General features: G+C 36.6%; 3 protein-coding genes across 4 annotated transcripts; all 3 read right to left on the reverse strand.

Annotated features, from left to right (window-relative positions):
* Positions 1–937: 937 nt before the first annotated feature.
* Positions 938–193977, reverse strand: LOC129262794 (ephrin-B1-like). Of its 2 annotated transcripts, XR_010293951.1 has the most exons (6): positions 193216–193950; positions 8301–8587; positions 7594–7695; positions 6364–6540; positions 4433–5889; positions 3231–4308 (listed from the first exon to the last, which is right to left on the reverse strand). XR_010293951.1 is itself a non-coding variant. In XM_054900796.2 (5 exons), the coding sequence occupies exons 1-5, from the start codon at positions 193374–193376 to the stop codon at positions 5750–5752; spliced, it is 867 nt and encodes a 288-aa protein (XP_054756771.2). In that variant the 5' UTR covers positions 193377–193977; the 3' UTR covers positions 938–5749. The 2 variants fall into 2 exon arrangements, 1 of the variants encoding a protein (XP_054756771.2); XM_054900796.2 differs by having other exon boundaries at positions 938–5889; positions 193216–193977.
* Positions 193978–201847: 7870 nt separating this feature from the next.
* On the reverse strand, positions 201848–216347 carry LOC129263659 (zinc finger protein 814-like). Its single transcript, XM_064101239.1, has 5 exons — positions 216248–216347; positions 210371–210532; positions 205876–208383; positions 205011–205361; positions 201848–203349 (listed from the first exon to the last, which is right to left on the reverse strand). The coding sequence occupies exons 2-5, from the start codon at positions 210510–210512 to the stop codon at positions 202802–202804; spliced, it is 3549 nt and encodes a 1182-aa protein (XP_063957309.1). The 5' UTR covers positions 210513–210532; positions 216248–216347; the 3' UTR covers positions 201848–202801.
* Positions 216348–262959: 46612 nt separating this feature from the next.
* LOC129263089 (G-protein coupled receptor 84-like) lies at positions 262960–264060 on the reverse strand. The gene has a single exon (XM_054901011.2). The coding sequence runs from the start codon at positions 264058–264060 to the stop codon at positions 262960–262962; it is 1101 nt and encodes a 366-aa protein (XP_054756986.2).
* Positions 264061–288358: the final 24298 nt, after the last annotated feature.

The raw sequence follows: 288358 nt of genomic DNA on the forward strand, positions 1-288358 counted from the left end.
AAAAAAATATGGTGCAATATGTGAACACATAATGAACACACTATGAACACAATGTGAACACACTGTAAACATATTGTGAGACAATGTGAAGACGCTGTGTTCATATTGTTTAACACACTATGAACACATTGTGTAACACACTGCGAATACACTGTGGACAATCCCTGCCACTGCCCTGTTCTTATGTCTTGTGAAAATTCAATTCAAATGCATTTTAAGTGGGAAATATGCTGGAAATTAACTTGATATTCTTTAACAATGCAATTTGAAGTAAAATCTGAAAGAGGAAAAGGAGAATAGGATTTATTATAAGATGGGTAGTCCTCACAGTGTGTTAAGAATTTATTGATAAAATCATAGAGCTATAGCTCTATAATAAAATAAGCCGTGACTACATTGGTTAACAATGGCACAGGTGTTGATTAAAAAAATATCCTGAATGTTGATATCTGTTGCACGTAAGATTGAAAAAAATGTGCAGAAACCTTCAAGACATGACTGCAAAATCATCATTAAATCGTATCACTGGAGATTCTAAATTGTGTAGTTTTTAACACCACTGTTGCAGCGTTTTTTGTAACCAAATCTTAACCAACTTCCATCCCTCATGAGTTTACTGACTAGGGGCAGATAAACAGAATCTGTGTTTTCATGGAAACAAGAAATGAAAAAAACAAAACAAAAGGTAGAAAAACATAAATACACAATTTACATTAAAAATACAAAAGCGACAGGAATTAATACACAATGAGATGTAAATTAGAATTCTTTACAAATTGTATCTTCTTAAAATATATATATATATATATATATATAAGAAGAAAAAAACAGTTAAGATACTGCATTGCAAAATCACATGCTCGCACATTTGATAATTTTGTTTTCAATATATAAAAAAAGATTACAGCCAATACATAGTCCCATTTTTTCTTCCAAACAAAAAAAGTAAAAAATACTATACTTTGTTTTTTCTTTATACAGCCTTGCAAATCTGTACATTGCCGTTAATATACAGAAAGATGATATATATTGTTTCACAATATAAAAATCATTATAAATCACATAAGATAATACGCTGATGACATTAGAATTCAAAATACATCCAATGATAGTACTGTGTCTATACCAAATGGAGCTTAAATGAAAAAGGAGGGTTTATATAAGTAATATGAGGGTTTAATAATCAATTTGGTGGATAATGTTTAAGGTCTGTGGACAAGACTAGTATTTGCAAGCTAGTCTGGTCTACAGACTTTAACATTATTGTGCTATCATTAATCTTTTCTTTAGAGAACCAAGAGGCTACTTTAAGATGGTATCCATTAGATAATGAGAAGTTTTCAAGATTTTTTTGTTAGCCTACTGCCTATTGGAACCAGATGGTCTCTGTACAAAATCTATAGGAATCACAGATCTAAGTAATCAACAAGTTAACCCATTGCCTACGGGAACCGGGTGATCCCTGTATAAAGCCTATAAGAATCACAGATCTATGTAGTCAACAAGTTAACCCATTGCCTACTGGAAACAGGTGATCCCTGTACAAAGCCTATGGGAATGGCCGAATTCAGTAGCAAGTGGTTTAATTAGGAATAGCTAATTAATGTCTGCCCATATAACAGGTTTCTAAAGCTTTCAAGTACATCAAATAATGTCAGTAGAGGGCACCATTTCTTTTTAGATTATTACTATCATATAATTTCAAATCGGTCGACATAGCAGAAAAATTACTTTTTTACAAGAGAAATCTGACCAAAAAGTAACATTTTCTTGGAAAGCATATGGAATTTATTACTGAGTAATTTTGATGATATTGAATTATATTTTCGAACCATTATTGATATATATTTTTTATTTTGGTAGTTGATATGGATTTGAATAATTGTCATGATTTTTGTCTAAGATAACCATCACTTTTATTACTATAATCAATTTCTATTCAATACTTCATGATTACTTAAATAAGCAATTTTACTATCATTGCATTGGAACCAATACCAGACTGAATGCCCAATCACAGATTTGAAAAGATAACATACATACAGAAAATCAAGAAAAGATATTGGTGGTTTGTCATTGCAAATAATTGAAAATCATAAGATAATTCCAAGACAAATCATAAATTGAAATGAAAAAGTCAAGAAATCAAGTTGGTGGTACATCATCGTCTTGAAGTAAAAAAAAAAAAAATCAGAAAAAAAAATGTTCAACATCAATTAATGGGTGGGTTTGGTTAAATCATTAATAGCTATCACTTTAGAATTAATAAATCTCTTGCATTAGGTTTACCCTGAATCTTTTCAAGCAGCGGCTGAGTTCGAACAAATCATCTATCAGACACTGGTTAGAGTTTCACATGTAAGACTGAATGTAATCAGACACTTTATCAGGTGACCATAATGATGTCATGTGACCACATCATGTGACCTTTATATTATCACAATGTTTTACCTCATGAATGAAATTGATAACATAACATCCCTCAACATCTAATTACCTAAAACAAATAACAGTCCCACATATAAGAATACAGGTGCAGTTCAGAATACAACTTGTTCAAGGTATAAATAAATATATCATAATTGTTACAGGCAATGTCTCATTTAAGTCTACTCTATTGTATTCACCATGAACCAAAACTCTTAAATACATCAGACCATATTCTGATAGCAGGTTTAACTTAAACTCAGGTATAAAGTTGTGGTTTAAGTATGGATAGCCAATTGTTACATAAATCACTAACGGTAGAGATATCATATTTCAGCTCATTTGGCTCTCAAATCATTCATTATTGTCTAGGAAGTATAAATACATTATTGTCTTCACCATCTATGACTCTGGAAAGAGCACAGTAAACATAATAAGAAACGTTCAACTTAATATAATATTTTTAATACTTTTGGCTTCCCTTACTTAAACCACAACTTTAAACCTGAGTTTAAGTTAAACCTGACTTCAGAATACGGGCCATCTGGTTTAATCCATACACGATAGAAACATTAAAGAAGATATATTTTTAGTAAATGAATATTCAGATGCTCTCCTTAGGCGACATTTTGAATATAAGTCATTGAAACATGAAGTGAAATATTTGGAGGAAAACAATATTTTAGATTATTGGTCCCCTTCAAAGCTTTTGATATAATCTAAAGACTACATCTCAAAATTTTACTATATTATTGTCATAAATAGAAAACGCAGGAAGCAATGTTGGAATTTTTTCTGATTTTAATGAAATTCATAATTTTCATACAAAAAGAGCAGTGCATGGCAAAAAGAAATTTATTTGATTTGTGCTGCACACCCCTCTGTTCTAAATTCAAGTGATACCCCTATCAAGCTAAGTGGACTCTCCTAAATGTGCATTCACACCATGTCAATATGGACTCAACCATTATATGGGAAGGTAAGATAAAAACGCTTTGGAAGCACAATTTCTGGGGAGTGTTTCATGAAACGTCTTGTCGGTGAATTTCACTTACAAATTTGCTCTCAGCCAATCAGATGCAACAATTTCAGTAGCTTATAACACTGGTCTGTGAATGTAACCGACAACACAATCAATCTCACAAGTCGCTCCCTTCATTTCTAGGTGAATATTATATACTACATTGCAATTTCACAACGCTTCTAAATTGAATTGAACCAAAAAGAAAACCACATACGCGAAAGAAATTAAAAGCAATAAGATACACAAAGTTTGGCATATATAAATAAAATTTAGAGCAAAAAGAAACACAAACAGTAGTGTTCTTAACAAGAGATGTATAATGTAATTATCATATGAAAAAAAGTCCATTTTATAGCATCAAGTTTTTACATAACACAAGTGCAATAATATATTCTTATGTACAAATGTACAAAATAGTCATCCAAAATATTATTTTCTTCAAAGTTTACAAATGCAAGTTGATCAAATAGTATAATGAGCATTTAACATTCAGATTTATTTTCTCTCCTCTCTCTCTCTCTCTTTCTCTCTCATACACACTCTCCTCTCCAAATATCTTATTCTCGTATAATTATCCTCGAAAAAAATTGCAGCTTTTTCGGGAAGGAGACATATTCAAGTATAAAAGATTATTTCTTTTTTTAAGTACAAATGCAGTTCTTAGAGAAAGAGTACTCTCTCATTTTGGACAAATATTGTCAAAAATGATTTTGATTCCTCTGTAAATAAGGCTTTCTCAATAAATCCTCCAGATTCTCTGACTTTAAAAAGCTCTGCAATTTGCAATTTCACCTCGAATTAACATACGAGAAAGCAGGGGCCGCGGAACGGTTTGGAAAGTTGGGGGGGGGGGGGGGCTGACCATGCAAAAATCATAATCAGATGGTAAATTTTATCGTTTTATACATGATTTTGGAAAAAATAAGTTGGGGTTGAACCCCCCCCCCCCCCCCCCCCGTTTTGCGGCCCCTGGAAAGGAGCTATTCCATTCTCTCTATGTAGAAGAGGAGATTTCACAGAAATCTCAATTGCAGAACCAATTAAAATATTTTTTGAGAAGTCATAGTGCCATTTAATATGTTAATAGTACTAAGTATTCAAACCTCTTTTCTTTGCTATATCATTTCTAAGTACAAACGTTCCCTACAGTTTCATACTCACATTTCTCATGCTATTTCTGTATGCTATGTACACGGAGTTATTTATGGGAGGTGCATTCCAAATTAAATCAAGGGGAAAAATCACGACTTGATGAAGGTAATTTCATCGGTGAGTTGTGGGTTCGAATCCCAGCCATGGCATGATTTCCTTCAGCAAAAAATGATCCTCCACATCCACATTGAACTGCACGCGACCCAGGTGAGATAAATGGGTAGCTGGCAGGAACAAAGTCCTTGAAATGTGCTTGAAAAGTTTTGCCAGGGTAAAAATATCCAAGTCCATTAGGAAGTGCATAGAGGACAATGTGACATGCGTTAAATAAGATCTAAAGATTATTATCATTAGATGGTGCCTAATGTATTGATATATGGACTAGATTACCCATAATCCCCATGAACAAGGTTATCACCAACCACAAATTTGTAAAACCTTTGTGCATAAGCAGCAATCAATTCCTCTAAATTGTAAATTAACAGAAAAAATAAACAATAATTTCACCCCACATTGCAGACTGGTGTTTGATCATTTGAGTGGCAAGATCAATCGTTGGTGGGTTTTTTTTTTCGAAGAGTGCCCCCTATTATTGAAAATTAGTGTATAGTTACTATTATTGCCTGATACTGATACACAGTTGGGCGATGGCTCTGCTTCAAGGCACCCCCAAACATGTAATATACAAAAATATGCACCAGGGGGTAAAATAAAAGTAATGGCAACTGGAAACACGGACAGGATTTATTTTTGTGGCTCGCAGAAAAAAATAAATAAATGAATGCTCAACATTAAATAATAAATTTGACATTTTTTTCATTTGGCTTTGAGATGGTTTATGCCAGGGGAAATGGATCAAATTTTTAAGACCTGGGGGAGTTATCTCTGACTATAAAATCGCACTTGAATTGCATGTGGTATACAACGCATTCCCTCATTTAATCCACTGCGTACTGGAATCAGATAGCCCGTGTGAAAATCCAATGGGAATGACCAAACCAGGTAGCCAATGGTTTAACGTGGAATGCACCTCCGATCATGGGACGGCTTAATCGCCAGACGATTCTCCCTTTCTTCTACAGGCACAAAGTACACACTACAATGTCTTTTAAATTAGAAAAAAAAAAACATTCAAGAGGTCAAAGGTCACGGATGAAGCCATCTGACGACTGCAACAAGCAACGAAACTAACAGAAGGGTCGTTGAAACGTGCCTCCTGTCTGCTCTTCCTCGCGTCATGTTGTCTCCAATATCGTTTGTTTCTGGTGTCGTGGAGGACTGGCCACCTAAAAAAAAGGGGAAAAAAAAATAAATCAGGAGCAAAATTATATATTTGTTTTCATAAGTATCATATTATGCTGAACTTTGAAGACAAATTGGTAGAAGGATGTTGAACATACTTTTTCATATTTGTATATCAGTTTCTGCATGTACATGTATTTTTCATAGCCTAAATCCAATTATCTTTAAACATATTCCTTGTTATGTTCCTTTCCCTCCCCTCCTCCTCCCTTTCTTCTTTCAAAGGTGGATAATTTGTACTAATGCCCCCACTGATATCAGGTGTGTGAGTGGTCACAAATAAAAAGATCTGAAAAAAGCTGATGAGTGTTGAAAAAGTCTGAAATAGAAAGAGCTCCCATACTTTTTGTACAGAGGAAGGCCAAAAATAAGCTGGAAAAAAAAATCTGAAATCAGATAAAAATCTGAACTCTCACATCCCTGTGATATGCACTATTATAATATACCACTGTCATTACCAGTTGTATACTTCGTTGTTTTTCTTGTTGTTGTTGCTTTTGTAGTGGTGGTCCTCAGGGTCGTTGTTGCCCTCGTTGTTGTTCTCGTTGTCGCACTTGTGACAGGTCGTGACGTGTCGGGTGGTGTTGAGTTTGAGCGAATTGTCGAAGACGTAGGTGTACCGGTGGTGGCAGGAACTAAACAAAGAGAAAATGAAATTTTAAAATGAAAATCTTCTGGGCGGTATTCTAGTCACCATCTCACATGTGCTTTGGTAAGTAGATTCATATTCATCCAAGATATACTACATTATTAAGCTGCCATATGGACAGGATCATGATTCGCCGACTCTGTGATTCTGAAAAAACCTGATAAAATTTATATCGGTGAGGAACAGCTAACTCCCATCAAAGGTATCCAAACACCTCAAGTGAAATGATGACTTTAACACGCAGGGCATTGTGTGGAATATGCAGTGAATTGTGGGTAATGAAACTCTTTCCACTACACAGTACACATGATAAACAGCATCAGTTAATGGTTAAACTTTGGGGTCCAGTTTCATAGAGACTTGTTATAACAAAAGCCAAAAAATATACAAGAAGTTTACTATCACTTTTATCAGCTAATCAAAGGAAATGATTTCAGTACCATAAAACTGTTCACACAAATTTGTTATTATAACATGTTTATCAAATGGTATCAATTCTACCTTGAAAGGTGGTGATACAACCACTCTAATATATCATTCTTTAACATTCATTTAATAATTAGTTCTGAGATGTCACGACTGTGAGTGACTTACTAACGTTGTCAAACACCAGTTACACCAACGAAAGTCCTGACAAATCAAAGCTATTACATGATTTCGAATGGCATATCATCGTTCAGTTAATACTTCTTCGTTGGGGTGAATATGGAATAGCAATTTTAATCAAGAAGTTGCTTACAATCAAGACAAATCAAACTATCTATATAACATACATTTGTTTCTACAAATAATGAACTATATCATAATACAGCCCTCTCAATTATATCTTGTATTAGCAAAATCTATCATCTCTGCATAAATCTGCCAAAATTTGATCAAGATTCGACATCAACTCTTGACTTCATTCATAATTTTATGTGCAATCGGCCTGCAAAGCATCTTGACCCCCCCCCCCATCCAAGAATCAACAGTCCCATAATTTGTGCATACATAATTTACAGGAGGATCATACCATTATGATTTAAAGGGGAGTTCTTACCTGTTGGTTTAGGTTTGACATAAACTCTTAACTTCATGTTGTGTGTTGCACATAAACCCCCACTTGTATTATCAATGCCATTTTCTGTGCCATTTGAAGTTGCTGTAGAATTAAAATGAGACAAAGAGAATGGTTACTTTTTTTTGCCATCTTTAAGTGATATACAAATGAAATTATTTTTGGTCCTAGCTGGTATCATTGATATTTTGTGATGTACTTGCACAGAGAAGAAACTATTATCACCATCATCATCAACATCATCTTCAACACCACCATCACCACCTCCACCATCACCATCATAATGGCTACCATCATGATCATCCTCATCATCATTATCATCATTTTCATCATAATCATCATTATCATCAACTTTATCATCATCATCATCATCAACTCTATCATCATCATCATCAATATCATCATCATCATCATCAATATCATCATCATCATCGTCATCATCATTATCACCATCATCATCATCATCATCAATAATAATCATCATCACCATCATCAATCATCATTATCATCACCTATATCATCACCATCATCACCACAATCATCATTCTCATCATCATCACCATCATCATCATAATCATCATATCATCATCATCATCATCATCATTTTCTCTTAGCTAAAGAGTATCAGTCAGTATGTTTTGATATCACAGATTTTCATTCAAGAGATCGATCAGGATATAGGGACTTACTGATAAAATAATATTCCTCATCGTGATTAAACGTTGGACCTCGGGGGTACGGCGTATGTTCTTGAAACAGTAACGTCAGTCTATTTTGGACGTAAGGACGATTGCAGGACAATAGATGGCGGTTTCTCGCTGATAACGAACACTGCTCGTAACCTTGGTAAGAGACTTGCATGAATTTGAGGTATTGCGCTTTTAATCTTCCCTCCGTTGTATTTGTTGTTTGCGGACATTGGATATCGATGAGGTCGTTGATGTCGACAGAAATATTCATCCCAGTGCTTGTGAAACTGTGATGGAAGAAACCAGACAAACAGAAAGTTAATGCTTGGGTATTTTTATTGAGGATACTGCCCTGTTACATAATAGAAAGACAACTGATTGTAACAATGAGTCAATTTAAAAATTCGTACCAAAGTTTTTTTCTGTTACTATAAATGGTACCTGTTAGGGACATCATTCATTAAATACATGAACAAAATGTGAAAATGACCATAAACTTCAAATTTTAAGCATATTTAGCCCCGTTCCCTTTTCAGCGCCATTCCAGGGCCCCTGCCTTTTCATGCTAATAATCAGTGAATATATACTGACTATAACTAAACATTAAAAGATCCCTAACCCTTTATTAGCATTTTGTCAGAAATAGCTTAAATTCAGTGCATAATCTACTCTATAAAAATTCTTTAGCCAAGGGCTGAAATTGTACCTCATTCTTAGCAAAACATCCTGCCTTTTTAACTTCAGACAGCGACATTTGTGTGTCACGTATCACACTTAATTTTGAAAGTAAAATTTTCAAAAATATATTTGCACCTTTCAAAATGGCGCAGAGGGTACCTCCCTGTGCCCCCTAAGTACCCCACTGGCCTTAAATTCACTTCAGACCCACATTCAGCATAACATGTTCTTCAACTAGGCTGAGTACTATGAAAAATTCAATTAAAAAGGATACACTCCAAGTCTGAGGAGTTTAATTTGATTTGCCCTGTCAGGGATACAATAGAATTTTCAAAGGATCGGGCGGGACGATAAGCCTGTGGTTGGCTGATCAAGGCACGAACGGTTCGTAGCCCGCGGCAACAGGAAAGTTCAGCAGATAAGCTCTTTGTGTGAGCCGAGGAGGAGGAGGGGAAAGTACTTGGACACAATTTGACAGAATTTCAATATCAACATGAGTTTAAAGGGAAGTTCACCCTGAATAAAAGTTTGTTGCAAAAATAGCAGAAAAAATGATTAAAAATACTGCTGAAAGTTTGAAGAAAATCCATTAAAGATTAAGAAAGTTTTAAGAATTGTAATTATTGGATTTGTGACGTCATAAACAGGCATCTGCCCATATGTTATGTAATATTAAATGCTTAGATTTCAATCTTTTTAATGGTTCGTGATGACTTATTTTTGTTTTCTTTTTAGGAACGGGTGTGAAATGATTTGTCTATTGTTATACTGAAAGTACAATAAAAACCATTTTCAATTTTCCGAGAAAATCACATTTCATTGATTTTTTTTACCATGCGATATGTAGGAAAGCTGCTCAGAATTGATGTCACAAATCAAATAAATAAAATTCTAATAACTTTTTTTATTCTTTGATGGAATTTCTTCATATCTTCGCCAATATTTTTTTCTGCTATTTTTACAATAAACTTCAGGGTAAAATTCCCCTTTAAAGAGAGTCGTCTATCGAGTTAAGTTTCACAAGAGGCAAGGACGAAGAAGAAAAAACCTCAGACCAAGCTTTGAAAATCAGTGTAAATCACGCCAAGGAACATGGTGGCTTGCTTTGATCAAGGCCTAATATCATATAAATTGAAATGAATCACAAATGCTTGAAATCAATGACAAATTTAATTGCAACCTGCAACCCATCAAGTAAAAATATTTCAACAACTCACAACTCGCCATCGACAACAAGTTCAACTGTTGTCAAATCAACAGGAATCAGGGGGGGGGGGGGGTAGATAAAACAACAGGCGCCCCCCCCCTAAAAAAATAAGAAATAATAAAAAAAAAATTGCCCTTTTTACTACATATTGGAAGAAAGAGACTTGAAAAATCATACAATACATCCACATGTTCCAGCCTTTTTTTCTATTGTTTAGAGTGTGAAGTTGCGGTAAAGTACATGTATTATTAAAACGTGATGCCGATATGAACTGATAAACCCTACCGCAAAATGAAGAAAGGTCATATCTGACCGCTTGACAATGTTCGGCACCCTGGTAAACCCACTAAATTATATTCATTAGCATTCACAGGGCTTGTCGGTACTTGATTAAAAGAAAATATTCCTTTATCGTGGAGGAAATTTGCCCCCTTTTTCTATGGTGGCTTTGCCCGAGGGTTATTCCTTGTGTTAATATAATTTGTCTGTGTTTGGTATTGGAGGATTATAGCTTGCTTTCTCTCCTCCTCTCTCCCTCTCTGCTTCCTCCTTTCTCATTTCTTTTATTTCTTCTGTGTATGGCTCTAATCTGTCTTTCTCTCTTCCTCTCTAACACATGTTTGTGCACAAAAATATTTTACATCAAAATTTAAAAAAAGAGAAAGAGAATAATAACAGGAATGATAGCAAGAAAAAGACATCAACTCGTGAGTGAGACATAGAGAGAGGAGGTTAGGAGTGATTGGTAAAGAGGAAGAAGAAAATAAAGAACAAAATAAAGAGAAAAAAAGAAAGAGGGAGCACAGGAAAATGAAATGCCACCCAAAGTGTACTTTTCAAGTATACAAAAAGATGTGTGTACAGGGAGATACAGTGGAATGCTGCCATCTACAGTTCATTCAATGCCAATTATGTCAATCATTTTCCACTGCTCCATCAATAAAGTGGGTCTCATCATGGTTTCGTGGACCAAAAGTTTTATCAGGGAGTTGGGAGATTATTTCAATAACTTTACAGTCTTTTTGCAATTGAACTGATCCCGAATGACTGTTTTTGGTCAAATTTCTATAGCCAACCCTACCATGTCACTTGTAAGAAACTATTAAGTCCACAATTTCATTCTCGCTTAGAATTTGTAGATTTCTTATAAGATTCTCCTACACTAAACCAAGTTTGCAAAATACAGTTTTCCACAATATCTTGGGGTGTTTTGCTAGCCACAGATTGTGTTGTTTCAAAGAGAAAAGATGGCTTTTCAGAGGGTTTTTACCTCTTTTCTTAAAAAAGAGCAAGAAATCATATTGAAATTAAAAAAAAAACTTAATGGACTGATCTACTGATTTAACATCTAAGATTAATTTTCCTGTTGCCATTATAAAGTATGTATTATCTTGTATTCACTTTGTTATACAGTGAAAGACTTTGCTATAAGATACAGCCTCAAGTGAAGCAATATAATTCTATGCAGTATTCTTTAATGATCTTACACAACTTTCATGCGGTTGATAATCATTTCAAGTTATTAATATTGATTTTATGGCATGTTTCCATGGAAACTACCAAGGAAACATTGGAATCTAAAAGAAAGAAAAATACTGTGGTTTTTGTGATATGATATCAGTAACTGTTAACAGCTATGGACTATGGTTCCACATGCAATTGACATGAATTAACAGTGTAGCTTTGCAATACAGGTCGCACGCTGTAAGTAGACACAAACCTAAGTAGGGGGCTATTGTAAACAAAGCCAGTCTTCATTGTGCTGTAATAAAGTAAGTGGGGGTTTTGTCAATTTATTTGCACAGTGATCAAGACGAGTATGTAACAGACTGAGCTTGTTTGCAAATATTCTTTCCCTTTCCCCTCTTTTTACACTATAGGTGCATTCACATCTCCACCCAAATGAAAAAAAAAACATGTGGGCTGTGAAGAGATCCTGTTCAAACAGAATATTCAAAGTCTTTGCATCCACACTTAACCCAATGAGATTGGGGTAACTTTTCAGCATGTCAAAAAAATTCCTGTCCTTGCATTTATCATATGTATATACATGTCCAAGTATGTAATTTTTATGTTAAAGACTTATGTAAAACCCAGTGGAGGAAATGTTTTGATGTATATGCCTATATCAAACTTGAATCTAATTGAATTGAAGTGAATTGAACAGTTTTTGTAAGTTGCTTTTACATTCCTGCAAACTTTAAAATTGATAAGTACCTACATATAGGCTTATTCATGTTCTTACTTTCTGGAATAGAAGGACTACCTAACTTTCGCACTGGCACAATATCTGGAATCTTGTGGACAGGTAGAAGTTACAAATTTGCTCTGAGCCAATCCACATGTAAGAGGATATCAGTAGCTTAAAACAAGCAGTCAGGTGTGAAAACGCATTGCATCCATTCTGCTTCTGTTTACCACACAGCAGGAAAGATCGTGTCTTCAAAAGAAGAATACCAGGATAACAGAGAAGAAAAAACAGTTTACCAACATAATTAGCATTTACATAGGTGTGTGTGAGGGCGTGTGGGGGGGGGGGGTACTACAAAATGTCAATGGCATCATCTATGATGCAAACACAGCCCCACAAGGAAAAGACCTCAAAACCTTTTCATTAATGTGTGAAAATGAAGCTGTGAGAGTTTTAACATGGCTCTGGCAAAAAAGTTTTCAAAAGAAACATGATCTTCCTTCTAAATAAATAGCTGTGTGAGTCACTCAAGTGATTGGTTTTGTCTGGTAGATTAGAAAGAATGTCACACTTTACTCTTTTATCTCTTAGAAGATGAAAGGAATTTGGGATATTCTGCAAAGGTGTGCTTCTTAAAATAGAATTAGAGAGTTATAAGGTCTTTGTCTTGCTCTAATGTTCAACAATTCTACCACCCATCTGCATGCTATAATAATAACCCCTGTAGAGTCTTGGTATAGTAGTTCTGACTCACGCCTTGCAATCAGAGGTTTCGGGTTAAAATCCCAGCCACAAAATTAATTTCCTTCAGCAAGAAATGCATCCATACTGAGCTGCACTCAACCCAGGTGAGGTAAATGGGTACAAATACAAATTCCCAAAAGAAACTTTTGATGGGCAACAAATTTGAAACCTAGCAAGGCAGGAGAAGTACAATTCACATACATGTATTCAACATAACCATGGAACCAGCCAACTCCCTAGTATTACCAATAGGCCAACCTAGTCTGCAGGCACAGACCCTGATTGGAACTTTGATCAATAAGTGTGCCTCCACGCAAAGACTAGCACATACAAAACTTGCTGTTCCAATACAGGGCGAGAGAGCCTTCAGTACACAAGGCATGAGTAGGCTGCACATTCAGACCCTTAACTCGAGTGAAGGGTTTGCCCAGCAGACTAAGGCCAACCCATGCATACTCACACAAATTAGGTATATAATCAAGGACCTACTAGAGGTCTGTGATATCATATACTCTCAAAAATATCAGTGATATCAAATTTAGCTGATATAATCAAAATCATGTGTGCGACCTTTCTCTGTGTACTCTGTGGGCCTTCCTCTTTCCCGTCTTCTTTGGTTCCGACCTCCTCTTTTCCATCCCTATCCTCATCTATCCATCCTTTGTCCTTCACTCCATCCTTCTTCTCCTGCTCCCTCCACTTCCAACTTGATGCTTTATACCTCAAATAATTTCCTTCTAATTCCACCTTCAATTTTATTCAATCATATTTCCTCGTTCTTTAATCTTAGCTATCTGTCAGTCAGTGTGTCTGCTTCTCTCTATATATATCTGTACCACTTTCTCCCCCATCTCTGTTTATGTCTCTCCATCTCTATCTTCCTCTCTCTTTCTCTTACATCCCTATTTCCTCAAGTCACACTCCTCTTACTCGTTTCTCTCCCCAATTACTTGTTCGTTCCCCATCTCTCCAAAACTTCTTTCAGTTATCTCCATCCTCATCCTCCACTCCTCTCCACTCCCTCCCCTCCCCTTTTCTCTCCCTCCCATCCTCTCCCCTCCTTCTCTAGCTCTAGCTTTTCTTCTCCCTCTCCCCTCTCCATCCCGGGGGGGGGGGGGTTCCATCTTCCCAACCTTCCCCAATAAATCTCCAATCGTTTGGCTTCCCACTCCATCTACCTCTTTCTCCCTCTCTCCTATCTATCCCTTTCCTCTTCCCTCTCCATCCATCTCTCCCTCTTTACCCCTCCTCATCTCTCCCTCTCTCCCCCTCCCTTCTTATACCACCCTCCTCTCCCATTTCCACCCCTCAACCTTCACCAATTATCTCCACCCCTCTGCCTTCCTCTTTCTCCCTCTCTCATATCTATCCCTTCCTCTCCATCCCTCTCTTAATCCTCCCAACCTTCCTCAATAAATCTCCAACTCCCACCTGATGTAAATACCCAACAATCATATTGTTCAATTTCTTTCAATGAACTTCCAAGATCAGAAAACCCCGATGACATCTGTTTCAATCATACATAGCTTCATTTGAAGGTCACGACCTCCAATGAAAGCAAAGGTCAGAGGTCATGAGCAATACAAGATTGCTCCAATGGAAGTGAACCACGTTGTATCAGTTAAAGCAAGTTCAACTTACTCGGATGAGCATGGCATAGCATATGAATTTATAGATGCCCCCTTCGCATTTATTTCTATTCATCATGAAATGATTATTACTAAAAATTATAATTTTGATTGTCATGTGAATGACACCCCAAACATTCACATAAAACAGTGGCAAAAAGACAGAACATTCGCAATAAGAGTTTTTAATGTATAAATAGAGAAAAGTACATGGCCCCGGCTAATAAGAAACATGAAACCATGAAACATCCATCAACATTTTCTGCCAACGCAAAGTCATAACCCTGGGCTATGGGATGAAACTGTTCGGAAATGGACGAAACCTTATGGGAGGGGGGGGGGGACAGAAGAATTCTTTAGAGAGAACATTGTTCATTTCAACGGCAACTTTCATTATTGCCATATTGGTCAAAATACCAAACCGCCAAAAAAAAAAATTGTGGAAATTGATTTGCATTCTTTCATCCGTAGAACAGTTACTTCTCATAATGGAGAGCTTGTTAATCATTGAATATATGAAAATTCAAACATTTGAAATTTTATATAAAACAGAGAAATACTAGGTGTGTGATGTCATCGGTATTTGGAAATCATGAAGCTGTTCATAAAGTTAAATACGACTGGAACGTGTTCTTAGGTGATTAGTCAGCTACATGTGGATGTATCATTTAGCACAAGAAAGGATCACCAGTCGTGCAAAAGTCATTCATTACTTACAAACAGTTTGATGAAACATCCACCAAGTATTGGCACCAACACCCTTTTTGCTCTCAATATCAATATTTTCTCATAAATTACTAGCATCACCCAGTGAACAGACTAGCATGAAATTGCAAAGCAATAAAACAATACTCTCAAATCAATCCATTGGGTGTCACTTGTACTTTTGGACTAAAATTTGAAATAAACGACAAAATACTGAAATTATTCTCATTTTCCTCTAATCAAAATGAAATTGCATACAAGTATGGTAATTTCTACAAGACCACAAATAACTAAACCATCCACATATTGAATTTTCATTTATTTGATTCCAAAATGAGACAATCGTCTGTAATTTTGACATTTGTCATGTAATAGGCAAAAATTATATTGGCAATAGATGAGGTTAAATAGAGCTTCACTAAATATGGGGGAGAAATTTGAAGAATTTCCCTTTAAATTTTGAACCAGAGAATTCTCCACTTACCAAGTCAATTTCGATTCCAACTCCACTTCAAATCAATATACTTTCTACCACTTCAGACTTGTTTCTCAGACTCCATTTTCTTTGAAACAATTTCTCAAGAACAAAGTGTTTTTGTGAGTCTTGAAAGTTGGCTTATGGAAATATATGATTTATAATTGCAAAAGAAGTATTTGATGGCAAAAACAATTTGATCTTGATGAGTCTTAATTCCAGAAGTTTGAATTTTTAAGCTGATAATTAATTATGTTTATATGACAAGGGTCTTTTTTTCAGAGACTAGTCCAGAGTTGTGAATGGAGGGAGAAGTGTTTCCAAGTTGGGTGACTAGTGCTTTGAATAATTCATAAGGCAATGAGTCACTCATGAATATTCATGAACCCCAACACACCTGAGGATGGATTTAAATCTAGCACCTGCAGGATTCCTCAGGCTAGCACATGTGTTAGACTATCAAATGGTGTTAAGACTTTATTTTGGGGCAGAAAGAACGTTTTGAATCGTAGATCCTAAACACGGATTAAAAATATGGTTCTTCATAGGAGATAGTAAACTTAAACAGGTTTCAGAAAATATTTGTCTATCGAGCAAGGATTTGAAGGAGAGAGCATTACATTTTGTACATGTAAGTGGCAATATTTATGCTAAATGTCAAAAGCATCATCATTTTTCTAAAAACTTAAAAAATATATATTTTATTGATTATTCCACAGAAAATGAATATTGTTTCATTGAGGAGAATGCCGATCTCAAATAAAATCAAAAGAGCATATCTGCATTTCAGAATGGCATTAACAGCGATATATTGAGCACATCCAAGTTTTGATTTTAAAGAATTTCAAACACATACAAATTTGAGTATGAACACACTGACAGCCGTTAACTGGTTTAAAACACCTTGGGATTGGAGGTGGAACGTCTTGATGATCCACTGTTCCTTCTTGAATCTTTAATCTCTTCCATCCCTATCCTAATCAAATCAGATAGACAATAAACCCAGGTAATTAATAGAGGTGCAAGATGCACCACAGGGTGTCAGAACCTGGTGGCAGAGAGGCGCACTTTATTACCCTTACAGAATCCCCTTCTTTCTACCATGGACTGTTTCTACATACACATACATGTAATCACCCCCTCCCCCTCAAAACTTTGCCCCTTCCCTGCCATTCATGACCCATTTTTCTCAGTCTCTGATTCATAAACTTGCATGGCACGTAGTACAAGCTAATGAGCGGGGTGTAAGGTGGCCGGTACGCTCCCCCGTCAGGTGGTATAAGGGCGCATCACATTACCCCTCAACCAGTTCCTAAAGATCAATGACTGAGGACTTATCGATTTGGGGTTAACACCTGGAGATGACCTCTCTCTCTCTCTGAAATTTACATCCAACAGGTAGAGAACACCTTGGAGATGAGAAAAAGCTTCTTCATTGAACATTCAGGGGCAGTGGAGGAAAAGAAAACCAAATCAACATCATTCACCATCTCAAAAATGTCCTAGTGGAACAAAATAATGACACGTAGATGACATTCACTGATGCAATAAAATTCACATTTTGCAGATGTGTTTGAGAGGTGAAAAAATATATGTGATGGAACATTAATGCAGACCATAATTCCACATTCATGCCCCCGTGATTTATTGTCCTCGCAAATTAAACATAGTAATATAAACTGGATCTCAACTAGTGTTATGGACCCACATAATTCTGAAAAAGTTTTGTTTACCTTTGTTAAAGAAATGACACAGAACTGTCAGACTGTGTTATAATGTAAACAAGGGAAGCTTTATTAGATGGAAAACAGAATAATTACATGAGAAAGTGTTGTTCCATCTTATTTCTGTTATCCCATACATCCTTAATTTTGTCCCTTTTGAACAGTTTTTATCTTCTTCTTTCTCATAGTTTTAAAACTCTTTCTATCTCTCACTCACAAGCGTCATTAACGTCCATGCCCTACCCCTCCCCCACAGCCACTTCCACTTTCTCTCACTTTGTCCTTCCCCTACACCTCTATCCCAACCATTTTCTCTATTTCTAATAACATATGTGCCCCTTCTTCCCTCCCCCACCCCTTATCACCCTCTCTGTACCCCCCCTCCTCTCTCTCTCACACACACACATACACTCTCTCTTTCTTTCTCTCACTCTCTACCCCCTCTCCTCTCTCTCTCCCCCTTTCTCCATCTTCCTTCCTTCAGCTTGACCCTCTTCCCCTCTCTCCTTGTTATATCCTATATAAATGTCAGTCATCTACCCCCTCCACCCCCTTCCCTGTTTTTCTCTTACCCCCATCTCCTTCTTCGTCCCTTCTGCCCCCCCCCCCTTCTCTCCCTCTCACCCCTTTCTCCATCTTCCTCCTACCCTCTTCCCCTCTCTCTTTCTCCCTGTTTCTATATCAGTCAATCACATCATATATCATCCCCACACACTCCACCAGACTAATAACAGATATGTGTAGAATCATAATGAACCCTCAACCAGCTACTCCAATCAGCTTATAAATGTCATCCAAGCTAGATAGCACTTTTTGAAATGTTCCAGGTCTCCCAACTTGTAACCTTTTCCAGCCTCTGATAAAATATCCTACATGGAATAGGTGACAGTTGGTAGCAAAACTCATAGCAAAGCAAACAACTGCCCCAACTAGAGAAAAAAAGTACTTTTTGTATATTTCTTTAATCGTTTAACTTTTGGTTCTTTCTTGCGTTCACCCATGGTAAGTGCAAGCTGATGAGTTTTTAGTGTCCTTTTCTTCAGCACCATCTTGAGATTTTGTCGTAACAAAATAGATTTTCAAGTTTAATTTTTCATAGCAAACTGTTCATGTCATAATTATCATCTGAATGTATTGTATTAGGTATGAATTACATTTTATAAGAATCACATTTTCTCTTTAAAAATGAGTGAAAAGACAAGAAATACTATAACATCAGTGACAAGAACAAGCATTTTCATCCACTTAAAGTATTAGCCAACATTCTTTGATAATAACTTCATACACTACAACAACTTTCACGAAACAAGGGATGATGTGTTTGTCTCTAAACCAGGCTAATAAATTCTAACCTATGCAAACAATGCATTAATGCTAACCTGCTTTTTAGACAAAACTTCTGGGGTCAAGTCTAGTTTCGAGAGGGGGCAACTGGCTGATGGCAACATCAACAAACGAAACCAGGGGTGTAAATTGGGATGAATTTACGAGCAATCTCAAGTCCGCTGATCGTAAATATCCAAAACAATGTGCAAAACGTCTTCATAAATAGCAAGCAGATTGAAGGGGTGGAAAGTAGAAATCTTTTCTTTGAGTAATACATAAAACATGAACAATTCAATATATGTTTTGTTTGTTAGTGTTTTCCCCTCATATTTCAATTTCTATGAGGACTATTATGTATCATTCCTTTTTCTATCTCTATGTTCATCTTTGTTTTGTACTTTCTGCCCCCAACATATCCCTGTCATCTTTTCAGGAAGCTTATTTTAAATTATTCCTTTTTTTGTCTGTAGTCTGTATCATTATCTTTGCTTTCTTCTTTCTGCAACTTCCCCTCAATATTCTTCCTTTCTATTTATCTTTTTATGACTATGAGGGTTATTTTTCATTAGTTTTTTTCTCTATCTCCATCTGTAAGAAATGCTACATAACAATGTAGAAAGACAAGTGGAAAAGCTTAAAAACTTACTTTGAAGTGTTTTTGCCGTGTTTTTTTCTGGAGTGATTGAGGGTCATTCCAATTTTATCAAGTTAACCAACTAGGGCAAGGGCCTTAAATCATGGACACATGCTTACAAACATACTCTAATTCCATCCCTAAACAGCGGCCCTTTTACCTTGTTATTAAGGCAAATTCTGTTACACCACAATATCTGATCACATTTAGGGAAAACAACCCCCTGGATCTATACCAACAAATGCATGGTGAAGGATGGGGGGTGGTTCCACAAAGTGATAATTGAAATAGGATATTTGTTTGGTATGAGTTCATATCATTAGTATACATTGACTGCTGGTGTGAGGGTAACATGTTGAGGAAATCAAATCTTTTTCATACAAACATCAAATTTACAATGACAACATAACGGTTCGGAAATAATATTCATGCTATTTTGATCAAGTCTCGGGGTCAAACTGACGCTGGTTGAAAAATAACAAGTAATTCGTGTTTGGTATGAGAAACAGTATGACGTCTTCAATGTTTTGGTCAAATTTTCACGAATTTCTTGTTCAGTCTTTTCTATTTGTTCATTTCATTCCATTTATAAATTTACCTATTCTTTTTCATTTCTTTCTTTTCAATTCTATTTATATATGTTTTATTCATGTATCTATTATTTTTATTTGTAAATTTTCTTCATATTTTATAAATTTTATTATCACCATAATCATCATCATCGTTGTTGTTGTCATTATTATCATTATTTATTACCATTATTATGTTTTTCCATATTTTTTTATTTCTCTTTTTTTTAGGGGGGGAATAAGTAACCCTCATACTAGACAAGCAATCTACACCCAAAGTCGAATACACCGAATCCTTTTTAAACTACTTTCTACATAGGCTTTACATGGTCTACAAATAATGATGATTTAGACCTTTGTCTCTAATTTACAGTATCTAACTCTCATTATATTTTTATGTGTAATAGAAATATAAGGTTCCACAATTCAATAAGATCATCACTACACTCTATGTAATATAAGGGAATTGCAAGAAATGTATCAAGTATTTTCCATCAGAATACGGGCCTATAAACCTTTTCATTTCAGGACAGAGTTGATGAATCATTGATAATTGAGTTGTTTTTCAGACAATATATCTATCACCAGCTCTCATCTAAGTAAATCAAATTCTGAGGGATTAACCTATATGAGCATATTTCTTTCCCATCATCCCTGGGGATTTTATACTACTCTACATCCTGTAGAGAAGCATCTTAGAAAGCACATCCTTTGGGACAGCCTGATGTGAGGCATCACAGACAAAGGTTCCTGTTTGGTATATATCATTCATACTGCACAGTGAGAGGTAAAAAATAAATATAAAGAGAAAAAAAATCATGTTGGGGTAATTAAAACTTTAAATTTAAACGCAAGGGCATTCGAAGAGCAGCTATTGCAATGGACCATTTTTGAAGAATACTTATAGCTCACAATGATTATTTTCATCAACCTAAGAAACTTTACTTTTATTGGTTATATATTGCATCACAACATGACAACACTGTAAAAACACTTCAAAATTTTAAACACATTGTTCAAGCCTGTCACTCTAAAAACTATTGTTTAAACACTTAGAATTAGTTGTTTAAACTCTCGAATAGTTTTTTAAAATCTTGACCAAGAATTTTAAACTCCTGAACAAGTTGTTGAAAAAGTTTAAATCATTTAAAAGTTTTTTTCTTAATAGTTGTTAGAGTGATGGGCTTAACCAACGTGCTTAAAATTTTAAACAACATTTTTACAGTGAAGTTCTAACCATCCTAAGTGACTGTTGAGTTCAATTCAAGTCAAAACACAGTTGGATATAGCAGTGTTTAATCTCCGGCACGCGTCTTGAGTCGTCTCCGTTCGCTCCAGCACAGCGCAGATAAATTCTTTTAAGTGGCGTCACAGAGAGAGAGGGGGAGTTCCCGTGTAAATGGAATTTCTGGCAAATTATACCCGTCATGCCGTCACACAGCTGGCTTGAAATGCATGCTGGGAAGGAATACTGCATGCTGGGATAGTAGCATAGGAGATGCTTAAGAGCTAAATGGGGATATACTGTAAATGATGTAAATAAGTGTTCAAAAGATTTATTTCATACTTATCATGGGCCATCATCATTTCAGTCGAAATATTGCATTGCATGTTTTGATATCAAATCCATCTTATTATCTATCTATCCTATCCATTCATTCAAACAATAGATTCTAATTCATTTACCTATTCATATTTTCATACATATTTTATCTATTTTTTTTCAAGTCTTAAATTTTTCATCTTCTTCTTTTTCTTTTTAATATATATGAGAAAATTAGAAAAAAAATTATATGTATATATTATTTTTGTTCTGTGAAACAACCCCAAAACCTATAAAAAATTGTAACCATGTTTATTTATTTTATTGCATGAACATTTTGATTAAATAACATTTAATTTTGATAAAACGATACATACAATCCCACGCAATATTCAATTTCGAACAAATAACAACAAAAAAACAATCACAAGCATGAATGAATATTTTCATGCATGAAACAGAATCAAAACAGCAAAATTAAACATCTAAAAAAAAACTGGTGCATTTCATCTCTACATCTGTCTACGCCTAAATGATAGATGAAGTTTGATGGACTGTAAATTTAATACCATGTTGCCATGGTAACATTTTTATTTCTGCAGTCCTGGCCTTGAAAAATCTGACCTTGTAAAACCTGAACAATTTGGATTGAGTAGAATAATGTTGATGCCATGATCATTCATACCAAAGGAATATCAAATTCATATCTATTATATAGGCCTATATGATAAGCAAATTCTTTTTAAAAATGTTGGCCAGCAATCAATATGAATATCATATTTTTCAAGCACTTCAAAAAAGGCAAAGCACTCTATCATAGTGGAGCATTGTGGCCCAGTGAATTAGTCTTCTGACTTTGAAACAAAGGGTCATGGGTTCGAATCCCAGCCATGGCGTAATTTCCTTCAAGCAAGAAATTTATACACATTGCGCTGCACTCAACCCAGGTGAGGTGAATTAATTCCTTGAATGCATATGAGCGCTGAAAGGCAGCTCGAGCTAAAACCGGGGTAATAATAATAATAACAACGCGCCTCGGAATAGAATATTTGACACAAAGAACAATACCTCACTTCATTTCATACTCATATATGAAGAGATAGTACTTTACAAGTCTACCCTACCTCATTCAAATATGAAATTCAACGCTTTTGATGATATTTCAAACATAACCATGGTCCCTTAATTACCTAATGGAGAGAGACCAATTGTAAAATGACCATTAACCACAGTCACAGTTCTGTGATTACATCTGTGTAATAACCGAAGCATGAAGCTTATTTGTTTGTTTATTTAAACCCTGTATTTGTTTTAATTGATAGTGTTTAAATAAGACAATTTTTTTCCAAAGCAACTAGATTAAAAATCCATAATTTATCTGCTACTACTACTGTAAAAAAAATTGTATTTATGTGCAATTAGACTTCTAACATTGAGAATATTTGGAAATGATTGAAATTTTCTGATTTCCCTGAAAATCACAACAAAATACAATGTTCACTGAATTAAAATCATCTGAATTCCAGAGGTCAATCTTTCTTAAGTTCCTCAGGTAATAAAGAGAAACTTTCCTCTCCAAAAAGCTTTTTACCGGTTCCTCAGCTACCAATGTTCCACATTTACCATGAGTCATGACGTATGGTCTGGCCCTTTCAAGACATTCACAACATTTTCCCAAAGCGACTATTCATTTCCGTTCGTAAGCAATCGCCCATGGAGGAAGCGGTCCATTCCTTCACATTCCTCTACCTTCATCACACTTTACCTCATCAAAAGGGAACCCATCCAAGAAAAAAAAGTCATTTCTTATTATCCCCGCGGCTCCTCCAATTAGACAATATCCCTAAGTATCCATTAATCCTTTCTATGTACCAATTTTTCAGCCGGTTCCTTCATTGAGGAAATATATCGAAATCCATCGCTGCTATTTTTTTTATTCTTCTAGCTTTGTACGAAAACTGGGTCGATCCCATAAAAAAAGCCCCCTAAAACTAGGCCAAGCAAGTTTTACCCGACTTCTCGTTTTTCCACGCAGGGCAAAGGGGTGTTCACACATAAGTGAATTCCTACGTCTAAGAAACGTTATGGACAAATCATCTTGATGACGAAGCAATAACATACCCAATTATTTATTGAGGTGAAATACAAGAACACAATTATGGATTAAAATGCTATTCTCAAAGAATGTAGGTCATGCACACAATTAAGCGGGTACAGGATCGATTAAAATTAACATATCCAAGAAAAATATACAGGGAAGATTCAGCAATAAAAATTTAAATAGCTAGATTCATTTATTTAAATATCAAAATAGTGGTTCTTTCATTATTGTCAATTAACACACTGTTCAAATGGTGCTAACATATACCCGTCACTAGGTACTCATTACAATTTTCCTTTTAGGACATCTAACAGCACACAATTTCAAGACTAATAGGCTTTGTGATGAGTTTGTGTAGTTTGAACACACACAGTGACTTCCATCGTTTTTTGCTTACACTCTCAGTCTAAACCGTTCCTATCCATCACCCCCAACACTATCGCGATGCACTTTCCGTTTTTGAAAACCGAGAGGAACTTTCAGTATCGCTCTCTATGTTTTCGTTTACAATATTTCCCCATCCCTCTTCCGAATGGAAGATAAACGAGTCACAAATATGGACGTACTTTTATCGTTTGTGACATTTCACAATTTATCTCCTAATGTCTTCTAGTATTACTTTAGGAAGGGTGTGAAGGTTTGTACTATGTGATATATATGCCTAAGCCCTAAGAGCAAGAGACAATTTCCTGTTAGAAGATGTTCTTGGTTTGACCGCTTTATTCAGTATCTTTTGATCCATTATACATAAAAATGTATCCCTAATCCATGGATTCTTTAATTTCCTTTAAATTTCTTGCCTTTTCTTCCCTTCATTCTTCATCCCATAGATACATTACTTTCCTAGTTCTCTCTTTCTTTTTCTTTTAAATTCTCATTTCTTCCTTCGTAATTTCCTTCCCCCCCCCCCTCTCTCTGTAATTTGATCTAACTCTTTCCATCCTTTCTCCCTTTCTCATTTTCTCTCTCTAATTTTGTCTTTTTTCTTTGCTGCTTTCTTTGCTCTTCCTTGACTTTTGGCCCCAAATTCTCTGTATTTCCCCCTCTTTTCATCACACCCTCTCTTGTGCTCTCTCCCTCTTGTTCTTTTTTTCTCTCTTTCTTTTCCACTTGTCACTTTATCTCTCACTTTGTGCCCAAATCTCTCACTACTCTTCTCATTTTCTCCCCCTTCCCCCCCCCTCTCTCTCATTCCTTTCTAACTATCTCTCCCCAAGGAGGTTCCAATTAAATTGAACCTACTCGCTCTCTACTTACTCTTTCTATCTCTACCCACCCCCCTTTCTATTTCTATGTCTCTCCTCTCTCAGTCAGTATTCTATTTACTATTTCTCTGTCAATCACCGCTGCAACGTTCATCATCATCCTCAAAATACCTTATAATTTTTATCCACAGAAGTGTAAAATAAACCATTTCCAATCTTGTTTGCTATCATCTGCGAGCTACTCCAGGCATCGGGTAGCGAAAGCGCAACCGCTTTCTGACCCGATGAAATTCTAACCGCCCTCCCCGAAACATCACCGAGGTGCAAATCTACATCTATGCAAATGAGTATCTGTATCTCTGTCTCTCTTTTCTCAATTGCATAGTTCAGACTTGTGCTTTACCTTTAGTTTCATCAGTTATGTAGTAGGTCCATGATTTCACGCACCATAACGAAAACACACAAAGTGCTTTTTAATATACGTCCAATCACAAAAAAGGCATTTGCCAGTCTTTGAAAATAATGAAGTACAGTAATAATATATATCTATGTAAAAGCCCACAAATTAAAAGCTACTTTTGAAATTGCAAAACTTTCATGGGGATATTTCAAAGGAGGATATGACTGTTGTAGTTTGAAAGTAGAATAAGACAGACACATTTTCTTTAAAGAAAAATATAATTTCCTATAAATGAAGAATTTTCTTTTCTCACAAAATCATAATACAAAAAAAAAATCTGTAATGCCGCAATTTTTCAAAAGAACACAATAATCATGGCAAAGACAAAATGGTTGGAGGCTCTTGTACTGGATTTTACCCAAGGAGCTTCTTGCAAACTCTGTCCAGTCACATTCACATACTTCACTCCAATATTCTTCTAGAAATCCTCCAGCTTTCGCAAGAAACGCTACTAAAATCAAGCAAGGAAACGCCTCCTCTCACATCGGTCAATAATGATGAGGCAAAAGGGGGTGTGCTCCAGCGATTGTGAGCTGAAATTACATCACATGAGGTTAACACCATGATTGACTTCAGCATCGGATTTACCCAACATAGCGCCGTGACAAGTTGATTAAACATGGAGTAAAGGTAAGAATGGAAACAGGATGTTGTTTCTACGATTCAGTATTATGGTAATTATTAAGACAGGTGGGTGCAATCAAGTAAGTCCTACCAAGTACACTCATTCACAAAATAGAATGACTAAAAAAGGTGAAATTCACAAAAAAATTGAGGAAATACACTCCCGTTATCCTCTGAAGTATTTAAACATACTGCTTGTTCATTTGTTTCTTGGATATGACAGTTAATTTGTTAGTCCATTGGGCATATGACTAAAATACATGCCAAAAATCAAATTTATTTATTAAATGAATGCATGTTTTGATGAGGGTAAGCCAGAGGCTTGAAGAGGCAGACATTTTGATGGGGAGGGGGGGGTGTAGGTGAGTGATTTTTAATAATCTATCATAGCATGTGCACTTTTCTACAAATCTGAAAGCAAGTCATGCGATGCGAGCCCCAAAACCTGTAATTGAATTGATTGAGTTAGAAAGTGTACAAATCAGCATAAATATGAATATCAAAGAGTTGGGGACATCAAAGGTAAAAAGCACTTATCTGTCTTATCCCCTTACAAACATAGGCCTATTAAAATATCATAATTTGGTTGACAATTAGTTCAATAGTCACATATCAACAGAAATATGAAGAGAAGTTTATTGCTAAAAATAGAATAGACCCTACAATAACTTCATAGAAAATACCACTTTAATAAAAAAATATGTTTTTAGGGGGAAGCCTCCCCCTTAATCCCCAACCAGTTTCTCTGTGGGGTTCGCATAGTACTTGGGTCCCTTGATTCATATTACTATAGCAGGTCATAGGGTATTAAAATCATTCTCACGTCATATTGAGTTGAGAAGACTCGATTGAGATGGGTTGCAAACTCCAAAGATATTCTTTTGGGGGGCTATATCATTTTTCAAAGGAAATAATGAATAATATGCATGGTACCTTGAAGCAGTGTGGGGGGGGGGGGGGCAAACACTTCAACTATTTAACAGCTTAGGTTTCCATTTGTAATTTATAAATATGCATTGCAACAATTAAAAGAAATGTAAAATCTATTTCATTTTATTTTTCACTCTGAAATCAATATAAAAATGTAAATATTTAATCCTTAAAAGCCTTCAAAAGCCTTAGTGTCTGTGAGGAAGACTACACATAATAGATCTATCCCCTCCAACCCTTTTCACAATATCCACAAACACCTAATACCAAGGGACTTTGACAAGGGGTCAACCGGGGTCAACTAGGTCAAAGGTGAAATACAATCTACCCCTAAACAAATACAGGTTCAGAGTCATTGTATCAATGACCCCCATCGGGGAATAACCAAATAAGAAAAATGTGGTAGCCGGCGAAATGGGATTCAAACACATGGGAATTCTGTAGGGGTTTGGGACAGAACTTACACAGATTGGAGTAGGTGGGACTACAATTGCAACTAGCATGCTGGGACACGACAAATTTTTCTGTGTTTGGGACTGGGCATGTAGATGCTATCTTTTGATTACTCTCTCAAGGGAGAGGAAACAGTGTTTCCGAGCACGTAGCTTGATCCAAACGAATATCTGCGTAGCCGAGAGAGGAATTAGAGCAAGGCTTGATACTCCGTCTTCTATACGAAATGACGATAAAGATCAGTGGTGTATGCGAACTGAAATGTGAGCTGGGTTTTGGGAGTCTGAGGAAAGTGAAAATTGAGAGCGTGTCGACATCTTAGAAGAAGATATGTCCGTAAAAATGCACTCTACGTGAACAAATGAGGGATATGTTTTGTATTTTTATTCTAAATGAAGATTTGTCAAAATACTTTTTAAAATAATTTTTTTTCCAAATGGTTGCAACTTGCAAGGCATGTTTTATAGTAGGGATAATTAACAATAGCTGAGAAGTTATGATATTCATCTACGAAGTATATTATGACCCCGTTGATGGTAAAAAGATTTATTTTCAAAGAAAGATTCTATGTCCTTCATTTATGTATTTACATTTTATTTGTTAATACTTAAATCATTTTTTCAGGGGGCAGCACGTTTATAAAACTTTTCTTCAAAAGTTTTTTTTTTCCATTTCATGATAGATTTATTCACTTACCTACAATGTGAATACCAACAGCCAATGACGAAGCCATCAGGTGCACCATGCAATAAAAGAAATAAAAAGAGAAAGTAGAAAAAAGTCGAATTAATAATATTTCTATATTGATCTAATATCAAGTCAGTGAATAAACAGACTAAAAACAAATTTCACTAAATGAGGATAAAAAGAATGACTATAGATTTAGAAATCCATATTCCCATAACCAGACTACCTCTATCTGATATTGACAACAGTCAATGTACTTTTTTCATTTGTGCAAGAAATTTGACAAATTAAGTTCATATTTCTATTGTTTTCCATCTATTGGGAGTTAACTTCTGATATAGGATTTCACTTTTGAAGCATATTGGATTTCAATGAGTTTCTGTGGGTTGTGCCTGCATTATATGGAGATACGATCTCCGCGATGAGTTTTACCAATCAGACTCAATTGTCTGATTACCCATAGCTGTCTTCACTTAATGAGGCACTAGTCTTTGAGAGAAGACTGGTATCATTTCTTTAGGCATATCACCTCGCACGAGTCATGCCTCTGCTATGTTCATTAGATAGAAGATATGAGGCCTATCACCATCAGCCAGATTGTCCATTCCAAGCAATTTATTCCGTGGGATTCAAACACACGTAAATATATAATGAGGGAGGAGAGTGATAAAACTTAATATTTGTGATTACTTTCTATTAAAAGTTACAGGAAAGTTCTGATCAATGAACTATATCTGGACCTAATGCAGGCCTACCCCTGTTATAATGGAGTAACTAATAAACATGAACAATTGGAATGATTTCTCAGGAGAAAATATACCAAGATGATCAAATTCTAATCCTTATATTTCTTATTTTTCATGTTGTTTATTCACAAAAAAGAGACTCAATGATAATAAAAATGCCTGATCAGACGTGAGAGTTTGTTAATTGTAATCATATATATTTTGATTTAAATGACAAAACATACAGTATACCTTCTTTCCACTTATGATTGGCAACTATTCATTCTTTCTCTAATCAAAGTAGTTTAATCTAACAAGAACAAATTGCTCATCCAACTTCCTAACTTCTGATCAAGAATGTTAATTCAAAGTTTCAGAAGTAATTAGTTTGGTTTGTTTAATGTTATTCAAAGCTTTGGAATGAATTAGTTTGTGTAATGTTATTTGAAGTTTCAGAATGAATTTGCTTGGGTGTTTAGTACAGGGAACTGCCTTGCCTGCCAGGACCGGGAATGTTAAAGGAGCATAATAGCTCTAGGATCTAAGGAACTAGTAACCAGGGGCCAAACTAAACTTGGTAATGATAGCAGTCTTAACAAAGACCGAAGGGCATTCTACGATGCAGTCATCAAGGATGGTCCAAGGTACTGGTTGGTCTAAATGTCCATCTTTCATGAAGGTGTTAAAACCGATCCCAATGCAATTTGTGAATGGAGTATGCAGTAAGTGGTGTTAATAGAGACACTAAAACCAATAGGTCGGACCACCATGTAACCTCTTCAATTATCCCACCATAAAGAGAGACCAAGCACTACTCAATGACCACGTACACCAAGGAAGGGGAACCCATCGCGGTCACGACAAAGCGCATTCCGATCAGTCCACGACAGGCCCTTCCCGCACCACATCTGTTAACGCAGGCTCTCTCCGATGGTATCGATGTCGGGGGAAGAAAGTTAAGTGCAAGAGCTGTCCGCAGAGAAGCACACAGATTGGTAACAATGGAGTCACAGGGGCTTGTATTACAATACTGGATCCTTAGAAGTGTTTACATGGTAACTTTGATGATTTGTTAATTTGCCAAAAATCATTTCGGACGAGAGACAGAGAGTCCAAGCTAGACATGGATTATAAAAGTTTCAGCGAAGCATTGTGATTACTTACTTTCATCCCATAACTCATAAGTTGCAAATAAATATAATTACAATCAAGGGTGCATTTTCATCTTCCCAATCCAAATTTACTTTTGAAGTGACCAAATAGATGTTACAAGAGCAATTCTGCAATTGAGTTATTTCTTACATCAACAGAGCTGATCTTCTCCCGTCTTTATAATAACTCAAATTGTTTTCTAATCCAGAAATTATATGAAACTTTACGGAATGTTGTGCTTCCCAAGGTTTAGTAAAGTCTTGTAATCTGGATGGAAGCTTTATCAACATCTATCATTGCTCATATCATTGGGTTGCGGAAGGTGAAAAGAATACTAAATATTTTTTTAACTTAGAAAAAAGAAACTTTAACAAAAAACTTATAACAAAACTTTTTGTTGATGGAAACCTGATAACGGAGCAAAAAGATATCCTTGAGGAAGAAAAAAAATTCTATGAAAATTTATACAAGTCAAATGACACTGCTTTAAGTAACAATGAATTTTGGGACAAAGAACTGAACTTGCCTATTTTAGAAGAAGACTTAGCTATGGTTTGTGAAGGCGCTATTACAGAAATTGAATGCTTTGAAGCTCTGATGTCAACGCCAAACGATAAGACCCCTGGGTCAGATGGACTTTTACAAATGCTATTGGAATGAGCTTAAGGGTATTTTATGTAAACTGTTTAACAAATGCTATAGCGATGGTGAACTTTGCTCTTCTATGAGACGAGGCATTATAACTTTGATCCCTAAGTCTGGGAAGGACACAACACAATTAAAAAATTGGCGACCCCTTTCTCTTTTAAATACTGACTACAAAATTTTAGCAAAAATAATAGCAAACAGACTAAAAAAAGTATTACCCTCGATAATTTCAGCAGACCAAACAGGATTTATGAAAGGGAGATATATAGGAGAAAATATTCGTTTATTATTAGATATGTTGGAATATTGTAAGGAAAATAAACGACCTGGATTAGCTTTTTTAATTGATTTTGAAAAAGCCTTTGACTCCATCGAATGGAACTTTTTATTTAAATGCCTCGAAAAATTTGGGTTTAAACAAGACTGTGTAAGATGGATTCGAACCTTATATAATAATATTGAAAGCTGTGTTCTTAATAATGGATATTCTTCCCCGGTTTTTTATATCGAGAGAGGGGTAAGGCAGGGGTGCCCACTCTCCCCATATCTTTTTCTAATAGGGGCCGAAATTTTAGGGGCATTGATAAGACAATCTAAAGATATACAAGGGATTCAGGTTGGACATAAAGAAATACGATTAAGCCAATACGCAGATGATACAATCATATACTTATCAGCTACGGAGAAGAATCTTGAAAATTGTTGTTCTATCCTAACTCATTTTGGAAATATATCAGGTTTAAACATAAACATAGAAAAGAGTAACGTAATACGGCTAGATAGTGCTAAAAATAATAATTTCAAAGAAAGTAAAGTTAAATGGGTAAAAGACGCATTCTCTTACTTAGGAATAAAAATACCTGTTTCTGATGAATTGGACATATACCATTTAAATTTTGATGATAAAATACAACAGGCTGACAATCTACTGAAAGTATGGAATATGAGAACGTTATCATTAGCTGGGAAGATAACTGTCATCAAATCTCTAATAATTCCAAAATTTGTATATTTATTTAGCATTATTCGAAATCCACCAAAACATTTTTTTGATTCTCTCCAAAGTAAACTTTTTCGATTTATTTGGAGTAATAAGAAAGATCGTATAAAAAGAAAAATATTGTATAACGATATAGGTGATGGTGGTTTGAAAATGATTCATACAGAAACTTTTTGTCAGGCACTGAAAATAGCTTGGGTCAAAAGAATTTTAGACAAAGAAAACGAAGGTAACTGGAAGATGTTATTTTATATAAATATGAATAAGATAGGCGGTGATTATATTTTACAATGTAACTTTACAGGTAAAGATTTGGATAAACGCTTGAATAATTTTTGGAAAGATGTTTTAACTTCATGGTCTCATTACAGATACTTCAACCCGGTTAAATATAAAGATATTTTTAATCAATCATTGTGGAATAATTCTTATATTAAAATAGACGGTAAAACTATATTTTTTGAACAATGGTTTGAAGCAGGTATTTTATATGTAAAAGATATTATAAAGAACAATGGACTATTTAAAACTTTTCATGAACTTCAAGACGACTTCAATCTGCCTAAAAGATGTTATTTGGAATATTTTTCATTGATTTCTTGTTTTAGAAAAGAATGGAAAAATACTTTAAGATCAAGTGTTACAAATGATGAATCCGACGATGTAAATAGTTTAAAGAGATTTATAAGTTATAAGAAGGTAACTAAATCCTGCTATTTAACGCTTATAAAAAAACATTGTTTAGATATATCAGATACCAACCAGTGTGAAAAATGGTCGAATGATTTAAATGTAGATCTAAGTCTTCTGATCCAATGGCAAAATAGATTTTTGACTACTAACTGGGTTACTTTGGATTCAAAAATCAGAATGTTCCAGTATAAGTTTATTCACCGTCGTATATCAACTAATGAGTATTTATTTAAGATAGGTGTGAAGAATTCACCATTGTGTAATTTTTGTAAAACTGAACAAAACGTTGATACACTTATTCTGTTTATGCCCTATTGTTTCTAAGTTTTGGACGGAGGTAAATACTTGGTTGAATTTCCACAATATAAGTTATCACAAATTTTCAAATATTGACATATGTTTTGGTGTTCCAAGTAAGTTTCAACATCTCTCAAACACAATAATTTTATTTGCAAAATACTTCATTTTCAGAACAAAATGTCAAGAAGGACAACTTTCGTTAGCTATATTCATAAATGAGTTGAAATTTGTTGAAAATGTTGAAAAGTTTATTGCTTTCAAAAAGGGCAAGGAGATGCTACATTATAAAAAATGGAGACCTTTTACTAATTTTGAACCAAGTTGAGACTTGCTTGTATTTGTTATGTATTTTACACTTTATCTTCATTACGATGAATATTGATGTATCTTGATGTATCTTGTTGTACACGATGAATATTGTATATATATTTTGTTTTATTGAAGCAATAAAGATTCAAAAAAGAAAAAAAAAAAAAAACATCTATCATTGCTGAACTTTATCTCAAAATGTTATAGACTATGAAATTAGGATTGAATTGAGTAGCTTTCACGTTAACATAGTACTGTATTATTTTTGAAATTCAAGGAGTCAATCTCCCCCTCATTTAGCCCAAATGTAACCTTTGCTAATCCTGGAATAACTTGACTTATTGGAATATGGTTTGAAGGGCTCTGCTCCAAAGAAAAAAAAATGCATACAACTGAATTTGTTCTCAGTTCTTAAAACAAAATATTTCACTAGATTATAACATATAATACTGTCACAGCCTTTTAAAATCATGATTGGTGAGACAAAGGCCATGATCACCAAGACTTCTCAGGCCTTTCCATGAACTGCCCAACAAAAACCTATGATAATTAACTAAAAAAGCGTGGAAATATCGACTATTTCGGTAACAAAAATGAGGTTAAATCGCATTAATAGGAGGTTGGGGACAGCTGTCTCTTTTGATGTTTCAATTCCTGGTAGACTCGCAGAAGAAAAGACAGTCTGTCGCTTCGCTACCCCTTCTTAAATATTTATCGCTGCCTTCATCAACGTTAAATATGAGACAAATTTGCCTTGGATCCCGAGAGGAATCCGAGCGAGGAATCCAAGGCCCGAAGCAGGTGACAAACCCAGAGAGTCTGGCTATTGAAGAGCGATTGAAAAGGTGATTCAAAAGACGATTGGATTTTTCATGCTGTTTACCCTCCAATGTGCTCCTCTATGAAAGCACCATTGCCTACTGGAGCCAGGTGGATCATGTATAATGGTGATAGGAACTGAAGAAATTGGTAGTCAGCGGGTTAAGAGATCAACTAACCACCTTGGTTAAACTCAGTCTGGTATATAGGGAAGGTCAGGCTTTCATTGGAATAAAATGCATTTAATAATTAACAGGGAGATCAATTCATATTCATATCCTGCCAAGTGCCAAACGAATGGAATGGGCATCCTTTAAAAACATGTATGAAATATTGGGAGATTTTAAAAATCAACGTAATGTATAATGTACATAGGCACACATTTATATCAATTTGCTGCACTCAACCCAGGTTAGGTGAATGAAAACACGGTTTAAAATATTTTATAGAATTTTATTTTACTATACAAACTTGACAGTAGTTTTTCAACAGTTTAAACAAGTGTTAAGAATCTTCAAGAACAAAGTTTAATTTCTAATATTCAATCTTCATCGAATTAATCATGGTTGTTTAAACTGTTAACTGCTGGGAAGTTCATATATATGCTTTTCACACTGTATTTCCTTAACCCCATACTATCCTTAACCCCGGACTATCCTTATCCCCATACTATCTTTTTTTCCATTCACACTGTCTTTCTTAACCCTGTACTATTGCTTAGCCGGGGTTAACGCCTTAACCCCGGGCAATTACACAGCTCATAAATATTGATGATTTTACCATACAGAGCGCGATTAACGTGCAATTTCGACTTCTGTGATTGGTTAATGCTTAGCCCCACTTTTGCTAAGCCCTGTTTCGTTTCACACTGCATCTCTTAGCACCGCAACTGTGGTGCTAGCACCACAATAAGCCGGCTAACCCTACTTTTTTGCAGGGCCAGATAGTACCGTACTATTTACCGTGCTAGCCCACTTTGCTAAAACGTAGTGTGAAAACGAAGTGGGCTAAGCTAAACCCCGGGAAAATTTGTGGGGCTAAGACCCCCCCCCCCCCCTTAGCCCCACCAATTTCCTGGGGTTAAGGGAAAAAAGTGCAGTGTGAAAAGCATAATAGTAAGCATTGCATGAAATCATTAACAGCGATTCAACCGTAGAGATCAGATGACAGGATTAATTCCTAGAATGTAACGAGCATCGGAATTAAGTGGCAGATGGTGTCAGCCTTTAATAGAAACAAATCATAACAGAAGAAAAATGTAAAAGAATAAATGAACCCTAATTCTCGATCAGATTTCTCTTTACATTCTACAGGCCCGCCTCAGCAAAGCCAGCGAATATTAAACATATTTTTTGACAGTTTCCGAGACTCTTCACCACCTTAACATTCAGATCCTATCTACCCACGCCCCCAGACGGCAGACGATAAATCAAAATCGTGACCGATATTCATCACTTTTTTTTAGAAACACACCATGAAAAGAATGAGCGTGTGGTGTTGGGAGCAATTTGTCAACACGCTAGATCTCTATCTGTGCTCGTTCAATCATAAAGTATGAAAGATTGGTTGAAAAGGTAAAAATAATATGCTCAAAACCAGAAGTAATGTAAAGGAACTTTTGTCTTATTCTTGCAGTCAAATATTTCTTTTAGAAGACATATTCTCAGAGCAACTGGTGTGATATTTATTGAGTTCGGACAATGAGAACATTCTTATCAACTTTATAAATCTTCCCCAAAGATCTTTAGAAATTGTATTCATAATATAAACTTAGTTTGGCATGGCAAAATAACTGGTACAGGGATTCAAAAGTTTGAAAAGAAGTTTCTTCAAAAGACTGACAAATATCAAATGAATCTGAAATATTTCTAAGAACCAAAAATTTGCTTACTACCGCTTAATGTCAGTATTTGCTGGCTTCCTTTTGAAAATAATGATACGATGCATATCTTGATATAATTTTGTATGACAAAAATATCTTTATACTCCTCACAAGATTAACTTAATCCTCACCCCAGAGGCTGCAAGGGCAAGGATTATCTTCTATTCTTCATATTCTATCCAAAGATATAATCTCAGAGGCAATAAGTAATTTCAAAGTTCTCATCAGATGAGGGGCCGTCTATTGAGAAGAGGGGCCGGAGGTGGCTGGGTTTGCCCCCCCCCCCCTCTCTCTCTTAAGGTAAATTGCCAATTCGTCTACTGCCAACTCGTCCACTCACCACATAGTCTACTTTCATTTGGTCTAATGCCATTCCGTCCATCAACATTTCATCTAACAACCATTTCATCCAATAACCATTTGGTCCAATCATCACTTCGTCTAATCACCATTTCATCTACGACCATTTCGTCTCATCACCAGTTGGTCTAATATCCATTTCATTTTCATTCATCCTGCACATTTAACACTTAGTCCAATTAGACCAAATGGTATATGGACTAAATGGCTATTGGACCAACTGGTTATTAGACCAAACGGTGAGTGGACGAATTTGTAATTAGACCATGTGGATAGTGGACGAACCAAAGGTAGACCAAATGATAGTAGACGAGTTGGCAATTGGACGAAGTGGCATTAGACGAATTGGAAATGAACCCTCTCTCTTGAGGTACACAGTTGATAACTTTATGTGATGGAGTATGAACCGTTTAAGTGTGTTTTTACAAGTAATTTAACACAAAGACACATACATGTAGATAGTGTTTCCTTTCAGGGCCAACCCCATTCAACACAAAAGTTTTAAAACCTACCCATATTCAACTTGGAGGGAGGATGGGTGACACACTTGTTGAACGCATTACACATAAGAGGTTCTATAACATTTCCTCTGGCGACAATTGCTCCGCTATCAATTCCATGTACTAATCAAATGACTAACTTCAACCTAGGATGTAACATTATACCCTACCCTAACCCTAAACCTAACATAAAACCCTATTACAACGCCAACTCTACATCTTAGACGACATAAAGCCATAAGTTGTCCCAGGAGAAAATGTTGCGTCACCTCATTACAATGCTTTGTTTGATCTGATGTTGCATGCACGAACTGATTGATGAGAATTTACTGAAGTTTTCGACCCTGATTCATGTTACTCACAAAAGCTTTTACATATCACTGAACATGTGTAAACATTAATATCACTACAGAAGTTCACCGGAGTTACACACAAAGGATGTACCGGTATACAGTCCCATCTACTTATATCCATGTTCCTAAGCTCTCATTAAACCCTTCTTCTTCAATGCATATAAAGAAAGACCTGTCATTTCCATGTTGCATTGATATGATTAATATGGAAATCATTTTTTATTCCAAAGCTTTCATGACAGGCTGCAAACAAGTGTTCTTTCAACATCTATCATATCGTTTTCCTTAACGTTTCTTGCCTCATTCCATAAACCGACATAACATCCATCCATCATGTGAGATTATACAGGTGAAACGTGCCCTAGAAAATGGGAACATGCCTTTACATGTGTAATCTTTTGTTCCATTGTCAAGGCGGGGAAGGCGTCTCGTTTGTCACCGACCTCTGTTCCAAAGTTTCGACCCATGCGTTACCCCGGACATTTTCTCTGTTCCCCTCTGATAGTGTGCACTAGCCCTTATGACATGTAGAGGATAAGATTAGACTGTAGATCCCACGGACCTACTTTTTCATGGTGAATAATCTATCTTTGACAGTTTGCCAGTAAACTGTAAAAAAAGCTGTTTATTCTCTCAAACATTACATAAAATTGTTGTTCTTTTTCAAAGTTTTCAAAAGTTTAACCAACTTGTTTTAAAATTTAAACTTGTTTGAAAACTTGAACAATAATTGTCAGGGTGACGACCTTTATAACACACTTAAAATTTATACAGCGTTTTACAGTGTAATAGCCAAATGTGTCTACATTTCTTTCTCTTTTTTTCGCTTTAATTCGATGAAAAATAATAAGGCCTACTTGTAATAATGGTGGGAAAATGAAATCAACTGTTAAATTCAGAACAACATTAGATTCTAAACGATGAGAACTAGGTCATGGGTCATGAAATATGATGATAATGTGTAATCGTAAATCAACGATGATTGTTCTCTACACGATCTAACATGCATTTAAACACGTAGCCCAATCCAAATATAAAATATCATAAAACATCATATTCTAAAAAAAACTATGTGTTCTTCTCCTCTTCTCTCATATGACACAATTAAATAAAATATTGTTATTTTGATTAAAAAGAGTAAGCTACATTTTCCTTGGAATATTTGCAGGAAGCAAACGTTCATCCCTCCTTTCTTCAGTTTACATAACTTCTATTATAAAAGAGAGAAAGAAATGTTAGTTCAGAAGAAAAATGTAATTGAAAAATAAATCATAAATCAAACAAAATTGTCTCTTTGAAACATACAATATTTATATTCCTTTAACAAAAAATCAAGCATAAAACTTCCTGAATACTTATAACTTTCTGTCCGCAGTTCAAAAGGTAAAGTAATAACACTAGAGCAAGAAAGAATAATTCATCACAATTTCTTTGTCAAGACATACAACTTTCTCAAAAATATTGGCTAATGACAATGAACTGGAATTTCCAACCTCTTTGTCTGGGCATACTTAAACTCAATGTCCTGCGGTATTTTCCTTAAACCCTACAAAATATTTTCATAAATATGACAAGTTGACATTAGAATCGGAGAGGCAGTTCCGACACGTCAACCGCTACAATAGTTGCAAAACGTGGAAAATAAGCAAAGTTACAAGTCAACGCCAAGAGCGCTAATTAGGAGGTGTGAAGGAATTGTACTTTTTAAGGAAACATTATTTCATAATGCCCTTTGAAAAAGGTGACAAGCGGAGGCCGGGATGCAATACACGTCATTTTGTTGCAATTTATTTCAAATTGCTGATTATTCTGTCTGATGGATTCATATGAATAAGTTGTATGTGCAATTCTGTGATCTTAAATATACCACCTTTTCAATGGAATATAAAACACCATCATTCAGTAAACCATCATATTTAGCCTAACACTGAAACCTGAAGGAAAAAAATTGGGGAGGGGAACTCATGGGGTAAAATACTGGCATTTTCTCTTATTCATAAGATTGCACTTTAGATTTGAGGAGCAATTCATGAAAATTGTACTATTGATGTTTTTTATGAAATTCTCAATTATCTTTGAATATCAAAGGAACAATTTTCATTGGTTGCAGACTTGCAGGTCAGCAGACCAAGACATCAATGTACAGATTTCCTACAGTGTATTATGAAAATACACTCTAAGGTGTTAAAATCCACCATGGAGTTTCGCATAACACCAAATAGTGGTATAATATCAATGTGGTGTAATTACACCAATGGGTGTTGAACTAACACTGAATTTAACACTGGTTTTAAAAGGCTTGGTGTCATCCTCTGCACACATTGGTGTTCTGGTTTAACCATGGAGATACAGACACCGATCTCCATGGTTTAAGTACATGATTGTTTCGCTGTGTAGACACAAGGAATGGTAGATAGCAAATCTTGGGTGTCAGTTAAAAGAAGAATTCTTATTACAAATCAGCAAACATAGTCTTGACATATTTGACCAAGGCAACTTGATGAAGTTCACTAATTTGACCCACACTTCAACCGCAATCATATTTCCTTTTCTTTCACATCTTGCATGAAACTAACACACAATTCTGTTTGTAATAAATTTGGGTGTGTGGGATAATAATGAGATAGGAGAGGCCGAGCCCTATTGACAGTAAGTCAACATTATTCTTGTCAATGTCATTTCATAAATGGTGACAGTTTCAAATCTTGGGCAAATTGTAAGTGATGAAAACTGAAAGGAATAACAATCGCCAGGCATGGAACGAGCAAACAATCTTGAAAGCTGTCCATTAGAAATGGGAATTTTCACACAAGTCAACAGTTAATCTATTTGTTGAAGACATCATGGCACTCTTGAACTTCATCCCTTCCACCTCTCCCAATGTCCTAAAGAATATTTTATCCCCCCCTCCAAAATCTTTCTGTTCAAACTGGTAATGGTATAATACATGAATGACCATTAATTGCCCCCTCTCTCTCTCTCTCTCTCTCATTCTATCACTCTATCCCATACAGTCTCCACTCTCTCTCGACCTCTCTCCATCTCCCTTTCTCATCTTCTTCCAACCATCTCTTTCTTCCTTGTTTTCTTTCCACATTCCTCTTTTCTAGATCTCCACATTTCCCCTCCTCTGCAGTTTCTTCTTTCTTATCTACAGTTGTGCTCATAAGTTAGTGAACACCACCAGAAAATGCACCCCATCATGCCGAATGTCGAATGTCGACAACAACCTTACAACGTTTGGCGAGCCCAAAGAAACAACTTTATATGAAGTTATATTTCATCACATGATTTCACAAGTAAATATCTAAAACATGGCGAACTTGAACACCTCATATACTGGTGGAGTTCAATAACTTTCAAGCACCACTGTATACCCCCCCCCCCCTCCTCCTAACATCCCTCCCGTCTCCCTTCCTCCATGTTCCTTCCAAATTTTCTCTCTTTTATCCACTTGATCCCAGAGACATTAAACTGGAAGAAATAGGGTAATGAACATTTATCTCTCAATCATCCAATAGGCATGTTCCTCCTCTCTCTAACCACCTTCCTTAGCTATCAGTGCTTCCTTCCATCTCTCGATCTCTGTATCACCACTTCTTTCTTTCTCTCTCTCTCCCTTCTCTCCTTCTTCCCATTCTCGCATCTTATCTCACGTCCACATCCTCTTTCTTTTCCCCTTTTTCTTCCTGTCTCTCTTCCTTTCTCCCCTTCTCTTTTATTTCTCTCCCTTCTCTCCAACCTCTCTCCACCCCTTCTCCTATCTACATCCTTTCTCTCTTCACATACTCTTTCACTCTCTCTCTCTCTCATCCGCATCCTCTCCGATCCACTGCGGCTGCAAAAGGTAGGGTAACGAGCATCTCTTTGCCGGCAAAACTAGGTCACCCATAGGCATGTTATTCCTGAGCCTAACTCGTCTCCTAAATGTCTCCTTTTCCCCCATTATTTCTCCTTAATTTCATCTCTCCTGTATTCTTAACCCTTTCGATTTCATAGACATCTACCTAAAGGAAAGAAAGCACAATGTGCATTTATAATGTAATGGATGAGTTAATGATACAAAGCAGAACTTCCGTTTGTCTTGTGTTCATCCTTGTCCTACCCATGTATAATCAATGCCCTAGCCCAATGCTACACAGTAAAAACGCTGTTTGAAATTTGTATACAACACTCTTTACAACTATATGAACCTTATGACAGTTGTTTAAACAGTTTATACAAGTGTAGATAATCTTAAACAACAGAGTTTAAAATTTAATACTTAATTCTCAATAAATTAAGCACGTTTAACCGTTAAAGAAATACTGTAAGGTTCATTTTAGTAGCAAACAGCTCTTTGAACATGTAACCTGTACGCTGTGTTCTTTACCTTACAGTTTTATCCATTCTTTTATTGTTTGATTATCTTCCCCTTCTCACTGTCATATGCATTATTTTAATTTAAAAAAAATATTGTTTATACCCTTAAATTTGAAAATATAAAGTTAAAGTTACAGGATAGTAATTTAAGAGGATGGTAGCTGAGGAAAAACGCAACAGTCCCTGTATGCAGCTGTGACTCAATCAGGACATCGGGGGGGGGGGGGGGGGGGGGGGGTGTTTCATGAAAAAAATGGTGAATTTTCACTGATAAATTTGCTCTGAGCCAATCAGATGCAAGGATTTCAGTAGCTTATAACAATATCCAGTGATCATCACTGACTGTTTGTCTCATGAAATGCTCCCCTGGCTGGCTGTCAGTAGATGTGTTATCAAAATTGAACAATTGTTATCAATATAACATTAGGAAATGATACTGTACATAGGCAGCACGAAATAGGACCTAAAAACAGCAAGCTCCATGTACCCTCTCCACACAAAAATGCCGACAATCGATCAGCTAAATTAAAAATCAATGCTCCCTCACACCGAAATGCTTTTACCCATCAGATATAATGACAATTATTATTAAATCAATATGATTAAACATACTCCTCACACTGTAGGTCCATTTATCAAAATATTGATTCCTGTAGCCAACACTAACTTTAAAGAGCTCAATCGGGAATGTTTTCATGCCTATTCACTGATAAAAGCTCTGTAAAACAGTCTATTTTCACTTCAAAATACCCTTCCCGCAAGTTATACGGCTGCCTTGAAAAAATCTGTCCATCCAAGTTTTGGTTAATCTCTTTACCCAACACTATGGAAGGCACGATTTTAGCAAAGACCCATTGCGATGCTATTAAGAGATAAACGGTGAAGCACCGTGCATGTCTTTTGCGCACATAACGTTGTCCCCCAAGGACATTTACAATTGAGCCACGCATTGAGGAGGATATTTCTGTGATTGCACCCTTTCTACACCAATCCACATCGCTTTATATGTAATACAAGGTGTATTATAAGAAAACTCCTTCGAATAGAGAAAACTACAATAATCATTATTACTAGCATTCCCTTTTTCTCACTTGATTCAGAGTTGGGTAATTTATACTCAAGGAAATGATTGAATTGTAATAATACTGAATGTTTTTCTTCGTACATTTGTATGATATCTCGGACAATAGATGTAATAGATAGGCCTTATTGGTCGGTAGGGACAAGGCTAGTTTATTTTGAAACTATCACTTCCATTTAATGAAGTAGTCATAGTGTCGATCTACAGTAACCCAAGGGGAAAACATTATAGGGGGTGAAAGTGGTAATACTGCCCCAAAATGTCTAAAGCCCTTAAAATTTGCAGTAAAACAGGCCCCTGTATAAGGTGGTATAGGGATCAGTAAAAATCTCCTTTGAATAAACAGAAATTTCAAAAAGTATAGTGCTAGTACTTACACAAAATATATAATTTTATCCCAGCTGAAAACTTGCAAGAGAGACCCAAAAAGTTTAATCTCCAATGAAGAGATTTACGTAAAACAAGAACCTATTTTTAAAGAATGTGCACTGTGTTAAGTTTGTGCTCTGTTGTCTAAGTTGTCTAATTTTGATCAAATTAATAGCAATAAATATGTATATTCCATTCTTATGCGACAACACTGTCCCCATGAATGTTAATATAGCAACCTTGTAGTTTTTATGAAATAGACTACCCAAATGGGGGATACACATTTCCATCTTATGGGGCAACATGGTCTGAAATTATATCTACTGAAACTGAAGTGACCACTGTCTAAGCATGAACAGGTAAATAAATTCAGTCAATTAGTAGTAATAGCTCAATAAATTGACATCTACATGTAGAAATCTTATTATCAGAACCTGCCATTCACTGAAGCATCTACAGCAGAATGTTTGTGCATTTTTCTTCTTTTAATACTTTAACTGTTTAACTTTATTTGCTAGACACTCATTCATTCAGGGCACAAGCCCACCTCAGGGGATGCAATTATACATCATCAGGGCCCGGTATCACAAAACTCAGTGATTGATTGTGGAGCTGACTTTTAAGATTAATCATACACAAAACCCAATGCAATCAATCGCAGAAATCCACCCAATGATCAATCACTATGCTTTATGTTACTGGGTCCTGACTTGCTACTACAACAAAGATAGCCTGGTACAATTACCCAATTGCCGAATCTCCTCATAAAAAAATTGCAACTTGCTACGCATTGTCGCCGTTGATCATTAAATACAAAAGTAATTTTCTTGTGCAATAAATTGACTGCTTAAGCGCCCATTCAAATCGGCAACCGCTTGAGTTGTATTGGTTTAAACCACAAATCTTAAAGAAATACCAAGTGGGCAATTGCTTGTGAGGAAATGAATCCATCCTTCAATTACACAACAAAAGTATTAAAGAAAACCCAACAATTTGACTTTATGTCCCCCATGACATCCACAATTACACAGGTGCATACTACTACTGTATAGTAGCGAAGAGATTGACCCCAAATATTTGATACTTGTTTTGTGATTAATTGCACTGCAATAAAATGCGGTAATCTATTTTAAATTGTTAACTTTTGATAGGTATAGAGGATTAGCTGCTGCAGTTATTAATCATTGGGGTTTAGAATGCTGTATACAAATTGAGAAGGAAATGAAAGCACCTAACATGGATGTATACACATGGGGCTGCACAAAAAAAATTGTGGCAAGAAATTTTTTGCTTTGGATGATGAAATATCTATTCTCTATTAAAGGAAAGTATAGTTGTATAAAGAAGAGCTAAATAAATCACTTCCTTTGATTATTTCACCATTTCTTTCTGAGGTAATATTCAGAAGAAATAACTCTCAAAGTTTTTGTACATGTCTGTGAGATCAGTCGAAAGGAATTCAACTTCATTTAACTTTTTTTTTTTTTTTTTTTTTTTAGACGGAGCATCAATGGATGAAATCCAACCTTCTAACCTATCGGTCAAACCCCATTTTCCAATTTGGGAGGAACTCACTGGCCTGCCACCTATCTAAATTTTGCATCTTAAAAGGGGCGAGGGACTTCTCCGTTCTCCGTTTCTTTGGAGGGTAAACTGAGAAGGGGCGAATTAAACTCATCAAATTGGCCACATGTCCAGGTGCTCGGCAACACTCCTGGGCTACCCCACCCAAAAATGTAAATTTCTCAAATTGGCAACCTCTAGGACCACTTTTTTAAAAGTACACTGTTTGAAATGAGCAGGAGAAATATATATTCTTTGTCTATTTTTTCCCATGCCAACTCGTTGCTTCAAACACGAACGTCATGCCTTGCACTTTCACAGGGGTGATGCATTACACTAAGTCATTTAATTTTGATGAATAGACCTAAATCCTGTTGGTAAAATACCCCTTTGGACTACAAAATATAATACCTATAGACCAATTCAATTGCACACAGAATGTGATGAAATTCTGCATTATATTCAAAGGGCAAGAGTTGATGCTAAATTGATGAAATTTGTCTGTCGTTTTGGTCAATTTCATTACACGCCAAATCAGTTTGAGTAAATGGCCTTGACTTTTGACCTCGTAAAAGTCTTTTTTTTTTGTTCAATCGATATATGAACCAAGCTAGGATGTTTCCACCAAAAATATTTGGAAGAATAGGATGAACAGTCTGTTATTTTAGCTTCAATCAACAGATTTGGGGGCGATTTTCGGTTCACTTCTCTCTACTAACGGTGCAAGGCCATGAACCGATTCGAGACACTACAGCACCAGGACGATTGGTAGTCTACACTCACAGACCTTTGGTTTTCGCAATTTACATAGAACATAATGTAGAGTCTGAAGTAGTGAGACTAGCTCCACTATGTACTGTGGCTGTCTCTTTTGTGATGCGGAAAGAGAGTTTGGCATCTAGTCTTCACTCTAGACATGGTATAGTTGGTTAAAATATCAAATATGAGTCTGTGCATGGAGACTAGGCAACTGATATACACAGAGGTGTAAACACCATTCCCTAAACCCCAACCCCTTTCTTGGCCTTTTTTTCTCTGACATTAAACCATTATAATGCATCATTACATGCTGAAATTGAAATGTGCCGGTCCATATATAATTTGCCCACTTTTTACAAGAACCACATTGTACTCCAGACAGCTTTCCACTGAATGCCCTTGAAAAGTAAGGTAAAGGTTTTGACAAAATAAATTGTTCTCACTAGTTATGAAATGCAAAACATTCATCAATGATATTATCTTTGAAAGACTGAGAGTTACAGGCTATGTTCCTCCTTCGATTTATGTCATAATCTAATATCTTGTCATTATATAAAAGTCCCTATAATTGTAATGAAAATGTATGTGTTCTTCAAGCAATATACATATACAAAAAATTGTATTAGTGTAGAAAACTTGATCAGTAATTATGGACATGAATAGGTGAATAAACTATTTTTCTTTTACCTTACTCCTCTCCTTCAAGTCGGCCATTTTTAAATCGACCATCATGTTACAATCATTCATTGTCTTTTATGCTTTTCATAAAAAATTGCATTAGCTATTTAAATGTATAGCCTGTTTAATGTTTTTTACTATGTCATATATTGTGCCAATACAAACTTGTAAACATGAATTTTCCAGCATCGCCTGGTTATTTTTCTTCATATGTGACAAATATAAACATGCATGTTTGATTATCAATAAAGACCATTTTTTTAGTTGAATTGAATTGAAATAACTACATATTTTATTTGAAATACTTTTTTTTATTATTTTACTTGACCACATACAAAGAGTAACTTACCTATTAATTGGACGAGGATTTGGAAAAACAATGAAGTCACCACATGGAAAGAAACGAAAAGAAATAAGAAACAAATAAGGATATTTCATCTCCACATGAATATAATCATTAATTAACACTGAAAGTCACCAATCACAGGACATGTATTTTATTTGGGCCTACATGGTAAAGTCCACTCTTATGTTGAGGTGGTTTATATGAATAGAGAAATACTAGAGGACAAAATGCTCAAAAGTGGCTGATATGATTAATCTTATCTATGGAAAGCCAATGACATCCCAACATCAACAATGCATTATGTCTGTTTTCTAGGTGACACGACGTTTGCTCCGGCGACAATTGCTCCCGGCTTTATTTCATCTAACATATAGGTTTAGGGTTGCAATCGGGTTTTATTTAAGATTTAAGGTTAGGTTTAGGGTTAGGGTATAGTGTTAAATCCAGGGTTGAAGCATTGGTCATTCGATTAATGTGTGGAATTCTCAGCGGAGCAATTGTCGCCAGAGCAAATGTCATGGAACCATTTTCTGAATATGATGAATACTGCATGCATGTATCAATGTCACCATGAATTTTCAAAGGCATGTTGTGTACATTTCTTCCTCAAAGAATTATGACACTGAGGGATTCCATAGTTTGAGATTGATCGAATCAGTCGCGACGCACCGTAAGACAGGACTCGGTTATCAGATATTTTTCAATCAAGTTGGGCACTGGGGCTGAATAAAAGGAGATTTGGTTTCAAGGTGTCAGGATCGAAAAACAAGAGATGATATGGGGAGGGATAGTCCAGCATGTTCAAACAAGCAGAATGAAACGTTTATTGAACCACTGTTGAGTTCACGTAACCTCATCTCATCAGTTTGTGGGGGGGCGTGGTGGTCTAGTGGTTATGACTCATCTTTCCATCTGAGGGACGTGGGTTCGATTCCCAGCCATGGCATGGTTTCCTTCAGCAAGAAATTTATTCACATTGTGCTGCACTCAACCCAGGTGAGGTGAATGGGTACCCAGTAGGAAGAAATACCTTGAATGCTTTAGCGCCTATATGGCAGCACAGCAAAAGCCGGGGCAATAATAGCAGCCCTTTGTATCTTCAGGCAAAAAGTGCTTAATAAATCCAGCTATTATTATTATCTCATCCAAACATTGTGAAAACATTCTTTCTGGCCATAGACCTACTAGTACTAGATGGTCATTGATTCTGCCATTGCAACAAGATTTTTTTTTTATCACTGAACACAATTCAACTTTCCATATTGAAAATTCAAAACAAACATTTTGTGAATTATGAACATCTACAAAACACTGATGATATAATGGCCTATCACTAAAAAGACAGTAGTGTGCTCTTTGACTTGTTCTTATCCCATGAGCAGTACACTTTAATGAAAATATTATTCTGACCATTTAAAACTCTAGGGGTCAATCTGGAGGTCATTTCATAAGGTGATATATCAGGTACCTGACTTTTGTCTATTACAAGCTCCTGAAAGTCAGACACCTTTATTGGCTGGAGGTACAGAATCAAGCACCCTTGGGCAAAAATCATTCCCAGCAGAGTTTGAGGGCAATAGGTACAACAGCTCCCCCTCTTGGGCTACTTTGGACAGTCTAGTACCTCCTATTACATAATAGCTCTTACCCCTATGTCTGTCCCCCACAGGCAAACTATCTTGTCCCCAAACACAAAGAGCCTCTTATCGACCCCCTGTTACCCCCTTTGATACCGGCCTTGGGGTCACAAAGATACCCGCCAGCAGACGAACAATACCCCTAAATTCCTGAATACTCAATAGTCATTGTTGTGCCCCCGTGCGGCCGGCCACCGTCACAATTCGATATGCTACTGATTTGACACAGATAGGAAGATTATGGTCCGCCCCAAAGACCAACAGACTCCATCACCTACTGACTTCTTCAAGGAATGACTCCATGACCTACTGACTTCTTCAGGGAATGACTCCATGACCTACTGACTTCGTCAGGGAATGACTCCATCACCTACTGACTTCGTCAGGGAATGACTCCATCACCTACTGACTTCGTCAGGGAATGACTCCATCACCTACTGAATTCGTCAGGGAATGACTCCATCACCTACTGACTTCGTCAGGGAATGACTCCATCACCTACTGACTTCGTCAGGGAATGACTCCATCACCTACTGACTTCTTCAGGGAATGACTCCATCACCTACTGACTTCTTCAGGGAATGACTCCATGACCTACTGACTTCGTCAGGGAATGACTCCATCACCTACTGAATTCGTCAGGGAATGACTCCATCACCTACTGACTTCGTCAGGGAATGACTCCATCACCTACTGACTTCGTCAGGGAATGACTCCATCACCTACTGAATTCGTCAGGGAATGGCTCCATCACCTACTGACTTCGTCAGGGAATGACTCCATCACCTACTGACTTCGTCAGGGAATGACTCCATCACCTACTGACTTCTTCAGGGAATGACTCCATCACCTACTGACTTCTTCAGGGAATGACTCCATCACCTACTGACTTCTTCAGGGAATGACTCCATCACCTTAAGGTGCCGATTCAAGGGGGGGGGGGGCTATCTCCCCTTGGAAAACCTGCCCATAATGGCATAAAGACCACCTGTCATTCTGCCAATGTGAAGACCACTTTTTCTCTCTTCCACAAACGGTTCAAACATGCATGACAGTTCCTTGGTCAAGTTTATCGAGGGGAAACCCCCTCATACGATGGCCACCTGCCTATAGAGTCCACCATTAACCCATCTTCCATATAAGCCCATATCTTAAAACGGTCTTTGTATGCAGGTCTAGATGTAAAAAGGGGACCAACGCAAAAAACTGACCTGTACAGAAATGGTTTGGTTTTCCGAGGACAGGCATGTCTGAGAAGGAACGAGCAGGTCTCAGAAGAAGCAAGCCTTCTATTGTGATATGTACTGATCTATTGTACCTAGACCTGTTGAAGTGGGGGGCTGGAGTGGTTCTGGAGTGGCCCTGAGTGGACCTGAAGTAGGCCCTCTGAGCATAAAATATTGGTCAACAGACTCTGGTATGTATTGTATGTCAAGAGAATAGTATTTTCATGTGGTAAGCATACTGAGGTGACACCAAAACACAGTAGTGGGACTGTTATATTGAAACCCTGTGTATAAATACCGATCAGACACCATTAAGTCTGTACTAGGCACAGACCCTGATTGAAACTTTGATCAACAATGGGTCTCCATCACTCCACGCAAAGACTAGCACATATAAAACTTGCTGTTTCAATTCCTAAGCGAGAGGGCTTTCAGTATACAAGGCATCATAGGCTGCACATTCAGACTGTTAACTCCAGCGAAGGGTTTAGTCAATTTTTTCTGAACACAACAATCATCGGCTCCTTGATGTGCCTTATGTTTATACATTGTATTAATAGATTTGATATCGCAATATCTGAAATAAATTAATTGAATTGAATTGAAAAAGACTTAGAAAAGCCGACTCGTTTGGAAGGTGGTTTTATGGATATATATACAAGCTCCGTTTTAATGATGAAGTCTACCCCAATCAATTTGTGACATTAGAGACTGCTTACAGGAAGCAAACAAAATAAAGTGAGCCCACCCCCCCACAAAAAGAGCGTGGGTGTGTTTGTGTGTGTGTGATCGAGAGACAGGGGCCATCTTGATTCTTTATTTCCGTTTTGAGGTGAAGTTAATATAGATCAAAACTTTTTAAGCATATAAAAAACAGTGGATGACATCGATGTGTGGAGGAGAGTCCGTGAGCACTGGGCGTGTGTGGGTGTTGGTGAGGGTGTGTGTGTGTGTGTGTGAGAGAGAGTGAGAGAGAAAGATACTTGAAAGGCTCAGATGCAAATGGGACTTGTAAAGTAATGGCCCAAAAATGCTTTCTCTCTCTCCATATAACAAAAAAGGGACTAAAAACAGAAACCTTATAACTGAGAGATCACTCTGAATGGTCCAAAGTTACCAAGTAATCGCCCTTTTTCTCCCAACTTCAAAAGTTTGTATTGACTAAATACTCCAAGGCCTTCCCACTTATAGTTAATTCAATCAATTTGGGTCTAGCCTAGCACTTGTATGGTTTTCAGGAATTTGGCGTAGGCCTACACCTCCTTCTGTTGTGCTTGTGGCTGGGTGAGTAAAGTTTGCAGAAGATACAAGAGCTAACACCACCTTTATTTTGTATTACACAGAGAAGTCTATGACAATTTCATGAGAAAGTCTGTAAAACCAAGGTTAAGTATGACTATATCATCGTGGATCTAGATCTAGTACAGTTACATAAACCGAACTTTGTGAAATCATAAAATCTAAGCTGAAATACGATCACACTGAAGATCGCCAACACATATAGGCACATGTGGGACAGTATATTATTATTGCTGGAATAAAGACCAGACGGAAGTGACCGAATCCGCGCTTATTTTGCTTATTTCTCAGCAATTACACAATTTCTTCCAGAATCCTTTGGCACATATTTTTTATTCATACAAACAGACACTTGGGTGGTCATTATATTAGATTCTGTAAAAAGTCATTTTGAGATCGTTACCAGAACTGGAATTTACCTTTAATGGCATTTGAAAAACATACAAACTTGTGTGGAGATGGATAAATGGCCAAGCATTGATCACACAAAAATTAAAAAAATCTTTACAGATAAACAACGTATGTTTTTATGTTTGTTCGCAAATTTGACAAGGATTTGGAAGAATACTGAGACAACACTAAATGAAAAGTCATGATAATACAGTAGCAATGAAGTTCAGAAGGATTTCTTATCTAATTAAAACTCATTAGTGCTCAAGTTGCCAATTAAATATTAAACAAAAACTGACAATATGTTACACTTTGTATGACTGTTTTTTGTGTAAAAAGATGTGTTTGAAGAGCATTGATAATTCTGTTCTGTAAAATCATTAAAACTTATGAAGCACACACAAAAGTAATATAAATGGTTTAAACACAGGTTACCAGTCCAAACTGACCTAAATGAACTTTTCCAAGTTCTTTCAAGTAATGTTGTGCATTATCTTAATCAATTATTGCGTGCCACATGTTGACATACATCATTAAAAGAGGTTATACACGTCAATAAAATTCCTTACAAAACTCTCTTAAACTCTCCCAAATAATCAATAATCAATATCCTAATCACAGACTAATAGAATTATCAATTTTCTCTACATTCCTTGCACGTTCCAAAGACAGGTTTGAGAAGAAGTTTGCAAATAGGATTACACTTATTGATTGAAGAGAAAACATGCATGGACTTGTATCCATGCATAAACTTATCTTGGGAAAATTTGACCAGTTTTTCGATTTGATATTCAGGGAATAAAGATCCTTGTTAATTAATTCTAAAGACTTGTCGATTAACAACTTAAAATTCAGAAATGTAGATTCTTTTGAAATTAATTCTGATGGATTACTAGTAATTGACTCGAAATTCAGAAATATAGGTCAATGTTCATTAAATCTTAAGCCTTGTGATCGATTGAAATTCCTTCGCAATCAATCTCAAAATCTTGATCGAACAACCAACTTTGTGAAATTGCATTAAGGTTTATCTTCAGGACAATATTCTGAGGTATCTCAAACTATATTAATAAGTTTACTCATCCAATAACAAAAAGGAGAAACTATTTGGTATTCTCTCTCCCAGATGCAGATCCAGGAGGGGGGTGTAACTTTACTCCCCCCCCCCCCTCTTTGGCTCCCCCATCCCCATAATTGACCAGAAATGCAAGCCATAAAAGAGAGGAAGGGGAGGGGGAGGTAGAGACGGAGAAAATGGAAATTAAAGGAGAAATAAAGATACGATTGTAGCTCTTTAGAGTGGGAAGTGGAGAAAAATGGGGAGCAGAAAGGAGGAAGAGATTGAGAGAAAGTAAGAGGGTAGGAGAATGAAGGAACAGAAAGAAGAAAGCAAAAGAATGATGGAATGAAAGTAAAATACAAGAGATAGAAGAAAACAAAGTGGAGTAAAAGTATGATGGGACAAGAGGTTATCTTGGTTTGGGCATCTTTGTAGGAAGGGATAAAAAAAATTACCCAGACATTCTTGGGAATAGTTTGGAGAAAGAAGAAACAGTGGAAGAGAGGAAGAAAGGCTACAATTTGAATCAAGACGACAAATTTCGTGTAAAGAAAAACATTGGGTCTAACCATTCTCACAAGATAAATTCAGGAGAACATCCTTACAAATTCATCAGAAAAACTTCCTTCTTTCACTTTTTTTTATAATACACACATACACAAAAAAATATGTCTGGCCTTCCAACAACTCATTAATCTTTACAAAATCACAGAATTTAATAAGATAACAGAAAAATAAACAACATGCCAATCACAGATCTAACAATAGTTAATCCTCGTCTGGAGAAAGGCATTACAGGATTGCAAATTCTATCTATTGTCCGGAAAGTTTTGACTTTTCATTTAATCATGTCCTTTTGTCGAACCACTGGGCGGTTTTTGGCGCCCGCCACGAAGCGTGGGACTTATACCCTTTTTACACAGGATTTTCTTAACCCCGGACTATCGCTAACCCCGTACTATCCTTAACCCCGTACTATTTTTTTCCTTTTCACACATGCCAAATTGTAATCGCTAACCCCGGATAAGAAATGCTTGCTTTTTACACACGAAACTCGCTAACCCCGGACTAGTGGTTTTTGTCGATCATTCGTAGTACAAGTACTTCACTCGTACCTTTTTACACACGCTAAAATGTCCTTAACCCCGTACTATAGGTGGGGCTAAATTGCCATTTAGCCCCACCTATAGTACGGGGTTAAGCTTAGCCCACTTTCGTTTTACACTAGCGATCTTAACCCCATACTATCGCTCTTAGCACCGCAATTGCTGGGATAACCCTGCTTTTTTGCAGGGCCAAATAATCCCGTACTAAAGGTGGGGTTAGCCCACTTTGCAAAAATGCTGTGTAAAAAGAAAGTGGGCTAAGCTTAACCCCGTACTATAGGTGGGGCTAAATGGCAATTTAGCCCCACCTATAGTACGGGGTTAAGGAAATTTTAGCGTGTGTAAAAAGGGTAAATGTGTTCGGTCAGTCCCTATCCTTCACATGTCCCAACACTGGTTAATGGTCAGCCTTAATGGTCACATGATTGATAAAAGAACTGTCACTCGATCGGGTCAAAAATTCTTCTTTACTCTCAAAAGAAGGCGCATTCATTATGTGATCCTGCAAAGTTAACTCCCAACCAAAACACTGTCGCCCGTCTTACAGAATATTGACAGATTTATTGACAAACAATCCGATCTGATTTCACGGGTCATAAGCGTGAAAGAAGCAAAAGTAAAAATATCCAAGATACCGAATTTTATCTATTATGTCCATATAGAGAAAGGAAGAATAAATCTGTTTTGGTGTTTTAGGATTGTTAGTGGCTATGAATAAGATGAATTGCTGTAAATCTACATGACTGAATGCTTTGTGGATGGATTCTTCAATACTAGTAGACAACAATCTTATGCTATATAATCTCGGAACAAAACTGAAGTCGACTAGGATGAAACATTTCACACAAGGCCATCAGGCAGGTTGATCATCTAAGATGTGATATATTCCACAATAAAAGTCAACATTTTCTTTCCAAATGCGCCCTCAATAACCATTAATTCTCCCCCATAATCGCTTTGGCTTAATCTTCTGTCATCATAAGTCAACGAAGATTGCATTTTCGCCCCTGTGGATTTCACCCTTTAGGGGAGAGCGAGATTGTCAAGTAATCGAGAGGAAATCAAATTTGTAACTTTTGATTGCCCCTTGGCAGATAATTCCACAAGCAAATGTAGAGAATAATATTCATAAGTATATTAAAGATATAATTGTCCCCCAGCTGATTCTGTCCACCATTACTAGTTTAGACTCTTACTATGCAAGGGAAAAAGTTCAAACTGTAATGTTGGAGAGTATCTGACTATCATAAAATCAAGTAGTCAGGTATTTAGTAACTTTTCAACAGACACTTCAGCAAACAAATAGAATTACTTCTGAAAGTATATGGATTAGGAATACAAGCTATCATCAACTTGGGTTTTGAACCAAGAACCCACCTGACTGATAGCTAACCACTACTCCACCACTGCAAAAACTATATGATGGAAGATCCCATGGAGGTAGTCAAGTTCTACTCCATGAAAATACATAGAGAAAGTTAACTAACCACCACATATCACTCTCCTTCTACAGTCAATATCCTCCTTCTGACTGACCCAATTACATTGCCTTTCAGACATTCCAATTTCCTCCCCGATACCTGGAGTATCACTTGCAGAAATACTTCAATAAATGCATTTTATTTTTGGAGCATCTTGCAGTATAAGCAAAGAAAGAGACAAATTGATGTTTCCAACATTTAATCACGGTTAACACCATTTTAGCTCTTATGAAGCCAATCAGTGATTGCACGTCTGTTTAATGGGAATGGTTTTGAACAAAACCTGAAACTGTTTTTGACTCAGAAGAAAACTGGGTTTCCAAAGGTGGATAGATTAAAACAGATCAAGACCCCCTCCCCCCCAAAAAAGAGAGAAAACAAAACTAAAGTACAAGAAACATGCAAAGACAGAAATAAATAGGGAAAATTACAGTTATGAGAGGGAAGGAGAGAGGTTATGGATTTTCCTCCACATAGAGTTGGAACTGAATTTGGGGGGGGGGGCAGCAAGAGAAAGAGAGAGATAGAGGGGGAGGGGATGAGGGGTAGATAGAGTCTAGAAATGATGATGGATTCTTTAAAAGAAATCTATTAAAAAAAACATCCCACCTCTCTCTAAAAGAAGACAAAACTCTTTTTCTTAACTGTATTTAAGATAACCAGGATGTATCAGAGCAGTGGTGTTTGAACTGGCATGTATTTTTCTTTCATAACTCAGCGCCGCTTACCAAGAAAAAGACAATTTGATGCAAAATAGAAATGTCCACCATCCCCAATTTTCTACGAAATTGAAGCACATTGTCCGTTTATTGACCCCCCATTTCATCTTCCTTAATGCAAAAAGCATGCAATCTCAATCAAGATGCCCCCTCCGATACAAGATTTACTTAGAATTCAATTTGCAATTTCCAATCTGGGTAATACTTCCGACATAATGAACTGGATGTATTATTATGTTAAGTTACACTGCTTTTTTTTAAATCTCCTTTTTTGGAATACAGAGATGCACGGTGAGTCACGCTCTAAGCTCTAGCATCTATTCACCCCAATTGCAAATGCATCATACACGACAGAAAAGCCCTCTTCTCCAAAGAGCAGGGGCTTACGTCAAGACTCCTCTTAATTATCATAAGAAATTTGGAAGGGGGGCTTGAATGGGGGCATTGGGGGCAGCAGATTGGAACAAAAGCTTCATTTTTTTAAAATTCGAATCTGGCACGCACACACGTCAGAGATATAAGATAAAAAGAGCGGAAAATGAAAGGCTTACCAATTCATGTTGCTAGTCTTCTTTTTCATACTCAAATTTTCCTTTGACCAGGCATTACCCATTGAAAATAATGGTTGTCGCTTTATATTTTGGGGCAGCTTTGAATCATTCCAATTCATGCTTTCTTGTCATACTCCTTTTTCAATTTCTTATAAATGAAAAAACAAAATCAGTCGGGTAAGGAAGAGGATCTGGAAAATATCTTAACAAGACTATCACAAGGTCTGGAAAGACGAGACTACATCTCAAATGAAGTGTATTAATCTGGATCGATAGTTCAACGATTTAGTGGTCATGTGACAAAAGGAAGATGGACCAGATTAAAGACTTAGTCTGACATAAAAGAGATCCAGGAACAATGGGCTAAGGAATTTCAGCGCCAGGACAATAACGGTTCCTAGCCTTGTTTGCCCACAACGACTAGCCTCCTGAATCGTTCTTGTCACAACACCCCTCCAATACGTCTTAATGTGGTCAGATAGCCAGAAACTATGACAAAAAGTTTTTTATTAGCAGATCGGACCCCTCTCAATATTTCAATTTAATCAATACGGATGAGTTTGCAAGTATTCTTTTCTCTTCTTATATAAGAAATTCAAGAAACAGCATTTCCCCTGTATGTAGAGTTGTAATAATGAAATAATAAAGAAATTACCTATACATGGCCAGATATCAAATTATTTCTCTCTAGAAATGCTAATTCTGCTCAATTTGTACAAGATCATGAATCTACCCAGATTCAAGATAATTCATTGTCAAGTATAAAAATACACAAAGTTTGCTTTGACCAAAATAGGGCAGATCAAAATTAGAGTCACTACTCATTTTACAAATGAAATACACTCTATAATTCGAAAGGATGCAAATAATGACCATTCCAATATAAGATTTAGATTTAAACTTTGTGGATTGAAATATAAAGACTAAAGATTTGAAGCTAAATCTTTGGAGATTTAAAAGTTAGTCCTTAGGATAAAAAAATAAATCCAATATTTGGCTGATCAATTTTCACTGCCGTACTAGGTTTATTTCAAATCCTTGAAATCTAGAATGTACCGCTAGCATTTCATCGTAATTTTATGATCACTTTCTGACAATTATTTTTTCCTTTAATAAAGGGAAAAACATATTTTATTGTGTCTCATTAACCTTTATCATTCTTTCTCCCTGCATTCAATGAATATCAATGAACATCCTGGGAATGCTTCATGAGGTATCTTATCAATGATTTTTACTGAGAAAGTTGCTCTAAGCCAATCAGATGCAAGGATTTCAGTAGCTTATTACAAATACACAGTGAAAACCACTGCCTATTTGCTTCAAGGAATGCTCACCCTATTCTGCCCATCTCTTTTGTGCTATGCCTATTTAGCAGCGAGACAGTCCGGTTGACTTTTTGAGAAAGTTGTTGCTTTTATGACTTAATCCGGGGGCAGGGTTGAGCGGAATGATCGTTCATATGTTTTTATTTACAATGTTTTCATTCAGCTAACCTGGTATGGGATGCTATTAATGATGTATATTTGTGTAGAAAGTGCTAAAAATCCTTCACAGGTGACAACATTACAGACAGACTAGACTCAATTTTTCACTTTTTTGTTTGGATTTTCTATCGGAAATGTCCAGTTGTGACATTTATTAACAAACATTTCTGTTTCTGAATCTTTTTTTTTCTTTTCATCAAAAGAAAATTCAACTATTTTGTTGGGTGACCTCCCCAATCCAACAGCCCACCTTCTCCTTTTCTTTATCACTCTTTCTCCCCCATTCTTAAAATTAATCGGTCAAATTGACTAGATCAGTCTTGTCTTGTCCCAGTCACATATCTGACAGAACATATCTAGTCAGAAATAACTGTTCGAGAAAAATATGACTAGAAAATAGTCAAATATGATTAGAATAACAGTTGCAACCTGCTGACTCGATAAACTAGTCATTTTCAATAATTTGCTTTGAGAGTGCCTCTCTGTCTTTGTCTCTCTCCAATTCCACCCATTTCTCAAATAAAATCTGCCACAATTTTAAAAGTTAGAAAAAATATCAAAATCCACCCATCCCACAAAAAAGTCACACAATTTTCTCTTCTAACTCCCCTCCTCCTTCTCATCCCTCCCTACCACACCCCCCCCCCCCCCCCTCCTCCAACCCCTTCTCCGCTCTCCATCCCTCCTCCTCTCGATCGATAATTCCCCGATACCACTTAAACACGCAGGTGCGCTGAACGGGGGCGCACAATGGGGGCGATTGTCACCCGCAGTTTGATACCACCTATTGTCTTTCCCATTAATATCGCCATCGAGGTCATCTCCTATTGTTCGGGCGTACGATGATGGGGATTTATTGATTAGAGGATGGTGCGCATTGTTGGATCCCTGACGGAAATCCATTCACGTGTTGCTAAGTCAATTATATTGATGAAATATTTTCCAGTGTTATGGGTATCTATTTTTAGATTTCAATGTGCAGTTGATGACGATGACGTAAGGTGAGACGGGTGACCGTTACACTTCCTCCTTAGCAGCCCCTTCCCCCTCCCTGCCTAATTGCCTATCACCTTTTCTTTTACATTCTCAAGAGGAGGGGGAATTGCATGGGGGCTTAGGGTAATTTCTACTCCAAAATGCTCTGAGCCCTTGACGATTAAAAAATAAGCCTTGAAAATTCCCATATATTACAATGTCAAGCTTAACAAAGTTTGCAGATTTTAGTTGTGGGCTGTAAAAAAGTAGCCCCCCCCCCAAAAAAAAAATCAATCAAAATAAAAATGTGACCTGCTCAAGAGTATTCTGTCTTCATTCCAAAATATAAAAAAGAAAGAACAAGAAAACAAGAGACTATCAGTTATATCATTAAATTGTTCTTAAAAACCGCAATCACCAACTGATGAGCCCATGCAATCGAAACGAAAGCGGTGTGTCATCTGGAAATCGCATCATATTGCACCTCCCAAGTTCAAATACAAAGAAATTTCATGGAAAACTCCCAAAAGCACTTCAATAAATTTCTCAAACTAATTCACTGTGCTATCCAAATTAATTGACCGGGTCGTAAATTGCTACTGAAGACTTCAAACCAACTGCAACTGGTTGTTAATAGAGGTCGAGGGTCATCCGGTGTCATGTGACTCATAGGGTTGCGATGTTTAAGAGAAGTACTAGATCAATTAACAATGTATGCGTTGGCATGCCAAAATATTTACATCAATGTATCGATTATTCAAATCAATTCAAATGCACAGTTAACTCAAACCAAAGTTTTAGTTTTAGTAATTACATGTAGGCCTATTGTATAGTCTATAAGAGAGTAGAAAACCCCAAAGAATGACATTGACACTCGCCCATAAAACCAGATTTTCGCATGCCCCTCAAAGAAATACTTTTATGGCAAATTTGGCATTAAACTCCTTTCTGATTTATGACTTAATTTTCTGTGTGCCAATTTCATAATGCAGAGAGGCTTCAATTACATTTAGCCCTGGGGTAGGGGAAAGTAGTCACACTGCCCCCCCCCCCCAATACAGTCTTATTCAGACAAAAATGATTTTGAATGGGTTACATTTGATTAAAACTATAAATCGAGACATGACAAATAACTGCAATTCTCTTCTGTTTTTTTCAAAAATTCTTGTTCCAAACATTTTATCATAAATGTGCAGGCCCATACATGTAAAATCTGCCAGGTATAATGAATATCAACATTTCATAATCCTTTTTTTTGTAACTCTCGAACAAGGTGATTAAAATACTTGAATGGATTCAAATAAACTAACAATTATGAAGACTTGGACATAAGAGTCATGTATTCATCATTAGTACTTCTTTTGAAAAAGCGCTTCATAAGAAGTAATTATTAGTATCCATTCAGTTTAGAAGATTTTGTTCCTTCTTTCAACAGCTGTACAGAGTGCGTTGTTGGTCTATCCAGTTTGTGTATATCAATGGTGTGGCAGCCTTGTCTGAGACATGACTCCATATTGAAGGTTATTAATCATGAAGAGAATAATGTAAAATCAGACCAATGTCTAAATTACCTTCCAAACAAAGCAAATACAGATTAAAATGGGATTAAAAATGAGCTAGTGTTACAAGCGAGGAATGCTAGGTGACGGGGAAATGGTATTATTTTCAAGATCGTGTCTAAAAAAGGGGATCGGTGAATATTTATGGACTTGAACTTTGGCTGTCCTGAACCTGAGAGAGAAAAACATTTCAGGTTCATGGCACAAGTTTGATTCTACTTCTCAGGTATCAGTCTTAGCTGGAATAGAGAAAACTTCTGCAAGTCTGACAAGTTTCAATAGTCTAACCTTTTTTTTAAATGAAATTTTATAAAATGATTCCAACGTACAAAATGTGTACACAATGATCCCAATGTAGCTCTTACTATCCATGAATTTAGCAAGAATAAAACCAAAAAATTAAATACATTCTCAGATATTCGACTAATTTGACATAGAGACAAATAAGAAAATAGTCTTGCTTATTTCAATACATGCACTCTGAGTTTTTTTTTTTAGCCAACCTTAAGTTTATTCATATTTGAACCCCCCCAACTGTTGGGTTAAAACAAGATTGCATGCTAAATGTATTGGGATTTTCAAATCAACAGTCCGTCATTTTAACCAACTTTTGGGTTGATTAAAATATTTCGAGTGTGGACTGCACAGTAAAAATGCTGTTTACTTTTTTTGTACACTGTTGTCTACTATATGGACCTGACACTAGTTGTTTAAACCATTTAAACAAGTGTATACAAAATTGACACAAAAAAGTTCAATTTTTAATACTCAATTCTCAATTATGTGGCTGTTAAACATGCATGGTACATACATGTAGTAAACATCATTGTGTTACATTTAAACAGCGTTTTTACTCTCTGGTATAAAAGTAACTTCAATTCATTGCTTTCCATGAATTAACAAGAATGAAATTTAAAAAAATGTTTTCCATCTTCCAAGACTCTTTCATTCTTCTATCCAAAAGAATAAAGGGTAGACCTGATTTTTCCTTTGCTTTTATATTTTCCTCTTCTTTATGGGTATTTTATTTCCTGAATCATGAGTGAAACTTTATACTATTAAAATTCACTCTAAATCTATTTTTTTCCATTCAAAATAAAGATAGATGAACATTTCACTTCATTAAGCAATGTTAAATAACAAGGAATTAGCCCATTATGAATTCACTCTGGTAGGATAAAACAGAATTATACTCCATTTATCAAAAGTTTGGCAGGGTTAAAGTAAAGAGACACAGAAAAAATGTATGACCGAATTGTGACTTCAGGCAAGTAAAGTCATATTGTCAGTTCTCAAAGGAAAAGCCTACATTATGAATCCCTTTCCCCACAAACAAACCTTTTAACTTTTGCAAAGAAAGTGAATGGATTAAAGGCTTGGAGATATATGTGATTTCAAGCATATAAGATTTAATCCGTTGTTGACAAAACGGTAGGAATTATATCCCATATCAATGCCATATCTAATACACTCTAAGCAGACAATGTATTTTCACTTAAGACGTCATGTAAAGGTCTATGTAGTATTGACGATTAAGACAACTTATACCCTATTGAGAAAATGCTAAAAATTGACTATAGGCCTATAGTAAATTTTTTCACCCAAAGCTTCGGCCTCTGTTACATCGGTTGTTCCGCCAAACTCTGTTGGCTTCACTCACATTAAAAAAAGAAATAATAAAAAAAATGTTCAAAAACTCCTCCTAACAGATGGCTGCCAGCTATCTATAATAAGTTAAGAATATGTTGTTTTTTTGTACAGTAACTGTAAAAAAGCTGTTTAAAATTTTACATATGTCGTTAAATCCTGTCACTTTAACAGCTATTGTGTAACTTTTAAACAAGTTGTTTAAGCTATTTACAAAATTCTTAAACTTTTAAAAAAGTTCTTTGAATTTCTAAACAAGCTGTTGAAAAATTATGTTTAAAAGCTTAAACAACAGCTGTTGGAGTGACAGGTTTAAATTCATTGATGAAAATTGTTAATTACAGCGTTTTTTTTCAGTGTAGTTTATCACATCAATCTGCTGTTGCAAGCGCTTGGTAATATCATGAAGCTATTACTGTTCCAGGTATCAAATACTATAAGAAGGTGTAATTCTATTATTTTAATAGTCAATTGTTAATGTAATATAATCTGATTAGCAAACAGAAGGACATAAGTCACATTAATATATTTTTCAGACATCAAGAGGTGAAGGTGAAAGAGATTTGATTAAAAAAACATTTGTTAGGCTAATTGTGACTTTCCTGACTTCAGATTTAAAAAAGGATTAGCTGAATATACATCAATCAATACAAGGTGATGATACGAAGACAGTCCCTTTTATATGTTTTCGGGCAAATCTATAGGCCTAAGGTCAAGAAATCACATCATCAATTCATTTCATGTCATTTCAAGAAATCACATCATTAATTTATTTCATGTCATTTCTCTCTGTATGCATACAATGTAAGTCAATCTGCAGAAAAGATTAACAGACTTATTCTAATCACATTTGTAACAATCAAAACAACCGCAGAACCAAGTTTCAATAAAAAAATTAATTTATCACTGTATAAACCTTGTATCTGGCAACAAGTGACATAAAAGGGGATATATATGTATTTGTATGGACAAGCAGCTTTAACACAGAGTGAAGGGCAGTTAGGGTTTTGCAATCTGAAATATACAAGAGAATAATAGATGTTTACAATAAGCACGAGACAGATTTTATGCAGCTAATGCAGCCTCCTGAGTCTACAAAAATCCAAGGAAATATTCACCATTTGATAAATGAATAAGAAATACAGTATATTCTGCATGTTGATTTTAATATTAATTCTATTCTTTTTTATTTTTCTGTCACATGTTTTAGCTTCTTTGCTCGTAGTTTCAAATCAATTTTGTTCTTCTTTTACTCTAATTTCTGTCTTATCTTTTTTTACTTTTTCTGTTCAATGTCAGTATGTTTCCTTACAATCTTGAATAGATGCTAAATGTTGTCATTATTTTGTTTGCCCTATATTCAGCACAACTGCCTTTTTACTCAATCTTCTCACTTTCTTCTGGGTTTGTGCAGAAACTTCACCATAAAACAGAATGAAATGTATTTATCATCTTCTAGAAAATTCACCTGAAACTACTGAGTTCTGTTCAAAAGTCTTGATTTTGACACAAAAATTGTAATTTTCCCACTCCATGAGCAAGACTTTGAACTGCTTAAGAATTAAGAAGGATTAAGGAGATTAAATGAAGTAGTGTTTTCCTGCAACACTTCAGCCCCAAATTTAAATTAATTATTTCTTATTCTTGTACAGAATTAGGGTATTACAGCTGCTTCATGGCACTTACACAGTGTGAGGGATTTATTGCAACTTGTCAAAATACCATGCAGTTCATGCACTTGTCTCCTATAAACATGGACTTTATTACTTTCCATTTCCTTTTTACATAAAAAAGCCTCTCAGAGAAGTATCAGGCTCCTTCTCCCTACTCCAATCATGTATAATCCCTATAATCCCCTCTAATCTTCTTTAATCCTAATCAGATTTGAATCATTAGAAACCCAGTGGGGTAGAAAAAAATAGAGAGATTTAATCCAAAGTTTGGTCAACATTTCGTGAGATTGCAGAGGATGGGTGGTGTGCTGAGAATAGCGCTTCAAGGAGACGCCAAATCTTCTTAGCGTCTTGGTGTGCAGTCGACCACAAAGCGACCACAGGATGTAGGATTTTTAATCTTGAGACACTAACTTAAACTGTAATTTAAGGGAGATGTGTCTATTAAAACTGGCACTGAAATGCTATACAGTGTCCCATAAGAAGGAAACTTACGTTCGTTCGTTGTTATTTTTCTCAGCATAACTAAATGATTTAATATATGGTGTTTACATCATTATGAAGTTCAGTTATTCTTCTTTATTTTGAATTCTTTGAACCTTCTAAGACATGAAAACATATTTGACGACTGGAATATCTATCCTTGAAAATGTGTTTCCCCTTTTTTCTGCAACACCCTGTACAGTAAGTACATAATGTTGCCTAAGAGATGTGGTTATGCTTTAGCAGGTTAAAAGAAAAATCCTTGACTCATGACGTGGATTCAAAAATACTAACTGCTGGCAAAATACATAATCTATCAAAGTCATTTAAAATGTGTGTGGGATTTCTATTCAGAAAATATACCAAATATACCCCTCCTATATTTTTCTTTTGGGCAGTTCCATTTGATAAAGCAAATCAGGAATATACATATATAGAGAGAGAGTTCAATTTCACAATCAATTTCATGAATGTATGACTCCATACCGGTGTGTTGGCTCAGTTGGTAGAGCGTCCGTCTCACAACCGGGAGGTCGGGGGTTCAAACACCGGCCGCGTCAGACTAAAATATGTTAGAAGATGGGAGTTGCTGCTACCCTGTTTGGCGTTCAATGATTAAAGGGATAGAGCCTCGTCGATCTGGCGCTGCTCAGCAGCTGCCAGGCCCATGATCAATTGGGCAAAACAAATTTTTTGAGTATTTCATTTCATGTCTATTTCGAACAATGAAATATGGATTTTCATCTTTTTCATTAAAAGCTAAATGCCTACAATTTGTTAGAGAAATGAGGAAATGCTGCTGGACAGTCAAGTTAAGTTGTATTGAGGGTTCTGTGACATTTGCTCTGGCGACAATTGCTCGGCTCTAAATTCCACACACTAATTGAATGACCAACTTCAACCCTAAAACTAACCCTTTTGCAAACATAATCCTAACCCTACATCTTATAAGAAATTAAGCACGGAGCAAATTGTGTCATATCCAGAATTTAACAAGGATAAACCTGGAACTGCTTTGAAGACCTAGAACTAGTTTAAAAGACCAAAGAATAATAATCTTTGACACCATTAATAGTTCACGCTCACTTCTGGAACAAATCTCACATTCACTAAATCCCTCCTTCCTCTAAAGAACAACAAAGATTAGCAATTCTGGTGGAATGTTTGTCTTTGAGCTTCAAAACGATCCCCGACTTCAACACGATCATTCATGTTCAAGACAGCTTGAACCCTGCTGAACCTAGCAGCCTATTAGCAGAGTGATAATGGGTGTATTGTTTGTGTGTGTCACTCATCACATCTGCATGTTGCCAAGCTGAGGAACTTTAGTGATTGTCTGATCCCTGTCAGACTGGTCTATCTATGTACTTTGATAACCTTTTATCGTACTTTAGCCACCAAGAACTTGCTACTTGAAACACAGATAGAGACCTTCTTGATAATAAACACATCTTCCGGCAACATTATGTCACATCTATCCGTCAAATATTGCAGCCACCAACAAATTAATGTCATAGTTTGTCTATGATTTTGTCTTCATTTTGTTCTGGAAACACATACACAATTAAGTGATATATCTGGTCAGGGCTCGATTTTAGCGGGAGCCCGGTGGCAAAAGGCTCCCTAAAACCTCTGCGGGCTCCTTAGAAAGTAATTGAAAAAGCCCGGTGGGCTCCCTAAGATTTTCTAGTATCAGCCACCAAAAAAGCAATTTCTTACCAGCACACTAATCCACGCTTTATAAGTCTAAATTATGTTTTCAAAATCATAAAAAACCTTGAAAATAGCGAAAATAGCGAGTTTCAAATTGCTTAGCTGCGTCTTTTTTTCTGTACCACGTTTTTCCACACACATGGTACCTATGGAAAAAAGAATCGGGCTACACCGGTGCGAGAAACAGTTGCATGTACAGGGGTCCATTATCATTTACGCCGTGTGTAATTTTCAATGCACACATTTCCCTTAGAGATATCACGATTCTGTGTCATGTAGACATCGGCTCTGCTTGTCAAAAGGGCGCCTATTAACATCCAAAATAACTTACCTCGGTAGTGAATTATTCCTGAAAAATCATTTGTTTCATTTTTTCAAGGGAGGGGGTAAATATCAGACAGTAAATCATCAAACATGGCAACATCTGATTTTAGGAGGACGCCGGATTTTACTCACGCACGCACTGACACTTGTGCAAGTCGGAGCTCTCTCTCTCTGCCTGAGCTCTGGGGGACAATTCAGTCAGTAAAGGCCTCAATGATGGTGATTTTCTGTTTCAGATAGAGTTTACATTTCAGGTTTTTTTTTTTAAACTACCAATAAAGTTGGATGGTTTCTTCATTGTGATATATATTTAAGTTATTGATGAATACTTTTTCACCAAATTTAGACTCCCCCATAGAAAAATGCAATTTTCGTGGAGATCTGCGTTTTCAAAGAACTGCAGGAAAAGTTAGGGTATACATGCATGTACATGTAACATGTGCCTACATGTGACATACTTAGCCTGTGTGGTTTTTGTACTGATATAAACACAATATTTGGAGTAAAAATTAGATGATGAATTAATTTCTTTAACATATACATGTATATCCAAGTCCACCGCACAGTCACACCCACACAAACACACACCAACCCACATCCATGATTCAGCATGAAAAAAAAAAATCAATTTTGTTTATGTATTTAATTTGTTTCCTTTTTTGAATTTATTATTTTTTTTTGAGGGGGGGGGGGCATTAAAAATGAAAAAAAAAAGTCATTGACTTATGTGTTTGTGACCGGTGTCTAAGTGTGTTGGGGTGTCAAAATCTGATTTACCCTGAATAAATACAACTGGTATCGTGATGGTGTGCTTTAATATTTTAATAGGTAATGACCAGTATTATGCAAAAAAAAGGGATAAACTTGGGCTCCTTAAAACCCATGCGGGCTCCCTAAAAAAGTGCTTGAGGAGCCCGGCTGGCTCCCTAAGAAAAAAGTAAAGGTCAGGCCCTGCTGGTATTAATAAAGATAAACCTAGCGTATCATATCTTCAATATTATTAACAACAAAGTTTTAAATTCAAATATAATTCTGTTGAATCAATGTTGAAATCTGCACCCCCTCTCTGTTTATATCAATTTTTTCATGTTAAAGCAAATAATTCTTCTATTTTGTTTTTGCTTTAAAAAATCTTTATCTAAAAAAAAAATGTTTTGATATCATCCGTAATGAAAAAGAATATAAGTCAAAATAAATCTTATGAGTGATTTACAACAGTACATTCCCCGAAAGCATGTTGTAGTAGGTCGATGCCGAAAGAAAGGGTTCCTATGCTCTTCCACGACCTTTGACCTTCAACCTCAAAGCAGACAGACACATTATTGGCCCTCTTCTTCCTGGGCTGTCTCCAACAAAACCATGACACTCATCAATCGCCATGGCAACCATTATGTTTGAGCTAATTCTGTCACAATCCACTCTCCACAAAGTTTGTACTAATCTAGTTCGGGTTAGGTACAGTTGTGGGAATGTCATGTTGGGCATGTAAGACAGTATGTTGTGAAGTATCGCAGGCTTATGAACGATCGACTTGAGAGTTTGAACGCGATTGCACATCATTGTCCAAGTGATACATTTCTTAATGCTTTCCCAGAAGCATTGGCGGTGGAAGCCAAAAACTTTAGGGGGGGACCACCAAAAAATTTTGACGAGCAAAAAAACAAAACAAAAAAAAGGTTATCAACCTAGATTTTAGGGGAGGGGGCGAAAAAAAAATTTGACACGCAAAAAAAAAAAAAGGTTATCAACAAGAAATTTAGGGGGGATCGTCCCCCCACCTCAAATTTAAGGGGGACAGGTCCCCCGCCGCCTATGCCAAGAAGGGAAAGTATTATGTATCAAGAAAAGGCAACTGCTAGGGCCTCATACTTGGATGTTGTTTTTTGATAAAATGCTTAAGTTTTGAACAAAATGTTGGAATTTAGAATGCTAATTTATGTAATGGAAACTTTGTTCGTTTGGTTGATATATATCTTACTTCTGTCAATACATGACAGGTATGTTCCCAACATAAAAAAAAGAGTTATCATGTTTACTTTTGTCTTTTCCTCAATGTGCCATTATGGTGAGTCCATGTTGTCCTATATAATAAAAACAATTAAGATTATTCTTTAGGCCTGATGTTGCCATCATAAAATGATGAAAAGTGGCCCACGACTGCCACTTACTAAACCATAATTACATTACAAGTACAAGGTTTTACATCAAGTTTTAAATATGAATTAACACTATTCTTAAATCTGTCCATGTTGGGAGCTAATTTTCATTTCGATTCTCTTTTCCGCTCCCATCCCCCATGATTCCCTTCTGCTAGAATCCCTATCCTTTCCCAATTTCCTCTCTCCATATTTTCCTCTATACACCCCCCCCTCTCTCTCTCTTCCCCTCCCGAAACATCCCTTCATTTCCATTCATCACATTCCTGGTCCATCTCTCCTTCCAGTGGCGTAACTACGGGGGGGGGGGGGGGGGGGGGGGCATGGGGGGGCACGTGCCCCCCCAATCGGCTGACCAAAAAAAAAAAAAACGGGGAAAAGGAGAAAAAGAGGGAGAAAGGAAGAGAAACGTAGTGGGAAAAAAAGACATTATTGTTCATTATAATGTTATATTATTTCATAATAATATGTTATGTTATATTACATAAGAAACATTTTTCATAACTTAATGAAACATAATTTGCTCAGGGCCTATGTTTTCATTGCTCCTGATGCTCGCATTGTCTGTTTACCGAGATATATAACCCTGATAAAAACTAAAACCTCCCGTTTTCAAGTCAATATATACCAAACTGCCAAATATATTTCCTCGCACTTCGAGTTATTGTTTTATGTACAATAGTATGCTTCTTTTTCATGACTAAAGTGATTGCCCCATTTTAAGGTCTTAATATAAAACATTTCCTGTCCGTGCTTACGTTAGCAGTAGCGGATTGGTGAAATATGTCTGCTCTCAATGAATTCCTAGAATCAGTCCTTAAAATGTTCCTTTTTCTGATCTGAATATCAAAAATTTTCACCTCGCGCTTCGCGCTCGCACCGTTTGGTTAGTGAACTACGTATGGTCTTCGTGAATTCCTACAAACAAGCCTTAAAATGCCCCTCTTCATGTCTGAATTTCCTAAATTTTCAGCTCGCGCTTCGCGCTCGCAAGATTTGATTAGTGAGATGGGTATGTTAATCATGATTACAAGTGCTTTATGTGCATATGTTTAGATGTAATTCTAACAAAATCAGCAAGCGCTTATTGGCACTCGCATTAGATGACTATGGTGAGATGTGTATACTCTTAACGGATTCCTAAAATATAGTCCTTAAAATCTTCCTGTTTGGGGTCAATATTTACAAAAATTTCAGCTCGCGCTTCGCGCTCGCATTATTTAGCGAGACAGGTACGTATCATGATTACAAAATAATTTTATAATGTCCTTTTTTAGGTCTGAATATCAAAAAATTTAAGCTCGCGCTTCGCGCTCGCATTATTTGACCAGTGAGATACATATCCGTTTAATGGCACTGTCCTTAAAATGTCTCTATTAGGTCAGTATACCTGGCAACTGGGCGCGCTGCGCTCACTAAGTGACTCAAAATTTTTGCTCGTGCCCCCCCAATGCCGTGACCCACGGAACGCCACTGTCTCCTTCCCTTACCCTTACCCCTGCCCCTTCACCCCTCCATTGTTTGCATTCCTATTTTCCCTTATTTCTTTCCTTTTGCAAGTCTTTTTGTGTATTTCACCTGCTCCTCCCTTCTCTCCCCCTCCCTCCCCCCTCCCCTACTTTCTCCTCCCCCCTTAATGCTCCTGCTCCCCACCTGCAATATCCCCAAACATCCAACTCAATCCATGATACATGGTAACTGGCAACGTTTGGCAAACATCACGAGCAGGGAGAAATGATCCGAGAATGTTTGCTGATGACTTCACGTTTGTCACTCCAATCGGTATCATTCATACAAACATACATTCATCAATAGGAAGATGAGACACAGTGTCAATACAGGTAGTCATAACAGTGTATTGTGACTGTGGACTTAAATGTGTGCTATATCTTTTCAAGTGCTTCTCTTTCCATTTGGGATATTTGATCTGTAAGACATAGGCAGACCGTCTCCGTCGCTCCTTAATCACGTTTCTAGAATTAAAGTCTTTTCAGATGAATGTCTTTGGCACGATTGCCATATCAATAGCGTGGCTCCCAATAAGGCATTCTAGTATTACTCTGCAAAACATATGGCAATTTTCAAAGTAGGTATTCTAATGAAAATACAAAACAGTTGGTCAACAAATTTGACCAACAAGGGTCATTAAAACAAAAGTCTTGACCAACTCATTGTAAAAATCATGGTCAACTATTGATCAAAACACCACCAACAGACCAATTATTGGTCAAAATTCTGAGCAAATGTTGATCAAAACACCAACAGATGGACAACATTTTGACCAGTGATTGGTCACAATTTTTACCCAACCCTCATCATTGGTCAAACTTTGGTAGAATGTTACATCCAATAAGTGGTAAATAATTAAATAAAAACAAAAAAAGGCAATGCAAGTAGTTGAGTTGAGTTGAAATTGAATGGAAGTCAAATACAAATTTTACACAGAATCAAAGGACTTTCACTTGATTTTTGGATTTATCTCTGATATGGAATCAAACCTAGGTTTCTTGCAAAGCCCAGTATGTGCTTCAAAATTCCACAATGCAAAATCACAAGCGATAACATCACTATTCATATACCCTGTGATCATGTAGGCATTTCTTGAGTGAAACACAAAATACCTCACAAAGAAGAGAAGTCATCGACCAGCAAAACGGCATGGATATTGAATTCATTCCATATTTCATCTTTTTTTAACAACGGATCATTTTTAAGTAGTCTTGGATGCAAGAGACAGAGGGATATCGATTTCAACCCATTCAAGTTAAGTATCTGCAATACATGAAGATGCTCAAAAGACCGCATCCTTCTGAAATGTTCATTGCTGGGCTGTTCCAAGGCAGCTTAGAAAAAGATGCATTTTAGAATTATGGCATTGGAGCAAAGCTTATATTGCCTGAGACTGTTTCTCTCTCTGAAAATTTCTTACAAGCACCCCCCCCCCTAAAATACCCCAAATATTATCACCTTGAAAAAAGAGGGCATTTATCAGATATGAAGGACATAGACAGAAGAAGGCACGTGCCCCCCACCCCCTCTCCCCCCCCCGAAAAGCAAATGATTATTACCCATGAATGAAATATAAGCCTTTCACTTACCTGATAATGAAAGTGTAGATGAGATAGATCCAGGCAGAATGGAAGGAAAAGAAAAGAAACACAAAATATGGATTAGAATAATGTAATAACTATTATTTCCTTTTTCACATCAAACGGAAGAATAAGAGGGGGTTTTTCAGATTTTTTCTAACCTTATTCTTTCTTTCTGTATTTAGCTAGCATTGTAAAAATAAAAATTGAATACGTCTTATACAACCTGATCATAATGTTTATTTAATATATCATCACTCTCATATAACTTTGCATCGAGATGTATCTATCTCTTCTGAGGCTGAATGGGTTGGTACTGTTGCTATGACAGCGCCACTACAAAGTTCATGGGTAATCGCCGCTCTAGCGTGAGGGCGTTAATCCGTGTCCGGGGCCGGCTCTGATGTCGAGCCGGGCGCGGATATCAAAACGTGATGACAGGCAGGTCTGTCCTTGGATTTTAGCGCCAACCGAGCGAGGATGATCACAGAGACAAGGAAATTTGATGACTCGATCATGTTAGAATCCTAATCAGAACGTATAATGTAATGTAAGTAGGTCTAGTTATGGTGTGTGCCTGTCAGCAATTGCAATTTAAAGGTAAATTCCAGTTCTGGTAACGATCTCAAATTGACTTTTTACAGAATCTAATATAATGACCACCCAAGTGTCTGTTTGTATAAATAAAAAATATGTGCCAAAGGATTCTGGAAGAAATTGTGTAATTGCTGAGAAATAAGCAAAATAAGCGCGGATTCGGTCACTTCCGTCGGGTCTTTATTCCAGCAATTATAATACACTGTCCCACGTGTGCCTATCTGTGTTGGCGATCTTCAGTGTGATCGTATTTCAGCTTGGATTTTATGATTTCACAAAGTTCAGTTTATGTAACTGTACCAGATCTAGATCCTCGATGATATACTGACAATTAAGCCTGGTTTACAGACTTTCTCATGAAATCAGTGTTTACTGCAACTACTGGCATTTCTCTTGCTTTTCAAATTGTCTTCAATTAAGAACACTTTAATATGAGACACTGCAAAGCGTTCGTTGTCAAAATTAAGATGCAATTGCCAAAATAAGTGATTGTCAAATTGCTATTACTCTTAATTAATCTATTTTGGTGGTAGTTTGAGTTTGAAGATGGCATTTTTAATTGGTGAAGGTTTTTCAAATCAAATACAGATTGAAATCACGTCTGGAGTGTCGCAGTGCAGTAAACTAGTATAAACCATTTCTGATGTATATCTATCATGAAGTTATTTTTCTTATTATTATATCTGTCACTTTTGAGTATCTCTTTCTATTTTATAATTTGAATTCAAAGGTGATGTTACCCCAGTGAGCATTCGCTTACATTGATTAAGATTGAAGTTATTTGAATCTGGAATGATGAATGAATGATTCAATTATCTTAAATCGCTGCCCTAAAATGGACCCTCATTAGTTGCCCAATTGTTAAGCCAAGCCAGGGAGTTGGGAGGTTGATTCATTCCAGTAAATCACTCACATGCATTATTTATCCAACGAGATGTATATTTCTTTTAACTGTAGAATTAAAGCTATCAGCTTACCTCTGAATGCATTCCAATATAAATCTGTTTTGTTGTCCAATGATTTGGATTTTATTGGATTTTATTTCTATCTATTCGATTCTCTTCAGTCCCCACTCTCCTGACCCCTTCCCCTAAAAATAAATCCTCTCTCCTTCCCTCCTATCAAACTTTCTCACTTCATAAAACCTTTGCCATATACAGGCCTAGATATCAAGTGAAGAAATTAACTTCAATTTCACACCTTAGTGGAAGGAGATTATCCTCCAAGATTCTCTTAATCCTACCCAATTTCAAGCCTTTATGCACTGCTAATTGCAGACACAGAGCTGATCCAGCATAAATGTTGAATTTCCCTCAAGAAATTGGAAACAAGTTATTTCTACTTTTGCTTAGACGGGAATAAAGCTATTTAAGAACACGGAGATGAAATAGAAAATGTTAATATTCAAGATCTAAACTAGGAACAAACAACGATTACAGATATGCACGTTGTGATGCCTCAGAGGAAGGAACCTGCATAATTGAAACCATAAGGAATATTAAGATATCAAAATATCAAAATTATAGTTGAAATTATGTTCAACTACATTGCAGATAATTATTGATACTGGTGATTTTTCTCAAATAACTAGACTTTCATTTAATACAGGGAAATGCTTATTGCCATCATCTCCAACAGAATAATTGTAAAGTAACTGGTTGATATAAATAAAGGACTGGAAAATATCCATGTACACAATAGAAGAAGCATTGCTGTTTTGAAAAGAATGTACCACAAGCATAAGACAGAATATTCTCATACATGCAATTGAAGGAAAATGTGTCCATGGCACACTAATACCCTTTTTACACAGGATTTTCTTAGCCCCGGACTATCGCTAACCCCGTACTTTCCTTAACCCCGTACTATTTTTTTTCCTTTTCACACATGCCAAATTGTTATTGCTAACCCCGGATAAGGAATGCTTGCTTTTCACACACGAAACATGACTAGTGGTAGCTCATGAATATTCACGAGCGCACTGAGGGGTCATTCGGGTCATATCCAAAATCGCGCGCGCTTTAAATACATTTGTCGATCATTCGTAGTACAAGTACTTCACTCGGAATTGTTTATCGACTATACAATAGACCTAATTACGTTATTTGCTTGATTCTCATCACCGTGTTCGCTGTCATGAATATTCATTATGCTTACCTCTGATTGGACAACAGGGCCAGCTCTGTTGCGGGGCATGAAAGGGAGCGCTTAGCCCACTTTCGTTTTACACTAGCGATCTTAACCTCGTACTATCGCTCTTAGCACCGCAATTGCTGGGATAACCCTGTTTTTTTGCAGGGCCAAATAATCCCGTACTAAAGGTGGGGTTAGACCACTTTGCAAAAATGCTGTGTAAAAAGAAAGTGGGCTAAGCTTAACCCCGTACTATAGGTGGGGCTAAACGGCAATTTAGCCCCACCTATAGTACGGGGTTAAGGAAATTTTAGCGTGTATAAAAAGGGTATAAGGGTTAAAAAGCCATCCTTGGGAGTATGAACACAGTTTTCTCCACATACGTTTTGAATGAAGCGTCCTTCGACCAATCTAACACTAAATACTTGACAAGTCTTATTAGGTGAGCTGACCAGTCCAAATATTATCCTCCATAAAGCCGCAAAATACCAAACACCCTAGTCTAAACAAGACTGGGGAGAAGGCCGGTGTTCAAGAACATGTAAAGCCTGTTCACACTAATGGATCTCAAATTTAGACCAGTCCAAATATTATCCTCCATAAAGCATCATCTAAACAAGACTGGGGAAAGGGAAGGCAAGTGTTTAAGATCACATCAAGCCTGTTCACACTAATGGATCTCAAAGTCAGACCAATCCAAATATTATCCTCTCTAAAGCATCGTCTAAACAAGACTGGAAAGGAGGAGGCCACTGTTCAAGAACACACAAAGATTGTTTACACTGCAATGGATCCAGAATTTAGGCCAGCCCGCATATTATCCACTTTCTAAAGCCTAGTCTAAACAATATTGGGGAGAAGTCGACTATCGTCAGTTTGCCACTATTTTAACTACTATGGTAACAGGGCTCAACAGCCAATCAAAAATTAAGGTTTGTTTGGTAGTTACAATATTAATTAAAAAATCTTTGTAAAACGGATCCAAAAAGTCTCCATAATGAGTGTCCACTGCACAACTAATTCACAAGCGCAGATCCTTTCTGTAAATTTTCTTTTTATTTATTTATTTTTTTTATAATTCAACTAAACCATACTCCCCCTCTCATTAGATGGAACGAGGGAGAAAAGTTCCTACATGTGCTAAAAACATTTTTTTACTGAAGACTTAAGGTCAGGCAACATACTGAGTCCTGTTTATCATCTCAGCAGTAAGCTTTCTTGTTGCCATGGAAACATGTTGTTCCAGCTCCCTTACCACTGCTGTTGGTGGAGCTAGTCTTGTTTGGAGACAATGCATAATTTATCATCTCAAGATTTTCTTTGATCGCAAAATCATGCAAATGTTAAGTTGAATATTTAGAAAGATAAATAACTGACAGACATTTTGAGTTATTTTCCCCAGAAATATCATCAAAATAATCATTGTAAAATTTGATGCCTGAATGTTCTCTTATTCAGAATTCTACAAATTCATGTAGTTTGAAGAAAGCAGATTCAAGACATTTTGACAATTTGCCTTGATACAAGGCTATCAATCTGGATCAGCAGGTGCAAGACTTTAATAGCGACTCCTCATTAGTGCATAATTGGAGGAGAAAAAAACTCAGATCATTCAATAATAGATATATTACGACCTTATTGCATCTTCCATTCAGAGTGTTTGGATAGGGGATTTGTGTTCCATTTTTTATATCTTGCCATTTTCTATCTTTCTTTTGATTTTGATCAATTCATTGACTCATCCTTTTCTCTTTTTTTTGGGGGGGTGTATCATAGCTGGATAGTTGTTTCAAGAATTAAACAAATGATGATAATGTCTTAAGTTTGTTTTCTTTTTGCAAAGTGGGCTAACCCCACCTTTAGTACAGGATTATTTGGCCCTGCAAAAAAGCAGGGTTATCCCAGCAATTGCGGTGCTAAGAGCAATAGTACGGGGTTAAGATCGCTAGTGTAAAACGAAAGTGGGCTAAGCTTAACCCCGTACTATAGGTGGGGCTAAATGGCAATTTGGCCCCACCTATAGTACGGGGTTAAGGAAATTGTAGCGTGTGTAAAAAGGTACGAGTGAAGTACTTGTACTACGAATGATCGACAAAAACCACTAGTCCGGGGTTAGCGAGTTTCGTGTGTGAAAAGCAAGCATTCCTTATCCGGGGTTAGCAATAACAATTTGGCATGTGTAAAAAGGAAAAAAAATAGTACGGGGTTAAGGATAGTACGGGGTTAGCGATAGTCCGGGGCTAAGAAAATCCTGTGTAAAAAGGGTAAAGGAGAACATTAGCAACAATCAGTTTTCCCCTCTTTTTTCATTTTGGGACTATATTCTTCATAGACAAAAGAGTAGGTTTTTTTTTCGCAATTTCATTTGCCCATCCTAATCCACCCATTAGCATGCCCCCCTACACCTCGTTTTTGCAAATTACAGGTGCTGTTACATGTTTAATCAAGATCCAACATTTAGCAAGCAGTCATGGGTCATACATCACCGTCCCTTCTAAATTAAGAAAGGGGGGGGATAAAGCTACTATTGCATTTTCGCATGTTAACCCCTCTTCTACGACAATGACTAATGCCCTGTCTCACCAACCTTCATCTCACACATGAAAGCTTGATCAAGTGTAGCCCTAGTTACATCATGATAAAACATTGGAAATAAGGCAATGGCATGTATCAATCGGGAGTCTGTTTGAGCTGGTGAAGCTCCACAAGAATCAGAATTCTCAGAAAAGGGCTAGACAGTGCCAATCACACACGGCAACAGATAATCAAATGTGATCAATTAAGTATTCATAATATTGATATTAATGCCATTAAATGAAAGTCCCCTCATTGTCATATCAAACAATGCAAAGAATTCCCCACCGACCGATGATTGATTTTTCCATTCATGCGCAACATATCCAATTTCACCTTTTCTTCCTTGATCAAAATAGTTAATTAGTGATTGACCAAATATTGATTTTAAAATCTAATGCATGAAATGAAAAGCTTGGATTGCTGTCACTGAATTCCACATGTCGAAGGTTGATGACCTCAATCTATTGTAGTTTTCATTTGATGAGGTCATGGGACCAAAGATTCTGGCCATGTACATTTCAATTGTAGGGTTTTAGTTACAAAAGTGTTCTGGGGAAATATCAGGGGGTCTTATTGAATAGAAATAAGAAGTCGTTTGGCTGAAATAAGTAGATTGCAAACTGCAAAGTAATAACTTGCAAGAAAGAAAAGAGGGAGGAGGGGGCATATTCCAAAGTCCGAAACAATCAAGAAAATTATTGACCTTCTTGAGAAAAAAATAACTGAGTGATAGATTTTGATAAAATATTTATAGAATATCATATTTCAATCTTTTCCTTTCTCTCTATTTCTCCCTTTTTCCCATCTGTAGCCAGTGATTCAAACATTTCAATAGGTGGTTTCAGACCGCCTCGAAGTTCGTCAGTTCCAGGTATTCTCTGATCGGGAAATTTACCCCGATCAGAAAATACCAGGTATTTTGGTAATGTGAAAGCAAACTACGCATAATTTCCCCGAAAGAAAATACCCGCTAAATAGTAGGTACTTGGCGAAATTACGAGAACTTTCGCGGGGATTTTTCCAAGGTCGCAGGTATTTTGGCAATGTGAAAGCAATTTACGGGAACTTTTAGCCCAGCGTGTCGTTGGGCGCGGGCGCCGTGTGTGGCTGCTGGGCTAGTGGTTTTGAATCTCGCGCCTTGCCTGCTTATTAGACCATACTGCGCATGCTCCTAACGTCAGGAATTTATCCCGAAGGGTATGTTTCGGGGCGGTCTGAATGCAGGAATAATTAATGGGTATTTTTTAGCCTAAAAATGTTCTCGTAATTTAACGGGGATTCTTGTGATCGAGGCGGTTTGAAACCACCTAATGTATTGCATACTTTTTGTTTGTTTGTTTATTTACTGTCATACAGAATGGGTGTGAACTGAACAAGCCATCAGCTGATTAGATTAGATAAATCAGCATCATTTTATTGTATTTGAACAAGACCATGGAGGTTTTCAAAATCAACACCTGCATCTGAAAAAAGGATTTCTAGGGAAAGACAGTCATAGAAACTAGTATTTACAGAAATTACTGATGGTCAAAGAATGTCTACAGTTGAGACAGATTATATGATTTTCTTTGTTTGTTCCACGGAGATATAATCGGCTGTAGGGCAATCAAGCCATATAAATTCCAGTGGCATTTTGACTGGACACAAATAAAAATGCTTGAGATATCTCCAAAATTGGATGACCAAATAAAATGACAAAGGGACACGAATGTTGCAAGGACAAAAATATACAATTAAAGTCTAGTTTTTGAAAAATTCTTAGAAAAAATAATCAGCATATTTGTACATAGAATCAATCAAATAGATAAATGAACATGACCTTGATTATGTTGAATAACACTGATTTAGACAAAATTTAGTTATGAATATTTACTAGTATATTAAAAATCTTTCAGATGACTTCCAAAGAAATTGGATCCATGACATAATGAACTTAGGATGTGTTGAATTAGATTTGAGCAGGCATCATTGAAAAAGAATGTAACTTAGGCTGCGTTTATGCGACCTCAAGCCAGAATCATGATTTGAATCATGATTTGAATCATGATTCAAAACACAAACATGAATCACGATATCACAGAATCAGCGTTTAGACGACCTTCATTCCAAAGCTGTTTCTCCTCAGATTCGGGCCAATCCAGTGCGCATCACTAGTGCGCAGTTTGACAGAGGAAGTTTTTCGCACGTGTTTCGGCTCTCGAAAAATATTTTGCTTCCAGAATTCAACCTAAGTTTACTTCTATCATATAGGGTCCATATGCTTCTATTCATCTTGTTAGTTAATCCAAAATGGTGTTCGGAAGTGAATTTCAGCGTAGATCCAATTTAATATTGACACTCTATACTCAACAACAACTGAGATCATTGTCTGTCCAGTTAATTCATTTACTAGAACTTGAAGTTGAAGACATGACCAAAAAATGAAAAGTAGTGGACGATGCGAAGACCAACACAGAATTTGAACATGACAAGAAATGCATGCAATGTAATCATGTACATACAATGAGCACATAGAGAGCCTTGAGCTTGGCAAGAGTCAAACCGAAAGCCGTAGCCCGACACAGTGGGGTCATATAATCATGATTCAAATCACGATATCGTTTATTCGAACATTTTCGTACGTGATTCTGCAGAAACGTCTTTCCAAACGCCCCTTTTTTCGTGTTTCATGTTTGTGATTCTAATCATGATTATATTCAATTTCGACTAAACGCAATCGTGATTCTGCAGAATCATGATTTGAATCATGATTCGAATCATGATTATAGGGTAAAAAAGTGGCGGATAAACGCACCCTTATTCAGTGCTTTCGTATTTGCGATTCCAAACTCGAAAGATGTTTATTACTTTGATTTTTCAACAGATGACAAATTTCATGAATGCAGTTTGACTTCAACAACATGTTTCTAGGGCAAAAAAGTATTAAATTATTGGAGCCATTTTTAACATAGACTATAAAATGTGAAAGGACAATACATTGAGAATCAAGAACTTTATAAAAAAGCAATGTCTGTTAACAATGAATTTAAAACCTTTGTATACACAATCAACTTGATTATCCCCAAATATCACAGGTTATTGGGGCGATGGAAGGAGGAGGCGGAGCTGTTAATCTGTAAACAACATTAAATTGGCAATAGAGGTATAAAATGAGTCCCTTTGTCAACAGAAAGGTAGCAGTAATGTAGTAGGGATGTGTCAAGTCATAAAAACGTGTTTGGATGAGATAATAACAGGTGAGATGGGTTTCAGAGAAGAAAAAAAACACCCACAAAAATACAGTTATATGGATAAAATAGGAAAGAATAGAGATATGTAGAAGACTAAATTAGCTAATAGGGAGTTAAGTATTAAAAATGAATCACATTACAATTATAAGCCAAGTTTAGCCCTGAAAAGGTTGATGTGAACAAATGAATGAAAATAATAATTGGCATTTATATATTCCGCCATCTATCTAAAAATATTATATTCCGAGGCACACGAGAGAAAAGAAAGAATAAGAGGGTTTGGACAACCATAGCACTAAAATTTCATTAAAATTAGATGTAAAGTAAAGCATGGACCTGGGGCCCGTCTTACAAAGATTTGCGATTGATCCGATCAATCCCAACTATGGAAAGCCAGCAAAGTCAACGTATAAAATGCATGTTTGTTCAAAAAAATTCTAGATATGAATGTATATCCATAAATTCATTGATTTCTTGACAATTTGGTGTGTTCTCCTTTTTTACAAAGGACATTTTGCAAATTTCCTGTGGAATAAAATTATGATACTGATGGATTTCCATAGAGTTACGATTGATTGGATCAATGGTAACTCTTTGTAAGACGGGGCCCTGGTCCATGAGTATAGTTTTCACATTCTAGAGTTTTGCCCCCAAAAAGTTATATGCACAATGAGGGTGATATATATGCAAATGGAAGAAAACCATGTTCATTCTTTTTTTTTTTTTTTTTTTTATTACATGAAATGAAAATTCATGTTTTTCACTTTTGTTGGTTCAAGGATAAAGCAAGCTCTTGAATGTATTGTAAGTTAAAATAATGGTGATTCCACATGTTCACTGTACATTGAAATATTCTATATTTCAAAATGAATTAAATATAGTGAGTTATGTCTACCAAATTGCTGTCCTTATTATTTACATGTTCCCTGTATTATGCCTATCACTGTTTTGCAAAATTAAGTAGAAATTTAGGATGTCATTACTTACTTATTTTACATCCACTTTTTTAAATCAAATTAAGCGAAAGTAATTTGTTTAAACCTTTTTTTTTTAAAGCATTGATCCTTTGATGGAATTTTAAGTGCCATGCTCTTTGATTTAATTCCCACCAAATGAATTAGGTATTCTTGAGTTTAGGGGAAAATCCCATCCAGAGACTGTACCCCAAGACAACTGTCTCCCATATCAGAGCAGGCATTGAACTTGTAAGTTATGTGTCATATCATTCTAGGTATTGGAGCAATGCACCATCAAAGGTTATGATAGCCCCCATGAACCGGTATCAGGGTGTATATATTGCACCTCTTCTTGCCCCACCCTCTTGAAAACTGAAACAAGATCTGACAAAAATGTTTTCAAATTACAGCTTGTTCCATGAGCTTGTTCCTACAGGACCAATAGTAAATTTGTCATATTCATCAAATTTTCACTTAAAAAATGAACAAAAACACTATTTTTTGTAGTAATTTTCTAAAGCCAAATAATTCAAATTCCTCAGGGGTGTTATAACAACATAGACTGTAGTAGTACAAGTAGTAGTAGTAGTAGTAGTAGTAGCAGTAGTAGTCATCATAGTAGTGGTAGTAGTAGAAACAGTAGTAGTAGTAGTAGTAGTAGTAGTAGTAGTAGTAGTAGTAGTAGTAGTAGTAGTAGTAGTAGTAGTAGAAGTAGTAGTAGTAGTTGTGGTAGTAGTAGTATAGCAGTAGTCGTAGTAGTAGTAGTAGTAGTAGTAGTAGTAGTAGTAGTAGTAGTAGTAGTAGTAGTAGTAGTAGTAGTAGTAGTAGTAGTAGTAACAGCAGCAGTAGTAGTAGTAGAAGTAGTAGTAGTAGTAGTATTAGTAGTGGTAGTTGTAGTTGTATCACTACTTATTTTACTATGATAATAAGTAACAATAGTAATAAGTAACAATAATAATTAATAACAATAACGAGTAATAATACGCTAAGTACTACTAATAAGTAGTACAATTTATTAAAGAAGCAATAACTTCAAACGCATGGATCGAATTTGATTTCATATTATGTACAATCGATTTCACACAATCAGGATATGACATTTACATGTGTCTTTCAATAAAATGATACACCATTCAACATCACAGAGCCACAATGACGTTTCATGTACCAGCGCCCTAATTCTTCATCTCCCATTGCAAAGAGGATCTTATATTACATGATTCACGGGGCAATGGTACAATTAAAACACAGAGGTGTAGAGAGACATGTATCAATAGATGATATAGATTTCACCATGCAGCTGGTGCCCGCTTTTAAACAGATTAACGATAGATATCACATCGCCGATGGCTATCATCGTCTACATTTAGGAATGATTGCAGAATACATTTCGAGATGGTGTTGCCTATAGTGTCTATTTGCCTATAACAGTGACGATATATATACAATGTATGTAGATTAGCCTATACACCTGTATCAGAAATTAAATGTCTTTTCTATTTCAATTTCGGTAAATTCAAGTAAGTCACAGTACCGTAATCATTTTGTATGTTGCATAAATAATCAACCCATGTTTTACATGGCTTAGGGTGAGTAAAATAATGCATGAAATCTCACAAATACTGCACAAAGAGAAAAGATGAGTATATGACATCATCAGCTCACTCATTTGCATATCGTTAATTGGTTTATCAGCATTTTTATCAGAAATATTAGAATTTTGAAGATGGGTCAAAAAAGCTTTATTTTAGAAATATGGAAATGTGGGTGGGTACTGATGTCCTCAAATTTCACAGCCCACCAACAATTTGGATATGCAATGGTGTAATGAGGAACAGGTTGCAATTTCGGTCTCAGGGACCTTCGGCCTCCCAGGCCATCGGTCTCTCAGGTGGGCATCAAATACAAAGACCTTAGCTACTACATCCGCTGTCACTAACATAAACATCTTGCCACATTATTCACATTCCTGCGGTTATGATGAAAGACCATAGAAAGAAAGATAAATATTGATCTGTTTAATCAAATGTTATGCAAACGAAAAGATCTGTGGGCGCAACAAGAGGGCAACGGCTGGTCTAGAACAATGAAGATGAAGAGATCGGCCTTGGACAAAGAATGAATAAGAAACTCCTTTCTTTCCCTTTCTTTTTTATTTACTGGTGTTTCTTTATCATAAGCTTTCAGTGGCCCTTATCAGCCTCTTCCCACAACCCACCTTTGCAATCCTTTTGTCTTTTGGTCCCACATAATAAATAGGAAATCTATTTCTTTCTAGATCTTTTTATCATTGGTATTTCATTGTCATCAACCATCAATCATCTACATGTACTTCTTATTTTGCAATTCCTTTATCATTGTATGATTTTCAAACCTGCGTTAGTGGCCACATGTCTATACTTGGTTGCCACCAAATTGTCTCCCGTTTGAAAGTAATGTGTCAATATATTACAGAACCTGCTCAGTGTTCACCTGCTCAGTGTTCACATTTTCTGTTTCTATACATTGAATATGGTCAGTATACCATACATGCTGCCATGCCAGGCAATCACTGTTTGAAAATGTACATTCAGTTAAGCAACGTTTTGTTGTAGATGTGTTATTTTGAATGACATAAATAACCTTCAATCTGGCATTTGATATAAGTACACATTTCATAAAATGCTACGTCAGGCAAGCTTGTTGCATCACTATGCATTGAGATTTTACTTTTACTAGTTAACAGGGTCAGCTGGGTGAAACTGTTATTCTAGTCGTATTTTACTAGAACAGAGTTATTTCTAACTAGAATATATGTCAGAAATGTGAATAGTATATCAGTTGCACCCAGCTGACTACTGGTCTAGTCAGTTTGACTGATTTGTTTTAAGAGTGCATAAAGTGTAGCCTAAGTATTAGTGCTATGTCAGGTATGTCCATAAAGGTGGCCCATTTGCAAAAGAATGTTACAAGGTGTTGTGTTAGTAAATCGGTCTACTTGCACCGAGTGAATGTGGGATCCGATCTCTCAGATCACCGGTCAAGCGTTCAAGCAAGTCCGAAGGGCGTCAGATATCCAGCAGCTAGCCTCTGCCAAATTAATCTTCAACAAAAGATGTCCCAGGAAGATGACTGGATTAAGAGGGGGGCAATCTTGCACCCCTTAATATTAAAGTCAAATGGCTGAAGAGATTGGTTATAGACCCTTATTACTTCTTGTAGGATGAGTGGGTGGTCATTTGTGGTCAATCAGAGAAATTAACTACTGGACAATGCTGAGCATTAGAAAGGGAAATTTACCATAAGAAGAAGGGGAAAGATATTTCACTAATTATTTCCTTTGCAGAACTGTGTGGCCCCTTATATTTGCTAAATAATTTCATTACCCGGTATCTTTTTTTAATCATTTATCTGAGTTATTTGTCAATTCATTTTCACAAAATCTAAAATAGCAAATATAATACTACAGCTTTAATGGTCATCGGGAAGGCTTTAAAAACAAAATCACTTACCTAGTTGAAGATACCATATCAAGCAGAAGAAGGCAAAGCAAATGTGTTCATGGAATAAAAGAAGAGAGAGAAAACAATCATTAATATCAATGAATGAAGAAAACAACTCTTTAAAGGAATTGAAATTTTACATATATTCAACATGCACTATACATATATTTACAATCGTGACATAACAATATACATTTGGTATATTCCAAATTTTGAAAAATACAAAAATAATGCTAAAATGACGAATATGCATGTAGTGATTTTTGAATTATTCAAATAAAATTTCTAAAACAGAAATTCATACAAATACAAAAAGTAAATCTAAGATATTTGCAAAAAAATGATAAACAATAAAATAATCAGGTATATTCCAAAATTTTGAATAGAATACAAAATACTAAAGTAATATACACAATTTTTGTGAATAATCATATAAGAAAACTATAATTCTTTAAAATGAGCAAAAATAAAGTTTATCATTAAAGATTAGTATTGGACCAAATGGAACTGGACCAACTGGGAGTATGGACTAACTAGTATTGTAGCAAATGGATGTAACCCCAAGCAGATGGCACATGAACTACAATATCACATCCTCGAATGTAATTCTGAGTTTCACATTCCTATAAACACACGCTCCCCTCTCTCTCAATATTAATAGCACACAAGAAAACTGGGATAAAGATGTTATCCTTCGATGACCTTTCCGGGGAATCTATCAAACGATTTTCCGCCCGGCAAACGCCATTTTTTTCCACCCTTCAGTCTCCCTCCTCCCACTCTTAAGCGCATCAAAGTGATCTGATATATCAATTTATTTCATTCCCAATCCGCTCCATCTCGAGACCACAGAAGGACAAGCGAAAAGGGGGTGAGCGGAAAGCAGAGATGTTCTATCGAAACCTTGGACGTGAATAAAGAAATGTCATGATAGTTTTAGTCGTCTTGCGATTGCTGGAGCGTGTGGCAGCTCGATTGTTGTTCTAATTAGTTAAGCAGTTTAGGCATGTGTTGGTTTTGATGAGAAATTGATGGAGTTTGATTCAGGAAGTTATTTTGGACTTGACAGTTTCATTGGTGGACTATGAAAGGCAAAAAAAAAATTTTATTGGTAGGCCTACTTGTTCTTTGACCCATTTCATTTCATGTTGCCCGAAGGTTTGAACTTAAGATGACTTTGTGAAATAATTTGAATAAACTAATAAAAAATATGGAAAAATATCTTTCCCCTCCTTAATTTCAGATGAACTCACACTATGGTTTCTCCTATCTTCCCCAATTATTCCTTTCTTCTAAATTCCCTACTCTAAGTATCTTACTATCTCTCTCTCCTTCTAATTTTCTGTTTCATCCTCCCCCTCCTCTCCTTCTCCTCCTTCCCCTATCTCTTTCTTTTATCCCTCCTCTCCTCCTTCAACTCTTGCATCTCTCCTCTTCTTTCCCCTCTTTCTTCTTTAGTTCCCTCCATCTTCACCTCTTGCATCTCTCCTCCTCTTTCCCCCTCTTTCATCTTTCGTTCCCTTCATCTTTTACCCTTTCTATGTCCCCTCTTATTACACTCTAAATTCCAAGGATTTAAAATAAATCCAGATCGGCTGTGAATAGTGACCAGCTGAATATGAGATATAGTTTTTTTTTTACCTTGTAGATTTAAATATAAATCTAAAAGATTTGAATTTAAATCTTTTGAGATTTGAAAGTTAATCCTAAAGATTAAAAATAAATCCAACATTCTGCTGGTCACTATCCACAACCGATTTGGATTTATTTTAAATCCTTGGAATTAAGAGTGTACCCCCACTCCTACAACCCCTCCCCTCAATTTCATTTCCTCTGACAATTAGAAAATACCAGTTCATTATATGAACTTCATTTGATACAAGGATGTAGAACAAAATAGAAACTAACGCTACAGCAGTGATCATGCCCTACATTGAATGTAATCTATAAAATCAAGCCATCTTGGCTCGAAGTCAGACAATAAACATTCATACATGAAGTGCGGAATACAACCCATCTCATGAAAGTGCAAATCTATAGGTCGACCGTCTTCATTTACAACTACGGCTATTGACTTTGAAATTTGAAATTCTCAAAACCCTTCTAGATTTTTTGTTTCAAGGAAACGGCGGAGGAATATCGTCGAGGAAGGGGGAAAAGAGGGTGGGCTGAAAAGAAAATGAAGAAGGGGAAAGAGGAGAGTAAAGGAAGGACAAATAGATGAATCTAGGATGAAATAAAAATGAATAGAATCTCAGTATTTGATTAACAGCATAAACAAGGAAAGTATATGTATTCATGAATAACCAAGAATCACACTTGCCGTTTGATCAGATAAACAGGAAATGAAATGAAAACTGGATATAATTTCAGTATCTGGTAAACAGACATCAAGATAAGAAAAAACAAAATACATAGGCCTATTTATAAACGCCTTAATATACAACAAACTTTCCCCACTCTCATCATATAATTTCAGTATCTGACAAAAGACAGCATAAATAACACAAATAAAATACAGATTCACATATAGAACATGGCTAGATGAGATATATAGCAAACTTTCCCTGCTTCATCAGAACTAAATTTTGCATATTTATCTATGATGTGGAATCAAGTTTAAAGTGACAGAAAATGCAATAAAATGTAAAAGAAAACAAGGCAGAGGAAAATAAGAAGGACCCCCCCCCCCTCCCCTAAAAAACGGACTTACTGCACATAACATACAATGGAAGTCAAAGAACAGAAATGCAAACATACCGAAGGGACACAGGAGTAGAGGAGTGATTCTGAGTAAAAGTAGGAAGTTTGAGTGAAGAAAACAGAGGGGTTGGATTCACTCCTATTTGATTTGCTCTTGAAAATCAGAGTATTTGTACCGACTTCATGATACACTACACTGATGGGAGTCAGACCCAGGCTTCACAAAACATTAAGGAACATTCTCTCAGTTCAATCAGATGATTTAAAAAAAATAGAGCACTACCTTCTTATCTCTTTCTTTTGATTAAAATATGAATTGGAAAAAAAATTAAATTTTGAATAAATTACTTTAACTGCTTGATGAATGATTCCAAATAATTTTTATTAAAACTAAAATACTGCTCTTCTCAGTTTACTAGTTCAAAAACGAAATTTAGTTTAATGACTAGATCTACTGGGTTAGACTGCACTCTTTAAACAAATCAATCAAACTGACTAGTTAATGGGGTCAGTAGGGTGAAACTGTTATTTTTAGTCATATTTGACTATTTTATAGTAGCATTTTACTAGAACAGAGTTATCTCGGACTTAAAATATGCATCATAAATGTGACTAGACATATCAGTTGCAGCCTGCTGACTACTTACCTAGTCAGTTTGACTGATATGTCTTAAGAGTGTGTGTGATACATCATGTGCCTGTTGCAAAAAGACTTGTAATACATGTGGGTCCATAGGATTTCCTGAGTTGTAATTGAATGCAACTATATCTGAAACAGCCCCAACCATATCAATATATTCTCGTAAAAAATTACTGCATTTTAGTCAAATATGACTAGAAAGTAGTCAAAAATGACTAGAAAATAGTCAAAAATTACTAAACAGAAGTTGGAAGTAGAGAGCCACAATGAAAGTGGCATTGAAACCAGATAATGAGCAGCAAGGGGGGTGCTTTCATTTTCCTGAGTTTTCTGTGAAACCAGGACCTACATGCCTCCCTCGGCAGCACTTGTGTTGTGAGGTAGGGTTTCCACATGCCCTTGCGTACTGGGGTCAAGTTAGCCTTGCGACCTTGGAATATTCAGCCAAGCTGTGACAACAGAGCCTAGAATTATAGTAGAGCACAGCTCAGGTGATGAAATAACATGGACAGGATCATGTAAAAAAGAAAACAAAAATGTCCCCGTGAAATTATTCAGATATTTCATGGTAGTGTTCGGATCCATGTTGTATAGGTCAATGATAATGCACAGTTTTTGATTAAATCTTTTAGCTTTTATTTCACAGTATTAAATTGTTCAACATTAGCACAAGTATATTTCTGTATGCATTACATGACCTATTGTACTCAATGATTCAAAATGATGGTTAGTGCCTTTAACACAATAAGAAACAACAGTGCATTACATATATTTCATGTAACAGAACTTTAACTTGTTTTTTTTTTAATATTTCACTTAGGTCTACATCTGCAGAAAAATATAGGGAAGTATGATAAATAATAGATAGGCCTTTGAAAAAAAATTGTCTTTCTTCTTCTTCTCTTTTAATATCCACAAAATGCACCTACCAATGACGAATTGCATCGCCATCATTTGAATTTGAAGTTATATCAAAGGACTGAAATTAGGTTAATTGAATTGGGACAAGGTTTTAGGGTATTCAACAGACTATTTTGGATGAAAAGTCATTGTTTCAACCAATTCAGCTGAGTACTCACAGTTTAGATGTCTCGATTCGAGGAAATCAATATGTGTTTTCAGACTATGTGAAATCTACCATCACATTGCGCTAATGAATTTAAAGAAATGAGATTTGATGTTGTTTTGAGAAGGGTATTCATCAAGGATAATATATCAGAGAAATATGAGTGGTTAGAGGAGGTTGGGATTGGTGCACGAGTGCTTTGTTTGGGTGGGGGATATTTGAGAATAAAGAGATTTGTTTTAGTGGAGTATGAAGGACGGTGGAATAAAGTTACTGGAGAATAGACCTCTGAAGAAGTTGATGAATCCAGCATGGAGATTTGGTTCTAAGAAGGATTTGGTTTGCTAGTGACAGACACCATGAAATGAAAATCCATATTTTATTGTTTGAAATAGAAATCTGAAATAGAAAATTTGTTTTGCCCAATTGATTGTAGGCCCAGCAGCCACTGTGCAGCGCCTGATCGACGAGGCTCTATACCTTTGATTGTTGAACGCCAAACAGGGTAGCAGCAACTCCCATCTTAATAATGTCTTCTGGTCTGACGTGGCCGGGGTTTGAACCCCCTACCTCCCGGTTGTGAGATGGATGCTCAACCAACTGAGCCAACACACCGAATATCCGAGTAATAATTTGTTGGCTTATTGTCACTGTAATTTCAAATCAGTAGGAATACATTACTGGTTTTAATATTCTAATCCAATTACTGCAACATCAGTAGTTAAAAAAGTTACAGAGGAGATTTAGCTAATGAAAGATATCATGAAAATGAGATATATTTATGGGTTTAATCGTCACTGTAACTTCAAATGGGTCGGAAAACTTTACTGGTTTTATATTCTAATCCAAATTATCCAATTGCTGTAAAATCAGTGACTAAAAAATTTACAAAGAAGATTTGGAAAATGACAGATACCATGAAACTGTAATATGGATGGGTTTATTGTCAGTCTTGGGGCGATATCAAACGACCCTACAATACAGTGCTTCCAGTGACCCTACCCGAGGGGACTAAAGTCTGGGGACAAGTCCGAGCCTATTGTTCGGGTTCCTTGGCGGAGCGATCGTTTATTGATTAGTTTTTGTTGTCTAAATTTAAAATATCCTCATAGGTTGGCGCTTCGTTCAACCCAAAGACGAGTCGTAAATGTCCCAAGAAAAGATGATGATGTCATTTACTTGCATGAATTTCTTGTATAAGCATCAATATTTCAAGAACCATTTGCATTGTAACTTTCAAAAGTTATATTTATGTCATTATTTCAAACCACTGTAGGTATAGACACTACAAGTTTTTTTCTATTTCAAATGCATATTTCATGACAGCAATAGCCAATTAGTGAATAAAACATACATTCCTTTCCTCTCTCGTTTCCCGTAACAAACCCAACATTCAGCATTAACCCATAATTCCTATACACTGTAAATATGTTTATTAATATGAATGGTCGTAATTCTATTGATTTGTCAATTTTTTGTTGATTATGTTGTTATATTTTCAGTATTTTCAATATTGTAAGAACATAATCGACAAAATATTTGGGTAATCATTTTTTTCCTTCTGAAACAACTATACATGGAATCTTTGGGGTTCTCATACTTTGAGGGGGGTAAATTTGCACCCCTCCATCCACCTGGCACCATTGGTATACCCCGTATCCGATTACTGCTCATCCCTTTCACCCCTTATTGATCCCCTATCCCCCAAATATTTTAATCCCCTTTAATCTATAAAGCGCCATTATAATGCAACTGTCACCTCTATTTTTCGCCTGCTTTTGTCCTTAGCGACTTTATGGCGTTGAGTTTAAGCCCCCGATCTGAGGAATAAAAAGGCAGATCCTGGCACCTAGACCCAACCTGGCAAGACTGAGTTTACAGGGGGGGGGGTTATGGTGAGAGATCTTGCATTATAGCTTCAGAAGTTTTTATAGAGACAGATAACAATGCATAATGGATGGCAACGGGAGTGTTTTGGAGTGGGGATGCCGATAAAGAGTTGGTCATCCAACATCCTTTGTTATGAATGGGACTAAGCCACCCATAATAGGCCTAAATAGGATGCTAAGCATTCATACTTTTAAAAATATCTCTTTTCATACGAAGTAAGATTATGATGTAATAAGAGGTATCACGAGATACAAAGATGCCTATGAATCAGCCTGAGATTCTTACACTCTGGCGACAGGAAGTGATATCAAATTGGCAACACCTTCAGACAGGGATGGCCCTATGATCTGAATCAAATAGAAAGTTAACGACAAGGAAAGATTTGAATGGACTAAAATATACCAAAAACAACTTTGTCTGTAATGTTTGCTTGTGTATCCTAATCCTTGAGCCCTTCTAAATTTATGCTATAAACTGTTTTAAAAAAAAGGATTTTTGTGGAGGTGTTGTGGTGCGTTGGTTCTGTCATTTGACTTTTAATCTAAGGGTTGAGGGTTCAAATCCCACCTAGTGCTAAAGTAATTTAGCAGGGCACTTACTAATGTTTGCCACTCTCCACCCAGGTGATGAATGGGTACCCGGTAGAATGTGAACATCAATGTGAATAGATAGTGCTGGTAAACACATGGCCAGGTTGCTCCCCAAGGAGTGGAGATGGTACACTTTATGTGTACAATTTATCGGTACCATGTGCACCAGTCTCAATTAGGACTAATACGTTCAGTTTCTATATATTACAACAGAAAGACATAAGGTAATACATTTCTGAACAAAAGAAAAAATCGATAAAAGCTACTGCTTTCGGGTCCCCTAAATGTCTGTTGTATAATATTCAACTAAACCTTACATTGATAGAATAACATTATAACAAAGATAAAATTCAAATTAGTTTAATGATTGCATCCTGATTGGTCTCCTGCCATTTACAAGCTTTTCTAAAAAAAGCTTTCTGCAGGTGTTCCATTTTCCATTCATTTCTCTTACTTACAATATTAATTTGCTATGCTTATGTATTTGATATATTTTTTGTATTTACATGTGTATTTCAACTGTACATATTTTGATGTTTTTAATGGAAAAGAATAAATGAATTGAATTGAATTGCACCCATTCACTCAACATACTTAACAGGAATATTCCCCAAGTCGTTGACTCCATGAAATTGAAAAGGCAGCTAAATTGTCGCAAAATGGGATTTCACATCTCACAAAAGAAACATTTATCTGTAAGTATGTGGCCAATACTACACAAAGTTGTTTATCGATTGACCAATCTAATACGACATGCAGTCATTCCATTGTAAGGTTTCACGAAGACTTGCAAGATCTATTTGGATATTTAGAGATCGCCTTGGATATACCAAAAGGGGGTCCCCAGGGATTGCCATCTGAGTCAGATGAAACCATATAAGTGCGCAAACGATACCCAATCTTCGTAAAGCAATAACATCACCAAAACATCTTCTAATGCAAGAAAAATGCAGGATAAACACAAGAAATAATGGGTAATTCTTTTAAAAATGTAAGATATACAGGACAAAGAGTAGTAATACACCTCCATTCAGATTAACTTATATGGGTGGAATGACTGGATGTATGTCTTTGACGGTTTAGTTCAACCGGAAATAAAATCATACTTTTCTATTATTTTGTTTGAAACACTACTATTTCATCCACAGTAATCATATTTAGGCCTATCTACCATATCAGGCTACAGGCATAGCTATTAAGATGGAATTTTTTTTGTCTATTGCTTTAAAAAAATGCAGGAAATTTGTTGGGATACACCAAGGTTGGCCTGCTTGTTTATTTGATAGTACACAAAGTCAATCATTTCATGCTGACACAAACATGACAATTGCATATAAATAATAAAATTTCTAAATAAAAAGTGACATCATATATAATACACACACACTAATTCCGTCATTCCAAACCATAACGTGCTCCTCATGCACGAAGCAGTAATTAGCAATTTCGCCTACCCCCTCTTCAAACTCGCTGCCCATGAATAAATCATACGGTGATCGGGAGCATAAATAAAGCCTCCATATTGGATTTGGGATTCGGCTGCCATGAAATTAATCAGGAATTGTTCCCGCCACATTCATCAACTCTTCATTTTACGTGATCTTTTAGCTCATTTTATCTGTTGCTCTGATGTGTTATTACTCATAATTCTGTCCAAATTTAATCCCCTATTCTTCAATCTGTCTAACTCTCATTCATGTCTGCCATCTCCATCTCTCCCCTTCTCTCTCTCTTCTTCTTCTCCCTAACCTCCATCTCTTCCCCCTCCCTCTTACACTCCCCATCCCCTCTTTCCATTTAACCTCCATCTACCAATCTATCACTAGCCACCAGCTCTTTTTTTTACTTTTTTTTTAATTTCCTTTTTCTCACAATCGACACTTTCTCAATTATCATTGCTTCAATTTACATATAGGCCTAGACTTTCATCTTAAAAATTATTTATCTATCAATATTTATACCCCTTATGAGCCAAAGCATTAAGTTCACCTGTCATTTTCGATGTTTCTCCCCCCCCCCCCTTCCATTCCTTCCCCTCTCTCTATCCCTCTCTCCCTTCCGTCTTCCTTTCTCTTTCATAAAAACATGTTTATCTCCCGATTAAAACCCTGAAGACCTACGATGAACAATTTTTAGAACAAAGGCCATTAGGCCGGACAATGCCCATCTCTAACCATCTGCCACACTCAACCTTTCTCCATAATATCAAGTCCATGAGTGATCGAAGGGGCAGTCCCTAATAAAGACAAGAGTTAAAGAAGATGCCTGTCTTGTTGACAATATTAATATTATGATAAATATCTATACATCAAAAAAGTGCATACAGTCTTGTGCCAAGTTTTATCTCTTCAACTAAAGCCCTTTGAAGTGATGCTGATTTTGTATTTTGCAAAATGAACTTCATGTTTGTAACAAAGACATGACAAAAATGATAATAACCTTGCATGGACTTGTCTCAAATATATAGCATGATAATAAATAACCATTTGTTTGATTGTTGCCATGGGAATGGGAAATGCCAACAATGGCTACAAAAAAGTTCACTTAATATTTTTTTAATGCTATAAACAGGCGAAAACATAAAACTATGAATGCCACAACATTTATATTTGTATGCTTTGAACTTTCTCTTCAGTAAAACTAAAAACTGTAGACTGTATCATTAAAAATAAAAATGAACATATAGGCTAAATGAACAAATATGATTGTAATCTTTATCAAGTGCTGCAAGAGATACTTTCCCCTCTGTGCAGATCCCGAAAACAAAATGATGAGCGTAATGAAGTAGAAAGAGATATATATCAGCAGCTTCATAAGAATATTTCCAGCTGTTTGAAGACCTTGATTCCACCTGGACCCTCTAACATAAAGCTTAGCAATCAATCGTAGGGCTAATTTCTACGATTGATTGCATTGGTTATTGTGTATGATCAATCGTAGAAATCAGTAAGAAGATCAATTGTTATGATCTATGACACAGGGCCCAGGATGGTATATTCAGTTGTCATGTGACTTCCTGAGATGGACCAGGTGTGTCGATTTCATGTCAACAATGTTTAGAATTTCAAGGTTAATTTCAAACACTTGAAATGAGCAAGCATTAGAATGTGGAAGCTATCAGCAGGAGGGAGGTTTTTATTTAGGTTATTACAGAATGATTGAGAAAATATTGGATTTCTGTTGACTGGACTGGGCATTGCTATTTGCATGTATGTTGGACAATTATGTAATAGAGAACTGGGAATGAAGGTGGTAGTGGTGGTGGAAGTGTTGTTGGTGGTGATGATAATGATGATGTTGATGATGATGATGATGATGAAGATGGTGGTGATAATGACGATGAAGATGGTGATGATGACAATGACAATGTTGATGGTGATGATGATGATGATGGTGATGATGATGTTGAAGATGATGATGATGAAGATGATGATGATGATGATGGTGATGACGAGGATGATGATGAAGATGATGATGACGATGATAGTGATGATGGTGATGATGATAATGGTGATGGTGATGATGGTGATGACGATGATGATGATGCTAATCTCATAACAATGCCAATACTACCAATAGCAAATATCTTAATCAAAAAGGAACGATTGATTTGTGTAAAGTTCAAGGGTCCTCTCCCAATGTCAAAAATAATTTATGATGCTGAAATGAAATGCAAAAGAAAAATCGTTGGATTCCAAATACCTCTCAGCCATCCACCTACCAGTCCCGCCATAGCAGTAATTGGTTTGTGACAACATATTTACGATAACATTTTGCTGATATTCCCAGGTGATAGAAAGTATACTGAGATGAGTCACAAAATAAAAATGAACTTGCTTTAAAAAAATAAAATGATTCCCAGAGAGAATCATCTCTCTTTTAAAAGTAAAAAAACATTTTGAAAACAAATAGGCTAGAAATATTAAGTAAAAGTGACATTTTCTTCATAATTGTAAATTGTATATGTTTAAAAATTAAGGGGAGCCTAAATAGAATATCTGATTCATTATTATCAATGAAGGTTCTTACATTATCGATGGAGATCCTTACTGCTTTTGAAAAATGAATATTCTTTAGATACTACCAAAATAAAACAAAAGCAATTACTAATTTCAAGTTCTTTACTCAGAAAACCCCTCTTCAAAAAGAATTTTAAATTTCATACATAGCTAGAATTTTCAAATTTCAACACACTAATCATTGTGGTTTTAAAAGACAAACTTGGAAAGTGATTCATACACAAACCAAACAATCAAGGCATTACATGGTTAATACCATCTCTCAAAATGATTTTGATAAGTGAAATGTGGCCACCATCAAGCTGCCGAACGTTTGTCAACAAGCGATAGCCCTTGTTGTCGCCAGGATTTTTCGGTTTCTTCAAGCTCGGGCAAAGAAAATACCGGAATGGGCGTGAGGAATGTCGATGGATGTTTAGAAAGTAATCACAGAAATGACCGAACGGTGTCATCTTTAAGAATATCAACCGCACCCCCTTCCTCTACCAACATCACTTGGGTTAGATGGAGGTGATGAGAGAATGGTGTGTTCTCACTGGTAGTAGCCATCTGGAAACGTTTCATGAAACCTGCAGTGTAGAGGTGTTGTGGATCAGTGTTTGGATAAGTCTACGGACTTTGAACCACAAGATCCTCGGTTCGAATCCCACTGCAGCACTCACGTTCTTTGGCAAGGCATTTATCTACATTAGCCACTCTCCACCCAGGTGTAGTGAATGGGTAACTGGTAGGAAGGGATTCCTTGAATGCTCGATTAGGGTAGCTGTGCTAAAACCACGGTAATAAGTTTAGAAACACTTAGAAACATTTGTATTAAGCGTTATGTAAATGTTGCATATTATTGACATTGATTTCTGGTAAATGAACCGTTTTTGTTGTTGCGGCATCTTGTTCTGACTCATTCAAATGCCGACCAAATTTCCAATATATAAGGGAGGGGAATGTGAACCTTTTTTTTTTAGATAGATAGATTTGATAGATTACCACCCAGTGATGATATCTCACAACAGGCAGGCTATAGGTAGGGTCTATCAATTTTATATGAGCTTAGAGAGAAATAAATAAGAACCTTTGTGATTTTTGGGGGTCCATATTTCTCAGAAAACAATGCCACAAGGCACACTATGGTTTGGCGACACATTAGGCAAACTGATGGAAATAACACAATGAGTTGATGACAGATATGATGCTTCTGGGAAGGTCCAATGACATAACATGATGTAAAATGCAGGCATATGCCATTATTATTACCACCAGAAATCCAGTAAAATGGGCATATCTGGGCGCTACTATGGTAATGATCTTATTTCTATATAAAGAGATTAATGTGCTCCCATTCTCTTCTACGATGAGCAATCGTTTGTTTAATACAAAGTGTGATATAATACAAGTAATGCACAGGATCAAAGGTAAATAGTGAAAACTATCCACCACAAAAGTGCAATAGGAACTTTCTAAAACATACAAGCTGTATATACTTCAGAATTAGTTTATTATAAATATGCAGACATCAATGTTGCTTTAATAAGTGTATCCCTGTCGAAAGACATTCTAATTTTTTTTTTTCAAAGTCACCATTAAAACAGTAGCCAAAACATTACTGCTGAAATACAATTATGATATGACCTCATTCATCACCGACTACCATCCAGCACCAAGACATTAGATACCCAGCTATCTCTCTCTCCCGAAGAAAATGAATTTATGGCCCTAAAATATATTCCGCATTCCCCAGTGACTGCACCGTACACAACATACAATAACGGGGCATGTATGGTGGCTTGGCCAATGAAAAGGGAAAAAAGGTAAGCTACAATGCACTGCTTGCCCAGGTATAACTCAATCAATTTCCTATTTACATGAGCTCTCCTCCTCTCTGTCTATAATTTGATCAATGCAGCAAGACAATGAATGGGGTGGGTATGTTCTTAAAGGGAAAGTTCACCCTCACTCAAAGTTTATTGTAAAAATAACAGAAAAAATAATAAAAAATATTGCCGAAGGTTTGGGAAAAATCCATCAAAGAATCAAAAAGTTATTAAAATTTCAATTGTTTGATTTGTGACGTCATATGCGAGCAGCATTCCTACATAGCGAATGGTAAAAAATCAATGAAATGTCATTTTCTCGGAAGATTGAAAATGGTTTTTACTGTACCTTTTGTATATCAATAGGTGAAAAAATATGAAACTAAGAAAAATACAGTATTATATTTTCCGCTTTGCATTTATGTGATACATGCATGAAAGCACCAGATTTTTTACTTAGATTTCTGTTGAAGTTCCGTGTATTTATGAAATCAGCAAAATATGTAATAGTTAATTAGTTAATGTGGTATTTCACTCTGATAAAATGGTTTAAATAAAAGCAAAATAAAATAGTCTGATATTAGTAAATAATTTATGAAAATCTATTAAAAAATAAAAGAAATGCATTTAAAGCGCCTTTCACAATTGGTGGTGCGACTGCTTACAACCGTTGCGATTCTGTGCAACATATATTGCGGCCAAATGATCGCAAAACGATCGCACGAGCAATTGTGAAAGCCCCTGAGTTTTCAATTGTGAAATCATCAAACAGCAGCAAAATAGTGATCAATGAGTTTGTTAGAATTGCTCTTACCATAGGTCCATGCTCTTACCCCCCCCCCTTCCCTCCCTCCCTCAATACCCATCCCACCCCTCCCTACCTATCCTCTCCTCACATTCATCCCTTATTACCTTCCCTCCCATATGTTCAGCTTTGTACATTTATTATTCCTCCCCTTTCAAACTTTGCCTGCTACTGACCCATTTTCGGTCCATAAACGGCTTGCTTTTTCCCCTTCAATCCTCTCCCACATGAAGGCAAGTCAACATAATTGAGCAATAGCATTAACTATACGATGCTGCGAGGGCCCATTCCACATTTAGCAATACACATCTACCATTGAGATAGTAAAAACTATCTCCCAGTCTCTACCTACATTTAATACAGTAGAGAACTTTTGTAGCAGTCAATATGATATATTATGACGTAAAATGACTTTGGGTATTGACATTATTTTACAATGCTCCATAGGCATACAAGGGGACTGTGAGATATCAATCTTTCCAAGGGACTTGGTGATGGGGATGACAGCAATGTCAAACCATTGGGAATGCAAGACACAATTTTGTGAATGTGCTGTATATGGTAAGCTAATTTCCCACGATACACCGAGTTATTTATATTTGATCATATGGCTTGCCATACATAAGACACTTTACCAACGGACTGCATCATCGCCACCACCTGGCATACTGTCACAAAATGAAACAGCGTAACACATAAAATATAACACCATTATAAGGGAGACTTTCAAACCAAGTAAGAAGATATAATACGCAAGTAGAGATACAACGGCTTGAATGAGATTTAATCCAGCATATGAAGTCAATGTGAAAGGGGTCATTGCTAGCATACTTCATTCAATTGAACCCAAATCCCATGATGTCTTCCTGAATGTTGCGCGGAACGGAGCGGGGCGGTCCTTCCTCTAATACGCCATCGTGGCCTGCTAACCTAGTTCCCTCGGTTTGACGACATTTGACGATGCAACGACGGAGAAAAATCAGCTGCTTCCGTGTAATATGTCTGCGGTTCTATCTCATAGGGAATAGTGTGTGAGAGAGATGGAGAGAAGAAGGAAGGAGTGACAGAGCGAGAGGAAGAGAAGAGGGAGAAGTTTTGAGAAACAGAAAGAGAGTTGAAGGGGTACTTAAAAAGTGAGACAGAGAGAGAGATGAAAAGAATGAAACAGATGGATCAAGTGTCAAAGATAAATAGAAAATGGAAAGAGCTAGAGAAAAGAGAAGAGAAAAGAGAAGAGAAAAGAGTAAGTGAGGGCGAGGAAAGAGGGCGAATGGAGAAAGGAGAGAAGAAAACAGATAGATCAAGAGTTGTTAAAGAGGAAATGGAAAGGGCTAGAGTGAAGAGATGAGAGACTGAGAGAGAACAGAGAAAGTGGCAAGAGAAACAAATGGATCAAGTACTGCACGTAAAGAGAAAATGGAAAGAGCTTGAAAGGAAGTGATGAGAGAGAGTAAAGGTGAGAAAAGAAAGCGAACAGAGAAAAAAAAAGAACAAATGGACAAAGAGTAGTATATAAAGAGGCAACAAAATGCAGAAAGGAAATAAGATATGAAAGAGATAGAGAGAGAAAGAAACAAAAAAAAGAGCGTAAAAGATGAAAAGATAAGGAAGTTAAGGGCAGACAGAGGGCAGGTGATGCTAAAATGGCCGTCTAAATAATCACAGCGATGCATCCTGGGTGTTTTTAACCAACTCCAATCAAGCTCAAATAATTTGATGTTCCCGTTCTTTCCGCCTGATCTACGAATGGAATATGAGACGATACTGCAGTCCCATGCCTTTACTTTTGCGTTGGACAAACAAATGTTATAACAGGCAGCCTTCTGATACAACATGTTAGAATGCAAAAATGACTGAATCAAAGACAGTGTTATGTCACATTGAAGACAAATTTTTAAAAACATCCTTTTCGTTATAATAATATTTATAACCAACTCTAGAATGTAAGTATACATTTCCTGTAAGGCTGTCACTCAAGCGTTCTAACACTGAAAAATTGACATGTGACATTTCATAAATCGAATAGTAGTACCAAATACAGACACAGATAAACTTGTATTCTTTTTGTCAAACGATTGTCAAGACACAGCTCTAGCAAATCAATTATTTCATATTATATATCAAGTTTTTAACAGTCATTTTCCCTACCTGGCATTCCTGTTCACCTTCACCATATAGTTTCGCTATCCTACACGGAACCCCTCCCCTCCTTATAACATCTCCTTTTCACCCTTTATTTCTCTATCCTACCCGGTACATCTCCCATCATTACATCCCATCTTCTTCCTCTATTTTTATTATCCTATCCAGTACACCTCCCATAGAGAGGCCGCTCTCATTACGCTTTCTAAAACTAGTTCACTGGAAACCGATTCAGGAAACCACTTTGGAAGATCGCTTTGCTAGCGTTCCCACTTGATCACACAAAAGTGGTTTTCAAAATCACGTAAGGCACTCTTGTTGCTGTGGAAACGCTCTCAGTGGGGCGACACGTTTCGCGCGAAATTTGAAACCGCAGCATAGGCATTCTACACCTGTCGTGTGGAGTAGCGCGCTCAAAATGTGCGAAGATTGCTTCCCGAAGAACGGTTGTGTCCTCACTTACGCTAAAACCAGTTTAACGAGGCAAAGCGATCTTGAAAACTACATCGCGAGGTGGTTTTCCAAACTGATTTGGAAGATCGCTTCCAAGACTGCTTCGACCACTACGCGTTAAACTAGTTTCCACTTAACTAGTTTCCAGTAAACTAGTTTTAGGAACGTAGTGAGAACAGCCTCTATAACATCTCTCCTTTATTATCGGTTTTCATTATCCTACCTGGTACACCTCTTACAGCTCTCCTCTATTTTCACTATCCTACCCGGTACAGGCTCACATCATTACATTCTTCATTATCTATTTTCACTATCCTACCCGGTACAGGCTCACATCATTACGTTCTTCATTATCTATTTTCACTATCCTACCCCGTACACCTCTATCATTTACACCCAATCTTCTTTCTCAATTTTCACTTCTCTACCCGGCACTCCTCCTCACCTTCACCCTATATTATCATTTTCCTTCCCAGAATCCCTTCCCCTGTATATAACACCTCCCCATCAACCCATACATGATATAATATCCCAGAAGGTGTTCCATCTCTAACTAAACAACCTCTCGGGGCCAGAGGTGCGCTATTTCTCCAAACATGAACATCTCTCTAACAACTGTCACTCGTCCCGGGCTACCCAAGATTTTTCTTGGGGGTATTTGAAGACGTCGCACCTTGATAATTGATTTCTCTTTTATTTTGTTCATCATTTTGATCTCGCGAGTCTTACAGCACTGCCAGCATAGTAATCAAACAAATTGATTCCATGGATGCGACGAAAAGAAAGTCAGAATCCTACAACATTTAGTGTCAGTATGATGTCTTTAGAGAGATCAGTTTAAAAAAGTATAAGTCTTCACCCTGATATCTGAGCTCTGATATCATTGTCATGTTATAGAGTATTGATTGTAATGCATTCATTAATATTTTTATGCTGTAGATTTATAATTTTCATGGCTGATGTAACTAGGTATAAATGTTAATACTGCTATTCTGAGCAATCATTGTGGCATTGAGTGGTATCACCATTAATGGTGGTGGTGGTCATAACTATCACAATTACCAGTCCATAATCATCCTTAATCAACATCGTTGTTTAACTTCTTCTTCTTCTTCATCACCATCATCATCACCACCATCCTCATCACTACCACCCCCATCATCATCATCATCACCACCATCCTCATCATTACCACCACCATCATCATCATCATCATCACCATCATTGTTTTTGTCAACATCATCGCCATCATCTTCACCACCACTGCCAATATCACCACCAACATCATCATCATAATCAACATCATCATCATCACCATCACCACCACCAACAACAACAATATTATCTTGCTCTTTCACGTTCATCAACAAGAATAGGTAGATAACAAACATCATACAAATCCCCCCAAAAAACATTTTCATTTTATATCATTTCAACAAAACCCAGTGAAATTGTGTATCTCATGATTTCCACCCAAAAAGCTCTATCTACACTTATAACACCACCTACAAAAGAAAAACATCTGACTCCAACAATCCCATAATGCCCCAGCTCTCCCCTAGGCCCAATCCACTGAAGAAGTCCGATCCCCGAAACCGCCTCGAACAAATTAGCGGGTAACGTTTAGCACGGCTCATCTTACAGAAGGCCAAGACTTGAAGGAGTCCGCAGGGGATAGGTCCTAAGATGGGACACAGTTAGAAACGTTTAACTGACAAAGATGCTGCGCTGTTATATGCACTATGCTGACAAGAAACAGGACATGTGTAATCTGTAATATGGGGTGTAATATACAAATAGCGAATAGGCATGAGTGCGATGGTGCGAGATTTCGCATGAGGTGAAAGCAAGATGCTCTATTCAACGAGGCGTTAGCCGAGTTGAATAGAGTGTTTCTTTCTTTCACCGAATGCGAAATCTCGCACCATTGCACGAATAAGAATATTCGCTATTTGTGTTGTACAACGCCTCGGAGTTTAGCGAATTTATGAAAAAACCAAGAGTTTTTCCTGCAGTAATCTATGGAAAGGGAGCAAAAATATGGAAAGCGAAAAGCAAAATCCCACAAGCGAACACCTCGGGCAGCATTGCGCATTTAGCCAGCAGGCTATACGCGTATTGCACCTGCATTTTTACTGAGCGCAATGAATTGAATCGTATTGTGACGTCACCTCCTAAAGCCGTGCAACGGTACATTTTGGACGGTACATTTTGGATGGTACGTCTTTTGTGCAACGGTACGAATGTTTGACATTCAGCCTCCCATTTGCTCGCGTACAACAAGCTAAGTAGGCGTTGTACAATATGCAATGTACGTTGAAATCTACAATGTGGGGTGTAATCTACCATCCATGGTATTATGACATCACAATGACATATCACCTGGAAGCCCTCATACAGAATATGAAGCATCTGACTCCAGTCATACAATAATAACAAAGCGCTACATGGAACGATGTCTCTAAGAGCTTTACAGACATATTAATTATTAATTTACTACCCCGGTCATCAGATCCTTGCATGCCCACATACAATGTATGCACTTTCTCCACCTCCTGGGGAGCATTCCAATCAGAGTTCAAAAACTCAATTGCTAGGCATGCTACATAGGATTTCGCATCCTACCGGGTACTCATTTAACACCTGGGTGGAGAGTGACAAAGTGTGGACTGATGCCTTGCCAAAGGACGCTCGGCCAAAGTGGGATTAGAACACATGACCCTTTGATTACAAGGTAGAAGCGGTACACCAAAACGCTAATAACAATAATAATATACAACATATAGCACTTAATACAAATGCTTCTAAACGCTGCATACTATTAATGAAGATGACACTTCATAACCTGCATAACATTATTTAAAACTTCAATTTAAATTTACTGTACAATAAATGTTGATTATTAGTTTTGCATAAAAAGCCTCTATGGGAATCACAGAATTCGGTAGTTAACAGGTTAAGCTATCAAACCTCTGAAAATCACCAGAAATAAGTAAGTACCCTTCAAATTAATGATTATTGCTTAACACCCAGAAATGGGGCAAATGTAACGTAATATCATTCCATATCATACTCATAGCAACTCGTCATAACAACCACGCATGAATGCGTACAGACAGACTCTAATACCCACACATATTCATACAATTCACAGAGTCGCATCTTTCTGGTCTCCATTACAAGCAAGTAACCTACATGATCTTAAATTGGCGCTGAAATCGGATTAAGCGCCGGTTAAGGCGAGACAGACGACACGCTCCCCACACCTGTCAGACATACAACCGAGAGCTTATATTAACCTACATTCGTTTGGAAAAGAGAAGATTGAGAAATTGTCCGTTATTTCACCTTTATTGGAGAGAGATTATGTACTATTAACCCTAATACACTTGCATGGCTTTATTTAGGATTATACTCTTTTAATTTGTTATTTATCACTTTCTCAATTACATTTAACAACTTTTTCAGGTTATTCAGGACCTTTTTTATTTTAATTTTGCAGAACAATATAATTAGTCATTGTTTGGTATCTGGAATCAGTGCTTTTTATTGGGTTTTTACTAATTTTTGTAGGCCTTTAAATGCTTCATAATGTGTATGTGGGACAACAGAACTGTTTTTTTATGATTATAATTATATCCAATCTGGTGAGGGGGAATTTGTAAAGCACATTCGCTTGGAACAGAGGACGTAAAAATGGTTCCATGACATTTGTTCCGGTGACAATTGCTCCACTGTAAATTCCATACCCTAACAGAATGACCAGCTATTCTTTACGATCTTCCACATCTACCACTCTTGTGATCCCGCGTAGCAGGACCAAGCATTATGGAGATCGGGCTTTTAGCTATGTGGCGCCAGTTATGTGGAATAGACTGCCAAGTACTATCAGGAAGATGAACACTCTTAAGACATTCCAATCGAGTGTCAAATATTACCTATTTTTACAACCATATTAGAGAAGGCCATGTCTTTTCCTCACATGAATGTTATGTTTGATGATTTGAATTGTGATTATTTCCAATGCTTTTGTTTATTGAATATGTAGCGCCTTAAGTAATGACCCATTAGAAAGTGCGCATTAGAAATACTTATTATTAGCTTTTACACAGGATTTAACACTATTACCTATCCTAAACCTAACCCTAAACTTAACATAAACTCCCATTGCAATCCTAATCCTAACCCTATATCTTAGACGAAATAAAGCCTGGAGCAATTGTCGCCAGAACATCTAATTCTCACAATTGACTGACCAATTGAACTAGAGATTAATCATACCTCATTATCAAAAGCATTATTAATTTCCTTTATGAATGCACAACTGATAATGGATGCCTTTTGATTCCCTGAGGAGAATATATAGGTGGTTTCAAACCGCCTCGATCACAAGAATCCCCGGTAAATTACGAGAACATTTTTAGGCTAAAATATACCTATTAATTATTCCTGCATTCAGACCGCCCCCAAACATACACTTCGGGATAAATTCCTGAAGTTAGGAGCATGCGCAGTATGGTCTAATAAGCAGGCAAGGCGCGAGATTCAAAACTACTAGCCCAGCAGCCACCCACGGCGCCGCACCCAACGACACGCTGGGCTAAAAGTTCCTGTAATTTGCTTTCACATCGCCAAAATACCTGCGACCTTGTCAAAATCCCCGCGAAAGTTCTCGTAATTTCGCCAAGTACCTACTATTTAGCGGGTATTTTCTTTCGGGGAAATTACGCGTAGTTTGCTTTCACATTACCAAAATACCTGGTATTTTCTGATCGGGGTAAATTTCCCGATCAGAGAATACCTGGAACTGACGAACTTCGAAGCGGTCTGAAACCACCTAATGGATGCCTTTGATTCCCTGAGGAGAAGATATGAGAATCATTACCAAGCTACATTAGGCATTCAAGAGATGAGCCCTGGTGCATCTCAACTCTCAAGTGTGATAGTATGGTGCAAAGAGGTTTAAAGGGGAGCAGCGAAATCATTTGATTCAATTCAAATCACCTATAAGCTTAATGCTCTATGAGATATTTGCAGTAGATCTGATCTCAAGTATATTTGTATATCAAAAGGCTTATTTATAGTGCTCGCATTGGTTTGATGCTATTCCATTTCTATATTACCAAGTCATATATTTATCAATTTCTACTTTTTATACTATAAAATTATTATTATGACCAAGTTGTTCATTTCTCTTTACTATGTTAATTTCAATTATGTGACAATACAACACATATTGATTATAATTACTGGTTAGGGTACACAAAATCATTTACTACTGGTATGAATTATGAATTGAAAGTAGACTAAAACAAACTTGATACTTGAAGAATTTACATGCCAACATTTTATATTCTGAAAATTGCCCTCACAGGATGAAGCATTAGCGCCAATGAAGAGAGTTCACACTTCACATTTGCATTGTATTGCTACACAATCAAAACATAGTATACTAGTAAATGTGAACGAGCTCAGTCACATATCAATGAGTGATATACAACATCACATAATGTGGCAATTAAGAATATGAATCATTACAAATGATGAATAAACTATGAGTGCCCCTCTAAAGCTCATCAACGCATCCATTCCCTATCTTTACACCAATGCCTTGCAATCTCAACACCAATGCCTCGTTTAGTGTGATGAGCGGAGCTATTGCTCATAGCACGTATTGCTGCCTGATTAATTTTAATTGCGAGTAAACCCTCGCGGACCACGTTAGCTGTTTGGCGCACGAACGAGACAAGTGATGCGACGGCTTGATGATAGAGCTCCCCCCTACGCAATCAGAATACGGTGGATGAACCGATGGGGGTAATCGCCTAATCGCCCGTTCTGATTTTGCAGGTGGGGGTGGTTAATTCTTCGGGGAGGACAGTGGATTTGGATGCAGGAGTAATGAATGAATTACTGCTGCCACTTAAATTTTAGGCTTTGCATTTGATGAGTGAGATTTTATTCCAGATGAGGTCCCCCATTTTGGTTCTGCTGAAATACTTCTAGTCCCAACATCACAATTCCTGATTGGTTTGAAGACGAGACATTTTCCTCATTTGTAATGTACCTTTTCTTGTACTTCTATAAGTTCTCTTTACCTTTACGTTTTGCTCTCTACTAAGCGCCTTGAGCATTTAATCGAAATGGAAAAAATGCTATATAATCCTATGTATTATTATTCAATTGTGATATATTCAGGGCTTAATTTTTTATCAATTACATATGATAATATAGATTCTAATGATTCATTTTAATAACAATTTTTGATAATGAATTATAATTCTCAAAATAAATTTGAATCATTCAAATCTATAACAAAATTTAATAAAGATTTCAAAATAATAAATTCTAATTCATCATAATGATATATTATAATAACAAATTCTTATGATGAATTCTATTAAAATAGAAACAGCGGAAATACATTCTAGTTATAAATAAATTCTATAAATTAATTCACAAGCCAGTATGTTACATCTCCCAATTAATGAGCATTATGGATTAATCTATTGCTTATCTTGACCCCCTTTTCAAGGGAAATATTGGTTGTAGGGAAGCGTAATGAAATATCTGTGTCAAATCAATACTTTCTCACATCTAATATTCATTCATGAAATATTTAATAGTATACTCAAACAAGGAGGAAAATTTTGTTGACTACCCTCCACGTTTAATTGGTATTATAAAATAGGTGTATTATTTCAAGCATCGCGATTGGCCAATAAGCGTCACATGACATCTAACTTTTTTGTGCATTGCATGGCAGTGCAAAAGGTGCGCAACAAAAACTGACATTGCACGCTCAAGCAGACCAGGGCGGTAGAAGTCCCGGGAGAAGTCCAACAAAACTGTACTGTAACTTTTTAAGAATTTGCTTCTGGGTTGCTATTTTATAAAACAAATAATGCACTTGCTCTGTCGTGCGTAAAAGTAAATGCAGAGAAAGCTCGGTTTCTTCAGATGGTGCACACTGGGCACTCGGCGCCAGCGGCTCGTGCACAGTGCGGCACCTATCTCATGAAACCTCACGATCTCTTGAACATATCCAAATTCATATGTCAAAGACTCTCTAAATGTCACAACACCTACATGTATGTGTGTGATCTCAAATTAGCGCCATGATCATATCGACTTATCGAACCACCTTCGGTCAATACCGTCACATCGTAAGCATCAAGTATTTGATTTTTTTTCAGTCTAGAATGGCTGACATAGAGTAGATACTGTCCACAAGAAGCAGAGCTGACTTAAGCCATGATAACACCTCTCTAATCAGAAAAAAAGAGTAAATGTCTTCTGGCCTCGAAATAATTGACAATTTATTGGTTCATTCACACATGTCTGACCCAGATAAATTTCTCCACTTTAAAAAAAAATTGCCTGAAGTTCCTGACTATGCAACAAGATTTTTGCTCTTTTCAGATTTTATACAAGGATTACGCATTTTTTTTTGTTTCACTGCGTGCCATGTGCATTCTTGCATTTTTGCTTTCCCACTGAAAATGTCCCAAGACAAGGACAAATTCCTGCAATATTTCGAAAAATTACTTAAGTTGATTACATTATCTTATAGGGATAGTATCTTTCACACCATCCAAATACTTGGAATACACTGTTCAGGGAAGAATACCTTATCAGATACTTTTCCTAATTGGGATCAGTGTGAGAGCAGCTGTAGATGCTGTAATCTTGATAGTGAAGATGATTTAAACTCTCTCCAGTACAAACAGTAGATGTTACTCTAGATGGCGTCTCGCGAGGACGAGCACGAAGATTAAACAGAGAATGCGATCAGGAGACAAGGTATAGGATCAATAAATTATTGCAGGTCACCGTTAGAAGGAAATGAGCATCTCATATATTGCTAAAAGGTTGGGGAGTGTCAGAGGAGTGGTCCATTGCCACTTGGTCTAATGGTGCTTGTCCAGTACCACATGGTTTAAAAGGGGGATTTTGTCTATTAGTACCTGGTCTAAAATATCACTTGGTCTAAGAGCCACTTGGTCAAGTAGCACTACAGTACTTGGACCTGGTCTGATATACACTAGTCTATAGCACTTAATCCTGTATCACTTGGTCTTGTAGCCACTTGGCTTATTCGCACTTGGTCAAATAGCACTACAGTACTTGGACCTGGTCTGATATACACTAGTCTATATCACTTAATCCTGTATCACTTGGTCTAATAACACAGTCTGATATGATTTGGTCTAATGGCACATGGATTAATTAGATAATCACACATGATGTAATAGGTTATAGCATTGTCTTGAAGCACTTGTTCTCACTTGATCTAAACATGGACCTACTGCAGGTCCATGGTCTAAACTCTAATTGCAGCTGGTCTTATACCAGTTGGTCCTATAGGACTTGGTCACATGGTACTTAGTCTATATCACTTGGTACTACTTGGTCTAATACTAATAGGGATAATACTAATTGGTCTAATACTACATGTACTTGATCTAATGCTAATTAGTCTCATACTACTTGGTCTAATACTAATTGGTCTCATACTACTTGGTCTAATACTAATTGATCTAATACTACTTCATCTAATACTACTTGGTCTATAAATACTACTTGTTATAATACTTCTTGGTTTTAAATAATCTTGGGTATACATGAATGAAGGTACAGACTTTATCAACAAGATACAGATAAATTAATTCATTCAGAATTTCCAGAAATTGCATTAGGAGTAGGCCAAATTTTTTTTTGAATTCAAGACAGAGATTCCCCTCCCTCTTCTTAGTAAGTCAGCAAAGATTTTTTAAAAGCATCCTCAAGACAAATTCGCATTTATCATTCGTCTCAATCTAATAACAGAGCCAGAGGCAACACCTTGGTAGTGCCACAGAGTATTTTCCTCCAATCATTTGTTCACGGAAATAGACCGGTTCTTATTTGCTTGCTAATTTGATTTGATTGTGGATAAAAGAAGTGAAAGCTTCTTGGTGAGGACCGAGCGTTCTTCATCAACTCGGAGCATTTCATGAAACTAATGATTGGTGATTGTCACTGGTAGCTGTTATAAGCTACTGAAATCCTTGCATCTGATTGGCTGAGAGCAGTGACTTTCATTGACAAGATGATTTGTGAAACACTCCCCCTTGGATGAGAGCAATGAGAACACATTTTCGTTATTATTTTTTTCTTCAATTAGTCTATTTCATCCTCTTTGCCACCCCCCCCCCCTTACCCCCCCCCACACACACATACACACCCTTACACTAATGCATGCATCCTGTTAGAGATGAAAATCATTGTTACAATCATAATGCAAATGCATGAATGAAAGGAGAAGTCAATGACATACGAGCACTAATGAAGAAAATAATATTAGAGAAATGTATCAATGAAGTTTTCTGATATAGGTTTCATGGTACAGCGTGGACCTTTCTTGGACCTAAAATGGACAATCCAATGCTAAAAGCAAGATTTGGAGATTTTATTGATTTTTGTCAATTAAAAACTTGTGATATTTCACATATTAAATCTCATTGATATTTTTAATGGGTCCTCACGATATTTTTTCATATATACAATAAATAATGATTATTTATTGAATGCATAAGTAAGATCTTTTTCAATTTTCCAGAGAAAACAGCACATTAACATAAGTTAATATTGGCTTGGGCTTTATTTCCCTTTAAATGAATAGTTTGCATCACATTGTCCAGCACTGCCAATATTGGAATTCACTACAATTCTCAGATTATGTTAAGTGATGCTACTTAGTTTAAACACATAATTACAACTGCCAAATTTCATCAATTTGGACAGATCTATCTTATAATCACCTCATCAAGAGTGCAAACTCTGAAATTATCCTCACCGAATTACTCATCGACCCTAATTAATACACCTTCACTAGTGCCATATAACCAACACACGCAGGTTATACGAGTGGCTTTAACCCACAGACAGTAATAGCCTATATTCCCCTGGGGAGCGTAATTAATGGTAATTAACAGCAATTAACCCACATTGATATCAACGACCAATTTACGCATGCGGTAGCAGCATTACTAGTGCTGTATCAAACTTCGGGGTGACTCCCCTATACCCCCGTGTGTTTTATGTATCATTGTATTAGCAGCTTTCGGCTAATGTGTATCATAATGCGCGCTGGCGGGCTAATTAAGACATAATACAGCGTGATTAGATAGAAGGGAGGTATAAAACGAACTAACAGGTTTTAGAGTTGTCGGTGTGATGACATAGCTAATGGTTGAATGTTCCGCCAATAATTTGTAGAGAGTGTGAATGAAGCTTGGAGGCATTACATGAAACAAAAAGTCAATGATTCTTCACAGAGTATTTGTTATAAGCTACTGAAAGCCTTGCATCTGATTGGCTCAGAGCTAAATAGTCAGTGAAGATTTGTTTCATGAAATGCCCCCCACGACCAAAAACCTGCTCAATGCAATATAGTTGAATATTCTTGATTAAACTGTAAGTGTTAAAAGATAGTTTGTGAATTTCAAAATATTGCAAAAGAACAGGACTTTTGGAAATCTGCTCTTTCTGTATAAAAGGAATTCTTGAAATTTATAGATGCATTTACTCAAAAGGTGGTTTCAGAACGCCTCGAAGTTCGCCAGTTCCAGGTATTCTCTGATCGGGAAATTTACCCCGATCAGAAAATACCAGGTATTTTGGCGGTGTGAAAGCAAACTACGCGTAATATCCCCGAAAGAAAATACCCGATAAATAGTAGGTACTTGGCGAAATTACGAGAACTTTCGCGGGGATTTTTCCAAGGTCGTGGGTATTTTGGCGGTCTGAAAGCAAATTACGGGAACTTTTAGCCCAGCGTGTCGTTGGGTGCGGCGCCGTGCATGGGTTGCTGCTGGGCTAGTGATTTTGAATTTCGCGCCTTGCTGCTTATCAGACCATACTGCGCATGCTCGTAACTTCAGGAACTTATCCCGAAGGGTATGTTTCAGGGCGGTGTGAATGCAGGAATAATTAATGGGTATTTTTCAGCCTAAAAAAGTTCTTGTAATTTAACGGGGATTCTTGTGATCGAGGCGGTTTGAAACCACCTAAAGAGTGATCAGCGATCCTACTCGGAGAGGGGGGGGGAGGGTCATTTCAACATTAATCTAACTAGTTGTAACTGAACTTTATGGGGAGGGGGAGGGCTCAAGACGGGGAAAAAAGTTTTAGAACAATCACTTACCTAATGAATGCAAACAGATTGAGTAGAAGCGGCAGTACAGCAATATGAAAAGAAGAGAGAAAAAATGAAATTGAGTTAGAAATATAAATAAAGATAATCAACAAATAATATATTTTCATTTCTCATGAAAAAAATGAAAATCAAAATGTTCAATACAAAACCACTAATCCAGTACGATCTTAAGAAATAGATTTGGTTACTTTCGAGAGCTTGGGAAAACAGAGGGAATATTGAGAATGGTTGGTCATTTATGACTTTCAGAAAATAATTATTGCGGAACAAATAAAATATTAATCTGTTTCACCACCCTACATCACATCAAAGGCAAGCTTTTTTTCTCAATATAATTCAATATAAATGAACAAACAAAATCACACCTCATACTGTGTCCTATAATAATTGTATAATATGTTACACCTTACAAGGCAACTTCTCTATGTGTATCTCCTTTACATAACAGTATTAATATTATCAATCATTAGATTGAAATGTTTACACAATAGAGCAATATAAAATATAGTTTTTATGATATATAGAATGGTTACAATGTGGGTGTACATATTTTGCTACCAGGGTGTAAGAGGCCACTTCTTTAAAGCTAAATGAACGTAGTTGCAGTAAAACACTGATTTCGTCAGAAAGTCTGTAAAACCAAGGTAAAGTATTGATATATCATCGTGGATCTAGATCTGGTACAGTTACATAAACTGAACTTTGTGAAATCATAATATCTAGTTAAAAAACGATCACACTGAAGATCGCCAACACAGATAGGCACACGTGGGACAGTGTATTATTATTGCTGGAATAAAGATCCGACGGAAGTGACCGAATCCGCGCTTATTTTGCTTATTTCTCAGCAATTACACAATTTCTTCCAGAATCCTTTGGCACATATTTTTTATTCATACAAACAGACACTTTGGTGATCATTATATTAAATTCTGTAAAAAGTCATTTTGAGATCGTTCCCAAAACTGGAATTTACCTTTAAGCTACAAAACTTTTTTTCATTTCTCTCGGTCGAAAAAGGTGAAATATTCAGAATTGAGAATAAGCTGTTATTCTAGATGAATAGTTTAGAATGGTTACAAAGGGGGATGATATGCCAAGCAGGTTTTTGCGTGATTTTGAAGGCTTTGTTGAAACCAGCATGAGATATAGCATATCATATCCCCTCCGCTGTGCTGTACAATAGTATTGTATGATACGCGGATGGAGAGGGTCACATGGGCTCATTCAGATGGGGAAAATAATCACAAATGCGGTACAAGAATAGTTAGTTTTTAAAGCATGCTTAGATTTAGTATGCAATTTTCATCATCTGGTACCTGTTTAATTTAATTAAGTTAAAAATATTGTAACTTTGCCTATTTGGTAACTACCATGACAACCTTGATTGTGATTGGCTGCTGAGAAATGTTACCATGGTAATTAATAGCAAAAATGGAAAAGTTATCGTAATCATTAGTCTTTATGAGGCTGGCTCCGAAACACAATAAAATTTGTCACTGTTTTGTTATATGTTCTGTGAGTATTTTACAAATATGAATTTTAAAAAATGATGAATCTTTCAAGTCAACATTTAGTTAACATTTTCCAATAGTCTAAATAGGCTTTAAATACGTTTGAACAAAGTATACATGTCAGTGCGGATGAATGGTAAAATAAGACTGTGTGCCAAAGCGGAAGATATTACATTATTTCTTCCCGAGCGATAAAAGAGAATTAAAAATAATAAAACGTGAGAGAGATATATGCGTAGGAGATTGCGAGATCGTTGGAGGGTCGTTGGTGGATTGGCAATTCTTCCACTTGGTTGACCCGTAAAGCAAAGGCTTGCTGCAGAGAGCAGAAGTAGATGTTAACCTTGTAGAGTGGCAAGAGGCATTGGGGGTCGCATGACATCTATGACCACTCTCGTCTCGTATATAGATCTCAACGACGCTTTTGAGGTGAACCGCGAGTCAGCGTGGAATAAATTACATTGTGTTTTGATTGGTAAAAGAAATGAAAACATTTCGGTGCTATAGTGTGGCTTTAATGATGTTAGTTTTGCAATATTATTTTGTTGAGTGGTTATTGAAGGAATGGGTTGTCAATAACGATTGATTTCATATGGGGAAATGTCATGATGGGTGAAGCTTAGTGCTGTAAGAGTATCGGGTTAATGCTGTTTATTTAAAGAAGTTAAGCTGTCATATAAAAGTACTGATTAAAGTTTGATTATTGCAATGACAGGTGGACACAGCAAAATTGTTGAGAAGAATCCTCATCTAATGATATACATTATGCAGTGTACTAAAAAAGTTACAACTTAGAAATCAAACCGTTATCCTCAGAATCACAGTCATTAAAAGTAGATTGAGACACGGATTAGTACATGTACATATAGGATATTTTAGAGAGATTATGGGCTAACTTACAAAAAAAAATAGAATAAAAAATAAGGAGCATTCACATTCCTTTCCTCTTTTCTTCCAGGCAATATGCACTCTCAATTCAATTCCTCTCTGCTAAAAATTACCACTCTTCTCTTCGTATACAAATATATCGCAGATCAATAGATGTTGTTGTTCATATTGTCTTGTGAACTTGAATTAATTCAATCTAAATAGATCCTAACCCTGCACCGCAATGTGCAGCAATTGATCAAAGAACTGGGCCCAGTCTTACAAAGAGTTACGATTGATCCAATCAATCACAAGTATGGAAAGCCTTGAATGTCAACATCTGGGCCCTGTCTTGCTAAGAGTTACTTTTGATCCAATCAATCGTAACTCTATGAAAATCCATCAGTGTCATAATTTTTCTACAGAAAATTTGCAACATGTTCTTTGTAAACAAAGGAAAACACACAAAAATTGTCAAGAAATCTATGACTTTATGGATATACATTCATATCTAGAAATTTTTTTGAACAAACATGCATTTCGTGTTTTCTTTGCTGGCTTTCCATAGTTGCAATTGATCGGATTAATCGCAACTCTTTGTAAGATGGGCCCCTGAAATGCGAATTTGTTCAAAATATTTTCTATGATGTAGTCATACATGGTTTTCTTGAAAATTCAGTGTGCTTCTTTTTGTTTACAAGACATTTTTTAACTTTCTTATAGAGAAAATATTATTACAATACTGTATTTCCACAGAATTGCGATTGATCGGATCAATCGTAACTCTTTGTAAGACGGGGCCCAGATTTTTGCGATTGATCATACATGATAATTCATGCAACCAATCGTAGAAATCAGACCGATTATCAATCGCTAAGCTTTAAGTAACAGGGTCTGGTCTTTATTGTCCTTGATTTTTTTTCTTGTTGTTGTACCTGTATTATAATTTGATTTCTACTTTTGAATTACTATGTAATTAAATTGCATCTGAATATGTCCTTCTATGCATATAAAAGCATTAATATCATAGGTGATACTGCTTTAAATACTAATTCTCTTGCGATCCAAACATATTCCATCTCATCGCTAACAAGGACGAATGAACAATCTTATCAAAAGTAATAATCCACTTAAAATTTGATAAAGCTCTGATTAGAATGCCTTGATGCTCGACCAATCTCGTCATCTCATGATTCCAGCCCAGCATTCTCATCCCAACCAACATCCAGTCGAAACAGATGATATCTCATCTGTTGCCATGGCAACTGAATTTGTCGCTTATTTGAGCAGGAGGGAGGGAGAGGGAGCGAATGAATGAAATTTGCCGGTAAAGGTCGGCCGCCGAACGCTGGAGGTATATATAGAGGCGCACCCCACTAATTTCATTGTCATTATCGTGCAATGTCGTCTTAATTACTGAATTGTGAATATTGCGCGAGAGATCGCTGTTCAGTCACGTCATATGATCTACATGCACATGTCTCAGTGACTTCATACTGATAAGCTCATACATACTGTGTAGATATGGTCATAGTAACTAATGAGTAAAGATATTCATTCTAGGGTATTTCTTAGTTTTACATTTATTCCAATTATATAATGAGCACACTGAAATAACTTCAATCAAGGACTGAACCTTCTTACTAACATTCATTAAATTAAAGTCGAGTGCTTCCACCATTTAGCAACTGATGACATCTCAACATCAGTGGTGTAATGAGGGTGCTTGTTTCTTCTGGTTGCTACAAAAGCAGAAGTGCTTGTAAGCAAGTAACCAGAGGACCAAAGGCTAAAGATCCTCTCCAAGGGACCTGGTTTCGAGTATAAATGCCCTAGATAAGAACTAAACCTGGGTCAAATGATTTGTGAAATCACCCCTCTACCGATTGAGCTTTCATATCCCCCTCCCTCCTTAAAAAGTTGATGCTCACGAATTAACTACAGCCAATTAACTTAAAGCAAAAAAAGTTCAGGGTGTGCAGTGCACTCATTTTGGGGCAGTATGCCATAAGCAGGGGTGCCTCTCATCAAAGCAATTACAGAAAAAAAATGTGCCGCCCAGCTAGAAATCGAACATCCATCACCCATCTCATCTTATCAAACATGAACCAAAAATACAGAATAGAAGCCATCAGACGTGTTTATGAATACCGATTTCTGCATTGCCAGGAGGCGATATTGAGATAATTTTTCTAATATTTACGCAAGACTTTAAGTGGTTCTTGAGACCAATATCATTTCCATACGATGCACTTATCGGTTGAGGCATAGAGGTTCATCAAGGTTTTGAAGTAAAATCTTTCTTTAAAAGAAAAAAATAAGTTTTTTTAATTCAAAAACAAAATAAGCTGTTTTTAAGAAATAGTAAGCCTTAATCAAGAACTTAAAAGGGGAAATTTAGCAATATATGACAAATCTTATAATCAAAGCACTTTTATTTCGAATCTCTTTTGGAAAAATTGCTTTTCAAAGTGAATTATCATCAGGTGGCTAGAAGAAAAAGGAAAGTTTAAAGCCAAATTTTCCTTTAATTTTATATTTTCAAAACAAAAATTGAATGAAGAGGTTCAAACAAACATTGAAACAAAGGTAGGTGCTTTCAAAACAATTAAAAACATCACATTTCTTTATGTGAACACATCGCCTGGCGACAGGGAAGCTAAGCCTATTTTGAAAGCGGCAGAAAGTAGCAACTGCAGGAATTCGACTGGGGGGAGATAATCCGAAAACTTCAATATTTGTAGAAAACAGCTTTAACAAATAGTGCACATGAACTTCCAAATCTGTCACACCTTAACTACAATGAAATAAAAAAGAAAAAGACTTAAACTTCAGAGCCTTTGAGAAATAGTTTTATTTTTCAAAATAAAAAGTGCAGTAAACCACAAGCCCTGAAAAGTGCAGAAACTTCTCTCCATTGTATCGACATGGGCAAAAAAAGTTCAGAGACTTAGGTGTTCCCCAACACCGATGCCGCAACAAATTAACGAAGAATACCCAATAATTATGCCACAAATTCGAAAGGAAATGAGCGATAAAGATAGAATTATCTCCCATTGCTATCACTGTGAACAGCAGACATGGAATTCAGTTAGCGCCTCGTAAGGAATACAAACCAAATGATTTGTGACTTATTCTATTAAACAAGACACCATACATCACCACAAATGTCGATCAAAGGGACAATGATTCGTAAAAGTCGTTATGATAATGGCGACACCAAAAACGACTTTATTCCTGATTTTTCATTTTTCCATGGTTGATGTAACATCAGAATACTCAAAGATAAATACCTGCTCAACACAGAGGGATGAGTTCATATAAAGAATAACTACTTTCAAGCTCGACAAACGTCGACCATCTTTGTGACTGATTAATGATCCATTTCAAATGCAATTTGGGTATCAATAGACGACCCTCTCACAATCGTATCTCCAAAAGCAAACTTCTAACACAAATAGAAGAAATACTCAAAGACCAGATATCACAGATGATCAAGTCTAGCACATTTCTGTCTCATTATCTCTTTCTCCATTTGACTGATTTTCCATTAACATGTATGTTCATGTTCCCTACTGTAAAAAGGTGTAGATTTTTTCATTTATAAAATTACCTATTGCAATAAAAGTTGAAGTTCAAGTCAAATATCAAAACTTCAATTATGTCGAGTAGCAGCAATTGTATGATGATCCACATGTTAGCCATCTCAGTAGTTGGATAAAGCACCATTAGGTCAAGTGCCACATTATAATAATATTAATAATTATAATAAGCATTTATATAGCGCCATCTATCTAGAAATAATCTATTCAAAGGCGCATTGTTTATTATTATTACCCCGGCTTTAGCTCGAGCTGCCTTTCATTGGTCAGTGCGTTCAAGGACTTAATCCTGCTGGGTAGCCATTCACCTCACCTGGGTTGAGTGCAGCACAATGTGGATAAATTTCTTGCTGAAGGAAATTACGTCATGGCTGGGATTCAAACCCACGACCCTCTGTTTCAAAGTCAGAAGACTAATCCACTGGGCCACAACGCTCCACTGATTATCCTAATTCTATCATCAACATTATACTACAACAATGCTCATTGAGCTGGTGATTATATTCATAACATAATTCTAATCTAACAAGAAATCAAATCAAAATTCATAGCTTTTCTGGAAGTCTTAAATGGATCAGTAGCATGGTAAATATTGCCAGCATCGAATTCTACACATAGTAAAAATGCTGTTTAAAACTTTTATACAAAGCTATTTACATAGAACCTTACAGCAGTTGGTTTAACAGTTTAAACAAGTATTTAAAATCTTAAACGACAAAGTTTGATTTTTAAGATCTATTTCACAATAATTCAAGCAGGGTTGTTTAATCTGTTAAACAACTATTGTTAGGTTATAAGCAGAGTTAAATACAATTTTAAACAGCTTTTTCCCTGTGCATCATACTTATAGTTTTCTTAGCTGCATTACGCATACACATGCATTACAATTCTATATGTATAATTCTATTATTATCATTTTATATGTATAATTGTATTAGGCATGTATACCTTGTACACAGAATTCTATAATATGCATTACACACGTGAGTTTGTTGATTTTCCAAAGATGTACCTTCACACACATCTATCATCTTTCTATACTCACACAGAACACGTCTGAGGATAATTCTATTGATAATTACGACCAACTTACACTTCATTACATTTTACGACAAGAGCTAATATGTCTAGATACAGCTAAGAAGCTTCGTCGGTATCTATGACGTTACAAGTATTATGACTTTGACTTTAATAAATATTGTCTGTTACAGCAAAAAGGATGTAAAATGTGACCCAAAGTAGAGGATTTAATTTCCCTTTTGCTCTCAACTTCCAATTTATGGCATTCATAACATCTAAGAAAGCCGAGTTATCTATAAATTCAGGCGTAAACTATGTACATGTACCAGGCTATACCTATTCTGTGTCAAATGCATTTCTATATTGAGTTCAAGCTGTGACATTTACATTGACTGTCAGAGTATTTTGTGTTTTTATTCTTTATTGAATTGAATTTATTTGCATTTTCAAACCAAAAACCAAAAACATCATGAAGTAAAATGAGAATCCATTCCAGGAAAGAAAAAATCATTTTTAAAAGTATTTGAAGGGTTTACTCTTAATCTGCAACATTGGATAGGCTTAAACATTGCGACGATGTATAGGATTATTCAGGACTCCTTTTTTAGTTTCCTTTTGAGCATTTTAAGGGGTGAAATCGCCCCAAGCCCCCATGTAATTTTCCCCTGATCCATTTATGTTCCAGGATTCTGATTTTAAAGTCTTGCTAGGTCCCATAAAACAAAGGTTAGTGATCGATTGAATGCTTGATTTTTATGACTGATTGTACATTATAGTCAATGCAATCAATTGTAGATAAATGTTCTATTATCATTGCTAAGCTTTGTGTCACGGGCCCTAGATGGGTAATAAAACACCCCTTTATATTCCAGTCCGACTTCAAAGTCTTGTTACGAGCAGGGTCGATGCCATGCGAACGCAGTGAACAACAGCCCAGTGGGTGTTCAGACTTAAACCTCAAATCACCATTACTAATCATCAAAAGGACGGATCCTTACCCTATTCTCTGAACCATCACTCCTTCACGACTTGTCGCTCTATCAAAACAAAATCGTCCCTCATCCCATCAATAGAATATCAAGGATCTATTCAAACGGGTATCACACAGCCAGGTGCAAGCGTTTGCTTAATTAGTTCCATTTTCCCCCCTCCCTTGATAACATTCCTAAATTCTTTACCGTGTTTTTCTTCAAGATGTGTTTAATAAAACGAGCCATGAAGGTTGAAAGATCAGGTAATTGACTTGTGAATTGCTATTTGAACATCAGTCAACCAGGCGTCTTCAGCAAATGGTAAAAGTTAATCCCTTTCTTTATCTGAAAATGCTCATCAAGATGACTTGAGGATTTATTTTTATACCAAAATTACCACAACTGGGACCGAAATCCATGAAACTTTTTGACAGTATTCACCACATTTTTAATAATGAGAGAACGTTTCCTGTATAAATTCTTATGCAAATTCACGAGTTTAGCCGCAAAGAAAGATTATCCAAATTTCATACTTTGGATGTTGTGTGTAGTTATACAGCTGAATATATATGTATGTTGCTATGTGTGGGTAAGCTTTGTTCATATCTAAAGTTTTTCAATGCATACATACTATGCAAGCCTACATGGTATAATGCAAAATGTTTATCCTTGGCTAATGCTATGTCAGACAATTATAGGTTGCCTATCATAGCAACAAGCGATATCCGAATGCTACCCCTTGCTCGCTATGTGGTGCAAGCTTTGTTATATCTTACGTTTTTCAATGTATACATACTATGCAAGCCAATATGTTATAATGCAAAATGTTTATCATTGGCTGATGCTATGTCAGACAATTATAGCTTGCCTATCATAGCAACAAGCGATGTCCGAATGCTACCCCTTGCTCGCTATGTGGGGCAAGCTTTGTTATATCTTACGTTTTTCAATGCATACATACTATGCAAGCCTACATGGTATAATGCAAAATGTTTATCATTGGCTGATGCTATGTCAGACAATAATAGCTTGCCTATCATAGCAACCAGCGATATCCGAATGCTACCCCCTGCTCACCATACCCCTACATGGCAATGATCCTTTCAGCACCTCCCTGAGTAATGACCTCAGAAAAGTGCTAACAGGAAAATTCTCAATTTCAAAGTTCAATCACCCACATGCATTTACCAATATGTTTATTAAAAAAAAGCAAAAATGCATAATATCCTGGCATTTTACAGACAATAAAAAATATGGAAAAAATAAATGTCACAAACATCAGGACCATCCTATGTCCTAAGGCTATCGAAAGCAAAATTGTTTACGGAGTAGTAATGCATTTTTTTATTTCTCACCTCAAAACAGGACTTTTTGTTCATTTCATGAACTCGATCAAACAATAGTAGAGATTTTCAAAGTGCAAGCTCTGTAATACATGAACCAATTATCAAAAATTACATTTGAAAATATTGAGTTTAATTTGTTCATTCATTAAAAATAAAGTGGATCATCAATACAGATTAAATGGGATGCCCTGATTAAGATTTATGCCTTAAATAGTACTTTGGAGCAAGAACGGGTACATTTCATGCCTCAACAATTACAACCACACATATTTCTGACAAGCAAGGCCAAGTTTACCTGTACTTTTTTGGCAGGTCACGGGGCGACAGACCTATCACCAGATATGAAAAGACCTTCAAATGCAGTCAAAGATTTTGTTTGACATTGTTGAAGACTAACGGCCCATTAACTTCAGGCAACATGGCATGGGTACATTTCAGCTGCTTCATCACGCAAGAAAGACGAATAATAATGTATTTTTTTTACTTTTTCTCTCTGCTTTTATCTGAAAAGAAAACATTGAAAGAGGGGCAGGGAGGTCTCGTTCAAGTTGCTAATCATCTCTAGGCTTCGTTTCACGGCGCAGGGGTGAATAAATAGAATTCCCTTCTCGAATGAAATATTCCATTCCATTGTCAATTTCAAAGACTGAATGTAAGTTGGATACAAAGGCCAACAATGCAAGAATGAGCGATCGCATTGTGACGGAGATTATACACCACGGTATGCCCCCAAAACACGTTCGAATAACCGACAAATTGGGCCCGAGCTATTCGTCTATTTACAGTCATCATTCCATGTCTTTATCACAAATTTAATGCGACAGGTCGTCAAGGAGCGGCAAAGCTATAAGAACTTCACACCTCGGCTTAGGCAGAGACCATTCCTTTCATACACATTTCTATTTCTGAAAAATGCCCTAAAATTTAAACCATTTTCTCAGGATTTGAGACACCCCTGGAAATTAAAATCAGTATTTACTTAATATGAAAGGGGATGAGGGAAATGTTTCATATGGTCCCAAAACGTGTCGATATTAGTTAAACACAAGGATAATTCTATTGAAATCTACATGTGTTTATGATGAGTGACATACCATTTCAGTTACTAAGTTTTAAGCACATTCGATACTGTACATCCATACTCTGAGCGATTACTACAAGCCCATATTTTCAAAGAGGATTATTTTTAAGTAATGGGTCAGTTTAGTTAAATATGATGTGAGCTTTAAATCAATCCTATTGCTCCAACTCAAATAAACCCGATTCTGAAATCTAGAATTGTTCACATATCAATTTCCATCAACGATATACAGTTAATATCTCATACCAGGTATGTATTACAAATTCCATTTGTTACAGGTAAATATGCTTTCTTCAGTGGTGCATGGGTGGCTTTGAAACCCTGATCCAAACAACAGATGTGCAAACTAGTTCTTTAAAAGTAGCAAGTCTGGGACAATGGGCTCCAGTCATTATTCAAATAGTTCCTGGACTATTAGATAGTTTGTTTCCAAAACACACCCAGTCCATTCATAGGGGTCTGGACCTATTCAGGGCCTATTCATTGGACTAACTTCTCTGATAGGTGTTGATGGTATTTGGTGGTCTATGCAAAGAAGGTTTGAAGCTTTTGGAGTCGGAGAAGAAAAGAAAGATACATGATAACGCATATAGCTACAGGCAAATCTGTAGGCCTATGACCTGTGTTTCGTCCAGTTGGCTCAGTTGTTAGAGCATCCATCTCACAACCGGGAGGTCAGGAGTTCAAACCCCAGCCGTGTAGTTTCCTTCAGCACAAACTTGATCGACATTGTGCTGCACTAGACCCAGGTGAGGTAAATAAGTATTTGGTAGAATTAATTCCTTGAAATGCATGTGAACTGTAAGTAATTACAGCTGCCAAGCTAAAGCCGTGTCAATAATATCCAATTACTTTGCAACTGCAAGTCAAGTGCATATAGAGACGTTATATTCATAATGTGATATGCGCTATACGAGAACCGTTTAATATTTTTATTATTGTTTCCTTAGAGGTTGCCATCCCTTGATTTCTTCGTGTTTTTTTATTCTTCAGGAAGAAGAGGAGGATTGAATTGAATGTACCAGTATATCTACAAAATTCATAATAATAATAATAGGCATTTATAAAGCGCCATCTATCTAAAAATATTCTATTCTGAGGCGCATTGTTTACTATTATTACCCCAGCTTTAGCTCAAGCTGCGTTCCAGCGCTCTGTGCATTCAAGGAATTAATCCTGCTGGGTACCCATTCACTTCACCTGGGTTGAGTGCAGCACAATGTGTATAAATTTCTTGCTGAAGGAAATTACGCCATGGCTGGGATTCGAACCCACGACCCTCTGTTTCAAAGTCAGAAGACTAATCCACTGGGCCACAATGCTCCAACACTTCATCAACTTTAAAGTTTAATACAGGTCTTTATCTTAATTTCAATCTGCCAAGGAATGAGAATATTTCATAAGCATTGGGGAGGATCTTCGAATTGGAGCTGCTAGAATCATCAGCTTTGTCATGATAAATATATTCCAGTCTCATTTAGACATGAGAACACGAGGGACGACATGTATTGTGTCGATGTACTATTAGGGGTAGGTATGAATTTACTACGTGAGATGTTATACTTGGGACTAGGAGGTGGCGAATGTGATTCCTCGCATGCTGAGTGGGAATCCACCCACGAGACAGTGTCATTAATATCAAACGACTTCTATAAGAAGAGAAGTGATTTTCATAGATGAATATTTCCTACTTTTAGGCTATGAAATTGGTGTTCTGTCATCTCATAAATTCACCATCTTATTCAGACTTTCCCTTTGATCATGGAGATATTGTCAGTTAGTATCTCCATGCTTTGAAACAGCTACAAAATACACAATCGATGTAATAATGATTTTCCTTTAAATGTCCGCATCAATTTATGATATCTTTGAACAGTACATTTATAGGTAACTTAATAACCCAACACAATCATATTTTTAATTCATACTATATTTGTGAACTAAAAATAATCATATAGGCCTAAGAATATACTCATTTAAAGATGTTAAATCATACATTTGATTTTAAACTTATATAGTAAACTTTCAATGTTAACAGTACTACTATAATAAGAAGTAAATATCATGTACAGAGTCCATGGCATTTGAACAATGTGGCAAGGGAGTGTTAACATGACTGGGATGGAATAACAAATTGAGAAGCACGACCATGTGTTTCTCTTCGGCCCTGGAGAACAAATTTGTTTCCCATAGGTATGAACACATGGTGTGAGCAGCTGGGTTTGGTCTTTTAACAAATGAAAGTACAAAACTAATGATGGTTTAATTCAATGAACGATTGGAAGAAAGTTGATTATTAACTTTCATAGATTTGCAATTTGCAAACAAGAGCTATCGTTTGCTGTACATGTGTGTAGGCCTATACTGGAAGTCATAGAAAGTTGTAATTTGTAACTTATAGCCTTCCCAAAAAGTGTGATTCTGTATTAACATACTATGAACCAACAAGATGTATCAATATTCTATTCGCCCACAATAAAAAGCTATAAATATATCTGAAGAAATTAAAATAAAATAAAAAACAAGGAGAAAATCAAGTTCGTATGAGGATTTTGGAACTTCTGATGCGAGCAATCCTTTCTCCCTATAACACAATACATATTAAAAATAAAATAATTCCTTCAACACTACCATTACATGAGTATTAATATTGTTGCTATGTCACGCAATCTCCAATACCCTAATCCTTTCACTTCTCCCTAAAAGACACAAGACTATACATTAAATCTACACAGATAACAACTCTTGCCATCATTATCCAAAACACTCTACAACCCTAGTAATGTCACAAGTATTTCTGTTGCTGCTATACCAGGCAAACTGAAGCATCATTATCCTTTTACTTCTCACTAAAGTACACAAGACCATAGATTAACTCTTTGCTCATTGCATGTTTAATGAGGAAATCGTGACAAAACGTGTCCATCATACAAGCGCATCCGTTAAACGCATCAAACATGCGTGTCATGTATTCCACCGTGGCTGCGTCCCAAGACGCTAATCTGTACCGCGGCCGGCGATGCTCAAACGGGTCTTACAATCTTGTGAACACGCTAAAAGGCTTATTTTGATGAGGTCCTGACACGACCTTTGACCTCCGATACAATCAGTCTTCTATTCATTATTGAAAGTGATGGCCAAGGGGTGATGGTTATTCCATGTTTTCCTATGTACATTTATCTGTAATGTAAGCTGCATATAAGGTTTCTTTCTCCAAGAATCACTTTAGACGACATAAAGAATTTACAATATTAACTAGAATGATAAAAGGTTCTAGTGTATTATTTAATTTCTATACTCATTAAGAATCATTGAATATTGTTGCTATGTAAGGTAATCCTTAGGTAATATCATTTTTCATATTTTTATGATTATGAAACAAATACTTTATGACTATATGGGGCGTTGCAAGAAACTTGCGATCAATTGCAAGTCTATTTTCGTTCCCGAAATCAAGCATATGCCGTGCCATTAATTGAAAATTTGCGATTGATTGCTAATCTGTAATCTGATTTGCTATAGCTAGAAGTGATCAATCAATTGTAAAATTGCAACAGAATATTTGCGATTGATTGCAAATATTTTCTTGCAACACCTCCATAGGGGGAGTTGTTGAGGACTTTGCCTTAAATTTCAAAATCGCCTCTATAAAATCTTTAAAATATGACCACTAACTGTAAATAAATGTCATGGAGATTGAGTCTGTCATAAAAAACACTTGCTTCAATAATCGCCCATATCCAGAACTTTCTAAGATTGACACCATAACCCCAAAACCTACTTTCTACTCCAAAATAGCACCTTGCCCATTCATGTTTTTTTTTTTTCTCTCTCTTTTTTTATGTAGGGTCTTTCTTTTCTATTTCTATTAAATCCAATAACTGGTTTCTTTTTTGCAGTATACAAGGGATCAGCCTAGACAGGCCAACGGCTTATTGCTGATCCCCCACATCCACTGCTACTTAATGTTATTCACTCCTATCTGTCCACTTTTTTACAATTGATTTATCGTGTATTTTTTTTCTTTGTTTCTATTGTGTATATTTGTATGAATATGTTTTTATATTGTGTTTGTCATTCGAATGTTTTTATGAGAGATGTGAAATAAATGAAATTGAAATTGAAATTGAAAATTGAAATTGAAATTGAAATTGAAATTGAAATAATTCCATTCCCATACAAATAATACAATGCACTGGGATTCAATTACTTATGGGCCTTTAATTTGATGCAAAATATGATCAATTTCATACTTTGAATTCAAGATTGCGATACCAGACCCATCACTGAATTAGCTCAAAAGTGCTTGAAATACAAAATAGAGATCAAAATGCTATTTAACCCAATTTTATGATAATTGCATTCCTGCTGGAATAATTACTTGACTATAGTGTCTGGCACCTACTGAATTACTCTACTTATCTTTATCTGGACACTATGTCTGCCCAGCGGTCAAAGTCACGCTGGATCTGGAAGCGCTGGACGGCGGTGACGACAGACTTATCGTCTTATTTTGGACGAATAATTACTGCACAGGGATTAATTTAGGCTGAATGGTTTGGCAGATTATGGTGAAAGAGATTTTATCACTCTTATGACATTTTTTGAATTATTAAACGAGATGGAGCTAAATCGATGTATGCAATGAGTATGTAGGTTTTCAAATGAAGCATTTATTTTGTAGTAGAACTTGAGCAAGATTCATCAGTTGACCATTCAAACGTCTACATCAAGTCAACAATTATGGACTGAAGTGGTAGGTTTTAATCAAGTGCTTGTATTTAGACGTAAAAAGCTTCTACGACAGACAAAATTTTAACTCTGCCATTGGATGCAACAAGTGTATCCCTCCTGCAAACAAACTGTTTTGAATTTTCAAGACAAGGATGCTCTTGTGTGTTCGTACCAAGGGTTGTGTAGCCATTTTCAGCACAACATGGATTCACCCTGGAAAAAGCACAGAAGCTGCAGGATTGACAACACCGCAGAGCTGTTGCATGCGCAGATCCATCAGGGTTCCCAGCTTTTCAAGAAAACAAAATTCCCTGATGAAGTTTAAAAATTCCCTGATAATTAGTTAAACCCATTCCCAGTTTTGCATATTTTATAAGTTGTTGCAGTGAATAAAATGTATTTTCAGTATAAAAACAGTAATATACAACTAATTAGTACCACCATAACCAGTCATTCCATGGATGTTGTTTTGATATGCAACAAAATATAACAGAGTCTGACTGACTAACGTGCTTTCGACTTTAGGGCCGATTGAAATTCCCTGATTTTTCCCTCATTTGAGGAATTTTTTCCTTATTTGAAGTATAATTATCAAATTCCATTATTTTTCCCTGACTGGAAAAAAGTAAAATAATTTTCCCTGATGGGCTGGGAACCCTGATCCATGGTTCAATCATCAAGTCATCTTGTCGGCGCAAGAACACCCTTGACGCCACACTTCTGTGCATCACATGCATGCAAAAATGCCCTTAGCAGCGTGCATGAGTGCATTGAATGAGGGCGTTTCTGCATCTATTCAACACACGAAAAATGTTTTGCTAACAGCGTTCTTGCACCGACACGATGAACTGTATTATCGTAGAGACGTCCGTCATCCATTAGAAAAGTTACTTAATCATCATGTGATAGAGAAGGTGACATGAGAGTAACAATTGAAACACAACACTGCATTCTGGTTTTAATCATGCAATATCATGTAATTATTATTCATATTGAGGAAAGCGCATAGTCCATCAAATATATGTGCAATCATTTCTGAAGTTGCACAAGTAAATTATTCACACATGACCACCATCCATTTATAGTTAGGCCTATCTACTTTCATTTGAATGTACAATGTAGCTTTAGTTAATATACCCTGTGGTATGATTGACAGGGTAATGTATCAAAACAAAATCTTCAGTTCAACAATATTTTCACTGAAAGAATCAATTCGCCATCTCAAATGGCAAAACATGGCATATTCCTCTGTTGTCAGTTTGAATGCAGTTATGCCACTTTCTATGTTTAGATAGAGATTTCATTTGTGTTCATAAGTTCTGAATGTTATAAATACATAGCGAAAGAGAAAACAAATTGAAAGAATTTAGAAAAATCACCATGAACATAAAAGCAAAATTCAAACCTTTAAGACGAATTTGAGTAATGATGAAAAAAAAACCTGAAGTAAAGGCATTTCCACTCCCACCCTTTCTTTCTTTAAAAACATTTGCTTACAAACACTGGCTCTGTTCGTATTACTGTTGTTATATTATTTAACTATACCTAATTCTATCACTGTTACATTGTAACAATAATAGTTATGGTTAACATCATGTTATTAATTCCATTTATTCAGCCTACATTTTTACATCTTACTTGTTCTCTAAGCAGATGTACTGGCAGCTTTTTTGTAAAGTATTTATGTTTTCTTGATGTCCTTTATCTTTAACAATTTTACTTTGTTTGTTTTTTAAAGAAACTTGATGAAAATAAAACAAATGAAATAAAATGAAAACAAAAAGCCTCAGTGAAAATACAAACCCTACCCCAAATCTTTATCTCCCGTCCTGCAACACTATATCAATTGAAACTACAAAACGCACAAACAATTCTCAAGGTGTGTCCTATTCCAGGTAACCTACATCAAACCATATTTGTTCTCATTTTCTAATATCATACGCAGCCCTCTCGCCAGGTAAAACACGACATGTAATCACCTCTCTCAGACAAACACCCTCTTTCTAACCTTCTATCAATATCTTACTGATGATGTTAGCGGAGTAAAAGTCAAGTTTGGCTAAGCAATTAACCCCGAAACCTTGTTCCCTATGCGTTTTGATACAACGTAATTGAGTTAGCATTTGAAAACCAGCATCTATCCCACTGCTTTACTTCTCACTTTCCCTATGTTGGAGACGGAAACTTCATTACAACTTTGCATCAGTATACTACATTTGTGTATAGAAGAGAAGGCATATGATTCTAAAAAAAAGGTAAAATTGTCTTTGGGCTCCCAAATGATGAGGTATTTGAGTCATGGACCCTGTGACTTCTTACCTGGATACCTAACCAACGAACCACTACTACGCCTCCATCAGAATGGAGCTGGCTCTAGAATGAAAGGAGAATGTGAAGAGACACCCTTATGTGTTCCAGGGTGTTAATGCCAGATGGGGATTTGAATCAACGACCTTGCGATATGCCATGTTGTGACCTGATCACTAGACCACTCAACAAACCTCCATAATAAGAAGTAGACACTCTGCCTCCCAGAGAGTTACTATAAATACTACCAGGTAGAGATTTGAACCAATGGCCTTCTAATTTACCACCATTTGGGTCATTTAACCACTAGACCTTCATAGATCACTCAGTAAGGGGGGAGAAGACTATTTGTGAAAAAAATACTACACATCTTCCGTCTTCCAAAGGCGGAAAAACCAGATAGGGATTTGAAAAGGTGACCCTGTGATTTACCATGCAGTGACTTAACCACTAGACCATCGCACTTCCATGACAAGCAGTTCATTTGTTACAAAAGTTATAAATATCAATATACTGCTTTCAACCACTCTGACATTCATTAGTACCAGGTAGGGCTTTGAACCAACGACCTTACGGTTACTTGTATGGTGACATAACCAAGAAACCACTGCATCTTCAGTAAAGGTATTTGATTCCATGCAGTAGGAATGAATACAAAGTATAAACCATTCACCTCTCCGGTGTTTAAACCACCAGGCAGAACTTTGAACCAATGACCTTACTTAGTGACCTAACCACTAGTCCATTTCATCTTCATCAAAGCCAGCTTTTGCTTAATATATTCTGCATTTTTACCTTTTAAGTTGTGATTTTACATTGCATTTATGTCTAACTCCTGTCGTTATAAGATTGTCACTTGGTTATGTACTTTAGGCCATATAATGATTTTCATGCATTGTAAATTCATTTTGTATTAATACAATATATATATCTAATCCAATAAATGCAGAAAATCCTGAAAAAAAATCTAACTTATATGAATATATATATCATCACTTGACTGTAAAGTGATTTCTTAATCATAACTATATCTTAACACAGCAGAGAAGTAAACATAATAGGCAGCACTTTGATAAAAACACATTAAGGAAGCTTCCCACGTCTTTAGGAATGATATTTTAAGACATTTATCCATTAACGGGAAAAACCATCTCCTAATCTCGGATGAAAATTGAAAATTTGCTTTCAGCGCTGCTGCGTACGAAATGATCACCATACGCAAGACACTGGAGGGCAGGAGTGGATAAATTGCTCTAAAAACCCAACTCAGGTTTTGATGTCATTGCCGTTAACAACGGAGGAAACCTACTCAAGGATACGTCACATTCCATTACATGAGCGAGAGATCGGGTTCTTCGTTTTGAGAGGTTTGTTGGGAGTGCGTGTAGTGGTGGTTTTTCCGCTTTCGGCATGCTAACCGAGCTTTCGTTGACCTATGTATATTGTCTGGCAATACATGTTAACTCGATATGCAAGCCAAGTCTTGCATTACATTTATGACAAGTAAATACTGTAGCCTGTTATCTTTAGATGTTTATTACCTCCATTTTGATTTTGTATTTTTCTTAATTAAACCTCTTCCATCCTAATTGAAATGAAATAAAATGGAAATGATCTTCAATTCGTACCTTACTTTGATCTTTGTGAACGTGAGTTTATAGAACAAAAATGTAAACATTTCAATAACACTGGCCAGAGTTACAGCCTGACCCTTGAAATGCCTTTTCTACAGCATTGCACAAATGTTTAAGGTCCAATGAAAAAGAAACAATAAACCCGTCTTTTCATGGAAGACAAGAAAACATCTCTATATCAATGGGTTTCTTTATTATAATGATATTATATTCAGAATAGCCTATGCTTAATTTTGAGTTTTAAGCACTTTAGTAATCTCCGAAGAGAAACGCTATTTGAGGAGATAGCTTTTCATTAAACAGTCTTTATAGCCAGACTATCTTTACATACAGGTGGTTGAAATGGAGATTTGAAGCGATATCGTTTGATAGTAGGCACTATAGTGAATAAATGCAAGAAACAAAAACTCATGATTTAACTTTTCAATTGTCACAGGTAGTGGATAAATCCTGAACAATCATATCATTACGGGTTTGTGCAATCGCAGAGATCTATCTGGAGAAAACTGATGGAATCTTTCAACCACGACAGACATATGCTGCAGATCCTATAATTCTTATCCTTTGCTCCACTATCCTACCCTCAACTGGCCTCCAGTTACCAAGGAAGACCCCCATCTTTACTGGAAGTCAACCACTTCACCCTCTCCTTTGCCATATCGTCCTTCACCTCCTTTTCAATCAATCTCTGTCAATTTATCTTTCTCCATTCATTTGTTCCATCTCCATCTATTTGCTCTATCTCTCTCCTTTCAATTTTAACATAGACCCTCTGGTTGAAAGGTATTGCTATGCTCTTTAATATCATGAAATAAAGCATTCATTTCTATATTTAATCCTTCTCCACCCCTTTAATTATCTTCCCTCCCTCTCCCTCTTCCTTTGTCTCCCTTCCTCTCTTCTCCTCTCGCTATCTCTTCCCCTCTCTCTCTGGTTACCACGACAACCTCATCTTTATTTGAAGTCACATCCACCCCTAATCCTTCTCATCCATTTTGATTTCAAAGCACAAAACGCTTAATCCCACGATTCCGTCTTAGCCGGGGATTTCGCTAAAGCCCCTCGCACATTTCCGACAAATCGAGGGGATGTAGCAAATCGGTTGAGGCAGTCCATCGTTTGTTCATCCGTCTTAAAGGCTCCATGTCAAAAATTTCATAAATTATCCTCTTTTTTGTCCCAGGAAGTCAATCTCTCCAAAATAGGCTTTCACTTTAGGATTTATAGTCTACACACATCCTTTGACAGCATTAGAACATGGAGCTATTAATAGCTCTGTAATTAGAAGATACCTGAGGTTGATCATATTTGCATTATATTTACCTTGTGGTCATAGATTTAAATTTAAAGCCAAAAGATTTGAATTCAAATTTTAAACAATCTTTTGAGATCTAAAACTTAATCTTTATTATTAATATTTTAGACTTTATGATTAACATTTTTGAAAAATTTAATCTTTCGAGATTTAAAATCTAATCTTTAAGATTGAAAAAAAAATCAGATATTTGGCTGTTCTCTATTTCAAGCCGATCTGGACTTATTGTAAATCCTTGAAATTTAAAGTGAAAGCTTGATTTTACAGGTCCACTTTGAAAAATCCTGGTAACTATGACACTGAAAGAACATCAGCCAGTCAGGAGTCAGTTTCATTGGTTTAACTGTGGCGTTAGCAAACGCTAAACTTGAACTCAACGCTCCCAATATAGCTGGAAGAATCTACCTTCCCTTTAAATCTTGTTCATTACATCCGATAGTCCCAGCTCGCATCAAGTCGATCCCCTTCTTTCTTTGCCTACCCTGTCCCATGGCAGTACAGACTAGCACCCAGTCACACAAAACCAAGCAATCATCATAGAACAAATCCTAACGATCGATTGCATTCACCACAATGAATGATCAATCATAAAATGGAGAATATCATCAATTGCAAAGCCTTGTGTAAAGGGACCATAGGGACCCAGATATATGGGATTGCTGAGGAAAACCTGGATCTTATTAACAGGGTATACAAGGTGTAGGCCTACTCTGTGTGAAAGATTCTTGGGAAGCTATGAATCGCCATTTGGTCCAATACTATGTTGTTTAATGCCCATTTGGTCTAAAAATGTGTATTTCCCCAAAGATTTAGTTTTGGAGGTCATGTCATATTAGTGTTTTGGCAAGAATTGCTTACACCGACTATAATAATAGAATTGTTAATGGCCTAATACATATAGTATATCCATGGTTATACACATGTAAGCCACTGAAATCCTTGCAACTAATTTTCCAAGAGCAAAAGTCTGTTTGAATCTCTGACACTTTCCTTTGTGAAATGCTTCCCAGATACAAACAAATATAAATTTGAAACTAGATGATTGCAATCAACTTATTTTATTTCAATGTCACCCTATATTGGCTTGTGAGATTCAATGTTGATCTATAACTGGATGCTGCTTAAATCATAGATGTCATCTTTTACCGTCTACTCGTGAGTTATAGAACCCTGACATCAATTTGTATTCCTCTCACCATCTCTTCCACACCTTTCCCTATGTTCATTTCTACTTCACCCTCTCTATAAAAGCGGCTTGCCCTAGTTCAGGTGTCGATTGCGCCACGACCGAATGGCTCCCTCGACAGTTCCGATGAGGTGAGGATAGTCGCGAATGGGATTATCAATCGCGATACACCGCATCACGCCGCCTGGCAATGAAAACATCGCAAAGACCTCCTCGCAGATTGAAAAATGGCTCACCGTTTGGGAGGATGGTGGGTTCTGTCGTCACTTTAAGCCCCTGACGACCAGGTAAACCTTGTCTTAATTTGCAGAGAAGGCGAGGTGGATTTGAGTGGTAGAGAAAGGCTTAATAATTATTAAGGAGAGCTCCAAAGACTCAACGCGTCTGCTAATTATTGTACTACTCAAGGGAAAGTCAACGTTGGATTGCACATTTCTTATAATACGCTGTGCACTGTAGAGACTTTCACAATGAGAATATATTGAACTTCTAAATGATTTTTCTGTGATAAGTGAGAGAGCTACCTACTGAAATCCTCAGTAAAATGAATCAATCATTGAAAGTCAATAAATTGTTGCCTTATGAAGTACTCTTCATTCTGATGTTTAGTATCTGTCAGAAGGTTGTCAATAGTAGATACCTTGTGTTTGAAAGGTGACACTTTAAAATTCCTTTTTATTTCAAATAGGCCTACTATTTGGCTTACTCTTATCTATGTTAGTTTATTTTGATTGATTGAAGTGTAATGTTGTTAATATATGCAATGATGTGTCATTCTTTCTGTTGCAAGAATAAGCAAATTTTACAAAAAAAATTTAGTTCATTTCAAGGTTCTATTCAATCGTACTAAGGTATTGATCCTCATTACCAGGTCCCTCGGAGAGGACCTTAAGCCATTGACCCTCTGGTTGGTTGCTTGCTTACAAGCATTCATGCTTTCTTAGCAATCAGGTAAAAAATCACTAACATTTATCACCATTTTTACCAGAATGAATAATCTCATATTACATAATACACATTGCAGTTAAGAACTATGAAGACAATGTATGAGCAAAACAAATAATAATCATCACATTAGTCAGTATTGTATTACTGGCTATTTTTCATCCATGCAATTTATGATCTATGATCTAACGTTCAATAACCCGCGTTCGTGCACAGCAAAATCACTAACCGGTGTCATTCCTCAAATTGGCAGCCATATGGACCAGCGCATAATTCCTTAACGTACCGCAAAGTTTTGCAGCCTGGCCGCCTCGCGATCTCCACGGACCTTCATTACGATAACCCACACCTCACTCCTAACACCTCGACGTCTCGAAAATACCAATTACCACCGATCCTGGTGGAAATGAGATAGTCTCATATCTAGACTTAAATGAATTTCATTGTATCATAAGATCAGATTTACTCATGTTATGGTAATAAAGCAAATCCAGCTTCAGTTTTCCTGTTTTCTTGTGTTTTAGAGAGAGAGAGGATTGATGTTATGATAGTGACAAAATTACAGTTAGCAAGAACACCTATATACTCAAACCAAGAAAATTTTCACTAACAATTCTCTGCTAAAAATGGTCTTTTGATACATAATTAATGACCAACACTATCTTTCTTGAAAATTTTAAATTCAAATAGAGGCTACATTTACTTCGTTCAGGCCTAAATTTAGCTGTGGTTTAAAGTTCAGTATCAAATGCCCCCTTTTTGTGGCTCCATGGATCAAAATCCATCACCCCCCCCCCCCCACCTCCCTAAAACAGAACATTGCTGGTGGTCTTAACTCATTTAACCTGGGTGTTAATTTCACCCCTTTGTTTAAATCCCCTGACAAAAGATGTAGATTACATGATATCAATTATCACTAGTGATAATAATACAAAGAGAGAATCCCTTGTATTTAATGCATGCAGGTTTCCAGCTAGTGATCTGTCATTAGCCCAGGAGTGTGTAATATTGATGTAGGCCTGTGGTTTAGGGGGAATGAGTAGGATGGGTTTCGAATTGTGTGGCCGGTCCAAAAAAATAAAGGAGCTTGAATTTCTCCAAGGAAGGGGTGAAGTTTCTTATTCTGTGGCTGGAATAGAATTCCTTGACACCATTGTCTGAATATTGTGGCTGGTGATCTCATAATGCAGGCAACAACCTGAGGTGGTCAAAAGTTTAAGACAGTCAATTCTTCTCAATATAGTTTTACTTGTAATGGCATATCGAGTGTTTAGGCCTTTAGCGCTGCAGGGATACCGATATCATAAATGATTATCAGATTGTGGATTAAAAACTTTTAACACTTCACATACTAACATGAGCTAATTATTCCACATAGGCCTAGGCATACAAATATTATTTAAGTTTGGTTTAAAATATGACTCATAAGCATTAGAGCAAGGTTTATTTTCTGGATGCCACCCTCCATCTCTTCATAATTTTGATAAAATAAAAAAACAATAAGGAGCGCTTTGTCACCGTTGGGGGAAAGGGTTCACCCTTTTACAAACCAATAAGATGTCAATATTCCAAGAAGGCCTACACATTCAAACATAATTCAAGTTTGGTCAAAATATGAGCAAGATGTATAATCTACCCCCCCCCCCCTTCAGACATTTTTTTTTAAAGATCAATAAGGGCACTTTTAGTCATTGATGGAGCAGGGCTTAACCCCTGTGCACACCACCCCTATGAACTTCACACCCTCTATCATGTAGTCATTCTGTGTAAACCAACACCATTTCTCCCATTCACTTGCCTGTGTGATGACAGGGTCGGAGTCACGAGAAGGACTTGTTGTGTTAACGAAAACTAGTTTCGAATACATGGATATAATAACACCAAGCCACAAATACTAGTAGCACTTATAGCAGTCATAACTCATCCGGTAGTTTTCCTTTTTACCTATAGGATTATCTAACAATTACTTGTATGTCGATTTCACTTGTCTTATTTGAGATGTTCTGGGCACTTTATATATTGTAGATTTTGTAAACGAATAATCGGTCCCTTTGAGATCCACTGATTGTGCTGAAATTATAGTATCCGCAATCATTGCACAGAGCAGCTTCTTGCACGTAAACGAATGTGAATCTCACCAAATCGAAACTATGCCTGTTGATATGGTGGCGGGGGCAAGCAGGAGGCAACGGGCAGAAATCTTGTTAACTATGCCCTATGCCTGTTGCCCTTGGAAACCTCTTTAGTTTGTTGTTTTGCAGGCATGGTTAGAAACATAACCTGACTTTTGACCAATCATATTACTAGATTATTCAACATTCTGAAAGAGGAATATAATAAGAAATAGTTTCATGGAAAGGAATCGCTTCAAGAATATACTTTCCCTTTTTAAGACTGTCCAAGAAGGAAGTTTCATGGACCAGAACTGCTTTAAGAAACTCAAAGAACAAATCCCAAAGACCAGAACTGCTTCTAATAATATCTCAGAATTAGTCACATGGACCAGTATTCTTCTAGAATATCCAAGAACAAGTCGCATGGACCAAAATCACTTCACTATTACAAGAATGAGTTTCATGAAATGGAATTGCTTCAAGAATGCAATTTCCTTTAGGACAGTCCAAGAACAAGTCTGAAGGATAAGACATGCCTTCAAGAATTCTCCAAAAATGTACCTTCCCTTTAAGATCTTCCAAGAAGGAGTCTCAGGAGTCAGGAAAGCATTGGACAAAGACCACTGGAAGTTGACATAAAAACTAAACAAGGATTTGTAGGTGATGAGATGAGGCATGCCTTCAAGAATCTGACTTCAAGAATGCATCTTCCCTTTAAGATCTTCCAAGAAGGAGTCTCAGGAAAGCGATGGACAAAGACCACTGGAAGTTGAGACAAAACCTAAACAAGGATTTGTAGGTTAAGGCGGAGACACCACCTCGGTCTGTAAAAATAGCCCATAGCGACAGTCACCACGGCGATACGTGATGGGCATGCTGGGAAGGGAAGCCGGGCAGCGTGGACCGCAGAGAGGTGTAAGTCTACCAGTGACAGACAGGGGTGAAGGGATAGTACAGGGTGAGAAGGAAAGTTGAGATGGAGGTTGTTTAGGGGGGTGGGAGTTGGAGTGAGAGGTGACCATGTACTTTTAAACGGTGCTATTACTGGCTGTGAAAGGGCTACTCGAGGGAGATGTGAGGATTGATCTTTATAGGCAGGTCTGGGCCTCCCTCTCACGTCCCTGGTCTTACAAAGAGTTACAATTGATCTTATCAACCTTAACTGCATGGAAATCCATCAATTTCATAATTTTTTCCACAGGAAATTTTCATAATATCCTTAGGAAACAAAGAGAAGCATACCAAATTTTCAATGAATGTATGAATATACATCATATCTAGGAAATATTTTGAACAAACATGCATTTTGTATGTTGACGTTGCTGGCTTTCCATAGTCTTGGTTGATCGGATCAATCGCAACTTTTTGTAAGTCGGGGCCCAGGTGTCCTCTACGGACAGGGTTTCCTGAAGTACATGTCTCTATGAACAACCATTCAAAATATATACCCCAAAATATGTATGTATTGTCTTCAGAATTATGCAAATAATATGCAAATGATATGCAGAATTGCTGTGGCACTTCCAATGCTAATTTTGTTCACCTCTCCAAGAGCAATGACGAGTTAATTTTTTAACCGACTTATATGTTGGTTAAGCAATATTTGAGAGTATATGCACAGGGCCCATCTTATTTTAAGTAACATGAGCAGCATGTTAGACATTCCATAGTTGACATGTTAAGCTTTCTATACTTGGAGTAAGAATATGTAAAGAAAGAATAACTTACCTGTTTGATGTAAAAAGAAGATGACAAGAAGGTCCGCACATGAAAAATAAAGAGAAAAAAAACACACATAAATTAGCACTTAGTTTGAACTAAATTACTCATTACAATAGTGTAGTATCATGCTGTATTTCCTTCCTCATTTTATCTCCTATATGACAGAGATCAAACTTTGGACACAATATTTTCTGTAATTATACAATATTAGTCTTATGGCACATCATGACGTCATAAGTACAGAAAATAGTTTAAAAGGGAGCTACTGATACTATTCCCCAGAATATATGCCCTTAGTTCATCATCTTCAAAGCATCAAATCAAACCTTACAGCATTTAGAGAAATGTTCGAAAAATATACGTCACAACTTCTAGACCTGTACGAAAAACTACAAAGCACAAACAAAGGGGATTCCCAAATGGATGTTAGTCTTCATAATTGGATCCAACAGAGGAAGAGAAAAGAGACTTAAAAGGGCCGTCCGAACAGCCTACACCTTTTGAATAGGACACCTTGTACCCTAGGGGTATAGCGTCTAGAAGGGTGTTAAAAAGGAACAAAGCTAATACTGCACTGCCCTCAAACATAGCCCTGAAACGTCCTCCAAAACGCTTATGAGCAGACATTTATAAGTGTGAAGTGATTCTTTAGTTGGAGGAAATCGGGGAGGGTTTCATGAGAAGCTTTATCAGTGAACTTCATCAACTCTGTTCCACTCAGCCAATCAGATGCAAGAATTTTTGTAGCTTTTAACAGTTATAAGTGAAAATCACTGACTACACATTTCATGTAATGCTCCCCTGATGGAGATGCTTAAAGTAGGCTTCTGTGAATGCAAGTTAAGTGCATGCTTAGTGCATAAGCCCATCCAACAATGCAGTACATACAGATAGTTTGATTTTAAAGCCTTTAAACATACACAGGCCTACATTATGTAGATACATGGGTTCTTTTTAAAGCTATTTTTTAAGAATGTGTTTATTCTGAAGAGGGTTGTCTTTAAGCATGTAGCCCTTTTAGTTTGGTGACATCTTCAAAAGAAGTTGGGGCTTTTTTTTACAAGCCTACTATCCGAACAGACTAGGTGACTCTATAATGCCTTGATCACTTTCAGATACAGACATATTTTTTAACTTATGAATTCCCCCCCCCCCCCTTCAAAAAAAGGAAATAAAATGTACGAGGCAATATGGAAGGAGCTATTATTATATTCACACTATCCAAAATATTTGAGAAATGCCAGAGTAAAAAGGCAAAAATAGAAAATACAAGGTAGATAGACTATTGGTTATCATCATCACAACAAAAGTTTCCCAACACCACTTGTACAAAAACTTAATACTTTTAGCAAACTTTTGTATCTTCAGTTTGCAAATGTTTGCTACGAGATCAGACTCCTCAGAGAGTACCTATCTATTTCAAATTTATAATGGTTTTATTTTTATTGGTTTTTGGCTTTGAGACAAAGTAAATTCATGAAAAGGGTGGCATTCCGTAAAATAATGTACGAAAATCACAAAATGTGATTTTTCTACAATATGAGTGGATAGTCCCTGACCCCTCGTTAGAAGACCTACATTTCATAAAGTTATTAACCAAAAAAGTATACAATCCATTCAAGATCACAATGACATGTGATGCAAGAAAATAAAACACCCAAATTTACCTTTCTCAAATCTAGACCAAACAAATAAGAATTTGAAAACAAGCAATACAAGCATAGATATAGAGGAATTACCACTAATATTTCATACAATTATCATTCATTATATCCGACCTTGAACAAATTTTCATTCTTCCTTCCCTTTTGGGGATAAGGTCACGTTTTTCTGACCACTTTTCTTTTCCATTTCCTGCCGGTTCTATTCTTTCGCCTCCACCACTACTGCTTGAATACATGTGCCTACCATGTGTGTGTGTGTTTGAGGTAGCTTCCAAAGTGGTTTACTCCTCAAATCCATCCCAACAATCAAACTATTAAACGCAAATATTATTCCCTCTCGCTTGTCAAATAATTACCCCGTAGCCCGAGGGGGCGCGGAATATCGCTAATTCCTCGTAATTTCCAAAAGAAACGGCCAAACATGCGCGACCTCTACCCGAACAAGAGGGCATAAACGCGCTTAATAGCACGCCCTGCAAAAACATGCTTTGTGAGAAGCATACCAAATATACAGCCAATATAAAGGGCTTAGGGTTCGGGAACAAAGACCAACACGAAAATGCATAAGTTGTGCTACCCCAGTACTAAACTAACTATATTATGATGTTAATGCAGACAGGCTGTACAGAATGGAGGATTAAATGCATTCACACACATGGCCTTGTTCCCATTTACAAAATCATTAAGAAAATTACAGATAATTACAAAGTTATTTCTACCTAAAGCACTGAATGGTATGAATGTATATACAGCAAACAGATGGGAATAAGTGTTTGGTAAACCGCAGGATTAAATCCAAGAAAACAAAATTAGAAGTCTTTAGGGGAGAAATAGAAAGTTGAGCTAAAAATAACTTTCCAGTATTATCTCAAATTTATCCTGTACAATCATTTTGGAATGATTTAGAATATAGATGAGAGCCTAGGTACTATCATGGAGCTATAAATTTGAGATAATGATGGAAATGTAATAGCTCTATGGTACTATTAAAGTGGAATTTGTTCCTACATGTAAGAATCATAAAAGATGTAATGAAATTTAGTAACTGTTGTATCAAGAATACAATGAAAGTAACATAGTCTGTATAATAAACTAATATCTGCATGCACACCCCCCCCCCCCAGAACTTGCAAAATAATGTCTCTATTTCTTTCTTTTCCCCCTACTTTTCTAAAATCTTTAGGCCCAAATTCACAAAGGTGGTTTTGAAAACCCCTGGCTGAGTCCATGGTTTATGCAGATATACTGTATAAATTACGCTTAATTACCGCGTAAATTAAAAAATGTCCAATGCTGATGCGCGCTTTTGTCACAGTGCACCGAATTGACCCCTGTTGCCGTGGTTATCCATGCTATTTTACTCATGAGTCCATTGTTTTTATTCATTAGTCCACTCTTCAAACAGGGGACTCATGAATGAAATAGCGTATCTAACCATGGTAACAGGCGTCAATGTTGTGCACTGTGTCAAAAGCGCGCATCAGCATTGGATATTTTATATACACGCGCTAAATTAAGCGTAATTTATACAGGAAATCAGCATAAACCATGGATTCAACCGTGGGTTTTCAAAAACCACCATTGGGAATTCGGACCATGAGGTTTGGTCAGATCTTAGGAAATAAGTCTTAAAAAATATAATATCACATTTCACACCTTTATTTCTCCTTTCAATTAATACACTCACTAATCACACAAGCAAAATAGGCTAATCTGAAACAAAAATGAATATATTACAATGCCCGTTTTCATTTTACACAAGCAAACAATTTAATTTTCAGGTCAGTGCTTATATACAGGTGAAGGTTTGTTAGAAATCTGAGAGGATTTTTTTTCAGGTCAATAGACCAAAATACAATAAAAACATAGTCATAGACAAAAATACATGTGTTGACCCCCCCCCCCCCCAAAAAAAAAAAAAAAAAAAGAAAATAACAAAATGGTGAAATGAATATATCCTTTTTGAGCCATGGGTCATTTTCATAACCAAACCAGGTGCAACTATTTTAGTATATAATATTTTTTTTCTAAATTTTCCTTTTAATTTTCCTTTTCCATCCAGACCCCCCCCCCATTCATAATCACTTAGCCATTATTAAATATATTATATTGTACCATCATTGGGAGGATTGCATATGTACCTATTGAGCCTTCCCTATTGTTGCCATAGAAATTCTTGTACTAAGTATGTGTTGATGTTTTTTTGTGGGGAATTCATACTGGTGTCCAAAGCCTTCGGCCAGGATTAGGACTTTTTCAGTTTGATCAAAAAGGCGATTGATCCAGAAAGGGTAGGATAAATAAATAATACTGGGAGGTTTCATGAAGTGATGTGTCCCCCTGACTTATACTCAAAACTGTTATAAGCTACTGAAATTCTTGCATCTGATTGGCTGAGAGCAAATTTGTCAGTGGAAATCAATGACAAGATGCTTCGTGAAAGACCCCCAATGGTTTAGCCCGTTATCAAAGGAAAGAGAAAGTACTCCTCGAAAAGTAGCGTTCTTGTGAGCAACCTGGTCTAACATTAGGCCTAGACCTGATTCATTGATAGGCATAATCACTGATAGGCCTAATTCCAAGATAGACTTTACTCTACACTACAGCTACAACCAGTTGGTCTAGTACTACAAATTAGGACCAAGTGGGTGATGTTTGGTCCAATTACCACAAAGTTTATACACTTGGGATAATAAATGTCATTTAGCCTAATAGCCAAATCAAAACCTTTTTTATCAACTGAGATAACCCCTCTATGACAAGTTGGTCTATGATACTTTGCCTTTGGTCTACAAGTTGTTCTATGATGCTTCGATCTACAAGTTGGTCTATGATATTTTGATCTACAAGTTGGTGTATGAAAATTTGGTCTAGAATAATTCAGCCTATGGTATATTATTTTGGTCTATGAAAAGTTTGGTATCTTACCAGCCATCTACTAAGATAGACAGCTCTGATTAATGGTACAGATACATTCATGCAAATGACACATTTATATTAGATAAATCTATCAAATAAAAAAACTACTGTAATAAATCAATGAATGTATGCATGCAGCATAAACACTTAATACCTGGCTCAACATTTTTGTTTTCAAAGTAATATTCGGAAAGAGAAGTGAAATCTAGTGCTACAACCAACCGAAGGCATCAACCTTAAAAAGTGCATTTCGTATAACCCTCTTACTTTTCCTGAAGCTAGAATTAACCGAATAACTAAAGTCCAAGTTGAAATACAGACTAAAGCAAATTGATTGCATCGTCTGCAAAGCCCAAGCAAACCCAAACCAATTGCCAACTTTAATCCAAATCTCATCAAACTGCTCCTCCCCTCCCGGCATATTTAATCCAATAATATTTAGATAATCCCCCTTTAATCCACTTATAATCCGAATGATAATTCATAACCATCTTTGCGGAGAATAACGGGGTCGTTGAATGTCAGAGAGATGTATTACGTGGATTTAGGTAGAATGAGTCAACGCTGGTTTACAAGAAGATGTAAACTAACATGCGTTTCAAGTAAAATATTTAGGAATCTTAACAGGATTAAGAAGTTTATAGACCTGGGGGCCATTTCATAAAACTGATTGTAAGTTAAGAGCAACTTTAAGAACGACTGGTGATCCTTTCTTGTGGTAAATGATATTAGCCATTCAATGTTCATTGGTGATTATTTAGAGCATAAGAAAGGATCACCAGTCGTTCTTAAAGTCACTCTTAACTTACCAACTGCTTTATGAAACATCCACCAGATTTATAGAATAATGTGATTAGGCACTCTGCAGCAATTAATATTCTTGAAATGCATTGCCAAGAGCGATCCCTTTTTAAAACCACATTTATATTACAGGGAAATGGAAATTCCTAGAAGAATATGACTAAGGGGGTGAATTCTAGTTTTAAAAGTGCAGTCCAATTTACAAGAAATTTGAAAGAAAAGTTTGCAGAAGTCTTGAATTGCTTATAAAACGGTTACTTTTACACAGGGATGGCATACAACATTTTCAAACAGTATTCTAATGATCACTAAAAAGATAGTTTGGTGGTTATTTTACTCGCATTGTACATTTCACCTACATGTATTACCAAATGCAAAGAATAAATTCATTTTTGTTTACAAGATGTATTTCCACCAAACTTGCATTTAGGTCACCATGTTTCTATCTTATCTTATCCATGTTGATATGTACCATAATAAGAGCAGGACATAGTATTATGTGATTATTTACATTTCGTTCTTTGGACTCTACTTGCACTACAATCTACAATGATTTTTCTTCTGTTGTTGTTATTGCTGTTGTTGATATATCGTTGTTCTTGATATGGAAATTGAAAAAAAATAAAGATTCATTCAACATAGTAAAACTGCAAAAAAAAGAATCAGTTGGCCTCACTTTTAGCTTTATTTCAAAAAGCAGTAAATAAAATATTTCCATCTAAGCTTGAATAACAATCACAGTACGCATCTTCCTAAAACACCCAGACAAAGCAGAACAAGGGGAGAGATAATAAGAGATACCTGACAAATGTTGATTTTGAGATAACCTTCATTATATACACTGACAGTTTGATCCCACACCTCCCATCCAGGGGGGCACTTCAGGGAACAAATAGACAGTGATTATCACTGGTTATTCGTTAAAAGCTACTGATATCCTTGCATCTGATTGGCTCAGAGGAAAGTTGTCAATGACAAGATGCTTTGTGAAGCACTCCCCAGGCTCTCTGCAGCAATGACCTTTGACCTTTAGATCCAGGTCATGTTCATGTGGTTAGTAAGATCAAGCTTGGAAAAGCTGGGGTGAATCTCATGAAGAGATTTACCAGTGGATTTCAATGACAGCTGTTATAAGCTACTGAAATGCTTGCACGTGATTGGCTGATAGCACATTTGTCACTGAAAAGGTTTTTCATGAAATGCTCCCCATTGGTGTGGTCATAAATCAGAGGCCCATTACGACTGTGTTTGGCGCTTTGGGAAAACAGGGCATTCCTCATGAGCGCAATTTCTTGGCATGTTGTGGGCATTTTGAGGTCCTTTGTGATTTATCAAGAGATGATAATATGCTGGAGCAGTTTTTTTTTTCATAGAGTATCTGCATCTAGGGTTGTGGGTAGGGGTGTTAATGCTAAGGGAATGTAGGAGGTGTTTTGAACTGGTGAGCTTGGTTAGGGAGAAAGAGGAAGGAGAAAGATGATGAGGAAGAGGAAGAAGAAGGGGAAGAGGATCGGGGTGAAAGAGAGGGGAGGGGGAAGAGAGGAGAAGATGGAAAATGAAATGAGGACAATCATGAATCACCCCCCCCCCCTCAAATAAATTATACATTGTAATGTGCTGAAAGACATTGTTTGATGTATTGAATACTAATATTAAACATATTATACTCATAATTATTTTAACAAATTTACCTAGAAAGTAATTTCTAAAATCATACTTCACAAGCTTGCCTACTAGATCCCTGAGTCGAGAGTTGTCATGGAAAGGACTGAATATAATGTATATCAGTTAGTTTAAACTTGGGGAAAATCACCCCTAAACAAAGTGACAATTAGTCCTTACCTTCTTTTCCTTTCTGAAAGATTTTCACAACTCTTTTCTTCTTGGTCAAACAACCAACTCACTATCTCTATCATCACACAATATTATTTTTCATCTCATAAAAAACTTTTCCCTACCCAATTTATGGTCACAAAGGGCAGTAAGAGCAGACATTTATCACTTCTCTGAGACCAGTTAGGCCCCTTTGGACATGTTATTTATGAGTTTACAGAGTACCAGTCTGAGCCTTTGATAACAGAAACAACACTTGGGAAAGCAAATGAAAATGGACTTGACTTCTGGCATTTGGAAGGAGAGAAGCTCCACGTTTGAGGTCACAAAAATTGATAATATGCATAGGAAATAGGCATACACAATTGAAAGTACAAAGATATTGGGTAGAAGTGTATTTCCAGGAGCTAGTGTGTAAACAAAATAAAGGCATACATCAGGCTCACAGCAATCGGGCAAACCAATGTCATGCAATACAGAATAGAGAGATCTTTTCACATTGCATTTTAAGTTGGTCAATCGTTCTGTGCTAAATTGTAGTTTGAACAATTATTCACAATAATTATGAGATATGATTTATTATCTACCATAATCAATTAGCAGGGAACTCAAGGCACCATGTAAAAATCACTTTTTTCAAATTTATAGGAATGTCTTAATTAAAAAAAAATTAATTCAACTGTAATGCTGTTAAAGGCCTATATATTTAACCTTCACTTTCAGGAACACTCAATAAACCATCTGTCCTGCGAGTCTAACCCTAAAACCTCAATCATAACAAAATATCAACTTGAGAAGTGCAATTACCCCACTTCACGCTCTTAACAATTCAATTTTTATGCAGGTGGCGAAAAAAAAAATCCTAAAATCTTATCACAATGGAAAAAGTTACACCTAGAATATTCAACACATCATCATCAAGCCTACAAGCCGGTTTCTCTCTCCCCCTTATTCTTGCCCCGAGGTCGTCCGAGGTCAATTTCATGACCTAATGGGGTCAAGCTTATTTGCGGTCATTGTGCTTGAGCTTCGGTATGAAGCGTTTAAAGATGCATTAAAAATTGGAGGGTTTTAAAAGGGATTGGTTTCTATTCAAATAGCGTTGTATGGATATTTCTTGAAAAACATTGATTTTTACATGCGGTAATTATATTTGAGGTGACACGAGTATAAAGGGTTTGGATTTGTGCAGGTTTTGATAAAACTCAGGTGTTTTGTTTGTATACAAGGATCTGAGCTGATGGTGGATGGACAACTTTGTTAACAGGTAAAGTTATGTATTTTTGTTGAGATTTTTCTCACTTCTGATTTCTAATGGTTGCCCCCCCCCCAAAAAAAAAAAAGGCCAAACAGATAAAAGTATTGCTAGTAGTAGCAAGATCATATTTCACTCTATTAAATCAAAGAATTTCAATTCTTATTTGTTGTATTCTTTTGAAAAAACCTATCCAACTATTCATACCATAAAAAGGCCCCCCCCCCCCCCCCACTTTCCCCACCTATCTCTCCCTCATTCTCTTTCTCTCTACCTCTTGCTCTTTCTTTCTCTTTGGTAAATTAAAATTGATCAATCAATCAAGCAATGGATATGGATCATTTCTTCTTTATCTTATTCATGTTCTCATTATCATTAGGGGCCTTTATTTTGTTGTCTTTCACATTCTTGGTCCTATGCCCCCCTCCCCCCCCCCCCCCCCAGCTACACCTCTCCTCTCCATTTTCGTTTCATCCACATCATTCCAGAAAAGATACAAGCATTATTTGGTCTCTGTTTGGCATCCAAGCTCAGAAGAATAGATCAGCTCTACAGTACATAACACAATCATATCTTAAAAACTATCTTTCATCTGCCTTGATTCATTGATGATAACAGATTTTGCTTGGATTATTCCATTAATGATCTATCGACCCTCTGGGAGAGTGCATTGTGGGTAATCCTTTCTTTTAGTTATAGCTTCAGGCGAATTAGAATATTGACAAAATATAGGCCTGCTCCACTAAAAAGAATCAACATAATCAACGATAAAAAAGATAAGGAAGGTTGTGTCATAACTTCTAATCAATGTCGGGACAAGAATGCATGATTTTAATTTACTTTGGGTTCTTGTTATATAAATGAGGTACCCCTCTATTTTTGCTCCCCCCCCCCCCACCTCATTTCCTTCCTTTTCTACTTTTCTTAAATTTCAATTGAAAATATAACACACACCCCTTGCCTCAACCTTTCATTTTCTCTCTCTCTCCTTACACTTATCTCTTTCTTTTCCATCCCCTATACCCCTTTCCTAACCCCCCCCCCCCCCCCGCCATGACACCTACTTTAATCTTTTCAATGCCACGCTTGTATTGTGTGTACACATGCAATCATATCTGATTATTTTCATTTTGACACATGCATTCACTTCATTATCTTTGTTCCAATAAAAGTTTGATCTTTAAAAGTCTTTTGTTTAAAAATTATTGAATAGATCTTGTTTTTGGTAGAATCAATGTATTGACTTTAATTGACTGGAATTGCAATCAATAAACTTGAATTTTATAGACCGAACGAATGATTGTGTTCCGATAACAGTTATGTCTGTATGTGTAGTGCTTGTTTGCCACACATCAAAACATTAATCCAGGCAAACTTTCTACTCCCCTTCGCAACGCCTCACCTCCTCTCCAAAAATATATCTGGCCTGAAAATATCTCTATCTCTGAAGTTGTGTATATTTGTGAAATATTCATTTATTTCCATGTTTCTTATTACTTCACTCATCTTTGATCTTGATTTTCTCTACATTTCTGGTATAATATTCATTTCTTACGATTAAGTTTGCCTGCACTTTTGAAATTTTCAATATTTTTGTATAATTATATTCATCACGTTTCATTTGGCAACTCACGCTGCACATACAAAACTGCATTCAAAGAAATCAACGCATTAATCAGGCTAATACATATAAAGCAATCAGCAAGTATAAAAAGATCATGACATGGAGATAACCACGATGCACGCTCTTTTTATAAAGATGAGCAGTCGAGCAGACAAATCTATATTGTTAAGCAGACTTTTGTCATATTCTGAACAAAAATCCCCGGGATATTGAACTCATCCGTGACTCATGCTTCTACTGCTTGAGGTAGAATGATAACATGAATATGTTTTGCTATATACTTCTGTCTGTGAGAGGGATGTCTGTTCACATATTGGTTGTATTCAATTAAAACTTTTTAACTTACAAACACATATTTTCAAATTCATTTTTATAAAGGCCTACTTCTGTCTATGGTAGCGATTGCTGTTCACATACTGATTGCATTCAACTAAAACTTTTTACCACACAAACACATTTTCAAAGACACCTAAGTTTTGCATTTTGCTGTACTCCTACAGTGATTACAATTAAGATAAGATGCATTCAATCTCAACCAGTTTATCATGCAAACACGATTCAAAAATATTAATAGATATGTTGTATGTTATACTATATAAGCCTACCACTGCATACTTTTGTATGAATACACATAACAAAATAACTGACTCTTTTGAAAATGAGTGACCTCCCCTTTAAAACGGACATTCTATTTAAAAAGGGAGCTCATGCATTCTCAATAGCCTTATAGTGCAGCTTCTTGATCCCAGTCTTCGGTCATAAATAACCTACAACTATCAAGTACACAGGGCCAATGGCAAAGCGATCCCTCATGCAATATAACAAACTATCTCATATTTTTGCACAAGCATGGCTGGGGTGAACCCATGCGTTATGAATGACCGAAATTGGACAAAAGCAGCGAAAACAACAGAGAGAATGGGAAGAAGAAAGGGGGAAGAGCGGACGAAAATGAGATCAGCTCGGAAAGAAAGGAGGGCAAGGAATCGCCCTCAGGTGGAATCATGATTCACAAATTGAAAAAAATATTACCATCACGACCATCATCGGCATAGCACAGATATTGGGCCTATCTTGCCATGCAGTGCTATATTTATGCCTATCAAATGCTTCTTCCTTACATGGGGGAATATCTTTAAGGCTATTCCCCCACATTGTACTCTGAATATTGCTTGTTTTGTACAAATTTTGCCCTTTATTCTGACGAAATAAATAGATAGTTAGAAAGGAGCTCCGCCAGGGGGAATTAGAGCACAAAAATATGATATTTACTTGCCTGTGAATAGACAGCTTCATTTAGACTGAGAAAAAGCTTGTTTGTCTCATATTTTCGAGTATCATTGGATGAAAGTTGCAAAAAGGATTCATAAAGATATCCCTACAGAAATACAAAGCCTAATTTTTGCTCGTTTGAAATGCTAGTAACTAAATAATCACCAGTTCGAGCAGTAAATAATACAAATAATATAATGAAGAATGTAACTTGTTAAGTGCCAAATCCACTCTGCAACTGCCTGAAGTGCATCTAGGAATATTCATCCTCAAAAGTTTGCTCAAAACTTGGATGACCTTGAGAGGGGGTGTTCATCACACAACTCAAGGAATAATAATTGGTGCATTCACATATTAGATGACCCTCCCCCTTTCACACACACACATAACAATTGAAGATTACTCTCTAAAGTCATAATGCTTATTCCAAAAAGAAAAATGCATCTATTGGGGGCAGGAAAGAAAAAGAAATCTTTGAAATGTGAATGGACCATGGATCCAATTTACTATAGAACCATTTTCATTATTACGGAGTTTCTCTCTTTCTTGTTGTGATATTACTGCAAAGGTCACCAAGATCATCAGATAACCTAGGTTCAAAACTTGTTCTCATTTAATCGCTTAAATCATATCTTGACATGTTATCTCCATGTTAAATCGTTTTAATCATAACTTGGAAGAGATAACACGGATGGTTTGTTTAAAATCCTTTTTGAAAATTTGAGCTCCCAATTTACTTCGACATCAATTACGAAGGAACCTCCAACATCAGGCAAGGTAAGGTATTGGTGTGTGAACTTTAAGGAGAAATGAACTGGTGTAGATAATATAAGTATATTTTCAGTGTCAAAAGGATAGAGTTGTACATCTTTGACATCACAGATCTTGGTTGCATGGCAATGTGAGGATTTACAAATTACTTAGCATTGGTGATCTCGGCATTTTTTTCAAATGTTCATAACTTTCTGATTGTTGGTCCAATTTTACAAAATTTTCCTCAAATTTTTCTTGATCTTATTCTTTGATTTTTCTGCTTTCAAACAAGCTAACCTTCTCCAAGCGTTTGACTCTCCTTTAACAGGAAATTTCATTCTACATTGCAATGGAAAATCATAAATCACAAGCAATAACATGCGCAGTATAATAAAAGACCATGGAACAAAAAACATACCTTCCGCCTCCCCCATCCCCTCACAATGACCAAAAAAAGAAAAGAGAAAAGAGACACATCCCCTAAGCCCTGATATTTGGCAGTTATTGATATCTTTATGCAAATTGGAGCTGGTGGCTAGTCTACAGGCACAGACCTTTGGTTTTCGCAATTTGCATAGTGCATAATGCAGAGTCTGAAGGATTGAGACTAGTTTCACTATCCACTGTGGCTGTCTCTATCAAATATCATTTGACAATGACAGAGAGTTTTGAGTCTAGTCTTTACTCTAGACATGGTATAATTGGTTTAAATGTCAAATTTGAGTCTGTGCTTGCAGACTAGGTAGTAGCCTAGATAAGGGTTGCAGTGGGTCCCTTGCCTGCCATATATTACCCTAATTGATACTGACATCTTGATCAAGGCTCTCTCCAGAACACATCAAGACCCTTTCTTTTCCGCTTCAAGATATTGGGCCTTGGTTTCATTTGATTATTGATATTCTCTGGTTTTTCTGTTGATAACTTCTGTCACTTACAAATCTTGCACAATAATATGCATTGCATTCATTTTATTTTGGGGGTGTGGGATAATAAGGACCACTATGAAGAAGTTGTCAGGGTCAGGGGCAGATACAGAGGGGCACATTTTCCCCCGAGGAAAATTTTGACAAGCTGTAAAAAACAAATAGCTAAAAATAAGGGTATTTAGTCCACGAAAAAAAATTGACAAGCTAAAAAATCAAAAAAGAATTCTACACTTTCAAGGGGGGGGGGGGAACACTCCTGTTTTAATGGCAAGTTTACATTTTACAAATTTTAATTGTGCCTCTCAAAAGGGGGGAACGACCGGCTTTGCCCCCCCCCCCCCCCCCACCCCCCTGGATCCGCCCAGTGGTCTGGGTGGTATGAAAAACCTGTTTATCACTATCAGCATTGGCTTCTTCACAAAAGTCACTTTGCTTTGCATGATACATAACAACTTGCCCAGTTACCACTATTTTGGGGGATTTCCTATACATCATTAATCATTTTTAATCTGCATGCTATACCTACATATAGGCCTAAAAGTTCATGTTTATGAAGAAATTATCTGCATGGTGGATACAACAAAATGACGACCTGTTCAGTTGAGGTCGCTGTATTTTCAGAAAAATCACCTTTACTCTGCATCCTATACTGGGTGGTAAAAGAAATTACACCAGTTTCTTCAAGGATGCTGTATCTACATGGAGAAGTCACTTTTGCTCTGCATGCTAATATCTACATTGTGTGCACTGTTGGTTGGTTTGCAACGGAAGGATTTGGGATGGTGTGTGTTTGGAAAGAATTTGAGCCCTGTAATGCTAGATGGGTATGCATAGCCATGCTCTGCTTTGCTTTGTGACATCACAGGTCAAATTCAATCAGTTGGTCAATTGTTATGATGGTGATGTGAATGCCCAGCTTGGGAGTTTTCTCTTTTTTGTTCTTTATTCTTTTATTCATTCCATTCCTTCATTCCTTCAATCAATCAATCATTCATTCATTTATTCACCCATTTTATCCATTCATTCATTTCTTCTTTTTTTTTCTTTCATTCAGCCATCCCTTTTTCCATTCATTCCTTCATTCCTTCATCCAATCATTCCTTCCTTCCTTCCTTCTTTCATTCATTATTTCTTTCTTCCTTTTAATCATCTCTTCATTCATTCATTTATTCATTCATTCAATCCTTCATTCATTCCTATATTCCTTCCTTCCTTCCTTCCTTCCTTCATTCCTTCATCCATTCATTCATTCATTCTTTCATTCATTATTTCTTTCTTACTTTTAATCATCTCTTCATTCATTCGTTCATTCATTCATTCATTCATTCAATCCTTCATTCATTCCTATATTCATTCATTCATTTTATTTACTTAATGCCATCTCGAACCAGGTGGAACCTGCACAAACCCTATGGAAATGACAGAATTCAGTAGTCAAAGTCATAATTTGTCAAAAATAAAAACAGAATTTAGATAAAAGCCTATACACACTCTAGTAAGGTCATAATCATCATCAACTAGAACATTTGAAAAGAAAATTTGGAAGTTCATAAATCATATTTCAACATGACAACAAGCAAGGACACCAAACAGACCTAAACATTGCCTAACCGAAAGAAAATCTCACAGAAACCTTGATCATAAGTTCAAAAATAGCATCAAAATCAACTTCTTTTTCATTATTTGTAGGTCTTATAGTACATCTGCGTGATTTTGCCAAGGCTGAAGATTTGTGCCAGCTTTTAGACAGGTATTACACCCAATTTTGAAGCTGTTAAACTCAAACAAATTCTAAACAGTGATCCCGCATGATTGCACTTGGAATTCCTTCCTGAAAGGAACTTGTAAAAATTCATCTTCGTCTAACAAAAGCGAACTCTCCATGAGGCCGCCCCCATGGTTTACGCATAATGGTACAAGTATTCTGATTGTAAATTCTTATTTGCTCACATTCTTATATTCATGTTTCATTTTTGTCCTTAATCGGTAGATAGATACATCAGGCCCTGTCTTACAAAGCATCATGATTGATCTGATCAATCTCGACTCTAAAAAAAAAAGCCAGCAACCAAAACATGTTTATAACTTTATATTAATGTCTATTTTACTTTATTCTAATACCTCAGTCACATTTGACTGATGTGATGTACCAACTACATACAGGTGGTTTGAATAAAAATGAATAAAATTACTGTTTTCAACTTGCCGTAGAGCAAATGTGACTGAGGTATTAATTTCTATGTAGACCTACATGTAGGCACCAGCCAATGTGGAGGACCTCTCAAAAGAATTTTCAATTCTTTTCAGTGATCCCTGGCCGTTCCATGACATTTGCTCTGGCGACAATTGCTCGGATGGAAAATCTGCATGTTGAGCCAAACATAAAACTTAACCTCCAAAAGTAGATATAACTAACCCCTAATCCTTATATTCACATTATTCTGAAGCAAAAACGCTATTACAATCCTAACTCTAACCCTATGCCTTCTGAGAAGACCGGAGCAATCCACGCAGGAGCAAATGTTGTATCATCCCAAGACATTGGTTGGTGCTCATTTTCATTCTAATTTTGCAGCATTTTTATTGTTCTTGTCATGTTTGCTATGATCTTGCCTAAAAATGGAATAAATTAATTAATAACTAATAAATCATGAATGCATTATGGTTGCTTAAAGCCTTTACAAATAGGACTTTAAATTAATATAGTCATGAATGCATCATTGTCCTCACAAATCAGTGAGCTCCAGTTTCCCTAATTGACATTGTGCGCATTTCCTACATCAAAAAATTATGATATTGACAGAATTTCCATAGATGATATTCAGCAGACAATGGTATATCCCTGTGTAAGACCAGGCAAAGGAACAGAATCATTCACTTAATGAGCATTTCACCTAACAGCTTCACAAAATCAAGGCAAAATAAACAACAACGGATCTTGTTGGAATTTCATTTTGTGCAATAAAAAATATCAATTGATACTGAAAGCAGATCATTCCATAACTTCAATTTGCCATCTTTTGTCCGAATGCAATTAAAATGTTGACTGCTGTCTGTGAATGACTGCTCCAGATATGGCGTCAACAGGCAAATAGATGCCAATGATGTGATGGTCCAATTATATCCCCACAATAAAATGGTTTACATCGGTTTATGAGTGCTTAGAAATTGATAATTTCACTCAAAAACATATAATTGAGTTTTCGGGGTTGGGTGCATGTCGTACGCACTCTAGATGTATGTATTTCTACCATAAATGCAGTCCCTTTTTATGAGCATTATGAAAAATATATTTGCATTTCTGTACCCCCCCCCCCACCCTACTCTAAGTCCTATTCAAATATTCATAGATAGTTATTACCTGCGTAAATCTTTATCCTTGGAGTTTCTTTGTTGTTTGTGTGTGTTCTGACATTCTGTTTGGCAACTTCATGTCTTTTTTTAATATGTTATAGGCCTATCCTATATTTTTTTAATTGCCTGCTTGACTGGGGTTCTGGGGGGGGTTCCGGTTTTGAGAGGGGCATGGTCGACATTTCTTGTGTTATGTGTCTGTGTCTGCATTGCTTTTGTTGCTACTACTGCTGCTACTGGCATTGTTGATGATTTGGGTTTTAAGGGGTATGCCCTACTTCATTCAGAAAACTTTAAAATACAATAATTTTGGTATTTGTTATTAGATTTTGATGAAATTTTCAGCCTTTTGCTTGGTGATTTTTAATCTTTTTATTTAGATATATTCATCTACGGTATACTATGTAGTACCGTTTTAATGTAAAAATATGAAAAATATGATTAAAATCAAATTATAGGTTTTGATAATTTCTTTGGAGGAAATAATAAAATGAAATGAAAGCAAACGGAGCCTGTTACAACTCTGTTTGATGAATGAACATATTGAATACATTATTCAATGCCCAGGCATTTTATTTTCTAATGCCTCAATCCTTGACCAATCACATCTAACCAAATGACCATTATATCTATCCAGGAAGCAAAAAGTATTAGTTAATAATGTCCTAGAACATTCCAGTCATGGATAATAATGAATTCATCATGAAATAATTTTAGCTATGGTAGTAAAGATAAATGTTAGCTGGCTCCAGACAGCTTTTCCTTCAAACTCCAAAACATTTGTTTCTCATTCTTATGAAATAAATCATCAATGATTACCTAACCTTGTAAAATGCCTATAAAGATGCAATCAGTGTTAAAACTGATATCCACTACAAGTCCTACTAACAGGAGAAAAAAACATATTTTACAGTAGGCCTAAAAATATTTTTATATAATATTTCTTTGCATTATTACATGGGTCGGTTGTCAATGTCAATCTATAAGAAATTAAAAAGATCTAAATTCTCATTTAACAATAGCATAAAATCTTTTGGAATGTTAGCCAGGTGCCATCTAAGTCCACTCCCTTCCCCCCTTTAAAAAATAAAAAACTAACATCAACCCTTATTATATTTTCATTACAAGAAGTCCTACTCCTACATAAAGATGAGCACTGCAGGGCCTATTATAAGCAGAGTAATCTCTCTCTACCAAACTTTTCAATGCTAAGAACCTTCTCAGAACATTCAAGATGGATATACCCCACCCCCCTCCCCCTCCCCCCCCCCCCCAGGGACCCCAAAATAAATAAATAAAGTGAGAGGTAGAAATGAAAATGTGCACATTGCAAATATCCTGTTGTAGGGCTATATTTTTCACTGTACCACACCTGTGCAGCCTTTCAACACATAAACTGTGTGCATCTGCTGCCTTCAGAAGGGCAATAGCTCTGTGTAATAGTCAATGCTAACGACCTTCTGCTTGTACTATCCCGTGCTGTCCTTTTAATGTCAAACTAGAAGTTTACAACCCTTCTGTTTGGCACTTTATGGTCCTTCCAGCCTGATTGAAATATAACAGATCTTCCTCCTCGCATTCCTTCCCAGCTTTTCATCTTTTCCTTGGAATTTTATTCAATATTTTGGTTATTATTCCTTCAAATAAAACTTATAAAAATAAAGCCATGCAGCTGACATGTTTAAAGGGAAGATTTTATTTCGTTGAAAGCGAAAATTTTGCTTCTTTATTTAGCACCTTATGAAAGTGCAAATCCCACAGAAATACACTTAAACCAGACATCACTAAGTCAAGGCACCATCCAAGAGTCCCATGAATTCAAAATCATGTACCCTTCAGCAAATGCTACATGCAGTCCCACATGCTTAAATCCATGTAAGTATTGCACAGAGAGCCCCATTCAGTGTGTCTTGGTATGCCCCCATGCTATTGCCATCATCGCTGCCAACAGTCCCACACATTAAGATACAATGTCCTCTTTCATTCCGAGGCCAATTGACGTTGATCATAAGTGATGACACTATTTACAGCTCTAGAGATCTCGCCCCTCCTGAAGAGCATTTCATCAACCAAAGTAGTCAGTGACTGTTGTTATAAGCTTCTGAAATCCTTGCATTTGATTGGTTCAGAGAAAATTTGTTACTGTTAGTAAAAAGCGGTGACTGTTCGTTCCATGAAACACACCTCTTGTTTAGCCAAGCCAGATAGGAATCACATCAACGCTGCTTCAAGTTCAGCTATGTCTGTATTAATGAGCCAACTGGCATATCCATCTACTACCAACTTTCCTAATCTGAAACATATTACATCAATCTTCATCTTAAAGACTGCATGGCCAAAGCTTTGGTAAAAAGGCAGTAATGTGAACTTTAGGCCTACTTGAGTGTCATCTCACATTTTAATATTGCAAAAGTGTTGAGGTCATTTTTTTTTCAGTTATTTGAATTCAGACGTCTTATTTTTTCAGCTGTTATATTTTAATTTTGGCATCTCGTAACCTCACCCAGTATTGATTTATTTTTATTACAAATGATACCCCCTTGAGCACTTACTTTACAAATTTAGTAATTGGATAATAGAAGGTACAGAAAAGGATAATACCCTGAAATTGTAAGCCCATTCAATGCTCAAGAAAGGGTTTCATACAAACAGAACAAAATAAGATTTTAAAGAATTTCTCTTCCAATAACCTCCTGAAGACTAAGATTTTCATCAGATAGTTCACAAGCAATCTTGAAGTGGGAAGATGTAAAAATATGAATGTTATTTCCTTCTAGTAAAAATATTTTTACAGCGCAATTGCAGATCCAGGATTTCAAAATAGATTGGGTGCAAAAAGCAGAGTAAGGGAGCATAAATGACAATTTTTTTTTTTGGGGGGGGAGATTTCAATATTAAAAGCCAGCATGCCCCTCGCGTCCCCACCTCAATATAACCACTGATATGTCCTTGTTCACATGAGATAATTTACAAGCAAACTTTAGATGAATAGGTGATGGGAATACAAATTATGTTTTCTAAACCTGAGTACAGAGGTTTTTTTAATCTTATACAATATTCTTTGGTATGCATGCCAATGGTCTTGCCACTACGTGAGCTCAACATACTAGATGGAATCACATCTCGATCCTGCAACACAAAGGTTAGCGATTAATCATACGCTTGATTTTTACGATCGATTGTACATTGTAGCCAATGCGATCAATCATAGAAAAATGTTCTACCATCATTGCTAAGCTTTGTGTTACGGGCCAATGATGTATAAATGTGAATGCACCCAACAAATAAATTACATTCTGTAATTCAAGGTTAAATACTGGGCTGACCAAGGAGGAAGGAAGATCGCGCTGTCTTCCCCATCTTGTCATTTTTTTTTCTGTCTTTCTTTTCCTCTTTCATAAATCTGATCTATTCTCCATAACTTCATAAATCCATACCAGAAGTATCTTTAAAGGGAAGCACCCGGTCATGTTAATTCCATTTCAATAATGCAGACAAATCGTAAGACATACCAGAGACTGATTGCCCATACCAGAGAATGATTGCCCATTAATGTTGTGGCAGCAAGAGAGGATGGGGGTACAATGACCCCCCCCCCACCTTCCCCCTCCCGCTCCCTCTCCAATTGGCTGCTATACAAAATTCAAAATTCACTTCCAATAAAAAAATAATAATGTCGCCTGTAGCCATATGCAACTATACAACAAGTAGCCCCTACAGCATTCTCTGTTTTGAAAATAATAATAAAAGTATAGTAACATGAGAACCACATCAGTATATCCCTTTAAAAAAATTGAAATTTTATATTACTTACCTGTTTCCAAAGCCAGGCAGAAAACGTGATGAGCAAAAGAAGGATATGCAAAAAGAACAAAAGAAATGCAAATCAACAGCAGGCTATATTGTCACACACTTCAAATCACATTGTAATTTTCAGTTTTTAAATTTCAAGACTTTCAAAATTACTCAATCCAGAGCTGCGCTGAATAGGGACCAGCTAATATTGAATTTATTTTTTAATCTTCAGATTCTGTTTGGTTTAATTTCAAAGGATTTGAATTCAAATCCTGTAAATTCAATTTCAAAAGGTTTAAATATACAAACCAATAGTATTTTGCTGGTAACTATTTACGGCTGCTCTGGATTTACTCCAAATCCTTGAAATTTAGAGTGCATTAGAAATACAATATAATAATATGAAATGAAACAAAACTAGTCAGATTGCAGAGATAACAGAATACAATCTAATTCTACGAATTAGACAGAAAAATGATACAAATAAAACAGTGTAATATATTTCCACTCTTTTTTCCTTTTTAAAAAACCATTCTAAAATATAGAAATCAAAACCCTACTAATATACTGTAGTACAATTCCATACAGGAAATTATAAGTAAATTATATGGAATATGTGGTGGATTCGTTCCATTAAGAGAAATGATTATCAGATCTGTATTTTTTTTAATGGGAGAGTTGTTGAGTGTTAAAATCATAAAGATGTGATATAATCTTCACTGTAACTCCTCAAACCACAGAGCAAGGTAACCACAATGGACACAAAATAAACACCACAACTCTTCCAACATCGTCACTGAGTCTCATTCATAAGTATGATTTTATACATGCCACTTGAATAAAAGACTTTCAAATCACGTTCCATAAAAGAGCTACATGCGTTTTAGCATCTAAATTTATGCATAAACAATGATCATATGTTTTTCATAATGTATTGCACTGCATCATCAATGTTTGATAATATGCCTTATTTTGACTGTTTGAATTTTGATTCCAACAAAGAGAATGGCATGGAACATTTATGAATAATATATAATTGTTCCATTGCAGACAGGTTTATAAATTCAAAGGTTAAAGAAGACGAAAAATAATCCCAAAAAGTTCATAAATATCATCCAACTCTTTCGGCTGAAAAAAACTAAAAATTTAATATGAACATTCGAAATGGGAGGCTTTTATAGGGACAATATTAATTATGTATTAGTTTACCTACATAAAAAATAGGTAGGCCTATATGAATGAACTTTTACCTGCACACACACACACAATAGGTCAATGAACTTTGAAAGAGTTGCTATCTTTAATTTCATGGGCTGGCAGCAATATGGAAGTAATACAATCACAAGTTATTCCTGTGAGAGAGCACAGACATGCCATTTTCTCAAACCTCCTGTTTATTTGATCCAGATATTGGGAATTTCAGCCCAGAACGTACAAAGATTGAACCCCCCCCCCCTCCAGCGAAGTGAGATGAAATCAAATGATGTACCAGTATGCATTCTGGTAGTGCTTCTACCTTACATGATATAGGCCTATATTATACACTTCAGGGGCCGCGGAAGCAGGGGGGGGGGCTGGGGAGGCTTCAGCCCCCCCCCCCCCCACTTTTTTCCAAACTCGTGTACAAAAACGTTAAAATGACCATAGGATTGTAATTTTTTGCATGGTCAGCCCCCCCCCCACTTTAGAAACCGTTCCGCGGCCCCTGCACTTTGTAGTTTGTAGTATTTTACCCATCTGTCTGTTAATATTTGAAAAATATAATCTTGCTCTACCTATTATCATTAAATTTGTCATTAGTAAAATCAAACTTCTACAGTTACGTTGTGTTAAGTATCATTACGTTATGTTATCATTATGTTACCTTATATTACGTTACTTTACATTACGTATGGTTACGTCACATTGCACTATGTTATGTTATGTTACAATATGGAGTGGTACAGTATGGCTTGATTGTGCTATGTTAAATTGTATTGTACATTACATTAAAAAATAAAGGTTACATACAGTCTATACAATACAGGATGTTTTGTTGTGTGATGTTATGTTAGGACTGACACTAATGTCTTATATTATTCTGTACTGTATTGTATTACACATGTATACAGGAATTGTCTTTTTCCTCTGTGTTGCTTTTTTTTTGTGTTCTTGTGATATAGGCCTATAGGGGCATGTCATACCCAAGAATTCTTGTAATTTTGACAAATGCTACTATTTAGCGGGTATTTTCTTTCGGGGAGATGACGCGTAATTTGCTTTCAAACTGCCAAAATACCTGGAACTGACGGACTTCGAGGCGGTCTGAAACCACCTAGTCTAATGCATTTAAAAGATCATGAAATTTGTTTATGTTTATGAATTTATTTGAGTGTTTATGAATGTCTTCATGATGATGTACTGTCATTGCCAGATTCATTAAATAATATCACTGAATTTTTGAAGTTTTTGTAAATGGATGAATGGACTAATGAATGTATTAATGAAAGAATATGAATGAAATATCGAATGATTGAATGAATGAATGGATGGATGGATGGATGGATGGGTGGGTGGGTGGGTGGGTGGGTGGATAGATGGATGGATGGATGGATGAATGAATGTCCACAGAATTTGAATGATAAAAAATAATTAATTCCCCAAATACTTCCGCTCTGTACATCTACACAGTGAACTAGCGATCATACAGTTCAACAATGACCATCACTTCCAACAGAATCCCATATCACTAATAAAAAAAAACACTTCAACCGCCTCATATAACCCATCATTACCTACTACCCGCTGCTTATCTTGCTCATTACCTGTCACTAATTGGGTAAAAACAAGTGTTTTTTATGACTTTCTGTATAGCAACATCCTATACATAGATGTAGGTCTATAAACAACCTGCAAACATTGGTAGAAATGGAAACATGTCTTTCTACTTCTGTAGGGAATGTCGCTCGATTGCTTCTTGAATCATGTTTAGATGGTATTGAATTGAAGGGAATGAATAAAATTAACAAGTGTGGCATGTGTAACTCATGTATCGCCATGACAATGATGATGTCACAATGATATTAACAATGGAATTAAACTAAGAAGAGTATAAGGCTTACAAAATGGAAGGAGGTCTAAGGGAAGAACCGTTCTCGTATAAAATTATTTCCACTTTGCGTCATATCTTTCATTATTCATTATTTCTGTACAATAAATATGTTATTATTTCTACTGATCTATTTCTTTCATAAACTACATCATCAGATATTTCAGAATGGGTCATTTCATCCTGTTTTGGCCACCCCACCCCACCCCCCCTTCCCCCTTCCTTCCTTCCTTCCTTCCTTCCTTCCTTCCTTCCTTCCTTCCATCCATCCATCCATCCATCCATCCATCCATCCATCCATCCATCCATCCATCCATCCATCCATCCATCCATCCATCCATCCATCCATCCATCCATCCATCCATCCATCCATCCATCCATCCATCCATCCATCCATCCATCCATCCATCCATCCATCCATCCATCCATCCATCCATCCATCCATCCATCCATCCATCCATCCATCCATCCATCCATCCATCCATCCATCCATCCATCCATCCATCCATCCATCCATCCATCCATCCATCCATCCATCCATCCATCCATCCATCCATCCATCCATCCATCCATCCATCCATCCATCCATCCATCCATCCATCCATCCATCCATCCATCCATCCATCCATCCATCCATCCATCCATCCATCCATCCATCCATCCATCCATCCATCCATCCATCCATCCATCCATCCATCCATCCATCCATCCATCCATCCATCCATCCATCCATCCATCCATCCATCCATCCATCCATCCATCCATCCATCCATCCATCCATCCATCCATCCATCCATCCATCCATCCATCCATCCATCTACCTATCTATCTATCCATCTTATCATTCACATTTAGTCTTTACTATCTTTCATCCACTTTATTTCTATCTCACTACTTTCTTTCTGTCTGTTGATCTATCATTGTCTCTCTTTAGCTCCATCATTCAATTCCTCCCTCCTTCCAAAAAGGAACCATCCTCCCCCATATCCTCTATATACATCAATCTCTTTCTATCTCATCGTTCGCATTCTTCCTAAAGCGAACCAAAAGAAAATGTTATAAGACTGAGTGTCTGAGTTGCTACACTCAACGGAGAGCTCCACTTCCATACACTATACACTTCGTCAACAGAACCCTGGCATGTTGACACGGCACATAAACCGCCGATAGAGAACAAACAGCATTACGGTACCGGTTTCTCGCTCAACGAGCGCAAATTTACTCAGACCGACCCCGCCGCGCATCAATCATGCTCATTTGCCGTTTACGGAAGACCACGCTGAAAAGGGAGAGCGCCTCAAAAAAATTCATTCATTCCTGTTTTTTAATTTCTTTTTCATCCATTTCAAATTTGTCAAGTCTTCATATTTGTCTAAGAAAGCCTAGGGAACACTTTGGATGATATGGGCATTAATAAGAAGGTGTCGGGCGATCGATCGTTGGGCGGGGTAAACAAAGCGATGCAGATCTTTTTGTGAGATCTAGGACTAATATTTATGATTGGGAGAGAAAATTGGCTCAGAATACATAAATTATTGCCAGCTCTCCCAATAAATTTTCAGGGTTGTATCAACAGAACAGTGACAAGTATATAACAATGAGTAATTTATGAATTATCATAGCAACTGCAGATTTACCTGCAAGTGGGAATGGATATTTTCTTTTTTCATAATTATCCTGCAACATCTGCTCTGCAATAAGAATTAATTTCCTATCCCCAACTTCTTTATTAAATAACTTTATCTGCAGATCATTTTTAAAAGAATATAAAATTTTAAAAAAATACCCAAATACAGTGATATAAACAGCAAAAAAATCATTCATCTTCATGATTAAAGTAAGCTTAAGTAAATGCATATCTTTTAGTCATTCATGTAAGAAAATCTATATAAAAAAAATAGAGTAAAGAATTTGTCATGGGGGAAGAGCCAGCTTTTACACTATACAGATATTTTCATAGTAATACAACACTGAAAATGAGAATATAATTACATCTTGATAGGCCAAAATGATACTGGAAATACAGCTTGTTCTCAACGTGGACCCTACCACAAGTCCATGTTCTCAACATCCAATTTCCCTTTCCCTTTCATCTACTACCACCCTCCTCCCTTACCCTTACCCTTCAGGCTACACCCCCCCCCCCTCCAACAATCCTGAGCTTGGTCTCAACCTGCCATTTCCCACTTCCCCTCCAAACTACTAGTTAACCCCCCTGCACCCTTATCCTGCAAGTTACTTGCCTCACCCTCCCCCCCCCCCTCTTCTCATTACCTCTTCCCCCACCCCCAAATCCTGAATAACTGTTATGACCCATCTCCTAACAATATACACCAATGTATACCACTGTATCATCTTCAAACCCGTAATCCAATCTAAGGAGCATGTCTTCGTCCACCAGCGTATCAAATTAATTATGCTTCTCATCTTGCCCTCTCCCGCTCCCTGCTGCATCATCGCCGGCGGCAACGGAATATGGACAACCCCCAGGCCAACCAACGTCTCGACCTCTAGCTGCAATATTCATAGTTTGGATCGGGCAGAGAATTACTGTGCTCCCCGGCAGGCACGTATGACTCATAGAGGGTAGGGGTGGGGTATGATGGGGTAGGGGTGGGGGGTATAATGGGGAGGGGAAGGGGTGGGGTGGGATAGAGGGTGGGGTTGTAGATGAGGGAGGGAAGGAGAAGAGGATGAAAGAGAGGGGGAACAATATGGAGATAAAACTTTTGAAAGAGGGAGGGGTGAAGATGAAGGAGAAGATGGAGTTGTTTCTTCATCCTCCATCTCTGTATTACTCATATAAGTCCGGAGGGGGATCGATTTCCGATATATGAAATCCACTGTAGTATGCCTCAAGAGTCACGATTGTGTTTGTAAACTTATGCTGGAATGCTCCCCAGGAAGTGGAGAAAGTGCATAGAATGTGTGGGGCAAAACCAGACCCCGCTGACCAGGGTAATAACAGAGGAGAAGAGAGCATGCTTTGGACCAAGGGCATTAAAAAATTTGATTTATTTTTTGGGGGGGAGATTGATGCCAACTTGCCCCCCCCCCCCCTTCTTCCCCATCAAGGAAGGGGTGTCAGTGGAGTTATTTTTTACTTCTTTCTCCCCCCCCCCCCTTGTCAGAGAAAGAATGATGAAGAAAAAGTATGCTCCCCCGGTTCAACTTGGGATCCGCCACGTCGGTAAGGATGAGAATGAGGAGGAGGAAAGGAAAGATAGATCACAAATAATGCATTCTGGGATTCACGATGAAAGATTCACAGCAATGAGGATACCAGGCGAGGGCTCTGGTTTAAAGAATAGAGACATTCATTTCACAGATCCGATGTCGGTCGACGGCGCTAGAGGTCTGCCGGATAATGTTACGAGATTCTGTAATTGAAATGACGGCCGATTAAACTCATGAATATACCGGGATAGACATTAACGCATCTCAAAGCCCAAGACTACTCATCACAAGAATCATAAAAATGTTCACTTTTACACACACTATGCACATGTTTAATTATAGAGATGAAAGGATGTATGAATGGAAGTTGGTGGTCATGTAGTCTACGAGGACAGACTCAAATTTAACACTTCAACAAATTATACCATGTCTAGAGTTAAAGGGGAATCCAGCCTTGGCCATAACATTTTGTGTTGGGAAGGAGAAAAATAAATTAAAACAGAATGGTGAAAGTTTGAAAGAAATCGGACAAGCAATAAGAAAGTTATAGCTGCTTTAAAATTGAGATCACTAATACTATGTAGATTTCAAATTGGCAACTGAGTAAGTAAATTACGACAAGGGGCAAGGACAACTTTCCCATAGGCCATGTACTTTATTATCAGGGATTTGTGGTTTTCTCCTAAGTACACATTCCCCTGGGGCAGTAATCTAAATATAACCCAGGTAGTATATTGTTTTATGTCCTCATGAAAGAAAAATATAATTTGAAATAAAACTTTTGGGAAAAACGAAATTTTAGCCATAATATGTATTGGAGTACATGGAAGAGTAGTCCTTGCCTTACATCACTATGACATCCCATATGCGGCCAATTTGAAGTCTCCATAGGTATAGTGATTACCAATATTTACAACATTTAAAAATTCATAACTTTCTTGATGTTTGTCCAATATTGTTCAAACTTTCACCTATCAACTTGTCTGATTTTTATTTTCCTTATAAAAACAAGTTTTTATTTGGGTTGGATTCCCCTTTAAGACTGGGCAGAGCATCTCTTCAGTCCTTAACCACCATAAGCCTTATGTTTAAGCTCATACTCAATATCAAATTATAAAACTGTAGAAGAGCACCCAAGAATAAGGCAATAAAAAAATTATCAACTACAATTTTCTATAAAAAGCAATAGGCCAAGTTATTGTATGGTTTGGTCGGTTGACTATTAACTCATCTAACATGATATTTTGTTGTTTAACATCTCTTAAACTTGATTTTTCTTTATCATTCAGGATCATATAGGACACTCTGGGCATGCAGTACACTGAACAATTATGTTGATGTGAATCTTTCTACGTTTCTGAATCGTGTTTCAGGATACAATGTAAGCATGCTGTGTATGAACATGCTTAAACATGAACTTGTCAATACTGTATATGACTCACAATCGTAAGTATACATGATTGCATCATTGGCCTGAGGACATACAATTATTAATGAACTCAGAGTGTACTTCAATTCACACCTACAGGTCTGTGAATCTAATTTTGAGTGACAGAAAGGCGCTTGGGCAAAATTTGTTATTTTCTGTACAAGCGTCATTTCCATTTTCCTCCTCAAGATCTGAACATTGTGTGAGTAACAGAAGGTGGTTTGGGAGAACTTTGATAATTTTTTCACTTTCTGTTCCTTACTGAATTCCAGTTTGCCCTGCAGCTGCACCAAGTAGTAGTAGTAGTAGTAGTCTACAGAGCACTTATGTGTAGGAGAGCTACTTATTTTGTTTTAAGTTTCCCAACTCTTCTTCATAACTTTACACAAAGGTTTCAATAGGAAGATAAAATAGGCCTTCATTTCAAGCTATTATGATCTCATCTCAATCTTCAAATTGGCAAAGTACATACTGTATTCTGTCTTCTTGAACTTCAAATTGGTAATCTGAATGTATGCTGACTTCCTGAAATGCACAAAGTTGCTTTCTGGCAAAAGCAGAAAGGATACGTTCTAAGCTGAACCGATCACATGCACTTTCGGCACAACTTTTTAACTACCCATTATAAGACAATGCAATGTTATACATATAACATGCAACATCATTTTCATTCCTTCATAGGGGACGTTAAGTAATACAATTTACCAAATAATTGTGCATGAGTCCGTAGTTAGCCCTACTAATCTACCCCTTCCCCACAAACACAAAGGTTCGTATTCTGAACTTGGGTTTAAATTAAACTTTGGTTTAAAGTTGTGGTTTAACTGTGGGTAGCCAATTGTGGCATAAACCTCTAATGTTAAAGGTTCAATGTATTGGCTTATTTGGCTATTGAATCATTCTTAACTGCCTGGGAAGGGTAAATAAAATAATGTCTTTTCCATTCAACAATTATAAGAAAAAAAACACAGTGAACATAAGAAAGATACAATATAAACAAAATTCTGACATTTTTGGCTTCCCATAATTTTAGCACAGAGTTAGACGACAGTCTAAGTTACAACGGACTTCAGAATACGGGCCAAACAGTTTACCCTGAGGAAGCAGGGGGGCCCAGACATTCCACAGCTTGTAACTTTCACTTAAGTATGTAAATAAGGAAAACTGGTAGACCCCAAACAAGCATCAACATCCTATAGAACTGGTCAGCACTTGAAGAACAATAGGAAGGACATGTATTGTCTGAGGTGGGGATGGTCTAGGAGTAGTCTTGTCTTGGGTGAGTCGCAGACCCTTTGGAAGGATGCCCCACAAGATGATAATTGATGAATTACTTTAAAAAGCCAAACTTTAGTCATCATACAAATCTGCCGAGTCTTACAGTAATAGTAATATTTCTAATATTGTTCAATACTTATGTTTTTAAGTGCCTTGCATTGAATATTATTATTAAATAAGATTTAAATTATGTGAGACTTGTGACCACCTTAAGTTGAAGTATTCAAAGAATGATAATCCAGTAATGTTGGGTAATTTGAATTAAAATTTAAATGAGTACTTAATCAAATCAAATTAACTATTAAAACTATTTGAGCTAGGCCTATGTGAATTAAGTAATGCTGATATTACATAAACTATTGTCCATTTCAAAAAGACTCTGTAATTACAATACAAATGCATCTTAGGTGCGCACTGAGCAAAGAAGAAATTTAGACCCGGGTGGCAGGGTCTGAGATGAGAAGACTAGGATTATAAGAGAAGACAATTCTCACCCATGTATCAAAAGGACCGAGAAAGGGGGCCTATAGTTCTAAGTGGAAAGGGGTCATTAATTATGTATACCACTGCCCCTTCAACCCCATCATACCTGAATGTTTGCACACAGGGGTAGATTGTTACATTACAATACATTGAGGAGCCAAAACCTTTGTTTGAGGGGTAAAGAAAACTTGGAAAGGGGAAGGAAAAGGGGTACATTTAAGAGCTGGTCTTTTGTTAGAGGGGTAATGGAAAATGAGTGGAGGGGTGAAAGAGGGGTGTAAGGTGTGCCACTGGGGGTTGAGAGTGTGGGAATTGCATGGACATGAATGAAAGGGAGATCGGAATGGAGTGTGATGTATGTGGAAAAGAGGGGGTTAGTATTGATGGTATTGTTTTTGTTTGGGTGTTGTTTTTTGTTTGGGGTTTTGTTTTCGTTTCGTTTCAATAACGTTCAAAGTCACTCATTGTTAGAGTCAATGACCGATGACATGCAATTGGTGTACACATGTACATGGAGAGATCCCTCTTCAGGCTTCTGTCCTCCGTTACTCTCTCACTATTTTTTTTAGCTTTCTTTTTCTTTCTCTTTCTCTCTCTCTCTCTCTTCAAATCAACCCTAGATTACACATTCACATTTAAAGGTATTGTTTAACTTTGTGAGCAGCCGATTTAAAAAATTCTCAAACCAAGATGAAACATGTGTACAAGTGCATGTATTAGAACTAATAAACCCTGAAAACAACCATTATTGAGAATGAAAAGCTAAAACTACAAGGCAAACCCTGATTTTGTAAATAGGCGTCTTATAGACGCCTAAATAGTACACATAAGTGTATGGGATGAAATTAAGATGGTGTTTTCGGTCACTTTATATTTCAATTTTTGAAGCACTAAATAATTATTTTCAACGCAATTTTTTCTGGGCTTCATTTTTGTAACATATCACAGACACAGGTGACAAGTGTGACCTTCTAGCTCAGATTTTTTAAAAGTCAAACCAATGTTAACCAATCACTTTAAATCTATATTGAAAATGTCAAAATGGAACATTTCTAAGTAAAAACATTACAGGACAAAAAAAATCAAAATGTTCTTATAACAAAATTTGATTGAAAGGCAAGGATGTTGAATTTAAATGTCGCCATCTGTCACAACTTAAAATACTTCTGACAAAAGTTCTGAGCTTACTTGTCCAGGTTAAGGTAAATCCCCTTGGCCTTCACCTCAAACAAAATCTTATTTTACACAATTTATGTGGCGGCGCAGCTCCTAATCATTTGAATAATTTACAAGCCAACATCCACAAACTATTCCGAATGGTCACGTTTCAACGCATTGCCCACGACCTTAATAGTTAACGTGAGCCAATGATCAACAATAAGCAGTATTACGACAATATCGCTTTCACGACAAGTGTTGTAAAGTTGGTTTTTATGATTGCCGTGTGTGAGGTGCGTTTCTGTTTTAGTATCGCCAAGTACTCATCACCTCTCTCAACCTAGAATGGTAAAGAGGGAGGAGAGAGACTGATGGGAAGGGTTGTCATGGTGATGACATGTAGCATCTCTCAGTATCTCCCCTGCTCTAAGAAGAGATGAGTGGAGGGGAGGGAGGGGGTGGGATGATGATTCTTATGTAATTTTCATTTGTGCATGACAATTAATATTACATCTAGAAGACACTTACCTATTGAAATCAAGAGATGAAAATACATCAGGATCAGCACATGAAAAGAAAGAGAAAATGGCAACAGTTGAATGGTTAGTTTCGATATTACACAATTTGAAATATAAAACAATAATTGGTGTTACACACACATCAAGCACGAATATGATAAACTCTTTGAAGTATCACACTTTGTAACTTGTGAGCTTGGTCATTTTAAGCTCTTAATTTAATTGCTATTTTTCTGTCATTTTATTTTCTTTGCGAATATATAAAAACATTTTTTTTTACATTATGTATTTCTATGAAATTCCATAGGCAAACATTGTTATCAATTGATTTATTATAATTCAATAATTCATGTCTGATATTGCACCTAGAGCACTTTCCAAATGTAAATACCTTACTACCAATCTTTTAAAGAAGTGCCCCGGAAGTGGAAGCTATGTCGATCACGACACACCATTTATACACTCACACATACAGGGCAAACGTGCACGGCTCATATACCAAGGAGGATCACTGCAAATAACACAAGTCGATGAAATAAGGCAATATAAAACGTCGGTGAGGAGAGTCGTGAGATATCTACCAAGGGTGATGCTGTAATGGTAATGTCATCAAATACAGGATATGGAGAGTATAAGACGTTGATGGGAGGTGCGAATGGGGTCAAGATGTGGACAGATGGACACTTATAATAGGGGTATGCATTCAGACGGCTGAAAATAAAGCGTTGAATTAAATGGTTAAATGTGCTCAAAGACCTTCATGACATATTAAGGTTCTATTTAGGTACCATTATAAGTGAGGATTAGTGTTATCATTTAAAGGATGATAGATAGTATCTTCACCGACATTAGAGGCAGGAGCAAAAACAATCTCTCACTTGATCCATTTCTCTATATTTTGTTCCTGTCTTTCTCTGTTTGTTTTTTTCTTTCTTTCTACGATTAGCATTAATTAAGGGCTCTTACATTTGAGTAAACTTATAGCACAACACTCATTCATCCCTTTATTACAAAATCTCTGCTGCTTCTCTTATTCCACTCGCTTCATGTAATTTGTTACCATGGTTACCACCCCCCCCCCACTCTTTCCTACTCTCTAACTCTCTTCCTTTCTATCTTTCACTCTCTCTCCCTCTTTCTCTATATCTTCCCATCTCTCTCTTCCTCTGTATCTCTCTCTCCTCTCTCCTTCTCTCTCCCTCTCCTCCCATACGTTCAATGCCCTCCTCTGTGCGATTCTCCCTGTATATAACCTCATCTCAGCATGTTAAACCCATCACATATCTTTGCGTCATACCTTATTCTATATCCAGACAGCTCAATAAACACCTCTGTGAACTTCATAACCCTCCACTAGATAGGAGCCAAATAAGACATCATACCACGGGTGTACCCCCCTCCCCCCTCTTCCAAAAACTAGGGGTAACCTCAAACAGATACATGCACCAAATGGGTATTACCCCCCCCCCTTTCTCACATTAGGGATAATCTCAACCAGAGGATCTCGCTGCCCCCCCCCCTTCAAAAACTAGGGGTAACCTCAACCAGAGGATCTCACTGCCCCCCCCCCCTTTAAAAACTAGGGGTAACCTCAACCAAATACAGACCACATAAGACATCATACCATGGGTATAGATTCCCCCCCCCCCCATTTCACAAATTCAGTGTATCCACACATACATAATCAAGCTACTGAAATACTTGCATCTGATTTGCTCAGCGCAAAATAGTTGGTAAAAACATGGACCTATTAGAGTAGGTCCATGGTAAAAATCACTGACTACCAGGTATTTCTTTTAGGAAGTGCTCTCCATAGGGATTTGAATATATTACTTTGCCTTTCTTCACTTTCACCACAAAATCTGACTAGAACCTTTAACCAAGATTACCATCGCAAGTAACTCTATCAAAGCATCGTGATGCAAGCTGAGCTAGACATCAAAGCTACGATGATGGGAGTATATTCCCGCTCAATAAAAAAATATTCAAGAAATTAGCATCAATTATGCAAGCTCGTCGAAGGTTTAATACCAGTCACAGCCTGGGGCACCTCAAGGAATAAATAAAATATATGATCTTGACATTACGAGGAAAAGTACATCCATTTTACCAGACATGATCAAAGTGCGTATGTGAGAAAGAATGCATTTGACCTTCTTTTTTGTCCTTGATGTGAACTGAACTTGCAATGGAAATATTCTTGAAATTCTAGAAAACAGTTTTTTTTTTTTTTTTTTTTTAATTAAGTTTTGGGGGTTTTAATTCTTTGATTGTTTTTGTGGGTTTGTTGGGGCTTTTACCATATTTAGTTTTAAAGGGCACTGAATTGACCACCTGAAAATGAAACATTTCAAGTCCAGCCCCCCCCCCCCCCCCCCCGAGCATTGCATCCGCTCCCAGCTATATTGTGTATGCAAACATGAGTGGTGGTGAAATACCTTCTTTAGTTACTTCTCAAGTTTTATGGGGGTTACCCCCGCCCCCTAGGTAAATCCTGCATTCACACACACTCACAATAATCATCCTCTTCTCTCCAAACCCCTACGAAATATTCCTCCCCCCCCCTCCATGATTCACCCTCCTCCAAAACTATCACAAATGTGACACCCCCCCCCCCACAAAGACATGACAATCCTTCTCCTCTACTCTCCAAGATCTCAAAATTCTTCCAACCCCCCCCCCATCATTACCCCTTCTCAAAAACTATCACAAGTATGACACCCCCCCCCTTCACACAAGACATGACAATCATCTTCTTAAATAAATCTTATCCTTCTCCTCTCTCCTCCAAAATCTCAAAATTATTCCGACCTCCCCCCCCCCCCCATAAAAAACTATCACAAGTATGACCCCCCCCCCTCCACACACACAAGACATGACAATGATCTGTTTAAATCAATCTTATCCTCCTCCTCACTCTCTTGAACTCTATCACATATATTCAACATGGAATGCTCATCAAAATGATTGCCTCATCCTCCCACTAACCTACCCTACCTACCATAGACATCTCTATAAACAAACAATCCACTGGCAACAGTCATTACCGTTTGCCTTACTGACACAGAAGTGAATAGCATGGGACTATAGGTCAAAAAAAATCTGCAAAGGGATAAATCTTCTACGTGCTCTAGAATGCATAGAGGGGCCGGGATATGAATGTTTGGAAAAGTTTCTTGCAATAAAATTTAAAACAGAAAAAAAAAATGTCTGAAATTCTGAGTCTGATGATCAAACACTGGATGAGCATCCGAAGAGATAAATCCTGACTTTGAAAGATTCCAGCAAAATAATAATCATAATATCAACCGTCTTATTTGAATGAGCGGTTGTTAAAATAAACCTGGGATGTATGAGTCTCTCACCCTCCACAGTTTCCCTATGCAGGAAATTCCTTTACCAATCTACCCCACCTTCATCTTCTATAACATCACACTTCCATCTCTATTTTTCACACTTTTATCCCAAAAATAAACTCCGTCCATACAATTTACCTGCCTCCAAGGCATGGGCTTCAAAATGAATTAAATTTAGAAAAAAAAGGAGGAGGCAAAATGGAGGTATATGCAAACATTTTTCTGGCCCCTGTATAAGAAGGTGATGAGTTATTGGATTTCTGCGGTTCATGTTCATACTGAGAAAATGTTCGTCGAAAACTGAAGTTATTGGAGTCATAATATTCAAACATGGTTCTATCTGCTATGAAATAAACATATAATGCATGGGTTTAAATGATTAGATCTGATTACAGGCAAAAGGCAAAGCTATGGATTGTTTTATTTTTTCTGCAGTGCACTCATGAATAATGCAAACCTTTCCGAATATACTACGTAGATGTAATACAAATAACTTGTTTCTGTTAGATGATGAAATCAGAATGTTATGCATTATGATAGAAGTTTTTGTTTGTATGTTTTATTTTTCCCCAATGCAAGAAGTACAAATGCTTGGAAGGCAGTGATAACATCGCTTCTCCAAAATGTGTCGCGCATGCAAAACATTGTAGATGTAAAGTTTCTCAATGGACATAGAGCTTGAGGCATTGAATCTTGGGGTCCATTCTCACTGCCTCCGTACTCGTATATTAATGCTTCACACACATACTCTTTTAAATGGCAGCCTTTATCTACAACATACATAAATAAGCAACTGAATTGCACATTGATTCGATTCCACATTTTCACAATTTGTAGCAGTGTGAGTGAACCGTCTCAATGAATGGGGGGTAATTTGAGGAACAAATGTTTCGGATTTATTGCAGGGGCTCGCATAACCCTCTTATACATAGCATCTACATGTAGGCTATAAACGAGCTCCAGTCATGTCATGTACTTCTCATATGCCTCTATCAGCAGTAAAGCAATTACTTGATAAGATGGAAATACATTTATAAATGCGAGCCAATACAGAGCAAGATTAAGATTGAGACGAGAGGACTCAGAAGAAAATTCTCCATTTTATAAAGATAATGGGAAACTATGTCCTCGAATGAGCCGAACCAGGGCCGCAGGGCGGATCCATGATTTTCCAAAAGAGGGGGCCATTTTCCCAGGAATTTGACAAGCAAAAACAAAATTTGAAAAGGGGTGCACATCAGTGCAAGAACGGCATATTTTGATTATGGCTCTCAAAATGTAGAATAAGTCAAATCAAATCATTAACCATTCACAAAGACCACTTTTTTGTCTATATTGAGCCATCTTTTATACCATGGACCTTTTTTATTAGGTCCATGATCTTATAATACATGTAGACGGTTTCCCTATATTTTGACTGCACTCGAAGCATAAGGATTAGTAAGCTTTCATCAAAAAGTAAATAATTATATATCCTTCTATATATGTACAGGCTACAACTCACTGATTGTTTTACTATTTGAACATCGTAGAGATTTGAAAGCATTTACAAGTGGGGGTGGGTCAACATTGAAGTGGTCTTGCAGCTGATGTAGAATTAAGAGATTAAACCAGAGTCTTCAAGGAATAAACCTAGCTTCTTTACAAGTCCTGTTCCTATTTATACAAACCAAATTATGGTCAACTGTAACACCCATTTCTCCCCACATAAAGATTAACTGAAACCCAAACCAACTTGGTGGATGACTTGGTATGCATTATGGCAACCACAGGTAGGAGGAGCTACCTCAAATAGTATCTTGTAATTTACAAGGTGATCCCTGGGGTAATTAACGCTGGTAGTTAATTGCATTTTTAAGATAGCTCCCTGTGATGTTATGAATACAGAGCAGTTAAAGGTCAAGTCCACCCCCAGGAAAATGCTGACTTGAATACATCTAAAGTCAAACTAGCATAGTGCTGAAAATTTCATCAAAATCGGATGTAAAATAAGAAAGTTATGACATTTTAAAATTTCGCTTATTTTTCACAAAACAGTGATATGCACAACTAGGTGAGTCAGTCGATGATGTCCATCACTCACTATTTCTTTTGTTTTTTATTGTTTGAATTATACAATATTTCATTTTTTATAGATTTGACAATCAGGACCAACTTGACTGAACCATATAGTATAAAACAATGCTAATTCCACATGTTCAGGGAGGAATTAATCGTTGTATCACTTGACAATGAGGAGAAAATTAGAATATTTCATATAATGAAATACAAAATAGTGAGTGGATGACGTCATCAGTTTCCTCATTTGCATACAGACCAGGATGTGCATATAACTGTTTTGCAAAATTAAGCGAAATTTTAAAATGTCATAACTTTCTTATTTTACATCTGATTTTGATGAAATTTTCAGTTTTATGCTTGTTGTATTTTTCTCTTTTTATTCAAATCCACTTTTTGTTGGGGTGGACTTGTCCTTTAACAAACTTCCATGCACAGTCTCCTACATACAAGTCCTCCATGTGCATTCTACCGCTACAAAAAAGTAACATGGGTAACCCTCCACAAATAAGTTCACAGCACACTCTCTACCAAGGGGTGCGAATTTGCACCCCATCAGTAGCACATTCACCCCTCCTGAGCTCCATTGTTACCCCTGTGTAAGCCAAGACTCTTAATTCCCATTGGGTCTTGACCCAGTTGCTAAACCTTCCCTATTTTCAGTCTGAAAAGTGAAAAAGTGAAGAAATAGAAAAGTTGCAAGCCCCCTTTTGTCAATAAATCCACTCTCGCTCCAAACTTTTTTTTAATATCCTCCCTCTTGCAAGCCAAGCGAGGCTATTCCAGATACCATTTATAGGAGTCCCCCATCCCAAATTCTAGTCCGTTTTTATGCAATCCGATAGCCCGAAAGTAGAATAAACTGCCCTTTTTCATGAGACGTGAACAATGGCGAAACTGGGCCAATTATTTTGTTGGGTAGAGAGAAAGAAAGGTTTTGAACTACACGGCGGCGAGGCCGGGGAAAAAGAAAAGAGTTTGGCAAGAAATGGCGACAAGTGGCTAATACAGAATTGTCCTTCTGTTCAATAACCAAACTATCCTGGTATTTGTCAGAGCAGACAGACGAGCTCATAAAGCAATTCACTGGCAAGCAAACAAGATGAAGCACGATTTCTTTTGTTTATTTAGTTATTTTCACCCTTCACTTTTCCATGATTTGCAATATATGTTATTAGTATTCATTCTGTATGGTCATCTACATCTGACCATATGCAGTACAGATCTTGTCAAGACAAGAAGACAAAGTTGGGCTATAGCTCTTATTATATTTAACATTGATCTACTCAAATGCAAACTACAAAGGAAATTGTAGAGCAGGAATGTATTCAGATAAATTTGTATCTCACTTTTGAATGTGTGGTACACTGTAAAAACTAAAAACACTGTTTAAGATTTTAAGCACGTTGTTTAAGCCTGTCACTCTAACAGCTATTTTTTGTTTAAACTTTTTAACAACTGTTTAAACTTTTTGATAAGTGGTTTAAAAAGTTTTAACAATTACAAAAAAGTTTAAACAACTGGTTGTTAGAGTGACAGGCTTAAACAATGTGCCTTTTTTTAACATTTGCTCATTCTCATCCATCATTACATGTAGGCCTACTTGCAAAATATTTTCTCTATACTTTTTCCTCTTTTTTTTTTTAACCTCCTTCTCATTCATTCCTTCATTTCCTTCCTTCTCCTTTGTGTTCTCCAATTTCTCCTACTCATTCTCGTCCATCTCCTTTTCATCCTCTTCCTTCTCCTCCTCCCCACCAAAATCATTTCCATCTTCCCAATCATATATATATATATATATATATATGTGTGTGTGTGTGTGTGTGTGTGTGTGTGTGCCTTCTTTCCCCATCTCCATTTGAATATCCTTCAGTATCCTCCCATCCATCCCTCCCCTTCCTTTCAATTTCCCTTCCTTCTTTTACTCCCTTTTCAATAAAGAAACAAACAAATCAACATCAATCAGTTAATTGAACACCTTATTAAACTGTCATTCCAATCTTCTTTTAATCTTAATCCAAAATGTCAACATCCATGTGTTTGATCATGTGAGACTAAGAACAAACAAAATACATGTAATCCTCTTGCGTTAGTCATCAGCCTTTAATATTTAGTTTTAACTGCAGTCTAGCCAAATGATTCAACAATTTTCTACCAGTTTATATTGTACATTTGAAGAAGAGAGGGGCGCATTACCCCCATCCTATCTTCCACAACACATGTGCCAAACAATACATGTACACAACACTCTTAAAAAGGATTGGTAAAAGCATGGACCCTACCACAATAGAAACCATTATGTCGGTGAATGTGTCCAACCTCCTTTCTCCAACTGATAAAAATGGTCAATATCAACCCAAATTCTGTTAGATAACTGATAAATTGATTGATTTTAAGTTTTTTTTTGTTGGCCAAACTCATATTCAACATCACATTACCTTTCTTGATCAATCTTATTTAATAAGAGTGTGACACCCCAAGTAAAAGATTTAACTTGATTAATTGACACTGACATCCCCCAACTTTCCCCCTGGTCTTTGACCACATCTTAGCAAATGTTGCCTCTAAAAGCTAATATGAAATACAAAATAATGGCATTGATTAACTCCCTTCATCCCCATGTCCTGAATATTTCTAGATATGCCATGAATACACTAGGAGTCACTATGCAAAGGATCAATGATTCATTACTAATCAATTTCTTAAGAGGGTGTTTTGATTTTGTCTTGTGTATCTCATACATGATCTGAGGACACTTTTAAATGTAGTCATCCACCCCCAAATACCAGCAAAAGATGCTATATAAGTCCAATAGGCTATATTATTATCATCATCATCATCATTATGTACTTGGAGACGCTATGTAGCATTATTCTACATTTATACATCATACATCTGTCTGCAGACACACTCATCTGAAGACATTCTCACCACATCATTTCTAACAACAAAAAAAGAAGAAAGAGAAATTTCTATTATTAACTCTTGCATGTCGCTGTCACCAATTAGCAGCAAATGATACGCATAGATTTCTGAAATTCTCTGGCACTTTAAGAGTTAAGCTGCTGCTGGAGTCCCTACACAGACTCTGAAGTGGACACGCCGTAAACTTTCCACAAAATTTGAAGACATCTCATCGCCTCACCGCAAGAAAACTGAAATACAATGATCAAATCCTCTCAACATTCAAGTACTTCTGTTCCATAACCAAGCAATAATTTCTCTCCATAGATGTAGCTCTTTCTCGATCAGCATTTCCCCCCACAAGAGAATGTTTCCATGGTTAATTTTGTGAATAAAAAGCTCTCTTGTTGCACATTTGAAATATGAAATGTGAAGTGATTTCTTTTCTTTTCTGTCTGAAATAAAACTGACCTCTAGAGAGAAAATTAAAAGAAAAGGACAGAAATTATGGAAACTCGATAATAATGTAAGAAACTCTTTCTATATTTAACAATCTATCTCTCACTTTATGGTACATGTGTAGTAATGTGCAAGATTTTGAAGATTGCAAACTGTAGAAATGGCATTAGGGAAAGGGGTTGTGCACAACACGAATTGCTGAAAAATGTAGCATGGAAATCAATGTGAACACATTTCAACAGCAAAGGAGTTGAGTAGCAAGGCAAATAGTACGGACATGGTTCTTAAGCGAGCCTGGTCCTTAAATAGTGGAAACTGAAAACCCTAATATTTGGCAGCACAGATTCCACAAATACACAAGGAGGTGGAATAAACGCTTCTCAGCCGACTCAATCCGATTACGAAATGGGACGATGCGAGGGAGTAAACGTAGATGACGACGATGAAAACTGCGGTTGCATATCGACGATGCTTTTGCATGATTTAAATCAATTTCAAATTGCATAACCCATCTAGGGACCAGTAATTGATGGAGTATGTCTCACAGAACACCTTGGCATTGGTTTTCACTGACAAATTTGCTCCAAGCCAATCAGATTTAAGGATTCCAATATGTAAAGAGCTTCATAGCCAGAATACTCCCTTTTGAAAAAGGGCTTACCTCAGAGTCAATTCTAAATATGCCTGTATAGTGGGGAGAATTTCATGAAACACAAGTCATTTAATTTCACTGACTATTAAGCTCTGAGCCAAACAGATGCAAGGATTTCAGTAACTGTAACACTCGGTGAAAAAAAAAAAATTGACTATTTTATTACATGAAATTCTCCTAGGGTGATGCTTATAGCTTGACTGTATGTCATATCAGATCGATAAACTTTGGTTAAAATTCTTTTAAAGAGTTATTGTTTGTGTTGTCAATTGTGACACTTTTCAGACCCCCAAATGACGAATTATCAAGCTCGATCGATGCTCGATCAATGCCAGTGATTTCAAAAGAGACCATTCTGTTTCTTGTTTGAAAAATTCTTTGGATCACAATTTGAACTTATTCAGTGCTCATTATGAACTGTGTACACTTGCACCGTGGAACAGAATATGTTATATGTAGTTTATTGGATGTACATGTAACAGTTCCAAAGCATAGTAAATTAGTTACATTCGCACTGACTAATTTGCAATTAGCCATTGAGATGTAAGCTTTTCGTAGTAAACAGTTCTCAATGGTGATATCCGACAGGAACTGCATAACGTACGAGCCATTCATTTACAATCAGAAATCAATTCATATAACTTATAACACAATTATCAATAGTATGCACGTCAGCCCCCCCCCCCTCCTTTGGTGGGGTAGGGGGCAGGGGGTGATGAGATATACTTTAGATATAGAGTGTATAACACGCTTTTAAAATAATTTGATCATACCATCTCTAGTATGAACTCATAGATTGCATCTTAGACTGGTTGACAGCAGGCTATCAGGGACCGTGTGAATGCACATCCAGGGGGCCCGTGACACAAAACTTAGCAATGATCATAGAACAATTTTTCTATGATTGATTGCATTGACTACAATGTACAATCAATCGTGAAAATCAAGCGTACGATTGAGCACTAACCTTTGTGTTACGGGACCCAGATTGTCTGACGCGTGCCATCATCCGCACCAGTCTCGCATCAATTTGAAAACCCGGTATAAACGTGGGCCATATAGGTGCGCTCCCTGGAACTCAAGACACTGCCTAGGAGCCTGTCTTTGAGACATGAGTCATAGATGTTAGCACACACTCATGAATGCATGTTTATCCCCTCTTATCATATTTGCTGATGCTATCCGTGTTTATTTTCATCTCTCCCATCAGGTCGCTTATGACTGGCATGAGGTTTATTTGAATATTGGGGGAGGAAAATATCATATCTCAGGGCATGTCAGTAGGAAAGAAGGGAATTCATATTTCAGGCTTGTTTTCGATGTGGTTTTATTACTTCCGAACTATTGATTAATATTACATCACTTGAATTTAAATGAAAACTATAATGTTCCACTGAACTTGTGTTGAGTAAGAATTACATTTCCTCACTTGACTTGCATGTTTTGTTTCCTTCGCTTTTTTCTCTTCAATCCCCGCCCTTTGTAAGAAGTTGTCTATTTGCCTAGGTACAGTCACAATGCTCTCTCTCTATTTCTCTCTCCTCTTTCTTTCTTTCTCTCTCTCTAGTCCATACATTTCATAACCTTCAATTTACCACCATTACATTACATGTTTAGATCCACTACTTTGAATTGAATTTTTGTAGTTCATAATCCAATGCAATGATAATAACAATTTACAAGTTTACAGTCAATCAGTAATGAATACATACATTGTAGAAAGCAAGGATAATAGGAACCAGAAAAAAGTATGAATGCTAGTCAAGTCTGGCCCCTTCTAGTTTAGGTAGAGAAAAACATGTTTCTTAACTTGTTAGTTAAGAATGAACAACTCATGCGTCTACTAAATATACCCTGTAATATATAAACAATGCTTACATAACGATTTAACAAAAACTAACGTATTTATATTTTAATCACCATTTACTTTTAATCATGGACCTCGAGTAGTAGTAGGTCTATGTTTTAATCAACCGAAAGTTATTCCTCCTTCATTTTCTGTCCATATTCACTTGACCTTTAACAGTAACAGATGTGTCAGTTCCACTCCAGTTCATCAATTACATAATAACCCCTCTCCCCTTCCCTCTACTCCATTCTACAGGCTTTTCATTCCCTTTTCTTTCCCATTTTACAATCTTCCTACGAACAATACAGGTGTGTGCACACAATTTATACACTTAATACACAGTAGACTGGATCCTACAGGTTCGACGCACAACAAAACTTTTCAGAGACGACAAAAGCCGAGGTTACGATTGATTTTCTCCCCCTAGACCGTTGTAGGTCATTGTAAGCGATCCCGTACACCTCAGGTATCCAATCATCCAGTCGCATGTATGTTAGTGTATATGTAGCATTACAAATTATGCAATTGTAACATATCACTAGCGTGTCAACATGTAATTCACAAGAGTATACATGTAAGGAAGGGGATAAGATAAAAGTAAAAAAATATGTATGAACTATGAAAAATAACCATAAGTTTACTAGGTTAATATGAACTTTAATGAAGGTGCTGTGCTTAGCCATGTCTATGGTATGTACAATACAATCTAATTGCATGAATGTGTGTGTACTGTACACATAGTAATAAACTGTAAACGGAATCATAAACATATAACCAACAAAAGGTATTATCACTATGATGTAAATGTAAGAAGATAAGTTTTAATTATTTTAATTTTAAATAATATGAACGATGTAAAACAGCCACATGAAGGGGGGTGTAACTTCGCCCTTGATGTGTCTAGCCATGTCTTTACAGACTTAAGTTTACCCCTCCTATAACCAATGGATGACACATAAGATGGCCACGGTGAAATAAATTATGTTTGGAATGGCCGCAGTATGATAACATCATCATACTGAAATTAACTTTGCATTCTATGTTGGTTTTACATGAGCAATTGAGTAAACAGAAGAAACATATTAATCATGCAATAATGGAAGGCTCTGGAGACTGGATGAACAGATTGTACCCCCCCCCCTCCTCCCCTCCCACACACACACACACACAATGTGGATCAGGCAAAGAATTTTATTTCATATTTTCAAGGGTGGGGGCTACTTTTTTTACAACCTAATCCCTGATTCTACAACTTAAGATACAGCTTTAAGCTTTAACATTGCAATGAATGGAGATTTCCTGGGCTCCTTTTAAATTTTTCATGGTTCTTTTGAGTATCAACCTGATGAGTCCTCATGTAAAGGTTTCCCTGAAGCAAATAGTACATCTGTACATGAAAAAAAAATCTTGAATTAACAACAAAAACCTGGCACATGTTGGCTTTGATACCCCTTTCATAAACCCAATAAAACCCAATTATGCGGCTAATAGCAGCATAATTTGGTCGTAAAATCAGAGGACAAGAGTTATCCGCATTATTCTGATGCTGCTATTATCCGCATAATAGCAGCATCGGGACAAGATTTTGAGTTTATGAACGTATTTCCAAATAATGCGGATAATTGCCATGGTGCGGTCACAAGGTCACCCTTATCCAACACAACCGCATCGGAGGGGGCGTGTCCAGTTGTCATGAGGATTATCCGCCTTTTTCAGGACGGGCGCTCGTAAAAATAATGTGGATAATTTTCGGAGTTTGTGAACGCAATTTTTATTGAATTATCCGCATTACTCTTAGGCGGCTAATTGGAGGATAGGTTTTATTGGGATTATGAAAGGGGTATTAGTTTCATCAATAACTTTCAAACTTGAAAGTTATTGCAATGATGAACATTTTCAGGCAGGTTCCCTGCAGGGAGTTTAAGGACAGGAGAACTTTTATTTACCAATGATTTTTCTCCCTGCATTTCATGGCTCATCAAAACATAGCTTGAAGCTATTTTTCATCCAGATATATCCCCCGATTCTTTCTCCTTCCTATTGCACAGCAACCCGCCGGCAACTTCCGCCCTTCTCATCATCTTTACCGAATTAATTAAAGATATCCCCCGTCTCGGCACTCGGAATTGAAGCCAAGCGAACTTTTTTTCATGTGCGTGTCGGCCAATCCCTCAAAACAACGTCGCAAGCATGATAGATTGGTCAGGGATATGTATAGACCCCCTTTTTCCCCTTCATGCAATATTAGCATCTAATTCAATTTTTAAAAGCCGCTTCGACAACTAATCAAGCACGCCGATAGCCGGGTTCTGACTGGTATGTTAAACAATGGATGGGTTCACACCGTTACCATGGAAACTTGGGAGTTTTGGGTAGCTTGGTGTTGTTTACTAGATCATGTTGATTATGGTTCGCTCCATCATAGCTTCGCCATGAAGATCAGATTTCTTTGATGAGTAGATGATCACCTTAAATGAGAAAGCCTAGTCTAAAAAAATCTTGAATCAGACATTAATCTTGCAAAAGATTGATAGTATACTGACAAAATCTTATGTAAACTAAGTTTTTCTTCCTGCAAAAAAATCCTTTCCTATAATTAATTAGGTGTATGATCTTTATTGACTGCAATTATCTGAAGTTATTTTTCTATTCATAAAAATTCAGAGTATTATTGTTATCCACATTATTTAGTACCACATTCAGGCATTACTAGTAGCAGTCATGGGGATCCATTGCCTAACTGTTCAACCATCAGACCATGCATGCAGATAATATTTTCATTAATTATTCATGACTGTATTCAAAGATACAACAAATTAAACATACATCTACGTGTATCTATCCCCGTAATGTCACTGGAACATGTACATTGAACAGTACATGAGAAATCAGATTGCTTTTACTACATAATTTATGTAAAAAAGGGGGAAAAAATACGCTATTGCCGGTATGTGAAGATCACAAAGACATAAAAACAATAACCATGGACCAGAAGAAATTTGAACATACATCTATCATGCATCTAAGACAAACATATCATCCAATGAATAAGTACAGAAAATAAGTAATCATAATGTATTGATTTCTTCTTCCGAATTCTTCAGCAATAAGAAAAAAATGCTGATGTGAACATCGCCGAGACACGAACAACGTGACCGTGGTCCCCAAGCTAGAACGCTCCATCACGAGGTGCGAGATCTTGATTGCTCGACGGTTCGACCGGGGACCGTCAAAGTCCCCCTCTGTAATTGAGGGGCAGAGAGTTATGAAATATGCAATTTCAGCGAGGCAGCTGCATGCATCGACATGCATGTCTGCGGGCTTGGTTCAGGTAATAACACGGGCAATGATGGGGGACTGTGTATTATGGAGGGGGGCAGGAGGGAATCCTGATTGGAAATCTGAGTGTCTTGGATAATTGTATGCAAATTTATGCATGAATCGTGATCATTTTCTATTAATCTCTGTTTGAATAGGAAAGCATGTGAATAAATTCATTAATAATGAAGAGATGTTTAAAAGACAATCAGTTTACATGTAGCTATCAAATAGTGCTTATGGCGTACATTTATCGTACATGATTAATACAGAGTTTCCAAGAAGCGGTACATGATGTACATTAGCTTTGGTGTATTATCACTGTCAGTGTCAGTGCCGTCAAATTCTGGCTACTAGGATGGATGTACTTCTCCACTCCCTGGGGAGTATTTCACAGTAGTGGTTCCATACATGTATATGTGCCAATGCCATGCATCCGCATTTTGTCTAATCAGCCTTCTCTCCATCTTGGCTGTCCATGGCATCGATCAGGCTTTTGTGAAACTGGGCCTCTGATCACCAAGAATACCTATTTCCACATAACCTGGGTGAAGAGTGGCAAATGGATGCCTTCCCAAAGGATAGTGGTATTGAGCCAAGGTGGGATTTCATCCAGGGACCTTCTCATCGTAATTCCAGGGTTCTTCGGAAACTGATCATCAAGAACACCTCAAAGGTTCTTTTCACAAGTACAAACAACAATGAAGAAGTGATAGAAGGAATGTCGACCCAGATGGATAACTCTTGAAGCAGATCCATAAAGCTGAAAACCTGATCGATCAAAGGCTTCAAGTTCAAGATCCTAACTTATTCATAGCCTCTTCTACTCCACCTAATCATTTTCTGACGAACCGCTGCATCAAAAATTGAAAGGAACTCGCATGGCTGGAATAACAAATTGCGTAAACTTTGAGAGAGAAAGATTGGTTAATGTTGTCCTGCCATAGAATTAGCCCTGTCCCTGACATAGCAACAGACTGGCAAATAGATTAGTGGGTCAGGACGAGAGCAAATGATTTTTTTAGACATTTGACTACTTTACAGTCAAATTGGACCAGAACAGTCATCCCTGTGTGTATTAGCTAGGTACAGATTTGCAAAAACAAATTCAGAGTTGCGCAAAACTGACTAGGCCTACATGTAGTTTGTTCTTGGAGTGTACGTGTAGAAGCTTGGTTGTATGAAAGTTCACCATGCCATTTTGATTTATCTCTTTTCTTGCATTGGATAACTACAACATAAATTCTTACAAAGACATAATTGGAGGACTTAACAATGCTAAACTAGGCAAGAACACAGAATCTTCCCTGACTAGACCTTTTAAATCAACTATTTTCCAATCTTGGTAAACCACAGCTGATCCCCCACAAATCCTGACCAACCATTTACTTTAGCTCCACAAGCCATCCCCCCAAATCAGACCAACCAATGTTTACTTCAAATCACAATATTTGTCCTGAACTTGCCTACTTTTGTTTATTGAGAAGATCCAGAGGTATATCTTCAAGAGGCCATTGTAAGGGGAAGCCCCAACCTCATTTTACCCCCCCCCCCCTCCACCAAAAGGTAATTTCAAGCAGAGGCAGAGAGTATTCATAATGACCCCCCCCCCCTCCTCCCGTACCATAGGCCCACATACATGTACATTCTTGGAATCTTCTACACACTCCCTACATGTATATATTCACAAATTATGATCACGAATATGGAATTAAAAAGAGAATTTATGTCTTATGACACGAATTCTTCTCATCATATTAGATATGTGATAAGAATGCATGTACAGGTCTTGTACGCTAGTTTATAGGGTACACCACTGACTACATGTACGTACGTGTACAAAGCAGTGATGCTCAATGATTGTCATACAGCATCATATGCAGCCAAATGACAATCTTGAAAGGGAATCACAGTTCATGCTTAGCTCTCAAATCATTCAATCCACTCTCAATTTTCCTGACATAATTCCACGCTGACACAAAGCTTTCTATTTTCCGAAGGTAAACAAACAGAAAGTGGAGGGATAAGAAGAAAACCCTTTAGAAACCTTACAAAAAGTGGGTAGATTTGTTGTATGTAAATGAGTGTTATACTACATAGAAACCAATTGGAGTAATTCCCATGATAGATCTTTAAAGGGCTTTTACCATCGCTCTCCAAGGCCGTAGGAATTACTCATCGCTGATTCTTCCAACTCCTGAGTTTCTTTTGATATGTGATATAAAGGTGCTGCTGCTTGCATTACCAAAAGATTTAGATTTCATTTCAGTTTTTGTATACAAAATTCCTTACAACCATTACAGTACTACGCCAATAATCATCCTTCACTGTTTAGCCAATCTTTTGCAATTGCTGTTATGTAGCCTTTTTTTTTTCTCTCATTACTTTTGGTACAAATACATTGAAACAATCAAAATATTAATTCTTCAAGGCACATTTGGCAATCCGAAGAAAGGGCTTGAGCATCTTAGAACTGAGGCTGGGTATATTCTTCATTTGGAAACAAAATTTAACAAATAATTCAAAATAAATAATGTACAACGAATTGAAAAAAAAACTAAGTCCATGTATTGTAAGTATACTTCAGGCCGCAGGTGTATGTAAAGTCACGTTTTAATTGACAAAATTTGAAAATGGTGAAATTAATGTTTGTCAACCACAAGAAGGGCAATTTTAATAATTTTAGTTTCAACAAATCTAATATTATTTGGGTAGCGAGATCGCTGTTTCATCTTCTTTTGGCATCATTGGTATGCTCTGTTTTTTACAGACAGACATTTCCAAAATACAAATTTGACAACAAAGTAGTAGTCTACCCCAGAAAAATGTTTTTTTTTAATCAATAGAGAAAAATCAAGCAAGCATAACACTGAAAATTTTATCAAAGTCAGATGGAAAATAAGAAAGTTATGACATTTTTAAGTGTTGCTTATTTTTCCCAAATCGGTTCTTTATGCTCAACTCAGTGATATGCAAATGAGAGAGTTGATGATGTCACTCACTCACTATTTCTTTTGTTTTTTATTGTTTGAAATATACAATATTTCATTTTTTATGGTTTTGACAATAATGACCATCGTGTTTGAACCACAAAATGTTAAAGCAATCAAATTCCACATGTTAAGGGAGGAATTAAACTTTGCTCACATGACAATGAGGAGAAAATTCAAATATTTCATATTTCATATAATAAACTACAAAAGAAATAGTGAGTGGTTGATGTCATCGGTCCCCTCATTTGCCTACTGACCATGATGTGCATATAAACTGTTGGTGAAATTTAACAAAACTTCAAAATGTCATAACTTTCTTATTTTAGATCCGATTTTGATGAAATTTACAGTGTTATGCTTCTTTGACTTTTCTTTCTTATTCAAATCAAATTTTTGTTGGGGTGGACTTGTCCTTTAACAAAACCTCAGACTTGTAAGGATAAGTAAAAGTATCTGACTCAAGATAATGATGATAGTGAACCTGGAGTGGCAATGGAATGTTTTTGTTTTCATTTCAAAACTACACAGAGCCAACAGGGGGAGGCGAGGCGGTAATGACCGAGATTTATTTCTGAGCAAGCACCACAATCCGTCAAGTTACTGAAGTCTGGACTTTCTCCAAAAGTTTGGAGGAATAAAATGCAAGTAAAGAATTTTGGGAAGAAATGTAGTAAAAACGTCCTCTGACATGAGATATGGGCCTGGTATGAAGATTTGTGGTTATTTTGTGGAAGGAATGTAGGTAAAAGGTTTTGAAACCATCAATGTTGGAGGTAATCACATGATACAATAATTACTCAATTTGTGTCTGTGAAGCTTTCATCGATTGAAATAATAATTGTGGATTGTAAATTGAATATTGTTATGGGGACTGTGGTGGATGTCTATTTAAATTCAAATAAACTGGATCTAATTTCCTGTGAGAAAAATTAATGTTTTACATGCACATTAAATTGTGTATCTATAGGAAGAAAGGCATACAGGTAGGGAGAAATAGTGCTTGATTGCTCTGAATTTTCTATCATTATCTCCCCCCACCCCCCCCCCCCAATCTCTCTCTCCCTCATCCCTCATCCCCCATAACCTTACTTAACCTAATTTCTCTCATGTCTCTTCTTTTGTCCCCATTAACTATTCATCAAATCAACGTCAATTTCACCTCGGAATATGTGGGATTTTACGTTTATGGGAACAATCTAACACAAGCATGGACTCACTGTTTTTACCAATTCCATCAATACACTAAACAAGAGAACTGTCAAATCTCTACTCCCAACTCCATGGTCAAATCTACATCTGCACACTGATACTGTATCTGGCTCAATACAGGTTTTATAATGCAGTAAAGAAGAAATTCATTATTCATGATATTTGAAACATTTTCAAATTTGATTTTTGTGCTCTAATAAACCTTGTTTATCTATCATCACGTCCATGAGAAGTGAGTGAAGAATTCATCACATTTGTTATTTCTTTCTGATTTAGTGACAATAAAAACTTGCTTTGGTTTTTTTCTGGTACTTTCAAGAATGAACATTGATGATTATCATGAGATTTAGGCCCTTATGTATTACTGAAAACATTGGTAATTATTATCAGAAGTCATACAATTTTTTTTACTTTTTTGTGCATAAAAAATAACACAAGTTTGAATATATCATACAATTATTCATTCATTAATTTTTTTTAATAGCAGAGATTACTCAATTGCAGTGAATTAAATATTTTGGCAAAAAAAAATAGTATTTTGTATTCAGACCAATATACATGAAAACTGTGCTGCTAAAATGTGAAAAGAAATTCGAGTATACAGGGAATAATTTTCCTGGTATCGCATCGCAATTTGCTCCACAATTTTTTTTTATGCTATGCATAAAGTCTTTTGTATCTAGCATATTTTTACATAGGACTGTACATTACTTAGTTGAGAGCTTTTCTCTTATGACTAAAAATGCTATTCAAATTTGTAAAGCAAAATTATTCCCAGGTATATTACCTTTATTTTTCTATTCATCATGTATTTAGCTGTTACAGTACATCTATGAGAGAAACCTGCCATTTCCAATACTCCCCTTTGGGCTGTAATGATATCACCCACCACAACAAACTCTTGCTTTCCAAACATTCGTCTACATAGCTCATCTTCCCTAGGAAAACTAAGGAAGAAACCTAAAGCTCCTCTAAATTCCTTCCACCTTCTCAAACAAGAAGTCGAGAGCGAGGATTACATTAATACGACATCTGCCGGGCAAATGTTCGCAGCGGCATCGCCTATCGCTGGGACATTTGTCAGTAGGTTAGAGACCCAGCGACCGCTAGGGCAAGCTGGTAGTGTAGTCTAGAGTCAGGTCCTGTCGCTGTCTGGAGTTGAACTTGGCCCAGCGGGTGGCCCATTAGTGGAGACCATGGTTGATTCTCTACAGGTTTCTGCGGATGTGGATTACGGGTCTACAAGGATCGGGTCTCATTGAATTGTACATGTGGGACTAACACTTGTCTGCCATAATAGTATTTACACCTATATGATGTATTGTATAGGCCTATACATGTCAGGCTTTTTCTGTAGGATTTGTAGTCAACTGGATGCAATTACTGTGTTATGTATTACCATACATTTATTACTCATTACAATGAACTGAAGTAGCATTAAATACCTCAATAAAAATAAAATGCCATTGTTCTCAGTTGGTCATGATGTAACATAAATTGAAGAAAAGTGTAACTTTTAGTACATACATTGTATATAACAATTGACTTCTCTCCATTTCCTTTTTCAAAAAGCAGTGTCAACAACTTACAAGTAGGTTCTTCATCACTCAATGATTTGAAATGTCAATTTTCTAACCGCCCTTTCACACAGTAAAAAAAGTCGTAATTTGAATGACGATTCCAGTGAAAAATAAGACTAATGTCGAATTTTTTGCACTTGTGAAATGAAACCAAACTAGAACTCCAGAGGTGAATTCCAATTAAGTTTCACTAAAATTACGGTATGAATTTTCCGTGTGAAAGGTACGATGATTCTAAAGACGAAATTCAATCTTAATTACAATTATGATTCAAGATTCACGTGTGAAAAGGCCCTAAGACACCCTGTAAACCATTAAGAAATACATTTTTTTGTAAGAAGGGATAAAGCAACTTTGCCATAATAGGCTACATTAAGATTTTTCTACTCACACTGCAAAAACTCCGGTGTTGATTTAACACCAGCCCGGAATCTATATATGTCCACACGCGAGAAGTATTCAAACAACACCAGTTTGGAATCGAACCGATGCTCTTTTAATACAAACTGGTGTTGTATAAACACCTATCTGGTGTTAGACTAATACCAAAACCGGTGTTGTTTAACACTTCTCTGGTTTGGACATACATAGATTCCAGGCTGGTGTTAAATCAACACCGGAGTTTTTGCAGTGCAGTTTTATGATGGTTTAAGCTACTTGTAAGTATATTTTGTACCATCCACCATGCATGTTTTCTATGAACATAATTACACAAAAGGCATTCCATTCAATGAACATCTGATGACCGATCAAATCAAGACTTTTTAAAATATATAGGCCTGATCGCATACACTGACTGATTTTCTAATTAGCATACACCAGAAAATACTGATACTAGATTTTGATTACCAGTACGTAAAATTAATGTGAACAAGTGAACTAACACTGAAATCCATAATAAATAGCATGTAACAAATCTACAGTGTAGTAATTCCCATGGTTATGCGCCATTTCACACAACACAATTTTTCTTCCACGTTGATAGATTCAATTGAATAAAAGACCTTCTTCTTGCAAACAGAGAATATCTGCAGTTCTACTTCAGAGAATTCACAAATTAGACCTACTGGTTGAATACTTCAATTGCATTCACCTTGGATTTGGGGATGAAGCTGGAAAAAAAGTTGTTGATCGAAATTCAATTTTCACTACAAGTTTGGGGAAGCTATAATGACAGTGTATATTTCCAGATTCAAATTCAATTACACTTTCTCATGAGAGTTCATTGAGAAATAGGATTTACAGGTGTATAAGTGTTCCATGTATAAAACCAGCAAGTCATCAGATTACTTGAAGTCCTGGTTTAGTTCTAAAATGGTTTTCTGAACTTGAATTTTCATTTAATAGCAGTAATACTTCTTCCCCTCCATATAACCACCCTAACGATTTCTCTTATATTGTTCTCAAATTAATACACAGAAATGGCTATTTATATTTGCTACATTCTGTGCCTTACTATTTATTAGGCCTACTTCTTTTAAATTCAAATCCTTGATTCATTCCTTCCTGTTTCTCTCCCTCCTCTCATAGACTGTCTCCTCCTTCTCTTTCTTTTTTTCCTCCTTTCTGCCTTTTCCTATTTTGTATTCCTCATCTTCTATGCTTCTTCTCCATCTCTTTCATCTTCTCCCCATCTTTTTTTCGCAATCATTCACCTAATTCTCCCTACATGAATCAGCCTCCCCTTTCTCCTTCCATTTCCTCCTCCTTCTTTCAATACTTTTATTTCTCCACCTTCACCACCTCACTTTCCCCCTCCATCCCCTTCTCCTTCATTCCCTTCCATTTCTCTTTCTCTCCATCCTCCTTCTCTTTCTTCTTCCATTTCCTCCTCATTCTCCTCCAGTCCCCCTTCTCCTGTTTCTCCACCTCCTTTCATCTTCACTACCTCACTTTCCCCCTCCCTCCCCTTTTCTTCCACTTCACTTTCTCTTCATCCTCTTTCTCTTTCTCCTTCCATTTCCTCCTCATTCTCCTCCAGTCCCCCTTCTCCTCCTCCTTCAGTTTCTCCAGCTTCTATTCATCTTCACCACCTCACTTCCCCCTCCACCCCCTTCTCTTTCACTCCCTTCCACTTCTCTTTCTCTTCATTCTCCTTCTTCTCTTCCATCTTTTGTTCCCCTCTTCACCTCTTCTCACCCTCAAAGTCATGTTCACAGTGCAAGTACACCAAAGTACACTCAGCTCTGTCCAATAAATATATAACAATAATCCCCAATAATATTAAAATTAATGTCCCCCTGACAAGTATTTATAAACACCCTTTTCATCTCCAAAACATTGCATATTTTTTTAAACCATGGGGAGAGGGCCAGCCACCCACAATGGGATCCAAGTACAATCTATATTATGAGGTCACGAAGGTCAGAAATCAACAAATTCCATGACAAATGACTTACAAAAGGTTTATGCAAACGCAGGTTTATCAAAATAGTAATTCACTTCGAGAGAAGCAAACCACAAATCCTGATTGAATAACTTTTGGGGGATTCAAATAGCATTTGATAGACCCCAAAATAGTCAAAGTATTGGAGGAAACTCAAGAAATTCTTTTTATCAAAATTGGTAAAAATATATAAAAAAGCATTTAAAAATACTTTAAATATTCATAAATAAACATAAGTTTATGATTTATAAAATAGGATTCAACATTAATAATGAACAATTTCAGTTTTCACTTCATATTATGAAAATTCATGTCAGAACTGAGCAGAAAGAACTAAATGAATTTTGAAGAAAAAAAAAGTAAACTTTCATTTATAATCAATCTTGATTTGTTTTATCTAGGACTATACCGATTTTGCACAAATAATACTAGTACATCCATAATGTGGGATAAATCCTAAATTTCATCAGTCTTACAAAAATACAAATTCATACTGCAAGTCTGCAACAATTATCAAATTACACAATAGTTATTAAATCTAGATTGTACAAAAATTAATGATAAAAAATAATTGGAAAATATTGCAAAAATATTACAAACAATTAACAATGTCTAATGAATAATGGCCCTATTCAAATTACAACAAAATACAGATTAAAATGTCTTAGTAATTTAAGATGATTATCACAAAAGGCATTTCGTATTCAAGAAGAAATACAAAGACCCAATTGAGAGTTTGAGAATAGTTATCTCGGGAGCTCATTAAAATTCAGTCGAATACAACGGACTCGGATCAGACTCTCCACGGAAAGAAAGGGGTTCATTAATCCTTATAATCGCCCACTATCATAACAAATGCCATTGTTTCCCCTACTCTATTAGTAAGGTATCCATTCCCTATAGAACCTGTATAATGCGCTACTCTATCGCCTATTTTATCGAACAAAACAGCCTTTGGAATTGGTTATTGAGAGGAGAGAAAGTGGGGAAGAGCGAGAGAGAGTGATGAAGAAAATCGAATCGCATTAGCCGGGATACAGCCGTCGGGGTTCGCCGGGGTCAACGAAGCGAATAACTCGTTGGCAATTTTAGCGGCTTGTGGGCAACGCAGCTGTGTGGAGTTTCGACCCAGTGCAAGTTGAAGCGATGCGGGCCGGAACAAAAACAGTAATGAACTCGTTATAATAGGGGCTTTTTTAAAGAGGTTTTGGGCCGACTAACTTGAATAGTAAGTGCAGATTAGTTAGAATAACAAAGGAAGATCTAAACTATGGCATCAAGATGAGTAATATAGCTGTCAAAAAGAGATGAAAGAGCGACCTGACTCGCAAAAACTTTGGAGTCGTTAAAACCGCGATTACGTCCATGTGGTCGTAAAGAGAAGATCAACATAATGGTGGAAGCAATACAAAGCATTGGCACTTCCGATTGCCGTAAAAGTGTAATTCAGAGAACAGATTTCGAATCAAAAAGACACATCAATATTGGTCAAAACCCATGCATGTTTAGTCATGATTTCATAAATATCCAAACAAGAAACAAACTGACGTACATTTCGATTTATCCACAACAATCAAAATGTTTGTGGGTATCAATTTATATTGAAACTTAATGAAAGACCACTACAACTTTTCAAACAAGTAATGAATTCCTTTTAGTTTTTACAAGTGGTCTAAAAACACCAAGAGTGAAGCCAGAAAACTTTCAGACTGAGCTGAGAACTTATAAAGTTATACAGAACTTCACAAACCAAAGTAATAACGTCAGACATAAAACAAACAGTCTCTAACAAACTGAAACTTGAAATAAAATGAACTTACTTAGAGTTGTTTTTGTCCCAAGCAATCGGCTGTAGAGTTTTAGCCAGGGTGACGCTCCAAAGTAAAAGCAAAGCGTTCACAAAAAATATGATTCCAGATTTAGCCTTGGGTAACGCCATTGGACTTGGCCAGCTGAATTTAGTCCTGGAAAGTTGAGACATAGTTTTCCTCAAATACCCAGCAAAATTGGGTCCAGTGGAAGCTCCTTGGTCCAAGCGAAGTGCGTCTAGAATTCCCAGATCAGGTCATCACAATATTTTCAATTTTCGAAAATTCTACCAGCTCGCTCCACGCGCCAACCAAAGCAGCGTCGTCTGCGCAAGTTCTTCACTTGCAGCGGTAGTATAGATGTACGGTTTTTCACCACCAGCCCGCCCACAGCGCTGGCGAGGATGTCGCTCCGAAGCTCCTGCCGATTGAAGTAGGCGTTCAAATAAACTTTTCTGTGAGAAAATGTAAATCTGTGTGCTCACAAATGAGGTCCGTGACCTGAAGTAATGTACAAAGTATCCACGATGTGTAACAGAGTGCAGATGTGGTATTTCCGTAGTATATTATCAGAATGTAGGTTGAGAGGGAGCCGCCAGTATGTTAACCCGAGAGAGCATGCATAGCATACGCGAATATACAACGTTGGCCGAGTATCTCGTAACCAACGGATAAATTCTGGCGGTGCGGTGGGGATTCGCGATCGCTTGCAGTGTCGCCATGCAGCGGGATTTCGTCACCGTGCTAGCCGCGAGATGGATCGGGGAGCAACTTATCTCATGAATAATTCATGAGTTACGGTTGAGTGGGAGGGCTTCGAAGAAATTTGGAGCACTTTGATTCGTCATCCATCCCGAAGAAGGGTGGAGTCTTGACACTAATTATCTTTCGGCACAGAGGGCGCTTGACCACATACGACTTGGATGTTCAACAATGACTGTCGAAAATAATTGCGCAAGAAATAGGAACATTTCGAAATAAAATTACAACTGTTTGCCAAGAGAATGAATTCTACAAAATTGAAAACTTTACGAAATAATAGCAGACCGCTCTATTCGTCAGACTTACTTTCAAAGTAAAGTGATGGGAGTCTGTACCTTTTCTGAATTTGAATTTAGGGGTAAAATTGTTTTATGACGGACAATGTATTTTTTACTGTTCTAACTTTCATTTTCATGTTCAATTAGTAAATTTTTCACTATCTTCGAACAGTGAATCAGAACCTACATCAGGCATTGACTTTCCCCCGTGCAATAAACAAAATGTATCAGTTTTTAATTTGTTTAAATGATTCAAATCTCATAATCTATCGACGATTAGGAATGGGGCACACACCAGCGATCTATCCCACAATAAATGTTATTTATTGAGGAGGGCATTGTGGCGTGCGCCTGTAATCCAAGCTATGTGGGGAAGTTACAAATTGATGCAGAGGTTCGAGCCCTGGTCACGTCTTTCGGATGATGACGTTAACGGTCGGTCCCAGACGTAAATAATCATATCTGATTGATACAAGTCTGACAAAACTCAAATACACACACACACACACACATTATTGGCAGAGGGGGGGGGGGGCTTATTATTTTATAAACATTTTCGTTGATTACCATTTATCCTTAATTTTACAAGGTGAGTCAGTTGCATGTATATTATTGTGAACGTGAAGCGCGAACGGATGTGTTTTTAATAATGACCTAAAAAAAACCGGGGTATTTTAGACACAGTTTGAAATCATTAGCAGGATTCGTATCTCCTAAAAAAATGAAAGCGCATCATTTTTTATTTGTAAAGGGGGCTTTCTGAGGACATATTTCTTGGATTTCATGAACAAGACACGTATTTCACTCACTAATAATAAGTGCATGCCGTAAGTTTGTTTTTGAGACCTGCAAATGTGATACTCTAGGGGCCTGTCTTAATTATTACTTATCGAACTAAACAATAATAATGAGAGCACGAATATCGAACTAAAAATGTTTATAAACTGATCTGAAAAGGGAACGTTGAAGTCATAAACACTATACCGCATCTCTTAATAATACGAATGCAAGGATACACGGGTTGTTCCTAATATATAATAAAAGAAAGTGAAGCATTTTATCAGTTTACGGTAGAATGTTCATGATAACACAAACCTTCTTTCAACATACCAGATATTTCATATTGGAAATTGTTAAAGAAATGGAAAGAACATTTTCAGTTTTCCAAGTAGATCCTAATATGGTATTATTTTATTGGTAAAGTTCGTTATTTGGATGAGTTTCATTCTAGTATTCTGAATAAATCTATAAATAAAAATAATTACTTCTTATGAGCGCTAAATCGATAACGAGGAAACTACTTTGTGCCAACCTGTTTTTTTTTATAATTTAAATCGCCTCTTCTTTCGATTCTAGAAAGTACCAGGACTGTTCAGGACTGTTTTGTATTACTATATAAGTCTTGAACGTTCTTTATTTGGATGAGTTTCACTCCAGTATACTGAATAAATCTATAAATAATGATAATTACTTCTTATTAAGCGCTATAGATGACGAGGAAACTATTTTGTGCAAACTTTTTATTCAAATCGCCTGCGCTTTCGATGCTATAAAGTAACATCATAACCTATAACGGGGGATATCGCGACCTGCACGTTTTGTAAGAACGAATGTGGTGTCGGCATACTCTAAACTATGATCAAAAGCTATAGCGCGAAGCACGAGCTAACATTTTTTTTTATCCTGGTCTAAAAACGGAAACCTTTTAAAAATAAAGACTGTTTGTATAAATTCACGAACCGGTTTTGCATCTATCTGATGCGAGCGTGAAACGCCTGCTGAAATAGTTTAATACTAAATACTGACCTGGGGCCCGTTGCATAAAACTTTTTCCATAAAAAACTCTTGCAATTTTCTTGCCAGTTTTTTATGGCAAAAGTTTTATGCAACGGGCCCTCCCTGAATAATATCGTTTACAGGGTCGGAATTGCACTAATATAATAATGCTAAAATACAAGCTGGTTGTCTTGAAATCGAATTATTCTAGTTATGTAATCATGGACAGGTTGTATGGAACTGAAAAAGCCTGCATGTGAGCGCGAATCGCGGGTTGGACTTCGTGGTTTTTTCTTCTTCTTCTCCTCGTTCTTCTTCTTCTCTTCCTCCTCCCCCTTCATCTTCTCCTCCCTCTTCTTCTCTTCCTTCTTCTTACTCTCCTTCTCCCCTTCTTTTTTTTTTAAAGCTTGTGGTTCTTACACTTTATTATGCACCATCATAAGAAAGCGTGAAACGCGACATAATTTTGTAAAAATTACAAAATCGGCCCTTATAAAAATGTCAAAGTTTTTTTTCAAAAGAGAGAAGAAAAAAATATCCACGCTCTATTGTTTACGTAACTGAAATGACAATAGCACCTGCAACAGTAAAGTATTTAATAAGTAGGTTGAAGATGCCTTTTTATTAGATACGAATTAAATTTTGATAAAAAGAGATGACTTCATATTTTTTTTCTGGATACTGTTCGTCTTTCAACGTAGAGGGCGATGTTGCACAAATGACTTCTGAGGGCATAAAAATAATGAGGAAACACGTCCTCTGTTCATTCTCATTTTCCTTCTCCTTTGCCTAGTTCTTTTCGTCCCTTCAAACTTTTGTCCTCTTGATTTATTCCTTTTTTCTTTCATTTTATACGTGTTGCTTTCGCCATAATCACTACCATGTGTCAACATAATCTTCACCCTCCGCATCATCATAGATATTGCAGCATGATCACAAACTCCATCATCTTCTCCACTTTAGACATCCTTACCAACGATACTATCATCACCATCATTATCATCGCCATCAGCATCATCATCACCATCACCATAATCATCACCATCATCACCTTCATCATCATCACCATCACCATCATCATCATCATCATCATCATCATCATCATCACCATCACCATCACCATCACCATCACCATCACCATCATCATCACCATCACCTTTATCATCACCATCATCACCACCATCATCACCATCACCATCACCTTCATCATCATCACCATCATCATCACCTTCATCATCAACATCGTAATCATCACCATCACCATAATCATCATCATCGTCGTCATCATCATCATCGTCGTCATCATCATCGTCGTCATCACCATCATCATCATCACCATAATCATCACCATTATCATCGTCGTCATCATCACCATTATCATCATCACCATCATCATCATCGCCATAGGCATCCTCACCATCATCATCAAGTAACTCGTAATGAAAATGCATACCTATAATTTTTCCTTGATTTCCTGCTAATTTCCAATACTGGTTCTTTTTCAATTACTCAAATCATTCTCTCTATAGTCACTGTATTGCAGTGTAACAATGTCGACTTCATATGTGTTGTATGTGTTCTTTTGTTTTATGTATATAATATTGTGCAGGGCCCTGGTTGACAACAGTGTTTTAATCGCTGAACAGGCTACCCTGGGTAAAGGAGGCGAATAAAATGAATAAAATAAAATCATATTCATCATCATTATCATCATTGTCACCATAATTATATTCCCGGCATATATCATTTCATCATGTTCATTACCAGTGTTGATATATAAGAAATTCCCTATTTATTTCAGTTCTTGTAGTCTGTTCTTTTGTTTTCTTGAAATCCTTGGAGAGGATCTTACGCCATCGGTCCTCTGGTTGCTTGTTTACAAGCATTCATGCTTTCTTAGTAATCAGGTAAAAAATCACTACCAAAAGAATGTAAGAAACTGCAATTTAAACAACTTTTCTTTCTTTTCTTAAATATTCTTCAATCACCAACTTCCAATATTTCATTCTTAACTAATGAAAACAAGGTCATAAAGTTACAATAAAATCAATTAATAATATCAACCATAGATTGTAAAAACTACACTATGATTTGAATACAAAATGCAAATTTTTCTGATATGGTTTAAAAGAACTCAGTAACCCTGCAGAAAAAAAGGAAAAGAAAAATACACTTGGTATGCAGAGGAAAAACGAACGCATACAAACACAGTCTGGCAATATTACTGTCTTGTACACAATGAAGACACCAATTGGGGCAAGCACCACGTATTACAAAACTAACCAACTGCCAAGTGCTTCATCCCGGGGGGGGGGGGGGGCACTTACATTGATGAGTGGATACCATGTGCAACCCCCCCAAAAAAAAAAACACGTAAAAAAGATGTCTTTTTCAAGATAGGGCACATTACGTACATAACGTTATAAGGGTGTCAAAAACACTAAAATAATGATAAAAGGGTAACTATTTCGCTAGGAAAGCTACTTGATTAGGGTCAAATTTGTGAGGGTAAAAAGACTAAAATGTTCTATAAAAGATGTACTTTTTGCCCCAACAGTCAACACTACATGTTTAGAGTATGATTTGCGCGAGGTGTGGCTGTACTAAACCGGATGTAGGTAAAGGTAAAACTGACGTCCCTGACTTATAACAATTAAATATCGCTGTACTTGTTTAGGGGTTCAATTCAGGAAATACTTGCCAAGAGTATTGTTTTGTTTCCAATACTTGTTAAGGGTAGGGTTTCAAAGGCCAATACTTGTTAAGGGGTGCATTTTCAGAATATGGAAAATACTTGTTTAGGGTGCTTTTTGAGACACCATGGTTGCGCATGGTATCCACTCGTCAATGGAAGTGGCCCCCGGGGTGCTTCACAAAGATTTTAGTATGGCTAAAAGATGTACAGTTGCGGTACAAGACGCATTTTGGTCACAACATGCTAAAAGGACAAGACTGTGCATTTAATATCATGTGCGGCAGGGGTGGATCCGGGATTTTCACAAAGGGGGAGGGGCACATTTCCCCATGGAAATTTGACAAGCCCCCCAAAAAGTTTATCACTAAAAAATGAAGGTCATTTGGTCCAAGTAAAATTTGACAAGCAAAAAAAAAAAAGGCTCGCCTGCATTACGCGATTTGGTATAGCAAAAGTGCTGACTTTGAAAACAGCTATTGAATGATTATTCACAAAAACATTCATATGATATTAAATACTATGTCCATTGACCCAAAATGGATTGACTATGATCACGTGACTCAAGACGTGTGCAAAACAATCATTCATATATGATTACCCTTATGTCTATGTTTCATGAACTAGATCCATAAACTTTCTAAGTTATGATGCCAATTCAACAAATACCCCTAACACGTACAAAGCTCATTGACCTTAAATGACCTTTGACCTTGGTCATGTGACATGAAACTCGGGCAAGATGTTCAGTAATACTTGATTACCCTTATGTCCAAGTTTCATGAATTAGGTCAATATACTCTTTTTAAGTTATGATGACATTTCAAAAACTTAACCTTGGTTAAGATTTCAATGTTGACGATGCCGCTGTCGGTAAAGTGGCGCCTATTGTCTCGCTCTGCTATGCAGGCGAGACAAAAACGAAACATTATTACATTACACATTCCCATTAAAAATATTTGTTATGACTTTCAAGGGGGAAGTGGGGGCACTGGCTGGATGTACCCCTCCTGCTGGATCCACCACTGATGTGAGCATAGGTACTTAAGTATAAAGTATTACTATAAGTCACGCTTAATGGTATTAACACATGTATTATTGAAAAATAACTATCTGAAAAATAGCATGATGTCATAAGCATGGGGAGTATTATCAAAAGGGAAAGTCTGAGACAATGTTTGCAAATGAGATCTAATGATACCAACAAACAATTCTTCCAACACAAACTATCCTTCTAGCAGCTATGTTGAATTTTCTTCTCAACATAGCTGTTTGTTATCCATCCAACAAACTATATTAAATATATTTTTATGGTTTCAGAGGTTTTCTTTTAGTAAATATTATCAGTGGTAGGGATTTATGTCATGAGAGGGGGTCTGAAAGAGCATTAAAGGTCCCTTTGGTGTGTTTCAACCTAGGATGTATAATTTAAAACATTTTGGGATTCAATTTCCATCTGCTTTTAATGACATTTCAGAGGTTTTTTTTATTAGGAAATAGTATACATCCCTTTTGTGCAACCACAATGCATCATTTCAACCTTCCAACATATTGTTACTCTTCAACAATTTAAAAAAATTAGCTAGAAAATGAGCTATCAATACACTATAAAACTAGTACTGGCAATACAACAATGTTACATAATCATTAGATCATTAAAAAAATGCCTTATAATAATAATTGTAATAAGAATTCTGCTTTCGCATGGCATGACACATATCTTTAACAATTTATCTACTGTAAAAAATGAAACAATATCAAGTTTTATCTAATTTACAGCAGATTTTGGCAAAGAAAAGGTGGGCTGGAAATCAAAAAGTCCAAATGCTATAAATATTTATGAAAGTGAAATGAAAAAAAAAGTTTCATGATAAGACTAAGGCAATTTATGGCAATGATATTAATAATGTCACATTTCTGGTTATGGCAAGAAGATACCAATAGCATGTTAGGTTAAAGGACAAGTCCATCCCAACAAAAAATTGATTTGAACATAAAGAAAAAATCAAACAAGGATAACACTGAAAATTTCATCAAAATCGGAAGTAAAATAAGAAAGTTATAACATTTTTAAGTTTTGCTTAATTTCACAAAACAGTTATATGCACATCCTGGCGGCATGCAAATGAGGAGACTGATGACGTCATCCACTCACTATTTCTTTTGTATTTCATTATGTGAAATATGAAATATTCTAATTTTCTCCTCATTGTTAAGTGAAACAAAGATTAATTCCTCCCTGAACATGTGGAATTACATTGTTTTATCATTTTATGGTTCAGTCAAGTTGGTCTTTATTGTCAAATCTGTAAAAAATTAAATATTGTATAATTCAAACAATAAAAAAAAAATAGTGAGTGAGGGACATCATCGATTGTCTCATTTGCATGTCACTGAGTTGTACATAATCACTGTTTTGTGAAAAATAGGCAAAATTTTAAAATGTCATAACTTTCTTATTTTACATCCGATTTTGATGAAACTTTCAGTAATATGCTAGTTTGAATTTTCTCTATTTATTCAAATCAACATTTTTCTGGGGTGGACTTGACCTTTTAAAGGGATTGAGAAAATTTGTAGAGGTTTACAATAATCTGGGTAGTGGGGCCCTACATATTGTCAGTCCAAGCAATGTTTAAAAACGAAACCATGTAAAAATCACTTAATATATAAAGCATCATTACATGCTTGGCTACAAGTAAAATTAAACAATTATTTTCCATCATTAGCCTACATGGATGCTTCAGATGGTAGCCATCATTATCGCAGAAATTAAGCGACTGATAAGCTTAAAAATCCCAGGTGATTCCTGTTTGAACTAAAGGTTTGCAATAATTAAAGCATTAATTGCATGAGAAAAAAAAAAGGATTTAGATCCTAAATGATGTTAAACAATCACTTTAAAAGGAAAATTGGTCTCCCATTGGGGGTAGTTTGCACAAACTCTTTCGCTCGAGGAAAGAGGTCTGAATATGCAGTCTAAAGCCTCTCCTTTTAGAAAGAAAATTGAAAGTAAAACAAGTTGTATTTGTGCGAGTCTTGTCGCAACACCCACTTATTGATGTTTTAATCAGGGTCTATGCCTGTACCAATGCAATTTCACAAAACAGCAATATATGCTTAATGCTCAATGCTTAATTTCACAAAACAGTTGTATGCACATCCTGGTTGGCATGCAAATGAGGTGAGTGATGACATCATCCACTATTTCTTTTGTATTTTATTATATTAATATAAAATATTCTAATTTTCTCCTCATTGTCAAGTGATACAATTAATTCCTCCCTAAACATGTGGAATTTATATTGTTTAATAATATATGGTCAGTCAAGTTGGTCTTTATTGTCAAATCTATAAAAAATGAAATATTGTATAATTCAAACAATAAAAACAAAAGAAATAGTGAGTGAGAGACATCATCGACTGTCTAATTTGCATGCCAATGAGTTGTGCATATCACTGTTTGTGAAAAATAAGCGAAAATTTAAAATGTCATAACTTTCTTATTTTACATCCGATTTTGATGAAATTTTCAGCACTATGCTAGTTTGATTTTTCTCTATTTATTCAGATCAGCATTTTCCTGGGGTGGACTTGACCTTTAATTTTGATTTTGACCAATCAATAGCATGAATTTGGAACTTGTATTCAATTGTTTTAAAAAAGCATTTCAAACAAAACTCTTCTTGGTACAGGCACCTGGAAACAAGTTTTAAAACCACCAAGTCAAAGTACCTAGAGGTATATACTGGTATGGATACAATTTAATGCATGTCAAAGGTGCAATTGGGTAATTTCTTAGGTGGAATTTTGTAGTACTATTGATGCTAACAGTTATAGTGAGTACGTATCATAATCAGCTCCCTCATTTGTGTACAACCCACGATGTGTATATCACTGTTTTTTTTAATAAACAAATATAACAAATTTACATCATAATGTTCTAATTTTACATCAATATCGATGACTTTTTCAGTGTTATGCATGTTTGAGTTGTCTCTCTTCATGTCTTTATTTTAATCTACTTTTGTTCAAGGGATTTGAATTCGATTTAAATGAGGGAGAGATAGGGTAACTCTGACATAGTAAATCAATAATGCATAATGTTTGAGAAATGAGTGAGAGGTTGGGGCGTGGTCTGGCCCTGCCCTACACCAATCAGAGGGGGCGGTACTGTGACATTATGAGGCATCGGCTGGCTGTGCGATGTGATGGGCGATCGGTTGGCCGCTTCCCCTGCTAGGGTTGACAGGTGGTGGTACCCACCCCCTCCTCCGATTGGCCCAATGTTTGGGTGAACGTAATGCATTGTCATATTTGTCGCGACGGACCGTGGGAATATCGTTGTGGCACTTGTGGAAGCGGGAAGAGTGCTCGGTTGGGGCGTGGTGACTCTCGTGAGGTGGATGGGGTAGCCGCTGGGGTGTGATAGGAGGGTCTGGTGGTTGGGTTGGTGGAGCTGAGGAGGGCGCATGTTACGGGCGTCGGCCAGTGCCTCCATCATGGCTGCGACGGAGGAAGTCGCCGCTTTGTCGAGGTTCGTGATCGAGAGACGCTCCACGTCGTGGCTGGGGTCTGAGACGGAACTGATGACCTCGTCGGGAAGTATTGAAGGACCTTGATGAACATCAGTAGATACTACGAAAGGAAAAAGAGAGGATCATAATAATGCTGAGATCACTAAAATTGCCTGTGAATACAGATTTTGTTAAACTCCCATAGAAAATTGAATGGACGGATGACTTTTCCCATGACTAGTGATCCTTCTTATGCTAAATGATTTATCCCTGTGTAGCCAAGGGTGGAAATCTCTCCCCACAGGTAGGGGGACCATGGGCAGGAAAATTTGACAAGGGAAAAAAAAAAAAAAAAAAAGGTTATCACCCAAGAAAGTAAGGTCATCTCTTCCAAAATACATGTTTTATTTCGATATTGAATGATGTGTTTCTTTCCATCATAAAAGACCAAAAATAGTAGGGGGGACATTTGATATTGTGTCACTGTCCCCCCTGAGATTTCCACCCATGTGTGTAGCTGACTAAGCACTTTTGCTCCAGTCATGCATAAATTGGTGTGTAACTTTACAAACAGCGCTATATGTATGTACCCCACCCTTGATCCAGTAAGCAAAACAGTAACAACAGGGATAGAGTCCAAGCCAGCCTGAAAGCAAGATTTTGCCGGCCGAGGCCAAGCCTTTGGGAGGTTTTCACCAGTAGCCTTGTGGCTCACAACTACCAGCCTTGACTACGTGGAGCGTTGTGGCCCTGAGGATTAGTCTCCGGACTTTGAAACAGAGGGTCGTGGGTTCGAATCGGAATCCCAGCCATGGTGTAATTTCCTTCGGCAAGAAATTCATCCACATTGTGCTGCACTCGACCCAGGTGAGGTGAATGGGTACCCGGTAGGAAGAAATTCCTCGAATGCTCGAGCGCCCGATCAAGGTATCCGTGCTAAAGCAGGGGTAATAATAATAGCAGGGCCCGCTGGGAGAACAGTTTTCGGAACGGAAGTGGTACCCTGGGTAAATAAGCCGTTATTATTGTTATTATCATTACTACATCCCTGATTAATAAGCCCTGACATAGCATTCATCCTTACTGCATGTCAAAATTGCAAATGGTAAATGACAAAAAGAAATGAATGATTTCATTACAATCATTATCATCATTAATCGATAGCAGTGGCACAACGAGCCAAAAAATTTAAGGGGGCCAGATATGGCATGTTGTGCAAAAATTAATATGTTTTTAAAATTAAAATCCAATTTAATGATAAATTTTGACATAATATTCAGAAAATAATATATTCCCCATCCTCTCTTTCCTTTTCTCTCTGTTTTCCTTGGTTGTAAAAAATTGTGGGTGGGGCAAGTGCTCACCCCCCCCCCCCCCATCTGTACAACACTGGTCAATAGGTTACCATGCTCTAGGATTGAGCTTAATCGAGAATCAATTTGGCAAGTAATTTAAATATGCAAGAAAAAAAATTAAAGCTAGTAATTTCATTCTAAATGGAATCTTTCTGCATTATGTCCTTAACTGTCTGTCAAATTGAGCATGTTTATTTTCATTTCCAGCTAGTAGTGTCCTAAATTTCCCAAGACATCAAATGGTTTGAGCAATCAATAAACCTGATGAATAGAATTTCAAAGAATAGTATTCTCAGGTCTAATGATTTTATACTGAACTTGCCATAGCTGTTATTCAAACAAGCATGCTCATTTTAAAACTAGTATATACTCCTTGCAGGGACTGAGCAGTCAACAGACAAGAAGGAGCGCAAAGAACAGTATTCACCTTGCATCAGTTGCTCCTGCTTGAATTCCTGAGTACTGCACATGGTTGCCATATTGTACATTGCCGCTGCCACCTGGCCCCCTGCTGTCAGGTTAACCTGCGAGGCCATCTGGCCGAACTCCACAGCATTCACGATATCCTCAACAACGCTCTTCTCTGTTCTCTGCTTCTGCTCTTCGCTCACTGCCATCAGGTTCCCATCCTTGGGATCGTTTTTGTTTGAACGTGGCTTGCGAGTTCTGGAGCTGACCCTTTGGGCCCCGGGGCCGTGGTGACGCTTCTTATGCTTGTAGAGGTTGCTGTTGGTAGAGGTCTCATAGTCACAGAGGTTACATTTCTTTGGTTTTTCTCCTGTGAGAGTGTAAATAAAATAGAAAATCAATGAAAACATCCCAATCAAAATGTTATTAAAATGCAATAATTGCTCTGGAAATGCCTTTATAATGGAATAACGATAAGAAAATAGAGGGAAAGTAGTAGAAGTGACAGAAAAAGTGGTAGTAGTCATACACAATCACTATAATATCGACACCATAAATAGGGTGCAATATTGCATATCGGGGCATTTGATCAATGAAGTAATGATCTCATACCATTTTTTCAGATCAGAACAGAGATGGAAGAATAACATTTTAGGAGCGCTGAATTAAAACCCTGCTTTAGCAGGGCTATATACCCTGAAGCTCAAGCACACAAAGAATTCCTTTCTGGGTAGAGAGTAGAAAATGTTGAGAAACACCTTGATAAAGACTCAAGTGCTGGAGTGAGATGTGAACCATGGACCTTGTGGTCCAAAGTTTAGTGACTGAGCCACAACACCTTTACATTGTTATGATTGGAATGAATAAATGAAGAATCATTTTACCTGTATGTTGTCTCATATGATCCATGAGGTAGGTATTGAGTCTGGTTTCAAAGCCACAGTAGTGACACTTGTAAGGTTTGATCTCCGGGTGTGTCTTCAGGTGGGCTTTGAACCGGTACTGGAACATGAATACTGCAGGACAGATGGGACAGGCAAAAGGCGTAGGCCGCTGAGTATGCTTCTTCAAGACATGGTTCTTACACTCCGTCTTGGAGAAGAAGCGATGTCCACAGTGCTGACACAAGACTGACTTCTGCTTGAGGTGCTTCCGCTTCTTATGATTTTGCAGAGTGTTCCGTCTGCGGCACTTGTAATCACATTCATCGCAGCTGAACATCTTGTCGCTGTGGACCTTACGGTGCATCCTCAGGTTGATGGGACGCTTGAAGGCCATGCCACAATCCTCGCAGAGGTAATCCCGTTCTTCCTTGTGGATCGGCAGGTGGCAGTTCAGGCTATTGGCATCACGGAAGGCCAAAGGGCACTGGTCGCACTTGTAGGGGCGCTCTTCCGAATGACAACGGAGGTGGCGGCGAAAGTGCGAGAAGCGACCAACGATGACCTTGCCACACACGCCACAGGTAAACTCTCCGGACATCTTTTCAAAGTTATGTGCACTCTTCATGTGGCTGTTCAAAAGATGGCTAGAATGGCAACTGAAATTACAGATACTACAGCGATACACCCGATTGGTGTCCAAGTCCTTCTTCTTCCCTTTGGTTTTAGGCTCTTTGGTTTTCTGTGTTGATTTGTCACTATGCAAATGATCAATATGAGAAGCAAGAGTTTTTCGACTTTGGCAAGTGTAGCTGCAATAGTTGCAGCGGAATCCCTTCGAGTTCGGCAAGCTAGTCATATGCTCATCTGGCTTATGGAGCTCTATTGCAGAACAGTCTTTGGAAGTGATCTGAGAAACATCAAACACATCATCATTACCATCCACCTCCCTCCCGCTATCAATTCCTTCACCATCACTAGAGCTCATCTCTGCTGCCTCTGGTACCCAATCCTCATCCTCATTTTCTTTTTGCTCTTCCAATTCATCCTCTGAAGGCAGTTTATTCCAAGAAGGTTTTCTCTTACATCTAGAAACATTTTTCCTTTGATCATCCTCTTTTTTCAAAAGTCTTCTTCTTGGTTTGGATAGGCTCACTTTTTGTTGTGATTTGCAAGAATCCAAGACATTTTGTCTCAAACTTCTTCGAGGAAGTGGCTTTCCCTTATCAACAGTTTCACCGCAAAGTTTCAGTTTATTCTTTTTCGGGTGGGCTCTCTTTAACTCCGAATCCTTCCCACTCTTTGTATGAACAAGTTTAACATGAACTTTCAAATCTTTCATGAGCTTAAACAGCAAATTACACTCTGGGCATGTGTACTTTGGCTTCTCCAAACTAGCCTTAGTCCTCCCTCGGAACCTACAAACTTTTTGTCTGCTTTGTTTTGATGATGGGTTCTCCTTGCTCTGCGGCACAACAATTTTCAAAGGAGGGACTAACTTTCGCCTTCTACGTCTTCCAAACCCAGAACCTGAATTGGTGGTTCCTTCATTCTCAGATTCAGCATCTGACCTATGTTCTTGAGTTCTTACTGCTTTTGTTGCTCCATCTGCTTTGTCTAAATCATTTTCAAAGACATTGTCCATTGTTGAGGATTCATGAACATACGCTTCTCTAGGATCGACCTCATTATGGGTAAACCTTTCTTTTGATGAAGATGACGATTGTGGCATCTCGTCCTCTGCTGGTTGAGTCTTACTGAATGCTGACGGATGGATAACAAAATGAAAAAGTGGTCGGTTGCTTTTCTTCCCTCTCAACATCTGTGTTTTTCCTGGCTTCTCGAAATGATTTGTATCTCTACTTTGAGATGTATAAGTCTTTGTGGTTGCATCAACAGCACAACTGATCCTTTCTTTTTCCTGGACCGAATCGTGTCTCCTGTAATTATTAGGACCATTAGCCGTAGAATAATTACCAGAAGATTTCCTAAATTGTTGTTCACTCTCACCACCAGTATCAATATATCCACTGTCTTCTGTTCTTGGATGAATCCTTGAGCCAGCACAATCCTGATCAACACCAATCCTGGTACTTATGTCTGCACTGTCTTCTATCGCTGTGGACATCACAGCCTGTGATTCTTGACTGCATCCTACTTCAAACTGACCATCCCCAACCCCTTGCCCCACAACGCTGAGATCAATTCCCGCAGCATATATCCCAAGAAGGTCCTCTGCAGCCAGAGCACTGGCCCTTGGTGTGACCACCCGCTCTGTTTTTCTGCCCTGGTGTCCTATGCCTGGAGCATCAACGTGACCACCTGTCCTGCAGGCTTCCTCTACAGAGTTCTGGTTGGAAGTGCTGCTTGGGTCTTGAAGGTGGTGATGATGATGGTGGTGGTGGGTGTTTTCAGGAGACGAGAGGAGGAGTCGAGAGGCATCGTTAAGGGCAGAGTCAACAAGAGCTTGGAGGGCAGCATGGTCATCACTTGCAACATGGTTGCTCATTCCTACACAGAGAAAAGAAAAGAAAAAAAAAATCTCTGAATGAATGATTTTAATTTCCATGCATGCACCTGTTTGAAAAAGTGGGAATCATATCATATGCATACAATGACAAGCTGCTTCATAAAAAAATTCTCGATATACTTGTACATCACAAGGAACAATAAATTAAATTTATATGTATACAATGACTTCTGTCCCAGTGACCCCATTATCTGCTCAGATCATCTCTGCTCCCATACGCGATCCCACGACATCTGCTCTGGCGACAATTGCTCCAATGGAAAATCTGCACGTTAAGCCAAACATAAAACTTAACCTCTAAAACTAAATAAAACTCCAATCCTTTTCTTTACATTTTTCTGAACCAAAACCTCTACTACAAGATTAACTCTAACCCTGTGCTATGCCCCCTGAGATATTAAGACTGGAGCAAATGTCGCAGGAGCAAATGTCGTGTCACCCCATATGCACGCTTGTTCAGTTGGGCCAAGCTTGAAGTTGACCCTCAATTCAAACAGTTCATAATCACAAGAAATAGCCTTAACAAGCCAACCAGTGTGTTGACTCATTTGGTAGAGCATCCGTCTCACAACCAGGAGGTCGGGGGTTCAAACCCCGGCCGCATCAGAACAAAAGACATTAAAAGATGGGAGTTGCTGCTACCCCGTTTGGCGTTCAACAATTCAAGGGATAGAGCTAAATTGATCTTGCGCTGCACAGTGGCTGCCGGGCCCACAATCAATTGGGCAAAAAGAATTTTTGGAGTATTTCTATTTTTAGATTTCAATTCAATCATAAAATATGGATTAAAAAAAAAATGACCTCTGCAACCTTTGACCTTACGACCCCCAACCAATAAGGACACATTTACTTCCATTTAAAAAATATAAAGGTCAGGTTTGAAGTTGATCCCTTAAACTGTTCTTCATTTATCATGAGAATGAGATAGTTAAGTGACCTGGATGGGCATTTCACAAAGAGTTAAAATATGATTTAGAGTCATGATTTGTTATGCTCCATAATGAGTTCAAACAGAATCCAGTAAAATTATCACCTAAGTGTTTGTATGTATCAATAAAAAATATGTGCCAAATGGCTGTGGAAGAAAATACATAATTGCTGAGAAATGAGCAACTGTCCCACAGATGCTTTTCTGTGTTAGTGATCATCAGAATTATCGGTTTTGAGCTAAGATTTCATGAGTTTACAAAGATAAATTTACATTAATGTACCAGATCTAGATATGATAATATTATGACAATTAACCTTGACTTAGAAGACTTTCTCATGAAATAATTGTTTGCTGCAACTACTTTTCTTTACCTTTAATACGCAGTAATGCAGTGATACCTTTTATACCACACGCAATTGGGAATTCAAGCACGACTCTAATAATAGCAAACCTTTCAATAGCAAATTTCAGGTGCAAGTTTACAAGTGATAGATCAATTTTAAATAAAGCAAATCACTTTAAACTTGTTGATGCAATTAGAAGCAGACCATGTATCAATTGCAAATTGGCGATAGAATGCATGATTTTCAATTGATTTGGGGGACCTAAACTTGACTTGTGATTAATTGCAAGTTTCTTTCAACACCCCATAAGCCACACTTAACTCTTCATCATCATCCGTGAAAGTAAAGTCCATCGTGTTGGTGTATTGTCGTAAATGTAGAATTGTGTAGGAGTATGCACAGTGCTGTGGAAGATCTGGGGAGCGTTTCATCAACATTTTCATCCGACAAGTTGTCAGATCTGACAACTTTTCCTGATTTTGATTGGCTGAGAGGCATTGTTCCTATGGAAACTGTCGGATAAAATGAGATTTGTCGGATAAAACGTCCGACAAGTCCTTGCATGAAACACCACCCTGTTCTACATGAGGTTAAAGCGAGTCAGTGCAGTTGGATTTTTCGCACCTCTTCGTAAAACGCCTCCGTTTTTTTTTATAGGTTAAATGCCACTGCTGAATACACCCATATTGTTACCTATGTCATCCCCTGGGCGTTGGTCGTGCTGTTCAGCCGAATGTCTCTGAGCGTGATCCCTCATGATAGACATACTCTTGGTGCGGAACTCACAGTGGTCACATGACAAACTGAAGGAAAGAACATCCATGTTGCCATCCATGATGGTTGCCTAATGAAGATCTAGTGGCAAAGAAAAAAAGGGCAAACATTCATCGTCAATAAAACGTTACAAAAATTCAAAACTATTCATTTTGTTTCACATTAATTTGCATAACAAAAGACAACATTAAAATAGGGCATAGAATGAATAAGATTACAGGCTGCCCACTTTCTTCAAAAACTGTATACAAAATCATAGAAATGACCATCTGACTGTGATTTTTTGCATGGTCAGCACCCCCACTTTTTGCCCAGCCCCCCCTCCCCTCCACTTTTAAACCGTTCTGCGACCCCTGGATTACACATGGCACAATTAGCCTCAGTCTTACATCATTTTGGACAACATTCGACGATACATTGTGGAAATAAGCATCTCAAATGTAGCTTAAGAACTGAACTGAGACAACAACCATAATATGTCAGGAGAGCGGGTCAAATGATCAATGATTCAATTAATCTAATCTCATCTATAGCTTAATTCTTTGTAGTTCTTCACCCAGTATTCGAGGATCAGCGATTAATACCCACAGGTTGGATATTGAGTTGGACCAAAAAACACATTTTACATTGTCTCAATTTTTTTGGTAAATCTCTTCAACCCTAAATTGTGAATATTTGGAAGTGTCATTTTTTTTCTTCAATGTGAGTTACAGCCTACTGGGGGGCGTTTCATGAAAGGACTTGTCGGACGTTTTATCCGACAAGTCCCATTTTATCCGACAGTTACCATAGTAACAGTACCTCTCAGCCAATCAACATCAGAGAAAGATGTCAGATCTGACAACTTGTCGGATGAAAATGTTGATGAAACACTCCCCAGGTGTGCACAAGTTGCTGGATCAATGAATCCCAATAATTTTCTCACAAAAGTTAGTAGCCCCCATTCCACAGAACGGAGACCGTTGAAAGACCACTGAAAGACTTAAAATTGATGAGGTCTTACAGCGGTCTTCAAGATCACTGAAATTTTTCATCTCTGTGGAATGGCTCAGAAAGACTCAAAGAAAGAACTCTGAAAGACTGATGGATATTTCTTGTCTTACTGGTCTTAGACTAGTCCTATATAGAGATCTTTCAATGGTCTTTCAGAGATCTTTTATGCAACAAGTGATCTTTCAGAATTCTTTCCATGGACTTTGCCTGGTCTTTCAATGGTCTTTCAATGATCTCTCATGAGTCTTACAGTGATCTCCGCCAAAATCTTGAGAGACTGCCGAAAGATCATTGAAAGACTATGAAGACCTTTGAAAGTTCATCGAAAGACTGCTGAAAGACCGCTGAATTTAAAGACCACTGAAAGACCATTTTCTTGTAAGACCGTTGTAAGACTGTTTTGAACCGTTTCAAAAAGTTTTGGAGCCCATGAAAACCGCTGAAAGATTGGTCAGGACTCGTGTAAGACCTCAAAGACCATTGTAGGTTCATTGAGAGACCTCCGTAAGATCGACCAAAATTCATGGTCTTTGAAAGGTCTTTCAGCGGTCTTGCTCTCTGTGGAATGGCCCCCGATAGCAAAATTGCAAGACTCCTGCGAAATCAGGATCATCATCATCATCATCATCATCTGCTGTAATCTTCAAAGGGCTCTGCAGCCTATCACGAAGATGAACTGAAACTTGGACGCACGTTATGAGGAGGAGTGAGGAATATTTTCAAGCTGATTTTGCAGAAGTTTTTGAAAGCTGTCAAGCGAGACTGCATTAACTATTTGGAAAGGGAGTTTATTCCATTCAGGTACAGATCGTTGGGCAAAGGCAAATTTGTCAATATTGCCTCTTGGACGATATGTCTGAAAACACTTGTTGTGATTTTTCCTAGTGACAGTGGTGCTTAAGGAGAAGAATTTGTCTTGGGGTATTGCAGCAAGGTCATTTACAATCCTATACACCATGCTGAGTCTGCTTACAGTGCGTCGAGAAGACAGACTAGGCCACTTCAGCTTGGTGAGCATGCTGGTTACGCTGCTGGTTCTACTGTAATCAGCTAAGACATAGCGAGCCGCTTGCCTTTGGATTCTTTCCAAATTCTGTGTGTCCATGATAGAGTGAGGATCCCAAACACTGCAGCAGTACTCTAAGTGAGGGCGTATAAGGGACTTGTATGCTGCCTCTCTGAATGATTGGGGTAGAAACCTTGTATTACGCCTGACAAAGCCTAGTTGTTGGGTAGCTTTCTTGCAGATCATTGAGATATGGGTTGACCATTTGAAGTCGTTGGATAGGGTAATTCCGAGATATTTTCCACTCTTGCAAAATTGAAGAGCAGTGTTGTGGATGTAGTAACTGTAGTTCACTGAAGACCGAGAAGGGCAGTACCTCAGAACAAAGCATTTTCCAGGGTTGAATGACATTAGCCAGGTGTTTTCCCACTTCTGGAGTGCATCAAGATCTTTCTGTAACATCCGAGCATCATAACTGCTTGAGATTTCTCGATACAACATGCAATCGTCGGCAAAGAGCCGGGTTGCTGATGAAACTTGTTGGGGAAGATCATTAACATACAGCAGAAAGAGTGTGGGGCCGAGGACAGTCCCCTGGGGGACGCCCGATGCAACGATACATGCTTTAGATGTTACGCCTTCAAGAACTACCGACTGCTCACGATCAGTTAAAAAGCTCTGTATCCACTTGAGGTTGCGATCTTGGATCCCATAATGTCTCAACTTCAGGATGAGGCGGTTATGTGGGACCTTGTCAAAGGCTTTGCTAAAGTCCAGCATAATCATATCAACTTGCTTTTTACTCTTGTACGATTCAGCAAGGTCATGGGATGTTAGCAATAGTTGAGTCTCACAAGAGTGTTTTCTTCTAAATCCATGTTGGCAGGGGGACAAGATGGAGTGAGAGTCAAGGTGCTTCATCACTGACGACACAACTATGTGCTCCAGTGTCTTGGAGATTATACTGGTTAAAGAGATAGGACGGTAATTTTCAGCTAACGTCTTGTCGCCTTTCTTGAAGACCGGAGCTATATGCGCTTTTTTCCAATCCTTTGGAAGAACTCCAGATTTCAATGATTGGTTGAAGATGAAGGTGAGAATAGGACTTACTTCTGAGGCCGTCTCTTTCAAAAGGATGGCTGGGATGTTATCCGGACCAGTGGCTTTGGATGCGTCTAGTCCCCTCAGAAGCTTCTCAACACCATTGACATGGACTGAAATGTCTTCCATTGATGGATATCGAGAAGGAAGGATGTTAGGCAGAAGGACATTGTCCGGTTCTGTAGTGAAAACCGATTCAAACTGACGACTAAGGATGTCTGCCTTTTCTTGGCTGCAAGATTTCAGGCATCCTTCAGAAAGGAGTTGCTGAATACCTGTGGAGTCTTGCCTAAGTCTTTTAACATATTGATAAAAGGCTTTTGGTTTTTCTCTTAGGCTTGGACCAATGACGTCATTAAGGTACTCCCATCTCGCGGAGCGAAGGGACTTCTGAACCTGGGATCTCAACTTCCTGAAGAGGCTCCAATCTTCCTGAGATTGACTTTTGAGAGCACGGTTATATACACGATGCTTCTGTCTGATCTTGCTCTTAATTTCCCTAGTGATGTAAGGCAGGTTGAATCTAGTACTGCTCATCTTACTAGGGATATACTTCTCTTTTAGGTATGTCAATTTACATTTCAATGATTCCCACTTCAAATTGACAGACTTGGTACCAGGACTGTTGATGAAGAATTCTTCAGAAAAGGACCAAAGCTCAGTTCTGATCTTATCAAAGTTTGCCTTCTTATAATTGTAGACTCTGTGAGCTTTACTTTTTTTATGTTTGACAGTACCAGTGAAGTCAATCTGAACAATAGAATCATGATCGCTGATCCCTGGAATCGGCTTAACAGAGTCAATCAATGTAGGATTAGTAGTAAATAAGAGATCTAGCATATTCTGTTGTCTCGTTGGGAAGTTCACGACCTGTTGGAGATTATGGTGGCTAGCAATATCAAGAAGAAGGGTGCATGGTTGGGTACTACTTTTGTAGACTCTTGCAGGGCAAGGCTTGACTGAATCAGAGTCCCAATCAATGTCCGGCATGTTAAAATCACCAGCAAGTACCTTGTAAGCATCAGGAGGAAGTTTACTCAAGGAAACTTCAAGCCCAGGGAGGCCATTGGGATCATTATAATGGGGGTTGTAAAACACTCCGAGATATACATCTTTCTGGCCATGGGACCTCAGCTTAGTCCAAAGTACTTCGCAATCAGCGTCATATTCAGGAAGAGCTACTGCGAGCAGCGTTTTCCTAACTGCAATGAGGACACCTCCATGACCATCATTGCGGTCTTTCCGCCATATGTCATACGTATCAAGATGTGTTAGAAAAAGCTCCGAGTTAGAAATAGTATCATTTCCCCAAGTTTCAGTTCCAAATATTATATCTGGATGAACAGAATTTATAAGATTGGATAGGGATTCGACTTTGCTTCTGAGACCTTGGAAATTGATGACTACAGCTCTCAGTTTCCTATTAGTATTAGTATTACCAGATTGCGGGGACTTCTTACGAGAAGGTGAAGGTTTGTCACCACTCGTATTCGTTGGTGAGGACATAGCAATTGGTGCGAAGAAGGGAGACTTGTCCTCAAGTAGAGAGGAAAAACTGTTCGAACATTCAATCTCAGAGGAGCTATCGAATAAGGACGATGCAAAATTTGGCATGCCGCACGAATAGCAGATCCAACTAACATTCGATGCCTGAAGGGCTTCATACGACGGTGTGTGCATATTCAGACATTTTACATGGTACCAAATATCACAAGAATCACAGCATATACCACCAATTTAGTTAAAAAGTTGTGGAATTGAAGGGGCAGGAGTTTAATGAACACCTCAAGTTAATTTGGGGAAAATAAAGATCTGTTGGACAAGTTTTGGTGGGGGGGGGGGGGGAGATTTAAAGCCTCCATTTCTAAACGCACGTAGTGACGTAAAGATGAAAGATTTTCAAGTTCAAATTGTCTAGATAATTGTCAATTACCAGAAGTAGCTAGGGCCTATAAAACTTAATTTAAAGACCGGGAAATCTACAGATCAAAGTCCTTCATTTCTGTACCTGATGTGATAATTTCATTTTATAGGCTTGTTATGAAAATAAATTAAGTCTATATCTTTTATCGATAGTCACAATGCAAATAATCAAAATATTATAATATTCCTAGAATCCTAGTCCTACACTTTTTTTACAATTTAAATCAGAATGTATTCTGCCCCCGTCCCAAGGCAAGACATGTTGAATGTTCTATCTATCTCTTCCCTCAAATTTGACACTCTTGAGTCTGGGGCTAGTAATCCTATTCCTTGCTTCTTTTGCATCCATGAATAATATATTTTTCCTTATTTGAGATTGGGTTATATATCAGTCCACAAAGAACTTTTAAAAGCTAAGCTCTATATACACATAGACCTACATCCATTCTTTTCTGCTCAGAGTCAAACTTACACGCACACATATCCACACACCACATCCGAGAAACGAACGTGTATTTTCAATATGCCACTACCAGGCACGGTAATGTCACATTAACGTTATAACAAAGGCCAACCCTTCCACACACGGCCTATGTAAAAACAACCCATGTTAACCGTACACCCAAAATACAGTGATGCGACGAGCAAGACCTCGTCAAAATGGACGAGATAACATTACCAAAAATCATCCATTATAAAGATTCATACTTCATCGAAATAAAGTAATGTAAGACATAAAATGTTCAAACACCAGAGAGGTTAGATTTACTTACCAAAAAGGTGGGATTATAGGCAAGAATCGGGTATTATTACCGCTTGCAATATCATGACTTCGTGAACAGCCGAAGGAGAACGCGTACATAAGGGAGAATTGAGAGGGCCAGAGTTGGCGCTAGATTATATAGGCTTCCGATAGAAATAGAACAATAAAGAAGTTAAATTTTGCCAAGAGAGATGGCCGGTGCGCAGTTTTGTTATCCGTGTCAATTTCGGAAAGAGAGGGTATTTGTTTACTTGTAGCATCCACATGAGATTTGTTCATCTGTTTGTTTTTACATCAATTTAAAGGTTTGACAGCAGAGTTAAAGCAGGGTGAATATTAGACCAAAAGCTTCGGTCTCTGTTATGTTGGTTGTTCAGCTGAACTCCGTTGGCTTCACTCACCAAATACAGAGGAGAAAAAAAAAAAAAAAAAAGTTAAAAAACTCCTCGAAACAGACGGCTGCCAGCTGTCTAGGTGAATATGAACTTTGGAATTGGGACGCCGCGCCGGTGACTCTCAGCTCTGACGCTTAAAGGGGAATCCAGCCTTGGCCATAAAATGTTGTGTTGTGTAGGAAAAAATAAATTAAACAGAATGGTGAAAGTTTGAAAGAAATCGGACAAGCAGTACGAAAGTTATAGCTGTTTTAAAATTGAGATCACTAATACTATGTAGATTTCAAATTGGCAACTGGGGAAGTCAATTATGACAAGGGGCAAGGACAACTTTCCCATAGGCCATATGTACTTTATTATCAGGGATTTGTGGTTTTCTCCTAAGTACCCATTCCCCTGGGGCAGTAATCTAAATATAACCCAGGTAGTATATTGTTTTATGTTTTCATGAAAGAAAAATATAACTTGAAATAAAACTTTTAGGAATAATGACATTTTAGCCATAATATGTATTGGAGTACATGAAAGAGTAGTCCTTGCCTTACATCACTATGACATCCCATATGCGGCCAATTTGAAGTCTCCATGGGTAAAGTGATTACCAAGATTTGCAACTTTTAAAAATTCATAACTTTCTTGTTGTTTGTCCAATATTGTTCAAACTTTCACCTATCAATTTGTCAGATTTTCTTTTCCGTATAAAAACAAGTTTTCATTTGGGTTGGATTTCCCTTTAAATTAATGACATCGCGTAGTTTTGCTTGTTTGAATATCAATGTGTACAAACTGATTTCCACAACTATGTTTTTTTTTTTTTGCTGTTAATTTTGTTTTGTTTTGCTTGGGTGTCATTTTCTACCCTAATTCTCACACATTTTATTGTCAATCGCAGTGAAAAGTATTACATACATCCCTAAAGAAAAGGAAGAAAGGGAGAATTAAAGGAAAATAAAGATAGATATAGAAAGATAGAAATTGAAAGAAAATAAAGGGAAAATAATGAAATGAAAGAAAAGAACAAAGAAAGAAAAAAGATAGAAAAAAGGATAGATACAAAGAAAGAAAGATCCATAAAACATACAAAGCTCAAAAAGTTCAATATAATCGCGCTTTGCCTCTTTCATTTATTATGACGTAACAATGAGAGCAATGTTTATAAATACTGGATATGACGTCATAAAGGCGCGTCCTTTTACTCTAGCGCATACTCAAACGCGCATTTCCGCTTTTTGTAAACAAACGAGCAATGCATGGTGGGAATTACCCACAGAAATACGATACCCCGATCGTTGGCGTCCGTTCGATGACGTGAATGCACAATTTGCTGTTTCACAAATGAAAATGATATTTCCTTCAATCGTAGGATTTCTTTTCTTACTCGGTCGCTGGGTTCTCTCACAAATAATAACACTTATGGGTTTGGTCAAGGAGCCCGCTTCCATCCAATCCCATCATTCATTTGGTGGTTACTATTATACGTTTATAGTGTTAGTTTTAGATAAAAACATAACAAAGGTGTGTTTTTTTTTTTTTTTGAGGGGGAGGGGGGTTGGGGCTCGGTTGCAATGATCCCCTGCGTCTTCTTGATTTGTATTGTTTTGTCTTGTCTGGTGATATGGTTGTACATGAAATTAATCTCTACTCTTGAATAATGTTCCGCGATCCCTGCATTGACACTACAATTAGTCGCAATAAAAAAAAAAATGAAGCCCTGAAATTAAATATAAAAAAAGGCTTCAAAAAGTGAAAATATAAGTAGCCGGATACATTTGTCTAATCTATTCCATATACTTTGTGTCACAATAATTGTCTCCCTGGAAAAAAAAAATAGAGATTATTTTTTTGTTACAGATGTCTTGAAAGCAGGGACTGTAAAGAGTAAAAAAATGAGGGTGCCCGACATGGTGTATCTGGAAAAAGTTTCGCTCGCTCGCATTAAATTATGATCTTTTTATTTCAAATTTTTTTGGAATGATTTTGACAAAATATTTAGAAAATAATTTAACATGTCACCATTTTCTCATTCCTTTCCTTTCATTTTCTCCCCTTTTTCTTTATCTTAAGTTTTATTACTTAATTATTATTATTATTATTTTTGGAGGGGGGTGGGGGTCATGGCCTCCACCCCCTGTCTGTACGGCAGTGCTTTAAAGTGTCTTCAGGCGAGTTCTTCCTTTAAATCTACGGTATAAAAATGGCCGCTGAGATAAAATGGCATTTTGAAACGAATTGAATTGATTATTTAAAGGAAAAGTCCACCCCAACAAACATGGGGACGAAAAATGATTTGAATTAAAAGAGCATAATACTGAAAGTTTCATCAAAATCGAATGTATAATAAGCAGATAAGAAAGTTTATGAAGTTATGCTTATATGCACATCCGGTCAGTATGTAAATGAGGAGACTGATGAATTCATTCACTCACTATTTCTTTTATATTTTATTATAGGAAATATGAAATATTCTAATTTTGTCTTCATTGTGAATAATGTCTATGCAATTTTAACGGTTGAAATGTTGACGGTCATAAAATAATGAAAGATTGATTAACATAATTACTCTGATTATTTTGAAAAAGGGGCTAAATGATTTAAGAAGTCAATACTGATGATAGCATTTCTAACAAATATTCCCCTAAAAAATAATTCAATATGTAGGCCTATTTTAATGTTTGTGACTTTTTATGTATTTCTATATTTTCTGAACTTGTGTTTTTAATGTCTGTTTCAATGTGTTAATGTGGATTATTACTAACGTGTACACGTGTTATGAAAAAAATAAATGAAACACTCCTTTCTTTATTAAATGATAAAGACAAATGCCAGTTGTGGTAACGATTTCAAAATGAGTTCAAACAGAATCTAAGAAAATGACCAACCATGCATTTATTTCGATATTGTTCTTCCAACTAACGGGTAAACAGGCATATATATGCTTGATTTTTTCAACATCATTTGCATCTAAATTCAAATCAAGAAAATGTGTATCACATTTTAGTTTACCATTATTATCAAAAATATGATGCAATTTATAAACCTCTTTATCGTATAGAATCTTATCAAATATACAACTCCCTTTATATCGAATAAGCTTATTATTAAAAATCACCACTTTCCCAAACTCTGTACTTCTAATATGTCTTATATTTACCCACTCTTCTAATAAGTCCATGTAAAATTTGGAAGCTGTTACTTTCAATAAACCTGGTATATAGTCACATGAAAATATAAAATCTCCACCCAAATGTTTAGTGGCAAAATTAAAGTACTGTTTCCATTTCATATCTTCATCTTTATTTAAAAGTCTTTTAATCCACATTATTCGCTGTGCCTTTACCTGCACAGGGAAGTTTAACATCTTTAATCCTCCTTGCTTATAGTCTAAAAACATTGTATTCCTATTAATTTTGTCTTTCTTACCTTTCCATAAGAAATCAAAAGTTAATTCATCCAATGATTCATAAACCCACTTAGGAACAGGAGTAAGAGACGCTCGATAGAGGACTTTAGAATAGATATGCACCTTTAATAGTTGAATCTTCCCCATAAGCGTTATATCCCTTAGCTTCCAAAAGTTCAAGAGTGTTTTAATTTTGCTTAAGATATCTTTGTAATTTAGATCTTCTTTCTTATGTTCATCTAGGGTGAAAAATACTCCTAAAACTTTAAGAAAATCAACGATCTCGCCGAAGGAGAAGTCACAATCCAAATGCTGACATGAGCCTAATTTTAATACTTTAGTTTTTTCATTATTGATTTTTAATCCAGAAAGTTTTTCAAAATCTGCAAATAAAACTTTTAGTCTATCAACTGATTTTACATTACGAGCAAAAACTGTCATATCATCTGCATAAAGTGCTAATTTAATTTCTTTATCTCCAAATTTAATTCCTTCAATCAGATTATCTTTCCGTAATTTATGAGCCATTACTTCAATACACAAAATAAAAAGGTAAGGACTAAGAGGATCCCCTTGCCTCACCCCCCTTTTTATTTCAAAATAACCGGTGGAATTTCCTTCATTTAAAACACAACTTAGAGTATCAGTATACAAAACTTTGACCCATCTCTGAAAGGATATACCAAAACCAAAAGCCGTCAGAGCCTTTTGAAGAAAATGATGTGATAACGAGTTAAAGGCCTTCTCAAAATCTATAGCTAACAAAAAAACAGGTAGATTAAAATGGGATGTAGGTCCATTCCATTTCTAATGTTAATTAATGCACATGCCTTACCTGTTGCTCTGCTAGACAAATGTCACTCAAGCTCTTTATATATACATGTACCAATATTACGTAATTGCGACCAGTTTACTCTGTTATTCAAATGAACTTATCTTCTAATGCCTACATTTCTTCTCCCTCTTCTCCATCTGTGTTTCTTTTTCTACTCTTAACTTTCTTATTTATATGCAATTACATATGATGTCATTACAGTACGTAACTTGTTATTTATTTGTATCTGGCGACCCCAACTCAAGCTCTGCTTTCCGGGTTTTCGCCTCCTTCAAAATTGTGTCGAAATATATACTGTATTCGTTACTATGTCAAATATTATTTTGTATCTGTTTGAAGGAAATAAATGTGATTTTCAATCAATCAATCAATGTATGAAAAATAACATCATCTATAGTACGAATGGCTTCACCAATACTTATACCTTGTATGTAACCCACCTGATCCCCCACAACGATTTCATTAAGTATTTTCTTGATTCGCTTAGCCAAAATTTTTGTTAAAATTTTATAATCCACGTTAAGAAGGGATATAGGTCTATAATTTTTCAATAAAAGAGGATCTTTTCCATCTTTAGCGATTAACGTAATAACTGCTTGTTTTTGCGACGATGCTAATTCCCCGGACCAATATGCCTCATTTAAGGCATCTTTAACTAAATCTCCAATATCCGGCCAAAAAGTATAGTAGAACTCCGAAGAAAGACCGTCATTTCCAGGTTATTTATTATGTTTCAATTCTTTTAAAATTTCTAGACATTCTTTGTTACTTATTAACCCTTCACAGAGTTCTCGAGATGTCTCCGCCAATTTAGGTAATCCTTGAAAAAATTCATCAAAGAGGTTATCCGAACACACGCACTCTACTTTATCATACAACCTACTGTAAAATTTCCCAATTTCTTCACTTATTCTTTTTTCATCACAACAGATGTTTCCATCTGTGGTTTTAATTTTTTTAATTGTGGTTTTTCTTTTATTACTTTGCATCAACTGGTTGAAATAACGCGAGTCTCTTTCACCACATTCATACCAGGAGGCACGAGATCAAACCTTAACACCTTCATTAACATAACTATAAATTTCCCTTAATTTCTCTTTTGTATTTTCTAGTTTTTCTAAAGTATTTGCATCAGTACGATCTTTCAATTGTTCTTCTAAAAACTGTATTTCTCTTTCTAAATCCGTTTTCATTTTCCTTCTTTTATCAGCCAATTTTTTCGAAAATTTTTGTGTAAAACTTCGAATTTTCATTTTTAGAAAATCCCATAACAACCTCTTATCTTTTATTTCAGATTGCAATTCATTTCTCAATTCACGAATTTCTTTCTTTAATTCTTTAACATAATCTTCATTTTCACATAAACTATTATTGAATTTCCAATATGACCTCTTCCTTGCATTAACTTTATTTTTGTTTTGTCGAATAAGTGTACAAAAATTGAATGATGATCAGGGGCCACAGATGGAATTATATCGCACTTTATAACCATTTCCTCTAAACATTCAGAAATTATCCAGTAATCAAGTCTGCTTTGCATGAAGGGGTTCTTTTGCGTGTATGTAAATTGTCTTTTCAGGGGATGTCTACATCTCCAAACGTCAAAAAATTCAAAGTCTTCCATAAATTTTCCAAAGTCTCGATTGAATCTATTTGAAATCCTATTTTGAGATTGTCCGTTATAATCTAAATTATTGTCCCTAATCATGTTAAAATCACCACCTATTATAACAGGGTATTTATCTTTATTCAACTTAGCAAGGGTATTTCGTATTTTTTGAGAAATTGCAATTGTTCTTTTTCAAAATTTCTTGTAGGGGAATATACATTTCATAAAATCAACCTAACCCCTTGAAACTTACAATCTATAAATATAAATCTACCCTCATTGTCTCTTAAGACTTGTAATATCTCCATATCTACCGTTGGCGCAATTAAAACTAATACACCCTTGCTTTGAGCTGAACCATGACTAAAATAACTGGTGCCGTCCCACGACGATACCATCTATCCTCACATTCCCTAGTACTAAAGGTTTCTTGCAAAAAGACAATATCGGCCCCTTTATCTTTACACCAAAAAAAGATACGGTCTCTTTTATCACTATCTCTAATTCCTTTCACATTGAGGGAGATCAATTTACAACTAATCTGGAGACTCATAAAAAATCTGATACAAAACAAATAGCCTAACACCGGAGCCAATCCCCCACCCAAGGGGATCCCATAAATTAGAGCCCCCGTCCCCTCCCATCCCAGACCCCCCCAAAACCCAGGGTTACTCCGAAGAGTAAACTTCATGCTATGAGCAAGAGGCAAAGGGGGAACGTCCATGACTATCGTAGGCAAAACCCCCTCCTCCGACAATGAAAGAAGACAAAAATAAATAAATAAATAAAATTGATATAATAAGCACTCTAAATTACAGGGATCCAAACAAATTCGGACGGACTACAACCCCAGACCAAACAAAATCAGGTCCCCACCCCAAACAAATACTATACGTGTACGAGAACCAGAATTTAAATCACAAACAACTCAGACCAAACCCCAACAGATCTATAGAATCGATTACAAACAATCTTATCTTGATAACACTGGCCTAAACTTATGCGGCGCATACAACTATTGATTTCCTAAACATGAAATACTAGTAAATACTTGTATGAATTTATAATCATAGATATCGTGGAGGATTAAAATTTGCTAGATCTGATAATAATTTGGTGAACTTGTTTTAGATTTTTTTTTTTAAATTTTATTATTAGAATGCATAAATGTATATTAATAATAAACTGTCATTAGAGTGTAGTCTCCTTTGCAGTTACCGCCTGTGCAGACAGCGCTCTGCAAGAACTTTTGAAGAGCTCGAATGCAGATCGTCGTGCATTTCGTGCTATCTTGTACTTAAAGCAGTGTTTCCACAGCTCCAAAGTAAATTTCCCGAAACTGACTCCCAAACTTCCTGACATTCATAGATATTTCCTGGAATTTTCAAGTTTGAATTTAAACGAAAATCGGGCAATAATACAGCAAGCCTAAATTTGGTTCAGGTGGCCAAAATCAAGGAATTTAGAATTTTTTTGTTCATTCCCTCTTTAAAAATAGGAACAAAATGCGAGCGGAAAATTTTAAGCTACATATGAAGGTAAAAAATTAGTTAAATATAACCTGAATATTAATAGTTGCTAAACGTTTAATTGTTGTTTAATTGTAATTTTCGGATTTCCCGAAATTTCCTGGAATCTTTTCAGTTCCCGAACCTTTCCTGGAAAAGTCAAAATGTCCTGAAATTTCCCGAATTTCGGGAAGAGTGGAAACACTAGGTCCTAAAGATAACCAGCCTGGTTTTACCGGCAGAGATGTGACGCCAGTTCTTCCAGACAAATTTCCCGAAACTCAATGTCAGGTTTCCTGAAATTTTCTAATATTATTATTTATACAAAAATCGGACAATAACCATGATAACAGAGCGAACCTGAACTTGAAAGTTACCTGAAAATTACCAAATGCGAGCGCGGAGCGCGAGCAGAAAATATTGAGTTACGTATGACTCTAACAAATTCTTTAATTATAACATGAATATTGAAATTTTCTGCGTTTAACTGTATTTTTCTGATTTCCCAGAATTTCCTGGATTTTTTTTCATTACTTGAAAATTACCTGAAAATGATCCAGATTTCAGGTAAGAGCTGAGACCGGGGAGGGGGAGGCTGTGTTTATGATGTCTTGTAAAAATGAAGCCCTGCAATACATAGTTGATTAAAGTATATTTTTCTTCAATGGAATCAAAATCGTAACTTAAAAAGGTTTTAAAAAGCATGAAAGAGGAATACTAATGGAGTCAAGCTTTCTGTCATGTTTATGCCTACTCAATAGGTGACAATTAACAAATATATACTATATCATACCAAATCAGGGTCCATGTAGCGTTCATGATAATACAAACCTGAGTTAAACCATGGACCTATTATGGTTAAAGAGAGAGCGAACATATAATAAGTTGGACGAGACAGGACGAAAACTAAAACAACAATTTCAAATGATAAATAAAGATATATAAAAAAAAACTAAACAGATGTCAAGACAGGAAAGAAGCAAGAAACAAAAAATGACGAGGATTCGATTCCTGATTAATCAAATTACATTCCATGCTTGGTTTAAACTTGAACAATTTGTTACACTAATTGAAGTAGCAACTCATTAAGTGCATCAGATTTTTAATGCTGCAACTTATTCCATTACAAGGGAGATAATGTTGATGGTCTATAGGTAGCATAAAAATGGTTTACCGATAATAAGCTGACACCGAATTTAAAGACAACAATTGATGTGTTACAAGGCACTCGATAATAGCTTAAAGGTCAAGTCCACCCCAGGAAAAATGTTGAATTGAATAAATAGAGTAAAATCATACAAACATAACACTGAAAATTTGATCAAAATCGGATGTGAAATAAGAAAGTTAACCGGAGAAGTTATGACATTTTGAATTTTCGCTTATTTTTCACAAAACAGTTATATGCACAACCGAGTGGCATGCAAATGAGAGAGTCGATGATGTCCATCACTCACTATTTCTTTTTTTTTTATTGTTTGAATTATACAATATTTCCATTTTTACCAATTTGACATCATGGACCAACTGAGCTGATCCATAAAATGTTATAACAGTGGTAATGTCACATGTTCAGAGAGGATTAAAACTTTGTCTCGCAGGACAATGAGGAGAATTTAGAATAATTCATATTTCATTTAATAAAATACAAAAGAAATAGTGAGTGAGTGATGTCTTCAGTCTCATCATTTACATACCGACCGGGATGTGCATATAACTTTTGTGAAAGTAAGTGAAACTTTAAATAAAATGCCATAACTTTCTTATTTTACATCCGATTTTGATGAAATTTTCAACGTTATGCTTGTTAGATTTTTAAAAATTCAAATCAACTTGTTATTGGAGTGGACTTGTCCTTTGAATAATATTCTAATCTGTATTTAATACTCTCCAATCAACACATCGAGAGAGTGAAGAAATAAATAAATGAATATCATTCACACATGTATCAAAATATTAAACAATTGCGATATCATGTAATATCATACGAGAAAAGGAAAGTGTGGATGTGACCAATGAGACATCATCAGTCCATCTAATGCATATTCATGACGACATGCATATAACTGTTTTCACATTTTTTTCTGCTAAACTTTAAAACTCACTAACTTGTCTATTTGTTATTATATTTGATAAAATGTTCAGCATTTAGCTCTATGAATTTTACTCTTTTTATTTAGATATAAATATTTTCAGCCCGGAGCATCCCTTTAATTTATTTTAGCCACATATATCTTGAAAGTAGCTGCACGTTTTGTTTGTTTTCTTTTAAATCAATATGATAAATACTAAATAAAACACTGCGAAATGTCGAATTAAAAATATAAATGAAACACTACCCCTAAAGTGCTTATAAATGATCCAGTTGAGTGAAGATAACACACAAATTATCCCACCCATTGGATTTTACCACATCATACAGTCAATCTATACGAAATTTTGACTTCACGCCAATTTCTAGAAATATCATAATCGATATTGAATAAGAGTTAATTGGTCAACTGTCTAGAAGAATGGGATTTTAATAATAGATTATTGGAATTTTCAATATAAATTTTATTTTTTCAGTTTTCTATGTAATTTCAACTGTTTAAATTTCGACCATTTAGAAATAATTGTATAATGATGAATTTAATAATTTTCACTAGTTTAAAAGTACAAGATAAAAAAAATATATATATAAATGTCATAGTATTAAAGTAAGATGGCGCTATTCCATTACTGAGTAAAATGTTGTTCGCTTAACAACATTTGTAATATCTCATGTGTTCTGGGAATGTAAGTCTTTGAGTAAAATTCTTGACTGGGTCGACGATTTTGCAAATCGTCATTTAGGTTTTGATCACGCATTAGTTAAATCATTGTTTGTTTATGGATTCCCTAATTCAAATTTGAATGTGGTCACTTGGCCTCGAACCTGGTTTGTTTTTACCGTTGTAAAAAATGCTATTTGGGCTAAGCGATGCGGGTTTTTGTTTTCGAAGGAAAGAATAACAGATGACGGGTTAATTTTGAGAATAAAAAATGAGATAAGAGTAAGAATAGAGATAGATTTTAGCAGAGTAACTAGGAGACAGTTTGAAAAGCTGTGGGTAAAAGGGTCAAGATTATGTTCAATAGAAGGGGGTAAAGTTAGAATATACTTTGTGTGAGTTATCATGACCTCACAATATGTTTTTATGGCATCTCAGAAATTGCAAGAATGTCACATAATTGGCTGAATGGCCCATTATCCTTGGCAGTCCTGGCCGGGGCTTTGGGTTTAAAGGGAAAGTAATAAATTTTAGAGAATGGCAAGTGTGCAAGCCTTAATTCATAAGCGGGTATTTTAAAGGGAGGGAGTAGATCGCATGGCTTAGAGTAACGGTGTGGGGGGGGGGGGCTTTTCGTTGAATTAGGCTTTGTACAAAGGTGCTAACTTGTTACCGTGGTGGTTTTACACTTGACTGTTTACTTTTGTTGATGTTCTTAGTTAAAGTTTTCTGTAATTTATAAGCGTTTTGGAGTGTAGTATTTTACTGAATACATGGTATGAATATTACATGTACTGAGTGTATGTAAATATTGTATATATGTTGATATTTTGATGAATAAAATTATTGAAAGAAAAAAAAACAACATTAATTTGTGAAGAGCCCGCAAGGCAGGCTGTGCTCTGTGGGCTTTAAATTAAAATTTAGACACAGGCTAAGTTCGATAATCTCTACTAAGCACATCTCAATAATTAAGAGATTGAAAAGGGCTGCAGTCCCCCAAATCAATAGGTTCCAGAATCCAAAGTCACAAATAGCACAATAAGGACCAATGAAAATGAGATGGGATTAAACTTGACAAACTTGCTTGATTTCTATTGAGTCCATTAATGCATTATGGGTTTTGACCTCAATAGCTGTGTTTAAAATGTTAGTTTTAACTTCCTGTATCTTCTAAGTTATTGAGGCAGTCAATTCAGCATGTCGATGGTTATACTGTAAACTTTAATAACGTAAAGCAATCTCGTTTTCTGCGTTCACGTATACCAAGTTGACGTATGGTTTTAAGGCGCCGCATACACTTTTTGGAACAAATCGCTTTTTCCTTGTTTTCTGAAAATGTGAATGAAAAGCATCATGTTATTTGGGGTTCAAAATTGCAAGCCTCTTTTCGGCAAATGGTAGACGATTTCTATAACTTCATACAATTAGTTATTTTAATTCGCCTTTTTTTTCTAAAAAGAGTGGTAATATAGTCACAGATCTGAACACAAGTGAATATTGGCATCAAATTTCCAAAATCGGGTCGTAGACCAATCGTAAGTTGTGCAGTGGCCTATAGAATTGTGAGTATTAAGGCGACCGCACACCTTACGATTGGTCTGCGACTCAAGTTTGGAATAAAGCGTAGTAGAATTTGATGCTAATATTGAGACTTGAAATATCTTACTGTGTAATGTTCTAAATCATCGTACGAATACCTATGTTCAAATCTGTGACTATGCTATCATCCTTCTTAGAATAAAAGCAAATTTAATATCTAGTCGTAATGACGTCATAGCAGTCGTACGATTGGCTACGATTTTGGCCTGTACTCTAAAATAAAGGCTTGCAATCTTACAAAACGGTTATATTAGTATTCTTTCAATTAATTTTAACCTCAAATAAAATGATATGTTCCATTCACATTTTCAGAAAATGAGCAAAATGCGATTTGTTCAAAAATCGGATCGCGAACAGTCGTAAGGTGTGCGGTGGCCTTTATAGTAAACTTACTTTACGAGATGATGTTATCTTATATTGGATTTTGGCATACCGTGATGAACAATATTGAAGTAAATTTCAAATTAATCTAGAAATCATTATAATCGATCTTGAAAAAATAAATCGATTATGGACTTTTCTTTTTAACGTGGAAGATAGGGGTGTATATAGGATTTCAATAAGGGGTCATTTTAATTCTGAATATTCATAGTTTCAAATAATTAAAATACCACAATTTTCATGTTAAAATATTGACCGTTTTACAACGATTGAAGATTGATAGAGATAATTGCTTTCACTTTATTAAAGTAATGAATCAGATTATATAGATAGGTAAAGTCTTCATTTCCGATCAGATGGCGCTGTCGCGCAATGACACGTTGTGCGCATAACAACGACAAATTTATTAAAAGCTCACGAAGCAGACCGTGCATCTGAGCTTGGGAGATTATTTTATAGAAGCGTCGTGGTTGTAGCGGTTCCGACTTATCTTCTCAAATAAGGGGTCGTGTGTTCGAATCCCACCACGCCCGAGCGTCCTTTGGCAAAACGTCAATCCACACTTTGCCACTCTCATCCCAGGTGTTAAATGGGTACCCGGTAAAACCTATTTATATGCCGAGCAATAAGCCAATTCGGAGTTCCATTCTGCGCATGATCAGATGAAGGTCATTAACTCGGACTAAAAGTGACATGGTGATTTAATATCTAATGAGATAAGCACCAGCTTTGATGTCTTGATTATTCATATATTCTTTTGAATTTTGTTTTTTCATTAGATCCACAAAAACAACAATCCGTCCCCTGTCTAGCGACTGGTTTTTCACATTTGGCCAATTACATTATTATAGCAACTTGTTAATGCATCAAAAGTAAAAATGCAACAAATACTTTCATGGGGTGTTTATTGGTGTGCTATTCTAGTCACCTGGTCTATACAATGTCTGCATCCTGCTATGTAAGGCATGCTTAGATACTATCTTGCTTTGAAATATGCCTATCATAATATACAAAAAAGAAAAGGTAATTTGACCAAAAATGCACATGAGGTAATACCGAACTGTTCTAATGAGTCTTGGAACTCTTGTTGGAACACTACCCAGGGAGTGGAGAAAGTCATACATTGTGTGCGGGCATGTTAGGATCCAACGGCTAAGGTAACATTACTTAGAATGTAAAGCGCTTGTATACACTATGTATACACAGAGTATTAAGCATTTTTATTATTATTATTATTATTATTACTATTACTATTACTATTATTATTATTATTATTATTATCATCATCATTGTTTTTATCATTATTATTATTATTGTTATTATCATTATAATCATTAGTAGTATTTTTATCAGCCTACCAATATAATCCAAAGTCATGCAAAATGAATAATGTAGTCTATCGCGTGTGTGCTGCCTCTTTCTAACACAACAGTTGCAAATATCCATGCTCTCATAATCGATTATGACATTGGATTGTGAAGTTACTAATACTCATTATTATTATTATTATCATTGTTGTTGATATTGTTATAATCATTATCATTATTATTATTATTATTATTACTATTATGACAGAGCCTAGCCACCTAACTTTGCTTAATTCCTCGTCAAGTGGTGGCTGAGAGGAGACTAGCAGTCGATGAAGACAGTTGGCGAGACCCGGGGGGCGTTTCATCAATATTTTCGTCCGACAAGTTGTCAGATCTGACAACTTTCCTGGATTCTAATTGGTTGAGAAGCACTGTTACTATAGTAACTGTCGGATAAAACGTCCGACAAGTCCTTTCATGAAACGCTCCCCAGGGTGAACCACTGATCTCTATATTCAGATCAGTGGGGCGAACGCGCGATCAAGAAAAATCAGAGCGACAAAACTCGCATTCATACAGCTTTCACGATTAGTCTGTTTTCAGTCGTTTGACAGATATAAACATCATAACAGACATAGAGTCTTGTCTAAAGGCTATTCATGATAGGGAGTTTTCACAGTGATGTTCATCTCTTTAGTTTTAGAACTGCACAATGACAGAGTGAATTCCAGAGATTAACCCATTGCCTACTGGAACTAGGGTTTATTTTCGATTGGTAAAATGCCAATTCGTCCAAATACCAACTCTTCTACTATCAATTGATCAACCATCAGTTCGTCCACTATTTACATGGTCTAATTGACATTTCGCCCACTCAGCATTTCGTCTAATAATCAGTTGATCCAATAGCCAATTAGTCCATACACCATTTGGTCACACTGGACTAATACCTTGGTCACATTTGCTCTACGGCAGCCGTACGGCGAGTCGAAAACAGCCGTTTTATTAATTCTAATGCAAACCACCTATATAAAGTTAGAACAATAAATGTTAAAACGGCTGTTTTTGACTCGCCGTACGGCCGCCGTAGAGCAAATGTGACCAAGGTATAAGTGTTTATTGGGCGAAGTTAATGAAAATAAGATAGATATTAGACTTACTGTTTATGAGATGAAATTGTCATAGACGAACTGGGTATTAGACGAAGTGGTGAGTTGACCAAGTGGTTGTTAGACAAAAGAGCATGAGACTTTGAAGGCAGAAAACGCGGAACGAATGGACGAGTTTGCAATAGACGAAATGCCAATTTACCACGTGTACTACTTTCTTAAATCCGGATCCGGATCCGCAGCGTGAAAGCGATAATTCTTTGAGTTGTTCTAGACAAGTTCGCCATACACGGACTGTATGAAGAACTCTTCACAAATTGGATGGCGTTGACACCAATTAGTGACAACGCCAGCTATTGACAAGGTACGAATGAGTTATTTTATTCATATATATTAATTATTTATAAATAAAAACAGTGAGTCAATAAAAAAAAACACATTTACGAAGGAAATTCATTGCTCGATCTCTTCATAAACCAGCCAAGTAGCTGTAAAGTGCTATTGTCTTCAATGAATAAAGGAAAGAAATCAAATAAATCGAGGTTTGATCATAATTGTTTCGGGTGAGCAAGCGGTAGAACTAAGAAATTATCCCCCAATTCTCATAATCGATTGGACAAACTGCTTAAACCAGTTAGACATTGCATACTCAAATCTTCAATAGAGAGTGAATCAAAGCTATTTTATTTTATTTCTTTCAGTAACACACTCATATTTACTTTTTTTAAACAATTTCTTTTTCGATTTATTGTTTTTATGACATAATTTGTTTTTTTTGTACTTTTTTATTAACCCTTTTTTTGTATTTACATAGTATTTACATAGTTATAAATAAAACTCCATGCGTTGCACCTCATTTTACACTCTTGTTTGTACAATACGTACTTCCATTATTTTGGAGAGTTTGCAATACAGATCGTACGTGAATTGCGAACTAAAATTTGCTACTAACTACGGAGGGCAAATTATATCAAATTACATATGCACTTAAATTTTACATATGTATCACTGTTGTGATTTTTTCCTCTGTTTCTGTTGTTATTATGTCAATATTTACCATTGCTACTAGTATATCTATTTAATGCCTTGATTAAAACTTTGATCAACGTGAGGGTCTTCGCACAAGACTAGCACATATGAAACTTGCCAGTCGATCAAAGAAGAAGAATTTGTTTCAAAGGTAAATCAAAAGTAAATCTCAAGATCGATTGAAACTAATGCAAATTTACTTGGATTTATTTTAAAAAGCTATCTGTGCAAATAATAGCCTTTAATTATAATCTTCTTAATAAGTAGTGGCCAATATGTGATTTAACCGTTGTATGAAACTCTCCACAGCTCATATGCACGAGTTCTTTTGCTCGACCTCTTCATAAACCAAGGTTTAATAATATTGTTTGGGTGAAAAGGCGATAGAACTAAGAAATATATCCCCAAATTCTCATAATCGATTCGATAAACTGCTTAAACCAGTAAGACATTGCATACTAAAATCTTCAAAAGAAAGTGAATCAAAGCTAATTTATTTTATTTTTTTCAGTAACACACTCATAATTACTTCTTTTAAACCATTGTTGTTTTTTTTTTATTATCTTTTTAACATATTTTTTTCTTTATTGTACTCATTGTTTTATTAACACATTTTTATATTTATATAGTAATAAATAATTATGTGCACATTGCATAACTTTGCACTCTCTCGTAATAATAATACATAATTTCCTTTTTTTGAGAGTTTGCAACACAGATCGTACGTGTATTGCGAACTAGAATGTGCTAATAACTACGGAGGTCAAGTTATATCATATTACATATGCACTTAAATTTTACATATGTAATACTGTTGTGATTTTTTCCTCTGTTTCTGTTATTATTTCAATAATTACCATTGCTACTAGTATATCTATTTAATGCCTTGATTAAAACTTTGATCAACGAGAGGGTCTTCACACAAGACTAGCACATATAAAACTAACAGTCAACCAAACAAAGAAGAATTTGTTTCAAAGGTCTTCAGGGGAACGTTTGTGAAAGAACTTGTCAGACGTTTATCCGAGTTACTATGGTAACAGCGCCTCTCAGCCAATCATAATCAAGGAAATTGGTCAGAGCGTAGTCGGACGAAAATATTTATGAAACGCTCCCCGGGCACAAATCATTTACAGGCTGCGTATTCGAACAACTTCACTCTAGTCAAGGGTTTGCACAATAGACTAGGTATGTTCTAAAGGACATTGATTTAAAATAAATCCACGTGGATTGTATTTAGGGACGAATCGAATTTGAGATTTAGTTTTAATCCTTAAAGATTGTTTTTCTATCCAAAAAGATTGAAATTTGCATCCATCCCTTAAGATTTAAAAGTTTTTTTTAAGATCAAAAGTAAATTTCAAGATCGATTTGAAACTAATTAAAATTTACTTGGATTAATTTTAAAGAGCTATCTTTGCAAGTAGTATCCTGTAATTATAATCTTCTTAATAAGTAGTGGCCAATATGTGATTTAACCGTTGTATGAAACACTCCACAGCTAATATGCACGAGTTCTTTTGCTCGACCTCATCATGAACCAGCCTAGGAGCTCAAAAGCGCTATTATCATCACTGAATAAATTTAAAAACATCAAATAAATTGAGGTTTGATCATAATTTTTCGGGTGAACAAGAACTAAGAAACTACCCCTCAAATTCTCATAATCGATTCTATTAACTTCGTATTCGATTCAGAAGGTACATACTCGAATCTTTGATAGAAAGTGAATCTAAGTTATTTCATTGATTGTATTCTTTTTAATACATTAAAAGAACGTCTTTTAAAACAATTCTTTTGATTTACTGTCCCCAAAGCATTCTAATTTTCTTTTTAAAATACTCACTGTTTTAATAATATATTTTTATATTTATCAATAAATAAAATCACCCGCAAATGTTGTCAGTAGATAGCGTTTTAACATAACGTTATATGTTTTTTGGAGAGTTTGCAATACAGATCGAACGTGTATTGCAAACTAAATATTGTGTTAGAGCTTCCACTCTTCATGCATGGAATCCAGGAAGTGAGAAATTCCAGGAAGTTTTCCAAGAAGCGAGAAATTCTAGGAAATTTTCCAGGAAGTATATCATTTTTGAGAATGATATCTTATATTATCTGAATATTATGTCAAAATCTATCACAAAATTGGATCATTTTAATTAAAATGTCAATTTTTTTTGCTCGCTCGCTCGCAACTCTTTATAAACTTTGCCCGTTACGTCATGTTTCACCCCCTCAAAATTTTTGGCTCAATTACGGCACTGGGCCCTGTATTTCATTTTTTTTGTGTGTATAGAAGATAATTATAACTTATAGAAGACTGGAGAACCGTTCAGAAAATTCCAGGATATTTTGTAAAATTCCAAGAACTTTCAGAGTAAATTCCAGGAAGTTCCGTTGTGTTACTACCTAGGGGCAAGTTATGTTAAGTTAATACATGAACATACACGTATGTATGGCATATATTTTGTTGCTGGGTGGTTTTCCCCTTTCTTATATATTTGTTTTAATATAATTTATGCTGACGATACCATAACTTCTGCTGAAACGGCTCGAGAACTTTAGTCTCCTCTGTCGGCTGTTCGTCAATATTGCTGGAGAGCCAGTGGAAACTCTCTGTTAATGTATCACACTTAAGTTGTTATTTTTTCGCATTGACGGGTGCGTAAATATCCAGAGCTTTTGTTTGGGGATGCCGCTCTTGAAGTTGTAGATGATTGTATTCATTTAAGTAACACTTTTAATCACAATGGTTCCTTCAAAGAAAGCTATGAAAAGCAAGTTAATCGGGTCAGGAGAGCAATGTTTAATCTTAAAAGTAAGGCCAAGGTGTTGAGTTTGCCTTTGGATATTCAATGTGAACTGTTTAATCAGCTGGTGGTGGGTTTTAGTGATGTAGATTTGTACTCTCTAAATATCAAGGATTTAAAATAAATCCAGATCGGCCGTGAATAGTGACCAGCCGAATATTAGATTAAGATTTAAACCAGTGGATTTGAATATAAATCTAAAAGATTTCACTTTAAATCTTTTGAGATTAAGTTAAAAGTTAATTAAGATTTAAAATAATTTCCAAATTCGGCTGGTTACTATTCACGGCCGATCTGGATTTATTTAAAGTACACACACGAAGAAAATTCACGAAAGTGATGATTATAGACAAATTATATATGGATGGAAAGGTCTTGTCTTTTTATACACAAATATGTCACTAAAAAGTCTTATAGATATCGTGGAAATGCAAGAAATGAAATTATTAGAGACCCTTCTCAGCCCCCCAGCCGCCCCCAGACCGACATTCGCGCACTAGAAAACAGTCGAGAATAATGACGTCACACAATCAACGAGCTCATCATCCCTCTGTGCCTCACCTTACTGACCTGTTCAATATCTTCCGAATTTACCGTTTTCTTCATGTAATGTGGTATCCGATTTCTGTTTTCGACAACTTCAGACCAAAAGTGAACCAGAACTGTGTTACTTCGCCCGTTTTTAATGAATTGGGAACTGTTAAGACCAATTTTGTCCACTGGACAGGCGTCGTTGTGTTGCTCCAGTCAGTCAGTGACTGAGTGAGTGAGTGAGTACGTCAGTGTTTATTGAAAAACTCCAAGCTGTAGCGGGCCATTCACTACTTGCCGCTGGGCCGGGACTGCAGGGGAGCCGATGTTGCACGTTCCGCTGTTTGATCCATCAACAAAAGGCGTCATAGGTAAGCATGTTTGGAAATTGTACTTGTTCTGGCGTCTGACTGACGATGCATTCAGGTCAGATGACAGATACAGATCTAATATAATTTTAGAATCATGCATTATTTCATGCTGTACTACCAATACCATCCATCAGTCCATGGCATGACTACGTAAAGTCTTTTAAGAAGGTTTTGCGGCAGATTTTTTCTTCAGTCAGATTTCTAAATAAACTGGCCAGGCAATGGCTTGGCTTGGTTAGACAATAGAGCTATAGCTCTATGGTTAGATTGAAAAATCTGCCGTTTCAGAGGAATGTTTAATTTTAGTTTAATTTAACGAAAGAAAACCCATCGTCGCCCGATCATCGTGAAATTTGCGATGTACCGAGCAAGACATTCCATAATGGCAGTGAGGCGCCGACTGAAAAACTCCGGTATATCCATTGCGGAAGACTTAACCTCATCCAACTACGAGATATTGAAAGAAGCACGAATATCACCAAAGATATCTGCAGCGTGGTCACAAGATGGACGTATCCTTGTAGCTCTACCAGCAACAAACGGAAAATCCATCAGAAAAGTTATCAGTTCTGCACGAAAACTGAGGCGAACGATACGTTATATGATTTGATATCTCCCCTGAGAGGTCTGCGATCTACCTCTCTCTCGTAATATCTTTAACTGACTTTTTACACCTTATTTTAATTGAAAACATTCCATACCCCCATTCTTTTACGCCTGTTTTTCACTTTTTTTAGTGATTTGTTAATAGTTGATTACCATATTTGTCTCAAACCCTATGTTAGTTTACTAATGTAATTTACTAATAGATATTCTTTAAAAAGTAGCTGCAATTTCCCTATTTATTGCATCTTCTGTTATACCTTTCGTTTCAGTATACTTTTGTATACTTTGAATTTTGTCTTTCCCTGAACATATCCAGTTTATCATATTAATGTTATGACTATACAATACCCTTGTGTTTCTTGTGATAAACCAGTTAAAAATAATCAAAGAGGACTACAATGTACACATTGTCTTGTTTAAATGCACTCGTCGTGCGCGGGAGTTAAAAATGAGCTATATGATGATATAAACCATGAATTCCCAAATTGGGAATGCACAAAATGCATATTTCAATACTTACGTTTTGCAGATTTTCAATCAAATATATATACAAGTTACAAGCATAAAAAAGTTGTGACTCTTCAAAAAAGTCAAATAAATGTGGGCCTTTCTAACTCGGTTCAGACTATGAAGTTTTCTTATTTTGATAATCATGGTATTAAATGTGCACATCTTAATATTCGCAGTCTATACAGAAATATTGATGAAATTCGAGTTTTATTGCATGATAACGACATAAACATCCTAGCACTTAATGAAACTCTTCTAGATGAGTCTATTCATGATAATGAACTTCGTATACAGGACTATGAACTAATACGTAAAGACCGTAATCGTAATGGGGGCGGTGTTGCTATTTACATTAAATGTTCAATATCGCATGAATTAGTAAATTCACAAGTTCTTGACCCGCTTTAACTCTTATTAATTAAAGTGCGACCTAAGTTCTCCACTCCATTCCTATTCATTTCATGGTATCGCCCACCAGACAGTAAAGCTGATATTTTAGATAAGTATGAACATGTCCTTTCGTTTGCGGATGCTTTTCACTTAAATATCATTGTGATGGGTGATGTAAACTTTGATATAAGTAAGAGTTTCAAGTCAAATGTTATGAAGCGTTACGAAGAAATAAATAATTTGTATTCAATGCAACAGATAAATTGTGATCTGTATACTCGGGTCACTCACAATACTAGGAGCTTAATAGATCACATGCTCACAAACGCAGTTGAGAATATTAAATCTCATGGTGTAATCAGTCTCGGGTTAAGTGACCATGACTTGTGCTTTTTGATTTTGAACTTTAGATCTATTCATATTCCTAATACAATCAACTATAGAAATCTTAAGTACGTGAATCTAGAATCTTTTCATAGTCATTTGTCCAAACATTCTTGGAATGAAATAAGTGCTTCTAGAACCATTGACGATGCTGTTAATTTATGGGAATCTTTTTTGATGGATTCTATAAATGAGTTTGCCCCAATTAAAAAGAAACGCATTCGTCACCAACCCGCTCCTTGGCTAAATGCAGATATTAAGAAAACGATGACGAAACGGAATGAATTGAAAAAGAAAGCATCAAAGAACAGTGACGAAAGTGTTATGAACATGTATCGTAAAACAAGAAATTTGGTTACCAAAATGTGTAGGAAAGCAAAAAAGGCTCATTTCTCAAAGCAATTACAAAATATTTCCACTACTTCAAGCAAGAATGTCTGGACTGTACTCAAACCTTTATTGCCTTCTAAAAAATCATGTAAAAACGGTGCTACTGAAGATAATAATGATTATTTGTTAGCTACAAACTTCAACAATTTCTTTGCTAATGTTGGTTCTGAACTGGCTTCTGCCATTCCAACTGCAACGAATAATCGTGCAGATTCTGACTATGTTAACAATAGCCCTCTACAATCGTGTTTTGAATTTAATCCAGTTACCGAGGATGATGTTCAGAAGATGATTTTGGGGTTGAATAATAAAAAATCAACTGGTGTTGATGATATCTCTTTAATGATGTTAAAAATGGCAACGCCTACTATTATACAATCTCTCACACTCATTTTTAATAGATCATTATCTGAACACGTGTTTCCTACAAGATGGAAGAAATCAAAGATTGTACCAATTCATAAATCGGGTGACAAAAAGTCACCTAACAACTACAGGCCGATATCCATATTACCTTCTGTTTCCAAAATCCTCGAGAAACTCGTTCAAATACAATTAACAGAATATTTGAAATGTCACAATGTATTGTCTAAAGCCCAGTCAGGATTTAGGAAAAATCACTCGACTATTACAACACTTGTCAAAGTTACCGATGATTGGCTAAATGCAATGGACCACGGTCTGTACACTGGTGCGGTCTTTATAGACTTACGCAAAGCGTTTGATACTGTGGATCCTGATATTCTTTTAAAGAAATTATCTAACATTGGTGTATCTTCTGTTTGCTTATCTTGGTTTTCAAGTTATCTAAAGGGTCGTCGTATATATACCCAATTTAACTCATCTACTTCTGCGGACTCCGATATAAACTACGGTGTCCCTCAAGGATCTATACTGGGTCCGCTTTTGTTCCTAATTTATATTGATGGTATCGTAAAGCATATTAAAAATTGTTCTATTCACCTATATGCTGATGACACGGTAGTCTATTTCTCCCATAAAAACGTAACAACTATTGAAACCCAACTGAATTCTGAGCTGAAAAGAATAAACACCTGGTTGTGTGATTCCAAACTAAGTCTTAACTGTGATAAAACAGTATGTATGCTATTTGGCTCTGGAAAAATGATTGGTAAATGTAATCGGTTGAACTTGAATGTAAATGGAATACATATAAAACAAGTGGAATCAACCAAATATCTTGGCATTTTGTTAGATCCCAGTTTAAAGTGGAATTTGCATATTGAATATATATGTTTTAGAATAGGCAAACTCATACGTTTATTAGCCCGACTGCGTCACTATATTGATCAGAAAAATTTGAAAATTGTGTACAATGCCATTATCCTCCCTATATTTGATTATGGTGATATAGTATATGGTTCAGCAAAATATATGTGCAAAATACATCGAGCCATTGCAGAAACTTCATAACAGAGCATGCAGAAGTATATTAGGAATAAGTCCATACAGTCGCATGTCTATACGTGAGTTACATGTTCGTTTGGGTTGGAAAACCTTATCAACCAGACGTTGTTGTCATCTAAATACAATGGTCTTTAAGGCCTTAAATGAACTTGCTCCTCAATATTTAAAAGTATTTTTCCAACATACTAGTAGCCAGTATAATTATTCTCTCAGGTCCCATGGAAATTTAATATTAGCAAAACCTAAAACAAATTATTGTAAACGTTCATTCTCGTACAGAGGTGCTTCTCAATTCAATAATCTCCCTGCAAATCTAAAGGTCCCTTGTAGTCTCAAAGTCTTCTTACATAGGCTCAATGCCTTCCTCCCTGATCTATGAAGTATTTTGAATTTGATACTGGAACCCCCCCCCCCATGTCCCCTATTTCCCCCTTATGCTCTAAGAGATTTTTGTAACAATTTTCTTAATAACTTGTGTTTTAATCATTGGACCCCATGGAAGAACAGTACTGTCTATGGGCAGAGCTGAACTGGGTGTCCTTCCGATTTCACTATTTCTCATGTCTATCTCATTTTTTTTTTTTGTATATATCTGTTCTAATTTGTTATTCTTTTATACTTTGCTTTTATATGTTCATTTGTACATTCATGTTTTTTTTTTTTGTGAATTTCGGAAAATAAATAAATACAAATACAAAATACAAATACAAATTAAGCTATTATTATTCTTGGAATTGGGATGTCATGAAGCCAGACAAAATTTCAGCACTGCAGTGGTTACCCTGATTCCTGACCGAAATTAGAGTCTGGTGTTTCTTTCAACAATGAAGATAAATGCACTCTTTGTAATGACCCAGAGAGCACAGCTCAAGTGATATTCGTGTAGGCTCCACTCCGCTTCACTACGCTACACCTATACCCGGGTAGCGTACGTGTAGTGTAGCGGTAGTGAAGTGGAGTGGAGCCTACACGGGTTCCATGACAATTGCTCCGCCGACATCTGCTCCGCCGACAATTGCTACGCAAAATACGACAACTGCTCCGCCGACAATTGCTCCGGACAGTTGCTCCGCCGACAGTTGCTCCGTCGACACTTGCTCCGCCGATATGTGCTCCGTCGACACTTGCTCCGCCGATATTTGCTCCGCCGATATTTGCTCCGCCGACATCTGCTCCGCCGACATCTGCTCCGCCGAAAATTGCTCCGCCGACAATTGCTCCGCCGATAATTGCTCCGCCGACATCTGCTCCGATTATACGACAATTGCTCCGCCGATATTTGCTCCGCCGAAAATTGCTCCGATTATACGACAATTGCTCCGCGACAATTGCTCCGCCGATATTTGCTCCGCCGTAAATTGCTCCGATAATGCGACAATGAATTTACAAAGTAAACTTAAACTATGCTTGCATGATATATTACATGTCATACACAGGGGCCGCGGGACGGTTTTCAAAGTGAGGGCTGAGTCAAAAGTGGGGGGGGGGGGGCTGTCCATGCTAAAAATCACAATCATATGGTCATTCTTACGTTTTTTGGTACACGGCTTTGGAAAATTGGGGGGCTAAAGCCCCCCGGCTCCGCGGCCCCTGATACATGCATATAGAAAGAAATAGAAAAAAAGGGGTAAGCACAAAGGAGGGAGAGATATTCTTAATGCTTATTCATGGTGGGGGGGGGGGAGCATTTGTGTAAGTTTTATTACGTGCCTGGCGATTAAAATGAAGAAAAAAAAAACGCGTTTTCATGTAATTATTATAACCATATAGCTCCATGTTATAACAGTAGAAACAAATTAGACATACCCCATTCTTAGCGTCAAAGTCGCTCAGACTGGCGAAATATGCTCCGAAGTGGACATTTGCTCCAGGTGAAATTCAACGGTATACCCCACCTTATTTTGTCGAAAACCTGTACTGTAGTCACGCAAAATGTTTACTGTCGGCAAATTTTGTGCCACACAAACATGACCAAGACATTCAGTAAGTAAAAATTAATATTCAAGAAAATACCAACTTGTGAAAGGCTACATGTCGTGTCACCTTCTCGGCACACCCCTCCACTCTGGTTTCCATATCCTCTCGTACACACAGTGCTCTCAGTCTGGTCTCCACATCCACATCATGTCATACACACCGTAGGTTTTAGATTATGATAATATTGTATATAATAGTGAGTTGCTTTTTTGTTTTATGTTGATCATGATTGTTTTCTTCACTGATAGAAAAAGGATAATTAATTTTTTTTAAATAATCCAAAAATAAAATCCATATGTTCTGTTTTATATAGTTATTAGTCAAGGTTACTTTAGTTCGCATTAGTTCTCATTGTTTATACCGTTCTAATTCCTATGCATTATTCCGATTGATATTGTACTTTAAATTTGACTATGTATTGTTACTTTGATTATGTTGTGCTTTGTGAACGGAAAATGAATAAATCGTAATCTAAATCTAAATATGGTCCGCCAATAGTCGAATTATATTCATTATGATGTTATAATGTAAGTAACAATTTGTTGTTGATGGGGGATATAATTTTACACGTAGTTTCAAAAAATAAAAAAAATCAATCAAACAAGATTTTCTTCTATAAATGATATACCTTCATGTGTATATGGCAGCCTATGTATTTTCCAAAAATGAACTATATGAGAAGAAAACGTGTGTTCATGTACTTATTATCATTATCATTGTACCACCATTATCGTCATCAGCATCTTCATCATCATTATCATTGTCGTCGTCGTTTTGCTTATGCGGAAATCAAACAAAAATGATTGTGAAAAGGGTTATGGAGGGAAAGAGAGAGAGAGAGAGAGAGAAAGAGGGGGAGTGAGTGAGAGCTTGAGGAAAAAAGGAGGTGTATGACTTATTATTTCTGAATATCGCGATTTCTGTTTATTCATGGGATTGAAATAAAAGGATAAACTTAACAAGTTCTTGTCATTATCATTTTTTTATTTGATTTACTGATCAGAACATGAGATAAATGAAATCATGAAGACTGTACGTTCTCGACAGTTTTATTAACGTTTTCCAACCAAAACTACACTTTAATGACTGCAAACACCTTCATTTTCACACACTCGCAACTATGGACACAGTATACATGTAATTGAGAGTAGTGTCATTTTCAAAACCTTTCTTAGCTGCAAGGAATACTGAATCTCATTTCCACAATGTGCATCTGAATGCACAATGCCTGTGTTTTTAACATGTACCCAAATTACCAAATTTAAAGAACACATGTTAAGATCTAATGAATCAGCTAAATAATCCACATTCTATCATGATCAGCAGGCATAACAGCCTATATACTCTTCAATACTTCAATTACAGTTTGTCGAAAGAAATAACACAAAGAAAAAGAAATATATAGAATTGTAACTCTGGTAAATGTATCAAAAATATTCAATTAACGCATCGTGCTCTCATTTCTTTTACGAGATATCTCCCCCCCCCCCGAGATATGCTTCATGTTTACAATTTTAAAAAAGGCGTATAAATGTCCCCTTTCCATGTCAATAACAGCTCGTGCTTTGTGCTCGCATTATAAATTCAGTGAGATGCGTATTGGGTTTCATGAATTTGTAACTATATTATTGCTGGTATATATATTATTGTCTTTTAAAAATAACATTATTTGTTTAGACGTAATGAGAGAGATACATACATATATGCATTTATTATAATATATTTATATTGTCGCTATTGCACAGAATAGAACAAAAATACAACCGAAGTCTAGTTTAATAGTAACTCACCAGTAGCGTAATGAGCCAACAACAAAAAATGGAGGGGGCGAGACAAGGATGACATTTATTTTCCTTTCCTTTATTCTTTTTTTTCATTGGTAGGGAGAATGGGGGGATCCGTGACCCCTAGCACGCCCCTCCCCCATCTGTACGCCAGTGATGATCATACTTTCGTTTGAAACAAATTGAAGGAAAAAAGTGCAAGGGTAGATAAGGCCGAAGACGTAAATAAAAATTATTGATAAAAATATTAATGATTATAATACTGATAAATATACAATAAATCAAGCGGTCACCAATAAAAATAAACAACGTGAAAGAACAAAACGAGAAAGAGCCCGCGCGAATGTATGGTGTATAATTTGCTGGAAAGCAGAAGAGATATTGTGTCCAACACCCCCCCCCCATTCTCTCCCCGCTCAAGACCGGAGTGAAACCAATGATAATAATATAATATATTAAAACAAAAATCCAGATTCACAATTTCAATGGGGAGTGTGTCATTCCCCTTCTCCGTTACAATTTGTCAAGTGGCAGCGGCAGGGAGAACAATTTGTTTTGTTTTTTAAGCAGAAAGCTGCGATGATAGGGAGAGAATAAAATAAATAAAACATTAACGAATAACAAGAACAAAACAACGACAAAACAATTTGTATCAGGATGAATTTCTTATCATTTAACCTAGACCAACTTGGAGAAATAAGATGTTCATGCAATTGTCGTATAATCGGAGCAGATGTCGGCGGAGCAAATATCGGCGGAGCAATTGTCGTATAATCGGAGCAATTTTCGGCGGAGCAAATATCGGCGGAGCAATTGTCGCGGAGCAATTGTCGTATAATCGGAGCAATTTTCGGCGGAGCAAATATCGGCGGAGCAATTGTCGTATAATCGGAGCAGATGTCGGCGGAGCAATTATCGGCGGAGCAATTGTCGGCGGAGCAATTTTCGGCGGAGCAGATGTCGGCGGAGCACATGTCGGCGGAGCAAATATCGGCGGAGCAAATATCGGCGGAGCAAGTGTCGACGGAGCACATATCGGCGGAGCAAGTGTCGACGGAGCAACTGTCGGCGGAGCAATTGTCCGGAGCAATTGTCGGCGGAGCAATTGTCTTATTTTGCGTAGCAATTGTCGGCGGAGCAGATGTCGGCGGAGCAATTGTCGGGTCACCCCTAAACGAGCATCACTTGAGGTAGAGCACTGGTGCTCTGAGTGGAACTTTTCACAGTCTAAACCTACTATTGCTTGTCGTCGACTGGGAATTACATGCCACTGCACCACTGGCGTAAATCCCGGGGGTTGGGGGGGATATATCCCCCCACTTTTCGAGGAGGGGGGATGGCCTGTACAAACACCCCCCCACTTTTTACAAAAGAAATTTAAAAAAATCACAAGAGATAATTGTTTTATTGGTGAAAATTCTTCCTAAAATACCGCTTAACAAATAAAACAATATTATTGAATCATAAAATGCAAATAAAGAGTCAGTTCACCATTTCCAAACGAAATACTTATGTCCATATTATAACATTGAAGAGAAACCCCCGTTTCTTCCAATTCATCAATGTTGGGGTCTTTGGGAAGAGATTAAGATGGAATGTAAATTTTTTTTAAATGTAATCTCTAATAAAACCATTAAACCATCATGGGGTAAAAAAGATAATAATATTGGAGGGGTATTTGCCATATGGACATACAGTGGCGTAACTACGGGTGGGGGGGGGGGCATGGGGGGCACATGCTCCCCCCATCGGCTGACCAAAACAAAAACGGGGAAATGGGGAAAAATTGAAAAGAGGGAGAAAGGAAGAGAAACGTAGTGGGAAAGAAAAAAATATTATTCATTATAATGTTATATTATATTATAATTATGTTATGTTACATTACATAAGAAACATTTTAATCATAACTTCATGAAACATAATTTGCCCAGGGCCTACGTCTTCATTGTTCCTGGTGCTCGCATTGTCTATTCAACGAGATATATAATCCTGTTGTACTAAAATATCCCGTTTTCAAGTCAATATAAACCAAATATATTTCCTAGCACTTGAGTTATCATTGTTTTATGTAGTGACATATGCTTCTTTACATGATTAAACAAGTGATTGCCCATGTTAAGGTCTACGTATATATAAAAACATTTCCTTCCGTGATTACGTTCGCATTAGTGGATTGGTGAGATATGTCTGCTCTTCATGAATTCCTAAAATCAGTCCTTAAAATGTCCCTTCTTCTGATCTGAATATCAAAAATTTTCAGCTCGCGCTTCGCGCTCGCATCAGTTGGTTAATGAAATACGTATGGTCCTAGTTAATTCCTACAAAGAAACCTTAGAATGCCCCACTTCACGTCTGAATTATCTAAATTATCTAAATTTTCAGCTCGCGCTTCACGCTCGCAATATTTGATTAGTGAGATGCGTATGATAATCATGATTGCAATGACTACAAAAATTGTTTCATGTGTTCAGATGTAATTCTAATAAAATCAGCAAGCGCTTGGCACTCGCATTAGATGACTTTGGTGAGATATGCATACTCTTAATGGATTCCTAAAATATATTCCTTAAAATCTCGCTGTTTGGGGTCAAAATAAACGAAAATTTCAGCTCGCGCTTCGCGCTCGCATTGTTTAGCGAGACAGGTACCTATCATGATTACACAAATTTGATTATAATGTCCCTTTTTAGGTGTGAATATAAATAAAATCAGCTCGCGCTTCGCGCTCGCATTATTTGATCAATGAGATACATATCCGTTCAATGACATTGTCCTTAAAATGTCTCTATTAGGTCAGAATAACTAGCAACTGAGCGCGCTTCGCGCGCTCACTCAGTGATTCAAAAATTTTGCTGGTGCCCCCACAATGCCGTGACCCACGGTACGCCACTGTGGACATATCAATTACAATTCCTTGCATATCTAAAAAAATTCCAAACTATTTCAGTCATCCCCCCACCCCTCAACACGGATTTACGCCAGTGCACTGCACCGACTTATTCCTGTATCAGATGATGATGATAATCTGTGCACCAAAACTAGAATATAAACTGATTAAAGTCAAACTAAAAATATCTGGTAGGCTTCCTACTAGTGTACATACTTCCTACCGTAGCCTGTAGAACATTTATTAACCAATTTGTTCAAAAATATTGTGGCTGTTGCAGACAGTATTTCTTGTAGTCCTTCTTAATCATCAACATAATATAATTTATACTTTGATTTGATTATTTAGACTATTTCTCTTTTTTTCTCTCTCCTACATACAGATCTGCACACTTGCTGACTCTGGTATCTGCTTACTACTTCAATCTGGGAGATTCTGATATGGACATGTGGCCATTTTTTCTTCACTCTGCTTTCCTGGAGGAGGAAATTTATCCATATTGATCTTGGAAACATCAACTTAGAGCAGTTTTGGAGAGGACTATAATATTGAATTGGACAGGAATACAGCTTGTCAAAAATAAGAACACACAATTTAAAACGAAAGAACAATTTTAATGTAACTAGGGCATTTTGTGAGAAATTTTCTACTCAATCACACATCCCAAATCAAGGGTAAGTCCTTTGATTAAACACAAACATTTAGTTGAATTGCAAGTGCAACTCGACCTTATTACGCTTGAATTTGAATTTGAGACTTACGCTTTGAACATAAGTTTCTTGCAATGCCCCATAGTTATATTTTGTTAGCAACTCTGTATCAGTTGTATACCATGCTGATTGCTGAAAGTTAAGTGTCGTGTATATATCGTCACAATTTTTTTCGAAGGTATAATATATTTGTCCTTTTAAACGATATTTGAATATGGGTACGCCTTTTATTTGTTTTCCATGATATTCATTGCATGTATGAACAAAAGTGAAATATTTATTGTGAAGCACTGTGAATGTTGTTTGGAGTTGTGTGATGGTTCATCATGTTTGTTATAAGACGGTAAGCCTGGTGGATGTGAGGAAGTGGCCTGGATGAATGGAAAGTGAACATGTGTCCAATAACTGGTTTGCATATTTTAAGACAATTTTGTTTCTGGATAAATATCGCTATGCATTCCATGTGAAGAGTAAAGGAGAAGTCCACCCAACCAAAAATTCATTTGAATTTAAAGAAAAATAATAAAATATTGCAGAAAATTTCATAAAAACTTTGATTCAAATTTAAATAATAAAATGCCAAAAAAAATGAAATGAATGTGATGTGACATAACTCTAATTTGCATATCATTGTTTTGTGTATATAACTGTTTTGAGTAAAAAAAAAAAAAAAAAAAAAACAAGGGAAATTACTCTATTCAAATAATTTTTAGTTGATGTGGACTTGACTTTTAAGTTTTAACTCATCCTCTACCCCTCCCATCCCTGCCCAAATAAGTGTAGAATCTAATCAAGAACTTGAAAATAGAAAGCAGCAATTAAGAAGTAAGATTTAATAAATGCAGGTCTGAATAGAATATCACATGAAAATAAAAAGAGCTGGGTAGGAATATAATAATTAAAAAAAAATCCTCGAATCAGAGGTTCGAACCAGGGTCCCCGCACTCATCAAAACAAAGGCTTTAAAGGTTTGGCCACATACCATATGTCTTTCATATATTGGTTTTTAATGCTATATAAAACAAAGTCCGTTCGCCGCTGTTGCCTCATAATGCTTCGGCAATTCAACTGCAATTCCAATCATTTCGCGATGGATATTGCCGTGTTTTGGGGGTTCCTTGACTTTGCTACGTAATGAAATTTCATAATTTTTGTTCAGTCGTGAAGAAGAATATCTATGCTTTTTATTGATTATAATATCAATGTGACGCAAGTGTGATTTCTAAGTGAAAATATGCTTTGTTTATTCACATATATTTCTTGAAAAAAATTATTTGTTTCTAAGCTAAATATCGGTTACCAAAATATGTTAAATGCGCATTTCATTTTACTGTTCAGAAAATTCAAACTTTTATCTATATACTAAGACCAATCTTGTGAGGAATAAACAATTCAAGAGCAAAAAACGCTGATTGGAAAGATCGTCTTCAATGGGCTGCTGTTAGCTCAGCTGCTCACTGCTCTTGGTGTGACGTCACTCAGCTGGAGCTCGGCGAAGGACCGTTGAAGGAAGAAATATGCCATGAAAATAAGTCATTTTTGAGAGCTGATTTCTGCAAACTCTAATCACTATTTTAAAAAGTGAAGTTATATATCTGATTAGTAATACTTCCCCTTTACAATGATGACCACAAAAAGTCATTATAAAATACTTTTGATTCTTCGGGTGTGTACTTTAAGGATTAACTTTTAAATCTCAAGATTTAAATTCAAATCTCAACAGATTTATATGCAAATCCACTGGTTTAAATCTTAATCTGATATTCGACTGGTCACTATTCACAGCAAATCCTTGACTTTTAGAGTGTATTGAGATGTTTCATAAGAAGTTTTTAAAAAGCCTCCTTGGGCTTCGAATAAGCTAGTCCACCTCCTGCACTGTTGTTATCTTGTACGATACAACCTCCCGGACTGTTGTTATTTTGTACGATACGACACGCATACACACACCCCCTGAATAGTAACATGAAACAACATTTTTTTTCGGGGAAAGTGAATCAGTGGGTTAGGTGAATCACTGGGTTAGGCGAATCACTGGAGGTAAGTGAATCGGTGGAGGGCGTGTGTGTGTCGGTTACGTGTGCGCGCGGGTGCCATGAGCCTAATTACATCAGGAGGGCTAAAGATATTCGTTCGACCCAACCCATTCGAATTTTTTAAATTTGATATTGCTGATTGACAAAAGTGTATGAATATGATTCAAAATCTAACACTGATTCTAGAAATGGTAACTACTAAACTTCCTTTGCCCAAATTGGGAAGATATATCAATGATTTGGAACTATTTTTTGACTGGCGGAAGAATTGGGGCTATTTTACTGTTTCAGTTGATGAATTTGATCCCATCATAGTTATCTTCATAAATGGCGATTTATTTTTTAAAATGAGCTGGCTACGATACCCTTCTCTGGTCAGATATGGAATGTCAGATATATATCCTATCCAAAGGTAGTAAACATTCGACCCTCTAATTTCACATTTATTTTGTATGAATTTTTCTTAAGTGCCATTTTAACACACAAGTCTATGGGGAATGTTTTACGCGCGTGAGACCCGCGGGGCCGGGGCACGGTCCGATAGGGTTTACCCAATCAATAAAAATCGTCCAGGAGGTGGACTACTTAACTCAAGAGGAGGGTCCGCAAAACAGACTAGGTACATTACAGGGATTTTAAAAAAAAATCCAGGTGGATTGTAATTAGGGCCCAATCGAATTTTTAAATCTCAAAAGATTAAAGTTCAAATCCCTTCTATTTTTTGGATCAAAAGTAAATCTCAAGATCGATTGGTACCTATTTACAATCCACCTGGGTTAATTTTAAAGAGAAGTTCGTAAACTAAAGAGCGACTTTAAGAACGACTGGTAAACCTTTCTTACGCACTAAACCATCACCTTTGAACATTTAATGGTGAATACCATTTACCACAAGAAAGGATCACCAGTCGTTCTTAAAGTCGCAGTTGAATTGCGAACATCTTTATGAAACACTCACCAGGACTTGCACATCCATGCAATATAGAGTGTAGAGAGAGGGGAAAGAGGAGGGGAGGGGGGGGGGGGAGGGTGTCAATTAGAGGGGGGATAGAGAGAGAAAGGAAGGGAGAAGAAAGAGCTACAGTGTGCATGTGTGTGTGTAAGGGGTGGGGTGGAAAGAGAGAGAGAGAAAAGCGAGGGGATATGTGGAGCAAGTGAAATGAAGACAAAATGAATGAAAAAAAAACATAATGTATTTTCATATATTTTATTTCGACTTGGTGAAAGACTATTTCATCTCATATTTCATTTTACTGGCGCAAATATTCACTGCTGGATGATACGCGCCGTATATATAAGCTAAAATAACAACAACATCATAAATCATCTAACGTATTCCTTTTATTAGATATCAAACATGAAATATCCATATAACTAAAATCTACATAATATGCCATATCTAATATTTACCTCATAATGATTATATTCTGTCTTTGGGTTCAATGAGAGAAGACGTGACAGATTTGAAATATTAACGACCTCGGATGTTGCGATTTAATATTATTATCTACTTTATGCATCGTGATAAATTCTAATGGCAAGTTTGCGACACATTTTGCAACAGACTCGACAAGCAGTATGCCACTTCCATCCGCTCATTTTACATAATTAGCAAGGTCAGCATGCTTAGGTACTAGACATAATTATCCGAGGTAATTTAACTTTAATCGCAACAAATCGTGGAGTAATTTTCGACAAGTGTGTTGTTTCATCTTAGCTTCGAGTTTAAAGACAAGTAGAAGCACTTCTTGGGAGTCATTGCATAGAGAGAGCGGAATGATAGCGAGGTTAATGTAGTCTTTAAACAAGGCCCTGTGTCCTTTATGATATTTATATCAAATGCCTACCGACTGAAAAAAAATACTATTCGTGAAAGGCCGGGTGAATGCGAGGATTGCGAGCCAAGTCACTTAAGTCGCTCGATTTCGCGCTCACTACAGTCGGGTCGGGTCAATGCTCTTCGTCGGCTGCTAGACTCGTCTCAGTTACTACTTGACGAGGAGTATAGCAAGGTCGCGATTGTTGCATAAAATGTCATACAAGTCTTTTCATGAAGCGCGTCCCTAATCAATACTATGTGTGGTTTGTCGTTGACTGTGTGTTCAAAACGACTAGTCTTGAAAATACACATTTAGAGATTGAAAAAATCAATAATGAAGATAATGAGTTTAACCATAATTTTATTACTACTAAGAAACTAAAGTGATTTTGAGAAGAATAGCTTGTTTTGCTTTTAGGTAACATAATGAGTGTGGTTTGAATGCTTGGAATAGTAAATTAATTAGTAATCATTCAAGTGGGACTATATTATAAGACTACACTGTTCTGAATGCTGCATTAAGCTGGCCAGATTGGATTTGAGGTGGCGCTATCAAGGCTGCTAATTGTTCGTAGCTGCTTTAAATGTAGAAACTATTTATTTCGTAATAAAGTTGTTGATTTTTTAGATTTTCCTTATTTTTCAGTTATGCAAACCACAATGATGAGCAATTGAGAGAGGCAATGACGTCACTCCCCTTTTCATTTGTATTTTTTATGGTATACTAAATGTACTTGGTCCAATGCTGTAATATACACTTGGTCTACTATACGCAATTGGTCTAATATCCACTTGGTCTACTATATGCACTTAGTCTAATGCTGTAATATCCACTTGGTCTACTATACACATTTGGTCTAATGCTCTAATATCCACTTGGTCTACTATACGCACTTGGTCTTATATCCACTTGGTCTACTAAATGTACTTGGTCTAATGCTGAAATATCCACTTGGTCTACTACACGCACTTGGTCTAATATCCACTTGGTCTACTAAATGCACTTGGTCTAATGCTCTAATATCCACTTGGTCTAATATCCACTTTGTATACGATACGCACTTGGTTTAATGCTTTAATATCCACTTGGTCTACTATACGTTCTTGGTCTAATATCCCCTATGTCTACTATACGCACTTGGTCTAATGCTGTAATATCCCCTTTGTCTACTATACGCACTTGGTCTAATGCTTTAATATCCACTTGGTCTACTATACGCACTTGGTCTAATGCTCTAATATCCCCTTTGTCTACTATACGCATTTGGTCTAATGCTCTAATATCCACTTGGTCTACTATACGTACTTGGTCTAATATCCCCTATGTCTACTATACGCATTTGGTCTAATGCTTTAATATCCACTTGGTCTACTATACCCATTTGGTCTAATGCTCTAATATCCACTCTTTCTACTATACGCATTTGGTCTAATGCTGTAATATCCCCTTTGTCTACTATACGCATTTGGTCTAATGCTCTAATATCCCTTTGTCTACTATACGCACTTGGTCTAATGCTCTAATATCCACTTGGTCTACTATACGCATTTGGTCTAATACTCTAATATCCACTTTGTCTACCATATGCATTTGGTGTAATGCTCTACGATACGCACTTGGTCTAATGCTCTAATATCCGCTTGGTCTACTATATGCACTTGGTCTAATGCTCTGATATCCACTTTTTATTACTATACGCATTTGGTGTAATGCTCTAATATCCATTTTGTCTACTATATGCACTTGGTCTAATGCTCTAATATCCACTTGGTCTACGATACGCACTTGGTCTAATGCTCTAATATCCACATGGTCTTCGATACGCACTTGGTCTAATGCTGTAATATCCACTTGGTCTACTATATGTACTTGGTCTAATATCCCCTTTGTCTCCTTTATGCACTTGGTCTAATGCTCTGATATCCACTTTTTTCTACTATATGCATTTGGTCTAATGCTCTAATAACTACTTTGTCTACTCTACGTATTGGTCTAATATCCATTTTGTCTACTATACGCATTTAGTCTACTATACGAATTTGGTCTAATGCTCCAATATCCATTTGGTCTACTATACGCACTTGGTCTAATGCTCTAATATCTACATCATGTTAAGAAGATTGTACGTAATCATGTAGACTAATGGAGTTTTACAAGAAACTTGTAATCAATTGCAAGTCTATTTTCTGTCCCTAAATCAATCATAAGGCTTCATATTAATTGTGAATTTGATAGTGATTGCTAATCTACTTCTGGAATTAAGGAGTTTCATCTAATTTGCTACAGTTAAAATTCATCTATCAATCGTAAAATTAGAACAGAATATTTGCAATCGCAATTTGCAATTAAGTAGTGCTAGACCAAGAGGATTTACGATCTCGTTCACTGCAAAAACACCGGTGTTGATATAACACCAGCCTGGTTTCTATATCGGCCAACACCAGAGAGGTGTTGAAACAACAGCGGCTTGGCATTTAAGCAACACCAATTAGTGTTAAACCAATATCGGTTTGATTCTTAATTGGTGTTGTTTCAACACCTCTCTGGTGCGGGCCGATATAGATACCGGGCTGGCGTTAAACTAACACCGGCGTTTTTGTAGTGTCGAAAAACAACTCCTTTATAGGTAATTAGGTGCATGTTTTGTGCGATGGGGGGGGTTAAGGGCCTTTTAGGGGGAGAAGGCAAAGCCTCCATCCCCGTCCTATCCACCCCTAAACGAGGTGAGCGTTAAAACCCAAAGTTTGGGTATTTACATTATTATCGATTCGGCAGTTAAAAAATATACAAAATATAGATATAAACAGAACCGTGAGTGAGTACATGTAGCTTGGCTGCCTGGGTTCGGGAAAAGCTAACTTGATAACTATGACCCGAGGGTCTCCCTCCCCGACCAAGCTGCATGTACCCAGGACTGGTCTGTAATAATAATAATTAATATAACATTAAAATAGCATTATTATTCTATATCATAAGAAGTTGACAAGATTGATAGTATGCAATAAGACCAGTCATTAGGTATAAACGGTATGCACTAAATTGTTTGATGTTTCTAAGACGGGAGTTTGACGAGGTAGTTTTCGCATTTACTACGGGGAAACTCTCTTCAACGCATCGATTCCTTTGTAAATGCAATTAATATCACAATGAAGAGCTAAGAGGCTTTTGTCGAAAGTTGGTGGACTGGGAAAGCAGATCATCCGAAGATTTGCCCCAGACGAACAATTGCAAATATATCGTTGTCCAGCGTCAAGAGATTCCGAAGCTCAGTCCCGTTCCACCAACTTTCGACAAAAGCCTCTCAGCTCTCCATTGCGATTTGACATGCATTTTCAAAAGAATGGGTGCGTAGGAGAGGGTGTCTCCGTAGAAAATGCGAAAAGTCCAAACTTTCTCTTCAGCGACAGAGCAGCGTGTTTTTAAGTACTTGCCTAAAAGGTTGAATGGTAAAATAGTAGACGACGATGTTGATCCCGCCATTGAAAGTAACAAGCATGGTAAAGATTTCATAGAGTAAAGGAGGAACGTTGTGTCTGGTCACAGCAACGTAGACACTCATGAAGGATAAAGGGATATATGAGCAGAAGAAACAGCATATGATGATAAACGGTGTGCGAAGGATTCGCAGGTTCTTCAGTAAAGGTGATGCCTCGGCCTGACGTCGTGGCTCCCCCAATCTCTCGGCTGCGTTCACGGTGATGGGTGGTGGTTCCTGCGAAGACCCACAAGCCGATTCCTCGATGCCATCGCCATTTTGAACTCTTTCTTCGTTACTCGTCGAGGCAGACCTCACAGCTGGTCTGTGTATCTGAATTAGACGTGATTGGATTTGATTGAGATGATGAAGGGAGATCTTGATGATGTGGACGTATTGAATTACCAGACAGACGGTAATTACCCACAAGTGTACAAAAATGCAAAATGTATATGGTAAAAATGAAGGCTCTCGTAAGTCAATGACGCACATTTTAATCGGTGTGATCCGGATGATGCGATAGGATTCATCGTTTATGAATACGAAGAGTGTTATAATTGTGAGGTGGACTATTGCGAAAACGACGTATGCTGATAGTGTAAGATTGCGAGTAGCTATGCGGCGATGGAGCATCGGCCGCGCAATGAAGAGATAGCGCTCTGTGTTCAAAAGAGCGATAAACCATACACTCGTACCTATCATCGAAAAAGAAACAAATCCAAACGCTCGACATACCGGCTCTCGCCCGGTCGTCCACCCCGTTGACTCGCCGATCAATTCAGTAATGAGGTTGCTAACAGACATAAACGCAAACACCGCATCCGTAACAGCCTGGCCCATTAAACACACCTTAGTCGAGTCGAACATGGCGTCATAGGGAATCTTCGGCACAACTTTTAGGATCAGACTATTCCCAATCAGAGCTAAAATGTTGAAAGCAACAAATGAAGCGATGGCAAGTTCATATGACGGAATTTGTAAGGCAGGGTCGGTAGTTGGCCCAGTCGCCATATTTGGACTTGGTAGTAACAGTTAAAAGTCTTCAATCTTGGTTGTAACACTGGGACATCAATCGATCGTGTTTTGTGTCGATTTTTTGTTTGATTACTGTATAGTCCAAACATTAGGCCTGGTATTTAAGCGTTTGAGCTCACTTAAACATTAATGCAATCACTGTATTTAAACAAAATTTCAGGACTTTTCCCTTCTTAAGAGAGAGAGAGAGAAAGAGGAATAAATAGTGCACATCCACTGTTTCTGTATAGCGATGTTACAGTTGTGCCTGAATCCCTGGCAGATTAATTAACTCGATGCCTACCAGAGGCAGAGCTGTTCCTGTAAAAAGCCTATGCGAATTGCAGATTTGAGTATGAACGGGTTACCAATCTCGTAGTCGACTTTCTAATCTGCTGGTGAAGAGTTAGTGACGTCACTTATTTTACAAATCATCCGATCCAATCCAAGTCATTTAGATAATAGCGCTTTTCCCTGATCGGTTACAAAACACTGCACACACACTATTTCATGTTTGGGCCACTAAAACAATAATCAAACATCCAAGAATGGTCAGCTTAGTGGACGCAAAGTAGATTTGATTTAATTACTGCCTTGAACTGGTCAACAGAGTCCGTCTTCACTGCAGCTAGTACTGTAGGTGATTCCGTATAGTTAGTAACCACAGGGAAGGACGTTTAGCCTCCACGTCTCTTGGAAAGGCAGTGAGTAAATTGATGACGATGAACGAGTATTCCGGACTTTCGAACGAGGAATGAGAATGTTATCAATGTATTTCGGACTTGGGTGATTGAGAGACTTGAAGACTAGCAATATAGCTGTTTAGTTGATCAAATAAATTCTCCAAATGCGCAGAAATCAATCACTGCCCTATGGAATAGACTAACGCAATCAAACAACTCTCCGTCACTGACAGGTGAGCATCTTTGATGTCAGTACTTCTGGTATAGATCTGAAAGTGTGAAGCCTTCTCGTTGATCACCGTTTTCAAGTACAAGAAGTCCTTGGAATGACGTCAGTACGAGCATAGTGCGCATGCGCATGCGCATGACGTTAATTGGTCTGGCGCAAAATAATGTCTCCAAGAAGTTATGTAATATTTAGGTAATTATCTTTGTATGGTTGTTTGACTGGATTATTAGATTGCAGTATTTATCTTTATTCTAAAATATGAAGAAATAAAACTGATTTGCTTGTGAAGAATGTATTATAGCTTTCACATTCACAGTCACAATAGTAATGGGAGTTGAGAACTCATAAATCATACGAGAAAAAAAGTCAAAGGTTTCAAATAAAACAAAAAGAGATGTCACTAGTAATTTCCTCATTTGCATAGGGCTAATGTGCACCAGATGGGGGAGGGCTAGGGGCCGTGGATCCCCAACCTTTTCATGAGGTACTGTAGTGCGGATTCGGGTATTCACGAGTAATTACTGTACAGGGTTTGCTTATCAGGTTTCACTGATCTTACAGTATGTCTAAACTACAAAATTCATCTGTATCTACGAGGCAAACCAGGCAGTCTCAATCAGCTGAAACCCCCAAAACGAATGCAATTATTAAGGAGAACGTTCATCATGATGATTTTTTGTGTGAGGTGAAGAAAGCTGTTACAGAAGCTGTGAAAGATGCTTTGAAAGACGTTAAGCGAGAGCTTGAAAAGGTTACACATCAACTTGATATGTATGAATCTCGAATCTTCTCTCTTGAGACAGAGAAAGATTTGAACTCTTCGAAATAGAGTGCGTTGGAGAAGAAATTAGCTGAACAGAGTGAGGAGATTCGAAATCTACAAACAAGTCTCAAGAAGCCGAGCAATATACAAGACGGAACTCGATTCGGATTTTTGGCTGCCCGGAATCAGAGGGAGAAAGTACCGACGATATCATTCTTCGTATGGCTTAAGATAAATTGGGAGTGCAAATCAGCATCAACGATGTATACAGGAGTCATCGGACGGGCCCAGTAAGGAGAGGATCAACACCATCGAATTCGACCGGATCATTGCCGAATAATTCTCAATCATTGCCGAATAATTATCATTCTCGTCATCGCCCGATTCTTCTTAAATTCGCAAAATACCGCGCTCGCCAAGCTGTCATGAGGGCGAGGCGAAAGCTGAAAAATTCTGGTCTCTCAATAGCGGAAGATTTATCTCTTGCAAACTACAAGTAACTGAGAGCAGCAAGGGAATCAAGTAATGTCTCTTCCGCTTGGTCGCAAGATGGACGGATTTTCGTAGCGCAGCCAGCAAGTAATGGAAAAACCAATAAGAAGTTGATCAAGTCCGTCGAAGATCTTAAAAAGCTGTAAGAAACATCTTTTCCGTTGATGAATTTATGACTTGTGAATTGTGATGGCATCGTGTGTGGTGTATCATGTTAACGAAAACAAAATCATTGCTTTTTTTTTATTTTTAACCTTTTTTTTAATTGACTTTCAATGTTCGACATTTGTATATCTAACCTGTTTAAGTAGTTTTATTAATTTATTTATCTTGGGAACTCCATTTCTTTTAAGCTAAATTTGATAAAATTTTAATGGGAAGGAAATATCCATGCGGATTATGTAGGAAGTCTGTAATATCAAATCAAAGAGGCCTTTTATGTACGCAATGTAATAATTGGATTCACTTATCATGTGCTCTGGCGACACTTAAATTATACGATGATAACACAGAAATGTTCTTGAATTGGGAATGTCCACAGTGTGCAATGAAACATTTACCATTTTATGGTGAAAGTAAAATTTCTATAAGTGTATCTTATAATCCAAATAGAGAATTAGATGGGAATATTGTCCATAATTTTGGGCTGAAATACGACCAGCTTTCAAAAATCGGAATAAAATGCCTACATATGAACGTGGTCAGTCTTTTCAAACATTTTGACGAAATAAAATCAATTTTGTGCAGTAATGATATTCATTTATTAGCTCTAAATGAAACAAGATTAGACGATAGTATCAATGATGCAGAGATCTATATACCTCAATATTCTATTGTTCGAAATGATCGTGACAGAAAAGGTAGAGGGGTAGCTATCTATGTTCACAATTATAGTTCAATTTTCATCAATTGAAGCCTGCTTATCCATATAAGACAGAAACTTTATTACTACAAATTGATTTAAAAAGAGATAAACCGCTCATGTTTGCCACATGGTATCGCCCTCCTAGATCCACATGTGATACTCTTGATTACTATGAAACTATGTTAACATTTCTTGATGGATTTAATAAATCTATTGTTCTTATGGGAGATATTAATATTGATATCTTAAAACAACCAACGACAAGTGGATGTAAACGATACAACCAACTAAATGCTGTTTATGGTCTGAAACAAATAAATACTTCCGAATACACAAGAATATGCAAAGATTCTTCAACACTTGTTGATCATATTATAACGAACTGTCGAGAAAATGTACATTCTTATGGTGTAATTTAGAACGGTTTTAGTGACCACTCCATGAGTTTCTTAATTTTGAACGCTCATCAATCAAATAACTCTTCTAAGTCTAAGTTCGTCACATTTCGTAAGTCAAAGGTATAGATCTAAACGCTTTTAAAACAGAAATCAAGGACATTGACTGGTCTATTGTAAAAGAAATGGACAGCGTGGACGACGCTGTCGATAGATGGCAGGAAATTCTGTTGGGTGTAGTTAGTAAATACATGCCAATCAAAACTAAGCGAGTGAGAAAAAATCACACCCCGTGGTTGAACGAACATATTTTTGAATTGATGAAGAAACGAGAACAGAATGAAACAAAAGGCAAAGATTAATAACAGTGATCTATACTGGAAAAACTATAAACAGTTGAAAAATAAAGTTACATATGAAAACAGAAAACTTAAAAGAAAATATTTTTGCGATAAACTGACTGAAACTAAAGAACTAAAGACAGAAACCAAACTTGGCCAACTCTTAAATCTCTCCTGCCCAACAAAACTTCCCCGTCATCTATTTCGAGTTTGACCCATGATACTTTTGAAACTGCAAATCAGTTTAATAGTCATTTTGCCAGTGTTGCCAATGTTTTACATGCAGGTAATGATGCTGATATCTCACAAATGTGTAATATTGCAAATAATGATATGGGAAACCTGTTGCCTAGTCGTTTTGAAATCAATTTTAAACTATCAACAGTTTCTGAAACAGACGTATTGAAAGAAATATATAGTCTTAAGAATAAGAAATCAATCGGGCTGGATGGAATCAATTCTTATGTATTGAAAACTTGTGCAACGGAACTTTATCAAATAATTGCATATCTAATTAATAAATCAATAACGGATGATATTGTTCCCTCCCAATGGAGAATTGCTAAAATTATACCACTGCACAAGAAAGGCGATAAATGTGAACCGGATAATTACAGGCCCATATCATTATTGCCTTGTGTCTCGAAACTTTTAGAGAAGGTTGTTCAAAAACAATTACTCCGTTACTTGAATGACAATGATTTACTAGTAAACGAACAATCGGGCTTCAGGGCGAAGCACTCCACAACTACTGCTCTAATCAAGGTGACTGATGAATGGCTTAAAGCGCTGGGTCAAGGGAAATATACTGGATGTGTCTTTGTAGATTTACATAAGGCATTTGATACTGTCGACCACCATGTCCTTATTAAAAAAACTCTCTCATATTGGCGTTCAAGGAACAACATTGAAATGGTTCCAGTACTATCTCATAAATAGACGTATTGTAACTTCAATTTGGCAGACATTATCTGATGTATTAACCCTTGATTATGGAGTGCCTCAGGGGTCAATTATAGGCCCGCTGTTGTTCTTGATTTTCATTAACGATTTACCATTGTTTTTTTACAAAGTGCAAGTTGCATTTCTATGCTGATGATACGGTTCTGTATATTCCCATAATGATGTTGATGAGATTCAATCAGTATTAAATGAAGAGTTAGGTAACCTCCAATCTTGGATGAATATAAATAGACTCATGATAAACTCCAGTAAAACAGTATGTATGTAAATTGGAACAAAGAGTATGCTTTCTAAACGTCATACTCTCAATATCAAGTTAAATTCAACTAGTCTAAATCAAGTGACAAGTTTCAAATATCTTGGATTAAATTTGGACCCTGAACTTATATGGAATATTCATATATAGCAACTGAACAAAAAGATTGGGAAAATTATTTGCTTTCTAAGGAGACTGAGATATTTTATCAATGAGTCAAATCTAAATTTGATTTATTCTTCTGTGATTTTACCCCATTTAGATTATTCCTATTCACGATTACTCATTCCTTTTCTTTTATAGCAATTTCTGAAACTTGGATAAATGAAAATACTTTAATCGATTTTCACACAGATGACTTTAATTTTCTTAATGTCAACCGATTATCCGGAAGAGGTGGGGGCGTTGCACTTTTTTGTGAAAAAATATACAGTACACAATAAGGAATTACATAGCTATTAACCAAGAAATCAACTCAGTCTGTGAATATTTATTTATTGATTTTCTAGATAAAAAACTAAAAATGTCTACTATTGGTGTCATATATAGAAAACCGGGATCAAATTATGATTTATTTTTTAATTTTACGATAGCATTATTAACAAATTATGCACTGAACATAGAAAAAATTATATAACTGGTGATTTTAATATTGACTTATTCAAAGATGATGATACTGTTAACGAATTCCTTCGGCTTAATTCTGTACTAGGTATATTCCCAATTATAAAAACTCCAACTCGTATTACATTAAACACATCTACACTTATTGGCAATATATTCACCAATGTTTTGGATTCATATTTTGACTCTGGTAGTCTATGTTCAGACATAAGTGATCATCTACCAATTTTTCGGATCTCTCCAAATGTTCTAGTGCTAATTCCCACCAACCTAATACAACTCGCTTTACTCGTAAATACTTAGATGATAAAAGAAGAAATTTTCAGTATGACCTTTACCAGGAAAAATGGAATAGTCTTTATAATTTTACAAATGTTAATGATGCATACTCGTTTTTTATAACTCGTTTTGTCCAATTGTTTGATAATAACTTTCCTTTGCTGAAATCTAAACCTACCAAAAGGATGTTCAATAAACCATGGATATCAAAGTATTTTTTATTCAGATGCATTAAAAAGAAAAATCGTTACTGTAAACATTTCTCCAAAATAATGTAAACTCCTCCAGACGGATAAGCACATCTTTAATTAATTCTCCCAATGACACTTCTTAAAAAGATTTTCTCATTGATCATATTGACAATTTTTTTTTCTTAAATCCTATAACGGAAAATGAGGTCATTCAAATATGTAATTCATTAAGTAGTAGCAATTTCACTGGATTTGATAATCTTAGTACTAATTTATTGAAAAAAGTTATTTTCTATATTGTACAGCCATTGGTATTCATATTTAATCTCTCTCTCTCTACAGGATCGGTCCCTGATAAATTGAAAATAGCTAAGATAAATACAGTATTTAAAAAAGATGACCCTCATAAATTTGATAATTATAGGCCTATATCTATTCTACAGTCTATTTCTAAGTTGCTTGAAAAAAATGTATGTACAATAGACTGTATTCATTCTGTTTAAACAATAAAATTCTCACAGATTCACAATACGGGTTTAGAAAAAAATCAGTATACTGCACACGCTTTGATAGAATTACAAGAAAAAATTTTGACATCTATTCATACTAATAAATTGTGCATAGGAATTTGCATGGACCTTTCTAAAGCTTTTGATGTTGTCGATCACAAAATACTTCTTTCCTAATTAGAACACTATGGGGATAGGGGCCTATCACTTTCTTGGTTCAAAAGTTATCTTTCTGATAGATCCTAATATGTTGTTTTTAATAATAGTTCATCAGACTTTTCCAGTATCACCCATGGTGTACCGCAAGGTTCTATTCTCGGCCCGCTATTGTTTCTAATTTACATCAACGATCTCATACATTCCTAAAATAAATTTGAATACGTTATGTATGCCGATGATACCACTTTCATATACAACCAACCTTATAATCTTAATTTACAAAATGAATGATATCCTAGTAAAACTAATTATATTACTTTTGAGTACATATAGCTTGGCTACCAGGGTTTGGGAAAAGCTAACTTGATAACTATGAGCCGAGGGTATCCCTCTCCGACCAAGCTACATGTACCCAAGAGCGGTCTGTAGTAATAATAATTAATATAACATTAAAAAGAGGATTATTATTCAATATCATAACAAATTGAGAAGATTGATAGTATGCAATAAGACCAGTCATTATAGGTATAAACGTACACTAAAATTGTTCGATGTTTTTAAGACGGGCGTTTGACGAGGTAGTTTTCGCATTTACTGCGGGGAAACTCTCTTCAACGCATCGATTCCTTTAAAAACTCAATTAAAATCACAATGGAGAACTGAGAGGCTTTTGTCAAAAGTTGGTGGACTGGGAAAGCAGATCATCCGAAGATTTGCCCCGGACGAACAAAGGCAAAGATGTCGTTGTCCAGAGTCAAGAGAGACCGATGCTCAGTCCCGGTCCACTAACTTTCGATAAAATCTCTCATCTCTCTATCGATCGTGATTTGACTTTCATTTTCAAAGGAATTGGTACGTTCTAGCATGGACCTTCTATTGGTTGTAGAAAGTGTCTTTGTAGTAAACGCGAAAAGTCTTCAGCGACAGAGCAGCGTGTTTTTCAGTACTTGCCTAAAAGGTTGAATGGTAAAATAGTAGACGACGATGTTCATCCCGCCATTGAAAGTAACAAGCATTGAACAAAAAGCATAGACTAAATTGTTAATGTTGTTGCCGGTCAAAGCAACGTAGACGCTCATGAAGGATAAAGGCAGATAGGAGCAAAAGAAACAGCACATGATGATGAACGGAGTGCGAAGGATCCTCAGGTTCTTTAGTAAGGGTGATGCCTCGGCCTGACTTCGCGGCTCCCCCGACCTCTCGGCTGCGTTCACGATGGTAGGTGGTGGCTCCTGCGAAGAGCAACAGGCCGATTCCTCGATGCCATCGCCGACGCCATTTTGTACTCCTTCTTTACTCGTCGTGGCAGACATAACAGCAATAACAGCTGGTCGGTGCATCTGATTTAGACGTGGTTGGATTCGATTGAGATGATTAACAGAGATCTTGATGATGTGGACGTATTGAATTACCAGGCAGACGGCAATTACCCACAAGTGTACAAAAATGCAAAATGTATATGGTAAAAATGAAGGATCTCGTAAATCGATAACGCATACTTTGAAAGATTCGATCCTAATGATGTGAAGGGATTCATCGTTTATGAATACGAAGAGTAACGTAAGTGCGAGGTGGACTATTGCGAAAACGACGTATGCTGATAGCGTAAGATTGCGAGTAGCTATGCGGCGATAGAGCATTGGCCGCGCGATAAAGAGATAGCGCTCTGTGTTCAAAAGAGCGACATTCCATATACTCGCACCTGTCAGCGAAGAAACAACAAATCCAAACGCTCGACATAACGGCTCTCGCCCGGTAGTCCACCCCGTTGACTCGCCGATCAATTCAGTAACGAGGTTGCTAACAGACATAAACGCAAACACCGCATCCGTAACAGCCTGGCCCATTAAACACACCTTAGTCGAATCGAACATGGCGTCGGAGGGAATCTTTGGCACAATTTTTAGGATCAGACTATTCCCAATCAGAGCTAAAATGTTGAAAGCAACAAATGAAGCGATGGCAAGTTCATATGCAGGACTTTGTAAGGCAGGGTCGGTAGTTGGCCCAGTCGCCATATTTGGACTTGGTAGTAACAGTTGAAAGTCTTCGATCTTGGTTGTAACACTGGGACATCAATCGATCGCGTTTTGTGTCGATTTTTTGTTTGATTACTGTATAGTCCAAACATTAGGCCTGGTATTTAAGCGTATGAGCTCACGTAAACATTAATGCAATCAATGTATTTAAAGAAAAATTTCAGGACTTTTCCTTTCTTAAGAGAGAGAGAGAGAAAGAGGAATAAATAGTGCACATCCACTGTTTCTGTATAACGATGTTACAGTTGTGCCTGAATCCCTGACAGATTAACTCGATGCCTACCAGAGGTAGAGCTGTACCTGTAAAAAGCCTATAAATTGCAGATTGAGTATGAACGGGTTAACAATCTCGTACTCGACTTTCTAATCTGCTGGTGAAGAATTAGTGACGTCACTCGTTTCATTAATCATCAAATGTTTAAAAACAAAAAAATGCAATCCACGTCTTGATATAGCGCTTTTTCCTGATCGGTTACAAAGCACTGTACACTATTCCATGTTTGGGCCACTAAAACAATGAACACCCAAGAACGGTCAGCTTAGTCGATGCAAAGTAGATTTGATTTAATGACTTTTTTAAACAGAGTCCGTCTTCACTGCAGAAAGTAGGTGCAGTAACCACAGGGAAGGACGTCTCGCCTCCACGTCTCTTGGAAAGGCTGCGCAGTGCGTGGATGGGTAACGATGAACGAATATTCTGAGGCCCGTAACACAAAACTTAGCAATGGTCCTAGAACATTTTTCTAAGATTGATTCCCTTGACTACAATGTACAATCAGTCGTGAAAATCAAGCGTACAATTAATCGCTAACCTTTGTGTTATGGAGCCCAGGGCCCCGTAACGCAAAGGATTGCGTTGAATTGCAAATAGGAAAGAACCGCACTGATTGGTCCCTGGTCAGTATTTTTAACCTAACGCGCGTGTAACATTGATATTGATTGGTCAGTTCATTTAGCGATTGAACGCTAATCTTTTCGATACGGAGCCCAGACATTAGAACGACGAATGAGATTGATATCAATGTATTTCCTGACTTTGGTGATTGAGAGACTGAAGACTAGCACAAACGTCGCTGTTTAGTTGATCAAAAAGGTTATCCACATGCACGGAAATCAATCAATACCCTTTTAAATAGATTTAAACTCAATCGAACAACTCTCCTTCACTGATCTCCGCTTTCAAATACAGGAAGTCCTCGGAGTTACGTCAATACGGGCAAAGTGCGCATGCACTTGACGTTTATTGGTCTGGCGCAAAATAACGTCTCCAAGAAGTTATGTATTATAATACAAGGTTATTTTTTGTATGTTTGTGGGATTACATTATTGGATTGTTGTATTTATCTGCATTCTTAAATACGAAGAATTATGATTGATTTTGTTCGTGAAGAATGAACAATCATAATAGTAATGGGAACTGAGAACTCCACATGTAGCCCTTAAAATTGGAGTCAAGTTGTGTTCAAAATCATACCGGAAAAAAAATCAAATTATAAAAAAAATAGAAATAGAATATAGGCACTGGTTATTTCCTCATTATTATTTGGATCAGATGGTTTGGGACTTTGGCTATGGATCCCCCAAATTTCCACGACTAAGAAGAAAAAAAAAGAAAAGGAAATAAACTTCAAGGAAAGGGTGAAATGTGATACTTTTTTTCAGAATATGTCATAATCTATATTTAAAAAAAATGTTTTTATATCAAATAGTTGACAATTTTGCTCGCTCTAGCTCTCTTTGCCTGCTCGCACTTTTTCTCCCATTTTTTTTATTGTGTATCATACCTCTTGTCTGGCTCTCAATTTTTTGGGGCTTATTACGCTACTGATGTGCTTTGTGAATAAACATTTTCAACTTTTTTTTTATTCACATCCAATTGTAAGGAAATTTTCACCATTTAACTGTTTTCTTTTTCAATACGGGTCGTGTGGTCCAGTGGTTGGAGCACTGGACTCATAATCGCAAGGTTGTGAGTTCGAATCCCTACTGTGGCATTGTCTCCACTTTGATAAAAACCCCGAGAGTAATATCTGTCGTCTATACCGTCAGCCATTTCGACTGATTAACCTAGACGTAAAATGTTTCTTGGATAATTGGCTATATACCACTGTTTTCCCCGTCCTACTTTGTGTTATGAACAAAACAGATATTCTTGAAGTAAAAAAATAATCTCGGTCGATATTAGTATCAAACCATCGATAAAATAAATAAATGATAGAGCTCGTTGTAAGCTGTTGGGCATACCCGACCTTAGTACTAGATGACATAAAGAATACTGGGACCTTACCTACACGCACATAAAAGAAAAATGTTGAATTTTGAGCCCGATTGACTTTTTTCATTTTTTTTTGGAAGTACTCTGAAGTGTTTCTGATGGCTTCAAAGAGCGTGCGTTATTGCACTATTAATTTCCTTTTATAATTATCTACGGTCTCAACGCAATTACGAGCGAAGACTGGCTCTCCGGTTTTCATTATTGGATGATCTACTTGTATGTGCATTGTGTGAGGGTAATTCCAACCACGATGGCGCTCACCTAAATAAACTGCTGATTGGATGAAATGTCCTTCCAAAATACATCTTAAGATCACAGGTGAATAGAGAGAAAAGGGAGATTATTTAACATCTCATTCCCTATGTCGTTACGATTGGCCTTTGCTAGCTGATTGGGAAAATTTTTCAGCCGTACTATTTTTTTTTCTACAATAATAATAATGATAATAATAATATAGGTATATTTACCCAGGGAAGCCACTTCAGTTCTGAAACTGTTCTCCCAGCGGGCCCTGCTATTATTATTACCCCGGCTTTAGCTGAGCTGCCATGGTGCTCATAGCATTCAAGGAATTTCTTCCTACCGGGTACCCATTCACCTCACCTGGGTCGAGTGCAGCACAGTGTGCATGGATATATTCTTGCTGAAGGAAGTTACGCCATGGCTGGGGTTCGAACCCTTGACCCTCTGTTTGAAAGTCTGGATACTAATCCACTGGGCCACAACGCTCCACAACAATCTCAACGATTGCCATGGCTGACCTCACGATCAGGGCCCCGTCTTACAAAGAGTTACGATCGATCCGATCAATCGTAACTCTATGGAAATCCATCAGTGTCATAATTTTTTTCTACGAAAAACTTGCACAATGTCCTCTGTATGCAAAGAGAGGTGCGGTGAATTTTAAAGAAAACAATGAATGCATGAATATACATTAAGCTCGAAAATATTTTGAACAAACATGCATGATAGATGTTGACGTTGCTGGCCGTCTTTGAAAGACGGGGCCCTGGTAATATTTGCCATGATCGCTACGATTTCTCCACGTTTTAGACCATAGTTTCAATCGTGGCGCGAGTCATTAGAGTGAGAACAAGATATAGCCCAATGGGTATTAACTTCCTCAACAAATATTTGAATAAAAAAGTACAATCCCAAGCAGGTCTTCAAAATATAGGGCTGAGTCGACCGTCCTAAAGAGAAGTTTCAAGAAGTGATAAAGGTGGAGATGAAGGGTTGGTGGGAGACGGAAGTTAAAGGACAAAATAATCAGATAATGAATAAAAATGGAGTTGTTTATAGTCGTATGATTCTACAATCCCGTATTTTGTTTAGCTAAAGGCCACCGCTCACCTTATACGACTAGTCCACGATCCGATTTTGGAACAAACCGCAATTTGCTCATTTTCTGAAAATGAAAATTATCTTTTTATTTGAGGTCGATATCAACTGAAAGAATAGAACTTGTATAATAATTTTGGATGATTGCATGAAGCATTTATTTTGGAGTAAGGGTCAAATTAGTTTCAAATCGTAGCCAGTCATAATTATATTTGCTATGATGTCATTACCACTATATATTGAACATGTATGACGATTTAGAACATTACACAGTAAGATATTCCATGTCTCGGTCAATATTACCATCAAATTCAACTACGCCCCCCCCCCCCCCCCCATCGGATCGCAAACCATTCGAAAGGTAATATCATCATCATCATTATTATCAAAATAAGCAGTAGTAATATTACATTATTATTCTTATAATTAGTTTAGCAATCCATCGATCTGTTACCATGGTTACAGTGTTACGTCGGCGAGCCAAGGAAATTGACGATCCTGAGTTCGGTCGTATTCCTGCTTTCCGATTTTTTTTCTTTCATTAGTACGACGGTCACTAATAACGGTTATATTATTTGCAGGTTGTCCAGCCTTTTGCAAATTCCGAGTGATATTTTTCTCATGATGATTTACGACTTATCGTGACTTATCATTATCCCCCTTATTGCCTTTTTGTTTTGTTTTATTGCATTACGTAATGATAATTACGATATAGTCGATATTGTAACTAATTAATCTATTATATTAATTAAATATTAATAAAAATAGGATGTCTTTTTAAGATGAAAATTTTCACCCAAATCAAATGTTATAACAAAAAATTGAATTTTTATGTATATTTAATTGATTTCAACAATAAAGATATAGATTCATATCGTATTTTAGTCGAGATTAGAACTTGTAACTCTATTCTATTTTTATCAAAAAATATAAACTGCATTATTTCAGGTATTGGTTGACGTCTATAACGTTAGTCAAATAATTATTTTTTAGAGAGCCTGACGGAGTGGGTACTTCTCCAGGCTAGAATTCATTGGGGTGTGGACCTTTGGGGTATACAAAGGGAAAATCATTTCACCCAATTATGATTCGTACAAAGGTGCTCAATATTTTCCGCCAGAACTCATTTGCCCTATTTAAGTAGAGCGCAGGTTCTTACATTTTTATTGGGCGTTACATTTTTAAACTGGGCGTTGTGGCATACGCCCATACGCCTGTAATCCAAGCTATGTGGGGAAGTTACAGATTGATGCAGAGGTTCGAGCCCTGGTCACGTCTTTCGGATGGTGACGTTAAAGGTCGGTCCCAGACGTAAATAATCAAATCTGATTGATACACGTCTGACAAAACTCAAATACACACACACTACATTTTTATCGTTTCCCTTTGCATGTACTTTGCTGTTGGTACACCGTTAACGTGGGGATATCATACTTGACTGTTTAATTTTGTTGATGTTCTTCAGTCGAGGTTTTCTGTGATGTGTAATCATTCGGAAGATATTAATTTTACTTTATTCAGGGTATATGTTATAAAAACAATCAAATTTAACAAAATGACAGTTATTCAACTCCTGTCTTACAAAGAGTTTTGATTTATCCAATCAATCTCAACGGTATGGAAATCCATCCATACCATTTTTTTTCAGGAAATTTGAACAATCTCTTAAGTAAACAAAGAGAATCACACTGAATTCTCAAGAGAACAAGGAACATATGAATATACAACCTATCTAGAGGATATCTCGAGAGCAAATTTATTTTCGATGTTGACGTTGCTGGCTTTCCATAGTTGTGGTTGATCGGATCATTGTATCTCTTTGTAAGACTAGGCGCAGAACCATGAGCCTAAACAGGGGGCCGTTTCATAAAGCTGTTCTCAAGATAAGAGCGACTTTAAGAACGACCGGTGAACCCTTCTTATGCGCTAAGCCATCGCATATGTATATACCATTTACCACAAGAAAAGATCACCAGTCGTTCTTAAGGCCACCGCACACCTTACGACTGGTCTGCGACCCGATTTCAGAATAAAATGTAATATAATTTGATGCTAATATTGAGGCTTGGAATATCTTACTGTGTAATGTTCGAAATCATCGTACGAATACCTATGATCAAATTTGTGACTATGCTATCATCCTTCTTAGAATAAAAGCGAATTTAATATCTAGTCGTAATGACGTCATAGCAGTCTTACGATTGGCTACGATTTGAACCTAATTTGGACTTTACTCCAAAATAAGGGCTTGCAATCTTTCAAAATTGTTATAATATTAGTATTTCAATTAATTTCAACGTCAAATAAAATGATATGTTCCATTCACATCTTCAGAAAATGAGCAAAATGCGATTTGTTCCTAAATCGGGTCGCAGACCAGTCGTAAGGTGTGCGGTCGCCTTAAAGTCGCTCTTAACTTACGAACAGCTTTATGAAACACCCACCAGGTTCAAACGGAATTAGAAATATAACAAGAACATAAAACATTGATTGCAAAAGAAAGCTATCATAACTATTAAACTGGGTTACAGAAGGTTCGTTATTCCGAATGTTCTTTATTTGGAGCGTTGTGGCCCAGTGGATTAGTCTCCGGACTCTGAATCAGAGGTTCGTTGGTTGAAATCCCAGCCATGGCGTAGTTTCCTTCAGCTAGAAATTCTATCCACATTGTGCTGCACTCAACCCAGGTGAGGTGAATGGGTACCTGGCAGGAATTTATTCCTTGAAATGCACTGGGCGCTGGAAGGCTGCTTGAGCTACTGCAGCTGGGGTAATAATATCCAAGTTCTTTGGAAGCGCATAGAGATGTTATTCATAATGTGTTATGCGCTATACAAGAAATTATTATTCTGAAGGTTTGTAATTCCGAAACACATAAATTGCCTATACCTCGAGGATCGTAAATCCGAAAAAAGGGTTCGATAATCCGAACATTTCTGGAGCTATTCCGAAGGTTCGTTAATTCGAGAACATAATAGGGTTCGTTATTCCGAAACCGAAATAAGGTTCGTTAGTGCGACAACGAAATAAGGTTCGTTATTCCGAAGGTTCGTTAATACGGAAATGAAATAGTTTGCGGCGAAGCCGGAAAAACAGGAAGGGCAAGCAAGGTGGAGGGGGAGGGGTAAAAACACCGTTACTGTTAATTATTATGAGGATGGGAAGGCAGGGGCGGAACGTATTTTTTATGGGGGGAAAGGAAAAAAGGGACTTATATGTCAAAAAAGGCATTTTTGTGCAATTGGATATTTTCACTGAGATTATCATCTGCGTGAAGTCGTTGTGTGTGGTTTCGGATCGTATTTTTTGTGTGTGGGGGTTTGCAAAGCCAAAGGCATTTTGGTGCAAACGGATGTTTTCACTCTGAGATTCTTCTTAAAGTCGTTGTGTGCTGTTTTGCCCCGCCTCCAGCCAAAAAGAGGGATTGACATCCCTGTTTGAGGTCTCAATCGCTCGTATTCTGCTCCAAACAATCCCCACCTCCCAAACAAAAATTCTCATTAAAAAAAATTAACAGCAAAAGTGTTTCTACACCCCCCCCCCCCTCCTCCACCACCATGCTTTCTCTACAGATTATTTCATTTCTCGGATTAACGAACCTTATTTCGATTTCGGACCAATGAACCTTCGGATTAACGAACCCTATTTTATCTTCGAACAAACGAAGCTTCATAATAACAACCTACCTTATTTCTTTTTCGGACAAACGAACCTTCGGAATAACAAACCTTATTTCGTTTTCGGAATAACGGACATTCAAAATAACGAACGTAACCCATAGAATTAAATTTAAAACATATACACTCGTGTAAGGCAGAAAAGAGGGAGAGAGAAAAAGAAAATTGAGTTGAAAATTCTCCTTTATGGTGTAAATCATAGTGGTGATGCGCTTTCAAAGCAAATACCAAGTGAATAAAATATTTCGAATTTGATATTATAACTTTTGCTGGTCCTTTCTAATGTAGAAAATTACCAATAATAATAATAATAATAATAGTAATAATGATGATGATGATGATGATGATGATAATAATGATAGTAATAATGATTATGATAATAATAATGATAAAAATAATAATAATAGTAATAATGATGCTGATGATGATGATGATAATTATAATAATAATGATTATAATAATAATAATAGCAATAACAATAATGATGATGATGATGATGATGATAATAATAATGATAATAATGATAATAATAATGATAAAAATAAAAATAATGATGATGATGATGATAATGATAATAATGATTATAATAATGATATTAGCAATAATAATGATGATGATGATGATAATAATAATAATAATAATAATGATAATAATAATAATAATGATAATAATAATAATGATAATAATATGGATAACATTAAAAATAATAACGGCATATTTACTCAGGTATCTACTTCAGTTCCGAAATCAATTCTTCCAACGGGTCCCGATATTAGTATTATCATTACCCCGGCTTGATGATGAAAGGATTTGCATATTTATAAGTTGATCAAAATGTCCGACAATTACACATCCCAGTCGATGTTTTAAGTCTGGCTATATTCTCTATAGATATATGACCAATTATATAGTAATGATAATGATGAAAATAATAATGATAATGATTGATAATAATAATGATAATTATAATGATAATAATAATGATACATGTAGTAATAGTAATAATAACAAAAAAAATCAATGATGCGAATAATGACTGTAATATTAACAACGGTCCCCGTACTTGGAACAATTTAACTAATAATTTAATGTCATGCACTACTATGTCATCTTTTAAGGTTGTATTGAAGATACAGCTTGTCTCTTTCTATTTCACTTAATTCTTTATTATTACTCATTTAACTACCGATGTATCATGTGTGTTATGGCGTGGGTGTGCAAGGGGTTGTATGTGTGTGCATATGTGTATTATATTGTAACATGTACAACCAAGTATCTTTTTTCTATTTTGGGGGACTATGTCTAACAAGTTTTTTTTTACTTTCATAATAGTCTCCAACTTCATCATCATATTATATCTTGAATGTTTCATGTTACTCTGTATATATATTTTATGATTGAAATGAATTAAATTGAATTGAAATTGAAATCAGTAATAATGATGATAATAATAATATTAATATTAGTAATAGAAATAAAACTACATAATCATACAAATTGTTTTATAAATATCAGACAGTCATACTTCGGTGCTTATACATAGAGGAAAATATTTTCATTCATTGAAAGGTAGCAAAATACAAGTTATTGAACATGTATCAATATTATTATTTTCAGTGATTTGTTTTATTATATTTTCTGTTCTCAATTATTATATGACTGTAACCGGTATTGCAATTTACTAATCGATTATTGAATTAGTAAAATTTTTATACTGGCTACGTGCGGAGTGCATTATGATGAGATGTCTAAATATGATTTTTGTTGATAAAATAATATGATCATACATGTTTTGCATTTTATAAAAAGAAAATTATACTGATTGATACATGAACATGAAAATGAATACGATTTAGTTCTTAAAATCAATCTTTTTACTTCGAGATTAAGAATATTAACTTTACGTATTAAATTATATATTAATCAAAATGGTTTCATTAAGCTCCTATTTGCATAAAGCATATTGTACAATAGCTGTATAATGTTCTTTTTGAAGAGCTTAGAGTACTACGCCGTGTATCTCGAGCTTTTAAAGGTCAAATCCACCCCGGGGTAACGTGTATTTTAATCAATAGAGAAAAAACAAACTAGCAAAACGCTGAAAATTTCATCAAAATCTGATGTAAAATAAGAAAGTTATGACATTTTAAAATTTCGCTTATTCTTCAAAAGAGTGATACGCACAACTCAGTGACATGCAAATGAGACAGTCGATGATGTCTATCACTCACTATTTCTTTTGTTTTTTATTGTTTGAATTATACAATATATAAATTTTTACAGATTTGACAATAAGGACCAACTTGACTGAACCATATAGTATTAAACAATGCTGATTCCATATGTTCAGGGAGGAATTAATTGTTGTTTCACGTGATATTGAAGAGAAAATAAGAATATTTCATATTTCATTTAATAAAATACAAAAGAAATAGTGAGTGAATGATGTCATCAGTCTCCTCATTTGCATAACGACCAGGATGTGCATATAACTGTTTTGTGAAATTAAGCAAAACTTTAAAATGTCATAACTTTCTTATTTTATATCCGATTTTGATGAAATTTTCAGTGTCATGCTTGTTGGATTTCTCTCTCTTTATTCAAGTCGACTTTTTGTTGGGATGGACTTGTCCTTTAATGCTAACAAAGATGCTACTAAGGACATAATAGCACTAGTATAAATGAGAACAACTACCAAATTATTAAAGACGATATAGTCGAGAGTGATATCTCTCTACAGGAAAAATACTTTTTATCATATCAACTCTGTAACATATTGCGGTATAAATGAAGGCAATTATGGGTACTGAATTCTAGCTACCCCAAATAGCGATTTCGCCGAGATCCGGGAAAAATCACTGTAACGCGCATTGCATTATGGGATAGCTTTTCGGTATTACAACTTCCTGTTCGGAAGCCGCGCGCCGTCGCGTGGCGCTGGGCATGCATATGCATATATCATCTGCTCGAATTCGCTACACTCTTCTGCCGTCGCAAAGATTTTAATGTTTATTTGAACATTTCGTTGATTATTTATTAGTATTATTACGTCTATTCAACTGAGTTTTTATTACAAGACTGTTGAGAATGATGCATTTGGGTCGGGAACCTGGTCAGATATGAGTAGTTGTGGACTTTGGGTGGCTCCTGGTTCGTATTTTGCTTTAAAGGATTGTTTATAAAATCAAGGATATAGCAAACGCTATAGTAGTCCCGTGTAGTAAAATGGAAGTAAACATGAATAAGAAGACTAATATACAAGTAAGAATGCGGAAAGGAAATGGACTGATTTTTTTTTTATTTAAATCGCACTTCTATTACTAAAGAAAACTAAGTAATCCTGCCCCATCCCCTAGTCTGCAAGCGCAGACTTAAAATTGACACTTTGAAACCATATCAGGTCTAGAGTGAAGACTAGTTTCTAAACTCTCTCTCTTTTTAAAATTTCGTAGAAGCAGTCACAATGCATGAGTGAATCTAGTCTCACTACTTCAGACTCTGCATTGTACACCATGTGAAAACCAAAGGTCTGTACCTCCAGACTAACCCATCCTAGATGCTGATGATGAAAGAATGCCCCCCTTGATAAATGTCGTAGATGCTGTGGAAGGGTTCCGAACACCGGTCTTACAAGGTAGGGTCGTGTGGTCCAGTGGTTATCGCACTGGACTCATAATCGCAAGGTTGTGAGTTCGAATCCCCACTCTGCCACTGTCTGCACATAGATAAAAAGGCCCAAGAGTAATATCTGTCGTCTATAAGGTCAGCCACTGTGACTGATTAACCTAGACGTAAAATGTTTCATAGGTAATTGGTTATATACCAGCTTGGCGTTTACCAGCAAACATGCTGTCCTGCCGAGTTCTTACGGGAGTTACCATAAACAGAAACAAGGCACCTGAGGTTATTCTGCCACGACACACCTATCGATTACATTTAAACCGCCGTAAAATATAATCGATATTCATATTTGATAATATTGACTTTTAAAAAAATTTAGAGTCGCGTATGCATTATCATCAACTATCTTTCTCTCATTTTCTTTTCTTGAAAAAATAAACACATTAATGTACAAAAATTAGTATATATAAATATAAAATGTTAATCAATATGACTTTTCTTTCAAAATGTATGTCTACAGAAGATTAGAAAAGTAACTTCATTTGTGATTGTTAAAGGAGAATGAAACTCTTGGAGCAAGTTAGCTTTTGTGAAAGCAGAAAAATCAAAGAATAAGATCAACAAAAGTTTGAGTAAAATAGGACTAGCAATAGAAGAGTTATGAGCATTTGAATGTCGAGATCACTAATGCTATGGAGATCCTCCAATTGGCAATGCGACCAAGATCTATGATGTCACAGATGAACAACTCTCCCCTTTTGGACACTGAAAATATACCCCAAAACATCTCTTTTTGCTCATTCTAATCATATGACAAACGATTCATCAATGATATAATGTTGTGAAACCTCTGTACTTGTCCTCTCATATAAAGAGAACACCTCACCTTGTGATAGACTCTATAAAAGTGAGAATATAAGTGAAATAAGTACTAAAGTAATGAGGGAGTTGTACGTGTGTGACATCACAGATCTTGGTCGCAATGCCAATGGGAAGATCTACATGGCATTAGTGATCTCAATATTCAAATGCTCATAACTTTCTTATTATTCATTCAATCTTCCTCAAACTTTCAACAATATGTTTCTTTGATTTTTCTCTTTGATATGGATTCAGCTGGTTTCAAGGGCTTCAATCTCCTTTAAGAAATATCTTATAACTTTTTCCTCGACATGTTGTGCTGATGAGTGTCTGAAAAAACAAAATAATTAATTTGTGCAGAGCTTGAAATACAGCGCCTTGTATATCGAGCTTGTGATTACTATCATATTGGGTTTATGAGCTGTGGGGGAGCCGAATGACCTGGTTGATACACGTCTTACACAGCGGCGAAACAGGGGTCAGTGGCCAGGGGGGGCAAGAGCCAAAAATTTCCCGGTCATATCATGGTATAACCAGGCGTAATGGTGTAATAAGGCGACGATTTTGAGAGGGTCAGAAATTGCGTATTGGGCAGAATCCATCTTTAAAAAAAAGGAGCGAAGCAAGCGAGCAAAATTTTTTGACATTTTAATACAAAAATATAATTTTGTGATAGATTTTGATCCAGAGAATAATATATTTCAATCTTCTCTCTTTCCATTCCTTTTTTGTGGTCAGGATTTTGTGAACAGGATTCTTTGCGGCAGTAGCTGGAAGAGTACAAAAAAAAACGAGGGGCGCAGTATGGCGCATGTGCTAAAAAGCTGCTTTAAGCCCCTTTCACAATTGACGTACGACCTGTTTACGACCACCTGCAACAGTTTTTTCTTGTTGTTGCACGATCGATCTCTTGGTGTCTTGCGAGCACTCGCAGTGGTTGTAGACGAACGCACGAATTTGAGGTGGTCGGAGGTGGTCGTGACTGGTCGCATCTGAATTTGAACATGTTCAAAATCCAAACGCGATCAAATACGATTGATTTACTCGCATCAGGTCGTACCATCGGTCGGGCGATCATCGTGTGAGTGTTGTTCAACGTTGTACGACTTGGTGCGAGAGGTGACACAACTACGTATAGTCGCATTTAGTCGACTGGAGGTCGTACAACACTTGCACATGCGCTAGATACCTACAGAGACCAGTCTTGCGACTGGTTGCGATAATATAAGACTGTTGCAAGACCGATCGAAATTACGGCTTACAACATTCCACTACCGTTGCATTCGCATGTATGCGACCGTACAGCCCCTTTCACAATTGACATCCGACCAGTTTACGACCGCCTGCAACAGTTTTTTCCTGCTGTTGTACGATCGATCTCTTGGTGACTTGCGAGCACTCGCAGTCGTTGTAGGCGGTCGCACGAACTCGAGGTGGTCGTGACTGGTCACATCTGAACTTTGAACATGTTCAAAATCCGAACGCGATCAAATACGACCGATTCACTCGCATCAGCTCGTATCCGGGGTCGTACCATCGGTCGGGCGATCATCGTGGGAGTGTTGTTCAACGTTGCACGACTTGGTGCGAGAGGTGGCACAACTAAGTAGTCGCATTTACTCGACTGGAGGTCGTACAACACTTGCACATGTGCTAGCGACCTACATGTACAGAGACCTGTCTTGCGACTGGGTGCGATAATATGATGGCCATAAGACTGTTGCAAGACCGATCGCAACGGCTTACAACATTGCACTACCGTTGTGTGCGACCGTTCCCCTCGCAATCCCTCGTGCAACACTCGCATGTGATCGCACGAGCACACTAGGATCATAAGCGACTTACTCGTGCAACGGGTTTTACTGGTTGTTTTTGTTGTACGACAGCTGTTGCAACTGTGAAAGCCTCTGTGCGATATTATGAGATGACTGGCGATTGATGCCTGTTGCAGCCTGTCGCACGACCAAAAGGTCGCAAGTGGTCGTACGTCAATTGTGAAAGGGGCTTAAGGCCACCGCACACCTTACGACTGTTCGCGATCCGATTTTGGGACAAATCGCACTTTGCTCATTTTCTGAAAATGTGAATGGAACATATCATTTCATTTGAGGTTTAAATTAATAGAAAGAATACTAATATAACCATTTTGAAAGATTGCAAACCTTTATTTTGGAGTAAAGGCCAAATTAGTTTCAAATCGTAGCCAATCGTACGACTGCTATGACGTCATTACGACTAGATATTAAATTAGCTTTTATTCTAAGAAGAAAGCTAAGAAGGATGATAGCATAGTCACAGATTTGAACATAGGTATTCGTACGATGATTTCGAACATTACACAGTAAGATATTCCAAGTCTCAATATTAGCATCAAATTCTACAACATTTTATTCTGAAATCGGGTCGCAGGCCAGTCGTAAGGTGTGCGGTCGCCTTAACGAGCGAGCGAAGCGTGTGAGAAAAAAAATCACCTTTTCATGAGAATCTAACTTTGAGATATTCTTTGACATAATATTCAGTAAATAAATCATATCCTACACTTTTCCTTTGTTTTTCGTTCCTCCTTTTTTTAATTGGTTGTTGAACTTTTGGGGCCATGGTCCAACCTTTCCATACTTATATACGGCAGTGCTATGCGGTCGGGGTCCGGGGCGGAGCCCCCGGAACTTCTTGATATCAAGGCCATTTAAACCTCGCCGATTGCCGCTATTTCTAATCAAATCGAAGGTATATACAGAATATAGCTTTTACACAACACATTTATTCAACCCAGTTGCGTAATGAACCAAATATTTTGAGGGGGCAAAACACAGCAATGTGGGAAAATTTGTAAAAAGTCCCCAGCGAACAAAGCGAGATGGAAATAAAAAAAATGCCTATTGATATTAAATTATAATTATGTGATAGATTTTTCCATTATATTCAACCAATAACACATTTCATTTTTTCCATTCATTTCGTAATACGTTGTCTCCTATAATTTCTTTTTATTTCCTCTTGGGTGTGGAACCAAAACCCCCCCCGCGCCTGTACGCCAGTGATTGAAAGAAGGGTCCCTACAGGGGGCGTTATAGATCCATTTAAAGGTTATAGATGAAGAGCCCTTACTGCGTGGGGTCTGGGGCAAAGCCCCGGTAGCTTATTTGCATATTTAGCAAGCTTATAGCACATCTTTCTCCCCGCTCTTTATTTTTAATCCTCGGCGGCCCGGTCGTGTTATTAATTTTTTTTTCTGTCCCTTTTCTTGGTTTTTCAATTTGGCTTTTGACTAAGGCATTCTACCTTCGTTTCCCGCTATTGTTTGCCATTCTGTCATCTTTTAATTTATTTCCCATCATGTTATTGCACTACATAGGCCTATTTCGGAATGATTTGTTCTTTCTCAAATGTTCTTTTTTAGTTCCCTTTCCCGCTTTCCTTCCTTTTCCGTTAAAAAAATTCTTCGTTTTCTTTTCGCTTTTCCCTTTCCCTTTCCTCCTTTCCTTTTCCCTTTCCTTCCCCTTTCCCTTTCTTTCTCCCTCCCTTTTTTCCTTTCCCCGTTTTTTTTTATTTTCCCGGTGAAATCCACCCCGCCTGTTACGCCACTGGACTCTTACACAGGGTTCAATTACTCACACACCCTCTCACACATCCTCATACACGCATACGAATAATGCACAAAGCAATCATTACATTATTATTATTATCATGAATGAATGAATTATTACTATTTTCATCATTGCACCTGTTTTTTAGATTCGGATATTTAATGTTATATCCTACATAGATTGTATCCTGTATAGTGATTGGTTCAAATGGCATCAAGTGACCAAATATATTTGAAACATGATGTTGCGTGACGTCAGACCTCGATTTTGTTTTCGTTATATCCTACATAAATTAAATCCTGTATGCTGATTGGTTTAAATGGCATCATGTGACCAAAATTATTCTCACTATTTTGCGATGATGTCGAAAATGAAACGCCCACCGAAAAAAATGTGCTATTCCGTGACGTCAATGATGGAATAGTCGACTATTCCATCATTGACGTCACAGATCATTGACACAGATCATGCAATCTCTCGGGCGCACCGGTCAGCGAGATGACTCTACCGGGCAAGTCCCGTGAAGAGACGGCGCAGGCACAAATCGGCATTCCGCTGAGCGCGTGGTTTCGGGAAAGGTAGATCAGTCTGCGCAGCGCGTTATCTATTTTTAAGTTCAGATTAAGAAAAGATGAACTAGATAGACTATTGTTCTACCTGATTGAATGTAGGATATACAACAAATATACCAGGCCTTTATTTCGAAAGTATAGAGAGAATTATTTATCCTCGGTTGTACTGGCCAAATTACTATTTATCCCTCGGGGCTTCGCCCCTTCACCCCTCGGGAAAAATAGTAATGCCAGTCCAACCTCGGAAAATAATTCCTGTTATATCCCTTACTTAAGATTGTTGTATTGAGAGTGTACACAAGGAAAAAAGAATAGTTTCACTACGAAAAACGTTTGCCGTGAAATAGTTCATTTTCCTTGCTGACGTCACGCATAGTCAATTTTTTTCCCTAAGGAAAAAGTGAACTATACGTTTTTTGACCCCCCTCCCAAAGACCTTATAATATGCCCCCCCCCCCCACCCTACCTCGCGATTCGCGAGCTGTGCGGCGCGATGCGAGCAGAGCGCTGCTCAGCAAAACGGTACTCTCCACTGCATGCCACGGGAAACTTTCGGCGAGCTGCACTAACCAAGGGTGTGCTCGCTGAACAGACGATCCATACGGCAAAACTTATATTTTCTCAACTTCTCAACGATTGTTCTATATCAACTTATTAAAAAAAATCGTTTCGCTGTAAAATTAATGATATGAGTGGAAGGGATATAAAACAAATATACAATGACCCATTCTCGGAACAGGATATTCGCCCTCAGGAACATCACGATGGCCCTCGGGAGAATAGTAGGCCTACTATGTGATGTTCCTTCGATGCGAATAGTTTTAGCCAGATCCTCGATCGAGTGTCAATGTATATTTGTATACTATACTTACATAAAGCCTGGTGCATTTGTATACTATACCAATATTCTTAATTCATTATTTCAGAAAACTGGATATTTAGCTAAACTCTCGGGCGCACCGGCCAGCGAGCTCTGTCTCCCGGGCAAGTCCCGAGATGCGTCGGCGCAGGCACTAATCTGCGTTCCGCGGAGCGCGGTGGCTCGATGAAGAGTAGGTAATTCAACGCAAGTAACCGGACTTTCCAAGCTCAGCGCATAGATTTTGGTTATGAATTATCAAAAGTATAAAGGATATAAAACAAATATATCAGGCATTTCATTCGAAAGCATAGTGGAAATTATTAACCCTCGATTGGACTGGCAAAACTACTATACTTCCCTCGGGGCTTCGTCCCTCGAGGTAAAATAGTAATTGCCAGACCAACCTCGGATAAATAATTCCACTATACTTTCTCAAAGCCTGATATATTTGTTTATTATTCTTGTATATTACTGTATCGAACATTGTTGTATTATTAAACCTGCCGGTTAGTCTAATAGATTCGCTGTCCGGTCGGCGGCCCTGGTTCTTTTTTTCAGCATGGTCTGTAAAGAAAGACGTGGTGAACAACTATTCATATATCTGTTGTTGTTGTTGTTGTTGTTGATGGCTCAAGATATACGGCGCTGTATCCCAAGCTCTTCAAAAATTTAAGGTAGCAATTTTTGAGTACACACTGTACATGTAAGAGGAAACTTGTAAAATCATGAAATTAATTTCTAATCAAATAAGTACAGTTACGATTGTTAATCTAGAAGTAACAAAGATTGATTCTCAGAATCAATTATATATTTGTCAGGTTACGGTATCAATGAATTTAGTTCTTAATCTTTTTTTAATATAAGAAATGCATGATCATATTTAAAAAATGTATTTATATATTTAGACAGTGGTCGAATACTGTGCACTCCACAAGTAACCATAAATAAACTTAGTAATCGATTACTAACTTACAATAAACAAATATATCAGGCTTTGAGAAAGTATAGTGGAATTATTTATCCGAGGTTGGTCTGGCAATTACTATTTTTCCAGAGGGGCGAAGCCCCGAGGGAAGTATAGTAGTTTTGCCAGTCCAACCGAGGATTAATAATTCCCACTTTGCTTTCGAATGAAACGCCTGATATATTTTTTTTATATCCTACTTTTAATAATTTATAACCAAAATCTATTCGCTGATCTTGCTTAGTCCGTTTACTTGAGTTGAATTACCTACTTTTCTCCGAGCCACCGTGCTCAGCGGAACGCAGATTAGTTCCTGCGCCGACGCATGGCTGGACTTGCCCGGGAGAGAGAGCGCGCTGGCCGGTGTGCCCTAGAGTTTAGCTAGATATCGAGTTTTGTGAAATAATGACGTCAGAATATTGGTATATCCAAAAATATATCGAGGTCTGACGTCACGCAACACCATAGTTGAAATATATTCGGTCACATGATGCTACTTGAACCAATCACTATACAGGATTTACTCTGTGTAGGATATAATACTGATTACATTGATGTAATAATTCATATAATATACAAATATATCAGGCTTTGAGAAAGTATAGTGGGAATTATTCATCCACGGTTGGACCGGCAATTATTATTTTCCCCGAGGGAAAAATAGTTATATTGCCATCCAACCGCTTGCTCAGCGTAATATCCAGTCTTCGGTATCGCACACAACTTATAGCGCAGGTCAGGTTTCTGTTGCATAAAAATTATTATATAACTCAAACGAAGATTCTTGCCATTTGATTGGTTGAATGGTGTTCAATATTTGGTCCATTCTTTACTGCGTGCATTTTGTAATTTTCCATTGCACGGTGACCGTGCATTTTTATTTTTCCATTGCACGGTACGCTAGCGCTCCCTCAGTATAATCATGTGTATGTCAACTTACCTTCTCATGTATGTGTGTGTGTGTGTATGTTTGCGCGCAGATCAAACTGACTGTGCGCACTCGACTCAGATCCATGAAGCAATGCGCGTCACAAAACAATTAAAGCAATGAAAGGGCTGATGATCGAGCTGTCGATACATGGAAGAATCCACCGTAGGCCGACTAGCAATTATCAGAGAAAAAATGTTGCTGGAAATGGGCCAACCTAATCTTTATATATTTTATTTCCTCTTTTACATTTTTAAAAACTTTGTAACTTATATGAGTTATATAAAACAAATAATGAATGTAAATATTTGTGCAATGGAAAGAATATTTACATTCGATGAAAGATTAAAAGTTCCATTCAACTTGGCTACGCCTCCCATTGCACGCATACACATGCATTATTTGTATACCATTCTGGTAAATTTGCTATTCAATGGTTATTACCATGTTAAAGGGGTACTCCCGGCTGAAGTAAATATGATTTTAACAGATAAAGACAAATCAGACAAGCAAAACACTGTTAATTTAATCAAATCATACAAATGTTAATTAATATGAATGTTTATTTTTCAAAATTTTCACTTTTCTTGTATCATTAGAAATGTAAATGAAAAAAAAATAATGATTTATATATTTTTTTTATTATCTTTTTTTATTTTTACGCTGTCCCTCTTTCATTGTTACTTCCTTTTTTTACATTTTCTTTTTCTTAGCCCCGCCCCTCAAAAAACACACGTACCCACTTGTTACCAACAGTGTATACAATTTTAAGGAGTAGAATATGAAATTCCTTGGTAAATGTCACATATGCTATGCATTGGCAGGGTTCCGAACCCCTGACTTATTTGTCCGTCGCCTGAGGGCTGCCACTACACACCTATCGATTATATTTAACCTCCGTGTAGCGTGATCGATAATATGGTAATAGCAAAATTAACAAATTTCGGAGTTGTATATACATTATCATCAACTATCTTTCTATCGTTGCTTTCTTTTTAAAACAAAAGTATATATATTGATATATTAAAATTAATATGTCCATAAAAAATAACAATCAATGTGACTTTTCTTTTAAGTTTTTTCTAATGAAGGTTAGACAGGTAACTTTATTTGTAACTATAAAAAATATAATGTTTATATTTGTTACACACTACGTCACTACGAGTCAATGTAATCTCAAAGAGAAAATATCATATATCAGCTTTTTGGAAAGCCTGGGATACAGCGCCGTGTATCTCGGGCCTATTACAAACACGTGAACATTGATGGGGCATACGAGTAGGGGAGCCGAAGAGTGGCCGAGAGGGTGCCGAAGGAGGCCGAGGGGAGCCGAAGGAGGGTGAAAGGGGGTGCGGAGGTATTATCTCCCTGTGCCTCTCCCGTCTCCTCTACATCACCCTTTCCATCATCTTGTTTACATAATGCGAAAGCGCCCCTTTGATAAGCTCGGTCACTTCGCTCCCTCACTTTCGATTTTTTTTCCCCAAAATGTCTACTGCCCACCAGCCCATCCCCATGCAAAAAACTTCTGCTTTATCGAAAGTTATCCTTTGTTTCCCTGTGCCCCCACTTTGAACTTTGCTCCACCGCCCCTGCAACACCCGCCATGAGTCAAAGAAGAAACCACTGGGCGTAACACATAGCTGCTTATAATTTAAAGGTAAAGTCCACCCCAGCTTTTTTTTCGCGCTGAATAATCACCAATGAACATTAATGGTGTATATCTTCTACCACAAGAAAGGATCACCAGTCGTTCTTAAAGTCGCTCTCAAAGGTCAAGTCCACCCCAGCAAAATGTTGATTTTAATCAATAGAGAAAAATCAAACTAGCATAAAACTGAAAATTTCATCAAAATCCGATGTAAAATAAGAAAGTTATGGCATTTTAAAGTTTCGCTTATTTTTCACAAAAACAGTGATATGCACAACTCAGTGACATGCAAATGAGACGGCCAATGATGTCCATCACTCACTATTTCTTTTGTTTTTTATGTTTGAATTATACAATATTTCATTCTTTCAGATTTGACCATAGGGACCGACTTGATGGAAAGGTTGATGTTGAGAAGACGCGAGAGAGAGATAATCATCGACTGTTTCATTTGAGTTGTGCATATCACTGTTTTGTGAAAAATAAGCAAAACTTTAAAATGTCATAACTTTCTTAGTTTATGAAAAATTTTGATGAAATCTTCAGCGCTATGCTAGTTTGATTTTTCTCAATTTATTAAAATCAACATTTTTCTGGGGTGGACTTGACCTATGAGAGCGGCTTTAAGAACGACTGGTGATCCTTTTTTGTGGTAGAAGATATACACCATTAATGTTCATTGGTGACTATTCAGCGCGTAAGAAAAGCCCACCAGTCGTTCTTAAAGTCACTCTTTACAAACACCCCCAGTTTTTTAAAGGAGAGCAAAAAGCATTTGAATCCACACAAAAGAGAGAAAATCAAATAAACATATTTCAGGTTTGAGAAAAATCGAATGCATACTAGTAGTAAGAAAGCTTTATTTTGTATATGGATTGAAAATTTTGACAAAAAAACTTCTTCATTAATAAAAAAAATATCGATATTACTATTCTATAATCGATTATTGAATTGGCCGGTGAAGACGAAAATAGTTACTAGTATATAAAAAGTATGAACGCTCATTCTCCTTCTATTCTCAGTAAATTTCATACATTACAATGTCGATTTTATACAAAACACCCAAAATGTATATATTTAGAAGATCATGGATATGATATGGTGTTGGCAGATATTCCATTCAGGATAGGAAGCAAATTTAACACTCACTACTTTTTTGGCTTTAAAAAATAATTACATATAATAATGATTCATCATCACAATTGGATCGTGTGTATTGTAAACAACAATACAACTTTTGAAGAGCATGATATATAATTCGTGTGTATCGTGCTTAAGTGTATTCGGGGTTTTCGGGTTTTCACAGAATCAAGACCTTGGAAAATATATTTTGTTGTTAAATAGCAGAGAAAAATATAAAAACATACTGGTGAAGGTTTGAGGTTTGAGGAAAATCCATTTAAGATTAAGAAACTTATTAAGAATTTTAATTTTTTGGATTTGTGACTTCGTGAAGAGCAGCTTCCCAATATGTTATGTAATATAAAATGCATAAATTTCAATATTTTAATGGCTCGTGCTGACGTATTTTTGTTTTCTCTTGAGGAGCAGGTGTGAAATACTATGTCTATTGATATACTGGAGGTACAGCAAACCTTTTTCAAGTTTCATTGATATTTTGCCTTTCGATATTATGTAGGAAAGCTGCTCGCAAGTGACGTCATAAATCAAATAATTAGAATTCTAATAACATTGTTATTCTTCAATGGATTTTTGTCAAACCTTCGGCAATATTTTTTAAATTATTTTTTCTGCTATTTTTACGATAAACTTTTTGTCAGGGTGAACTTCCCCTTTAAAGGGATGGTCCAGTCTGGAGATTTTTATACCTCACTATAGAGTAAAATTCACAAAGCAAAATGTTGAAAATTTGATCAAAATCGGATAACAAATAACCAAGTTATTGAAGTTTAAAGATTTGCATTATTCCGGTGACAAAGTTCTCGGCATGTTTTTATTCATTAGGTGGGCTGATGATGTCATATCCCCACTTGTTCTTTTGTATTTCATTATATGAAATTAGGTTTATTCAAAAATTTTCTACCAAGAACTAAAACAATTGGATTTACAACTGATTAAATGCATTAGTTATTTATTGCCGCAACTTATTTCATCATAATGGAGACACACAATTTATACATGTATGAAAAAATGAAACATTTATGATTTCATGTAATAACATAAGACAAAGGAAAGTGGGAATATGACATCATCAGCCCAACTAATGAATATTTATGACGATGTGCATATAACATTTTCACAAAATATTGATAAACTTTAAAAGTTCAACTTCGCTATTTGTTATCCGATTTTGATGAAATTTTCAGCATTTTGCTTTTTGAATTTTACTATATTTATTTAGCTATAAATATTTTCAGCCCGGACTATCCCTTTAAATTCAATTCAATTCAATTCATTTTATTCAATCATTTAAAAAAATCAAAGAATATACAAACCAAAATATATACAAATCATACATGAATGTAACAGTATAGTTTAAATGATTAGGGTGTCCCTAAAAGCAAAAGCTTGATGAGTGGGACACCCAATACATATATATATATATATATATAAGCGTACATAAAAGTGAAAAGGTAACAATAATAAACACAAACAATACATAAGAAAATAAGACGGTAAACCTACAGGGGAGAGGAGGGGGGGGGTCAGGAAAAGGGTGTGGAAATGAATTGTGTGATTAATTGGCATACATAATTACAAGTGAACTTTTGAGTTTTGTTTTAAATGCAGTAACATTTGTGCTAGAAATTACAGTGGAAGGGAGGGAATTCCATATTCGAGGACCAGTGGATTTAAATGAATAAAGGGTTGATTGATTGAATGCTACAGGATAATGGAATTTAGAGTTTGAACGGGTATTGTATTGATGGTAGTCTTTATTATATTTAAATAGATTAATCATATTAAGGGGTGCTAAGTTGTGATTTACGTAGTACATTATAATTGCAATTTGAATTTTATGAATATAAAAAACTGTCAAGGTGTTTAATCTAAAAAATAAAGGGCGCGACGGAGCTAGGTAGTGGGAGTTAGAACAAATACGTAAAGCCTTTTTTTGGAGTATGTGTATGGGGTTTAGTTTTGTAGTGCCACAACTTGCCCAAGTGATATTACCATAATAGATATAAGGAAGCAATAAAGAATTGTAGAGCATAAGCAAATGTTTTTCTGTAAGATTATTACGTAATTTAGCTAATATACCTATATTTTTTGACATCTTATTACTAACAAAAAAAGCGGTGTTCATTGTAAGACAATTTGTCATCAAGTACAAATCCTAAGAATTTTACGGAATTTACTAATTTTAAAGTTACATTTCTAATTTTAACATTGAAGTCGAAAGATACATTGTGGGATAAATGAGGTTTTCGAAAATACATAACACTTGTTTTGTCATAATTGACAACGAGTTTGTTTGCATCGAACCAATCACAAATCTTACATAATTCATCATTTGTTTTTTCCAGTAAATATATAAAATTGCTATGGGTAGAAACAATAGTAGTGTCATCAGCAAATAAAACATAATTAAAGAATGAAGATGCTGAACATAAATCATTTATATAAATAAGGAAGAGAAGCGGGCCCAGTATGGAGCCTTGGGGGACTCCATACTGGGCGATAGAATATTGAGAATCATAATTGTTAAATGAAGTGTAGTTTTGTCGATCAATTAAGTAGTTCTAGAACCATTCCCACACTGCTCCCCTAATACCGTAATGAGATAATTTATATAAGAGAATGTTATGGTCTATGAGGTCGAAGGCTTTTGATAGGTCTAGGAATATTCCAAATGAGTGGTAATTATTATTCATATTAGTTAAGAGGGTATTATTTAAGTCAATTAATGCATGCTCACATGAATGTCCAACCCTAAATCCGTATTGACAGTTGTTTAATATTCTGTTATTATCTAA

Source organism: Lytechinus pictus, chromosome 6, assembly GCF_037042905.1.
Source record: "Lytechinus pictus isolate F3 Inbred chromosome 6, Lp3.0, whole genome shotgun sequence".
Classification (NCBI taxonomy): Eukaryota; Metazoa; Echinodermata; class Echinoidea; order Temnopleuroida; family Toxopneustidae; genus Lytechinus; species Lytechinus pictus.

Coding starts and splice junctions, on each gene's coding strand:
- LOC129263659 (XM_064101239.1), bottom strand. CDS start 210,512: ATGGATGGCAACATGGATGTTCTTTCCTTCAGTTTGTCATGTGACCAC. Junction 205,362..205,875: donor TCATATGAGACAACATACAG/GTAAAATGATTC, acceptor ACACTCTCACAG/GAGAAAAACCAAAGAAATGT. Junction 203,350..205,010: donor GCAGGAGCAACTGATGCAAG/GTGAATACTGTT, acceptor TTCCTTTCGTAG/TATCTACTGATGTTCATCAA.
- LOC129263089 (XM_054901011.2), bottom strand. CDS start 264,060: ATGGCGACTGGGCCAACTACCGACCCTGCCTTACAAAGTCCTGCATAT.
- LOC129262794 (XM_054900796.2), bottom strand. CDS start 193,376: ATGTCTCAACTTTCCAGGACTAAATTCAGCTGGCCAAGTCCAATGGCG. Junction 6,541..7,593: donor TGTCAAACCTAAACCAACAG/GTAAGAACTCCC, acceptor CTCTTTGTTTAG/TTCCTGCCACCACCGGTACA. Junction 5,890..6,363: donor AACAACGAAGTATACAACTG/GTAATGACAGTG, acceptor CCTTTTTTTTAG/GTGGCCAGTCCTCCACGACA.